The sequence below is a fragment of the Azolla caroliniana genome, unplaced genomic scaffold, assembly GCF_043228905.1.
Source record: "Azolla caroliniana isolate FFs.n. ecotype wild unplaced genomic scaffold, voAzoCaro1.0.p SCAF_1, whole genome shotgun sequence".
NCBI classification, from domain to species: Eukaryota; Viridiplantae; Streptophyta; class Polypodiopsida; order Salviniales; family Salviniaceae; genus Azolla; species Azolla caroliniana.
This window is the reverse complement of record NW_028230436.1, coordinates 7,584,311-7,872,668: the sequence shown is the minus strand read 5'-3', so window position 1 is coordinate 7,872,668 and position 288,358 is coordinate 7,584,311. Positions and strand designations below refer to the sequence as shown.

Below are 288,358 nucleotides of genomic sequence, written 5' to 3'. Positions count from 1 at the left end.
GTCTTCCCGGAGCATCCGGACTGTCGCGGCCCCACGCCTTGGCAGTCCTTTCTAAAAATCCTCTCGGTTTTCGGAACCGAGGGAGTCGCGGTTACGTTCGTGGTTCGGCCGTACCGTCAGAAACTGGACCGAATGGCGCCCGTCTTGGCTTTTGACCCTCGCGTAGGCCGAACCATTGTCCAGCACCTTGGTCTCCATTCGCGCCGCCGTGATGTACGGCTCTCCCAGTATGACCGGATGCGAAGACGTCTCCTGCACGAAGAAGTGCTAGTCAATCTCGACGTCGCCGATCTTGACTCGCACATTCGGACAGGCCCCGTGCAGCTCCTCGGTGGCGCGCGTTGCCGCCCTTATTTTCCACCCGTGCTTGGTGTTGATCGGCCATTTGCCCTTCTTATAGAAGTCCATGGACATCAAGTTGATCTCCGATCCGTGGTCCACCAAAGCTATCACCGGTTCCTGGACACCGCCGATCTTCACCGGGGTTTCCGTGGTCGCTCGGGCCCAGTGTGGTCTCGAATAGTGGCTTTCCGCCCACTCGTCTCCCAGCGCCATGTCGTCTAGGTGCGTCGTCCGCACTTCCACTGGTCTTTCCGGTTCTGTCTCCGTTGACAGCCTCTTCCGTTTCACCAAGTCCACGATGGAGTCGTGGAACTCCTTCTTGGCGATTCCCAGCACCTCTCGTAACGACAGCTCCACCTTGCTGTCAAGGATCCGTTCCTCCAGGACCTTTCGTAAGTCCGTGGTTCTTTCTATCTCCGTCCCCAGACGGTACCCACCCTTCTGGGGTTTATCTTGCGTACCGGCCCCGCCGGCTTCGTCCCGTCGTGGCCCGGACCGGGTCTCGTATCGTTGTGAGGGCCCGGTCGTCCCGGGTTTCCCCACCCGCTTCTCTTCTACCAGAGCCTCGTAGTTCCGGCAAGCGGCTTCCACGAAGCCCGTCTTTTCCTCGACCGGATCGCTCCATCCGGTCATCTCCCGTACCCGTTTCTCCGCACAGTCCGATTCCTCCCCTTTAAGCCCTGCACCGGCAAGGCCTTCTAGCATCGTCGGCCAGAATCCGGCTTTGCTTTCCTTTCGGCCCTCGCCGCCCCCGACTCGAATGCCGGCCGACGCCGAGTAGTGGACGGTTTCCGCGTGTCGGGCCGCCGCCTCTTCCATCAACCTTTTCATACCACCTCGCCCGTCGTTTCGGCTCAGGGCCCTTCGGGTGTCGCTGGCATGCACCCGTCCTTCCCACAGGTACACCACCCTATTCCTCAGCGCCTCCGCGAAGTCGCCGCAGTCCTTCCGAATGTGGCCGACTTCATCGCACCACATGCACCTGTTTCCTGCCGCCGGCCGTCGGTCACGAGCCGGTTCGCCTCCTTCCCTTCGGGCCTGCGCGATTTGGAGGTCCTTTATCGCCTTCGTCAATTCCTCCAGCGCCGCTCCTCCGGTTGAGCCTCTGACTACGCCGGTCAAAGCCGAACCCGTTTCCAACCACTCTCGGGTCTCTTCCTTTCGCACCTGTGGCGCTGGTTCGAGCTTCCTTGCTGCGACCGAGCCCGACCCGGTTGCCCCGTTATCCGCCCATTCTCGCCGTTTGTCGAAACGGCCACAGACCTTCCTGACAGCCGCCCAGTCGGTAGTGAGCCCGTCTTCGGTTTCCAGCAAGAGGCCCACTTGCTCCCGATCCCGCTCGTCGACCGACTTGACAAACAGTAAGACCCGGCTCGTGTCCAGGATGGTTCGGTCGAGCGCCGAAAGGCGCGCAAAGTTTTCCTCGAACTCCCGGAGGAGTGCCGACGCGTTTCTTCCCTTCCCCGGGGATTCCACCCATTCCATGAACCTTCGCTTCGAAAGCCGGAGCGCGTCGTCCAGCCCGTATTTCTCTAGGAGCCGACCTTCGAACTCTTCCCAGGTACGGCTCTCCGCCCGCACCTCGAGCACCTCCGCATGGATGCTCGGCATTGCCACTCGGGGAAATCCGGCAAGACGCCTTTCTTCCGGAATGTCCCGCATCAGCATTTCTGCACCGTAGGACGCCAGATACTTCGTGGCATCCCTCCCATCGAACCGGCCGATCGTGCCGACGACCGCCTCAATAGCTCTGTCGAGGGCACCGGTGCCCTCGCGCGCGTTTACAATCCGATCCACGGCCGAAGCCATGGCCTCTGCAAGATCCGACCCCCTCATCTTCTGCTCTTCTGCCGCCTCCTTCACGTCGGGTTCACCAAGATGTCGTGTTATTACGCAAGTGCGTGTGGAAACGAGGCGGGACCGCGGGGGTCTCGAACCAAAGAGCAAGCGAGGGAGGAGAAAGAGAGAGAACCGGCTACGCAGGACCGGGGATACACAGGGACACGGCCCTTCAGCACGGAGAACGCGAACGAACACCGACACAGACAGATGCGAATGACTAAATATATATATCAAGAATGGCTAACACGACTACAACCCTCGATGGGGCACAGGTTGATTACAACCGAACAGGCCGGCGAACAGATGCCGATGCCTGTTCGCTTCAACGCACAAAGGGGTTGCCGGTCGGAGGTGCTGCCGGAAGCACTCGGGCGTTCCTCGAAACAGCGCAAGCCTCCTCGGAACCCCGCACAGAAAAGCTATGGAGCTCCAGAAGGAAGGAAACAGAGGGCGAAGCGTCCAGAAACGGTCCGACACCACTTCGTCCTCTCCACGCGAGATGCCCTGCAATAGCTCTTTCCTGCTCCTTATATAGGCCGACGAGCAGGCCGTCACGTCAGCTTTATTCCCTGTCCCTTTTGGACAGGGATTCGCTTCGTCCTTCACGCATCCGCGTAGTTACGCCGCCGACTCGTACCGTTCCTTCGCTCGCGCGCGCGACCGAAAAGACTGTTCGCGCGGTCTTTGTCTCCACTCGTGTTAGGGCCCGTTCCCGCCGATTATCCTCCTAATTCGCTTCTATGTACAACTCGGAGCGTGCGCGCGTGAAGAACCGGTTCCCACGCCTTGGTGCGCCGATTCCGCCTATGGACGGTTTTCTTCACGACAGCCGGTTGGAGTGCAGCCGGTTGGCTCACCCGATATCGTTCTAGTCGGATTTGAACCCGAGTCGGTTCGGCTTCGGAACTTGCTCGAATTGACTCCGGTAGCTTGAGGGACAGAACCGACTGGTCTTCCCGAGTGTTGCCGAGTCGGAGTGAGCCCGGTTCGCTTCGGATATATATGCCGAATACCGATTATTGAAACCGATTATCTGGACCGATTCTGCTTCGGTTGACTGCAGCGACGAGAGAGATGGATCCAACTGATCCTCTCGAATGTCGATCAGCCGGATGAAGCACGAATTGGGGTTGTTGTCTTGAGACCGATCTGCACCGAGTGGTTACAACGAGCGGCGTTTGATTACCTCTTCGGATGCCGTTTAACCGAATGGAGCACGATCGTGTCAAAGTTGCACAAGGGGATTTCACCTCGAGCGGTTACGATCACAAGGAACGGAGTACAACCTGCTGGCTTACTCCAAGCAAAGATGATCTAACGCGATGAGATGCAAACCTGGTTTTTTTTTTTTCTTCTTCTTCTCTCTTCTTCGAATGACGCAGGAAACCGAATGCTGAGACGACGGCCGACAGCGGATTGAAGGACCGACTACTGTGCAGGCTCTGATACCAGATGTTGGAGACAAAGTCGTCTGTGCGGAAGATCAAGTAGCATTCGATTGCTGTCCAGAATACCTGCGTATGACAGTTTGTATGTCGTTGGATAGAGAGAGAGAGAGAGAGAGAGACAAAGAGGCACAAAAGAACTTCTTATTTCATAAAGCAACAATACAACATCCAACCTTACAAAAAGGTTACAAGGTCACTATATATAGTGACCGACTTAGGGCAACTACCCTTTATGCTAATTACATAAATGGCCAAAACGGGATAGTGTGAATACGTCCATTATACACATGTATTCGACACACTCGACGTGGTATTCCTGTCCTTCTTTTTGGATGTCGCCAAAGGAATCCTCCCTTCAAGAAGTATCGGTAAGCTTTCTTTCGGATTCGTAGGGCCTCCTCCTTTGTCAACGAAGCATCTGCCGTCAATGTTCTTAGGAATCTACCGATGAGTAACCACTCTCCTTCGTACTCATTCTCGTTGAAGGCGTGGAGGGTTTGCGTGTCCTGGTCTTCCGCTGACAATCGAGCCATCTTGAAGAAGTCGAAGGCGACATCTTCATCTTCCGAAACCATGTTACTTCCATTTGAAAATCTTGCCCTCGACATCATGTCAGCCATGGCGTTCTTCTTCCCTGCGATGTGACGGATCTCTGGGTTTAAAGACTTGATGTAGGCGATCCACCTTAGCATAGCAAGATTTGGGGTCGCACATCCCGAGACCATTCCGAGAATTGGGAGACAATCTGTCTCTATTATCACTTCTGACCCGATCAGGTAATCTTTGTCCGTCTTCACTGCCGACACAATACCCCAAAGTTCCCGCTTGACTTGGGCATATCTTTGTTGCCGTTCGCTGAGAACCTTTGCTCCAAACCGGACGGCATATCACGCATTATCTTCACCTTCTTGATTGATGACCCACCCGATTCCGGTTGGGCTCGTATCTACGGTCACGTAAATTGGTTTCCCTTCGGCATAGTCGGCCTTCCTTAGTGCCGGAGCTTCAAGAAGCAGTTTCTTTAATACTCGCATCGCCTCTGTGTGCTCGTCTCGCCATTCGAACTTTATTCTTTTCTTTAGTAGTCCATATAACGGTTCGGCGACATGAGCGTAGTGAGGAATCCATATATGATAAAACGCGCACGCTCCAAGGAACCTTCGAACCTCCGTTTGGTTTTCGCATTCTTCTTTCATGTCTTGGATTGCGTTCACTTTGGATGGCGAGGGCTTCCGGCCGTATGCTCCACACAAGTGACCTACCACCAAGATCTCCGGTTGCCCGAATGCGGATTTTTCTCCCGAAAATGTCAAATTCGCATCTTCGAGCCTTTGAAGCACCTTCTCGCAATCTTTCATATGATCCGCAACGAACTTTCTATAACCTTCCTTATCTTTAGATTCATCTTTCTCCTCATCCGAACATCCTTTTATCGGAATATCATCCAAGAATGGCATCGTGATGTCCGGAATGCAATCCTTCAAGACTTTATTCATGGCATTCACCATATGAGCCACCGAGTTCGTTGCGCCTTGGGGTAAGGTACACATCTGCACAAGCCCGATCGGAGTCCTCATGGTTGTAATGTCCCGACTGTCGATCGCCAATTGGAATTGGTCATATCCGGAGTAGAGATCGCCAATGGAGTAGATGGACCGGCCCGCAAACGCTTCGGCAAATTCGTCCACGCTTGGACCGATTCCGGCATTTCGAATTGTCACCTTGTTGACGGGTTGAAGATCTTGGATGAATCGCAATGATCCATTCTTCTTCGGCACCGTGAACCACCTATTGGAATAAGGAGCATTCGACGGTTCTAGAATTCCCATACTCACCTTCTCCTTTAAGAGCTCGATCAGCTTCGGAAGGTGTGCTCTCGGAACCGGTATCGGTTTCAAGTTCCAAGGCACATGAGGCACCGTGAAGATCACCATTGGCTCTATAACCTTTGGGTCGGCGCATCCGATTTCTCGTGGGAAGAATGTGAAAGCCTTCCCATGTCTCTCAAGCATATCACGAAACATTCGCTCCTCTTCAGGGAGAAGGAAATCCTCCTTTCCAACTCGTAGCTTCCCCTTCGTCTCTTTGGTGAAGACATGACCTATCTTCTTCGGATCTCTTAAGCTTGGATCGTTAGCGACTTCCTTCATCTTTTGCCAGCTATCTTCCGGTAGCGGAACCGCAACTGGCTTGATCTTCTTATCCACCGTTTTATATTTCGTGTTGATGTCAGCTTCCTTCATCGAGATGCCACGACGGTATTCATCGATGATAGCGTACATGTTGATGGAGTTAACCGAAATCACGCGTTGGTTGTGAAGATAGCTCAAGTCCACGACGCCCTCGATTTCGCCGATGGTGTCGTTAAATGAGGCTTCTTCCATAATATGAGTCACGAACTCTCCTTCTTCTATTATGTTCTCTTCTTTCAGCATCTTCTCGAATTCTTGTATCCGGCGCTTGTACTTCTTGTCGGGTAGTACTAGTTTACATGCACCACTAGATGTGACACATGTTGCTTCTCCTTGCAATCCACGCACTCTTCTTTCTTGTGGGGTCTTGTGATTGCTCGGACTATTTGTGCCCCATGCTTCAATAGTTTGCTCTAAAAATCCGAGGATTCGCCTCCGAGACTATCTCGATTCCTTTCATGATTGGCTCGCACCGTTAGGAATTGGACCGATCTTTGGTTGTCAAGACTCTTTATTCGTGCGAAGGCTGCTCCATTATCGAACACTCTGGTCTCCATCCGAGATGATGTGATATAAGGTTGCCCTAGGATGACAGGATGCGACACCGATTCTTGTACGAAGAAGTGTTGATCCATCTCCACATCCCCGATCGTGACTTTGACATTGGGACAAGCTCCGTACAAGTCCTCCGTAGACTTTGTTGCCGCGCGAATCTTCCATCCGTGGTTTGTATTGATTGGCCATCTTCCCTTTTTGTAGAAGTCGGTTGACATGAGGTTGATCTCCGAGCCATGGTCGATCAAGGCTACCACGGTCTCTTTCTTCTCCCCGATCTTCACCGGCGTCTCCGTTGTCGCTCGTGCCCAATGAGGTCGAGTGTAGTGGCTGTCCACCATATCTTCATCGATTTCGTCTCTTGCCATCGTTATGGCATTCGTTTTTGCTTTTTGCGGCTTCTCTTCTTCCTCGTCCGATTGTTGTCTCTTTCTCTTTACAAGGTCCACGATCGTGTCGTGGAACTCCTTCTTCGTAATGCCAAGCAATTCCCTCAAGGACAAAGTTACGTGGCTATCAAGAACTCGTTCTTCGAGAATCTTCTTTAGGTCCGTCGTCTGCTCTATGTCTGACCTTAGCTTATAGGTAGGTATAGTCCTTGTCCTCCGAGTGGGGTCTTCGACACCAACCTTCACGGGCCGAACCGTTTCTTCAACTCGTATGCTTGGCTCCCCTTTTCGGCTTGATTCTCGTTCCTCCGTTTGTAAAGGTCGACTCGTCTCCATATCGTCCTTCTTTTTCGCGTTCCTTGTTTCATGTCTTTTTGATGGGCCTTGCTCTTCTATTCTCTTTCTCTTTTCTTCGATGAACACCTCGTGGTTGTCGCACATCACCTCTGCGAGTATGGTGTTGTCGTCCACCGGATCCGACCACCCGGTTATGCTTTGCACGATTCGGTCCGCAAGCTCTACCTCGTTCGATGTGATTTTTCCCTTCTTCTCATATTCGAGAACGGAAGTCCAAAACTTTGCTCCCGCTCTAGCAGCTTCAGTCTTGTCTTTCCCGACTCTTATTCCGGCCGACGCAGCATAGTGCATCGCATCCACATGAGTCGCATCGGCATCCTCCATAGATCTCTTCATTCCTCCTCTTCCGAAATTCACCCGTAGGGGTCTTCTAGTCTCGCTTGAGCAGATCATGTTGTCCTTTATGTATACGATATTTTGTCGAATCGCCTCTCGAAGGCTCGCACAATCCCTTCTCATGTGGTCCATGCTATCGCACCACACACATCTAAAGGGTTCTTTTCCTTTAGGGCCCCGACGATTCATGTTGGCTAGCGTGACCTTCTCGAACTTCTTCGCTAGCTCTTCAATGATGTGGTCATCAATCTTCTTTTCTTCCACGTTACTTTGTCTTAGCGGCTCAGCTACTTTCGGCGGTCTTGCTTTCTCCATGGTAGTCGGTCCCGTCAAGTCGGTGTCATCAACCCATTGGCGACGCTTGTCGAGTTTATTGCATGCCCGCTTCACCGCGATCCAGTCCGCTACGAGCCCATTTGCTTGGGTATCATCTTCGAGAAGAGTCCCCAACTCCCGTCTATCCTTTATGTCCACGGCCTTCAAGAAGTACAAAGTCTTGTCCTCTTCAAGCAACACTTTGTCCGTATTGGGGAGACGACTAAACATCTGGTCGAATTCGTCGTACACCCTCGAGACGCTCATCTTCTTATTCTTCTTCTCTATCCACTTCATCAGGGCATGTCGAGTCATCCTCGTTGAGTCTTCAGTCACGAACTCCGCTAGTATCGTTTTCTCGAACTCGGACCATGTTGTCTTACCTTCTTGAAGCTCGATGACGTGTCTTTGGATGTTGTTGGCGACAACTCTCTTGAAGCTTGCGATTTGACATGCCTCGGACACGTCCCTCTGATTCATCTCCCTTCTATATGCATCAAGGAACTTCGTAACGTTCCTTCCATCGAATTGGCCCTCGAGCTCTACGACACGATCGACAGCCTTCTCCACGCTCGCGTCGTTGTCCCGAGATCTCATCATTTGCTCGACGATTAGCATCATCCTTTCGAGCTCTCCTGCTTGGTTGCTTGAGGATGCCATCTCCAAGTATTAATCTCGACTTGATCCTTCCTACCGCCTCTTTCACATCGGGTTCACCACTTAATTATGTCGTGAAGATCCGTCACTACGCGCGGATCGTGAGGCGGAACCGTCGGGGTTCTGGACCAGAAGGATTTAGAGTTGATACAAGCTTTGGCGAGAAAGTACTTAAGATAGATTGGGAAAGAGAGAAGTTGAGATTACACGATTGAGAGAGATTGATTGAACTAGATATTAAATCTATTTAAAATGTTATCTTCACAATTATTGTATTATGTGATTCATACTCGATTTCGTACGTTTTATGGGATTTTCACACTATTGCCGAAAATCTTCACGACAACGCGTTGGGAGATGGCGAGTTCACGTTCAAAAGCGTCCCGAACGTGTCGTAATTCGGCAATGGTGGTGGGATCGGGCTCATCCTAGGGAGGTGTATTCACCGTGAACTCCTCGTCTAGAGGTGTGCCAACGGCCGACATGGCGTCGATTTCGAAGAGAGGTATGATAGTGGGATGGTCTTCTAGGAAATCGTCCACCTCGTCATCGGCTAATCTGTCGAGTATGTGCACCCCTTCCGCGTATAACGACAAGGTGTTGTGGGCCGTGGTTACGCGTTCTTCGGTTATGATCCGGACCTTGGTCTTTCCTCGGCGGAACGAGATCATGTTGTGCTACCAATGTTGTTTGATATTGGTTGCGCGCAACCATGGTCTGCCCAGTAACATTGGGTAAGCCCCCTTTGCTTCGAGTCGTAAGACAACGGCCGAGATAGTGAACATGTGGCCTCCTAGAGTAAAGTCGAGGTGGCGGATTAATCCGATGGGGCGAACCGATCGTGTGTCGGCCATCCGAAGCCAAAAGGGGCAAGGTTCCCATTGATTCAGGCCGAGTTTACGATAGGTAGCCTCACTAATGACATTCACGCCAAAGCCTCCGTCGATTATGCACCCGTGTAGGTCCTTCCCTTTAATCATAATTTTTATGGTTGGATTCTGCGCATCCATGAGAGGTGGACCCATTCCTAGCTCGGTCAGGTGCACAGGTGGTGCGGTGGACTGGTTGTTGGTCGTGAGTGAAGCCAAGGTGTCCCGAAAACGCGGCATGAGTGGTAAGAGTTTAGGCAAAGGTAAGCATATCCTGGAACTGGTAAGGGCATCCCACAGCTGGTCATCTTCTGCCCCCGTGGATGGAGCCGAGGACAGTGTTGCTCCGATGGTCGCGTCTCCCAGTTCCGTGTGCATCCGCACCACATTGTTTTTGTTGGCCGTATCCATCCATTCTTTGGCTGCTTGCCGGACTTCGTCCTGAACTTGCCATGGGGTAGCCTTGGCTTTGTTGCGTGTTGTGATGTTTTGTACGTCAGCCATAATACTATTCACGGCAGGAGCCTTTCCACGGTTTGTTGTTGGGCCTTGCGTAGCGTAGTGACCGGGTTGGTTGCACTTGAAGCAGGTAACGTCAGCCGAGTTGCTGGTGCCAGCCCGATCCATGGGGTGCGGTTGATTCCTGGCCTCGTGTGTTTGTGAGTTGGTCCAGGGCGCGTTCGAGCTACGTGGTTCATTGTGCGGTGGGTCTCGACGACGGCTGTCGTTATTCCTTCGGTTATTGCGCGATCCTCGGTGAGAGTTGCGCTGATCATTACGGAAATTTCTCTGATCGTAACGGTCATCCTGATCCTCTTCATTCCGATCATAATCGTGGTTTGCCCGATATTGGTCATCGTGATAGCAATCACGGCGGTCGTCCGATCTCCGTCGGTTGTCGTTTCGGTGGCGGTCGTCGTCCCGACGGTAATCGTCGTTACGGCGCCGTCTATCCATCGATCGCAGTCATTGGTTATCCTAGTTCCGGTAGGATTGGCGCTCGTCCTGACGAGAGTATGTATCCCGAGGCTCGATCTGGCAAACCGGAGTCGTCGTTGTGCGGTTGAGCATATTGTATTCGCAGTGTTCGATAGTGTAGGATCGGGACTGGCAGATCGGACACTATGGTCAGTGAGGACATTCGAGGGCCAGCTGACATTCGAGGACATTCGACTGGCAGATCCTAGGGAAGGGCGCTTTGCAGTGAACTCATAGTGAAAGCCGTGCTTTGCTGAGTCCGATCGAGGGCGAGGACGCGTGCTATGACTTGCTCGATCGTTTGGTTGTCAAAATTAGTAAGTGCAAGAGTCATTCGTAGAGGCTCTCGTAGGCTAGACAGGAATGCATCCGGAATGTGATGTGCAGATACATCGTCGGCCACTTGTCTGTAGAGATCCCAGAACCGGATCGTGAACTGTGTGACCGTCTCGTGCGGTTCTTGTCGCATGGAGAAGAACTGCCGGAAAAATTCTCGTTTGGGCACCTCGCGATGGAACAGTTCTAGGAACTGTGTGCGAACGTCGTGGAAGGTGCCAAACTGCCCTGTGTTGAGGCCAAAATACCATCGCGCAGCTGGTCCATCGAGGGATAGCGTAAACTCGGCAATTTTTGGGGCCTCGATTTCGGCAGGCAAGAGGCGCTAGGTTGAGTGGTTGGCCTGCCAGGTGAACACAAAGGCACAGACATGCAACTCCGCGTCGGGGCTGTCGGTGTATCGTGGGTAAGGATACAGCATGGTATCGAATTCGGAGTCTTCCGGTAAAGCCGGAAAAGGGTTAGGGTCAGGGTGGGTGACCTTTGGAGGGCTTGGTGGGGAGGTTGGTGTGGACTCGACGCGCGACCCAGTAGCAGGTGGCGAGGATTGCAACCGGTGAGCCTTCGATGCTTCTAGGAAGGACTGGTCCGTGACCGTTGAGTCGGAAGTGCCTTCGACTGGCTCAGGGCGTCAACCAGATGGCCGAGACCGCTTGATGCGATTGGGCGTCGTAATGGCGGCTGAAGGTTGTCTTCAACGTAGTTCGCTGTGATCTCACAGCTGTAACCAGGCATGCCAAATTGTGTTAACCGTTCTGCCGGAAACACCTTCGATATGCCTACAAGCTATCGGTATCAAGGGAAGTGTAATCATGAAGACTAGTGCACAGAGGTGTCATTAGGGGGAGAACACAGAGAGCATACCCGGAATAGAGCCTGGGTCGTATACATAGTTGAGACCTTAAAAGCGACGACACATAGATGAAAACAACAAGAGCTATGGATATGTATTACTGCAATAGTTAGCGATGATTACAAAAGAACACGGCCCACAGCCCCGAGGTCCCTAGGCTCTGGATATCTCTCCCTGCCGAGGTATGCAGACCTCGGTTTATATACTCCTTTTCCTTCATACAGCACTGAGCGGTCAGCTGACTGCGAGGCTCGAAACTCGGCGTTTTACCTAACTCTCCCTTACCTATTCGCCTTACGTCCGGCGTATTACATTTAACTAATTTCTATTTTTGGCCTATGGACAACATTGCCGAAACTGAGATCGGTGAGGTGTCACATGATACGATGCGCCCGAGTCCAGGACCCATGTGCTCGATTCCTGTGTCGTAAGCAGAACTTTTTATTCAACTAGGTTCTCTATGGACAGTATGTTTGTGTCGGTCGTCATAATTTCGCCTGAAGAGCCAACGTAGTTGACCTCCTCATACCGACTACTCTTCTGATCCGCTCTCTGAGCTTTGTCGGTTTTTGCTTTGAGTTCCCGGCAGTTGACTTTGATGTGTCCCGGTTTCTTGCAGTAGTTGCAGATTCGGTTGTCCCGGGACTTGCTCCGGCTTCGCTGATTGTTCGGCGGTCGGGAAGAATTTCTTCCCCGATTGTTCGATCGGTCGATCGAACCTTGTACTACGTAAGCTTCATCTGCCGAGTCTTTGGTGAAAGACTTTCTCCGAGCTGCTTCAGTCAGGATTGTGCTCGTGACTTCAGAGTACTTAACTGTAGTTGTTGAAGCATTGCACACAGTTGTAACGAAAGTTTCCCATGAAGAGGGGAGAGTACTAATGAATATCATTGCTCTGAGTTCATCCTCGATTGTTGTCCCCTAAGACGAGATTTGGGAGCTTATGCTTTCATACTCATTGAGGTGTGCCTGAACCGAATCGGATTCTTTCATCCCCAAGTTGTAGAGGCGTCGGATCAAATACATCTTCATTGCGGTAACCTTCTTTTCATAAGTTTCTGATAGTGTTTTCCAAAGTTCAAACGTTGTCGTGCATGATTGCACTGTGAAGTACACTGACTCTGACAAGTGCATCCAAATCGTGGCGTGGACGATTCTGTCCAGCTTTAGCCACTCGTTTGCCTTGTATGCTTCTGTAGGATTTTCATTCTCAATCGGGTCTATCTGACCCTTGACTATGAGATAGTCCTGCATTTGTTCCTTCCGGAAGTTGAAGTTCGAACCGTCGAACCTCCTTAGACTCATCTCCGATGAGACGGATGTTGATGCCATCTGCTTCTGTTTCGGTTGGTAAGACTTGGTTCGAAGTTGACTATGAACCTTAGTGGGGTGCAGTCGGTCGGCTCACCCGATATCGTTCTAGTCAGTTTTGAACCCGAGTCGGTTTGGTTTCGGATACTTCTTGTTGAACTTGCTCGTAGTGACTCTGGTAACTTGAGGGACAGAACCGGTTGGTCTTCCCGAATGTTGCCGAGTCGGAGTGAGCCCGGTTAGCTTCTGATTGTATGTCGAATACCGATTACACAAAACCGATTGTTTGGGCCGATTCTGCTTCGGATGACTGCAGCGATGAGAGGGACGGATCCAACTGATCCTCCTGAATGTCGATCAGCCGAGTGAAGCACGAAGTGGTTGTTGCCAGGAGACCAATCTGCAGCGGGTGGTTACAGCAAGCGGGTGAATAGCGTCCGGTGACCTATTCGGATGTTGTTTAGCCGAATGAAGCACGATTGGGTCGGTTGTTGCTCAAGGAGCTCCCCTCAAGCGGTTACAATCACAGGAACAGAGTACAACCAACTGGCTTACTCCAATTTGTGATTTAACATAGTGAGATGCGAGCTTTTTGTTTTTCTTCTCCCTTCTCTGTTCTTCAAAAAAAACGAAAACAGAATGTTGTGTCGTGCGATGACGGCCGGCAACAGGTTGAAGAACCTCCAACGCTCTGATACCAAGTGTTGGGGACAAGGCCATCAATGCGGAAGTGCGAGCAACATTAGTGATGAAGAAGAACCTGTGTATGCATGAGCAAGATAGACACAGAGGGAGAGAGAGAGACACACACACACACACAAAGGAAACGTTATATTCCAATAGCAACAGTTACAAATTACAACCAACCTTCACTAAAGGTTACAAAGTCACTTTATATAGTGACTATCCTAGGGCAACAGCCCTTTATGCTATTTACAATAGCCCGAACTTGGGTTGTCCCAAGGGAAAGTGTGAATACGGCCATTATACACTTGTGGTGCGACGCAGTCGGCCACGCCCGAAAGGATTGCGAGGACTTCGCTGAAGCGATAAGGGCCAACATGGTGTACCTGTGGAACAGGAGGGTACACGCTAGTGAAACCCGGAGGGCCTTGGATCTGAACGTCAGACTAGGGGGGATGAAACGGCTAATGGAGGAAGCGGCGGCTCGCCACACGGAGACCATCCACTACTCGGCGTTGGCTAGAATCCGGGTCGGGAGTGATGAAGTCCAGAAAACGAAGGACTCCAGGTTCTAGCCGTTGATGCTGGAAGGCCTAGTTGGCATACGGCTAAGGAAAGAGGAAGCAGACCGCGCAGAAAGACGGGTCCAGGAGGTAACCGAGTGGAGTGAACTGGTTGAAGAGAAGACAGGCTTCGTGGAAGCCGTATGCTAGAATTACGAGGTTCTGGTCGAGGACAAGCGTGCGGGAAGGGCTAGAGGGGCCAGTCCCTCACAGCAGTACGAGACCCGGTTCAGACCAAAGCAGAACGATGCCGACAACACCGAGGTGCTGGATAGAACGAAATGAGCCGGTTACCGGCTGAGCACGGAGATTCAGAGGTCAACGAACCTGCGGAAGGTCCTCAAGGAGCGGATTCTCGACAACAAGGTGGAGTTGTTGCTGAGGGAGGTGCTCGGAATCGCCAAGAAGGAGTTCCACGACTCCATTGTGGACTTGGTGAAGCGAAAGTGGCTCTCGACGGAGCCAGAACCGGAGAAGCCCGTGGAGCTGCGGACGACACACCTAGAAGACACAGCCCTAGAGGACGAGTTGGCGGACACCTACTACACGAAGCTGATTGGGCCAGGGCCACTACGGAGACCCCTATCCGGGTTGGGGACGTGCAAGAGCCGGTGGTGGCGTTGATAGACCACGGCTCAGAGATCAACCTGATGTCCATGGACTTCTACAAAAAGGGGAAGTGGCCGATCAACACCAAGCACTGGTGGAAGATACGCGCAGCGACACGCGATACGGAGGAGCTGCATGGTGTGTGCCCAAATGTACGCGTAAAGATCGGCAATGTTGAGATAGATCAACACTTCTTTGTGCAAGAGACCTCCTCGCACCCGGTGATACTCGGCGAGCCATACATTACGGCAGCATGGATGGAGACGAAGGTGCTTGACAATGGATCGATGTACACGCGCGTGAAGAGCCAGGACGGACAGCGCTCCGTTCAATTTTTTATGGTGAGGCCGAACCATGAGCGTAACTGTGAGACCCTCGGCGGCGAGAGCCGAGGGGATTTTTAGAGAGGGATATCAACGCATGGGGCCGCGATAGTCCGGACACCCTAGAAGAACCCCACACATGTACCGTAGATAGGAAATTTTGGTTCTCCGATAACAAAGGTTGTACTATAGACGGCATCAGTGGTTGGGAAAAGAAGCGGGCGGAAGAAAGACTCAGGGCGTACAGAGTCCTCGGCCCTAGCAAAGAGATTGGCAGTGCCGTGGAGGCGGTCTCCTACGATGAGACCTTGGGGGAATTACGCAAGGTTGTCAAAGGGGGCCTTAGTGAAGACCGGGCAGTTCCGGTTGGTTCAGTGGAAATGTACGAAGTCATCGCTGACTTCGAGGGAAGGGTCCGGTCCGGTCAAACGACCCGTGTGGATACCAAGTACAAGACTGTGGACCGGAAGGTGAGGCCACTCGCGGCACCCTTGTTGGAGGGCAGCGGAGAGCGGATAAAGGGGGTCGCGTCAGACCCAAGTTTACATCAACCGGTCGGCATAGGGCACCGATTCACCAACATAACGCTACGGGAGCTCAAGGTCGGTGGGGGTGGGTTTCTACTACCAGCGGAGGAGGACCGGTTTCGGAGAATGCTCGAAAGGCACGGGAAAGCCTTCGCATTCTCGCCAGAGGAGATCGGGTGCGTAGACCCGACGATCGTGGAGCCGATGGTGATATTCACGGTGCCGCATGTGCCATGGAATCTCAAGCCAATTCCGGTACCTAGAGCTCACATCCCGAAGTTGATGGAGCTGTTGAAGTAGAAAGTGAAGATGGGCATCCTCGAACCGTCGAGCGCCCCATATTCGAATCGGTGGTTTACCGTGCCGAAAAAGAACGGCACGTTGTCGTGAAGAATTTCGTCCAGAGGCGGAAACCGGGAAATATTGGCTACATCGGCGGGGTGAACCATGTGCACTCACCCTCGTGTAATTGTGTGAATAATAGGAGTTAAGTCGGGACGAAGAATCCCATGTAAATCGGGATTTATCCCACATTGTAACGCATCCCTCTCCTTATTCTATAAAAGGAAGGGATGGTCCCTTGTAGAAGGGTTGCCCATTTTTTAGTCTTAAGGGATACCGTTTTGTGTTTCTTTCTAGGGTTAGCGACATCCTTTTTTTTCTCTTCTTCATTTCTTTTCTGCTCTTTCTCGAGGAGTCGAGCAGTAGCTATGGCAAGAAAGCTATTAGGTTAACTCTTCTTCTCCTGTGCGTACCCGGCTCGCGGGTGGGGTTGTATCTCTCCCTGTTGTAGGTTGCTTCAGCTCGGCCTCCTGTGCAAGACCCCGCTCGGCGCGACGAGCCCGAGAGCTCCCCGACGGCGGCTTGGCGGCAGACTGTCGTTGCGACCTAGCCTACCTCACTCCAGCTCAGAGTCGGAGTTGTAGACCACTCTTGTAATCATAAATATATATAGGGTTGTGCATATTTGTGTCTCTGTTGGTGTGCGTGTGTGTGTCGTAGTGTTTCTTTCTTGCTTATGTACATGTTCGTGCGAGAGTCAACGTTGCATGCCTCCTCGCACTCTCTCTCCCTTTGGTTGCTTCCGGTGTGCTCCTGGGGTGCCCCGGAAAGGGTGAAGCGCAGCTTCCTACGCTCCATCACTCCCTAGTCCAAGATCCTCGTGGTCCCGCCTTTCTACAGGCACGCGCGTAACAACGCGACATCTTTGGTGAACCCGACGTGAGAGGCGGCAAGGGAGGATGGAGTCGGAAGATGATGACCTCGTGATGATGATGGCCGAAGTGGTGTTGGAGTCGACATAGTGGTGATGAGGCGAGAAGCAGCGCAACAAGCGGTTGAGCGAGTGGTCGAAAGAGTCGGCCGTTTCAACGGGGACGAAGTCCCATCTTACTTGGAAGCCTACAACGCCGAAATGGAGGAGCGAGACATGGACGAAGCGTTGAGGCTGGAGTTCTTCTGTCGAGTTGTCGTCGTCCTGTAAAAAGTAGCGTGCGGAAGCAAGTATGAAGACAGAACAAAAGGAAGAAATCTCAGGTTTAATGGAGAGCTTGAGCTTACACAGTATACGCGGGACAGACAGAGAGAGTGATAGAGAGAAAACACAAGAACTATATTCAAAAAACAATTCTCAATCTCTATTCACCATTCTATACATATGTGTGTTCGATGAACACTTTTATACAAGTCCTAGAAGGACTGACCGAAGTACTGACAGTACTTCAATGCTCATTAAGAGCTCCTACACTAACTCCCAAATATATTCCTTACGGAATATCTTTCGTAACGGCCTCCCGGTTTACGCACCGATCCAGCCCTAACTACGCACCGGTTTGCGTACCGGTTTACGCATTCGGCCTAACCGATCGGTCCCAACCGATCCGGTCCTCGGCTTGTTCAGCCGATCCGGCCGATGTTAAGCTTGTCTCTCAACACTCCCCCCTCAAGCTCAACTTGAGGCTCTTCGGGATCTTTGGGCTCACAGCTCCGGTTCCTCCTGGCTTCACGCCTCGCTCGCGCTCCTCAACTTGTTCGACTCCGCACGCGTCGACCCTTCCGGTCAGCTTGTTTGCTCATGTGGCCCTCATCAGCTCTTCTGTTGTTGCGGTGTTGACGCTTCTTCTGCTGCCTTTTCTTCCGCTTGGGCCTCGGTTGATTCAACGTATCTGAATCAAACATCTGAACCGACTCGGCTACCTCCGATCGGTTTTCGCTCTTGTCCGAGTTGGTTGTCTCCAACTCGTCTTCGGTCTTCTCGCCCTCGATGGCGTCATCTTCCCCATGTGTGGTTGGCTTCGGCTCTGTCCTTCGGCTACTCCCCTTCTGTCCGCTTCCGGACTTTTCCGCGGGTCCGCCCTCGGCTTCTTCGGCCGATCCGAAGTCGAACTCGACAACCGACTCGGTGTCGCGGTCTCCACTCCTCTCCTGCTGCCTTGCTTGGTCGTTCAAGACTGTTCTCCCCCTCAAGTTTGGCACGTCGAGGTGACGCAATCCTAGCGCACCTGAGAATTGCCGCAACTTGTCCAGACCAAGAGGCTTTGTGAAGATGTCGGCAGTCTGCCGATCCGTCGGAACGTACTGAACTGCCGACATCTTCACAAAGCCTCTTGGTCTGGACAAGTTGCGGCAATTCTCAGGTGTGCTAGGATTGCGTCACCTCGACGTGCCAAACTTGAGGGGGAGAACAGTCCCGAACGACCAAGCAAGGCAGTAGGAAAGGAGCGGAGACCGCGACACCGAGTCGGTTGTCGAGTTCGACTTCGGATCGGCCGAAGAAGCCGAGGGCGGACCCGCGGAAAAGTCCGGAAGTGGACAGAAGTGGAGCAGCCGAAGCCAACCACGCATGGGGAAGATGACGCCATCGAGGGCGAGAAGACCGAAGACAAGTTGGAGACAGCGGACTCGGACGAAAGCGAAAACCGATCGGAGGTAGCCGAGTCGGTTCGGATGTTTGATTCAGATACGCTGAATCAATCGAGGCCCAAGTGGAAGAAAAGGCAGCAGAAGAAGCGTCAACACCGCAACAACAAAAGAGTTGATGAGGGCCACATGAGCAAACAAGCTGACCGGAAGGGTCAACGCGCGCGGAGTCGAACAGGTCGAGGAGCGCGAGCGAGGCATGAAGCCAGGAGGAACCGGAGCTGTGAGCCCAAAGATCCCGAAGAGCCTCAAGTTAAGCTTGAGGGGGAGTGTTGAGAGACAAGCTCAACATCGGCCGGATCGGCTGAACAAGCCGAGGACCGGATCGGTTGGGACCGATCGGTTAGACCGAATGCGTAAACCGGTACGCAAACCGGTGCGTAGTTAGGGCCGGATCGGTGCGTAAACCAGGAGGTCGTTACGAAAGATATTCCGTAAGGAATATATTTGGGAGTTAGTGTAGGAGCTCTTAATGAGCATTGAAGTACTGTCAGTACTTCGGTCAGTCCTTCTAGGACTTGTATAAAAGTGTTCATCGAACACACATATGTATAGAATGGTGAATAGAGATTGAGAATTGTTTTTTGAATATAGTTCTTGTGTTTTCTCTCTATCACACTCTCTGTCTCTCCCGCGTATACTGTGTAAGCTCAAGCTCTCCATTAAACCTGAGATTTCTTCCTTCTGTTCTATCTTCATACTTGCTTCCGCACGCTACTTTTTACATTGACCTTGTACATCCACCTACACCCGATCGGCTTCACACCCTTCGGTGCGTCAACCAGGTCCCAGGTCTCGTTCTCCGCTAATGCGTGCATCTCTTCCTCCATCGCGGCACGCCACTTCACGTCTTTAGCCGCTTCTGCATAGCTCTCTGGCTCACGCACTTCCGCTACACGGGTCATGTACGCATAATGATGTGCCATGTACTCGTTGTATCCGAACCGCAAAACAGGATTCTTCTGGCGGGTAGATCGGCGTAATCTCCCATTAGCTGATGTCGAGGCCTTCTCGGTCGACGCGGACTTCACCTTTAAAGACCCGTCACCAGTTCCCTCAGAGTCGGACTCGCGTCGGTCTGACTCGTTCCTATCCGTGCCGGAATCTGACACCTTCTTCTTCCCTTTCTCTTTGCGCGTAAGCCGTCTCCTCGACTTCCTGCGCGGGGAATGCACGGCCGAGTCTCCAATACTCGCCAGCTCTTCATCGGACTGGTCGTACCGACTCAGTCGTCCAATCGGTCCACTTAAACGGAGTGAAATCGGACTCTCTTCGCGGGTCTCGATTTCGGGCTCATCCGGAGGTATCTCGGCCTCGCTGACCTCATCGTCAGAGCTCGGATTGGAGTCGGGGTTCGTAGTCGGGGGCTGGTACCAGGACGCGGACTCGTCAAACACAACGTCGCAGCTAACACACGCTTGTTTGGTGCGAGGGTTATAGCACTTATAACCCTTCTGCTCGTTTGAGTAACCGACCAAGATGCATTTCTCGGCCTTTGCGTCCAGCTTCCTCCTTTTCTCCTTCGGTACATGCACATACGCAATGCTACCGAACACCCTATAGTGTCGCAAGTTCGGCTTCGTTCCGAAATATAGCTCGTGCGCCAACACTTTGTCTCCGATCTGGTTCTGGATGTATACCGCGGTCCTTACCGCCTCAGCCCAATAGAACTTGGGCAAGCTCTTCTCCTCCAACATTGCCGGTGCCGCTTCCACAACTGACCGATTCTTCCTCTCGGCCACGCCGTTCTGCTCCGGCGTGTATATACAACTAAATTCGCGCCGAATTCCCATTTGTTGTAGATAACCGTTGAATTGACCAGAGAAGTACTCTTTCCCGCCATCCGACCGCAGGCACTTGATCTGTCGTCCCGTTTCCGTTTCCACGAACCCTTTGAGGTCCCGGAAACAGTCGAAGACTTCGCTCTTCCTCTCAATGAGGTAGATCCACGTGTGCCGCATGTGGTCGTCGATGAAGGAGACGAAATATCGGCTCCCGCCAAGACTAACGTTTTGTGCCGGCCCCCATACATCGGAGTGTATAAGGTCGAGCTTGTTCCGGCTCCGGTTTCGCTCGTTGGGGAAAGGAAGTTGGTGTTGCTTCCTGAGCTGGCAAGCTTCACAAATTTGTGCCTTTCGGCCACTAAATTTGGGCAATCCGAACACTACCTGTTTCGATTGCAGATCTTGAAGCCGTTGGTAGTTGACGTGGCCTATCCGCTTGTGCCACAAGTCGATGTCCGACTCGGATTTTTGTCCCTTCGCAAACATTGTGGTGCCGCCGTCAGTGGATTCGAGGATGAACATCCTCCCTTCTCTGCGCCCTTGCGCAATCACACGGTCTTCTTCCTCAATGAAGCACCCGAGGTGTGTAAACCGAACCTCCATCCCTTGGTCGACGATCTGTCCGACCGAGACCAAGTTCTTCGTGATTGTCGGAACGTGCAACACGTTCATGAGTTTCCCTTTCTGCCCGACATGGCTAAGGGGAACTTCTCCGACATTCGCGATCGGATGCGGAGTGTCATCTCCAGTTGCGACTACTCCAGGTTGTATCGGTTTTTCAAGGTACGAGAACCACTCCTTATGGCTCGTCATGTGGTTTGACGCGCCGGAGTCTACGTACCACACCTCGTCCGATCTCGGGGTGGTCCGTTTCATTGAGTTTGCTTCGTGTCTCGTCACGAAGGCAGACCCTTCTCCGGCTCTCCCGGAGACTTCGGCGTAGTGCGATCGCTGCCGATTTCCCTTGTCGGTATGTCCGGAATCGGTTCTCTCCGAATCGGCGCGCTTCTTCAAGCACTCACTTTCCCTGTGGCCTTTCTTGTCACAGTACCAGCACTCCGCGATGGCCTTCCCTTGCCGATTCTCATCGCTTCGACTCCCCCTGTTTCCGGAGGGTCCGGAGTTGCTGTCGGCATCACTTCGATGCCTTCTTCCTTGATCTCGTCGGCCGCTTCCATTGCGTACCGACTCGCCACGGCCACGGGGCCTTTCTCCCTCTGTGTACAACATCTTGATGTCGGTGTGCGTGCTAGTCGACGCATCTGCGTGGTTCTCCTCTACTAGGAGCATCGACTGTAAGTCAAAAAAGGACGGCGTATTCTCCCGGGTACACACAACCGTTCAGAACGCTCCGAACTTCGACGCCAAACCTCCGAGACAGATCTGGACCATCTTGCTCTCCTCGATGTTCACCTCTATGGAGGCGAGGGAGTCGAAGATATCCTTGATCTTCGAGGTATAGTCCGCCATCGACAAGTCGCGTTGTCGTAGGTTGCTCAACTCCTATCGGAGCTGAAGCTTCCTGGCAGTGGTGCTCGCGGCGAAAATCTTCTTCAGATTTTCCCACGCACCCTTCGGCATCTTTGCATCCCGAACATAGCTCAATAGTTGTTGGCCCACACACGACGCGAAGCAGTATAATACCCTGCTCGCCGATTGCTCCCACGACGGGAAGTCTCTATGTGTCGATTCGGGTGCCGCATCATTAGCTCCTTCGACATAACTCCAGTAGTCGTGCCCGAGCAGGTACTGGTGCATCTTGTAGGACCAAGACGTTGTCGAGTTTTTACGCAAGTGCGTGTGGAAACGAGGCGGGACCGCGGGGGTCTCGAACCAAAGAGCAAGTGAGGGAGGAGGAAGAGAGAGAACCGGCTACGCAGGACCGGGGATACACAGGGACACGGCCCTTCAGCACGGAGAACGCGAACGAACACCGACACAGACAGATGCGAATGACTAAATATATATATTAAGAAAATTATGGCTAACACGACTACAACCCTCGATGGGGCACAGGTTGGTTACAACCGAACAGGCCGGCGAACAGATGCCGATGCCTGTTCGCTTCGACGCACAAAGGGGTAGCCGGTCGGAGGTGCTGCCGGAAGCACTCGGGCGTTCCTCGAAACAGCGCAAGCCTCCTCGGAACCCTGCACAGAAAGCTCTGGAGCTCAAGAAGGAAGGAAACAGAGAGAGAGAGAAGCGTCCGGAAACGGTCCGACAGCACTTCGTTCTCTCCACGCGAGATCCCTGCAATAGCTCTTTCCTGCTCCTTATATAGGCCGACGAGCAGGCTGTCATGTCAGCTTTATTCCCTGTCCCTTTTGGACAGGGATTCGCTTCGTCCTTCACGCATCCGCGTAGTTACGCCGCCGACTCGTACAGTTCCTTCGCTCGCGCGCGCGACCGAAAAGACTGTTCGCGCGGTCTTTGTCTCCACTTGTGTTAGGGCCCGTTCCCGCCGATTATCCTCCTAATTCGCTTCTATGTACAACTCGGAGCGTGCGCGCGTGGAGAACCGGTTCCCACGCCTTGGTGCGCCGATTCCGCCTATGGACGGTTTTCTTCACGACATCCGCCCCCACCTAACCGTGCATCCTCCGGTATGCACCAAGAGAGTTGGGACGGAGAAAACCGGCCCGTCTTCATTTCTTCGCCCGTCGGTTCTTCCTCGTTTTCGGATCTTTCGTCACTGCTGACTAGGAGAGCTGGGTCTGGCTCGTCGTCGTGTCGCTTCTTGAACGCTTTGATCCGCTTCCCTGCAACCGGTATCGCCATTCTCGTGCCGTCTAGTTCCGCCAGGTGATAGGTCCCGTTGTCATTGGCGCTCCGCACCACGTAAGGCCCGAACCACCTTCGTGCGAACTTCCGTGTAGCTCGGTGCTGGTTGTCGAGGCTGCTGTCGTAGACGAGCACCCAGTCACCTTCGTCGATTTTCGTCGGTCGGAGCCGGTGCGTTCGGTCGAACCGGGCTTTGTTCTTTGTCCTCGCCACCCGGAGCTTCTCCGCAGCCAGTGCCACGTCCTCCGGTCTCCGCTCGAGCTGTCGTATACGTGCGGCCAACAACTCCACCCGGCCCATCTCGTCCCTCCAGTCGACCGTTGCCCACGAGGAGATCGTCCGTTCTATCGGCATGATCGGCTTCTGGCCGAACATGAGCTCCGTCGGCATGTACCCGGTTACCGAACTGTGCGTGGTCCGGTCTGCCCACAAAGCATAAGGTAGCAGCCGCGGCCAGTTTCCGACTTGGCCTCCGCATGCTCGAACCAGCGCCTTGACGATCGGTCCGTGTCCGCGCTCCACCTTTCCATTCGCCTCCGGATTGTACGCAGTGGTGAGCGAGAGCTTGACTCCCAGCCGGTCGAACAGCTCCGCGGCTTCTTCGGCGTCCAACTCCCCTCGGTCAGCCACAATCTTCCCGACGCACCCGTACCGGCATATCACGTCCTCGATTAGGAACCGACATACGGCCGCGGTCGTTTTGTTCGGAAGGGCCCGGCCTTCCACCTGGTTCGTCAGATCCTCCCGTGCTAGGACCAGGTACCGCATCTGTCCTACCCCCATTGGCATCGTCACCAGATCTACCATCCATTTGAAGTGGATGGTCGGAGGGTACGTAGGGTGAAGCTCGTCCCGGTGTCGGACCACGGAGTGCATCTGACAGCTCTCGCAAGTTGTCACTAATCGGTGCACGTCCTGGTACAGTCCCGGCCACCAGTACTTCTCCTTTATCTTCTCGAACGTGGCCCAAGTTCCACGGTGTCCGGCCCAAGGGCTGTCGTGGTAGGCCGTCAGCAGCTCCTCCTGTTCTTCCTTCATCGCCACCACCCGGGGCGGAGCGCCGTCCCTCTTCTTCGGGTGTTTCCATAGATAGCCATCCCGGAGAAAGAACCGGTACGCTTTCTTCCGGATCCGGTTGGCCTCGTCCTTCGTCCATGACGCATCGGGCGTCATTGTCTTCAAAAACCCACCGATCTGCAGCCACTCCCCGTCGTACTTGCTCGCGTCGAAGTCGTTAAGCGCCGAAGTGCTTGTTCCGTCGGTTGTTACATACGCAGTCTCGAAGAAGTCCACGCCGACCTCTTCATCCTCCGAAACCATGCCGCCCTCGTCATCGAATCTCGCCCTTGAAAGCATGTCGGCCATGGCGTTGTCTTTCCCGGAAATGTGTCGTATTTCCGGGTCCAGGGACTTGATGTACGCTATCCACCTGAGCATTGCCAGGTCCGGCGTCGCGCATCCGGAAACCATGCCGAGAATCGGCATGCAATCCGTCTCTATGATTACCTCTGTCCCGATCAGATAGTCCTTGTCAGCCTTCACCGCCGAAACGATACCCCAGAGTTCGCGTTTAACCTGGGCGTATCCTCGCTGCCGTTCGCTGAGGACCTTCGCGCCGAATCGGATCGGAAACCGATCGCCGTCCTCGTCTTCTTGGTTGACGACCCACCCGATTCCGGTCGGACTCGTGTCAACCGTTATGTACACTGGGGTGCCCTTCCTGTAGACGGCCTTTCGGAGCGCCGGTGCTGCCGAAAGAGCCTCCTTCAGCTTCCGGACCGACTCCGTGTGCTTGTCTAGCCATTCGAATCTTCGCCCTTTCTTCAATAATCCGTACAGCGGCTCCGCGACGTGCGCGTAATGCGGGATCCATATGTGGTAGAAGGCGCATGCTCCCAAGAATCTCCGTACTTCCGTGACCGAGCTGCAATCAGGCTTCATCGCGGAGATGGCTTCTATCTTTGCCGGAGACGGTTTCCGGCCATATGGTCCACATAAATGTCCGACCACCATGATTTCCGACTGCCCGAACGCTGACTTCTCCCCCGAGAAGGTGAGCCTCGCATCCTCTAGCCTTTGCAGCACCTTCTCGCAGTCGTCGATGTGCGTCTCCACGAATCGCCGGCATCCGTCCGGCCCGATCGTCTCGTCCTTCTCTTCTACCGGGCATCCCTTGATCGGGATGTCGTCTAGAAACGGCATGGTGATGTCCGGGATGCAGTCCCTCAGCACCTTGTTCATTGCATTCACCATGTGGGCCACCGAGTTGGTCCCTCCTTGCGGCAGCGTACACATCCGCACTAGGCCGAGGGGAGTTCGCATCGTCGTAATGTCTCTGCTCTCCACGGCTAGCTGGAACTGGTCGTACCCTGAGTATAGATCACCGACCGAGTAAATCGACCTTCCGGCGAAGGCCTCCGCGAACTCGTCTATGGTCGGTCCGATCCCTGCGTTCCGAATGGTCACCCTATTGACCGGTTGCAAGTCCTGAATGAAGCGCAATGATCCGTTTTTCTTTGGTACGGTAAACCATCGGTTTGAATACGGGGCGCTCGATGGCTCGAGAATGCCCATATCAACTTTCTGCTTCAACAGCTCCATCAACTTCGGGATGTGAGCTCTCGGAACCGGAATTGGCTTGAGATTCCACGGTACATGCGGTACCGTGAATATCACCATCGGCTCTACGGTCGTCGGGTCTACGCACCCGATTTCCTCCGGTGAGAATGCGAAGGCTTTCCCGTGCCTTCCGAGCATTCTCCGAAATCGGTCTTCCTCCGCCGGTAGTAGGAACCCGCCCCCACCGATCTTCAGCTCGCGGAGCGTCTCGTTGGTGAAGGTGTGTCCTATGCAGGCCGGATCTCGTAAGCTGGGGTCCGATGCAACCCCTTTGATTCGGAATTCGCTGCCCTCCGGTAAGGGCGCCGCAACTGGCCTCACCTTCCGGTCCACAGTCTTGTACTTGGTGCTAACTCGGGCCGTCCGTTCCGACTCGAGCCATCGACCGAAGTCCGCGATGACTTCGTACATTTCTTCGGAACATACCGGTATCGTCCGGTCTTCGTTAAGGTCTTCTTCGACTACCTTCCCCAGCATTCCCAAGGTGTCGTCGAAGGAGACTGCCTCCACGGCTCCGTTGATTTCTTCGTCAGGGCCGAGAACTCCGCACGCTCGAAGTCTCCCCTCCGTCTTTGTTTTCTCTCGGCCGGCGATGCCGACCATCGCACATGCTCCGCTGCCGGAGAAGCAAAATTTCCTACCTATTGTACACGGTTTTATCGTACAGATGTGGGGTCTTCCCGGAGCATCCGGACTGTCGCGGCCCCACGCCTTGGCAGTCCTTTCTAAAAATCCTCTCGGTTTTCGGAACCGAGGGAGTCGCGGTTACGTTCGTGGTTCGGCCGTACCGTCAGAAACTGGACCGAATGGCGCCCGTCTTGGCTTTTGACCCTCGCGTAGGCCGAACCATTGTCCAGCACCTTGGTCTCCATTCGCGCCGCCGTGATGTACGGCTCTCCCAGTATGACCGGATGCGAAGACGTCTCCTGCACGAAGAAGTGCTGGTCAATCTCGACGTCGCCGATCTTGACTCGCACATTCGGACAGGCCCCGTGCAGTTCCTCGGTGGCGCGCGTTGCTGCCCTTATTTTCCACCCGTGCTTGGTGTTGATCGGCCATTTGCCCTTCTTATAGAAGTCCATGGACATCAAATTGATCTCCGATCCGTGGTCCACCAAAGCTATCACCGGTTCCTGGACATCGCCGATCTTTACCGGGGTTTCCGTGGTCGCTCGGGCCCAGTGTGGTCTCGAATAGTGGCTTTCCGCCCACTCGTCTCCCAGCGCCATGTCGTCTAGGTGCGCCGTCCGCACTTCCACCGGTCTTTCCGGTTCTGTCTCCGTCGACAGCCTCTTCCGTTTCACTAAGTCCACGATGGAGTCATGGAACTCCTTCTTGGCGATTCCCAGCACCTCTCGTAACGACAGCTCCACCTTGCTGTCGAGGATCCGTTCCTCCAGGACCTTTCGTAAGTCCGTGGTTCTTTCTATCTCCGTCCCCAGACGGTACCCGCCCTTCTGGGGTTTATCTTGCGTACCGGCCCCGCCGGCTTCGTCCCGTCGTGGCCCGGACCGGGTCTCGTATCGTTGTGAGGGCCCGGTCGTCCCGGGTTTCCCCACCCGCTTCTCTTCTACCAGAGCCTCGTAGTTCCGGCAAGCGGCTTCCACGAAGCCCGTCTTTTCCTCGACCGGGTCGCTCCACCCGGTCATCTCCCGTACCCGTTTCTCCGCACGGTCCGATTCCTCCCTTTTAAGCCCTGCACCGGCAAGGCCTTCTAGCATCGTCGGCCAGAATCCGGCTTTGCTTTCCTTTCGGGCCTCGCCGCCCCCGACTCGAATGCCGGCCGACGCCGAGTAGTGGACGGTTTCCGCGTGTCGGGCCGCCGCCTCTTCCATCAACCTTTTCATACCACCTCGCCCGTCGTTTCGGCTCAGGGCCCTTCGGGTGTCGCTGGCATGCACCCGTCCTTCCCACAGGTACACCACCCTGTTCCTCAGCGCCTCCGCGAAGTCGCCGCAGTCCTTCCGAATGTGGCCGACTTCATCGCACCACATGCACCGGTTTCCTGCCGCCGGCCGTCGGTCACGAGCCGGTTCGCCTCCTTCCCTTCGGGCCTGCGCGATTTGGAGGTCCTTTATCGCCTTCGTCAATTCCTCCAGCGCCGCTCCTCCGGTTGAGCCTCTGACTACGCCGGTCGAAGCCGAACCAGTTTCCAACCACTCTCGGGTCTCTTCCTTTCGCACCTGTGGCGCTGGTTCGAGCTTCCTTGCTGCGACCGAGCCCGACCCGGTTGCCCCGTTATCCGCCCATTCTCGCCGTTTGTCGAAACGGCCACAGACCTTCCTGACAGCCGCCCAGTCGGTAGTGAGCCCGTCTTCGGTTTCCAGCAAGAGGCCCACTTGCTCCCGATCCCGCTCGTCGACCGACTTGACAAACAGCAAGACCCGGCTCGTGTCCAGGATGGTTCGGTCGAGCGCCGAAAGGCGCGCAAAGTTTTCCTCGAACTCCCGGAGGAGTGCCGACGCGTTTCTTCCCTTCCCCGGGGATTCCACCCATTCCATGAACCTTCGCTTCGAAAGCCGGAGCGCGTCGTCCAGCCCGTATTTCTCTAGGAGCCGTTCTTCGAACTCTTCCCAGGTACGGCTCTCCGCCCGCACCTCGAGCACCTCCGCATGGATGCTCGGCATCGCCACTCGGGGGAACCCGGCAAGACGCCTTTCTTCCGGAATGTCCCGAACAGGCCGGCGAACAGATGCCGATGCCTGTTCGCTTCGACGCACAAAGGGGTAGCCGGTCGGAGGTGCTGCCGGAAGCACTCGGGCGTTCCTCGAAACAGCGCAAGCCTCCTCGGAACCCTGCACAGAAAGCTCTGGAGCTCAAGAAGGAAGGAAACAGAGAGAGAGAGAAGCGTCCGGAAACGGTCCGACAGCACTTCGTTCTCTCCACGCGAGATCCCTGCAATAGCTCTTTCCTGCTCCTTATATAGGCCGACGAGCAGGCCGTCATGTCAGCTTTATTCCCTGTCCCTTTTGGACAGGGATTCGCTTCGTCCTTCACGCATCCGCGTAGTTACGCCGCCGACTCGTACAGTTCCTTCGCTCGCGCGCGCGACCGAAAAGACTGTTCGCGCGGTCTTTGTCTCCACTTGTGTTAGGGCCCGTTCCCGCCGATTATCCTCCTAATTCGCTTCTATGTACAACTCGGAGCGTGCGCGCGTGGAGAACCGGTTCCCACGCCTTGGTGCGCCGATTCCGCCTATGGACGGTTTTCTTCACGACAACGTGTAGTTGGTTCTGTCGAGCTTCTCTGTTGGAAGCGAGCTCGCCATGCCTCTATCCATCGTTCTTCTTGTTCTTCTTCGTCAAGTTGTGTCGGCTGCAGAGAGGTTCTCAACCCTCGCGCTCTAATACCATGTAAAAAGTAGCGTGCGGACGCAAGTATGAAGACAGAACAGAAGGAAGAAATCTCAGGTTTAATGGAGAGCTTGAGCTTACACAGTATACGCAAGAGAGACAGAGAGTGTGATAGAGAGAAAACACAAGAACTATATTCAAAAAACAATTCTCAATCTCTATTCACCATTCTATACATATGTGTGTTCGATGAACACTTTTATACAAGTCCTAGAAGGACTGACCGAAGTACTGACAGTACTTCAATGCTCATTAAGAGCTCCTACACTAACTCCCAAATATATTCCTTATGGAATATCTTTCCTAACGGCTTCCCGGTTTACGCACCGATCCGGCCCTAACTACGCACCGGTCTACGTACCGGTTTACACATTCGGCCTAACCGATCGGTCCCAACCAATCCGGTCCTCGGCTTCTTCAGCTGATCCGGCCGATGTTGAGCTTGTCTCTCAACAATCCGTATGCACGCGGAAGTGAAGGAGCTCTGACCAACTCATAGTTCGTGGGAGGCCTTTGAAGAGGCGCTCCTACAGGCATATGGAGGACGGCGGAAGAGCCGGGGACGACACGACTTCGACTAGTGGGTTGCATCGGCAAAGACCCATCAGGGCGCAACGAAGGCGTTCTGGGAGTTCGAGCGATGGCTTGCTCGGCTCCCGAAGCGGGAACAAGGTTTCGTGGGGGCGGACAAAGTTCTATTGTTCGTCAGGTCAATCGACCGAGCGGAACGGGAGGCCATCGGGATTGAGCTTGAAGACGATGACGGAGCGAATGGGCTTACGGAGGACTAGTCGAAGGTCGGAAGGGTGTGCCAACGGCTAGACAACGAGCGAGCCGAGAAGGCTAAGAGGAAGGCGTGCGACGGCGTGCCATCACAGCGGGAAGAGGCCGAACGGCAAAGGGAGTCGGCAAGGGTCGGCGTTGGGGCCAGGATTGCGGAGGCGTACGCAGCTCTCGAGGTGATGCTCAAGGAAGAGGAAAGATCGAGGCCGCAAGCCGAGACTGAGGAGACGGACCTGACCCACACGATGACGGAAGATCGGTACCACGGTACCACGGGAGAGGGTGAGGAACAAAACGTCCTCTCGACTTGCAGAGATAGAACGGCCAAGGACGAGGCCGAGATACCGATTGCGGAACCGGATAGTTGGGACCAGCGGTTTCGGGCGTTGTCGGGGTTGCTACGCCCTTGCGTGTAGAAAGGAGGAGGGACCACGGGGGTCTCGAACCGAAGAGCAAGAGAGGGAGAAGTAAGAGAGAGAGACCCGATTACACAGAACCGAAGATCCGATTGCGCAGAACCGACGATTTCACAGGGACACGGCCCAACAAACAGAGATCACAAATAGACGCCGACGCAGATGGACGCAACAACGAGAGATATGTGCTTATGAATGCAAGAAAATAACAGACTAAAGTATTACAACCCACGGTGGGGCACAAAATAGATACTAACGAAAACGAACAGGGCGGCGAACAGCTGCCGACCCCTGTGTGTCGCGACGCACAGAAAGGGAAAACAGGTCGGAGGTGCTGCAGGACGCACTCGGGGCGTTCCACGGAACAGCGCAAGCCTCCTCGAAACCTGCACAAGTACGCGATGGAGCAGAAGACAGAGAGAGCAGGAGTGAGTGAGAAGCTCCGAAATCGGTTCGGCAGCACTTCGTCCTCTCCGCGGGAGATTCCCCACTTCTATTCTTCCTCTTCCTTTTATAGCCCGTCAAGAGGCCGTTTGGCATTAACTGCATACCAACCGAATCTACCCACCTAGGATCCTCGTATGTACCTACTTCGTCCTTAGGTACTTCTTGGCGCGCGTGTGTGTGTAGAGCCGTTTCCCACGCCTTGTTCCTCCGATTCCTCTTGTGGGCGGTTTTCTTCACGACATCCGCCCCCACCTAACCGCGCATCCACCGGCATGCGCCAAATTAAGTTGGCACGGAGAAAACCGGCCCGCCTTTACTCTTCGCCTGCCGGCCCTTCCTCGGCCTCGGATCGGTCGTCGCTGCTGTCCAGGAGAATCGGGTCGGGTTCGTCGTCGTGCCGCTTCTTGAAAGCTTTGATCCTCTTCCCGGCCACAGGTATCGCTATTCTCGTACCGTCGAGTTCCGCCAGATGATACGTCCCGTTGTCGTTGGCGCTCTGTACCGTGTACGGCCCGAACCATCTCCGTGCGAACTTCCTTGTTGCTCGGTGCTGGTTGTCGAGGCTGCTGTCGTAAACGAGCACCCAGTCACCTTCGCCGATTTTCTTCGGTCGTAGCCGGTGCGTTCGGTCAAACCGGGCTTTGTTCTTCGTCCTCGCCACCCGGAGCTTCTCCGTAGCCAGTGCCACGTCCTCCGGTCTCCGCTCGAGCTGTCGTATACGTGCGGTCAACAACTCCTCCCGGCTCATCTCGTCCCTCCAGTCGACCGTTGCCCACGAGGAGATCGTCCGTTCAACCGGCATGATCGGCTTCTGGCCGAACATGAGCTCCGTCGGCATGTACCCGGTTACCGAACTGTGCATGGTCCGGTCTGCCCACAAAGCATAAGGTAGCAGCTGCGGCCAGTTACCGACTCGGCCACCGCATGCCCGAATCAACGCCTTGACGATCGGTCCGTGTCCGCGCTCCACCTTTCCATTCGCCTCCGGATTGTACGCAGTGGTGAGCGAGAGCTTGACTCCAAGCCGGTCGAACAGCTCCGCGGCCTCTTCGGCGTCCAACTCCCCTCGGTCAGCCACGATCTTCCCGACGCACCCGTACCGGCATATCACGTCCTCGACTAGGAACCGACACACGGCCGCGGTCGTCTTGTTCTGAAGGGCTCGGCCTTCCACCTGGTTCGTCAGGTCTTCCCGCGCTAGGACCAGATACCGCATCTGTCCTACCCCCATCGGCATCGTCACCAGATCTACCATCCATTTGAAGTGGATAGTCGGAGGGTACGTAGGGTGAAGCCCGTCCCGGTGTCGGACTATCGAGTGCATCTGACAACTCTCGCAAGTTGACACGAACCGATGCACGTCCCGGTACAATCCCGGCCACCAGTACTTTCCCTTCAGCTTCTCAAACGTCGCCCACGTTCCACGGTGTCCAGCCCAAGGCCTGTCGTGGTAGGCCGCCAGTAGCTCCTCCTGTACTTCCTTCACCGCCACCACTCGGAGCGGGACGCCGTCCCTCTTCTTCGGGTGCTTCCATAGATGCCCATCTCGGAGAAAGAATCGATATGCTTTCTTCCGGATCCGGTTGGCCTCGTCCTTCGTCCATGACGCATCGGGCGTCATTGTCTTCAAAAACCCGCCGATCTGCAGCCATTCCCCGTCGTACTTGCTCGCGTCGAACTCGTTAAGCGCCGGAGTGCTCATCCCGTCGGTCGTTATGTATGCCGCCTCGAAGAAATCCACGCCGACTTCTTCGTCTTCCGAAACCATGCCGCCCTCGTCGTCGAACCTCGCCCTCGAAAGCATGTCGGCCATGGCGTTGTCTTTCCCGGAAAGGTGTCGTATTTCCGGGTCCAGGGACTTGATGTACGCTATCCACCTGAGCATCGCCAGGTCCGGAGTCGCGCATCCGGAAACCATTCCGAGAATCGGCAGGCAATCCGTCTCGATGATCACTTCTGTCCCTATCAGGTAGTCTTTGTCGGCCTTAACCGCCGAAACAATACCCCAGAGTTCGCGTTTAACCTGGCCGTATCCTCGCTGCCGTTCACTGAGGACTTTCGCGCCGAATCGGATCGGAAACCGATTGCCGTCCTCGTCTTCCTGGTTCACGACCCATCCGATCCCGGTCGGACTGGTATCCACCGTTATGAATACCGGGGTACCCTTCCCGTATACCGCCTTCCGGAGTGCCGGTGCCGCTGCAAGGGCCTCTTTCAGCTTCCGGACCGATTCCGCGTGTTCGTCTAGCCATTCGAACCTTCGCCCCTTTTTCAGCAACCCGTACAGTGGCTCCGCGACGTGTGCGTAATGCGGGATCCACATGTGGTAGAACGCGCATGCCCCCAGGAATCTCCGTACTTCCGTGACCGAGCTGCAGTCGGGCTTCATCGCGGAGATGGCTTCTACCTTTGCCGGAGACGGTTTCCGGCCATATGGTCCGCACAGGTGTCCGACCACCATGATTTCTGACTGTCCGAAGGCCGACTTCTCCCCGGAGAAGGTGAGTCTCGCATCCTCTAGCCTTTGCAGCACCTTCTCGCAGTCGTCGATGTGCGTCGCCACGAATCGCCGGCATCCGTCCGGCCCGATCGTCTCGTCCTTTTCTTCCACCGGGCATCCCTTGATCGGGATGTCGTCCAGAAACGGCATGGTGATGTCCGGGATACAGTCCCTCAGAACCTTGTTCATCGCATTCACCATGTGGGCCACCGAGTTGGTCCCTCCTTGCGGCAGTGTACACATCCGAACTAGGCCGAGGGGAGTTCGCATCGTCGTAATGTCTCTGCTCTCCACGGCTAGCTGGAACTGGTCGTACCCTGAGTATAGATCCCCGACCGAGTAAATTGACCTTCCGGCGAAGGCCTCCGCGAACTCGTCTATGGTCGGTCCGATCCCTGCGTTCCGAATGGTCACTCGATTGACCGGCTGCAGGTCCTGGATGAAGCGCAGCGAACCGTTTTTCTTCGGTACGGTAAACCATCGATTCGAATATGGGGCGCTCGACGGCTCGAGAATTCCCATATCAACTTTCTGCCTCAGCAGCTCCATCAACTTCGGGATGTGAGCTCTCGGAACCGGGATTGGCTTGAGATTCCATGGTACATGCGGTACCGTGAATATCACCATCGGCTCCACGATCGTCGGGTCAACGCACCCGATTTCCTCCGGCGAGAATGCGAAGGCTTTCCCGTGCCTTCCGAGCATTCTCCGAAACCGGTCTTCCTCCGCCGGCAGTAGGAACCCGCCCCCACCGATTTTGAGCTCTCGGAGCGTCTCGTCAGTGAAGGCGTGCCCTATGCAGGCCGGATCTCGTAGACTAGGGTCCGATGCAACCCCTTTGATTCTCGACGCGCTGTCCTCCGGTAAGGGTGCCGCTACTGGCCTTACCTTCCGGTCCACAGTCTTGTACTTGGTGTTTACGTGGGCCGTCCGAACTGACTCGAGCCCTCGACCGAAGTCCGCGATGACTTCGTACATCTCCTCGGAACACACCGGTATCGTCCGGTCTTCGTTAAGGCCTTCTTCGACTACCTTTCCCAGCATTCCCAAGGTGTCGTCGAATGAGACCGCCTCCACGGCTCCGTTGATTTCCTCGTCCGGGCCGAGAACTCCGCACGCTCGAAGTCTCGCCTCCGTCTTTGTTTTCTCTCGGCCGGCGATGCCGACCATCGCACACGCTCCGCTGTCGGAGAACAAAAATTCCCTACCTATGGTACAAGGTTTCTTCGGTTTTATCGTACAGGTGTGGGGTTTTCCCGGGGTGTCCGGACTGTCGCGGCCCCACGCCTTGGCAGCCCTCTCTAAAAATCCTCTCGGTTATCGGAACCGAGGGAGTCGCGGTTACGTTCGTGGTTCGGCCGTACCGTCAGAAACTGGACCGAATGGCGCCCGTCTTGGCTTTTGACCCTCGCGTAGGCCGAACCATTGTCCAACACCTTGGTCTCCATCCGCGCCGCCGTGATGTACGGCTCTCCCAGTATGACCGGATGCGAAGACGTCTCCTGCACGAAGAAGTGCTGGTCAATCTCGACGTCGCCGATCTTGACTCGCACATTCGGACAGGCCCCGTGCAGTTCCTCGGTGGCGCGCGTTGCTGCCCTTATTTTCCACCCGTGCTTGGTGTTGATCGGCCATTTGCCCTTCTTATAGAAGTCCATGGACATCAGATTGATCTCCGATCCGTGGTCCACCAAAGCTATCACCGGTTCCTGGACATCGCCGATCTTCACCGGGGTTTCCGTGGTCGCTCGTGCCCAGTGCGGTCTCGAATAGTGGCTTTCCGCCCACTCGTCTCCCAGCGCCATGTCGTCTAGGTGCGTCGTCCGTACTTCCACCGGTCTTTCCGGTTCTGTCTCCGTTGACAGCCTCTTCCGTTTCACCAAGTCCACGATGGAGTCGTGGAACTCCTTCTTGGCGATTCCAAGCACCTCCCGTAGCGACAGCTCCACCTTGCTGTCGAGGATCCGTTCCTCCAGGACCTTTCGTAAGTCCGTGGTTCTTTCTATCTCCGTCCCCAGACGGTACCCGCCCTTCTGGGGTTTATCTTGCGTACCGGCCCCGCCGGCTTCGTCCCGTCGTGGCCCGGACCGGGTCTCGTATCGTTGTGAGGGCCCGGTCGTCCCGGGTTTCCCCACCCGCTTCTCTTCTACCAGAGCCTCGTAGTTCCGGCAAGCGGCTTCCACGAAGCCCGTCTTTTCCTCGACCGGGTCGCTCCACCCGGTCATCTCCCGTACCCGTTTCTCCGCACGGTCCGATTCCTCCCCTTTTAGCCCTGCACCGGCAAGGCCTTCCAGCATCGTCGGCCAGAATCCGGCTTTGCTTTCCTTTCGGGCCTCGCCGCCCCCGACTCGAATACCGGCCGACGCCGAGTAGTGGACGGTTTCCGCATGTCGGGCCGCCGCCTCTTCCATCAACCTCTTCATTCCGCCTCGCCCGTCGTTTCGGTTTAGGGCCCTTCTCGTGTCGTTGGCGTGAACCCGGCCTTCCCATAGGTACACCACCCGGTTCCTCAGCGCCTCCGCGAAATCGCCGCAGTCTTTTCGGATGTGGCCGACCCCGTCGCACCACATGCACCTGTTCCCTGCCGCCGGCCGTCGGTCACGAGCAGGTTCTCCGCCTTCTCTGCGGGCTTGTGCGATTTGGAGGTCTTTTATCGCCCTCGTCAGTTCCTCCAACGCAGCTCCTCCAGTCGAGCCTCTGATCACGCCGGTCGGAGCTGAACCAGATTCCAGCCATTCCCGAGTCTCTTCCTTTCGCACCGGCTGCGCCGGCTCGAGTTTCCTCGCCGCGACTGAGCCCGACCCGGCTGCTCTGTCATCCTCCCATTCTCGCCGTTTGTCGAAACGGCCGCAGGCCCTCTTGACCGCCGCCCAGTCGGCTGTCAGCCCGTCTTCGGTTTCTAGCAGGGCGCCCACGTGACTCCGATCCCTCTCGTCAACCGATTTGACGAACAGCAGGACCCGGCTTGTATCCAGGACCATCCTGTCAAGCGCCGAAAGGCGCGCGAAGTTCTCCTCGAACTCCCGGAGGAGTGCCGACGCATTCCTTACTTTCCCGGGAGACTCCACCCACTCCATGAAGCTTCGCTTCGAAAGCCGGAGCGCGTCGTCCAGTCCGTATTTTTCCAGGAGCCGACCTTCGAACTCCTCCCAGGTACGGCTCTCCGCTCGCACCTCGAGCACCTCCGCGTGGATGCTCGGCATCGCCACTCGGGGAAAACCGGCAAGACGCCTGTCTTCCGGAATGTCCCGCATTAACATTTCCGCACTGTAGGACGCCAGGTACTTCGTGGCATCTTTTCCGGTGAATCGACCGATCGTTCCGACGACCGCCTCAATAGCTCTATCGAGGGCGCCGGTGCCCTCGCGCGCGCTTACTATCCGATCCACGGCCGAAGCCATGGCCTCTGCAAGATCCGCCCCCTTCATTTCCTACTCTTCTGCCGCCTCTTTCACGTCGGGTTCACCAAGATGTCGGGGTTGCTACGCCCTTGCGTGTAGAAAGGAGGAGGGACCACAGGGGTCTCGAACCGAAGAGCAAGAGAGGGAGAAGTAAGAGAGAGAGACCCGATTACACAGAACCGAAGATCCGATTGCGCAGAACCGACGATTTCACAGGGACACGGCCCAACAAACAGAGATCACAAATAGACGCCGACGCAGATGGACGCAACAACGAGAGATATGTGCTTATGAATGCAAGAAAATAACAGACTAAAGTATTACAACCCACGGTGGGGCACAAAATAGATACTAACGAAAACGAACAGGGCGGCGAACAGCTGCCGACCCCTGTGTGTCGCGACGCACAGAAAGGGAAAACAGGTCGGAGGTGCTGCAGGACGCACTCGGGGCGTTCCACGGAACAGCGCAAGCCTCCTCGAAACCTGCACAGGTACGCGATGGAGCAGAAGACAGAGAGAGCAGGAGTGAGTGAGAAGCTCCGAAATCGGTTCGGCAGCACTTCGTCCTCTCCGCGGGAGATTCCCCACTTCTATTCTTCCTCTTCCTTTTATAGCCCGTCAAGAGGCCGTTTGGCATTAACTGCATACCAACCGAATCTACCCACCTAGGATCCTCGTATGTACCTACTTCGTCCTTAGGTACTTCTTGGCGCGCGTGTGTGTGTAGAGCCGTTTCCCACGCCTTGTTCCTCCGATTCCTCTTGTGGGCGGTTTTCTTCACGACAGCGTGTCAGCCCGAAACCCCGGACATCGGAGAAGCAAGCCCAGGCGGGGCTTGCGCGATCGGTAAGGAGACGACCGCAGACCACGAAGAGCCGATGGCTACGGACAAGGGCGTAAACCGGACGGGCGATTCTTTGAGCCTTCCCACACTTGCTCCCGAGACGATGGCAGTCGGGCCCGAGTGCCCATGTGAGTCCCAAGCGGAGGAAGGCGGCGGTGAGAGACCAAGAATCACCGGCGAGACGATACGGGGAAGGAGCGGACGAAAGCCCCCGGACCCGATTCCGGAGAACTTGGCATTCGGGCCCGTATGCCCATGTAAGACCGAGGAGGTGGATGGCGGTACCGAGGAGTCCTGGCACGATGCCAGCGAAGATGGATGGGAGATGGCAAGCGAAAAGGTTGACGAAGAGACCAAGGAACGACCCGACCGGGGACCGAACTGCGCGACGCTCCGATACGGGTGGAGCGTAATCCGGTCGTGGATTGTTCGATCTGGGCCGGATTCGGCATAAAGGTGCCGATATGGGAGAGGGTGTGGGACGAGCCGCCCTCTTTTACATGGGGAGAAAGACTGACCGGGCGAAGGTCGAGAATTGGGAGGGTGATCATAGGTTCGGAAAGAGTCTGGCAAGATCGGCATCAGAGCCGAAACTCCGGACATTGGAGAATCAAGCTCAGGCGGGGCTTGATTGATCACAAAGCGGATGCTATCCACCGACACCACTAAAAGGGGCGGTGGCCCGGACGAGTCTCCGAAAGACGTTGAGAAATCAGTTACGCCACATCCTATCCAGAGACTTCGATTGTTCGGCCGACGGGGCAGCGTAAGATCGAAAGAGATGGAAGATCGAGGCGGGAACGCAGCAAGGAGAGCGACGACGAGGTTGGGAGAAGTACAGGAGAATGAAGGTCGGTCCTATGGAGTTCCTTACACCAATCCGGCGGTCGGCCCGAGTGCTAGCGTGAGTCCTATAGGAGAGATCGGTGGCAACAGGAGAACGGGACCCGGCAATTGTTGTCCACCGGAATAGTAACCGACGGCCAAAAGCGTGGGAATAAGAAACTATATAAAGCGTAACGTATGTAACAGTTCACGCGGGGAAGCGTGAGCGGCTAATTAGACCCTGCATATATAAAGGGCAGAAAACCTCTTAAGGGGTGCATGTAAATTTTGGGAAATGTAAAAGAACACCTGATAATAGAATACTATCTTCTCTGAGTTTCTGTGTATAGCTACGACTAATTCAGTGTCTGTGTCTCGGATACGTAAGCGTAGTAGTACGTAAGCGCAACATGTGATAAGGAGTCGGTTGTAGCCATCTCTTCTTACACACGAAGGAATCACAGAGGGTCTCTCCTTACGCAGTATGCTTAAGCTCTGTTCGTTGTTCCACACCCACCTTGGGGTCTAGGTCGAAGGACTGACCACAGACCGTGTTCCTAAGAGGCAACACTTTTGGCACGCTTGGTGATATGTGTTTCCTCACAGACAAGCAACAACGAATGGATGTTTAGCCGCAGACAACCCAGAGAACCAACAAGACAAGACCGGCCAATAACAAGGTCCATCACACGCCAGGCAGAAGAACGCGCCCGGCAAAAGCCGTGCATCGGCGACCCCAGTAATATCTGCCAGGAGTGCAAAGGGGATTCCTTGCTCCCCAAATACCTCGACGAGCCGAGGGGACCACGCTTACCGCAGCCACCCGGTGACCTTTTCCGATCCGTCGTAGCTCCCACGTTGGCCTTTGCCTACCCCCGCTTTAACGGCGAAACCGACGCTGCAACTCATATTCGCATGTTCTTGAACGTTTGGAATGCGAACCACATGGCACAGAACCTTTCCGAGACGGTGGCACACCAGTCGAAAATGACGGAGTTCGGATTAACATTAGATGGGCGTGCAGCGTTCTAGCATTGACAGATGGATTTACCAGCCATAACAACCTTCGATCAGCTCCAGTCCGCCTTCTTGCGTTTTTTCCACCGGAGGGTTCCACAATGCGAGATTCTCGGGCAATTTTATACAATTAAGCAACTACCGACCGAGACGATAGCAGACTTCAGCTTACGGTTCCAAAATTTACGACGGAAACTGGATCGAAGCCCTGCAGAGGAGGAGGCTCGGGAGACATTTTTGGCAGCATTACGCCGGCCCATCCGGGCAACGCTCAACAGCAATAGCGTGAAAGGCGAAACGGTGGATATGGTGATTGAACGAGCGTTACAGCTCGAGTTGGATGAAGAGGAGGAGAGGTTTTCGATGTCATCCTTACGACAAGCGTTACCTCAGGATGAGGAACACCAATGTCGTCAGGCAATCCAGTGCACGATTTGCTTGAACTCGGGGCATTCCGCGGTGGAGTGCAATATGCGAATCCACTGCCCAATCTGCCACTCGAAGGTTCACACAGTCGACCAATGCGAGTATAATATGTTAAACAGAGCCACGCCCGCAGTCCGCAGCATGGACACACAACGGCAACCACATCGGGCAGAACAAAGGAGGCAAGAAGACCGACCCCGGTATAAGGATCGCAACCCGCGGGATGACAGGTACAACCGGAATCGCCAGAATCACAACGAGTCCGAGGAGGAGGACGAGGCGAACGAGGATTATCGTGGACATCTAAGTTACGCCAAAGGGGGTCAGCGATACGAACATCAACGCCCGACAAACAAACGGAGCGGCTTCAATGGCTATTGGGGTAAGCTTCGACAATATAGGGATCACCGGCGTTACGACGAAATCTCGGGGGATGAGCGGCACCAGGAACAATGACGGGACCAACAACAGCCACCGCGTACGTCCCGACAAACGAGGCCGGACCGCGAAGAGCAAGTAGCGCCCGGAGAACGGCACACTCCACCTGGGGCTGAGAAGGGAGAATCAAGCATCCATTGTTTTATTTGTCAGCAACCCGGACATTATGCCACACAATGCCCAACACGCAAGGGAAAGGGGCCCGCCGTCAACACGATTACGGCGGAGGTGCAACAAGTCACGACACGCCAGCAAACGAAAACGGCAGATTGGGCTGCGCAGGACGAGGTACGACGACAAGCCCAAGCCTGGGTGGAAAAAGCAAACGCGACCAATACGGAACGTATGAGGCAGGAGTCCGCGAACGCAATGACAGAGAACGAAAAACCGGGGCCGGACCCCATTTGGCAGGTGTTAGCGGGCTGTGAAATCACGCTAACTATGGAGAAACTGCTACAGCTAGTTCCACGTTTCTACCAGACCATGGAAGCACAGGTGGCGGGCATGACCGGGGCGAGCGTTGCCACAAACCTGACTGACGTCAGTGAGGGACCACCAGTGGTGGATCAGCACAACCCGGCCATTACAGTAATATTGCACGGACAGGAAGTCCCTGGATGTGTAATCGACGGCGGCTTAGGCGTCAATGTGATTAGCGCGAAAACTTGCGAACAGTTGGGCATTTCCGAATGGGAGGCGTGTCCATTCTGGCTTCGCATGGCAGATACCCGATCAATGCGACCGTTGGGACTAATTCGCAAAATAGGCATCATCGTGGGCGGACACCGCTTCGACATATCGGCGGTCGTCCTCGCTTTGGACGCGCCAGGAGCATACCCAGTGCTTCTGGGCAGACCATGGCTTCAGACAACAAATATCAAGCAGAGCTGGCAACACGAGTGTATCAATTTCCGGCAAGGACGCATCAAGGTTCGTGTACCTACGGAAGGCAACACGCCCCAACCTAAGGGGATAACATCGTTGTATGCGGAAGACATCAATATGTTGGCTGGGGTGGAGGATGCCGAATTGGAAGCATACCTTGACGAACATCCTCGGATTATTCCGTTGTTCGAGATAGATGTCATCGCAATTGCGGGAGAATATACTATGGCCATTGTTCCGAGCGAAGAGCCGTACGAACCAAACCCAGAGTCCATATTGGAACTCAGTAGAGCACGGGCGGCCTTCGAAAGGGAAATGGAGATTTCACGACAGGTCACCGCTTCTGCTCTCGACGAAGTGAATGTGGGTACGGGATCGGAACCCCGGTTCCTCTCCATAGCAAAGGAATTGAGGCCGGACCAGAGAACCACAATGATCGCACTACTCACGGAATATAAAGATGTGTTCGCGTGGGCTCATGAGGACATGAAGGGTTAGATCCCAAGTTCTATCAGCATAAGATCAATTTAGCAACGGAAGCGAAACCTGTCCAGCAGCGTCGCTACCGCATGAACCCCAATTACGCAACCCGCGTGAAAGAAGAAATTGACAAGCTGTTGAGGGTTGGGTTCATACGGCCAGTAAAACAAGCAACATGGCTTAGCCCGATAGTGGTTGTCCCAAAGAAAAACGACAAAATACGGGTATGCGTGGATTACTAGAAATTAAACGTCGTAACCATTACGGACGCATTTCCCTTACCCTTCACCGATAGCGTGTTGGACGCCGTCGCAAGCCATGAGATGTACAGTTTCTTAGATGGCTTCAGTGGCTATAACCAAGTACGCGTGCACCCCGAGGACCAGGAGAAAACGGCATTTGTCACGGTGTCGTGAAGAATGTGCTTCACGATATAAAAATGATCTTAAATGTTGTATTTAGTAATATTTGAGAGACTTGAACCCACATCCTTATAAACGATGTACAATGTACAATGTGTAATAAATGTGCTTCATGATATAAGAATGAAGCTATATATTGTATTAAGTAAAATTGAGGGACTTGAACCCTCAACCTTGTATACCAAGCACCAAGCATACACAACTAAGCTAGGTTAGTTATTTTAGAATGCATTTTCATCATTATATTTATCCCATATCTATTTTCATACATAGCCATCATTCATCACATGCAATGCATGTGTGCCAAATGGCGATCATGCATTACATGTAACTCATGCATTGCATGCATGCCATGCTCCCATACATTACCATATGCATGGCAACACTTATGAAAAGAGGGGCAAGGAAAACAAGAAGGGAAGGAATCAAGAGAGAGTGAGAAAATAATACAATCAACTAAAGAAAACTAGCTCGTTGGGTGGAGAACCTCTCGTTTCGAAGTTGAGGTCGTGGGTTCAAATCAAGGGTCGATAGAGAATGTGTTCAGTTTGCGATCGAGGATTGTAAAGTTGGTAAAATATTATATTGTTAATATACATCATGTTTATATCATATACTCTTGTTCTTTGAATCATACTTTGTCTCAATCTTCTTTCTAGAATCATACTTTGTCTCAATCTTCTTTCTTGAATCATACATTGTCTCTATCCTTTATCTATACTTGTCTCTCTCTCACACACATTACTTTAAACTCTTATTCTTTTTATCCTTCATCTTCCTAACATTTGTGCGCAAGCCTTATAAAAGTTCCTTCAACTCCCCCTTGACCTTAGTCCCCGCGACTTCGCCGCACGAACCACAACTACCCCGACACATTTGGTGAACCTGACGTGAAGGCGGCGACGAGGAGAAATGGAGGAGCAAATGAGGCTTATGTGTACGATGATGGAACGAGTGATGCGGGAACAAGGGATGATGGCAAACATCGACAAAGCCGTCGACAATATTCTCGCACGAGTAGGAATCTTCGAAGGTATAAATTTAACAAAATTTCTGAAGATTTACAATGAAGAAATGCTTAAACGTGGTGTCGACGAAGCTGCAAAAATTAATAGCTTTAGTCGAGTCGCTGCGATTGGGCTACAAGAGAGGATCCAAGAGCTCCAAAGGGAGAATCAGACATGGACAACGTTCGAAAGGGCATTACTCAATGAATACAACCTCAACGATATGTCAAGGATGACAAGGCGAGCTTTCATGGATTGGGTAGAGTCTAATAAACATTTAAGTGTTTTGGAAGTATTAAAAGAGTTTTCTGAAAGATTTGAGCAACTAAATGTTAGAGATAGAAATATAATAGTGCCAGATAAAGTAATATTGTTTCTACAAGCTACTAATATTAAAGACAGGAGGGACTTGGGAATGCTTTTAGAAGATCAGAATAGTCCAAGTGGACTTATCGAAGACTGGGAGGAGGTGAAAAGGGCGTGCGCCCATTTCTGCAAAAGAAAGTTATGGTTTATGGAGTTGCCCGACAGAAATGATGAAGAAATAGGGAACGAGTCGAGAGAAAAGAAAGTAGAAGAATCACTCTTACACGAATTGGTGAAAGGTATGGAAGACTTGTCGATCAAAGTGACGAAGCTAGAATCGGGACAAAGCTCGACTTCATCAAGGCAGGGAGGTGGAATGGTCCGAAGGTGTATGTGGTGTGATAGTATCGACCACCAGAAGAAAGATTGTCAAGAGCATAGGGATGCTCTTAATCATAATAAAATCTACTACGAAGATGGCAAGATTCACTCAACAGAGACTCGACAACCACTTCAACTCAACTTTGGGCGAGGAGGAATGAAAAAGCTAATGGAAGATGTTGAGAGAGAAACGACTCAAGCGATACAATCCGTGGCAACCTTAGGATTGCGCATAGAAGACTCATATGGTGGATCTGGCTTTTGGCAAGATGTGATGGATTATGCAAGAAAAGGGAAGGTTCGAGTGGATGAATTAAAAAGAGCGGGAGATGAAATACGAAACTTCACTGGATGGAATGATCCAGTAGACGCGCTATCAGCATTCGCCCAAGTGAATGCACAAGATGTGCTAGTGGAAGAGAAGCGGAAGAGAGCTGAGGAAGTTGATCCGACAAAGAGACATGAGACACGAGAACAGAAGAGAAGGGACATGGAAAAGGGTGCTACTGAGCCGAAGGAAGCTGATAAAGTAAAAGGAAAGACAAGCCCATCTTTCAAGCTTGCCTCAGACATAGAAACTACGACTGATATAAAAAAGGTACTAGAAACAAGAATACTAAATAGTAAGGTAGAATTTACTTTACGAAAAGTGTTGGGTATAGCAAAGAAAGAATTTCATGAAGTTATCATAGATATTATTAGAAGGAAGAGACAGGTGATGGAGGAAATTATGGGAGGGTGTGCAACAACACTCCAAGATTTGTATGGTGGCACCATCAATGCTGCAAGTGTAAAAAACCAGAATGATGTTGGTGTCCATGAAGGGGATAGGAGTCACTATACAAGGGATCATTGGGCTCGAGCAACAACGGAGGCACCTGCAAAAATTGGGGAGCAGCAAATTCCATGTATTGCTTTGATCGATCATGGATCCGAGATTAACATGATGTCATCGGAATTTTACGCTCGAGGACGGTGGCCGATCGACAAGAATCATGGGTGGAAAATAAGAGCTGCCACAGAAACTACGGAGGATCTATTCGGAGCATGTCCTAGTGTGAAGGTAACAATTGGTGATGTCTTGGTGAATCAAAATTTCTTTGTGCAAGATCGATCAACCTACCCCGTCATCCTTGGTCAGCCCTACATCACCACAGTGAGGATGGAAACAAAGGTTATTGATGATGGTTCGGCTTTCGCGAGAATCAAGAGTCAAGATGGAAGAAAGACTGTCCAATTCTTAACCGTGAGGCCCAACCATGAAAGAAACAAAGAATGCTTGAGGGAACATCCAATTCAAGAGATGGATGAAGAGTTTTCCCAGGATTTTTAGATAGGGCTTTTACAGGTAGGGGCTGTGATAGCCCGAGCATAAAAGAAAACCCCATAAATAATAATGTAAATAAAGATATTCCTTGTACATTCTCATCTAATGGTGCTACTTTTATACTAAAAGTAAATAATAATAAAATACAAAATGCTTTCGAGTACTTTAAGTGTTCTGGATTAATAGAGGATGATGAAGAAATTCAGGATATGTTTGAAGAATTAAGTTTTGAAGATACAATAACTCATTTGGAAGCAATTGAAGAAGACAACGAAATCCAAGTTCCTATCCATTCAATCAAGATGTACGAGGTCATTGAAGAAGTTGCTCGAAAGGATCATGAAGCACATGTACTAACAAAATACAAGACAGTGGAGAAGAAGGTTCGTCCTATTGCTGCTCCACTTCCAGGGGATAGTGAAAAGGCAATCAAAGAAGCAGCCACAGAGCCAATGTTCAGAGACCCACGAAAGGTAGGACATGTGTTTACTCCGGAAACAATACAAGGGATGAAAATAGGAGGGGGTGACTTCCTATTACCCGCTGAAGAAAAGCAATTCAGGGAGATGTTAAAAAGGCATGGAAAGGCATTCGCATTCCAACCGGAGGAAATAGGGTGTGTGGATCCAGAAATTGTGGAGCCCATGGTTATATTCACTATCCCTCATATTCCATGGAACTTTAAGCCAATACCCATGCCTAGGGCTAGAATCCCTCAACTATTAGAACTTTTGAAAGAAAAGATAAGGATGGGTATCTTGGAACCATCAAACGCTCCTTACTCGAGTCGATGGTTCACTGTGTTAAAGAAAGATGGGCGACTCCGATTTATCCAAGATATGCAACCCGTGAATAAGGTAACAATCCAAAACTCGGGAGTAGGGCCAATTGTGGATGAGTTTGCTGAGATGTTTGCAAGAAGAGCTATATATTCAATTGGAGACCTTTATTCCGGGTATGATCAATTTCAACTTGCTCTCAAAAGTCGAGATATAACTTCTATCAAGACACCTATAGGGTTAGTACGGATGTGCACCTTGCCGCAAGGAGCGACCAACTCAGTGGCGCATATGATGAATGGAATGAACAAGGTACTTCGTGATTTTATTCCTCATATTACAATGCCTTTTCTAGATGATGTTCCAATTAAGGGATGCAAGGAGAAAGAGAAGAACGAGGAATTGGATGAAAGTGGTTGCCGTCAATTTGTTGTTGATCATATCAAGGATTGTGAGAAGGTGCTATCAAGGATGGAAGAAGTGCATTTGACCTTATCAGGGGTGAAGTCAATATTTGGGGCAAAAGAGATATTAATAGTTGGTCATATGTGTGGCCCATACGGGAGAAAGCCATCCCCAACCAAGGTCAATGCAATTCAAAATATGCAAGAGGAATGTACATCTGTCTCAGAAGTACGAAGGTTTTTGGGGGTATGTGTTTTTTACTGTAAATGGATTCCGCATTATGCCCATTTATCTAAACCTTTATATAGACTCCTAAGAAAAGGAGAGATATTTGAATGGAGTAAAGAGCATTCAGAGGCAATGAAGAAATTGAAGTACTACTTAGCACAAGCTCCACCATTAAAGCAACCTGACTACACCCGACCCATATATCTCACAGTAGACTCTAGTCCCATTGGAATTGGATGGGTGATAAGCCAACAAGATGGGGAAGAAAGGTATCCAGTTCGATTTGGAGCAAAGGTTCTTAGTGGTCGACAAAGAAAATATGCACAGGTGAAAAGAGAGCTATGGGGGATAGTAACAGCTGTAAAGACAGACAGAGATTACTTAATTGGTGCTGAAGTAATAATAGAAACAGATTGTTTGCCTATTCTGGGTATCATAGCTAATTGTGATATTCCAGATCAAGCCATGTTAAGATGGTGTATCTATATTAGATCAATCAACCCTGAAGTTCGACATATCTTTGGGAATAGAAATGCAGTAGCAGATATGTTATCAAGAGCAAGGTATGAGGAAGAGGAGATTCCAGACTCGGACGATGAGGACAAAGAACAAATAGTCCTTACCACAAGCATTACCCGGGAAGGAGGAATGCAGTTTCTAGAAGAGGAGTATGAAGAAGAATTCAAGGAAATAGGGAAATACCTACAAACCCCTGACAAGTACAAAGGTCGATCTGGAAAAGAGTTCGCACAGTTTCGCAAGAAAGCCCATAAGTTCTTCCTGCATGAAGGATATCTATGGCGACATCCGAAAACCAAGACTGGAAACCCGCAAAGAGTAATAGGTTCTGAAGGGCAAAGAAAGGAGATAATCAGAGAGCTGCATGACAAAGAATGGGCTGGTCATCGAGGGGTTTGGGCCACTTTCAGTAAGATTAAAGAACGATTTTGGTGGCCTCGATACTATGAGCAAATAAAAAAGTATGTGGAAACTTGTCCCACTTGTCAATATTATTCAAACGTAAAATTTTGTGATGAATTACACCCAACATACTCACCGGGGGTGCATTACAAGTGGATGATAGATTTGGTAACAATGCCACTTGGAGTAGGACAAAAGAGATACTTGGTTCTTGCTAGAGAAGATCTAACAAATCAAGTGGAAGGTCGTTCATTGCGAACAAAAGGGACATTAGGAGTATGTCAATTCATTTTGGAGGACATTGTTTGTAGATATGGATGTATCGGGAAGATAGTGGCAGATAGGGGAGAACTCAATTCTGCAGAAGCTGAAGATTTTTTCAACAAAATAGGAATTCAGCTTTCTTTGACAACGGCGTACAATCCAGAAGCTAATGGAAAGGTAGAAAGGGGACATGGGCCAATAGTCAAAGCTTTGGCAAAGGCATGTAGAGGACGGGTCAGTGATTGGCCAAAAACCTTACCCTATGCACTATGGGCTGATAGGACAACTCACAGCACTGTTACTGGATATATGCCTGCAGAATTAATCACAGGACAGAAGCCAATAATGCCAATTGAAGAAAAGATAACTACATGGGCTGTGTTGCCTTGGGAATCGGAAATGAGTAGGGAAGATTTACTTGCGGTTCGAATACAACAACTTCAATCAAGGATAGAAGACATAGAAAAAGCAACTACTAGATTGAAAGAGGCAAGAATCAAGAATAAGGACAGATTTGACAAGATGAAAAGAATACGACCAAGAAAAGTGCAAGAAGGAGATTGGGTATTAGTATATGATAGTAGTCTAGATAATCAATATAGTACTATTCGGAAGTTTTCAAAAAGATGGTTTGGACCTTATGAAGTTAGGAAAATAACAGATAAAGCGACATATTTCCTCAATGAATTAGATGGGACAGAAATTCGTATCCCAATTGCAGGAAAAAGGATTAAAATATTTAAAAGGAGGGAGTCATTAGAGCCCGAATTTTATGAAGAAGTAGAAGAACTAAAAGAATCGGAAGAAGTGTTGGATGAACTCTGCACAACCAATGTGCAAGTTCAGAGGGGGTGGGTGTCGTGAAGAATGTGCTTCACGATATAAAAATGAGCTTAAATGTTGTATTTAATAATATTTGAGAGACTTGAACCCACATCCTTATAAACGATGTACAATGTACATACCACTAGGCTAGGCTATTTATTTATAAAAGTGTGTAATAAATGTGCTTCATGATATAAGAATGAAGCTATATATTGTATTAAGTAAAATTGAGGGACTTGAACCCTCAACCTTGTATATCAAGCACCAAGCATACACAACTAAGCTAGGTTAGTTATTTTAGAATGCATTTTCATCATTATATTTATTCCATATCTATTTTCATACATAGCCATCATTCATCATATGCAATGCATGTGTGCCAAATGGCGATCATGCATTACATGTAACTCATGCATTGCATGCATGCCATGCTCCCATACATTACCATATGCATGGCAACACTTATGAAAAGAGGGGCAAGGAAAACAAGAAGGGAAGGAATCAAGAGAGGGTGAGAAAATAATACAATCAACTAAAGAAGACTAGCTCATTGGGTGGAGAACCTCTCGTTTCGAAGTTGAGGTCGTGGGTTCAAATCAAGGGTCGATAGAGAATGTGTTCAGTTTGCGATCGAGGATTGTAAAGTTGGTAAAATATTATATTGTTAATATACATCATGTTTATATCATATACTCTTGTTCTTTGAATCATACTTTGTCTCAATCTTCTTTCTTGAATCATACATTGTCTCTATCCTTTATCTATACTTGTCTCTCTCTCACACACATTACTTTAAACTCTTATTCTTTTTATCCTTCATCTTCCTAACATTTGTGCGCAAGCCTTATAAAAGTTCCTTCAACTCCCCCTTGACCTTAGTCCCCGCGACTTCGCCGCACGAACCACAACTACCCCGACAACGGACTAGGGAGTATATGTGGCGGTCGTCATGGTGTTCGGGCTAAAGACAGCACCGGCAACATTCCAACGAACGATTACGGAGATCTTTGGGGAATACATTCCGGCGTTCATGCAAGTCTTTTTGGACGATTTTGTGGTATATGGGCGAACAAAAGACCATTTCTGGCACTTACGTCTCTACCTGGAATGTTGCCGCACCGCACGCTTAACCCTGAATCCCACGAAATGTGCCATCGGCGTGACCAACGGGACTCTCCTAGGCCACATAGTCAGCAAGGAAGGAATAGTGGTCGACCCAAACAAGATCTCCGCTATTACGCAAGCTAAAACTCTGACAAATGCCAAAGCACTTAGCCGGTTTCTGGGCCAAATACGGTGGCATAGTCGGATGATACGGTATTTGGCGGACTTCGCCACGCCACTACACGCTGCCGTACATCGGACTCCTTTCCAATGGACTGCAACAGAGGGTAAGGCCTATGAGGCACTTAAGATAATGCTCACACAAGCCCCCGTAGTACAACCTCCAGTTTGGGCGAAGCCATTTCACGTGTTCGTTGACGCCTTGAACATAGCAATAGGAAGCGCGCTAATGCAACTCACCGAACCAAACTGGTACAAGCTAGTATACTACGCAAGTCGTAAATTGTCAGCAGTAGAGCGTAACTATTCCACAACAGAGCGGGAGGCGCTAGGGATGATCTATAACATCAATAAATTCCGACATTATTTACTAGGACGGAAATTCACGTTCCACGTGGATCATTCGGCATTATTGTATTTGGTAGAGAAACAAGCCCTGACAGGGAAATTGGCGCGGTGGATGCTGCTGCTCCAGGAATTCGAGTTTGTAATTCATCACCGGCCAGGGACGCAACACGCAGTGGCGGATTTTTTGAGCAAGCAACAAAGCCTCGTCACGAAATTACTCGACAGACTCCCCTCAACATGAGCCTCACACAACCCACATTCAGCAAAGACACCCTCCAATCTCTTCACAATTCAGCACCTACCTCTATGTTTGGTACCCTAGGAGGAAACAACCATCGGAGTGGCAGATAAATCCACTTTGCACTGTCATCCACCATTTGTAACATCGGAGAACCTCTCCATTTAAGAAGGAAGCGGTATCTAGCTTCTTCACTCGCATCACAGGGCCCCTTAAGGCTGTCAAATTTTCCTTGTAGTGTAGAAATCAGATTAAACCAAATCATCATTAAACTCTCAGTCGATGGGGTTCGCTTCCCGGTAAACGACTCCTTGCACCTAAATACCCACACTTGCCAAACAATAAGGCCAACCACTAAAAACCAAACATCTACATATCGTCCCTATATGTAGAATGAATCTCCTTGAGCTGCAGGTTGAACTGTTCCATTCACCACCTTTAAAGAAGGGCTATTTCCATTTCACCCATGAAACCATGCAGTTGATTCAGTAGCTAACCAAACAACTATTGCACTTGATACTTGAACTTCAACCCCGCATCAAGCTAGAATTCTTAAGCTCCTCATCCAAACTTCTTGGGCTCGTGGGCAACTCCATAAACAATGGGCGATGTCCTCCAAACTCACTCCACAGGCCTTGCAATTACTCATGCCACGCCTTTTCCCCAGCCACTCTCCGGTTGGAACAACCCGATGGGTGATTAGCCTGAGACTTTTATTGAAGATGTTATGTCAAGTGAATGCATTGATGCTGGAAAAGGAATGAAGAATAGAAGAAATGGACCATTTAACTAGTACATGATGTTGATCGATGAATAAGCCATAACATGTGTAGAAAAATCACCCTTCAATAATATTATGTGGCATTGCCTTACTAGTATTTTTGTCGTAACAAATTTACGTCATCTTTCTACAATGTTATGTAAGGTCTTTATTTTCCATACAACAAGCTATTATCATGTGGTTTTATGAAAATCTCTTATATTTGGGTTTTCGAGGATGCTTTAAAAATACAAGTCCAACCAAATATAGGTTGCATATCATCATGTTGCATGGAATATGGTTTTGAATCATGTTTGAAATATCTTCTAGAGGCAATCATGCCACCAAGAGAATAACCTCATCATGGGGTTTGAACTTGCATAATACATAACATACTCAAATGCATTGCAAATGTTCTTTTTCATACATTTGCAAACGAATGCGTATGTTATGAAAACATATTTATGGTTTTTTTTTACAATTTTTACCTTAACTTTCGTACCTTAAAAAAAGTTTTACCTTATAATAAATAATGAATACAAAAGTATGGTATTTACCATATGTACTTCGAGTATGTTCACTATACTTGAATGATTGAAACATACTCGAATGTGAATGCACGTATGGTGCATACTATGGAACTTTGAAGTAAACATTGCCCACTAGGTTGCATATCATCACATTGCATGAAGTATTGTTTTGAGTCGTTTTTAAAAGGTCTTCTACAGGCAATCATGTCGGCAAGAAAATAATATCTCCACTGGATTCGAAGTAATCCCACTTCTAGATTTATTAAAAGTTCATATCTATTAAAATAAGCATAAAAGTTTGAATCACGGTGGTATATAACATTCACAATCATAATCTTTGTTGATAGAAATGTAATCTTCAAATACTCTCGTACTAAAACATGATACCCTTGATTTTCCTTGCTAGTAAACGAGCAAGCAAACTAAGTCTAACACTTAATCATGCACTTAAGATGTCAAGATCAAATTATCTTTGGAAACATCTACATTCTTTGTCTCAAACTAAGTGTATTCAGTTTTTTCAATATTCTATGAAGTTGGGATGGAAGTTGTTCTTATGTAAGAAATTGTGTATGCCTTCTGCTATGAAAGTGTGGCTAGCAAATGGGGTCTCTTTAATGGATGCATCAAAATATTGGAAGTGGTTATGGAGTATGCAGATTCCCAAAAAGATTGCATTGTTTCGTTGGTTATTGATGCATTATGCATTACTGATTCGGGCCTGGTTACGGTAAATACATTGTAAGTCGTGTGGATTTGGTCGTGATTGTAGAACGGAATCAATTAAGCATGTATTGTAATCTTGTCCTAAAATTACGCAAGTATAGAAGAGAGTTTTAAGGCGTTTGGTATTGATACATGTTAATTGTGTGATCGGTTGATGTGTTGTTAGGTGGGGCATTCTAGAGGGACATTTGTTGTTGTATGAAAAGTAGGATATAGTGGAAGCCTTTCACATAGTTCCTCCTCATGTACAAATGGTTCTGCCTTTTTTGTTTGGCAGGTTGCAAATTAGGGATGATATTATTTGGAAAACAACTTCATCTATTCTAATGTGGGTGATTTGGAAGGCGCGATGCACATCCGTTTTTTTATAATGTCACTCATAATGCTTCTGTTATAATTGTTGAATTCTAGTTGTTGCTTATTCATACATTACATGGTCAATACGAAAGTTTTGCAAGCAATGTTGATGTTATTTTCAGAAAACAAATGCATTTTGAAAGGTTATGGGATTCAATGCTTATTTTTAGGGAAGATGGTGATCGCATAATATGGATGTATATTGTTCCCGTCATTTTGGGAAACAATGTCTACTAACTTTGTTTATAGCTTCTATTGCTACATATGTTAGTGGTATAGGCTACATTGCACGTTCATTTGCAAATTGGGAGTAGACCACAATAATCTTGGAGATATGGTATAACAAATATGTGTATTTATTGTATATACACATCAAATCAGCCAGGAATGTGAGTACAAGGGAATTGGTTGGTATATTTGTTTATCCAACACAACTTTTGTATGTTTTTATGATTTTATAACAACAAGGCGTATCTTTTTGTAACAAAGACCAAATCTAATAAGCTTAATCACTTAAGATAGATGGTAAAGCAATTAATACAATAAATTGAGAAAGAAAGCAACAAAGCACTTGATTGAGGGACAAGAAACAATCTTCAAGGGCCACAACCACCAGCCCAAACACTTAAGATTAAGATCCACTGATTTGGGCCTTTAAGGTGAGATAAAAGTTAAAACATTAGACTTGGAACAAATGAGAGGTTTACGATATGAAGAGAGGCTTAAGCTTTGGGTCTCAAGTTTATTAAATGTGAAGAAGAATCTTAAAAGGTTTATAAATATGTATTTAAGATCGAAGAAGTTAAAACAATAAGATCGAATGTCTTGCATATTGATTATTTAAGAGTCGGCTTATCTTGTAAAACTTTGAGGAAGAAACTCGGTGTCTAACACTTCATCATCCACACACTTTATGATAATGAGCTATTTATTTGTCTTCATAAGTATTAAGTTTTAATCTAAAACAAAGGACTATAACTATCCTCCATTGTCGAGATTTTGAACCATCTCCATAAATCAATATTGACATTATGGATTGATTATTTGAAAATCAGACATACAACAAATGCAAATTCTCCGAAGGTGTTATTACTTTAGTATGCATGAGAGATTTGTTTCCAAACTAGCAAAGTATATGTTTCCCCATGGGAGCACACATCCAATTACATGACATTGTCAGAAAATATATTTTTATATCTATTAATACATTTCATTCATCCATTTTCCTTTATATAATATATATGCCATATACTCCTCATTGGACTACAACATTTACATCTTAGATGACCACACGCCTCATCCATATAGGTGTCTTTGGAGACATGTATTGGGGTAAATAACCTAATAACCAACTTCCTCTCTGTGTTCAAGAGTCTCCTATCATGAGACCTAATTTCCAACTTGACCTTGTGATTTCTCTCCTTGAGAAAGCCTATCCTCTATCTCCTTTGCCTTTGTATAAAAGAAGTCTTGAGTACTAGTCTCCTTTTGCAAGGACGAAGTGGGTAAGTCTTTAATCTTACTTTCGACATTCTTATTAACTGATATTTGTGCTATATGAATATTCCTGCCACCATCTTTTTCGGAAGTTAAATGGTTTTTTGATTGATTGCTATAAGCACATCGTGGCGATGCTTGAGTAGACACACACACACTTATTTTCAATCTTTTATTAAAGCCATGTATATATGCTCCCTGCATCAAAGTTTCATCAAGTCGTGAGTATATAATATAACGACATCACATTTATTTTACTACCACAAGCACACATACATTCACCAAAGGCTCTTCCAATACCATCTTGATGGTGTCATGGCTTCAATACAATTTTAAAGAAAACTATGAGTAATAGACAAATTGTTATTACTTTATTCTTGTGCTATTAAAAATAGAGCCAATGAGAATATGCCCTCTAGTAGAAGTGAATAACTTCACAACAAGTATTCCTTCGACAATACATGCTCTTCTTTATAAACAAAAAAGAGTGTCACACACCAAAACACGACATTCCAATGTTGTTGTTGAAAGCATTTCAAGAGAAAGCTCGTTTGAATCATAATTGATCAATCCAAACATAAAAAATGGAAATAACACCCTAAAATTTTGGGTATTCCATAATAACCCTAATTTCTATCAAATTATTCAAATACCTCTAGGTTTAAATAAACATTTAATGAAAATATCTCCCTATCCCCAAAAAATGGAACTTGGGTATTTACAAAATATCCTTAAAATTTCTATAAAATTTACCAAAACACAACACTTCACCTGCCATAATGCCCCTGATTTTTGTCAAATCACCTCAAAAATATATGCCCAAGTTTTCTATGGAAGTGACAAAATGCCCCTTGGTTGTAATAAAAGCTACCAGATAGAAGTAGCCTTAACAAGATCACCGCTAACTTTCTATTAAAATAAAAATGAAGCGAAAGAGTCCTATGTTCTATAAGAGTTACAAAGAAATGTTGCAAGGATGATCTCTTTATTTCTCTCACAATGTTTATTACGTAAAATGTTGAGCATCATATCATTCACTAAACTATCATCTAATAAGTCATATTGGACCTATGAACACTAACAAAATCGCTCTCTCTCTCTCTTGTAGAAACAAAGTATAATTTATGCTCACCATATTCCTTGCAACAGTAGAGGTTGCCATTGTTTCTTTCTGTCTTTCTTCCTCCTCCTCCTATTCTTAATTGCTACAAATGAACCTTCACTTATATACACTTTTCGATGAGAAACATATTTATTTTATATTATTATTATTATCATTACCATCTTATCTTGCTTTTTATGTCATGTTATTATTTTTCGAGCATTATTTTGTCTCTTATATTTAATACTATCGACATCATCATTATCTACTCACGGTATTGCTCACTGAACAATCAACTTGGTTGACATATTGTAATTTGTATATATATAATAAACATCAGAAATTAGCATCTATTTGGTCTGTTCTAAATTCAAGGTCACATGTAATACCTTTTTATTTATATGGCCCCAACAAGTTCACGTAGCTCGTGACATCTTTGTAAGTAGTCTAAGACGACATTCCTAGACAAATAGTGGCAATATTGTTTTCAAATGAGACACACGGTTACATTGACAACTAAATTGAGGAGGAAAACTTTACAACTAACTAGCTTGAGTCATAATACTTTGTTATACAAATTTGGCATTGTACTCTACCCAAAAGTGTCTGGTATTACCTTTGGTAGATAGTCAACCTTGTAATTTGCAATAGAAACATTAAGCATGTTGCTAACCATACAAACATGAACTCTCAATCATATATTTTTTTGGAACAAATTACATCTGATATATCGGTTATGATAATTTATTGATGCTAGAGATATTTATGCTCTAGGTGTTATACGAAGCTACAAGCATTTTAATTTCATGTTATGCACATTTTTTTCTATGATGAGAGTTCATACATGTAACTAGAATTTGAAGACATGGAAGCATGAATAATCGGAATTCCAACACTTCATATAATAACATATTTTTTTGTATTTTTCTTATGTTGGTGCACTTTTATTACTGTCCAATTTAAGTAAGGGTTAACTCCACAAATTGCCTAGGTTTATAATAGTGTGTTGATTTTGCATTCTTTTATTTATAGATCATTCCAAGATTCCCCATTTGACATCATTCCAACTTATCACGAACCAAATAAAGGTTGTAATGCATGTTTTTGGAAAAACAAAAAAAGGTTGTAATGCATGAATGTTTGGCATATTCACATTTATAGATATCCTAGTTGTATCATTTATATTGACTCTAAAAAACTTTGGTACAATTTCCTGTACAGTCCAATAATTTGTTGATTTTGCATCGTCTTGCTCTATTTAGGATATCATGGAATTGCCTTATCATTCAGCCATTTTTGTTTTGAGTGCAATAAGGTGGGTATGTAACATTAGGTGTTGAAGCTCTCTCTACGATCATTTATACCAATACATATTTGAACAGTTCATGTAACTTTAGGTCCAATAGGTCATACTTGAATAAAATAATGACAATCTTCATACATCACATAAGCATATCAAATCCTTGTAAATCTTTTTCAACCTCGCAATGAAACTCTCTATACATATGTTGTCACATGGAAAATCAATGTGTTAGAGTGCTTTCAAAATTTTAGGCAAAGACATATATATATACATATAGTCGTAAAGTTACACGTCGTTGAGATACTCCAATAAAATCATATCACATTTGCATTAATCTAAATATAAGGGAGTTAATGCATTAGCAAAGGCAAAAAGGTTGTTAGATTATTAAGTCAAGGGACGATTCTATTATATATAGCTCTTGGTATGGTATGGCATGGCATTAAAGGATTACATTCTTGTTAGCATATTGGTACATGTGATAATAGTTCTTAAATGATAATTGTGTGATAGTTATCATCAATCACAAATGTAGGTACATAAATGCATGCAAACTAACCTTTTATATACTTCCTCCAAATCTTAGGATAAATATGCCTTTAATGTTCCCTATTAAAGGGAAAGTGTATACATGTTACAAAAGGGAATCATATTGTAAACAATAAATAATGATAGAAAGGTTGCTTGTTTTCATTGATCAAGAGGCATTTTGATTGTATAAAGGAGTAGTGATTGGGACGTCGCTATATACCTAAATAAATGCATTGTAATGTTTCAAATGTAACTTTGAATGCCTCTTAGAGATATGTAAAGTCATTGGTTATATTCTCTCTCTCTCTCTCTCTCTCTTCTCTCTCTCTCTCTCTCTCTCTCTCTCTCTCTCTCTCTCTCTCTCTCTCCTTTGATCATATTCGACCATGCTTTCCACATCTCTTCGATCGAGCCTAATCCTTGCACGAATTTCTCTCACAACCATGATGTGCACTCTCGATTGCAACATTCATTGGTAAAGTTCTTGAACATCGAGAGTCACTACTCACCTTCACACGTATCATGTGAAATGTAATATTTTTGGTCTCATAGGTCATATTTGACCTTCGAAGTCGATAATATAATCTATCTATCCCCTAGTATAGAAGACCATATTACTAGAAATTAAATATGTAGGAAGTCATAAGTTGCAAATGATGTGCTAACTCTATGTTATGCAATTGACAAAAAAACGTATAAGTGAGGAAAACCCAAAGCGGTGAAAACTATAAGTGCCACAACCTTGCATGTCAAAGAGCAAGAACTTCCCCAAATTTGAAGAAAATGTTGCAACCTTGCATCCCTCTCTCTCTCTCTCTCTCTCTCTCTCTCTCTCTCTCTCACACACACACACACACACACACACACACACACACACACACACACACACACACACTTCTGAACGTGCACATGCTTCTTGATTATCTCTTGGTGCACAATAAAGGCAAAGCATCTTGCTAGGGTATAAATTCATCCAATTCAAGAGCATTTTCTTATTTCTCTAGATGTAAGATAAAATATAGTGGCTCTATTTGAAGTGATGAGGTATGGAGAGTCTTTAATGATGACATCATTTTGATTATGAATACTTGTTGATGAATATGTTTAATCAACTTATGCTAGTTCAATATATTACTTTGGTATTTGAGTGTTTCTCCATTCTATATTGTTGTGGAAATGGAATTAGGAAAACATTGACAAAGTGTCATGAAAAGGATATTCAAGAGAGGGAATTGGGAGGGTGGACGAGAGATTCAAATTTTTATTATTGTATTATTCAATATTTATTTCCAGGTATTGTGCGTGTGTTAGAGAGAGGGAGGGAGGGAGGGAGGGAGAGATTTTATTTTCATCTTTGGAGGTCAAATATGACCTATACGAGAAGAAGTGTGACACTTAATGTAGTACATATGTGCAAGATTGAGTTGTGACTCTTGATGTTTAGGGATTTTGGTAATGAAAAACATTACAATCAAGAGTGCACAATGAGATCGTGGGAGGAACGTGTATAGTTGGTAAACCAAGTTGGCTATATGTGAAAAGCAAGTTGGAATGTAATTAAATGCGCATTTTATCAAATTGTGATACTCTAACTCTTGAAAATTTTAAGGGCAAAATCATGGTGTTAATGGTCTATCTATAATGTCATCCTTCAACTTTAAGGAAATATTAACTTCCTCGACGATCTCTCGAATAAAAATAATGCTAGTTAATGAAGAGCATTCATATATTCCATTGAAATATGTTGTTTCTCTATAGGTTTGGAAAAAATACAATTAATTCATCCTAGGATGTACTAACCCTCATACAAACAACACAATATTGGGAACATGGATTATTCTAGGAAAAAGAACAATAGTTACTCGACTCTATAAGAGGATATTGGGGTTGACTACAACAAGAATGTTTGTTATTCTTTCAAGGTGAATAAATGTTTGTTAAGTAAAGGGGATTGTTAGGACTCATGAGTATCTTGAAATGCATCTCATGTTGATAAGCATTGTGATTTTATTACTTCGATAAATCAAAATCCGTATATCTCTACTCTTTTGGTGCTCATCTATGTGTGAACATTGTGAATCTAGGCATGAATGTGTCATGCGGTTATAAGATTGTGCCATAAAATATTCCTAGTTTGGAATCTTCTTCACATGTGATAGATGTAAGGGCAAGGGAGGCTTCGGAGCTTCATGTCGAGTGCTTAGCTTGGAACTTATAATTCATGAATATAACCTTGCAATAATTTGAGAGTAGGAGTAATGCCAAGCACATGCATACCACTTGGCACTAATCGTGTTGTGGTTTCATGGTTAAGCATCACGTGGTGCAATTTTCGATACAAATAAAAATTCACTAATGGGGGAGTAAGTCTCTCTTGTGAGTTGGATAACTATATTCATGTAGTAGAGAGGAAGAATAATGGATAGGTGATTAATTTATGATTAGTGCTTAGAAACTAGTTAATAAAATTATATATATCTTAATTTCCTTACACTAATCATTGTAGGAAAAATCTCATATAAATTGGCTAAAAAGGTAGTAAGCATTTCCAATGTTGGAACTTCGAACCTCATGGGGTCATTATGCCGATTAAGGCACTACCCACAAAGTGTGGCAGAATGGTCAATGTATGGTGGCCCATGGTAAAACAGTGAGAGAGGGGATTCCTGCCTATAATTGCCAAGCAAAGGGTATAAAACTTCTTGCTTTGTTTGGTTACTTTCTTTTTCATTGGTGGAGGTTTGGTTTATGTGGTCTCCACATGTTTGAAAAGTGTGCTTACCCTACCCAACACTATAGGTATGCATTTTGAATACTCATGTTTGCATAAACATTTTCTGCCCTTAAAGCTAGCTAAAAAGGTACTCCATTTATCTCATATCAGTATTTCCAACTGTCAACTATTTTGGCCTCCCTCTCAAAATTCTCATATGGGAAAAGAAAACAAGAACCATACCTAAAGGCTAATACCCACACATTGTCCCATGAGTCATTACAAATGACATTGTTCCCACATTGAACATAGACATCCATGTCCTCAAACATTGCTTGCGTTATGAATCTTTTTTTTTGCAATGAGTTTCCCCCTTCTCATGCACACAAAGTCGAACAATGACCTAAGTTTTCATGTGCTTTGGTTAGGTTTGAGGTGTTATTATCTCCATTGCATTATTTTCCACGCCATAATTCTTAGCACTGATTATGAATTAGATTGGATTCGCACTTGAGTGCCAACAATAGGTTATAGAGTCATGCTGATAACTTGGATTTTACAAAAGATGGCATCATTTTGAGTGTTTGTAATACTCAAAAAGGTGGAAATTGAGGTTGGCAACTTATCAAGGACGTGGGCAAAATGACATTAGTTAGAACCTTGCAATGTTTCAATGATACCCGATACATTTTTATGTCAAGAGGGGCGGTCAACATGCATTGGATGGGTTTGGATATGAAAATTTCCCTTTTCCAACCTACGCTATTGTTAAATATGTATAGAAGTAAGTAATGATTAAGCATATAAACATTATAATTAAGGAAATAAATGGGTTAACCATGGACGCAAATTACCAAAACACTATTATTAGCAAGAGCCTTGCCACACCATCTACATCTCAACAACATTTTGGCAATTTATCCCCTCTCCCAAAGGAGGTGAGCTACTCCTCCAATTTATACTTGTACTATAGGTCTTCGAGCCACCGCTTGTACTTGCCATGTGTCATGACCTTATGTGAATTGCCTCAATTCTTAAGATGGCCCTTTAAGGTTGTGCATGTAGCAACTCTTTGAGTATGAGTATATTCAACCCAACAATTACCCAATAAAAACTTACATATTCCTAATGTTTGATCTTTTGTATCAAAACCTATGTGAATTCAAATACAAAACTCATATGATTATATAATAGATCAAATATCATATCATTTCATGCACAATACATCTTGTAGATTGCCAATAAACACTTATATATGTTTTCCCAAACAACCATATACTAGGAGGATGAACACATCATAGATCTTATTAGCATTTTTATTTGTGATAGCTATGATAATTAGCATTGTGTTTTAATGGTAATTGCTACATAAACTAAGTAGTTAACAATGTTATCATTTTTCTTTATTGAAAGATTTTCTTCAATAGTATTAAGAAAAAACACCCAAAGGCTACACCTACAACTTTTTGTGTATAATGATGTATAGTAATCCTAAGACCAAATATAGGAACTTGTAAAGGGTGTTGGAATTTGTTGATGTACAGTGTCATGGTGTACTAATATTCAAGAAAGGGTCCATGGAAGTCGATAGTGCCATTGAGGCCATTAACCTACTATAAAGAGAGACAACTTTTCCCATAAGTGAAGAAGCTTCTTCCTTCTCTTATTAACAGTCTCTAGAGAACCATGCATATTTTCATATTGATTGCGGAATATTTCCATCAAGTTCTCCCATATCTCGAGCAATACAAATGAGAGAAGAAGATTTGCTGCATCATAAAGTCAATTACATCTACATTTCCATAATACCCATAACGTTATCGTAGTCATTGTTTTCAAGACCTGGACAGATCACACATTGTTTTGAGGTTGCTGAAAGGGATCAACTAATATCAATCTTCTATTATGTACCACCATGGCCTCAAGGACATCGTTTGCCATACAACATCCAGCTGGAGTGTAACACCACACATTGTTGATCCCCATGAAAACATGCAACCGACATTGATCGTTAGGAATAAAGAAAGGACTTTATTCCATACTCATTGAGCCAAGGTAGAAGACCAAAAGACATGCTTGGTAGTCTCCTGAGCTGCATGGAAAAAACCACATTGCCTAAGATTAGGTGTGACAATCCCTTTCAATGAATGACCAATCGGTAATGCCATATGCACTAATAGCCATATGAAAAGAATAAATTTAGTTGGGTCTTGAAATGACCAAATCCATCTGCAATAGGTTTTCAAATGCAAAGTTATCATTACTTCTAGTATAATCACCTCAAGTCACCAATGTTAAACACTATTTTCTACATTAGACCACAATACTATTTATCACAAACACAACATTGATAATACCCTTAATCACGCATTCGATTATTATAGTGAATACTAATTAGATTAGTAAGTAATAACATCAACGCTAATGAAAACGATAATTAGTGTGTGGTGATGAGTGCATCCACTGTGACAAATAATTGACATTTGGAGCAACGGTTGTGCAAAATATTGAATCTACCCTTTGTAGTTTTCTGTTAATATCTTCAATTGCCTTTGCTTGAATTCTCCTTTTAACCTACTTCTTTTATGGTTATTGTAATGGACAAAAAACTTTCACGATAATAAACTATTCTAATTTCACAACTATCTTTATTGAATTAGAATCTACAATTAGGGAAATTTTTATGAACCTTTACATGTGCAAAATAATGGATCAATTAAAGTTACGACTAGCTCTAATGAATGTGAATTAACAATTAACATTGCCACGTGCAAGCTCAATGCATTAATTCAATCATAGACCTCACATGTGCTATAGATTGTCTTCGACATCAACATGAGTTCAGACACATCCTATCCACAACAAAAGAAAACATGTGATGTCAATAAACCTATGGCAATTGCAACCAATGATGTCGAGTAACACATGCATGAATTCATACTTATCTCTCTCCCTCTCTCTCAACTTTGCCCATGTATTTGTGATGTTACCTGACATCTCCACGAAAACACACACACCCTCACCATTTCAAGTCAACTTGAGTATCAGTGGCCAAACTATGTTATGCGACATTCACATGAATTCACACCCACACCCACAGTTGGTAGCAATGGGCATGTTTCAGTTCAAACTGAGCCGAACCGTTAAGCCATGGTTTAATAGTTTATTGGTTCCAAAATTTTTTAATGGTTTGGATTTTTTATAAACGGTTTGGTTTGGTTCTAAAACTCAGGTTTATAGTTTTTTGGTTAACTTTTTTTTTTACCTTAATAGTTTATTAATTTAATGGTTTAATTAATGGGTTTTTATCGATTTAATAAATTTAACTTAATTGCTTATTTAATTTAATGTAATTTTGTTTATTATTTAAATGTCTAATTAATTTGACCTAAATGATTAGGTTTAATTTTTTGTATGAAATGGTTCGGTTTGGTTTCAAGTTTTCCCTAAACGGTTTGGTTTTAAATGGTTTTGTTTACTTTTTCTTAAATGGTTTGGTTTAAATACTTGAGATTTCAGAAACGGTTAGGTTAGGTTTTTGTTTTATATAAACAGTTCAGTTCGTTTTTTTTTTTTGCCTTGAAACTGAACCGAACCGTGCCCATTGCCCTAAGCGAGGTTTGTAATTGTGAGACTCATGGGTCTAATCTCCTAAAGAAAGGTATGTATCATGTATGTACATTGTAAAGCAATGCACTTATTCTAATTCCTATTATTATTATTATTATTATTATTATTATTATTTAATTCAAACCTTTACCCCTTTGCTAGTAGTAGTGGGTTAAAGGGAGGGGCATAAATGCAGATTATTGAAAGTATGGGCCCAAATCGGAGACTGATCAAACCGATTTGCAGATTTAAAGGAAAAGGAAGAAAGGAAGAAAGGAAGAAGGAAAGACAGACAGGAGAAACGAGGAGGGAACGTCCCCTCAGAAGAACAATAGTCACACTACACCCGTGGCTATGGCTTCTTCAGGTGTCTTCGCCTCTCTCAGAGCATCTCTCCTGGTAAGCTTCTCTCCTTCGGTGTTGTTTTAGACCTCCCTCCTTGCAAATTCAATTCATAAAACTACGCATAGGTTTCCCTGCATTCCTTTCCTATTTGCTTTAAATTCATCGCACATATTTTCTCTGTCCCTTTCCCCTTTTTTTAGGTCTGGTTTCTTTTGGTAATAGCATAATATAGTTTCCTCTGCCTTTCTGTCAGACCATTGAAGAAATCAGAAACAACTGTTTCTTTTCTAGTTCGTATCAACCTTCCTTGGAATGAATTCTTCAGGGATTTCTACGTGTCAATCATATCTATCAGCCTCTCTTTCTTTCATTCTTTTAGGTAGTGCATCAGATCAGAAACGCGCCATTTTCTATCTGAAGTTCATTGATTTCTTTAAACGTTTAGGTTACAACTTGAAAATGATGGATCTTTAAGTTTGTGTTTGCTCGATTAAATTTTTTCACAAGATGCTTTTTTCTTTAACAAATGACGAAGTCTGTAGTTTAGGATGTAGATCCTGATTGGCTTTTTGTGTGCCGTCATGTTCTCATGTCTTCTTACGAGATGAGTCTGGATTTAATTGAACACTTCAAGCCCAGTTGTGCGTTAAAGAGTAGAAAAATGATAACTTATCTGAAGAAAGCTCGAGCTTTTCATGCTTTTTGTAAACATTACTGCCCCTCTGTGCTTTATCTAGTTTAGCACACAAAGTTTGTGTTGTTTTCTAATGGTAATGGCAGACTATGCTAAATGAAACCTCTTTTTACGTTTTGTTTTCTTCTTTACCTTTTGTCAGCGTTCACAAAGAGTAACTGCTGGATCAACTGGCTTGAGGAGATTTTGTACTGCAGATAAACAGGTCTTCCTTGATGTTTGCGATTTACTTTTGAAACTCTATACAGCAAAAGTGTTCTATTTAATGTTGATCAAATTTATTATACAGATGAATGTTCGAGATGCACTGAATTCTGCTCTTGATGAGGAAATGGCAGCAGATCCCAAAGTGTATCTTATGGGCGAAGAGGTAGGTATCATCTTGCATTTATTCTTTAGTAATCCCTTTATAATTGTGACCTAATATTTTAAGAGCATTGGATTTCATTTTTTTGTTTTGTTTGAATACTTCCTAGGTTGGAGAATACCAGGGTGCATACAAGGTAAAGAACAGTTCTTGTTTAATTGTGAATTTAATCATTAGATTGATTTTGAAGCCTCAGTTTATCGGCACGGGGCTTGAATTCAAATGTAGATCTCTAAAGGACTCCTACAAAAATTTGGACCTGAGAGAGTGCGTGATACACCTATAACTGAGGTATGTCTGATACGTTCATCTACCAAACTGATTTATACTAATTCTTCAGTCACAATTTAATTTTTCAACTTGGGTAAGTTTACAGGCTGGATTTACAGGTATTGCAGTGGGCTCTGCATTCCATGGACTCAAACCTATTGTCGAGTTCATGACTTTCAACTTTGCAATGCAGGCAAGTCGAAAAATTATGCTGTTTATTTATTTTGATGTCAGACAATTAATGAAATTTGCATTGGTTCTGTGCTATGCATCCTAAGTATTGTACAGGATTTTGTTTAAGTAAACCAATTGAGTTTCTTTTGTATGTTTGCAATGAGAGTACATACAGTGGAAAAGTTTTGAGTTATTAGGTCACATGTTTTTTTGAACATCAGCCCTTCCGTAGAACCATTTTGTTTTGAATAAACTATACCTTGGGATGTAACAACCTTGAATCCACATAAACAGGATGCCATCTTTTATTCCTGATTGGAATCTGGAGGAACCTTACCTCTAGTTCCATTGTTTTTTATCTTTAATGATTATCCAACAGGATATGGGGGTTAAATCATTGTTACTTCCAGAAGTTATGGTCAACATAAAGGTTAAGATTTCTTTCCTCCATAGTGGTTCCAATACATTTTTGTCAATATCTCAAATATTGACAAATACATTGGGTTTCACATAAATTTGGCATTTATTCACGTTTCAATGATTTTTTGGTCAATTTGCTCTGAGATGGTGCTTAAGGTTTTGGCTTATAAAAGCAAATTCGATTTGTGTATGTGTTCTTACCTTTGGACTTAGGGTCCTATGGCAAAAGAGGTTATATGTATGTATACAAACATTTGGTTTTAGCAATGCATTATACTCATGGGGGGATTTCAAAGTTAGGGGAAACCTACAAAGGATATTTACACGTCAAACTAAAATCATCAGGAGAGTTCAAAAAAATGTAAAGGGATGCATGAAGAAAGAAAGAAAGAAAGATATATTAACATCTTTTAAGAGGCCAAAATGGCCTATAAGACCAAATAAGAGATTACATCTTAAGTGTTGTCTCGTCTTTGAGAACAAATCAAAATAAAATAAATATTACACAGTAAATATAAAAGTAAATAACATGAAAAGAAAAGAAATGAGGGAATCTGGTTTTTGGCACATGTGAGATCCTCAAGTTAGGTATATTGTAGCTTTTGTCTTCGAAAGATCTCTAGCATAGGTCGATCCAGAATGGAAATGTCTCCGAAGCGAGGGAAGCACCTACGGTGGTGGGAGATAATGTGGCTTTTATGTGTCGATGACAAGGGTGTCGAGGTCGTGGTCCATGGGGCCGAGGCCTACGTGCACGGCAAATTGCCATTGCCCGATCAATTGTAACCCCTTTGTTATGTCCTGGTCTGAAGCCCATTTGTGTATCCCGGGGTTGACTTCTAGCATTAGGAGTGATGGGGCTAAAGAATGTTGTGATTGTTCTTTGTGGATGAGCTTGTGTGGCTGTATTCTTCAACAACTTTTCCCGATGTCTCTTGAGCTCTAGCAAGAAAAGTCCTAGGCATCGTTGGTCCTCATATTCCATTACCTTGCGTAGTGGGCCAAAGCCTTGTTTAAAGAGGCAATGGTATCTCCCTCTGATTTCATAAAAGACACTACAATGACAAACATAGCGTTCTTCAGATTCCACTCCTTGATGACACAATTGGCAAATTCTCTCCTCTAGAGGTAGTCATGTATATCTGCCTACCTCAATTTGTAGCTGATGTGATGAAGTTTGCAGCTGCCCTATCACACTACGCAGCGCATAGGATAGATGTATGTCCATATAAGGTGGCCTGATGACAAATCCATCCTCCGATGTATGTAAGAAGTGTGTCTTATAGTGGGCCATCTTTGTACCAAGTGGTATTTTGGGGCTGATCCATGTTATCTTGTTTTCCAAGTTAATAATATTAGTTCGGATCACTCTATTCTTTTCCATTTTGGTCATATTTAGACGGGGACGGTCCAAGCTATATTGGAACGGGGGTAGTGCATTTATACTCATGCCATGTGACTCGAACCATTGCTGCATTTCAGCATACCAAAAATGAGTGTCTCCATTTTTAGCTAGTTGTTTTGATGACATAAGTGCCAACCTTGGGTACCTTCCTTTAGGGAGCTCCCAAAGACGTTGGATAAATGTCACTGATCGGAACGCCTCAGTTATTATAGATGCTGCTCCCATCTCTGCCTGGATTATATCGTGGGGCACTGATGCTTTGCTCCTTATCATGTGAGCAATCATTGACACTAAAGGTCTCTCTAAATCTTTCCAATGATTTGCCTTGTTAAGATTCGGTCCCCATGTCTCTACTCCATAGAGAAGAGTTGGTGTGACAAGTGTATCAAATAACCATAGCTTAGTCCGTGGCTCTTGGAATTGCAAATGTGCACATTGTCTCTCGAGAGCACCAAGGGCTGCATATGCACGAGAAAGTCGGGCACAAGCGGCCTCCTATAAGGAGAACCTAGGCCCTGTAAATGTTACGCCTAGGTATGTGTATGAGCGTTTGTATTCCACCTTTTCCTCTCCCAAGAAGAATTCTGGTTCTGATCTTGTTACCCATGCTTGGGTGGTGTTAAACACCATCACTTTAGTTTTATTCATGTTGATCGACAAACCTTTGTCCGTACAAAATAGTTTTAAGGCATTTAGATGTCTTTGTAGTCCCTTTGGAGAGTCAGAAATCAGCATATCATCAGCATATAGTAATATTTGTATAGCTATACCTGCTAGGTGTGCTCCGGAACCCCCAAATCTCTCTATGTACTGTGATACCTCATCTATATAGAGACCGAAGAGTGTGGGGGATAGTGGGCATCCTCGCTTCACGCCAATTGTGCTAGCCACCGCCTCTGAGAAACCCTTAGAAGACCGCACTTTTCCTGACACAGATTCATAGAGTGCATAGATTCCCCATTGCATATCTATAGGAACACTAAGGGCTTCTAGCCGCTGCATAAGCTAAGCATGTGGCACAGTGTCAAAGGCTTTTCGGAAATCCACAAAGCAGCAATAAATCCTCTTATTGCGGGCTCTGCCCTCCTCAATAAGGGCCCGGAGGGTGAATATGTGATCCAAAGTTGTGAACCCCTTCCGAAAGCCTGCTTGTCCAATTGAACGGCAGCCATTTTGCTCTGCCCATATACTCAATTCTGATTCTAGAATCGAGCCATATAGTTTAGCCAAGTAATGGCCAATCATGATTGTCCTATAGTTGCTTGGCATCATGGTGTCTCCACTCTTGAGGATTGGCACAATGATATGTTGAGTCCATCTAGTTGGAAAACCTTCACACATGGCTCTATTAAAGATGTGTGCTAGCTAGATAAAGTGCTCACCCACCAATCCATCATGATCTTGGGCCTTCCCAAATTGTAGCCAAAGAACTAATGTGGATCGGACTCTGAGTGCCAAAATATTGCTCATTATAGTTTGGTATGCATTAGTCCTATTTAACATTAAATATCATTTGTTTGGAGCAATTCAAGAGTGGCATATATGTCCACCTACAAAATGTTGCAGATTTTAATGTGCATATGAGCGTTTTAAAGTTTGTTTGTTTTACTTGTTCTTTGTTTCATTACCCTTACATTATTTCATGCTTATTTCATAGGGTTGGTTTGTATCTACAGGCGATTGATCATATAATCAATTCTGCAGCAAAGACATATTATATGTCTGCAGGGCAAATTTCGGTTCCTATTGTGTTTAGAGGCCCAAATGGAGCAGCAGCAGGTGTTGCTGCACAGCATTCACAGGTATACTTATTTGGTTTTTTTTGTAAAAGAAGAGTACCTAATATATCAAAACCCAATACAAATTTTGGGTATTACCAAACTGTAAAGTTAATGAATACCAAACCTTTAACTATGCTGTGAAAGATGTAATTTCCCTTTTTATAGTCTATTCCAAGTTTTAACACATCAATGAGGGAACGTGATGGTATTTTGAGTTTTTGCAGTATTTTTCTGCATGGTATGCATCATGTAAATACACCAATGAGAGATAAAGTGATAAAAGTTTGAGTGTATATGCAGTGTTTTGCTGCATGGTATGCATCATGTCCAGGACTGAAGGTTCTATGCCCTTATTCATCAGAGGATGCACGTGGATTATTGAAGGCTGCAATTCGAGATCCTGATCCTGTGGTCTTTCTAGAAAATGAGCTTCTGTAAGTGATGTTTGTCTTCTCTATTTGATATGTTGCAATATCAATTTGCGAATCTCTCCAAGGAATACACTTAACTGATGTTCATGTCAAAGTTTATGATATACCCTGTAATAAGTACACGTCTATATCATATATAATCTCAAAGTGGCCTTCTTTCTGCTCATCATGTGAACTATGCCGCTAATTTTCTGCAGATATTCTCTCTTGGTAGTATTAAATTATCATTTTATAGAAAATTTAGAGGCTAATGATATTTTCATGTTTTCTATCTTGCGGGTTTTTCCATGCTTGAGATGCAGTTTTGGATGATTTGGTTCTGATTCTCTCTTCATTTCATCTCATTTCTCTCCAAACTCTCACACATCTTAGCATGTTGCACAAACCTTCACGAATCTTAGATTTCTTCTTTGTGCGATTAAAATGTGTTAATTAATGATCTTACAGTGGCTATAATTATGAGGCGAAGCAATAACATTAAGTGTTTTTTGACAAGAGATGAACCATTGCAGGCTATTGCATGTTAGAAAGAGTCTGTTGCATGCTACATTTGTAAAAGCTTATAATATGAATTCCTTTGTGATTGAAATAAGAAAAAGAGAAAATTATTTGAGAGAAACTGGTTTTCTTTAGTGCGTTGTGATGTGCTTAGGAAATAGGTAAGTGTGGGTAAGTGAAAACCAAACAGATTTTTGAGGAAGTGAATCAATAGTGAATTGAGAGTTTTATCGTATATTCCGCCTGTAATCATCTTAATGAAAATAGTGATCTCTCACTCTTGGACAAAGGCAATTTTCCGAACCATTTAAATTTTTTGTGTCCTGATATAAAATTTCATTTCATTTCATTTTATTTTCCATACAATCTTTGTTGACAGTATTGTAATTACTGATTCTGCACAATAAAATGTTTTACTCTATTCTGCTTAGTATTTGTCATTTTGGAAACCGAAAATATTTTGGTCTTGTTAAGATGTATGTATACCTTCATATATTTTCTATTATTAAACTTTAACACGTAAGTTAAATTATCGCAACATGTTTGAGAGTCTGCAAAGAATGCTGCAAATGATTCAGTATTTATATTTATTTACAAATTTTCCAGGTATGGAGAATCATTTCCAGTATCTGATGAAGTTCTTGATCCAAGCTTTGTTCTCCCTATAGGGAAGGCTAAGGTGAGAACTGATTCAAACTTAATATAGGCATTTTCTTATTAATAACTAAAAATGGTGTTTCGAATTAATTGCGGCAACAGATCGAGCGTGAGGGAACAGATGTCACAATTGTAACTTTCTCAAAAATGGTTGGATTTGCCTTGAAGGTAAAAGTTCCTTGAAACACTTAAGTTGCATCAATTCTTTTACACTCATGATATAATGTAAGAAAATTGAAATTGTGTTAAAAGTTACATTTTCATCTTGTAATCTGATCCCAGGCGGCTGACGTTTTGGCCAACGAAGGCATCAATGCTGAGGTAAAGTAGAACTCATACTTCTTCCCTCTCTTTTCAAGGTTGCCATAGATTTTGATATTTAAATAAGAGGTGGTTTCTTCAGATGTTTCAAGTTTGATATGTTTCCTGCAGGTTATAAATTTGCGGTCAATCAGGCCCCTTGACAGAGCAGCAATTAATACCTCTGTTAGGAAAACCAATAGGCTTGTTACTGTAGAAGAAGGATGGCCACAACATGGTATTGGTGCAGAAATTTGGTATGTTTTTGGTGTGGACCAGACATTTGTTTGATGATGCATTGCCGATATAGGAAGTTGAATATTAGCATTTGACATAGTGATACTAATCTATTTAGCTTGCTTGTAGTTTTGTGCCCTTGTGAGATATTCCTGTGCCAATTAAATGATCATCAGAAGATGTTCTTTTTACTTTAAAATTATCTTGGTACCCTGAACTCTAGAGACCAGCCACGATGATATTGCATGGTCAGTTGTCCTTAGATTGGAGGTGCCACTCAGCTAGCGGGCCCCAGGATTGGCATGTGTTGCTCCATTGTGTTAGTATTGGATTCCAATATATGGTCTGTGTGCTTACAAAGCTACTTAAAAGTTATGAGTGGGTTAAAATGTTTATTTTGAAGAAGTGATGCTTGACAGCATGAGCAATATATAGCTGATTAAAACTAACTTTTTTTATTGAGGCGGAACTCAAAATCTAATTTTAGAATGAATGGAAAGCGGGAAATCATAGCTGATTTTTGCTCTCATTTCTACAATTTTTGGTGGAAAGTAACATGGAAGTTCTATATACAAATTCTAGTTGCTAAAATGGTCATCAAAGCTTGCTGTGTTCCTAGGTTTTTTGCTGGTGCACCTACGTCATGTTCTATTGAATATCATTAAAAAAATCTTTGTTGAGTTTTAGAACGTTCCTCTTTGGTGGTGATATTTGTCTATATTGAAGGCTCAATTGGGGTTCACCTCCCTGTGGAATTTCCTCATGTTTGTTTCAGAAATGAAACATATTGGGATAGCATTAATGTTTACATTTATAATGTCACCTTCTTTTGATCATCTCACTGATTGAAAATTTGAATTTTGGAATACTTGCAATGCAGTATGAGCGTGGTTGAGGAGAGCTTCGAGTATTTGGATGCTCCCGTAGAGCGAATAACGGGCGCAGATGTGCCAATGCCGTATGCTGCAAACTTAGAGAGGCTAGCTCTGCCTCAGGTATTTTTCTAATACTTGCATTCCTTAGAAGAAAACACCTTGATGCCTTTTAGGGTCTTTTCACTGTTACCAGAATATCCAAAGTTTTCAAGTGACCAGAATACCCATCCATAGGGGTAAATTTTGTTCTGCAGGTGGCTGTTAAGATCATTTGTAGTCAAAATGTTTGCAGAGGGGCATTCTTGGAACTCATAGAAACTTAGGGGTATTTTGGTGTTCTTCTGTAGTTCCCTCTTTCCAGAAGCTTTTGCGTAACATTAGTTAATGTAATGGCTTATAAGTTAAGTGCTCAAAATATGTTCAGAAAATGTGGAGTTAAAACATTAGTCCAAGGGCTTCACTTGCACTTTTGCGGATTTCTTGGTTTAGGGTTTCACTTGCACTCTTGATGTTTGTTTATCATTCCAAAAATATGGAGGTAACCTTGGGGCTTGGTTTGGTAATTTAGGACATTTTGGTTTTCCTTGAATAATTCAGAAGTGGACATGAAACACTAATTCAAGGTTTTTTCATGGTTGTAGATCGATGACATTGTGCGTGCTGCGAAGAGAGTGTGCTATAGGGCTGTTTCTCTAAGAGCAACGGCATGACCCAATCAACTTCCCAAATTTTGTGATACTTTGTTCCTATGATAAGAGAAATAAATGGAACTTGTTGAGCTTCTATTTTGTTAGCTCTAATACATTTGAATGAGGCTTTTGTTGTTCGTGTTGAAGGTTTTCTTGGGCACGTTTCATGCTATAAAAGAGAAGTCTATAATAATAAAAGTGATGTATATTTTGTTTATACTGCAGTATGAGACTTTTCTTTATCTATAAATTATAGCCACATTAAATATTCAGTTAATAGTTGGAAAACACTAAATGTTTTCGGTAGTCTTCTGTTTTTTTACATCTATACATCTGATGCATTTTGGGAGAATTTGGCCACAAGGTCTACATGCGAATATTATATATCTACCAAGGTCCAATGTAATGGGGGTTTGAACCCGGAATGACAATCAATGCCTGCTAAGGTTGTTTGTGGGCAATGTTACCACTAGGTTGAAATAAAATGTCGATTAAATGGAAAGATTTAGCACTGTAAAGATTCATCATTAAAGATATGGTACAATGAGTTTAGAAGGAAGTTACACCATCTGTTCTGTAGTAAGGTCGATTGGAAAAATAGGGGTTATGAACCATGTTGTAGAAAATCCCAAAGGAGCCATCTATCTGAATGGATCCATATTCAGAAGGAATAGGATGGTTCAAAATCCCAAAGGAACAATCTATCTGAATGAATCCATATTCACAATTAATAAGATAATTTGCCTTAGAGGGATGTTTAGATATATAGGTATACAAATCCTTCTCTTGAGTATGGAAAGAACATCTGGAAAGAGGAAGGGCTTGAAACCCCCATGGTAACTAGTTCTAACTCTTCTATAAATCAGAAATTGGTTTACTATCTTTCCTCATCCACAGGGATAGTTTGCTAATGAGCCAACCTGAAACATTTATTAGAGCCATGAGGTAGGAAACTAAGTTTGGTTCTGAGGGAAGAGGTCTACAAAAAGATCCATCCATTCTGAATATAATTGCGCAAAAATAAAACTTTCCACATGTAGGGAGCGGTGCAGGCTATTTGGTAGGCAGTACAACCAGTTATCCATACCAATATAATTGCAAATTAGAATAACCATTACATATCTGAACTTTAAAACTCAAATTTACAAGGTAATTCTCATGTGCATATGATGACATCAAGTGTTTTGGCAATGTATGATATACGTTCACAATGAAAAAAAATGCATTTTGCCTTAATCCATTGCAATTGATGATTATTGCAAGATCATTTATCGATGTTACTAACAAGATTATTATGGTTTGCATGTCCCCACCATTTGAATGTGTGAAGCCTTAATAAAAAAATAGGGCAAGCATTGTTGGCCTAAGGATTTGTAAAGGCTTTGTCACTTTCTAGCCGATTCATGACATGGGTGGGTAAAGCCAAGACTACATCAATATTACCAGGAATATCTTTACCAGGGAAGAAAGTAATCTTTCCTGGATCATCAGCACTGGGTAATCGAGCTGCCAGAGGTTTCCCCCAACCAAAGTCAACTTTGAAGACGGGAAAATTATGAGAGCTCGATGCTCGAATACGTGCATTATTGAGGGAGCAACATTCAAACATGGCATCTCGATCGTATACCTCCAACCAATGGAGCCAATTATGAAAGGTTTCATTAGTACAAGAAATCAAAGATCTATGTATACGTTCAGCTGTTGAGGCAAGGTCCTCTTCCTCAAGTTCCACAGATGTTGCAGTGGCAATTGTCCACATAAATGCATTCCCAAAATAGGCTTTTCCTAAGGCTGGGTCAACTCGTTCTCTCATGTTAACGATCGAAATGAAGCCGACTTTCTTGCCATGCAAATGTTCCCTAGCTTTTGTGGTATGCCGCCATATGTGAGCACATATTATCTCATATGATGTGTTCTGACCACCAACTTTATTTTTCAACCTTGTGATAATGTCTTTACTGAAACAGAAAGTGTTCATTTTTACGGAAACTGTTTGACCAATATTTTTGACCTCGTCATCGTCGACATATTCAAGGTGTAGTCTTGCTTTTTCTGGTGATGGGTTCTCAATCTTCAATAAAGAACGTGTATGAACTGGAGGTATGGAAATGGCTTCACCTCTGGCACACTCTGCCCATGAGCTCATGAAGTGCCACAATGAGGTACCATCACAAAGGACATGACTGTGTGCAATCCCAAGTGCAATTCCACCACAATCAAACCTTGAGACCTAAATTTCAATACAAAAGACTAAGAACTTGTCATTGCAATAAGATGGCACTTCATCATACATTAATTAAAGCAGCAATGGAAATTATTAAGAGTTAAACAAATTGAACACCTATCTCATTACCTCACCCATATAACATCACAACTATGAGAACATTGACTTTATTATGCAGCTTTATTTTGATCTATTTTTATTAAAAACAACACAACATTAATCACATAATAATTTTCAGCAAACACTTCAATGGCAGCCTTCAATCACGTTAGCCGATTTCATTGATGGGATAACTAATTTAACATACTGTGGAGGACTTGCTTTCGACATTTATATCACTTTCACAGCAAGAAGATAACTGTCTAATACATAAAGAAAAAGATGATCCACCTTGAACACTAACGTAAGAAAATGAAAGTTTTCATTTGGCACGCTATGTTGGGAGTCAAATATCACATGTAGTATGAAAGTCATTTGAATGATTTAAGAGACAAAATTTTCAATTCTTGAACAATGCTTCAATTATTGGTTCTAGTGATCCAAGTACAAGTGCTCGGTGGTTTAAGTTCAAGTATCTTTGTTTAAATACAATATATGTGTTCTAGAAAGTATCTTTAATATACCACTGTAATTCTATGTAGACATGCATGAGGTCTCATGGGCCATACAATGTTATGCACGTATCTTGCACATAATATAACCACACCCACCATTTTAGAGAACCTTTTTTTTTCTCTTCTTGAATGGAGAACTCATGGCATAATTTCTTCACAGTATGCTACTTGTTTTGGTGCAAGACCTTCATCTAGATATATTTTGTCACAAACCCTTGAGTGTCCTTCTCTAGAATAGGGAAGCTTTTTCCTTTCCATATCCATGAAATGGACATTAATGCCTCAAGTCAACTAACATTGGCCAGCCCAATTCTTGTTTCTTTCTAGTGGGTGGCCAATTACTTGAACCTTCCATATATATCCTAATGGCAAAGAAGCAATGAAATACTAAATAGAACAATGATACACAATCTTTCCCATATTTGATTAATTATATAGATTCTTACACTGCACTTACACGACTCTTGGGCGAAGATATCATAACTCTGAACACCTCTCTTGGGTTAAGCTACCATAACTCAGAATGTGTTTCCCCCATTAGTTTTCTCCAAGATTCAGCACAAGCATATGCTTTCTCTTGGGTATGGAGGATTTGTTGCATATACTTTGCAAGTTCTCATTTTTTTTACAAATAAGCCTTTTGCATGAGTGTAGATCTCGTGATGCCTTCTATTTAGCTAATTTAAACTCATTAAGTACCTAAAAGCTTCTTGGCGTTCTTACGGTGTTTCCCTTTGAGACTTTGCAAGGCATATATTTATGAAGCAAGCATTTATTTGTGAATGAGAGAATGACATGAGTAAAACATTTACATGAGATAAGATGAGCCTTGAGCAAGAAGCAAGAAAAGGAAGTGCGCGAAAGGAGTCACAAGACTAGCAAGATGGAAGTTAAGGAAGAGATGTGCGAAGAGCAGGAAGAATGTTGGAAGAATGAGAGAGGTGTTGAGTTAGATGAGATGGAGACTATGGATTAATATGAACAAGACTATGGATGAATACAAGATTACAAATGTAAGAAATGAGATGACTACCCCATGACCAGCTTCGACCTTATTGAGTGGAGACTATGGATCAATATGAAGAAGACTATGGATGAATATACGATTACATTGCTAAGAAATGAGATGACTAACCCATGACCAGGTTGATCTTATTGAGTGGAGACTATGGATTAATACACAATTACATATCTAAGGCATGAGATGACTACCCCATGACTGGCTTTGATCTACTAATGTTCCATAAATGAATTCCCCTTCTTTTATACCATTTAGACTCTCGCCTTCTGCGGATTGCTAATTTACAGGCCTCAACATTGAGCATACAGAACCATGGAGAAATCCGACATTCAAAAAAGTACTGAGATCTAATCCATATTACTCCACATTTGAGATGTACATCAATACATATTAACACAAAGTTTCAAAAAATGCATCCAACCATGTCTTTTTATCTGGTGTTCCTTTCCGAAAGCTTTAAAAAGTGAATAGAGTGAAAGATGGAGACGGAGACGGAGATGGAGATTCACACCTGAATGCACAAGGGGGGGGCTGTGAGGTACTGTGTGCTGTCGATCCATGGGCTGAGGCAGTGGAAGAATGGCAGAGTCTGGAAGCCTCCCTCGCGGAGGTCGGCAAGTCTGACGCCGCCTTCCACGACCGCCTCCACGAAAGCAGCACCTGTGTCATCGCACAGCACATGGAGTCGATCTGTGTCTGTGACATGGAGGCGGCCAGCGAGCGGGTAGAAAGCGTCCAGGGCGACTCTAAGCGACCGCTTCAGCCTGCCTACCATCTCCGCATACTCTCCATCACTGCCGCAGTTTCCGACGCCTGGGGAGGATGGTGATGGCGATGGCGATGGCGATGGCGACGGCGCTTCGTAGAAGAGGATGCGGCGGTTGTGGGGGACATTGCGGCAAAAGATGTCGGAGGCGGACAAGAACATTGGCATCGGCTCTTCTTCTTCTTCATCATCTTGCTCTCTTTCTTCTTCTACTACCATGATCGCTGCTGCCACTGCATCTGCCATGTCTTCAGCTTCTTCTTGAACCTCAGATTCTTGTTCTGCGCCACTGCGCTTCTTCTTCTCCTTCTCCCTCCTCCGATTGCTCCTCGCCGCCGGAGTCACCATCTCTTCCTTCACCACTCTCACTCGTATCTCTCGTTCGCCGCCGCCGCCGCCCATCTCTGTCTGTCTCTGATGGGATCTCTGTCTCTCTCAACTTTTGTCCGCTCAAACTTCGAACTCGCGACAGACAGTAGACTGTAGCCTGTAGACTGTAGTAGTAGCATCCATATGTTTGTTTTATTTTTAGTGTGACAGAAAGTATCACATGCTTATGTATTGTCTGCCCAACGAACTTGCCCAATGCTTTGCTTGCCTCCAATCATTGCCTGTCCCAAGGAGCCTGCCCCATTGCTCTGCCTCCAATCATTCCAGTCAATCCGATTCATCAGGCGAAGGACTTTAAATTTAAGGTTATATCGATTCAGTGCACCACGTAGTAGACTTCGACATCCTTTTCACGTGTTCTTAGCAAGAACCTGCTGATCTTCTTATGTATGAAGAAAAAGATCATCCACCTTGAAACACTCTGCCATGTGGTTGTCTTCATCCTCTTCCTTCACAACCCGCACTCTTATATCTTGATCAACCTGCACATATGCCATGTCTCTCCCTCCCTCCCTCCCTCCTTTCCTCTCTTTCTCTAAACGCTTGTTTTAGCCTTACACAACATTTCTTGAGCTTATCATCACTCCATCACTTTTCTCTCTTCCCAATCCTTAAGATCCATTGGTTTTAACATTTAATGGAGGAGGTCATAACCTTCAAAGGTGGGGCTCCACTCCCATGTGACACGGTCATGTTGTGTAATAAATATTGTAAAATTTGAACTTTTACTTTTGTTGCATCCTTTACAATACGTTTGGGCTGTACATTATGTAGATTTGAATAAAGTACACACTCTTGGAAAATATACTCTTCACTATCTAATAATCAATCCCATCGCCCTAAATGCATACACCGAGATTAGGCAGTATGGATTGATTTCATCGTGGGCATCCACTGAGATATTAGGTTTGTATGGAATGACTTCATTGTAGCCACCCACATATTTTCTTGAACATCATCACGAAGACTTGTTGCTCATATAGTCGGCTTGGCCGCAAGAACAATATGCCCCTACATTACAAGTTACAACTCAGTTTTACACGGACTTCTGTTTTTCCACACAAAACTAAAGGTGTTGTAGACAAAACATAAACATGGTAGTGATAGACAAGTCTACTCATCATGCACATTGACAGAACTAGTTGGCTAATTTCACAAATAGTAAGCGTAGTTTTTGAGCTTTGAAAACATCTAGAAGCATATTTAGGTATTCATTCTCCCCTCAAGTTATATTGACATCTATTTTATTTAGAGGAAGCTACTTATTTTCCATGTGGAAGCAAATTTGGCTCACTTATATTATCGAGTAAAATGTTGGTTGAAGATTGAAAATAACTTTTCTAAAAAGATCATGCTCACCATGGGAGTGAAATAAGGATGTGATCTATCACCTGCTCTATCTGTTTTATTTGGCTCGCTTATATTATCGAGTAAAATGTTGGTTGAAGATTGAAAATAACTTTTCTAAAGAGATCATGCTCACCATGGGAGTGAAATAAGGATGTGATCTATCACCTGCTCTATCGGTTTTATTTGGCTCGCTTATATTATCGAGTAAAATGTTGGTTGAAGATTGAAAATAACTTTTCTAAAGAGATCATGCTCACCATGGGAGTGAAATAAGGATGTGATCTATCACTTGCTCTATCTGTTTTATTTGGCTCGCTTATATTATCGAGTAAAATGTTGGTTGAAGATTGAAAATAACTTTTCTAAAGAGATCATGCTCACCATGGGAGTGAAATAAGGATGTGATCTATCACCTGCTCTATCTGTTTTATTTGTTGGTTAACTAGAAGAGTTCATTCAAGAAGCTTTGGTAGAACGTGAGAAAATTTGGCCTTTTCAACATTTTCACTATCTTAATTTCAATTTATACATAGGAGGTTCTAGTTCTTGGCCTATTTTAACATAATTTTCGAAAACTTTTAGGTACAACATGTTACCTCTTTGTGAATGGAATGGCCTATTAGTTAATGTGGGTTTTTCCAAGTCATGGCAGTAGCTATTGAAAATACAAAAAGTCACCATGTGATTTATATTTTACTATCAAGAGGAGGAAATTGCAATCTTCACCTTTTCAAATACAAGGATTTCAACATAGGTATGAAGAAAATTAACGTTGGCTCAATTATTTTTTGAATTTGAGTTGTCGTTATTTGAGAGAAACCTAGCACTTGGAGATTAGAGCACAAGTATTTGATACATATCTGTTGCAAATTGTGTTAAGAGATATTTGATACCTAGTGCTTGACCTAAGGCAATGATCCTACATCAACACTATAGGAAAGAATGACGTGTAAAGAATTGAGTGTGATTCTATCCAGCGGAATAGATTAGAGAGGTGTGGTATGTGTGTGTAAAAAAGGAGAGAGGAGAGACACAAGATAGATAAGAAAATAGAATACTCAAGATGTATATTGACATGAGTAGAGCATAACAAGTACAAGGATAATAACATTACATAGAAGATTAACCGACACTTTACAAAGTATGAGGAGGGTGCTTTATATAAGGTCACCCTCTCACTAAACCACTCACTCACTCTGTAGCAACTATAGAAGCTCATGTGACATGGGGAATATAGAAACTCATTAGTTATAGTTAATGTTAGAAAGTAGTCATGGCCTTTGGCCTTTGAGTGTTCATACATTCTCAAGAAAGGTGTGTTCTCAAAACAAAATTTATTAGAAGAAGGAAGTAGCACACATTTTTATGATACGACTTAAGAGCTAATCAAGAGATTATAATGGAAGGGACTCGAGCAAAACACAAGCTCGAACACGAGTATGGAGGACAAAAAAAGAAAGAAACATGGAAGGATCTTGTGGGATGGGGAGGAAGATGTAGTCAAGTAGCAAACATCGAACACGTGAGCACACATGCAAGCGAAGTCGAAGACGACAAATACCAAGTGTTGACCACTGACCATGAGCACTCGAACACCAAGTCGAGCACACAGGCACGTGATCACAAACACCAACTTGAAGAAGACGAGCACGTGACAAAGAGGGGATGAAGGGGTATGAGCTAAGGAAGAGCAAGAGTTTGTCCCCAAAATGGTGAAGATGAAGATAAAGATGAAGAGCTCTCAAAATGAAAATGGTGATGGTCTCCTCCCCAAAAAGTCCTCTCAAAATGAGCCCCCTCATCGTCCTTTAATACATTTGGATTTAATGTAAAAAAGGAGTAAGCCTCCTTAAATCATTCTATATTATAAAATTGGATTCTTTAGTAGTTGTTGGCCTTATGGCCTAAGCAAGGAGTGCAAGCGCATAACCCTCGATGGTTGAATAGTTAGGTTAAATAGTATGGTACCTAAAGAATAGTATAAAAGAGAATAATAGGGGAGGAGAAGAGAGAGAGAGAGAGAGAGAGAGAGAGAGAGAGAGAGAGAGAGAGAGAGAAATTTTAAATTTAAATTTATAATGTAAGAAAAAGGTCTTTTGGCAACTAAGCAAGGAGTGCGAGCGTATAACCCTCGACGGTTAAATAGTTAGGTTAAATAGTATGGTACCTAAAGAATAGTATAAAAGAGAATAGTAGGGGAGGAGAAGAGTGTGTGAGAGAGAAAATTTAAATTTAAATTTATGTAAGAAAAAGGTCTTTTGGCAAACATGTTTTGCTCTATATGAGCTCATCAATGCTAAAGACCATATACAAAAATGTGAGAGGCTTATATAAGGGAAGACGAAAGAAGAGAGAAGGCGAGTGGTGGGGATGGATGAGAGGGGTTTTGAATGTGCACAAAGGAGGATGTGGGAGTTAAGGAGGTAGTGAATGTAGAGAGGTATAGCCTAATGAGTTTGATGGGAAGGGATGATTTGGGGATCTATTATATTTAGTTCTAATAGATAGATAACAACAATAAGTGTGATGTTTTAATGGGGATTTACGGATCTAATATATTTCGTTTGACTAGTGTTAGGCAAAGTCTCTAGCCCATACCGGAAATTTTCCTACTTCTCATGAACCTAACCGGAATTTGAATATTTCAGTCGGTCACGTTCCTACCAACGCCAATGTCAACTTGAACATGTTGATTTTTTTTTTTGGCCGCATACCAAATAAAAATAAATAAATCTAGAGCAATACCAAATCAAATTGTTGAGCGGCAAGCTCAACCAGATCTGGATCGGCATTCGGAAGGATGAAGCCGGATCGGTGAGACGGATCAGCGAGCCGGTGAGCTGGGGAGCCGGTTAGCTGGATCAAACAGTAACCGGAAGCCTAGTAGTAGCCTAGACTACTATGTAGTTAATAGTCTCGTAGTTAGTGTCAGACGCTTGTGTGAACATTGAAGTACGTTGTACTTCTGTCAGTCCTTTGAGGACTTGTATAAATAGTGTTGTTGAGCACGTTGTATGAACAAAGAATTTTATAGAGTTGTTGATAATAGATTTAAGTTGTTCTGCTTTTTCTCTATCTCTTCTGCGTACACTCTGTGTGTTAATCTCTCTCTCTCTCTCTCTCTCCCTCTGTTGCTATCCGTTGCGGCCGGTTTGTCTAACGCTTCTGCACATAATCTTTCACATGGTATCAGAGCGTTCCGAACGGTGGTATGTACAAGGGAGAATACGTTGTCGTGTTTCGACTTACAGTCGATGGTCCTTGTAGAGGAGAACCACGCCGGTGTGTCAACAAGTGCACCCACTCACAACCGGATGTTGTACATGGAGGCGGATCGGCCCCGTGGGCGTGGTGGACGAGGCTGGTCGGCTCGCAATGGTAGCGGCTGGCAAGAGCAGGACCGAAGGCACAGAGAACGTAGTGACAACAATTCCGGACCCTCCACAAGCAGGGGGAGTCAAGGTGGCGGCGGAGGCCGGCAAGCAAAGGCCGACACGGAATGTTGGTACTGTGGTAAAAAGGGCCATAAAGAAAGCGAGTGCGGGTAGAAGAGCATCGATTCGGATAGATCCGGATTTGGCAAGGCCGACAGAGAGAACCGACAATAGTTGCACTACGCAAAAGGATCGGGAGGATCCAAAACCGGAAAAGCCGGTAAAGGGCCAGCCTTGGTGATGAAACACGAGGCTAACTCAATGAAGAAGACCACTTCCAAATCAGAGGAAGTGTGGTACATTGATTCCGGTGCGTCGAATCACATGACGAGCCACAAAGAGTGGTTCTCTTTCTTGGAGAAACTGGAACAACCGGGTGTCGTTGAAACCGGAGACGACACTCCTCACCCAATTGTGCATGTCGGAGAAGTCCCTTTGAGCCACGTCGGACAGAGGGGGAAGCTGATGAACGTATTACACGTTTCAACTATCACGAAGAACCTGGTGTCAGTCGGTCAGATCGTTGACCAGGGGATGCAGGTGTGGTTTACGCACCTTGGGTGCTTCATCGAGGAAGAGGGCCAAATTATTGCGCAAGGGTGCAGAGATGGGAGGATGTTCATCCTCGACACCAATGACGTCAACACGGCTTTGTTCGCCAAAGGATAGAAGATTGAATTGGATATTGATCTCTGGCACAAGCGGATCGGCCACCTCAATTACCACAGGCTTCAAGACCTACAAACGAAACAAGTTGTTTTCGGTTTGCCGAAGTTCAGTGGCCGGAAGGTCCAAATATGTGAAGCCTGCTAACTCGGGAAGCAACACCGGCTTCCATTCCCCACCAAACGAAACCGTAGCCATAACAAGCTTGACCTTATTCATTCGGATGTATGGGGACCGACACAGAATGTTAGTCTTGGTGGGAGTCGATACTTCGTCTCCTTCATTGATGACTACAACCGGCACACATGGATCTACCTCATTAAGCGGAAGAGCGAAGTCTTCGAGTGTTTCTGGAACGTGCAAAGCCTGGTTGAATGGGAAACGGAGAGGAAGATCAAGTGCCTGTGGTCGGATGGCGGAAAAGAATATTTTTCCGGCCAATTCAACAGTTATCTGCAGCAAAAAGGAATTCGGAGAGAGTTCAGCTGCAAATACACATTGGAGCAAAAGGTGTGGCCGAGAGAAAAAACCGGTCGATTATCGACGCGACAAGGGCGATGCTGGAGGAGAAGAGCATGCTCAAATTCTACTGGGCTGAGGCGAATCAGACGACCGTCTATATCCAAAACCGGATTGGTGACAAGGTGTCCGTGCATGAGCTGTATTTTGAGTGCAAGCCGACTTTGAGACACCTTCGGATAGTCGGTAACATTGCATATGTGCATGTACCGGATGAAAGGCGGAGGAAGTTGGATGCAAAGTCGGAGAAGTGCATCTTAGTCGGTTACTCGCATGAGCAAAAGGGGTATAAGTGTTATAACCCCCGGACGAAGCAGGTTTGAGTAAGCCGAGATGTCGAGTTCGATGAATCGGCATCATGGTACTCCTAACCGGCTCCGACTTCCGACCCCGACCCGATACCGGAGGATGAGGCTAGTGAGCCTGAATCGGTCCAGTTAGAAGACGAAGGGTTCGAGACTGTAGATGAGAGTCCGGAATCATTTCGGTTGAGTGGGCCGAACGAGCGACTGGGTCAGACAGACCAGTCGAAAGATGAACCGGTGAGTAGTGGAGACTCTGCCGTGTTCCCCCCGCGCAAGGAACCGAGGAGACAGTTCACGCACAAGGAAAAAGGGAAGAGGAAGATGCAGGAGCACGAGACCGGCAATGGTGAGTCGGATCGGAGCGGATCCGACTCCGAAAAAGAAGAAGACGGGGCGGATCTTCGTCAACGAAGACCGAATCAGCCAAGAAGGGCCTCAAACATTACATCCATGAATATGTATATATGTACATTACACCCATTTATACATGCATACTAACTAAACATAAATATATGTACAAATATATATGACCATATGTAAATATGTACATACACGTACATACATGCATTACATACTACATACATATTAGAATCGGCCATGTATATTGACATACATATATACATAATACATACATAAAAATTACATATTATATATATGTGTGTGTGTGTATACACATTTTTACAATTTACAAACATATTTTATATATTACATATTACACACATATATTATTATACACACAATTTTATACAAATGCAAATATACAAACCAAACAGAAAAAAATAAATTACATATTATATATATACACATATACACACATTCCATACAAACATATTTTTACAATTTACAAACATATTTTATATATTACATATTACACACATATATTATTATACACACAATTTTATACAAATGCAAATATACAAACCAAACAGAAAAAAATAAATTACATATTATATATATACACATATACACACATTCCATACAAACATATTTTTACAATTTACAAACATATTTTATATATTACATATTACACACATATATTATTATACACACAATTTTATACAAATGCAAATATACAAACCAAACAGAAAAAAATAAATTACATATTATATATATACACATATACACACATTCCATACAAACATATTTTTACAATTTACAAACATATTTTATATATTACATATTACACACATATATTATTATACACACAATTTTATACAAATGCAAATATACAAACCAAACAGAAAAAAATAAATTACATATTATATATATACACATATACACACATTCCATACATACAATACAATACAATACAATATGTACATACATACACACACATCACATATGCATACCACATACATTCATATATACCTACATTCATATATCATACAGGCATATATACCTACATTCAAACATTACATCCATGAATATGTATATACATACATTACACCTATTTATACATGCATATTGACTAAACATAAATATATGTACAAATATATATTACCGTATGTAAATATGTACATACACATACATACATGCATTACATACTGCATGCATATTAGAATCAGCCATATATATTGAAAGAAAGAAAGAAATATATATTAACGTCTTCTAAGACCAAATTTGGCCCATGAGACAATTGGTTTACAACAAAAATGGGGTATTTACCCATTCATCGAAAGTAAAAACATATATATGTATTGACATACATATATGTATACATAATACATACAATAAAATTACATATTACATATATACATACACAAATGCATATATACATACAAAACACAAAAAATTAAATCGCATATTATATATTATATATGTACACATGCACATACATATTAATACCTAAGATTACATATTATATGTATACAAATCTTCATATTTACAATTTACAATTTACAAACAAGTTACATATATTACATATATGTATATTATGTATATACACGTGCACACACACATAAATAAATTAGATATTACATAGCATATAATCCATACCTATTACACAATATACAAATTTACACATACATATATAGATACATACATAGATATATTACATATGTACATACATATTTGACATATCACCATATATATAGATTATATTGGACCATACAAACCACAATACTTACACACACACACACACACACAAGATATATGTATACTTACACATACATTGGATATATTAATGCATATTACGTACATATTACAAACATACATCCATATATGAGCCATATACATACTAAACATGAAAATATCCCAATAATGTACATACATAAATACATTACATATATACACATACATTTACATACATATGACCACATACACACACACACACACACACACACACACACACACACACACACACACACACATATACATACATATACATACATTGGGTATATACATACATATTATGCACATATTACAAACACATTCATACTCATTGAATGATGTATATTGACATATACATATATGCATACACATACATACATTACATATGTACATACATGTTCCACATATCATCATATATATACGTACATATGCATGGAATGTTATAAGTTTTACAAACATACATCCATACACATAAATACATTACATACACATGCATACATACATTACATATGTACATATATATCATCACCAACTACAATAAATACATATATACATACACATACATAAATATTACGAATAAACATCCACACACTCATGTAGGCATATATGCAACCACTGTTACACATACATACATTATATATTACATATTACATATATACACATATGTACATTCATGCACGAACATACATACATTGCATATGCATATATTACAATCACACATTCCTATACATTGAATCATGTACATTGACATATGCATATACATACATACATTACATATGCATACACATATGTACATTCATACATGGACATACCTATATTCATTTATACATTACTACATATACATACATTAGATATATATGTACATAAATATTATGCACATATTACAATCACACATCCATACACATTGAATCATGTACATTGTCATATGAATATATGCATACACATACATACATGCATCCATACACATACACACATACACACACACACACACACACACACACACACACACACACACACACACACACACACACACATACATACATACATGAAATATGCATATATGCATACACATATGTACATTCGTACATGGACATACATATAGTCTTTTATACATACACACACACACACACACACACACACACACACACACACATATATATATTACACATACACATACATACATATTACAAACAAACATCCACACACACACACACACACACACACACACACACACATGCACATATGCATTCACATACAAATATACATACATTACATATTCATGCACATATGTACATTCATACATGGACATGCATATATTCATTTATACATTGCGGAGCGTATATACGTATTTATGGTTACAATGATATGTCTATAAATTTTACAAACATACACTCATACACATACATACATACATACATATTCCACATATAAGCATATATGTAGGTCACATGGGGTCATACAAACTAGAATATGTACATATATACATACATATTACACACATATTACAAACAAACATCCACATACATACATTACATATTACATATATACACATTCTACATTCGCACATTACACATGTACATATATTCATTCATACATACATTACATATTACATGTATACGCATTATACATTCATAGATTACACATGTACATATATTCATTCATACATACATTACATATTACATATTAGATATATACACATATATATATATATACATATTGTGCACATGCACACCACAATATATATATATATATATATATTCATTCATACATACATTACATATGTACATTATATACATATACATACATACATTACATATTGCATATACACGTATGTACATTCATACATAGATACATTACATATTACATATTAGATATATACACATATTATGTATGTATACATATATATATATTCATTCATACATACATACATTACATATTGCATATACACGTATGTACATTCATACATAGATACATTACATATTACATATTAGATATATACACATATGTATGTATACATATATATGTTCATTCATACATACATTACATATGTACATTATATACATATACATATACATACATACATATATTCATTCATTCATAGATACATACATTCATAGTTAACATAACATTGATACATTCACATTTTTTAATTTTGAGTTTTGCCGCCTCATTTTGCCGCCTAATGCTGCCTCCTCTACTCTCTTGGTTTTGCCGCCTTTGTTCTCCTCTTTCACATAACATTGATACATTCACACATACATACACACACATGCAATACAATACATGCATATGCACATGTATAGAGCATATACTTACACATACATCTAACACATACATACATGCATACACACATTCCATACATACAATACAATACATACATATGCACATATATATAACACACACAAACAACACATACATACACACACATGCAATACAATACATGCATATGCACATGTATAGAGCATATACTTACACACACATCTAACACATACATACATGCATACACACATTCCATACATACAATACAATACATACATATGCACATATATATAACACACACATGCATATGCACATGTATAGAGCATATACTCACACACACATCTAACACATACATACATGCATGTACACACATTCCATACATACAATATACACACAAACACACACACATTACATACATACAACACATGCATTACAATACAATATGTAAATACATACACATGCAATTCAATGAATACAATACAATATGTACACACATACATACATAACATGGAATACAATACAATACATACATATGTGCGCGCGCACACGCACACGCACACACACACACACACACACACGTGTGCTTGCAAATGTTGATTGCAAGGTTAAAATATGTGATTTCGGATTGACAAGAGTTGTATTTCATGACAACCCAATGACTATATTCTAGACAGTATAGTAATCTATTTAAATATACACATTTCATATTCTTAACACACAGTTTGTAATCTTTAGGTGCCGAGAGATAATTAAGTTATTATTTTGCAAAGAAGGTACACTCTCATTGAACTTGTTACATCTTTGATGAATATGAAAGTAGAGTTTGTGCTTGTACTTATTCTAGTTTGAGTCCAAGAAGAGATTGCTAAAAGTTTTACTAGTTTTTGTGAAGGCCTTAGTAAATCCTTACTTCAAGGGCTTAGCTAAGGTAACCCATCAATAAGTTGGAGTTTAAATTCGAGAGGAGAAGAGTTTCAAAAAAGGATGTAAGGGAACTCATATATCGAGAGGTAATATAAACTTTGGTTTACTGTATAATTTCATAATTATAATGGTATTGATTGGGCCTTCTCTAATTTTTATGAAGATCCTTTTTTTATTGCCATTATTAGATCCTTGAGTATCATCTACGTATGCTCAAGGATTGTTTGAGTGGAGGGGATAGGCCCAACTTTTTGTATCCCAGGTTTTTATTGAATTATTTAAAACGGTTAGTTGTCATTGGTGGCCAACCATGTTTATTTGCTTGCTTGTTTGATGGTGGTAGAAACAATTCCGCTAGAGAGAAAACATACATCTTTGTCCAAGTTGTTCTTAAATATGTAAATTTGTTTTTTTATTACTGATCATGAATCCTCATAGTTGTGGATCTATTTATTCATGATTATTTACCATAAATGTTCATAGTTTTGGATATGCACACATATGGTTGATGTATTGATAATATATGATGGTTCTCATATGGTCTTGTAGTAACACTAAAGTTGAGAAATTGAAGCATTATTTTTCCAAGGATGCCTTAGATATGATATATCATCTATAGAAACCATATAAGAGTTATATGAGGCCCATTGGTGTAGGTACATTACATACTTGTGTCCCACGTCATGAACATTAATAACTTAACTTATTCTCAAATAGGTTTCTGAATTTTACAATAGGAAATTTGAAACCCCCAAAAATTTGGAAAAGAATATATTTTGGATAAAATTTAGAATTTTTTTTGAACGTAAGACATTGATATTTGAAATACATAAGCTAAGATTGGATTGTTTTGTCATAAAGAAAGTATAAGAACTTTGTTTGGACCCAATTATATAGAAGTCCTATATCAATGATCCTTAATACCTATTCTGGTATTTTTTATGATGATTATGTTTATGAGTTACTGATTTTGATAGAAATGCAACTTTTGCTTTTCCTCATGCCTTGCATGAACTACTCAGAAGGAAACGAGTAACCAAGAGAGCAACAAGCGTCATCCTCCTTGAAAGGTCATATTATTGAGATTAAGAAAGAAAGCATGAAACAAACCAAAGATGTGGAGAGGGCGTAGAGTGATGTCATGGCTATAATACAAGTCCAACATTGAAGATAGAAACTACATGAAATTTATAACCTAAAATAAGCTTCTTTGGGTTTTCTATTTATATAGTTGGTCTTTATGAAGATAACCTTTATTGTAATAAGTATTTTAAGTAGACATTGAACAACAAAATGATTAATTTTATCTCATTTTTATAGTGTGATGTCTTTCATTTTAAATGGAAATATAACATATGTTGTCATTTGTTTGATCAATGTATTTGGGAAAAAATAATGTAGTGGCTTCTTATGAGTTTATCCATGAAACCAAACATAATGTTAATTTGTTAGTAATTTCATTATTGATATGCATTTGGATTGTCCCATGTGTGCTCTTTGAGATATGTATGTCAAGTTCAAGATTGATTTCTTTGTAAATTACATTCTTTTTTATCACTTCATATTCTTCATATGTTTAAATAAACTATCGACATGAACTTATATGTGGCTTATATATGATATACCTCTAATGTTTTTGAATTGTTTGTGCATTACTATATACTTTACACATTGTGTTTTCAATTTATGTGGTACTTGATGAAACATTTCTACAAAATTGCATATGATGTTTAATGTTCTTTCACAAATGTGTGAGTCATCAATTGTAAAGAGGGTCATAGATCCATTCTAGGTTTCTTGGATTAGAAACTATGTGTGCATTTATATTTTCTATGTAAGGGCATTTAGAATGGGTGGTTATCAAAAAATATATTGGTAATAGGGGGTATTTTTATTAATCTTTTTTTTTACAAAAGGGCCTCTAAAATAGTAAAAAACATACGTATAAGGGGTTTATAAAGGATGTCATGAACGCACGTGATACAACCTTCTTATATATAGTGGAGCCCCTAGGGTAAACCGATCGGATGTAAGTGGGTGTACAAGGTGAGGTACAATGCCAACGGTTCGGTTAACTGGTACAAGGCCTGGTTAGTGACGAAGGGATATGCGCATACCCACGAAATCGACTACAACAAGACCTTCGCTCCGGTATCAAAGATGACGACGGTTCGTGTGGTGCAGGCGGTTGCTACGACAAGGGGGTGGCATCTTCACCAGATGGACGTGAAGAATGCATTTCTTCAAGGTGATATTGAAGAAGAGGTCTTTATGACCCAACCCCCCGGTTTCCAGTTGGAGATGAACAAATCGGCGGTATGCCGGTTGAAGAAGTTACTTTATGGCCTGAAGCAAGCCCCCCGAACTTGGAATGCGAAGATCACGCACCGGTTGCGTAAGATGGGGTTTGCGGCCTCCAAGTCCGACTCTTCGTTGTTCATCCGGAAAGGTCCGGACGGTCCAGTTTGCATCTTGCTGTATGTTGATGATCTAGTCATCACCGGACCTGGACTCGATGAAATCAGTTGAGTCAAGTCCTAGCTGTCAGACACATTTGAGATGAAGGACCTGGGGGACCTTCATTATTTCCTTGGGATCGAGGTGATCCGAACCCCCGACGACATATTGCTCTCACAAAGACACTATGTGTTGAATGTGCTGTACAAGTTCGACATGACGTAATGTTGACCGGTCTCCACACCCCTGGACCAGAACCAGAAGCTCCGTCCCAACTCCGGACCGGCCTGCGATGAGAAACGGTTCCGACAAATCATCGGAAGCCTTATATATTTGACAATCACCCGACCTGACATCAGTTATCCGGTCAGAGTGATCAACCAATTCATGCAGAAGCCAACCATGGAGCACCTTCTGTGCGCACATCGAATTTTGCGATATGTGACCGGCACGAAGGCCCGAGGACTGTTATACCGGCATGGTATAATCGAAGAGCTAGTCGGCTACACCGATGTTGACTAGGCCAGCGATGCATCGGATCGCCGATCCACCTCCGGCTATATGTTTTCCCTTGGTAGCGCGACTGTTGCGTGGAGCAGCAAAAAGCAGCCAACAGTGGCCCTTTTGAGCACGAGGCTGAATACGGGGGCGCTATCGTTGCCACCTGTGAAGCCATTTGGCTTCGGCGATTACTGCAAGACCTGCGGATCAAGATGCCGATCCCGATCCCGATCTACTACGACAACATAAGCAGCATGCAGCTAGCCAAGAACCCCGTATTCCATGCTCGCACAAAGCACATAGAAGTGCACTACCACTTCGTGCGTGAGCGTGTCCTGAGCGGTGAAGTCGAACTTCGATATGTTCATACGGATTGGCAAGTTGCCGACATCTTCACCAAATTGCTCGGATCAGACAAGTTGCAACACTTCACCGAAATGCTTGGTGTTCAACATCTTGACGTGCACACTTGAGGGGGAGAACAAGCAAAGGCAAAGAAACTACCGATTGTGGCGGTGAGGGAAGAATCGACAAAGGGAGAGACAAGAAGAAGAAAGGAGCCGAGTCGACAAAGGAAGTTGACACATCTGAATAAGTCAGAACAAGCAGAAGCGGCGACAGAGTCAAGAAGGACAGAGCCGACCGGAAGAAGAAGGCCAAGACCCGGACATGGTCCGATGTGGTGAAGGGCCTGGAACTGGAAGACGAATCGGGAGTGACCGATTCGGACAAGAGCTGGAACGAATCGAAGATAGCCGATTCGGTTCAACAGACGGATTCGGAAGAACCGGATCAATTCAAGGCCAAGAGGACGAGAAGACAGCGAAAGTCGACGCCAACACGAAGGAATCGGCGAATCGACAACAACGAGGGAGCTGAATTGGGTCTGTTGAGCAGACAAGCCGACTGAGGAGGTCAAGGTGCGCAGAATCAGAAGGGTCGCGACAAACGGGACCAGACCGGATGAGGAGCGCGAGCGAGGCGGAGTGGCGCTAGAAGGAGCCAGATGGAAGGACCGACTGCAATGGAGATTGACACTACGATCCGACCTCAAGTTGAGCTTGAGGGGGAGTGTTGAGCGGCAAGCTCAACTGGATCCGGATCGGCTGAATAAGCCTGAGCCGCATCGGCATCCGGAAGGATGAAGCCGGATCGGTGAGACGGATCGGCGAGCCGGTGAGCAAGTGAGCCGGTGAGCTGGGGAGTCGGTTAGCTGGATCAAACAGTAACCGGAAGCCTAGTAGTAGCCAAGACTACTAGGTAGTTAATAGTCTCGTAGTTAGTGTCAGACGCTCGTGTGAACATTGAAGTACGCTGTACTTCTGTCAGTCCTTTGAGGACTTGTATAAATAGTGCTGTTGAGCACGTTGTATGAACAGAGAATTTTACAGAGTTGTTGATAATAGATTTAAGTTGTTTTGCTTTTTCTCTATCTCTTCTGCGTACACTCTGTGTGTTAATCTCTCTCTCTCTCTCTCTCTCTTTGTTGCTATCCGGTGAGGCTGGTTTGTCTGAAGCTTCCGCACATAATCTTTCACACAAATCAATCATAAACTTTTGGCTCCCAAAAACTAAAGATATTGTTGAGAGTCGAACTCAACTTCGCATAGTAATAGGTTTCACACTAGCTCATGGTCATACCAGGCTAGTTTTGTAAATAGTAGAAAGGGCACTTGCCCTAGTTTAGTTGGTATTTAAACCAACCCCTTGTAACTTAGTTACTGTTGGAAGTTTTTTGGTTAATGTAATATACAATCTTTATCTCTGTATTAAGCACTCTCTCTCTCTCTCTCTCTCTCTCTCTCTCTCTCTCTCTCTCTGTCTGTCTCTGTTTTGCCTTACGTGCATACACACACACACACACACACACACACACACAATTATCTTCCGCTGCATTACACCACCAACTCCATTTATTTACATGTTATCAGAGCGAGGTTGCTTAATTGAATCTATTCAACTGTGTTGTGGTACACGCCGATGATCAATAGAACCGGCTCATCAACATAGAAGAAATTGACATAATGAACACCCAGATGGGACGCGCCCTTCCTGCCGAGAAGCTTGACAGATCGAACTTCGCATCTTGGGAATACAAGATGCATCCATACCTTGTCGGACAAGGTTACTGGAGCTACATTGTGTTAGGATCTCGGTCCCTCCGGATGGGATACGAAGGCCCAACAACGGAAGACCCGGTGAGAACTGGATGTGGAGTACTCGGCAAGGAAGACCCGGTGAGAACCGGATGACGAGTACCCGACAAGGAAGACCCGATGAGAACCGGATGTTGTAGGCCCGGTGAGAACCTCTCACCGGATGAAGGGACATATATGTAGATATGTTTCTGAGAGCCTATTGGGGCTATATCTGTAAATAGTCCTAATGTCATATTAGTATAAATGTGACCTAGGGCAAACAATGTGTATATATTATAGTTGTTGTTATTATCTTTGTAGTGAGTAATTGGTGTAACGACTGTACTGAGAGAGAGAGAGAGAGAGAGAGAGAGAGAGAGAGAGAGAGAGAGAGAGAGAGAGAGCGATACAGAGCATGTCTCTGTTGTAACTGCCGCCAGGCGAAGATTGTGAGCAAGAGGTCGTTGCCTCTGTGCTCCCTGTTGTACTCCTTGACATAGTGATAGTTTGGAGTCTGTGGACTCCCGTGGTTTTTCCCTCTCAGGGTTTTCCACGTTAACATCCTGTGTATTCTCTTTCTGTTTGTGTACTTACCTCCATCCCCATTTCTTCTATGTTTGATTGTCATCAAGTGATCTACGCTTCGGTTGTGGCCGGAGATTATTCCGCATATTTCTCGTCAAACTGGTATCAGAGCGAAACAACATAGAAAAATGGACGATTTGTTGGGAGGCATGTTCAAGCTCACCGGCTCCAACTACTTAGTGTGGAAGTCGAAGATGAGGGACATGGTCGTGGTTAAAGATCTTTGGTTGCCGGTTCAGTTTGGGGACAAGAGATCGGACAAAATCGATGCCACGATATGGGAGGTAATGCACATGAAGACAACGACGTACATACGGTGCTTCCTCGACATGAGTTTGTACAACAACTTCAATGAAGAGAGCAAGGCTCATGAGCTCTGGGAGAAGATCGACATTATGTTTCAGAACAAAAATGCTGTTAATTAGGTTTCGGTATTTCGGAAGCTAGTAAGACTCCGGTATTGTCAGAACCAAGGATAAAAGATAGAGTGATGGAAGAAGGATATTAGAGAACACGAGAAGAAAGGAACAAAATACTAAGAGAAGAATGGATGTAAGATAGAGAAAGAAAGAGAATGGATACAAGATATGTAATGAGAGCTAAAGACTGGTGTTGATTCGAATTGATTCGAGGAAATTGCAATCTTCACCTTTTCAAATACCAAGATTTCAACATAGGTATGAAGAAAATTAACGTTGGCTCAACCATTACTATGAATTTGAGTCGTTGTTACTTGAGAGAAACCTAGCATGTGGAGATTAGAGCACAAGTATTTGATACATATCTGTTGCAATTTGTGTTAAGAGATATTTGATACCTATTGCTTGACCTAAGGCAATGATCCTACATCAACACTATAGGAAAGAGTGACGCGTAAAGAATCGAGTGTGATTCTATCCAACGGAATAGATTAGAGATGTGTGTTATATGTGTGTGAAAAAGGAGAGAGGAGAGACACAAGATAGATAGGAAAATAGAATACTCAAGATGTATATTGACAATGAGTAGAGAATAGCAAGAACAAGGATAATAGCATTACATAGAAGATTAACCGACACTTTACAAAGTACGAGGAGGGTGCTTTATATAAGGTCACCCTCTCACTAAACCACTCACTCACTCTCTAGCAACTATAGAAGCTCATGTGTCATTGTTAAGAGTTTATTACTAATCAATAGACCAAGGAAGGGCAAGAGTTTCTCCCCAAAATGGTGAAGATAAAAATGAAGAGCTCTCAAAACGAAAATGGCGATAGTCTCCTCCCAAAAATGAGCCCCCTTGTAGTCCTTTTATCCATTTGGATTTAATGCAAAAGGAGTAAGTCTCCTTAAATTATGTAATATTGTCAAATTGGATTCGAATCGTGCATCTCTAGATAAAGGTCAATTTCTCTAATCACTAAGCCGTTAATTCTCTCTTACTTAATATTTATTCTATATCCAAAAATACACAGACAGTTTCTTTCTCTCTCCTACTTTTCATCTCTCCTCTCTCTTACTTTCCACCCCCCATGATTTTGTGTGCCTCCTTTGCACCCTTCATTTTCCATTATAATGTGCATGTGCACAAATAATTGCCTTTGTGTGCATTGACATTGCACATACACATTTTGGCCCTTGTTCATCGACTTTTCCCACGTTCGGTGCACCACATCACAACACCGGTCGGCTATCACTCCCTCTCAAGCTCGGCAAGTCGTAGATCGAAAGACCAATCTCAATCGAAACTTGTCAATTCCCAAAGATTTCGTGAAGATGTCAACGGTTTGAAGATTGGTACTAATATGTTGAAGGTCGACATCCCCTGCAATGAAACGTTCTCGAATGAAGTGGTAATGCACCTCGATATCCGTTGTTCGAGCATGGAATAATGGCTTACGAGCCAAATGGATGCGGCTAAAATTGTCATAATAGATCAAGACTAGCTCGTTGATGGAGACGCCAAGGTCTTTCAGAATTTGCTTAATCCATACGGCTTCATATTCAACCACAACCATGCCCCTATATTCAGCCTCCGTGCTCGAAAGTGCGATGGCCGGTGACTTCTTGCTACTCCATGAGATGGGTCCATTGTCGAGAGAGAAGACAGACCGTGAAGTCGATCGTTGGTAGACGTTGTAGTCGGCCCAGTCGGCACTCAGTCATCCCAAACTTGTATAACAAGTTGAGGATGTAGTGCCATTGGGAGATCATGATCCAAACGAGTGTCCGATTTACTTCTATGTCGAGGAAGTAATGGAGCTCTTGCATGTCTTTCATTTCGAATATGCTGGACAAGAGGGATTTGACCTTCGTGACGTCGGCTAGATTCTCTCCTCTTATGACTAGATCATCCACGTACAGGATGATGGCAATCGGGCTTTTAGAATCGCTTCTTATATAAAGGGATGAGGTAACACCGGGTCATTTGAAACAGGTAATATGTCGTATTCTCTTTTGGCATAGTTGGCCAGATGTAGAAAAGTACCCTATTTTAGCCTGATATCGAAAATATATGATGCATGCGTACCCCTTTTGCGACTTGATGGTTAAATATAGAACAAAAAAAACCTAGCAATTACTAAATTGTATATGTGTCCACATTCGTGTCAATTTGCATATCATGGAGCACAATTGAAGACTTGGTTCAATATAAAGTTCTAAAATTGGTATCCATATTCAAATTGTAGAGTAAAACTACATAAATCGTAATTATAAATATGTGGTTTTGGGTTTAGGAATAAAGTAGTACCCCACTTGGACGGGTATATCGATAGTTTCATTGTATAATGTCATATAGTTCATGACAATGTAATTGGTAAGAGTAACAATTACGTACGACATTCATTTATACTATGTGGAACCAGTAGACTTGAACCGTAGGTAACTGAAAACCTCTTATTATCAAAAACATTCGCCTTTTCATATACAGTCATGCTAACGGAAATGAGAAATTACAATATCATGTTAATATCTCAAACTGAAGAAGAGCATGGTGACCAATTATATGTAAATACAAACAACGGTTCCAATAATGATTTAAAAGGGAAATTATGAACAGGTGAATTTAATTAAACGATAAACAATTACAGATGTTCTCATATACAAATATAATATGAAGTGATGGTGAACATTATGCCTCAAAATCCTCAATTTTTACATTACGCCATCTACATCAATCTATAAGCAAATCAGGCAGAGCAGGCTCCTCTGGCGCTGATTATTCTAGACTGTTTTCATTCGTGTCATCTCCAAGCTCTCCCGAATCTGATGTATGGTCAAACTGTGCTACATCTTCCAGGTCCACCAGCTCCCCTGCTTCTTCATCAATTGGTTCCATTGGTTCTCGTGAAGTCATCTGGAACATCTCTGTCTCGTTGATGTGTTTTGCTCCGACTTCTTGATCCTGATCTGGACAGTCCCAGATTCCTGTGATCCTCATTTTGATGAAGTTAACTTGAGCAGGGTCCTTCTCCAATGCAACACAGTTTCTAAACATCTTCAATGCACAAGTTGTCGTTGTACCTAATGGTCGCATGAACACAAACAAGTATATATAAGAAGTAACGTCTTAAACTTGATATACAAGATTGAAATTAAATATATATATTATACCTGTGCCAGAGAACAAGTCTAGGACCCAATCATCTGGATTCGAGAAGAGCTCTATGAGGCGGTTGATCAATCTTTGAGGTTTTTGATAAGGGTTCACCATACTTTTATCCCCTGACACATGTCTTAATTTTTTGGTTACGGCTGGGCACATGATGTAGTTAACCACGTTACGCTCATTGACATGTGCTCTAGCCTTCTTCTTTGTAATTGAATCATAGTAGCCCACACAAAAATGTTCGACCGCATTAACCATTCGATCGCCAGGGCTACGTGTAATATTTGTTTTTATCCTATAGAGAAAGAAAATCAAGTATTAGAGGTGTAAATGTGTACATATAATAAGAAGTACTGTAATGAGTAAAAGCGAACTATAACGCACCAATGCAAGTGTTCAGTGGCATGACAACGGGACTTCAAAGCTGTTGTGACTGACAGTGATTGCCCCATGCTATGAAATATGACTATCCTCCATGTTGTAAAACAGTGCTCGGCCACAGCCGAGGAATAGGATCAACACTTAGAAAACAGGAAATACAGAATGCACGAGACAATAGAAAGAGAGAGTACACATAATATTTTACGTGGAAAACCCTAAATGGGAAAAACCACGGGAGTTCTCAGACTCCAACCATCACTATGAACAGGGATGTACAATGGTGAAGCTACAAGGCAACAACCTTGTGCTCACTGTCTTCGCCACAGGCGGCGGCAATACACAGAGGCAACGACCTCTTCGTCTCTCTCTCTCTCTCTCTCTCTCGGCTGCTCACTTCACTCCCTCTAAGTGAAAAACAGAAAAATGAGCAACAACATAAACTGTTTGCCCTAAGTCATATTTATACACATATGACTTTCGGGCTATTTACAAATATAGCCTCAAGGGCCCTTGGCAAACATATTCACAAATATGTCCCCGCATCCGGATCTCTCTCCGGGTACATTCATCATCCGGCTCCGTAGCCGGGATCTTCATCATCCGGCTCCGTAACCGGGGTCTTCATCATCCGGCTCCGTAACCGGGGTCTTCATCATCGGGCTCCGTAGCCGGGATCTTCATCATCCGGCTCCGTAACCGGGGTCTTCATCATCCGGCTCCGTAACCGGGGTCTTCATCATCCGGCTCCGTAACCGGGGTCTTCATCATCCGGCTCCGTAGCATTCGACCATCCCATCCGGAGGGACCGTAATCCCAACAAACTCCCCCTTCACTTCGGTATGGGATGTCTTTCCAGTCCGACCCTCTTCCGGCACGCTTCCAGCTTGTCGGGTGTGAGCACTTTGGTCAGCATGTCTGACCCGTTCTCGTCCGTGTGGATCTTCGTCAGCACGAACTCCTGGTCTTCTATCCTTTCCCGGATCCAGTGATATCTTCGCTGGATGTGCTTCGTCCGGGAGTGATAGGCCGCGTTCTTCGCAAGGTGGATGGCACTCTAACTGTCACAGTAGAGTCGGTACTCCTCCTGCCGGATACCGAGCTCTCTAATGAAGTCCTTCATCCATATTATTTCCTTGCCGGCTTCAACAGCCGCCATGTACTCCGCCTCCGTGGTTGACAACGCAACCGTCTTCTGCAACCTCGACTGCCACGAAACAGCTCCCCCTGCATACGTCATCACATACCCTGATGTGGACCGGCTGGTATCTGCATCAGCCGACATATCCGAATCGGTAAAGCCGTCGAGTTCGGGCTTACCGGAGCCGAATCGGAGGCACACGTTTGCCGTGCCCTTCAGGTATCGGAGTATCCACTTGACCGCGTTCCAGTGCTCTTTGCCAGGATTGCTCATGTACCGGCTCACCACTCCGACTGCGTATCCTATGTCTGGTCTTGTACACACCATTGCGTACATCAAGCTCCCGACGGCAGAGGCATATGGTACTTTCATCATGTCCTCTTTCTCAGCCTTTGTCTTGGGGCTTTGCTTGCTGGACAACTTGCAGTTTGCCGGGAGGGTTGACCCCACCGGTCTTGCTTCCGACATGTTGAACCGGTGAAGTACCTTTGTCACGTACTTCTCCTGTGACAGCCACAACTGCTTCTTCTTCCGGTCCCGGATGATGTGCATCCCTAGTATTTGCCTCGCCGGACCCAGGTCCTTCATTGAGAAGGTTCGGTGAAGTGCTTTCTTCAGCATCCGTATCTTGCCCTGGTCCCGTCCGACGATCAACATGTCGTCCACGTACAGGAGGAGTATTAGAAAGTCTCCTCCTTCGAACTTCTTCACAAACACGCAGTGGTCGGACTGCGTTTTGAGGTACCCTTCGTCGGTCATGAAAGAGTCAAACTTCCGGTACCATTGCCGGGGAGCCTGCTTCAGTCCGTAAAGGCTCTTCTTCAACCGGCATACCAGGTGCTCCTTCCCTTTCTTCTCGAATCCTTCCGGTTGCTGCATGTAGATCTCTTCATCGAGGTCACCGTGAAGGAATGCCGTCTTCACGTCCATCTGTTCTACCTCGAGGTCCATGCTTGCCGCTATGCTCAGCACCGTCCGGATGGAGGTCATCTTCACTACCGGGGCAAATATCTCGTCGAAGTCGACGCCCTTTTTCTGCTGAAACCCCTTCACCACGATCCTGGCTTTGTATCTCGGGGGGTTTCCGGCATCTCCCGGTTTCAGCTTGAACACCCACTTGTTACGGAGTGCCCGCTTTCCTTTGGGCAACTCCACAAGTTCATATGTGTGGTTCTCATGCAGGGAATCCATCTCCTCCTGCATGGCACTTAACCACCTGCGGCTATGGGTGTCAAGCTTTGCTTCTTCAAAGCTCTCCGGCTCCCCCTCGTCGGTTAGCAGCACGTGCTCTGGTTCCGGAAATCTCCGGGGGGCCCTTCTCTCTCTTAGAGGATATCTCCGTTCCGGAGCTTCGGTAACCGGTTCTTCCGATTCTTCTTTATCCGAATCCATTTCGAGATCGGGGCCGGTTCCGGTATTATTTTCATCTTCTTCGGCCGGTTCTGTTTCTTCACCGTCTTCGGCCGGATCCTCGAGTGCTAACCGGTCCCTTGCCGGTCGGGACTGCTCCTCGTAGAGTTGATCCTCACCGGTCGACTTGGAGCTCTTCATCTTCTTCTCCGACTCCCAGTCGGCGAGTGTCTTGTTCTCCATGAAGATGATATCACGACTCCGGAATATCTTCTTGTCGACCGGGTCCCATACTCGGTAGCCGAACTCGTCATCGCCGTAACCGAGGAATATGCATGGCCGGGTCTTTGGGTCTAGCTTTCCTCTCCGGTCCTTTGCCACATGCACATATGCGAGACACCCGAACACCTTCAGATGCCGGTAGGATACTTCCCTACCGGTCCACACTCTCTGCGGCGTGTCTCCGTCCAAAGGTACTGAGGGTGATCTGTTTATCACGTATGTCGCCGTCGACATCGCCTCAGCCCAAAACCCCTTGGGTAATTCCGCATGTGCCAGCATACTCCGGACCCTCTCCATTATGGTCCGGTTCATCCTCTCGGCCAGCCCGTTCAGTTCCGGCGTCTTCGGCATAGTAAACTCGAGCCGGATTCCCTTCGAGCGACAGTACTCCGCGAACTGCCCTCGGTATTCCCCTCCGTTATCCGCTCGTATCGCTTTCAGCTTCTTGCCGGATTCCCTTTCCACTCTCGCGTGAAGTTCTTTGAAGACGGACAATACTTGGTCCTTTGTCTTCAACGGTGCCGTCCACAGCTTTCGGCTATGGTCATCTATGAATGTTACAAAGTACTGGGCTCCGCCATGTGACTTCGTTTCTACCTGACACACGTCAGTGTGCACCAACTCCAATGGTGCACTACGTCTCGTCGGTGGCCTTGAGTGGAAGGAGGTCCGGTTTTGCTTACCGGCCAGACAGTCGATACACTTCCCCAAGTGTACATGCTTTACCGGTATCAGGTTGTCTTCGGCAAGCCTCTTCATCCCCTTCTCGCTCATGTGGCACAGTCTCTTGTGCCATAGCTCACCGGCAGTGTCAGCTGCCACGTTCAGCTCCTCCGGACATAGCCGGGAATTCATCAGGTACAGTGTGTTGATCTTCCGGGCCCGAGCCACTATCAGGCTCCCTTTGCTGAACTTCATGACACCGTTCCGGATGCTACCCGTGTAGCCTTCATCGTCTAGCCTCCCGGCCGAAATCAGGTTCAATCGAACCTCCGGAACGTGTCGAACATCCTTCAGCAGCATCTTGCATCCGGTTGATGTCATCAGCCACACGTCTCCTATGCCGGCAATCTGGCATGTGCCTTCATTTCCCATCCGGACACAGCCGTGCTCACCGGCTGTGTAGGATGAGAAGTATTTCTTCTCCGGGGTCAGGTGGAACGACGCTCCGGAATCGACCACCCAGGTCATCTCTACACCGGCAAGGTTCAGCTCCCTCTCTTCGGTAATGAGCATTATCTCTTCTTCACTTGCCGTGAGTGCCGTCGTTCCTTTCCGGTCCTGCCCTCGCCGATCCGGACCTCTCCGGTCCGTGGCTCCCCGGTATGCACCGTTTCTCTCCGGTGACTTCTTCAAATCGGTGTCGTCGGCTCCGTTGTCCTTTCGGTAATGCCGACAATTCTTCCGGAAGTGCCCCGGCTTCCCATAGTGGAAGCATGTGGGTCTTCCTCTTGACTGCGACTGGGTCCCCGACTTCTCCCGTCTTTGCGGACTCCGGTTCCATTGTCTTCCCCGTTCCGATTCGGTAAGCAGCATCTTCGGATCGGAAACCGGTTCTTTATCTCTCCGACGCGCTTCTTCGTTCAAAATGCTTGTCTTTACCGTTTGTAGAGACAAGTTATCTTCGGTGCAGGAGGTGCTGAGAGTCACCACCAAGTTCTCCCAGCTTTCCGGTAATGTACACATCAGAATGATGGCTTGCATTGCATCCTCCAACGGGAACTTGATCGCCGCAAGCTGGTTCACGAATCCCATGAACGTGCTCACGTGTTCAACCATATTCTCGCCGTCCCGGTACTTGAGGTTCACTATCTTCCTCATCAGGGAGGTCCGGTTCAACGCATTCTTCCTCTCGTAGAGGCCCGACAGCTTCTTCCACATCTCATATGCGTTGGTGTCATTCGCCACATGTTGTAGAACGCTTACATCGACATATTGCCGGATCGTCGCTACGGCTTTCCGGTTGAGGAGCTTCCACTCCGACTCTATTACCCCCTTGGGTATCTCGGCATTGTCGATCGGTTCATACAGGTCTCGGACGATGAGAAGGTCTTCCATCTTTATCTTCCAGTCGGCGTAGTTCTGTGAGTTCAACACCATCATGCCCGGAGGCCCACTACCGCCGCCTTCCATTTTCTGTGTTACCGTCGCTCTGATACCACTTTGTTGTAAAACAGTGCTCGGCCACAGCCGAGGAATAGGATCAACACTTAGAAAACAGGAAATACAGAATGCACGAGACAATAGAAAGAGAGAGTACACATAATATTTTACGTGGAAAACCCTAAATGGGAAAAACCACGGGAGTTCTCAGACTCCAACCATCACTATGAACAGGGATGTACAATGGTGAAGCTACAAGGCAACAACCTTGTGCTCACTGTCTTCGCCACAGGCGGCGGCAATACACAGAGGCAACGACCTCTTCGTCTCTCTCTCTCTCTCTCTCTCTCGGCTGCTCACTTCACTCCCTCTAAGTGAAAAACAGAAAAATGAGCAACAACATAAACTGTTTGCCCTAAGTCATATTTATACACATATGACTTTCGGGCTATTTACAAATATAGCCTCAAGGGCCCTTGGCAAACATATTCACAAATATGTCCCCGCATCCGGATCTCTCTTCGGGTACATTCATCATCCGGCTCCGTAGCCGGGATCTTCATCATCCGGCTCCGTAACCGGGGTCTTCATCATCCGGCTCCGTAACCGGGGTCTTCATCATCCGGCTCCGTAACCGGGGTCTTCATCATCCGGCTCCGTAACCGGGGTCTTCATCATCCGGCTCCGTAGCATTCGACCATCCCATCCGGAGGGACCGTAATCCCAACACTCCACAAGGGGGCCAATGTCAGTTCTGCGAAATCCTTTACCATTTTCTTGATCTGAGGGTACTTGAAAGGCACATCATCATATGTTGATCCCGCAATACGGAAACCATATGGTATGTCAGCTATCAGCAAAGTGTAGTGCCTTCTCGGTAACAGTTCGAGCATCTGGGATACTTCGCCATTGAAAACACTATAATGAAGCTGTTTGAAAGGATCGGACCTATGCAAAAAACTCTTTACAGTCTCCGAATCCTCGGGCAGTTCCATTTCCTTCCCTTTGGTCATTCTCTTCTCATATTTCGCACGTTCTAAGTGCGTAATGAAGGCCGCTGGAATACCGTCATTATTGTCGTTGTTCTTTTTCGATTTTGATGGTTTCTGCAAGTGTCATTGTTGTTAGCAGGGAACATTACTTTCTAACATATCAACATTCAAAAGACACATACCCATTCTCTAAATACAATAAAATATTCCTCCAATGCCTTGTAGGAAGAAGTTATCGGGCAAGCTTGTTCAACTTCTTCCCATGTCGGTAAACTCAGTTTTTGCATCATCAACTCCTGAATCTTCATGTATACCTTGTGACTGCACAATCAATATGAAATTAGAAATAAGATATTCAAAATAATTGAAGACTTTCATGAAAAGGTATACTATAAACACTTACTTTTGCAAGTCTGTTACCAACTCGTCCAAACTAAATTCCTTGGCGACCAATCGAGATAGCACGGATATTAACAATCTATCATCTTTGATACCTTGTAATGATCTCCAAGGTAAAAGTTTCATGTCCTCTGGTAACTCCTCGATTACCAAGTCGCTTTTTCCCTTGGTCTTTGATTTCATCTCAACTTGTGGATCAATTCTTCCCTTTTTTTATCTTTGCCCCTTGACTTCTTTCCGCTCCCACATAGAGAATATTTTGTCTTGGAGATCCCACACCTCTCCGGTCCGAAAAGTTAGTTGAAACCAAGAATCATATTTTCGGAGACCTTCGGATTTCATACTCTCATCCACTGCAATCCCTACTTCCAATAAACACTGGCGTCGCAATCCAGGCCACAATCTTGGACCAAAACGATTCAAGGCATCGAGGTATTCATGATGAAAAAAACTTATCCTCTCTATACATGACATCTTTTGCCTATAATCGTTGTCATTGTTATGGTCCCATGCGAGCAACTTCGCCTCCTCGTGAGTTAGTCCTGCATATACCTTACATTTGGCGTATTTGAAGAACGGCGTGAGAGGATATTCTTTGACAAGCTGTCGTCGAGCTTCGGCCGAATGTGATCCTCCGATTACATAGTATGTGTAATCGTCTGCAGAGCTATACTTGAAATCTGCTACTGTTGGGCATTGTTCTTGATCAACCATTACCAAAAATGGCACCATAGTAGCGTGAGGATTGATTTTCATTTTGCTTTTCAGGTTTTGGACATGGACGGAGTGCGGCTCCCTAATTTCCAAGGGACGTCTTCCAATCACGGGGTCAATGGGGGGCCTTTGGATAGAAGTAATGGGCAAATGAAATAGTTGGCCCCTGCGCACAAGTTTAGTCTTCACAATATTTTCTCTTATTTTATTTTGTTCTGACGTCAGGACACCAGAAGATAGTTGTCCGCCTGGAGCCACGACGTCGACTTGTTGGTCATCTTCTTCTTCCACGAACTCTAATATTTCTTCTTCTTCTTCTTCGGGTCGTGGTCGTTTAGTATATTTCTTTTGAACAGGATTTGTCTTCCTAGACTTTTTCGGTGGAGTTTCTGCTTCACCGGTCATCATCTCTCCTGTCACGTACGGCCGAAGTGCTACCAACAAGTTATTTTTCGTTTGCAGGTCTTTACGCAAAGCCTTGGGATTGCAAGATTCGGGTACTAGGTTTCCCTCATCAAGTCGCAATCGCCTGTCGCCAACTGAGCTCGAGACGTCGATTAAAATACATGTAGAATCAATGTCTTTGTACTCTAGCTTGGTTACATGCCCGTAATTAAATGTTTTTCCAAGCTGAAGTTTCCCTTCCCCGTCCAATTTTGCCGTTATCAATAACAGCACCCCATCCTCCCTGACATAAGAGAGACACCATTCAAGTTCGGGGTAATCCTTATATTTCACGTCAACCGTTTTCTCCTCTTGCGTACTACCTTTGTTGATTTTGGTAGTAGCCACAGATGACTTGGATCCTTGTTCATCGACTTTTGTGTTATTATTGCCTTTGTGTGCATGTCCATTGCACATACACATTTTGGCCCTTGTTCATTGACTTTTCCCACGTTCGGTGCACCACATCACAACACCGGTCGGCTATCACTCCCTCTCAAGCTCGGCAAGTCGTAGATCGAAAGACCAAGCTCAATCGAAACTTGTCAATTCCCAAAGATTTCGTGACGATGTCAACGGTTTGAAGATTGGTACTAATATGTTGAAGATCGACATCCCTTGCAATGAAACGTTCTCGAATGAAGTGGTAGTGCACCTCGATATCCGTTGTTCAAGCATGGAATAATGGCTTACGAGCCAAATGGATGCGGCTAAAATTGTCATAATAGATCAAGACTAGCTCGTTGATGGAGACGCCAAGGTCTTTCAGAATTTGCTTAAGCCATACGGCTTCATATTCAACCACAACCATGCCCCTATATTCAGCCTCCGTGCTCGAAAGTGCGATGGCCGGCGACTTCTTGCTACTCCATGAGATGGGTCCATTGTCGAGAGAGAAGACAGACCGTGAAGTCGATCGTTGGTAGACGTTGTAGTCGGCCCAGTCGACACTCAGTCATCCCAAACTTGTATAACAAGTTGAGGATGTAGTGCCATTGGGAGATCATGATCCAAACGAGTGTCCGATTTACTTCTATGTCGAGGAAGTAATGGAGCTCTTGCATGTCTTTCATTTCGAATATGCTGGACAAGAGGGATTTGACCTTCGTGTCGTCGGCTAGATTCTCTCCTCTTATGACTAGATCATCCACGTACAGGATGATGGCAATCGGGCTTTTAGAATCGCTTCTTATATAAAGGGATGAGGTCCGATTTTGACATTCGAAGGCTGATTTCATGAAGATACTGAGTAATCGTCAAATGCCAAGCACGTGGTGCTTGCTTGAAACCATACAACGCCTTCTTGAGTCAACAAACTATGGTCGGGTGGTTGGTCGATTTGAAACTCGGGTGGTTAGATCATGAAGACCTCCTCTTCTACTTATTCTTGAAGAAAGACATTCTTTACGTTGTGAAGATTTTTGGCAACGGTGTGAAAATTGCATGGAACGTACAAAATCAAGTGTGGTTCTTCACACGAGACATGAAACAATAATAATGAAGATACTATTTTAGATTAGCTTAATATCTTGGTACGGGAAGATGGAGGTCTTCAAGAGCTTTCAAATACTTTTTACTACATAAGAAACGGACATCTAAGTGTCAAGTTATGTGGGTATAAAGTTTTGCAAAAGAAAAAAAAGAGAAAAATAAAACTATGAAATATCCCACATATATAGGAAGAGTTTAGGCTCGAGCTATATAAGCAGATTGAGATCCATCATATTTTATCTATGTCTTAAGAGCACATAAGAAAAAGTTGGATTGGAGCCACTTTTGTCTAGATGGACATATGTGGCTAAGTCGTCGGACGTGGCTAAGTGCCCGAACTGGCTCATGAAGAAACTCAAACCGGCCGATCGGATGCATTCCGCAATTGGTGACCGGATGGAGCCGGCAACCGTCGATCAGACGGAGCCGGCAATCAACAATCGGCGATCGGATGGAACCGATGACAGAACTGACGACGGAGCCGGTGACTCGACGATGGAACCAGTGATGGAGTCAGTGATCGGTGACCCGGCAATCCGGTGAGGTTTTGGCCAACCAAAAGCAACGACAACCGGTGACGGATCCAGTAACGAACGGTGATGCCATCCGATGACGGAATTGGTGACCCGACATCCGGCATTCGGCGACCTCAGGATGCGGACTTAATACCTCCAACATAAAAAGCAATAAGCTTACCATTAAGCCAAACCATTTCTTTAGAGATTATATTTTTATCATTATACTTTTACATATAAATTCTCATGTGTGAGAGCTTAGATGATGACATGGCAAGCATGCATTGCGTGCATGTCTTGCACCCTCACATGCACCATATGCATGGCGGCATCTATAAAAGAGTGGAGGAATCAAACAAAAGGGGGATTTTTTTATCAAGCAAGCTTTGTACTTTATATCAAAATTAATATTAAGAAGAAAATTCATTATTCAATTGATGTATTTAATCTTGTTCTTCAAATCTAAAGTCCAGCCTAAAATCTTAATATCTCTCTCAATCTAAAGTCAAGCGTTCTATTTTATCTCAATCTCTTTGTCAATCTATCTTAAATCCTTTCTCGCTAAAGCTAGTGCGTACTTTGAGTCCTTCCGATCCAGAACCCCGACGATTTCGCCTCACGATCCGCTCGTAGTGACGGATCTTCACGACATAATTAAGTGGGGAACAATAAGGAACGAAACTGTTTGGGACCCAATGGGTGAGAACCATTTTTGGTGTTAATAAACTTCTATGTATAACGTCTATTTCTGTCTTCTCTTCATCTTGGTGTGTGTGTTGTCTCTATTTTTCTGTTAGGGTTTCGGTGTCATCTCTGTGCGTGCGTAGGTGGTGTGTTCAATTGTGGCAAGCGGCGTGCAAGCTGTATATGCCTCCCATGAGCTCCTGTTTGTTGGTTGTCAGTGCTCCATGGTCCGGTATGTCTCTATGTGTGGGTGTTGGCTTTTGTCGCTTGCGAAGAGCCCGCACGCTAGGTGGTTCGTTGGCAAGTTCCCCTCCTTGGCGCACAAGACCCAACACGGTTCAGCGAGCCCGTGCACTCCCTGAAGGCGGCTTGGCTCAGAAGGCAGTCGTTCTAGAAGAGGCGTTGTCGTGAAAATCCGTCACTATGTGTAGATCATGAGACGGAACCGCCGGGGTTCTGGACTAGAAGGATTTAGAGCAACATGTACAACACAAGCAAGTTTTAAGCATAAGACAAGTGGGAGAGACAAATCATTAGTTTATTGCAAAAGAAAATCGATTCTTTATAATTTCCGAATCGTGTTACCATGGGTTGGGTATGGAAATGGAAGATTAATTTTTCAAAGAATGGAGCCAACAACCATGCAAGGAGTGGTCCGATCTGAATACGAGAGATAATTTTTGACAAGAAAGATCAAGTAAACAAAGCTAGGAGTTTGATATCAACGTGTGAGATAATTTGTTTCTCGAATCCGCGCGCAAAAGTCTCGACCGCACCATAGTGTACGCATCCACACACATCCGTCGCAAAACCTCCACGCGACCGTGCACGCGTACGCCCGAAACTTGCACACGTGCGTACATCCGAAGACGTCCACGTGGCCATGCGCACTCACATACGCCCAAAGCATAGTGTACGCATCCACACACATCCGTCGCAAAACCTCCACGCGACCGTGCACGCGTACGCCCGAAACCTTCACACGTGCGTACATCCGAAGACGTCCACGTGGTCATACGCACTCACATACGCCCAAAGCATCCACACACATCCGTCGGAAACCTCCACGCGACCGTGCACACGTACGCCCGAAACTTGCACACGTGCGTACATCCGAAGACGTCCACGTGGCCATGCACACGCGCATACGCCCGAAGCATTAAACACAATCGTGCATACACACATACGCGCATACACCCGAAGCATTAACACGGACGTGCATACGCATACGCCCAAAGCATCCACACACATCCGTCGGAAACCTCCACGCGATCGTGCACACGTACGCTTGAAACTTGCACACGTGCGTACATCCGAAGACGTCCACGTGGCCATGCGCACGCGCATACGCCCGAAGCATTAAACACAACCGTGCATACACACATACGCGCATACACCCGAAGCATTAACACGGACGTGCATACGCGCGCACACCCGAAGCGTGCAGCACACACCACACAATGTAGCCCAAGTCACCTTGAACATTCTGTGTGCACACATTAATAGAATGAATATGTTTTGGTTTCCCTTATATATCCTGGGTTCCAATGTTGTCCTATCTATGTGGGATAACTCACAATTTTGTCTTTTCTTTTCTTTTCTTCAAACTTCACACTCACATAACTTGATACTTGTTTATCCGTTTTATGCGTAGTAAAATACGTTATGAAGCTCTTGAACACATTTATCTTTCCATATCAATATATTAAGCTAATCGTAAATAATTATTTTACTAGCTTTCATATCGTGTGTGAAAAACCACACGATAGTGTGCCCTACACGAGGGTCCCGTTGCGTGAACGAGCCTGAGAGCTCCCCGATCGGCCCTAGGATGCAGGCTCCCTCTTCCTCTCCGTGTGGAACTAGTGTCGCAGCGAGCATCGCGTGTGTATATGTGTGTATGTGTGTTTCCGATTAGCATAGGATACGAGAGAGGGTGCGTGCGTGGTCGCCGGTGCAAAGGTGCCGGTCGTAACCAGGTGTGTATGTGTGTGTGTGCGTGTGCACGGGCACGGCTAATCGGGCCATGTCCCAAGCCTCTTTTGGGCCCCTTGTACATACAGGCGAAAGGGGCGGCAAGGACGAGGGCACACTCTCTCACTTCTTGTGCTGTTACTGGTCGCGTCCGAAGAGTTTTCGAGATCGAACCGGCCGGCAACGCAGCAAGCTCCGAAGGATTCGGGTTCTCGGCAACTCCTCCCTTCCTGGTCCATAACCCCGGTGGTCCCGCCCGGATCCGATATGCAAGCGCGGATTATCGCGACATCTTTGGTGAACCCGACGTGAAAGAGGCGGCAGGAAGGATCAAATCGAGGAACAACCAATACTTGGAGATGGCATCCTCAAGCAACCAAGCGGGAGAGTTCGAAACGATGATGTTGATCGTCGAACAAATGATGAGATCTCGAGACAACAATGCAAGCGTGGAGAAGGCTGTCGATTGTGTCGTTGAGCTCGAGGGTCAATTTGACAGAAGGAACATTACGAAGTTCCTTAATGCATACAAAAGGGAAATGAATCAAAGGGACGTGTCGGAATCACGTCAAATCGCAAGTTTCAAGAGAGTGGTCGCCAACAACATCCAAAGACGCATCATCGATATTCAAGAAAGTAAGACAACATGGTCCGAGTTCGAGAAAGCGATATTAGCACAGTTCGCGATTGAAGACTCGACGAGGATGACTCGACATGTCCTCATCAAATGGATAGAGAAGAAAAATAAGAAGATGAGCGTCTCGAGGGTATACGACGAGTTCAACCAGATGTTTGGTCGTCTCCCCGCCATGGACCAAGTGCTACTTGAGGAAGATAAGAGTTTGTACTTCTTGAAGGCTATAGATATGAAAGATAAATGAGAGTTGGGGACTCTCCTCGAAGATGATACCCAAGCTAACGGGCTTGTGGCGGACTGGGTTGCGGTGAAGCAAGCATGCAACAAGATCGACATGCGTCATCAATGGCTCCATGATATTGACTTGGTAAAACCGAGCGTAGAAAAAGCAAAACCATCAAAAGACGTCGAGACTCCTAAAGAACGCATCCAACATGAAAAGAAGATTGATGATGACTTGAGGACGATGACGGGTCATTTCAAAGGAGGTCGAATATTTCGGAACATGCGTCGAGTTCGAAACAATGGATGATGGAACAAGCCAAATCGAAGCTTGCATCAATGGAGATAAAGAGAGCGAGGCTAGAGTAATTGAGGATCTAGCCGCTAAAGACGACATCGAGGAGGTGACTTTAAACAAGATAACAAGCGTCGACAACGACCATGGCCAGATTTTCTCCACACATGCTCCAGAGACTTGGGCAGTTTGCAGAGGGGCATTCTTGGAACTCCTAGAAACTTAGGGGTATTTTGGTGTTCTTCCGTAGTTTCTTCCCTCTTTCCAGAAGCTTTTGTGTAACATTAGTTAATGTAATGGCTTATAAGTTAAGTGCTCAAAATATGTTCAGAAAATGTGGAGTTAAAACATTAGTCCATGGGCTTCACTTGCACTTTTGCGGATTTCGTGGTTTAGGGTTTCACTTGCACTCTTGATGTTTGTTTATCATTCCAAAAATATGGAGGTAACCTTGGGGTTTGGTTTGGTCATTTTGGACATTTTGGTTTTCCTTGAATCATTCAGAAGTGGACATGAAACACTAATTCAAGGGTTTTCATGGTTGTAGATCGATGACATTGTGCGTGCTGCGAAGAGAGTGTGCTATAGGGCCGTTTCTCTAAGAGCAATGGCATGACCCAATCAACTTCCCAAATTTTGTGATACTTTGTTCCTATGATAAGAGAAATAAATGGAACTTGTTGAGCTTCGATTTTGTTAGCTCTAATACATTTGAATGAGGCTTTTGTTGTTCGTGTTGAAGGTTTTCTCGGGCACGTTTCATGCTATAAAAGAGAAGTCTATAATAATAAAAGTGATGTATATTTTGTTTATACTGCAGTATGAGACTTTTTTTTATCTATAAATTATAGCCACATTAAATATTTAGTTAATAGTTGGAAAAAACTAAATGTTTTTTGTAGTCTTTTGTTTTTTTACATCTATACATCTTATGCATTTTGGGAGAATTTGGCTACAAGGTCTACATGCTTGCTTCATACGAATATTATATATCTACCAATGTAATGGGGGTTTGAACCCGGAATGACAATCAATGCCTGCTAAGGTTGTTTGTGGGCAATGTTACCGGAGGTATGATCATCAAGCCTTGAACTGAAGGCTTAGAATTCATAATGGAACTTACCACTAGGTTGAAATAAAATGTTGATTAAATGGAAAGATTTAGCACTGTAAAGATTCATCATTAAGGATATGGTACAATGAGTTTAGAAGTTACACCATCTGTTCTGTAGTAAGGTCGATTGGAAAAATAGGGGTTATGAACCATGCAGTAGAAAATCCCAAAGGAACCATCTACCTGAATGGATCCATATTCACAAGGAATAGGATAGTTCAAAATCCCAAAGGAACGATCTATCTGAATGAATCGATATTCACGAGTAATAAGATAATTTGCCTTAGAGGGATGTTTACATATATAGGTATACAAATCCTTCTCTTGAGTATGGAAAGAACATCTGGAAAGAGGAAGGGTTCAAAACCCCCATGGTAACTAGTTCTAACTCTTCTACAAATCAGAAATTGGTTTACTATCTTTCCTCATCCACAGGGATAGTCTGCTAATGAGCCAACTGGAAACATTTGTTAGAGCCATGAGGTAGGAAACTCAAGCTTGGTTCCGATGGAAGAGGTCTACAAAAAGATCCATCCATCCAAACCGAGGGGTGTGGTGCAAGCTATATTTGGTAGGGACTACAACCAATCATCCTTACCAATATAATTGCAAATTAGAATAGCCATAACATATTGGAACTTCAAAACTCAAAATTTACAAGTTAATTCTCACGTGCATACCGATGACATCAAGTGTTTTGGCAATGTATGATATACTCTGACAATGACAAAAAATGCATTTTGCCTTATTCCATTGCAATTGATGATTATTGGAAGATCATTCATCAATGTTAATAACAAGATTATTATGGTTTGCATGTACGTGGCCACCATTTGAATGTATGAAGCCTTAATAATAAATAGGGCAAGCATTGTTGGCCTAAGGATTTGTAAAGGCTTTGTTACTTTCTAGTCGATTCATGACATGGGTGGGTAAAGCCAAGACTACATCAATATTACCAGGAATATCTTTACCAGGGAAGAAAATAATCTTTCCTGGATCATCAGCACTCGGTAATCGAGCTGCCAGAGGTTTCCCCCAACCAAAGTCAACTTTGAAGACAGGAAAATTATGAGAGCTCGATGCTCGAATTCGTGCATTATTGAGGGAGCAACATTCAAACATGGCATCTCGATCGTATACCTCCAACCAATGGAGCCAATTATGAAAGGTTTCATTAGTACAAGAAATCAAAGATCTATGTATACGTTCAGTTGTTGAGGCAAGGTCCTCTTCCTCGAGTTCCACAGATGTTGCGGTGGCAATTGTCCACATAAATGCATTCCCAAAATAGGCTTTTCCTAAGGGTGGGTCAGCTCATTCTCCCATGTTAACGATCGAAATGAAGCCGAGTTTCTTGCCATGCAAATGTTCCCTAGCTTTTGTGGTATGCCGCCATATGTGAGCACATATTATCTCATATGATGTGTTCTGACCACCAACTTTATTTTTCAACCTTGTGATCATGTCTTTAGTGAAGCAGAAAGTGTTCATTTTTACAGAAACTGTTTGACCAATATTTTTGACATCGTCGTCGTCCACATGTTCAAGGTGTATTCTTGCTTTTTCTGGTGATGGGTTCTCAATCTTCAATAAAGAACGTGTATGAACTGGAGGTATGGAAATGGCTTCACCTCTGGCACACTCTGCCCATGAGCTCATGAAGTGCCACAATAAGGTACCATCACAAAGGACATGACTGTGTACAATCCCAAGTGCAATTCCACCACAATCAAACCTTGAGACCTAAATTTCAATACAAAAGACTAAGAATTAAATTAAGGGCAGTTATAAAAACTTGTCATTGCAATAAGATGGCACTTCATAATACATTAATTAAAGCAGCAATGGAAATTATTAAGAGTGAAACAAATTGAACACCTATCTCATTACCTCACCCATACAACATCACAACTATGAGAACATTGACTTTATTATGCAGCTTTATTTTGATCTATTTTTATTAAAAACAACACAATATTAATCACATAATAATTTTCAGCAAACACTTCAATGGTAGCCTTCAATCACGTTAGCTGATTTCATTGATGGGATAACTAATTTAACACACTAGGGAGGACTTGCTTTCGACATTTATATCACTTTCACAGGAAGAAGATAACTGTCTTATACATAAAGAAAAAGATGATCCACCTTGAACACTAACGTAAGAAAATGAAAGTTTTCATTTGGCACGCTATGTTGGGTGTCAAATATCAGGTGTAGTATTAAAGTCATTTGAATGATTTAAGAGACAAGATTTTCAATTCTTGAACAATGCTTCAATTATTGGTTCTAGTGATCCAAGTACAAGTGCTCGGTGGTTTAAGTTCAAGTATCTTTGTTTAAATACAATATATGTGTTCTAGAAAGTATCTTTAATATACCACTGTAATTCTATGTAGACATGCATGAGGTCTCATGGGCCATACAATGTTTATGCACGTATCTTGCACATAATATAACCACGCCCACCATTTTAGAGAACCTTTTTTTTCTCTTCTTGAATGGAGAACTCATGGCATAATTTCTTCACAGTATGCTACTTGTTTTGGTGCAAGACCTTCATCTAGATATATTTTGTCACACACCCTTGAGTGTCCTTCTCTAGAATAGGGAAGCTTTTTCCTTTCCATATCCATGAAATGGACATTAATGCCTCAAGTCAACTAACATTGGCCAGCCCAATTCTTGTTTCTTTCTAGTGGGTGGCCAATTACTTGAACCTTCCATATATATCCTAATGGCAAAGAAGCAATGAAATACTAAATAGAACAATGATATGTACAATCTTTCCCATATTTGATTAAATATATAGATTCTTACTCTTGGGCGAAGATATCATAACTCTGAACATGTTATAGATTCTCACAATGCACTACACCACCCTTGGGTTAAGCTACCATATCTTTGAACATGTTATGGATTTCTACAGTGCGTCACACCTCTCCTGGGTTAAGCTACCATAACTCATAATGTGTTTCCCCCATTAGTTTTCTCCAAGATTCAGCACAAGCATATGCTTTCTCTTGGGTATGGAGGATTTATTGCATATACTTTGCAAGTTCTCATTTTTTTTACAAATAAGCCCTTTGCATGACTGTAGATCTTGTGATACCTTCTATTTAGCTAATTTAAACTCATTAAGTACTTAAAAGCTTCTTGGCGTTCTTACAGTGTTTCCCTTTGAGACTTTCCAAGGCATATATTTATGAAGCAAGCATTTATTTGTGCATGAGAGAATGACATGAGTAAAACCTTTACATGAGATAAGATGAGCCTTGAGCAAGAAGCAAGAAAGAAAGTGCGCAAAAGGAGTCACAAGACTAGAAAGATGGAAGTTAAGAGAAGAGACGTGCAAAGAGCAGGAAGAATGGAAGAATCTTGCCCAATGCTTTGCTTGCCTCCAATCATTGCCTGTCCAAGTAGCCTGCCCATTGCTTTTGCCTCCAATCATTCCAGTCAATCCAATTCATCAGGCGAAGGAAAGGGCTTAGCAAGAATCTACTGATCTTCTTATGTATGAAGATAAAGATCATCCACCTTGATCATCCACCTTGAACCACTACGGACAGAAACACAAAGGTTGTCCACAAAGGTGGGATGTATTCTATCCACATTACATACACAAAGGTTCTCATAATTCATTAGCTTTTGTGGAAAAGGTGCCATCATTTGTTAATACACTTTTGTGTCCTTGGCATTACATACACAAAGGTTGTCATAATTCATTAACTTTTGTGAAAAAGGTACCATGATTTGTTAATACACTTTTTACGTCCTCGTCAAACTCATGGGATGTTCCTATAATTACTGTTATATTGGTAAAATCCTCCAACCAAAAGATTCAACTTTTGCACACAATGCAATCTTCTCGCACATTGAGTGGAAAGTAATACATCAATCAAAGACTTCCTCCTACACATGCCCAATGAACATTAGAATTATGACTAATGAGCTACAAAATGCATTAGTATTACATCAACATATCTTAATTATCATTAAAATATTGTTCATAAGCTTACAACCTCACACATACACAATCACAACTCAAATGTTTCAAACTCGAAATGGGTAAAGCAAACGATGAACACCATACATTGGCTTAAGGATTGAAAAACATGTCATCACTTTCTAGTCGATGCATAACATGAGTAGGTAGAGGCAAAAGAACTTCGATATTACCATGAATATCGCCACTAGGAAAGAATACAAGTGTTCCTACATCATGCATACTTGGAATTCGACATGCCAAAGGTTTACCCCAACCAAAATTAAGTTTAAAAATAGGAAAATTATGGGAGCTTGATGTTCCAACACGTGCGCCATTGCGTAAAATTCTTTCAAAGATGGCATCACCGCCATAGATCTCCACCCAATGGAGCCAACTATGAAATGTTTCGGTATTACAACCACGTATAGATCTGTGTATACGTTGAGCTGTAACGACGAGATCTTCATCCTTGAGCTCCCCTGCCATGGCAATCGCTATGGTGAACATAACTGCATTCCCAAAATAGGCCTTTCCTAAGGGTGGGTCTATTCGTTCTCTCATGTTAACTACTGAAACAAAGCCTACTTTCTTATCATCCAAATGTTCCCTTGCTTTAGATATGTGACGCCATATGTGGGCACAAATAACCTCGTACGCCGTGTTCTCACCACCAACCTGTCTTTTCAAGGATTCCATCATGTCCTTGGTGAAGAGGAATGTGTTCATTTTTATAGAATCCCCTTGCCCCATGTGGTTGTCTTCATCCTCTATATGGGCGAGGTGTAATACAGCTTTCTCTAGGCATGGGTTATCAATCTTCAACAAAGAACGATTATGAATCGGAGGCAATGAGATGGGTTCCCCTCTTGCACACTCGGCCCACGAAACCATGAAGTGCCAAAACGAGTGTCCATCACAAAGTATATGGCTTCGGGAAACCCCAAGTGCAATGCCTCCACACTTGAATCTGGAAATCTGAATTTTAACAAAAAAAGAGAAAATTGAAACTATGTAGAATACATACATACATACATATGTGTGTGGGAGTTGTGTTTGATAGATAGATATCTTTCTAAAATCCACAAGAGACCAATAGCTTTCTATGAGACGGGGACTAGCTCATGGTTATGGTCGAAATGTGTGGGTCCCCATATAGGCCTGAAGGCCCAATGTATGATGTAAGTGTGTAAAGAGAGATCAAAGGTGAGATGTTTGTTCACACCTGGACAATCAATGGAGGTGCAGAGCAATAGTCTTCTGGATCTACACTTGGGGCCAGCTGGGTGAAGAAAGGCTGCCATTGGAAGCCCCAGGATTGCTTGAGATCCATCAATGTTATGTTGCCCTCAACCACGGCCTCCACGAAAGGGACACCTGTGTCATCGCACACCACGTGGAGCCGGCCATCGGCACCTGCATGGAGGCGCCCCGCCAGTGGGTAGAACTCGTCCAATGCGAATCCCAAAGACCTCTTCATGATCTCCTCTTCCATGTCTTCATGATGTCCACCAAAGCCTAGTGTGCGGCTCGCCTCGTAGAAGAGAATTCGACCGAAGTGTGGAGCCTTGGGGCCCATCGTGTCCATGGCCGATAGAAACATTCGTTCCACACGCGATTCGCCATCCCAACTTCCATTGCTGGTTCTCCTTATCCTGTTGCTCGGCCTCACCATCTCTTCCTTCACAACCCGCACTCTTATATCTTGATCAACCTGCACATATGCCATGTCTCTCCCCCCCTACTCTCTCTTTCTCTAATCTCTTGTCTTAGTCTGACACGCCATTTCTTGAGCTTATCAACGATCCATCCATGACTTTTTTCTCTTCCCAATCTTTAAGCTCCATCACTTTCAAGTTATATGTCATATAAAATTGTAGCATTCAAAGGTGGGCTCCACATCCCATGTGACACGATCGGGGTGCGTAAAACTTTTTGCACTTTTTGATTTGGAAACATATAGAAGCCTATTAAGGTATTCGTTCTATTTTATTTGGAGGAATCAACTTCTAGAAGTCCACGAAGACACAAACCAATAAGAGTTCTTCTGGGTTAGGGGGGGTAGATGTTTGGCCGCTCAAACTTAAAACTCGTGTCGGCAGAACAAATGGCCATCGATCTGTTTGTTATTTTTTAAGCGAGAGTGTATCACATGCTCAGAGTTGAAGGAACTTGCCAAATTTTACAATTATTCAATTTGGTGTCCCACATAGACTTCGATGTACTTACTATATTTTACATCACATATTCATAGCAAGAATATAATGATCCTATGTATGAAGAAAAAAAACATCCACCTTGAACACTATGGACAGAAACAGACATTATCATGACACATGATGTGTTGGATACAAAATAAAAACGTTGCTAGTTACACTAACAATGGCATATTTACGAAACAACATTTTTTTACTTTTGTCAATGTTCTTGATAAAAAAAACGAATGCTTGCTTGCTACTTTAAATCAAACTTTGCGAGTGCTTGAGACACATATTTACAATTTAGTTCAAATTGTTCAAGCATTAACATCGTCCAACATTGGTAGTCAAGAAAAGCGTGCCAATATGTCATAAAGTCATCGACATGCAAACTCAATTGGTAGTAGGCACCATATCAAGCAACGCTTTTCAAAACTTAGACAACACGTTGTCTTAGACAATGAGAATGTATAATGTTCAATTGATTGTTTTGACCTGATTTCAATAGTTTTCTTGGATGAATTCCATCGACATTATATTCACAACGTTGTCATAATTCATTAACTTTTGTGAAAAAGGTGCCATGATTTGTTAATACTCGTTTGCTTCCTCGTTGAACTAACGGCTTGTTGGAATATTCCTATATTAAGTGTTATATTGGTAAAATGCCCAAACCAAAAGGTTCAAATTTTGCACACAATGCAATCTTCTTGCACATTGAGTGGAAAGTAATATATCAATCAAAGGCTTCCTCCTACATATGCCCCATCAACATTAGAATTATGTCTAATGAGCTACAAATGCATTAGCATTACATCAACATAGCTTAATTATCATTAAAATATTGTTCATAAGCTTACGACCTCACAAGCAAAACTCAAATGTTTTAAAATCAAAATGGGTAAAGGAACGATGAACACCATTAATTATCTTAAGGATTGACAAACATGTCCTCACTTTGTAGTCGATGAATAACATGAGTAGGTAAAGGCAAAAGAACTTCAATATTACCCGTAATATCGCCACTAGGAAAGAATACAATTTTTCGTACATCATCCATAATTGGAATTCGACATGCCAAAGGTTTACCCCAACCAAAGTTAAGTTTAAAAATTGGAAAGTTATGGGAACTTGATACTCCAATACGTGCACCATTGGATAAACATCCTTCAAAGATGGCACCACCACCATAGATCTCCACCCAATGGAGCCAACTATGAAATGTCTCGCTATTACAACCACGTATAGATCTATGTATACGTTGAGCTGTAACCATGAGATCCTCATCCTTGAGCTCCCCCGCTGTGGCAACCGCTATGGTCAACATAATCGTATTCCCAAAATAGGCTTTTCCTAAGGGTGGGTCTATTCGTTCTCTCATGTGTAACTACCGACACAAATGCTCCCTTGCTTTAGTTGTGTGCCGTAATATGTGGGCACAAATAACTCGTATCCCGTGTTCTCACCACCAGCTTGTCTTTTCCAGGTTTCCATCGTGTTCTTTGTGAGGAGGAATGTGTTCATTTGATAGAACCCCCTTTCCCCAAGTGGTTGTCTTCATCCTCGATATGGTTGAGGTGTATTACAACTTTTTCTAGGGAGGGGTTCACCTCTTGCACACTCGGCCCACAAAACCATGAAGTGCCAATACGAGTGTCCATCACAAAGAATATGTTGGGAATATGGAGCGGAATCGGGATAATTAAAACTTCAAACACAATTAACACTTGATAACCAATAGATGAAACCACAAGACGAAAATGAGAGTACACCAAGATATTTACGTGGAAAACCCAAAATAGGGAAAAACCACGGGAACCGTAGGTTCCAAACAATTTCACTATAATTTGGATTACAATGAAATACTACCTCACTAGAGGAATGTATCTACTTCAAGGCAACAATTTCGGCTACAATTCTTCACCCGATTGGGTGGATACAACAATGACCCAAATTATAATTCCTCACCCAATTGGGTGGATAGAAAACCAAATAAAAAAGAAACTAGAAAAACATAAAACGAAGAAACCTGAAACAAGTAGACAGGACAGGTGTTGTTCAATCGTGGTTCTTTGATAGCACGAACAACCCCTCGTAGGTCTCTGTATTTGTGACAGTAGTTCACTCTTCCCCTTGCTCACTCTTTCAATTTCTGTTTCTCTCTCTCTATTTTCTATTTTCGCTCTCTGCACACTCTCAAAAAAAAAATCAGTTTTCGTTCTCTGTTTTCTCTCTCAGAAAAACCAGTTTTTGCTCTCTGTTTTCTTTCTCATAGAAAAAAACAGGTCACGATGTCTCTCCTTTTTCCTTTTCTTCTTTTCTTTGTCCAACGTCTACAAACCTGTGTTCACACTCACACATACAAAAGACACATGCCCAAAAACAACATACAAAAAGAAAAAAGGAGACATACATACATATATATATATATATATTTAAATACAACTAATTAGTATGAAGTCAATTCGGCGTTCGGCCGACTTAATGTTGTGGGCTCCACTTGAGTGGACAAGCCCCAACAAATTCTCCCCCTCCATCTCAAGTGGGGGGCACAACTAGGTTTTCCTTTTGTTTGCAAACTTCAAGCTTCTCCCTTGACAAACATTTTGTCATCATGTCGGAACCATTCTTGTTTGTGTGAATCTTTTCAATGTGCATTTGCTTTTCTTCAAGCACATCTCTAATCCAATGGTATCTAACGTCTATGTGTTTTGACTTAGAGTGAAAGGAAGAATTCTTGCTTAAGTGGATAGCACTTTGGCTATCACAATACAAAATGTACCGTTCTTGGGTCAGCCCCAACTCTTGTAGGAATTTCTTTAGCCATAACAATTCCTTACTAGCTTCTGTGGCAACAATATACTCAGCCTCCGTTGTGGATAATGCCACACATTTTTGCAATCTCGATTGCCAAGAGACCGCTCCCCCTGCAAAGATCATTAGGTAACCAGATGTAGACTTTCTGGAGTCAACATCACTAGCCATATTGGCATCTGTATATCCATCTAATATAGTTTGGTTCTCACCAAATTTTAGACAGACTCTTGAGGTACCCCTCAGATATCGCAGGATCCATTTCACTGCTTCCCAATGATCTTTTCCAAGGTTCGAGAGAAAACAGCTCACTACACCAACTGTGTGAGCAATGTCCGGCCTTGTGCATACCATAGCATACATTAAACTACTGACTACAAAGGCATATGGTATTTGTTTCATTCCTTCTTGCTCTTCATCACTCGTAGGGCATTGAGTTGAGCTAAATTTAAAGTGGCCCGCGAGTGGAGTGTTGACCGGCTTACTCTTAGCCATGTTGAATCTCTCGAGTACCTTCTCAATGTACTTTTCTTGAGACAACCAAAGTCTTTTGCTTAACCTGTCCCTGGTTATCTTCATCCCAAGGATTTGCTTGGCTGGTCCCAAGTCCTTCATGGGAAAAGATTTGCTGAGTTCCTTTTTCAACTTCTCAATCTTGTTGGTGTCTTGACCAACAATCAACATATCATCAACATACAAGAGCAAAATGACAAAATCCCCATCTAGGAATTTCTTAACAAACACACAATGGTCTGTGTTTGTTCTATTATACCCATGGTTCAACATAAAGGAGTCAAACTTTTTGTACCAAAGTCTAGGAGCTTGTTTTAGGCAGTACAAGTTCTTCTTTAACTTGCATACCAGGTTTTCCTTACCTTTGACACCAAACCCTTCGGGTTGATCCATGTAAATCTCTTCTTCCAAATCGCCATGGAGGAAGGCAGTTTTTACATCAAGTTTCTCGATTGAGACTGGCTGCGATCCCAAGTACAACTCTGATCGAGGACATCTTCACCACTGGTGAGAAAATCTCCTCGAAATCAATTCCCTTTTTCTTGCAAAGACTTCATCTCATCACTCATGACATCAAGCCATTCCTCATGATCATTTGCCATAGCTTCTCTAAAGCTTTCTGGCTCTCCTCCATCTGAAAGCATCACATATTCATGTGGGTTGTATCTCGTAGAAGGTCTTCTTTGTCTCATAGACCTTCTAACCTCTTCCTCTTCCAGAGGAGCTGCTGAAATGTCACCTAGAGTATGATGGTCATGATTCTGCCCATCATCATTGTCGGCTGCATCATCAGCCATATCATCATACTCCTCGGTATCTCCCCCATGACCTTTTGTGTCTGGGGTAGGCATTGGGTGTTCAGTGACTGAAAATTCAGGGGTGAGATCCGGCATTTCATTCGGCTCCGGATCTTGTAAGGTCTGATCCTCAAGGAATACCACATCCCTGCTTCTAATGACCTTCTTCTCTACTGGGTCATAAAGTCTATAGCTGAATTCCTCATGGCCGTATCCCAAGAATATGCATGGTTTGCATTTGTCATCAAGCTTGGATCTTTCATCTTTTGGGATGTGAACGTAGGCCCTACAGCCAAATACTCTCAAGTGTTTGTATGACACATCTTTGCCTGTCCAAACCCTCTCGGGAACATCGCCATCCAAGGGGGCTGACGGAGACAGGTTTATGAGGTCAATTGCAGTCCTCATTGCTTCACCCCAAAAGGATTTAGACAATTTTGAGTGGGATAACATACATCTTATCCGCTCACAAATTGTCCTATTCCTCCTCTCAGCCACACCATTGTGCTGAGGTGTTTTCGGGACACTTCTCTCTAGTCTAATACCATGCTCACGACAATATTCCTCAAATCGTCCCTGATATTCACCGTCGTTATCGGCACAGATACATTTCAGCTTTCTTCCAGTTTCTCTTTCCACACTTACATGAAAGTTCCTAAAGATTTCAAACACTTGATCTTTAGACTTTAATGCAAAGCACCACAACTTCCTCGAGAAGTCATCGATAAATGTGGCAAAGTACAATGCTCCCCCAAGAGTTCTATCTTTCATATAGCACAAGTCTGTGTGCACCAATTCCAATGGCTAAAATTTTCTTTTGGGGGGCAGATGTTGAAAAGCAACTCTGTGTTGTTTGCCGGGCAAGCAATCAACACAAGTTTCCAAGTGCATCCCTTTTATGTCCGGGAAGATGTTCTTCCTTGCTAGAACATCGAGTCCCTTTTGACTCATGTGCCCAAGTCTCTTATGCCATAGCTCAATCGAGGCATCCTTGTTGGCTACATTTACCTCTCCGCCGGACACCACAGCATGAAGTACATAGAGGGAATTCTGTTTTAGACATTTTGCTAATACTAGCGAGCCTTTGATAAGCTTCCATTTTCCTTCACCAAAGGAATTTGTGTAACCCTCATCATCAAGCTTACCGGCTGAAATAATATTCAGCCGAATGTCTGGCACATGCCTAACATCTTTTAATACTAGTTTGCAACCCATATCCGTGGTCAGAATTATATTTCCTATGCCAACGACCTCAATCACGCCGTGGTTTGCCATTTTGACTTTACCAAAGTCACCACCGGCATATGACGAGAACATTTCCCGATATGGGGTAATGTGGTACGAGGCTCCCGAATCGATAATCCAATCGGTTTCTTGGGATGCTAAGTTGACACAAGCATCATCACACGCGATGATGATATCACCATCACATGCGGCTGTCGTGGAATCATTTTTCTTGTTGTCAATAGTTCCACTCTTTTGGCCCCTCTTTTTCTTCCTACAATCTCTTTCATAGTGGTTTAGACCACCACAGTAGTGACACGTGAAGTCTTTCTTAGAGTCTTTCCTATTTCTAGATTTAGACCTCCCCTTAGAATTATTTCTGTGATTTTGTGGACCCCTACCATGGTTTCTTCCTCTAGAGGAGTTGTTTTCTATGACTAAGGCTTTATGTAGAAGATTCGACTTAAGCATGTCCAATGTTAGGTCTTTTTGTTGTGTTGCAGTCCCAAGCGTCACAACAAGGGTTTCCCAACTATCTGGGAGAGAGCCTAACAATAACAAGGTCAACACCTCATTTGCTAGAGGTATATCTAGAGAGACAGTTTGACTTATAAATCCTTGAAACGTATTAAGATGCTCTGCCATACTAGAGCCATCTTGATACCTAAGTCTTACAAGTTTCCTAAACACGGAGACTCTATTCAAAGCATTTTCGGTCTGAAACATACTCTCGATTTTTCTCCATAACTCGTTTGCTTTGGTTTCATCACAGAAATTGTTATATAGACTCATGTCTATAAAACATCGGATGTATGCAGATGTCTTTAGATGCATAGTGTCCCAGGTTAATGCATCTATTTTCTCGGGTTTGCTCGTACCATGTAGTACGGGCAACCACATGTCCCTCATTTTGGACTTCCAAATGGGGTAGTTGGAACCCGTCAGTTTAATCATCCCGCCTAATGATTCATCCATATTCCAAGTCTTTGCGGAGGTATGAACCTCTGCTCTGATACCACTTGTTGGGAATATGGAGCGGAATCGGGATAATTAAAACTTCAAACACAATTAACACTTGATAACCAATAGATGAAACCACAAGACGAAAATGAGAGTACACCAAGATTTTTACGTGGAAAACCCAAAATAGGGAAAAACCACGGGAACCGTAGGTTCCAAACAATTTCACTATAATTTGGATTACAATGAAATACTACCTCACTAGAGGAATGTATCTACTTCAAGGCAACAACCTCGGCTACAATTCTTCACCCGATTGGGTAGATACAACAATGACCCAAATTATAATTCCTCACCCAATTGGGTGTGGATAGAAAACCAAATAAAAAAGAAACTAGAAAAACATAAAACGAAGAAACATGAAACAAGTAGACAGGACAGGTGTTGTTCAATCGTGGTCTCTGTATTTGTGACAGTAGTTCACTCTTCCCCTTGCTCGCTCTTTCAATTTCTGTTTCTCTCTTTCTATTTTCTATTTTCTCTCTCTGCACACTCTCAAAAAAACAATCAGTTTTCGTTCTCTGTTTTCTCTCTCAGAAAAACCAGTTTTTGCTCTCTGTTTTCTTTCTCACAAAAAAAAACAGGTCACGATGTCTCTCCTTTTTCCTTTTCTTCTTTTCTTTGTCCAACTTCTACAAACCTGTGTTCACACTCACATATACAAAAGACACTTGCCCAAAAACAACATACAAAAAGAAAAAAGGAGACATACATACATATATATATATATTTAAATAGAACTAATTAGTATTAAGTCTATTCGGCGTTCGGCCGACTTAATGTTGTGGGCTCCACTTGAGTGGACAAGCCCCAACAGAATATGGCTTCGAGAAACCCCAAGTGCAATGCCTCCACGCTTGAATGCCACCACACTCGAAGTGTAGCGCCTTGGGGTACATTGTGTCGATGGGCGACACAAACATTTGTTCCACCACACTTGATTCGTCCTCCCTACTTCCATTGCTGCTTGTACTTCTCCTGCTGCTTGGCCTCATCATCTCTTCCTTCACAACCCATACTCTTATTTCTTGATATACCTACACATATGCCATGTCTCTCCCTCTCCCTGGACCACAACCTCCACAAAAGGGACACCCGTAGCATCGTACACCACGTCGAGCCGGCCATTGGCATCCATGTGGAGGCGTCCCGCGAGCGGGTAGAACTCGTTCAATGCCAACCCCAATGACCTCTTCATGATGTTTTCCAAGTGTTCGTAATGTCCGCCAAAGCCTAGGGTGGGGCTTGCTTCGTAGAAGAGAATTCGACCATGTCGATCATGCCGATGGCCGACACAAACATTTGTTCCACCACCCTCAATTAGCCCTCCCTACTTCCATTGTTGCTCGGCCTCACCATCTCTTCCTTCACAACCTGCACTCTTATTTCTTGATCTACCTGCACATATTCCATGTCTCTCCCTCTCTTTCTCTAATCTCTTGTTTTGTCTTACACAACATTTCTTGAGCTTATCATCACTTCATCACTTTTTTCTCTTCCCAATCCTTAAGATCCATTTGTTTTAATGGAGGAAGTCATAACTCATAATCTTCAAAGGTGAGGCTCCACTTCCATGTGACAGGGTACTCATCTTGTGTAATAAATATTATAAAATTTGAACTTTTACTTTTGCCGCATCCAATAGGTTTGGGTTGTACATCATGTAGATTTTGAATAACGTACCACTCTTGGAAAATTTACTCTTGACTATGTAATAATCAATCCCATCGCCATAAATGCATACACCGAGATTAGGCAGAATGGATTGATTTCATCGTGGGCATCATGTTCCGTGGACTTTTTGTATTTTTAATGGAATGACTTCATTATAGCCGCCTAGATATTTTCTTGTACATCATCACGAAGACTTGTTGCACTTGTTGCTCATATAGTGGGCTTGGCCGCAAGAACAAAATGGCCCTACATTACAACTTAGCTTTACACGGACTTCTGTTTTTCCGCACAAAACTAAAGGTGTTATAGACAAAACATAAAATTGTTAGTTATAGACAAGTCTACTCATCATGCACATTGACACAACTAGTTCGCTAATTTCACAAATAGTAAGTGTAGTTTTTGAGCTTTGAAAACATCTAGAAGCATATTTAGGTATTCATTCTCCCCTCAAGTTATATTGACATCTATTTTATTTAGACGAAGCTACTTATTTTCCATGTGGAAGCAAATTTGGCTCGCTTATATTATCGAGTAAAATGTTGGTTGAAGATTGAAAATAACTTTTCTAAAGAGATCATGCTCACCATGGGAGTGAAATAAGGATGTGATCTATCACCTACTCTATCTATTTTATTTGTTGGTTAACTAGAAGAGTTCATTCAAGAAGCTTTGGTAGAACGTGAGAAAATTTGGCCTTTTCAACATTTTCACTATCTTAGTTTCAATTTATACATAGGAGGTTCTAGTTTTTGGCCTATTTTAACATAAGTTTCGAAAACTTTTAGGTACAACATGTTACCTCTTTGTGAATGGAATGGCCTATTAGTTAATGTGGGTTTTTCCAAAGTCATGGTAGTAGCCATTGAAAATACAAAAAGTCACCATGTGATTTATATTTTACCATCAAGAGGAGGAAATTGCAACTTCGCCTTTTCAAATATATGAAGAAAATTAATGTTGCCTCAACCATTACTGTGAATTTGAGTTGTCGTTATTTGAGAGAAACCTAGCACATGGAGATTAGAGCACAAGTATTTGATACATATCTATTGAAAATTGTGTTAAGAGATATTTGATACCTAGTGCTTGACCTAAGGCAATGATCTTACATCAATAATATAGGAAAGAATGACATATAATGACGTGTAAAGAATCGAGTGTGATTCAATCCAGCGGAATAGATTAGAGAGGTGTGTTATATGTGTGTAAAAAAGGAGAGAGGAGAGACACAAGATAGATAGGAAAATAGAATACTCAAGATGTATATTGACATGAGTAGAGAATAGCAAGTACAAGGATAATAACATTACATAGAAGATTAACCGACACTTTACAAAGTACGAGGAGGGTGCTTTATATAAGGTCACCCTCTCACTAAACCATTCACTCACTCTCTAGCAACTATAGAAGCTCATGTGTCATTGTTAAGAGTTTATTACTAATCAATAGACCAAGGAAGAGCAAGAGTTTCTCCCCAAAATGGTGAAGATAAAAATGAAGAGCTCTCAAAACGAAAATGGCGATAGTCTCCCCCAAAATGGCGGTATGTACAAGGGAGAATACGTTGTCATGTTTCGACTTACATTTGATGATCCTTGTAGAGGAGAACCACGCTGGTGCATCAACAAGTGCAGCCAATGACAACTGGATGTTGTACACGGAGGCGGATCGGCCTCGTGGGCGTGGTGGACGAGGCGGGTCGGCTCGCAATGGTAGCGGCTGGCAAGAGAAGGACCGAAGGCACAAAGAACGTGCTAACAACAGTTCCGGACCCTCCACAAGTAGGGGGAGTCAAGGCGGAGCCAGAGGCTGGCAAGCCAAGGCCGACACGGAATGTTGGTACTATGGTAAAAAGGGCCACAGAGAAAGCGAGTGCTGGAAGAAGCACATTGTGTCGATGGGCGACACAAACATTTGTTCCACCACACTCGATTCGTCCTCCCTACTTCCATTGTTGCTTCTACTTCTCCTGCTGCTCAACCTCACCATCTCTTCCTTCACAACCCGCTCTCTTATTTCTTGATCTACTTGCACATATGCCATGTCTCTCCCTCTCTTTCTCTAATCGCTTGTTTTAGTCTTACACGACAGTTCTTGAGGTTATCATCACTACATCACTTTTTTCTTTTCCCAATCCTTAAGATCCATTTGTTTTAATGGAGGAAGTCCTGACTCATAACCTTCAAAGGTGAGGCTCCACTTCCATGTGACAGGGTTATCTTGCGTAATAAATATTATAAAATTTGAACTTTTACTTTTGCCGCATCCAATAGGTTTGGTTTGTACATTATGTAGATTTTGAATAACGTACTCACTCTTGGAAAATATACTCTTGACTATGTAATAATCAATCCCATCGCCATAAATGAATACATCGAGATTAGCCAGAATGGATTGATTTCATCGTGGGCATCGTGGTCCGTGGACTTTTTGTATTTTTAATGGAATGACTTCATTGTAGCCCCCTAGATATTTTCTTGTACATCATCATGAAGACTTGTTGCACTTGTTGCTCATATAGTGGGCTTGGCTGCAAGAACAATATGGCCCTACATTACAACTCAGTTTTACACGGACTTCTATTTTTCCGCACAAAACTACAGGTGTTATAGACAAAACATAAACATGTTAGTTATAGACAAGTCTACTCATCATGCACATTGACAAAACTAGTTCGCTAATTTCACAAATAGTAAGTGTAGTTTTTGAGCTTTGAAAACATCTAGAAGCATATTTAGGTATTCATTCTCCCCTCAAGTTATATTGACATCTATTTTATTTAGAGGAAGCTACTTATTTTCCATGTGGAAACAAATTTGACTCGCTTATATTGTCAAGTAAAATGTTGGTTAAAGATTGAAAATAACGTCTCTAAAGAGATCATGCTCACCATGGGAGTGAAATAAGGATGTGGTTTATCACCTACTCTATTTGTTTTATTTGTTGGTTAACAAGAAGAGTTCATTCAAGAAACTTTGGTAGAACGCGAGAAAAGTTTGGCTTTTTAACATTTTCACTATCTTACTTTCTATTTATAAATGGGAGGTTCTAGTTTTTGGCCCATTTTAACATAAGTTTCGAAAACTTTTAGGTACAACATGCTACCTCTTTGTGAATGGAATGGCCTATTAGTTAATGTGGGTTTTTCTAAAGTCATGGTAGTAGCCATTGAAAATACAAAAAGTCACCATGTGATTTATTTTACTATCAAGAGGAGGAAATTGCAATCTTCGCCTTTTCAAATACCAAGATTTCAACATAGGTATGAAGAAAATTAACGTTGCCTCAACCATTACTATGAATTTGAGTAGTTGTTACTTGAGAGAAACCTAGCATGTGGAGATTAGAGCACAAGTATTTGATACATATCTGTTGCAATTTGTGTTAAGAGATATTTGATACCTATTGCTTGACCTAAGGCAATGATCCTACATCAACACTATAGGAAAGAATGATATATAATGACGTGTAAAGAATCGAGTGTGATTTTATCCAACGGAATATATTAGAGATGTGTGTTATATGTGTGTGAAAAAGGAGAGAGGAGAGACACAAGATAGATAGGAAAATAGAATACTCAAGATGTATATTGACAATGAGTAGAGAATAGCAAGAACAAGGATAATAGCATTACATAGAAGATTAACCGACACTTTACAAAGTATGAGGAGGGTGCTTTATACAAGGTCACCCTCTCACTAAACCACTCACTCACTCTCTAGCAACTATAGAAGCTCATGTGTCATTGTTAAGAGTTTATTAGTAATTAATAGACCAAGGAAGAGTAAGAGTTTCTCCCCAAAATGGTGAAGATAAAAATGAAGAGCTCTCAAAACGAAAATGGCGATAGTCTCCTCCCAAAAATGAGCCCCCTTGTACTCCTTTTATCCATTTGGATTTAATGCAAAAGGAGTAAGTCTCCTTAAATCATGTAATATTGTCAAATTGGATTCGAATTGTGCATCTCTAGTTAAAGGTCAATTTCTTTAATCACTAAGCCATTAATTCTCTCTTACTTAATATTTATTCTATATCAAAAAATACACAGACTGTTTCCTTCTCTCTCCTACTTTTCATCTCTCCTCTCTCTTTCTTTCCACCCCCCATGATTTTGTGTGCCTCCTTCGCGCCCTTCATTTTCCATTATAAATAGCATGTGCACAAATAATTGCCTGTGTGCATGGACATTGCACATACACATTTTGGCCCTTGTTCATCGACTTTTCCCACGTTCGGTGCGCCACATCACAACACCGGTTGGCTATCACTCCCTCTCAAGCTCGGCAAGTCGTAGATCGAAAGACCAAGCTCAATCGAAACTTGTCAATTCCCAAAGATTTCGTGAAAATGTCAACGGTTTGAAGATTGGTACGAGAGATCATTTTTGACAAGAAAGATCAAGTAAACAAAGCTAGGAGTTTGATATCAATATGTGAGATAATTTGATTCTCGAATCCAAGAGGGAAGAAGAAAAGAAGGAAGAAAAAAAACTAGGAGGGAAAAAATGGGACATATATCCAGCTCCTCGTTGATCCTCCTCCCCAATGTTACTTTGCATGCCCACTTTTAGTTGGATGGCCTCTATTTTTAGTTGCATGGCCTCTGCTTTTAGTTGCATGCTTCCATTTTTAGATGCATGCCTTTTACTTTTAGTTGCATGGCCTTGGCTTTTGGTTGCATGCGATTGTCCGTATAATTCGGCCGAATGACACAATCATCCATAAAGTTTAGCCCGTGCGCAATCCGTATGTACGTCGCAACCAAATCATAGACGTGTCCGCGCGCAAAACTCCCGACCGCGTAGTAGTGTACGCATCCACGCATGCGCGCGTCCTGACTCGACGAGGATGACTCGAAATGTCCTCATGAAATGGATAGAGAAGAAAAATAAGAAGACGAGCGTCTCGAGGGTATACAACGAGTTCAACCAGATGTTTGGTTGTCTCCCCGCCATGGACCAAGTGCTACTTGAGAAAGACAAGAGTTTGTACTTCTTGAAGGTTGTGGATATGAAGGATAGATGAGAGTTGGGGACTCTCCTGGAAGATGATACCCAAGTGAACGGGCTTGTGGCGGACTGGGTTGCGATGAAGCAAGCATGCAACAAGATCGACAGGCATCATCAATGGCTCCATGATATTGACTTGGTAAGACCAAGCGTACAAAAAGCAAAACCATCTAAAGAAGTCGAGACTCCTAAAGAACGCATCCAACATGAAAAGAAGATTGATGATGACTCGAGGACGATGAAGGCCATTTCAAAGGAGGTCAAATGTTTCGGAACATGCGTCGAGTTCGAAACAACGGATGATGGAACCAGCCAAATCGAAGCTTGCATCAATGGAGATAAAGAGAGCGAGGCTAGAGTAATTGAGGATCTAGCTGCTAAAGACGACATCGAGGAGGTGACTTTAAACAAGATAACAAGCGTCGACAACGACCATGGCCAGATTTTCTCCACACATGCTCCAGAGACTTGGGCAATTTGCAGAGGGGCATTCTTGGAACTCATAGAAACTTAGGGGTATTTTGGTGTTCTTCCGTAGTTTCTTCCCTCTTTCAAGAAGCTTTTGTGTAACATTAGTTAATGTAATGGCTTATAAGTTAAGTGCTCAAAATATGTTCAGAAAATGTGGAGTTAAAACATTAGTCCATGGGCTTCACTTGCACTTTTGCGGATTTCGTGGTTTAGGGTTTCACTTGCACTCTTGATGTTTGTTTATCATTCCAAAAATATGGAGGTAACCTTGGGGTTTGGTTTGGTCATTTTGGACATTTTGGTTTTCCTTGAATCATTCAGAAGTGGACATGAAACACTAATTCAAGGGTTTTCATGGTTGTAGATCGATGACATTGTGCGTGCTGCGAAGAGGGCCGTTTCTCTAAGAGCAATGGCATGACCCAATCAACTTCCCAAATTTTGTGATACTTTGTTCCTATGATAAGAGAAATAAATGGAACTTGTTGAGCTTCGATTTTGTTAGCTCTAATACATTTGAATGAGGCTTTTGTTGTTCGTGTTGAAGGTTTTCTTGGGCACGTTTCATGCTATAAAAGAGAAGTCTATAATAATAAAAGTGATGTATATTTTGTTTATACTGCAGTATGAGACTTTTTTTTATCTATAAATTATAGCCACACTAAATATTTAGTTAATAGTTGGAAAAAACTAAATGTTTTTTGTAGTCTTCTGTTTTTTTACATCTAATGCATTTTGGGAGAATTTGGCCACAAGGTCTACATGCTTGCTTCATACGAATATTATATATCTACCAATGTACTGGGGGTTTGAACCCGGAATGACAATCAATGCCTGCTAAGGTTGTTTGTGGGCAATGTTACCGGAGGTATGATCATCAAGCCTTGAACTGAAGGCTTAGAGTTCATAATGGAACTTACCACTAGGTTGAAATAAAATGTTGATTAAATGGAAAGATTTAGCACTATAAAGATTCATCATTAAAGATATGGTACAATTGAGTTTAGAAGTTACACCATATGTTCTGTAGTAAGGTCGATTGGAAAAATAGGGGTTATGAACCATGTAGTAGAAAATCCCAAAGGAACCATCTATCTGAATGGATCCATATTCAGAAGGAATAGGATAGTTCAAAATCCCAAAGGAACAATCTATCCGAATGAATCGATATTCACGAGTAATAAGATAATTTGCCTTAGAGGGATGTTTACATATACAGGTATACAAATCCTTCTCTTGAGTATGGAAAGAACATCTGGAAAGAGGAAGGGTTCAAAACCCACATTGTAACTAGTTCTAACTCTTCTACAAATCAGAAATTGGTTTACTATCTTTCCTCATCCACAGGGATAGTTTGCTCATGAGCCAACTGGAAACATTTGTTAGAGCCATGAGGTAGGAAACTCAAGCTTGGTTCCGATGGAAGAGGTCTACAAAAAGATCCATCCATCCAGACCGAGGGATGTGGTGCAAGCTATTTGGTAGGGAGTACAACCAGTTATCCTGACCAATATAATTGCAAATTAGAATAGCCATAACATATTGGAACTTCAAAACTCAGAATTTACAAGTTAATTCTCACGTGCATACTGATGACATCAAGTGTTTTGGCAATGTATGATATACTCTGACAATCACAAAATTATTGGAAGATCATTCATCAATCTTAATAACAAGATTATTATGGTTTGCATGTACCCACCATTTGAATGTATGAAGCCTTAATAATAAATAGGGCAAGCATTGTTGGCCTAAGGATTTGTAAAGGCTTTGTTACTTTCTAGTCGATTCATGACATGGGTGGGTAAAGCCAAGACTACATCAATATTACCAGGAATATCTTTACCAAGGAAGACAATAATCTTTCCTGGATCATCAGCACTCGGTAATTGAGCTGCCAGAGGTTTCCCCCAACCAAAGTCAACTTTGAAGACAGGAAAATTATGAGAGCTCGATGCTCGAATACGTGCATTATTGAGGGAGCAACATTCAAACATGGCATCTCGATCGTATACCTACAACCAATGGAGCCAATTATGAAAGGTTTCCTTAGTACAAGAAATCAAAGATCTATGTATACGTTCAGCTGTTGAGGCAAGGTCCTCTTCCTCGAGTTCCACAGATGTTGCGGTGGCAATTGTCCACATAAATGCATTCCCAAAATAGGCTTTTCCTAAGGGTGGGTCAGCTCCTTCTCTCATGTTAACGATCGAAATGAAGCCGACTTTCTTGCCATGCAAATGTTCCCTAGCTTTTGTGGTATGCCGCCATATGTGAGCACATATTATCTCATATGATGTGTTTTGACCACCGACTTTATTTTTCAACCTTGTGATCATGTCTTTAGTGAAGCAGAAAGTGTTCATTTTTACAGAAACTGTTTGACCAATATTTTTGACATCGTCGTCGTCCACATGTTCAAGGTGTATTCTTGCTTTTTCTGGTGATGGGTTCTCAATCTTCAATAAAGAACGTGTATGAACTGGAGGTATGGAAATGGCTTCACCTCTGGCACACTCTGCCCATGAGCTCATGAAGTGCCACAATGAGGTACCATCACAAAGGACATGACTGTGTGCAATCCCAAGTGCAATTCCACCACAATCAAACCTTGAGACCTAAATTTCAATACAAAAGACTAAGAACTTGTCATTGCAATAAGATGGCACTTCATCATACATTAATTAAAGCAGCAATGGAAATTATTAAGAGTTAAACAAATTGAACACCTATCTCATTACCTCACCCATACAACATCACAACTATGAGAACATTGACTTTATTATGCAGCTTTATTTTGATCTATTTTTATTAAAAACAACACAACATTAATCACATAATAATTTTCAGCAAACACTTCAATGGCAGCCTTCAATCACGTTAGCTGATTTCATTGATGGGATAACTAATTTAACACACTAGGGAGGACTTGCTTTCGACATTTATATCACTTTCACAGGAAGAAGATAACTGTCTTATACATAAAGAAAAAGATGATCCACCTTGAACACTAACGTAAGAAAATGAAAGTTTTCATTTGGCACGCTATGTTGGGTGTCAAATATCAGGTGTAGTATTAAAGTCATTTGAATGATTTAAGAGACAAGATTTTCAATTCTTGAACAATGCTTCAATTATTGGTTCTAGTGATCCAAGTACAAGTGCTCGGTGGTTTAAGTTCAAGTATCTTTGTTTAAATACAATATATGTGTTCTAGAAAGTATCTTTAATATACCACTGTAATTCTATGTAGACATGCATGAGGTCTCATGGGCCATACAATGTTTATGCACGTATCTTGCACATAATATAACCACGCCCACCATTTTAGAGAACCTTTTTTTTCTCTTCTTGAATGGAGAACTCATGGCATAATTTCTTCACAGTATGCTACTTGTTTTGGTGCAAGACCTTCATCTAGATATATTTTGTCACACACCCTTGAGTGTCCTTCTCTAGAATAGGGAAGCTTTTTCCTTTCCATATCCATGAAATGGACATTAATGCCTCAAGTCAACTAACATTGGCCAGCCCAATTCTTGTTTCTTTCTAGTGGGTGGCCAATTACTTGAACCTTCCATATATATCCTAATGGCAAAGAAGCAATGAAATACTAAATAGAACAATGATATGTACAATCTTTCCCATATTTGATTAAATATATAGATTCTTACTCTTGGGCGAAGATATCATAACTCTGAACATGTTATAGATTCTCACAATGCACTACACCACCCTTGGGTTAAGCTACCATATCTTTGAACATGTTATGGATTTCTACAGTGCGTCACACCTCTCCTGGGTTAAGCTACCATAACTCATAATGTGTTTCCCCCATTAGTTTTCTCCAAGATTCAGCACAAGCATATGCTTTCTCTTGGGTATGGAGGATTTATTGCATATACTTTGCAAGTTCTCATTTTTTTTACAAATAAGCCCTTTGCATGACTGTAGATCTTGTGATACCTTCTATTTAGCTAATTTAAACTCATTAAGTACTTAAAAGCTTCTTGGCGTTCTTACAGTGTTTCCCTTTGAGACTTTCCAAGGCATATATTTATGAAGCAAGCATTTATTTGTGCATGAGAGAATGACATGAGTAAAACCTTTACATGAGATAAGATGAGCCTTGAGCAAGAAGCAAGAAAGAAAGTGCGCAAAAGGAGTCACAAGACTAGAAAGATGGAAGTTAAGAGAAGAGACGTGCAAAGAGCAGGAAGAATGGAAGAATCTTGCCCAATGCTTTGCTTGCCTCCAATCATTGCCTGTCCAAGTAGCCTGCCCATTGCTTTTGCCTCCAATCATTCCAGTCAATCCAATTCATCAGGCGAAGGAAAGGGCTTAGCAAGAATCTACTGATCTTCTTATGTATGAAGATAAAGATCATCCACCTTGATCATCCACCTTGAACCACTACGGACAGAAACACAAAGGTTGTCCACAAAGGTGGGATGTATTCTATCCACATTACATACACAAAGGTTCTCATAATTCATTAGCTTTTGTGGAAAAGGTGCCATCATTTGTTAATACACTTTTGTGTCCTTGGCATTACATACACAAAGGTTGTCATAATTCATTAACTTTTGTGAAAAAGGTACCATGATTTGTTAATACACTTTTTACGTCCTCGTCAAACTCATGGGATGTTCCTATAATTACTGTTATATTGGTAAAATCCTCCAACCAAAAGATTCAACTTTTGCACACAATGCAATCTTCTCGCACATTGAGTGGAAAGTAATACATCAATCAAAGACTTCCTCCTACACATGCCCAATGAACATTAGAATTATGACTAATGAGCTACAAAATGCATTAGTATTACATCAACATATCTTAATTATCATTAAAATATTGTTCATAAGCTTACAACCTCACACATACACAATCACAACTCAAATGTTTCAAACTCGAAATGGGTAAAGCAAACGATGAACACCATACATTGGCTTAAGGATTGAAAAACATGTCATCACTTTCTAGTCGATGCATAACATGAGTAGGTAGAGGCAAAAGAACTTCGATATTACCATGAATATCGCCACTAGGAAAGAATACAAGTGTTCCTACATCATGCATACTTGGAATTCGACATGCCAAAGGTTTACCCCAACCAAAATTAAGTTTAAAAATAGGAAAATTATGGGAGCTTGATGTTCCAACACGTGCGCCATTGCGTAAAATTCTTTCAAAGATGGCATCACCACCATAGATCTCCACCCAATGGAGCCAACTATGAAATGTTTCGGTATTACAACCACGTATAGATCTGTGTATACGTTGAGCTGTAACGACGAGATCTTCATCCTTGAGCTCCCCTGCCATGGCAACCGCTATGGTGAACATAACTGCATTCCCAAAATAGGCCTTTCCTAAGGGTGGGTCTATTCGTTCTCTCATGTTAACTACTGAAACAAAGCCTACTTTCTTATCATCCAAATGTTCCCTTGCTTTAGATATGTGACGCCATATGTGGGCACAAATAACCTCGTACGCCGTGTTCTCACCACCAACCTGTCTTTTCAAGGATTCCATCATGTCCTTGGTGAAGAGGAATGTGTTCATTTTTATAGAATCCCCTTGCCCCATGTGGTTGTCTTCATCCTCTATATGGGCGAGGTGTAATACAGCTTTCTCTAGGCATGGGTTATCAATCTTCAACAAAGAACGATTATGAATCGGAGGCAATGAGATGGGTTCCCCTCTTGCACACTCGGCCCACGAAACCATGAAGTGCCAAAACGAGTGTCCATCACAAAGTATATGGCTTCGGGAAACCCCAAGTGCAATGCCTCCACACTTGAATCTGGAAATCTGCATTTTAACAAAAAAAGAGAAAATTGAAACTATGGAGAATACATACATACATACATATGTGTGTGGGAGTTGTGTTTGATAGATAGATATCTTTCTAAAATCCACAAGAGACCAATAGCTTTCTATGAGACGGGGACTAGCTCATGGTTATGGTCGAAATGTGTGGGGCCCCATATAGGCCTGAAGGCCCAATGTATGATGTAAGTGTGTAAAGAGAGATCAAAGGTGAGATGTTTGTTCACACCTGGACAATCAATGGAGGTGCAGAGCAATAGTCTTCTGGATCTACACTTGGGGCCAGCTGGGTGAAGAAAGGCTGCCATTGGAAGCCCCAGGATTGCTTGAGATCCATCAATGTTATGTTGCCCTCAACCACGGCCTCCACGAAAGGGACACCTGTGTCATCGCACACCACGTGGAGCCGGCCATCGGCACCTGCATGGAGGCGCCCCGCCAGTGGGTAGAACTCGTCCAATGCGAATCCCAAAGACCTCTTCATGATCTCCTCTTCCATGTCTTCATGATGTCCACCAAAGCCTAGTGTGCGGCTCGCCTCGTAGAAGAGAATTCGACCGAAGTGTGGAGCCTTGGGGCCCATCGTGTCCATGGCCGATAGAAACATTCGTTCCACACGCGATTCGCCATCCTAACTTCCATTGCTGGTTCTCCTTATCCTGTTGCTCGGCCTCACCATCTCTTCCTTCACAACCCGCACTCTTATATCTTGATCAACCTGCACATATGCCATGTCTCTCCCCCCCTACTCTCTCTTTCTCTAATCTCTTGTCTTAGTCTGACACGCCATTTCTTGAGCTTATCAACCATCCATCCATGACTTTTTTCTCTTCCCAATCTTTAAGCTCCATCACTTTCAAGTTATATGTCATATAAAATTGTAGCATTCAAAGGTGGGCTCCACATCCCATGTGACACGATCGGGGTGCGTAAAACTTTTTGCACTTTTTGATTTGGAAACATATAGAAGCCTATTAAGGTATTCGTTCTATTTTATTTGGAGGAATCAACTTCTAGAAGTCCACGAAGACACAAACCAATAAGAGTTCTTCTGGGTTAGGGGGGTAGACGTTTGGCTGCTCAAACTTAAAACTCGTGTCGGCAGAACAAATAGCCATCGATCTGTTTGTTATTTTTTAAGCGAGAGTGTATCACATGCTCAGAGTTGAAGGAACTTGCCAAATTTTACAATTATTCAATTTGGTGTCCCACATAGACTTTGATGTACTTACTATATTTTACATCACATATTCATAGCAAGAATATAATGATCCTATGTATGAAGAAAAAAAACATCCACCTTGAACACTATGGACAGAAACAGACATTATCATGACACATGATGTGTTGGATACAAAATAAAAACGTTGCTAGTTACACTAACAATGGCATATGCAATGTCAACAATGTCGTTTGAATGTTTTACGAAACAACATTTTTTTACTTTTGTCAATGTTCTTGATAAAAAAAACGAATGCTTGCTTGCTACTTTAAATCAAACTTTGCGAGTGCTTGAGACACATATTTACAATTTAGTTCAAATTGTTCAAGCATTTTTACCATAAAACATATGCTCCATTGGTATTAATAAAAAGCCCGGAGGCAGTATACAAATAGTACATAATATTGTTTCATTTCCACCAGTATATCTGAAATGATTCTAGTATTTGTAAAAGCTGTTGGGAAAAAAAACAGCCATAAAACACAACATTGATTCCAGTGATCTGCTACAGATTCCATTTCCTCCGTCTTTCCAATCATATGTGTCAAATTGTTCAAGCATTAACATCGTCCAACATTGGTAGACAAGAAAAGCGTGCCAATATGTCATAAAGTCATCGACATGCAAACTCAATTGGTAGTAGGCACCATATCAAGCAACGCTTTTCAAAACTTAGACAACACGTTGTCTTAGACAATGAGAATGTATAATGTTCAATTGATTGTTTTGACCTGATTTCAATAGTTTTCTTGGATGAATTCCATCGACATTATATTCACAACGTTGTCATAATTCATTAACTTTTGTGAAAAAGGTGCCATGATTTGTTAATACTCGTTTGCTTCCTCGTTGAACTAACGGCTTGTTGGAATATTCCTATATTAAGTGTTATATTGGTAAAATGCCCAAACCAAAAGGTTCAAATTTTGCACACAATGCAATCTTCTTGCACATTGAGTGGAAAGTAATATATCAATCAAAGGCTTCCTCCTACATATGCCCCATCAACATTAGAATTATGTCTAATGAGCTACAAATGCATTAGCATTACATCAACATAGCTTAATTATCATTAAAATATTGTTCATAAGCTTACGACCTCACAAGCAAAACTCAAATGTTTTAAAATCAAAATGGGTAAAGGAACGATGAACACCATTAATTATCTTAAGGATTGACAAACATGTCCTCACTTTGTAGTCGATGAATAACATGAGTAGGTAAAGGCAAAAGAACTTCAATATTACCCGTAATATCGCCACTAGGAAAGAATACAATTTTTCGTACATCATCCATAATTGGAATTCGACATGCCAAAGGTTTACCCCAACCAAAGTTAAGTTTAAAAATTGGAAAGTTATGGGAACTTGATACTCCAATACGTGCACCATTGAATAAACATCCTTCAAAGATGGCACCACCACCATAGATCTCCACCCAATGGAGCCAACTATGAAATGTCTCGCTATTACAACCACGTATAGATCTATGTATACGTTGAGTTGTAACCATGAGATCCTCATCCTTGAGCTCCCCCGTCGTGGCAACCGCTATGGTCAACATAATCGCATTCCCAAAATAGGCTTTTCCTAAGGGTGGGTCTATTCGTTCTCTCATGTGTAACTACCGACACAAATGCTCCCTTGCTTTAGTTGTGTGCCGTAATATGTGGGCACAAATAACTCGTATCCCGTGTTCTCACCACCAGCTTGTCTTTTCAAGGTTTCCATCGTGTTCTTTGTGAGGAGGAATGTGTTCATTTGATAGAACCCCCTTTCCCCAAGTGGTTGTCTTCATCCTCGATATGGTTGAGGTGTATTACAACTTTTTCTAGGGAGGGGTTCACCTCTTGCACACTCAGCCCACAAAACCATGAAGTGCCAATACGAGTGTCCATCACAAAGAATATGTTGGGAATATGGAGCGGAATCGGGATAATTAAAACTTCAAACACAATTAACACTTGATAACCAATAGATGAAACCACAAGACGAAAATGAGAGTACACCAAGATTTTTACGTGGAAAACCCAAAATAGGGAAAAACCACGGGAACCGTAGGTTCCAAACAATTTCACTATAATTTGGATTACAATGAAATACTACCTCACTAGAGGAATGTATCTACTTCAAGGCAACAATTTCGGCTACAATTCTTCACCCGATTGGGTGGATACAACAGTGACCCAAATTATAATTCCTCACCCAATTGGGTGGATAGAAAACCAAATAAAAAAGAAACTAGAAAAACATAAAACGAAGTAACCTGAAACAAGTAGACAGGACAGGTGTTGTTCAATCGTGGTTCTTTGATAGCATGAACAACCCCTCGTAGGTCTCTGTATTTGTGACAGTAGTTCACTCTTCCCCTTGCTCACTCTTTCAATTTCTCTTTCTCTCTCTCTATTTTCTATTTTCGCTCTCTGCACACTCTCAAAAAAAAAATCAGTTTTCGTTCTCTGTTTTCTCTCTCAGAAAAACCAGTTTTTGCTCTCTGTTTTCTTTCTCATAGAAAAAAACAGGTCACGATGTCTCTCCTTTTTCCTTTTCTTCTTTTCTTTGTCCAACGTCTACAAACCTGTGTTCACACTCACACATACAAAAGACACATGCCCAAAAACAACATACAAAAAGAAAAAAGGAGACATACATACATATATATATATATATATATATATATTTAAATACAACTAATTAGTATGAAGTCTATTCAGCGTTCGGCCGACTTAATGTTGTGGGCTCCACTTGAGTGGACAACCCCTCGTAGGTCTCTGTATTTGTGACAGTAGTTCACTCTTCCCCTTGCTCACTCTTTCAATTTCTCTTTCTCTCTCTCTATTTTCTATTTTCGCTCTCTGCACACTCTCAAAAAAAAAATCAGTTTTCGTTCTCTGTTTTCTCTCTCAGAAAAACCAGTTTTTGCTCTCTGTTTTCTTTCTCATAGAAAAAAACAGGTCACGATGTCTCTCCTTTTTCCTTTTCTTCTTTTCTTTGTCCAACGTCTACAAACCTGTGTTCACACTCACACATACAAAAGACACATGCCCAAAAACAACATACAAAAAGAAAAAAGGAGACATACATACATATATATATATATATATATATATATTTAAATACAACTAATTAGTATGAAGTCTATTCAGCGTTCGGCCGACTTAATGTTGTGGGCTCCACTTGAGTGGACAAGCCCCAACAAATTCTCCCCCTCCATCTCAAGTGGGGGGCACAACTAGGTTTGCCTTTTGTTTGCAAACTTCAAGCTTCTCCCTTGACAAACATTTTGTCATCATGTCGGAACCATTCTTGTTTGTGTGAATCTTTTCAATGTGCATTTGCTTTTCTTCAAGCACATATCTAATCCAATGGTATCTAACGTCTATGTGTTTTGACTTAGAGTGAAAGGAAGAATTCTTGCTTAAGTGGATAGCACTTTGGCTATCACAATACAAAATGTACCGTTCTTGGGTCAGCCCCAACTCTTGTAGGAATTTCTTTAGCCATAACAATTCCTTACTAGCTTCTGTGGCAACAATATACTCAGCCTCCGTTGTGGATAATGCCACACATTTTTGCAATCTCGATTGCCAAGAGACCGCTCCCCCTGCAAAGATCATTAGGTAACCAGATGTAGACTTTCTGGAGTCAACATCACTAGCCATATTGGCATCTGTATATCCATCTAATATAGTTTGGTTCTCACCAAATTTTAGACAGACTCTTGAGGTACCCCTCAGATATCGCAGGATCCATTTCACTGCTTCCCAATGATCTTTTCCAAGGTTCGAGAGAAAACAGCTCACTACACCAACTGTGTGAGCAATGTCCGGCCTTGTGCATACCATAGCATACATTAAACTACTGACTACAAAGGCATATGGTATTTGTTTCATTCCTTCTTGCTCTTCATCACTCGTAGGGCATTGAGTTGAGCTAAATTTAAAGTGGCCCGCGAGTGGAGTGTTGACCGGCTTACTCTTAGCCATGTTGAATCTCTCGAGTACCTTCTCAATGTACTTTTCTTGAGACAACCAAAGTCTTTTGCTTAACCTGTCCCTGGTTATCTTCATCCCAAGGATTTGCTTGGCTGGTCCCAAGTCCTTCATGGGAAAAGATTTGCTGAGTTCCTTTTTCAACTTCTCAATCTTGTTGGTGTCTTGACCAACAATCAACATATCATCAACATACAAGAGCAAAATGACAAAATCCCCATCTAGGAATTTCTTAACAAACACACAATGGTCTGTGTTTGTTCTATTATACCCATGGTTCAACATAAAGGAGTCAAACTTTTTGTACCAAAGTCTAGGAGCTTGTTTTAGGCAGTACAAGTTCTTCTTTAACTTGCATACCAGGTTTTCCTTACCTTTGACACCAAACCCTTCGGGTTGATCCATGTAAATCTCTTCTTCCAAATCGCCATGGAGGAAGGCAGTTTTTACATCAAGTTTCTCGATTGAGACTGGCTGCGATCCCAAGTACAACTCTGATCGAGGACATCTTCACCACTGGTGAGAAAATCTCCTCGAAATCAATTCCCTTTTTCTTGCAAAGACTTCATCTCATCACTCATGACATCAAGCCATTCCTCATGATCATTTGCCATAGCTTCTCTAAAGCTTTCTGGCTCTCCTCCATCTGAAAGCATCACATATTCATGTGGGTTGTATCTCGTAGAAGGTCTTCTTTGTCTCATAGACCTTCTAACCTCTTCCTCTTCCAGAGGAGCTGCTGAAATGTCACCTAGAGTATGATGGTCATGATTCTGCCCATCATCATTGTCGGCTGCATCATCAGCCATATCATCATACTCCTCGGTATCTCCCCCATGACCTTTTGTGTCTGGGGTAGGCATTGGGTGTTCAGTGACTGAAAATTCAGGGGTGAGATCCGGCATTTCATTCGGCTCCGGATCTTGTAAGGTCTGATCCTCAAGGAATACCACATCCCTGCTTCTAATGACCTTCTTCTCTACTGGGTCATAAAGTCTATAGCTGAATTCCTCATGGCCGTATCCCAAGAATATGCATGGTTTGCATTTGTCATCAAGCTTGGATCTTTCATCTTTTGGGATGTGAACGTAGGCCCTACAGCCAAATACTCTCAAGTGTTTGTATGACACATCTTTGCCTGTCCAAACCCTCTCGGGAACATCGCCATCCAAGGGGGCTGACGGAGACAGGTTTATGAGGTCAATTGCAGTCCTCATTGCTTCACCCCAAAAGGATTTAGACAATTTTGAGTGGGATAACATACATCTTATCCGCTCACAAATTGTCCTATTCCTCCTCTCAGCCACACCATTGTGCTGAGGTGTTTTCGGGACACTTCTCTCTAGTCTAATACCATGCTCACGACAATATTCCTCAAATCGTCCCTGATATTCACCGTCGTTATCGGCACAGATACATTTCAGCTTTCTTCCAGTTTCTCTTTCCACACTTACATGAAAGTTCCTAAAGATTTCAAACACTTGATCTTTAGACTTTAATGCAAAGCACCACAACTTCCTCGAGAAGTCATCGATAAATGTGGCAAAGTACAATGCTACCCCAAGAGTTCTATCTTTCATATAGCACAAGTCTGTGTGCACCAATTCCAATGGCTAAAATTTTCTTTTGGGGGGCAGATGTTGAAAAGCAACTCTGTGTTGTTTGCCGGGCAAGCAATCAACACAAGTTTCCAAGTGCATCCCTTTTATGTCCGGGAAGATGTTCTTCCTTGCTAGAACATCGAGTCCCTTTTGACTCATGTGCCCAAGTCTCTTATGCCATAGCTCAATCGAGGCATCCTTGTTGGCTACATTTACCTCTCCGCCGGACACCACAGCATGAAGTACATAGAGGGAATTCTGTTTTAGACATTTTGCTAATACTAGCGAGCCTTTGATAAGCTTCCATTTTCCTTCACCAAAGGAATTTGTGTAACCCTCATCATCAAGCTTACCGGCTGAAATAATATTCAGCCGAATGTCTGGCACATGCCTAACATCTTTTAATACTAGTTTGCAACCCATATCCGTGGTCAGAATTATATTTCCTATGCCAACGACCTCAATCACGCCGTGGTTTGCCATTTTGACTTTACCAAAGTCACCACCGGCATATGACGAGAACATTTCCCGATATGGGGTAATGTGGTACGAGGCTCCCGAATCGATAATCCAATCGGTTTCTTGGGATGCTAAGTTGACACAAGCATCATCACACGCGATGATGATATAACCATCACATGCGGCTGTCGTGGAATCATTTTTCTTGTTGTCAATAGTTCCACTCTTTTGGCCCCTCTTTTTCTTCCTACAATCTCTTTCATAGTGGTTTAGACCACCACAGTAGTGACACGTGAAGTCTTTCTTAGAGTCTTTCCTATTTCTAGATTTAGACCTCCCCTTAGAATTATTTCTGTGATTTTGTGGACCCCTACCATGGTTTCTTCCTCTAGAGGAGTTGTTTTCTATGACTAAGGCTTTATGTAGAAGATTCGACTTAAGCATGTCCAATGTTAGGTCTTTTTGTTGTGTTGCAGTCCCAAGCGTCACAACAAGGGTTTCCCAACTATCTGGGAGAGAGCCTAACAATAACAAGGTCAACACCTCATTTGCTAGAGGTATATCTAGAGAGACAGTTTGACTTATAAATCCTTGAAACGTATTAAGATGCTCTGCCATACTAGAGCCATCTTGATACCTAAGTCTTACAAGTTTCCTAAACACGGAGACTCTATTCAAAGCATTTTCGGTCTGAAACATACTCTCGATTTTTCTCCATAACTCGTTTGCTTTGGTTTCATCACAGAAATTGTTATATAGACTCATGTCTATAAAACATCGGATGTATGCAGATGTCTTTAGATGCATAGTGTCCCAGGTTAATGCATCTATTTTCTCGGGTTTGCTCGTACCATGTAGTACGGGCAACCACATGTCCCTCATTTTGGACTTCCAAATGGGGTAGTTGGAACCCGTCAGTTTAATCATCCCGCCTAATGATTCATCCATATTCCAAGTCTTTGCGGAGGTATGAACCTCTGCTCTGATACCACTTGTTGGGAATATGGAGCGGAATCGGGATAATTAAAACTTCAAACACAATTAACACTTGATAACGAATAGATGAAACCACAAGACGAAAATGAGAGTACACCAAGATTTTTACGTGGAAAACCCAAAATAGGGAAAAACCACGGGAACCGTAGGTTCCAAACAATTTCACTATAATTTGGATTACAATGAAATACTACCTCACTAGAGGAATGTATCTACTTCAAGGCAACAACCTCGGCTACAATTCTTCACCCGATTGGGTAGATACAACAATGACCCAAATTATAATTCCTCACCCAATTGGGTGTGGATAGAAAACCAAATAAAAAAGAAACTAGAAAAACATAAAACGAAGAAACATGAAACAAGTAGACAGGACAGGTGTTGTTCAATCGTGGTCTCTGTATTTGTGACAGTAGTTCACTCTTCCCCTTGCTCGCTCTTTCAATTTCTGTTTCTCTCTTTCTATTTTCTATTTTCTCTCTCTGCACACTCTCAAAAAAACAATCAGTTTTCGTTCTCTGTTTTCTCTCTCAGAAAAACCAGTTTTTGCTCTCTGTTTTCTTTCTCACAAAAAAAAACAGGTCACGATGTCTCTCCTTTTTCCTTTTCTTCTTTTCTTTGTCCAACTTCTACAAACCTGTGTTCACACTCACATATACAAAAGACACTTGCCCAAAAACAACATACAAAAAGAAAAAAGGAGACATACATACATATATATATATATTTAAATAGAACTAATTAGTATTAAGTCTATTCGGCATTCGGCCGACATAATGTTGTGGGCTCCACTTGAGTGGACAAGCCCCAACAGAATATGGCTTCGAGAAACCCCAAGTGCAATGCCTCCACGCTTGAATGCCACCACACTCGAAGTGTAGCGCCTTGGGGTACATTGTGTCGATGGGCGACACAAACATTTGTTCCACCACACTTGATTCGTCCTCCCTACTTCCATTGCTGCTTGTACTTCTCCTGCTGCTTGGCCTCATCATCTCTTCCTTCACAACCCATACTCTTATTTCTTGATATACCTACACATATGCCATGTCTCTCCCTCTCCCTGGACCACAACCTCCACAAAAGGGACACCCGTAGCATCGTACACCACGTCGAGCCGGCCATTGGCATCCATGTGGAGGCGTCCCGCGAGCGGGTAGAACTCGTTCAATGCCAACCCCAATGACCTCTTCGTGATGTTTTCCAAGTGTTCGTAATGTCCGCCAAAGCCTAGGGTGGGGCTTGCTTCGTAGAAGAGAATTCGACCATGTCGATCATGTCGATGGCCGACACAAACATTTGTTCCACCACCCTCCATTAGCCCTCCCTACTTCCATTGTTGCTCGGCCTCACCATCTCTTCCTTCACAACCTGCACTCTTATTTCTTGATCTACCTGCACATATTCCATGTCTCTCCCTCTCTTTCTCTAATCGCTTGTTTTGTCTTACACAACATTTCTTGAGCTTATCATCACTTCATCACTTTTTTCTCTTCCCAATCCTTAAGATCCATTTGTTTTAATGGAGGAAGTCATAACTCATAATCTTCAAAGGTGAGGCTCCACTTCCATGTGACAGGGTACTCATCTTGTGTAATAAATATTATAAAATTTGAACTTTTACTTTTGCCGCATCCAATAGGTTTGGGTTGTACATCATGTAGATTTTGAATAACGTACCACTCTTGGAAAATTTACTCTTGACTATGTAATAATCAATCCCATCGCCATAAATGCATACACCGAGATTAGGCAGAATGGATTGATTTCATCGTGGGCATCGTGGTCCGTGGACTTTTTGTATTTTTAATGGAATGACTTCATTATAGCCGCCTAGATATTTTCTTGTACATCATCACGAAGACTTGTTGCACTTGTTGCTCATATAATGGGCTTGGCCGCAAGAACAAAATGGCCCTACATTACAACTTAGCTTTACACGGACTTCTGTTTTTCCGCACAAAACTAAAGGTGTTATAGACAAAACATAAAATTGTTAGTTATAGACAAGTCTACTCATCATGCACATTGACACAACTAGTTCGCTAATTTCACAAATAGTAAGTGTAGTTTTTGAGCTTTGAAAACATCTAGAAGCATATTTAGGTATTCATTCTCCCCTCAAGTTATATTGACATCTATTTTATTTAGACGAAGCTACGTATTTTCCATGTGGAAGCAAATTTGGCTCGCTTATATTATCGAGTAAAATGTTGGTTGAAGATTGAAAATAACTTTTCTAAAGAGATCATGCTCATCATGGGAGTGAAATAAGGATGTGATCTATCACCTACTCTATCTATTTTATTTGTTGGTTAACTAGAAGAGTTCATTCAAGAAGCTTTGGTAGAACGTGAGAAAATTTGGCCTTTTCAACATTTTCACTATCTTAGTTTCAATTTATACATAGGAGGTTCTAGTTTTTGGCCTATTTTAACATAAGTTTCGAAAACTTTTAGGTACAACATGTTACCTCTTTGTGAATGGAATGGCCTATTAGTTAATGTGGGTTTTTCCAAAGTCATGGTAGTAGCCATTGAAAATACAAAAAGTCACCATGTGATTTATATTTTACCATCAAGAGGAGGAAATTGCAACTTCGCCTTTTCAAATATATGAAGAAAATTAATGTTGCCTCAACCATTACTGTGAATTTGAGTTGTCGTTATTTGAGAGAAACCTAGCACGTGGAGATTAGAGCACAAGTATTTGATACATATCTATTGCAAATTGTGTTAAGAGATATTTGATACCTAGTGCTTGACCTAAGGCAATGATCTTACATCAATAATATAGGAAAGAATGACATATAATGACGTGTAAAGAATCGAGTGTGATTCAATCCAGCGGAATAGATTAGAGAGGTGTGTTATATGTGTGTAAAAAAGGAGAGAGGAGAGACACAAGATAGATAGGAAAATAGAATACTCAAGATGTATATTGACATGAGTAGAGAATAGCAAGTACAAGGATAATAACATTACATAGAAGATTAACCGACACTTTACAAAGTACGAGGAGGGTGCTTTATATAAGGTCACCCTCTCACTAAACCATTCACTCACTCTCTAGCAACTATAGAAGCTCATGTGTCATTGTTAAGAGTTTATTACTAATCAATAGACCAAGGAAGAGCAAGAGTTTCTCCCCAAAATGGTGAAGATAAAAATGAAGAGCTCTCAAAACGAAAATGGCGATAGTCTCCCCCAAAATGGCGGTATGTACAAGGGAGAATACGTTGTCATGTTTCGACTTACATTTGATGATCCTTGTAGAGGAGAACCACGCTGGTGCATCAACAAGTGCAGCCAATGACAACTGGATGTTGTACACGGAGGCGGATCGGCCTCGTGGGCGTGGTGGACGAGGCGGGTCGGCTCGCAATGGTAGCGGCTGGCAAGAGAAGGACCGAAGGCACAAAGAACGTGCTAACAACAGTTCCGGACCCTCCACAAGTAGGGGGAGTCAAGGCGGAGCCAGAGGCTGGCAAGCCAAGGCCGACACGGAATGTTGGTACTATGGTAAAAAGGGCCACAGAGAAAGCGAGTGCTGGAAGAAGCACATTGTGTCGATGGGCGACACAAACATTTGTTCCACCACACTCGATTCGTCCTCCCTACTTCCATTGTTGCTTCTACTTCTCCTGCTGCTCAACCTCACCATCTCTTCCTTCACAACCCGCTCTCTTATTTCTTGATCTACTTGCACATATGCCATGTCTCTCCCTCTCTTTCTCTAATCGCTTGTTTTAGTCTTACACGACAGTTCTTGAGGTTATCATCACTACATCACTTTTTTCTTTTCCCAATCCTTAAGATCCATTTGTTTTAATGGAGGAAGTCCTGACTCATAACCTTCAAAGGTGAGGCTCCACTTCCATGTGACAGGGTTATCTTGCGTAATAAATATTATAAAATTTGAACTTTTACTTTTGCCGCATCCAATAGGTTTGGTTTGTACATTATGTAGATTTTGAATAACGTACTCACTCTTGGAAAATATACTCTTGACTATGTAATAATCAATCCCATCGCCATAAATGAATACATCGAGATTAGCCAGAATGGATTGATTTCATCGTGGGCATCGTGGTCCGTGGACTTTTTGTATTTTTAATGGAATGACTTCATTGTAGCCCCCTAGATATTTTCTTGTACATCATCATGAAGACTTGTTGCACTTGTTGCTCATATAGTGGGCTTGGCTGCAAGAACAATATGGCCCTACATTACAACTCAGTTTTACACGGACTTCTATTTTTCCGCACAAAACTACAGGTGTTATAGACAAAACATAAACATGTTAGTTATAGACAAGTCTACTCATCATGCACATTGACAAAACTAGTTCGCTAATTTCACAAATAGTAAGTGTAGTTTTTGAGCTTTGAAAACATCTAGAAGCATATTTAGGTATTCATTCTCCCCTCAAGTTATATTGACATCTATTTTATTTAGAGGAAGCTACTTATTTTCCATGTGGAAACAAATTTGACTCGCTTATATTGTCAAGTAAAATGTTGGTTAAAGATTGAAAATAACGTCTCTAAAGAGATCATGCTCACCATGGGAGTGAAATAAGGATGTGGTTTATCGCCTACTCTATTTGTTTTATTTGTTGGTTAACAAGAAGAGTTCATTCAAGAAACTTTGGTAGAACGCGAGAAAAGTTTGGCTTTTTAACATTTTCACTATCTTACTTTCTATTTATAAATGGGAGGTTCTAGTTTTTGGCCCATTTTAACATAAGTTTCGAAAACTTTTAGGTACAACATGCTACCTCTTTGTGAATGGAATGGCCTATTAGTTAATGTGGGTTTTTCTAAAGTCATGGTAGTAGCCATTGAAAATACAAAAAGTCACCATGTGATTTATTTTACTATCAAGAGGAGGAAATTGCAATCTTCGCCTTTTCAAATACCAAGATTTCAACATAGGTATGAAGAAAATTAACGTTGCCTCAACCATTACTATGAATTTGAGTAGTTGTTACTTGAGAGAAACCTAGCATGTGGAGATTAGAGCACAAGTATTTGATACATATCTGTTGCAATTTGTGTTAAGAGATATTTGATACCTATTGCTTGACCTAAGGCAATGATCCTACATCAACACTATAGGAAAGAATGATATATAATGACGTGTAAAGAATCGAGTGTGATTTTATCCAACGGAATATATTAGAGATGTGTGTTATATGTGTGTGAAAAAGGAGAGAGGAGAGACACAAGATAGATAGGAAAATAGAATACTCAAGATGTATATTGACAATGAGTAGAGAATAGCAAGAACAAGGATAATAGCATTACATAGAAGATTAACCGACACTTTACAAAGTATGAGGAGGGTGCTTTATACAAGGTCACCCTCTCACTAAACCACTCACTCACTCTCTAGCAACTATAGAAGCTCATGTGTCATTGTTAAGAGTTTATTAGTAATTAATAGACCAAGGAAGAGTAAGAGTTTCTCCCCAAAATGGTGAAGATAAAAATGAAGAGCTCTCAAAACGAAAATGGCGATAGTCTCCTCCCAAAAATGAGCCCCCTTGTACTCCTTTTATCCATTTGGATTTAATGCAAAAGGAGTAAGTCTCCTTAAATCATGTAATATTGTCAAATTGGATTCGAATTGTGCATCTCTAGTTAAAGGTCAATTTCTTTAATCACTAAGCCATTAATTCTCTCTTACTTAATATTTATTCTATATCAAAAAATACACAGACTGTTTCCTTCTCTCTCCTACTTTTCATCTCTCCTCTCTCTTTCTTTCCACCCCCCATGATTTTGTGTGCCTCCTTCGCGCCCTTCATTTTCCATTATAAATAGCATGTGCACAAATAATTGCCTGTGTGCATGGACATTGCACATACACATTTTGGCCCTTGTTCATCGACTTTTCCCACGTTCGGTGCGCCACATCACAACACCGGTTGGCTATCACTCCCTCTCAAGCTCGGCAAGTCGTAGATCGAAAGACCAAGCTCAATCGAAACTTGTCAATTCCCAAAGATTTCGTGAAAATGTCAACGGTTTGAAGATTGGTACGAGAGATCATTTTTGACAAGAAAGATCAAGTAAACAAAGCTAGGAGTTTGATATCAATATGTGAGATAATTTGATTCTCGAATCCAAGAGGGAAGAAGAAAAGAAGGAAGAAAAAAAACTAGGAGGGAAAAAATGGGACATATATCCAGCTCCTCGTTGATCCTCCTCCCCAATGTTACTTTGCATGCCCACTTTTAGTTGGATGGCCTCTATTTTTAGTTGCATGGCCTCTGCTTTTAGTTGCATGCTTCCATTTTTAGATGCATGCCTTTTACTTTTAGTTGCATGGCCTTGGCTTTTGGTTGCATGCGATTGTCCGTATAATTCGGCCGAATGACACAATCATCCATAAAGTTTAGCCCGTGCGCAATCCGTATGTACGTCGCAACCAAATCATAGACGTGTCCGCGCGCAAAACTCCCGACCGCGTAGTAGTGTACGCATCCACGCATGCGCGCGTCCTGACTCGACGAGGATGACTCGAAATGTCCTCATGAAATGGATAGAGAAGAAAAATAAGAAGACGAGCGTCTCGAGGGTATACAACGAGTTCAACCAGATGTTTGGTTGTCTCCCCGCCATGGACCAAGTGCTACTTGAGAAAGACAAGAGTTTGTACTTCTTGAAGGTTGTGGATATGAAGGATAGATGAGAGTTGGGGACTCTCCTGGAAGATGATACCCAAGTGAACGGGCTTGTGGCGGACTGGGTTGCGATGAAGCAAGCATGCAACAAGATCGACAGGCATCATCAATGGCTCCATGATATTGACTTGGTAAGACCAAGCGTACAAAAAGCAAAACCATCTAAAGAAGTCGAGACTCCTAAAGAACGCATCCAACATGAAAAGAAGATTGATGATGACTCGAGGACGATGAAGGCCATTTCAAAGGAGGTCAAATGTTTCGGAACATGCGTCGAGTTCGAAACAACGGATGATGGAACCAGCCAAATCGAAGCTTGCATCAATGGAGATAAAGAGAGCGAGGCTAGAGTAATTGAGGATCTAGCTGCTAAAGACGACATCGAGGAGGTGACTTTAAACAAGATAACAAGCGTCGACAACGACCATGGCCAGATTTTCTCCACACATGCTCCAGAGACTTGGGCAATTTGCAGAGGGGCATTCTTGGAACTCATAGAAACTTAGGGGTATTTTGGTGTTCTTCCGTAGTTTCTTCCCTCTTTCAAGAAGCTTTTGTGTAACATTAGTTAATGTAATGGCTTATAAGTTAAGTGCTCAAAATATGTTCAGAAAATGTGGAGTTAAAACATTAGTCCATGGGCTTCACTTGCACTTTTGCGGATTTCGTGGTTTAGGGTTTCACTTGCACTCTTGATGTTTGTTTATCATTCCAAAAATATGGAGGTAACCTTGGGGTTTGGTTTGGTCATTTTGGACATTTTGGTTTTCCTTGAATCATTCAGAAGTGGACATGAAACACTAATTCAAGGGTTTTCATGGTTGTAGATCGATGACATTGTGCGTGCTGCGAAGAGGGCCGTTTCTCTAAGAGCAATGGCATGACCCAATCAACTTCCCAAATTTTGTGATACTTTGTTCCTATGATAAGAGAAATAAATGGAACTTGTTGAGCTTCGATTTTGTTAGCTCTAATACATTTGAATGAGGCTTTTGTTGTTCGTGTTGAAGGTTTTCTTGGGCACGTTTCATGCTATAAAAGAGAAGTCTATAATAATAAAAGTGATGTATATTTTGTTTATACTGCAGTATGAGACTTTTTTTTATCTATAAATTATAGCCACACTAAATATTTAGTTAATAGTTGGAAAAAACTAAATGTTTTTTGTAGTCTTCTGTTTTTTTACATCTAATGCATTTTGGGAGAATTTGGCCACAAGGTCTACATGCTTGCTTCATACGAATATTATATATCTACCAATGTACTGGGGGTTTGAACCCGGAATGACAATCAATGCCTGCTAAGGTTGTTTGTGGGCAATGTTACCGGAGGTATGATCATCAAGCCTTGAACTGAAGGCTTAGAGTTCATAATGGAACTTACCACTAGGTTGAAATAAAATGTTGATTAAATGGAAAGATTTAGCACTATAAAGATTCATCATTAAAGATATGGTACAATTGAGTTTAGAAGTTACACCATATGTTCTGTAGTAAGGTCGATTGGAAAAATAGGGGTTATGAACCATGTAGTAGAAAATCCCAAAGGAACCATCTATCTGAATGGATCCATATTCAGAAGGAATAGGATAGTTCAAAATCCCAAAGGAACAATCTATCCGAATGAATCGATATTCACGAGTAATAAGATAATTTGCCTTAGAGGGATGTTTACATATACAGGTATACAAATCCTTCTCTTGAGTATGGAAAGAACATCTGGAAAGAGGAAGGGTTCAAAACCCACATTGTAACTAGTTCTAACTCTTCTACAAATCAGAAATTGGTTTACTATCTTTCCTCATCCACAGGGATAGTTTGCTCATGAGCCAACTGGAAACATTTGTTAGAGCCATGAGGTAGGAAACTCAAGCTTGGTTCCGATGGAAGAGGTCTACAAAAAGATCCATCCATCCAGACCGAGGGATGTGGTGCAAGCTATTTGGTAGGGAGTACAACCAGTTATCCTGACCAATATAATTGCAAATTAGAATAGCCATAACATATTGGAACTTCAAAACTCAGAATTTACAAGTTAATTCTCACGTGCATACTGATGACATCAAGTGTTTTGGCAATGTATGATATACTCTGACAATCACAAAATTATTGGAAGATCATTCATCAATCTTAATAACAAGATTATTATGGTTTGCATGTACCCACCATTTGAATGTATGAAGCCTTAATAATAAATAGGGCAAGCATTGTTGGCCTAAGGATTTGTAAAGGCTTTGTTACTTTCTAGTCGATTCATGACATGGGTGGGTAAAGCCAAGACTACATCAATATTACCAGGAATATCTTTACCAAGGAAGACAATAATCTTTCCTGGATCATCAGCACTCGGTAATTGAGCTGCCAGAGGTTTCCCCCAACCAAAGTCAACTTTGAAGACAGGAAAATTATGAGAGCTCGATGCTCGAATACGTGCATTATTGAGGGAGCAACATTCAAACATGGCATCTCGATCGTATACCTACAACCAATGGAGCCAATTATGAAAGGTTTCCTTAGTACAAGAAATCAAAGATCTATGTATACGTTCAGCTGTTGAGGCAAGGTCCTCTTCCTCGAGTTCCACAGATGTTGCGGTGGCAATTGTCCACATAAATGCATTCCCAAAATAGGCTTTTCCTAAGGGTGGGTCAGCTCCTTCTCTCATGTTAACGATCGAAATGAAGCCGACTTTCTTGCCATGCAAATGTTCCCTAGCTTTTGTGGTATGCCGCCATATGTGAGCACATATTATCTCATATGATGTGTTTTGACCACCGACTTTATTTTTCAACCTTGTGATCATGTCTTTAGTGAAGCAGAAAGTGTTCATTTTTACAGAAACTGTTTGACCAATATTTTTGACATCGTCGTCGTCCACATGTTCAAGGTGTATTCTTGCTTTTTCTGGTGATGGGTTCTCAATCTTCAATAAAGAACGTGTATGAACTGGAGGTATGGAAATGGCTTCACCTCTGGCACACTCTGCCCATGAGCTCATGAAGTGCCACAATGAGGTACCATCACAAAGGACATGACTGTGTGCAATCCCAAGTGCAATTCCACCACAATCAAACCTTGAGACCTAAATTTCAATACAAAAGACTAAGAACTTGTCATTGCAATAAGATGGCACTTCATCATACATTAATTAAAGCAGCAATGGAAATTATTAAGAGTTAAACAAATTGAACACCTATCTCATTACCTCACCCATACAACATCACAACTATGAGAACATTGACTTTATTATGCAGCTTTATTTTGATCTATTTTTATTAAAAACAACACAACATTAATCACATAATAATTTTCAGCAAACACTTCAATGGCAGCCTTCAATCACGTTAGCTGATTTCATTGATGGGATAACTAATTTAACACACTAGGGAGGACTTGCTTTCGACATTTATATCACTTTCACAGGAAGAAGATAACTGTCTTATACATAAAGAAAAAGATGATCCACCTTGAACACTAACGTAAGAAAATGAAAGTTTTCATTTGGCACGCTATGTTGGGTGTCAAATATCAGGTGTAGTATTAAAGTCATTTGAATGATTTAAGAGACAAGATTTTCAATTCTTGAACAATGCTTCAATTATTGGTTCTAGTGATCCAAGTACAAGTGCTCGGTGGTTTAAGTTCAAGTATCTTTGTTTAAATACAATATATGTGTTCTAGAAAGTATCTTTAATATACCACTGTAATTCTATGTAGACATGCATGAGGTCTCATGGGCCATACAATGTTTATGCACGTATCTTGCACATAATATAACCACGCCCACCATTTTAGAGAACCTTTTTTTTCTCTTCTTGAATGGAGAACTCATGGCATAATTTCTTCACAGTATGCTACTTGTTTTGGTGCAAGACCTTCATCTAGATATATTTTGTCACACACCCTTGAGTGTCCTTCTCTAGAATAGGGAAGCTTTTTCCTTTCCATATCCATGAAATGGACATTAATGCCTCAAGTCAACTAACATTGGCCAGCCCAATTCTTGTTTCTTTCTAGTGGGTGGCCAATTACTTGAACCTTCCATATATATCCTAATGGCAAAGAAGCAATGAAATACTAAATAGAACAATGATATGTACAATCTTTCCCATATTTGATTAAATATATAGATTCTTACTCTTGGGCGAAGATATCATAACTCTGAACATGTTATAGATTCTCACAATGCACTACACCACCCTTGGGTTAAGCTACCATATCTTTGAACATGTTATGGATTTCTACAGTGCGTCACACCTCTCCTGGGTTAAGCTACCATAACTCATAATGTGTTTCCCCCATTAGTTTTCTCCAAGATTCAGCACAAGCATATGCTTTCTCTTGGGTATGGAGGATTTATTGCATATACTTTGCAAGTTCTCATTTTTTTTACAAATAAGCCCTTTGCATGACTGTAGATCTTGTGATACCTTCTATTTAGCTAATTTAAACTCATTAAGTACTTAAAAGCTTCTTGGCGTTCTTACAGTGTTTCCCTTTGAGACTTTCCAAGGCATATATTTATGAAGCAAGCATTTATTTGTGCATGAGAGAATGACATGAGTAAAACCTTTACATGAGATAAGATGAGCCTTGAGCAAGAAGCAAGAAAGAAAGTGCGCAAAAGGAGTCACAAGACTAGAAAGATGGAAGTTAAGAGAAGAGACGTGCAAAGAGCAGGAAGAATGGAAGAAACTTGCCCAATGCTTTGCTTGCCTCCAATCATTGCCTGTCCAAGTAGCCTGCCCATTGCTTTTGCCTCCAATCATTCCAGTCAATCCAATTCATCAGGCGAAGGAAAGGGCTTAGCAAGAATCTACTGATCTTCTTATGTATGAAGATAAAGATCATCCACCTTGATCATCCACCTTGAACCACTACGGACAGAAACACAAAGGTTGTCCACAAAGGTGGGATGTATTCTATCCACATTACATACACAAAGGTTCTCATAATTCATTAGCTTTTGTGGAAAAGGTGCCATCATTTGTTAATACACTTTTGTGTCCTTGGCATTACATACACAAAGGTTGTCATAATTCATTAACTTTTGTGAAAAAGGTACCATGATTTGTTAATACACTTTTTACGTCCTCGTCAAACTCATGGGATGTTCCTATAATTACTGTTATATTGGTAAAATCCTCCAACCAAAAGATTCAACTTTTGCACACAATGCAATCTTCTCGCACATTGAGTGGAAAGTAATACATCAATCAAAGACTTCCTCCTACACATGCCCAATGAACATTAGAATTATGACTAATGAGCTACAAAATGCATTAGTATTACATCAACATATCTTAATTATCATTAAAATATTGTTCATAAGCTTACAACCTCACACATACACAATCACAACTCAAATGTTTCAAACTCGAAATGGGTAAAGCAAACGATGAACACCATAAATTGGCTTACGGATTGAAAAACATGTCATCACTTTCTAGTCGATGCATAACATGAGTAGGTAGAGGCAAAAGAACTTCGATATTACCATGAATATCGCCACTAGGAAAGAATACAAGTGTTCCTACATCATGCATACTTGGAATTCGACATGCCAAAGGTTTACCCCAACCAAAATTAAGTTTAAAAATAGGAAAATTATGGGAGCTTGATGTTCCAACACGTGCGCCATTGCGTAAAATTCTTTCAAAGATGGCATCACCGCCATAGATCTCCACCCAATGGAGCCAACTATGAAATGTTTCGGTATTACAACCACGTATAGATCTGTGTATACGTTGAGCTGTAACGACGAGATCTTCATCCTTGAGCTCCCCTGCCATGGCAACCGCTATGGTGAACATAACTGCATTCCCAAAATAGGCCTTTCCTAAGGGTGGGTCTATTCGTTCTCTCATGTTAACTACTGAAACAAAGCCTACTTTCTTATCATCCAAATGTTCCCTTGCTTTAGATATGTGGCGCCATATGTGGGCACAAATAACCTCGTACGCCGTGTTCTCACCACCAACCTGTCTTTTCAAGGATTCCATCATGTCCTTGGTGAAGAGGAATGTGTTCATTTTTATAGAATCCCCTTGCCCCATGTGGTTGTCTTCATCCTCTATATGGGCGAGGTGTAATACAGCTTTCTCTAGGCATGGGTTATCAATCTTCAACAAAGAACGATTATGAATCGGAGGCAATGAGATGGGTTCCCCTCTTGCACACTCGGCCCACGAAACCATGAAGTGCCAAAACGAGTGTCCATCACAAAGTATATGGCTTCGGGAAACCCCAAGTGCAATGCCTCCACACTTGAATCTGGAAATCTGAATTTTAACAAAAAAAGAGAAAATTGAAACTATGGAGAATACATACATACATACATATGTGTGTGGGAGTTGTGTTTGATAGATAGATATCTTTCTAAAATCCACAAGAGACCAATAGCTTTCTATGAGACGGGGACTAGCTCATGGTTATGGTCGAAATGTGTGGGTCCCCATATAGGCCTGAAGGCCCAATGTATGATGTAAGTGTGTAAAGAGAGATCAAAGGTGAGATGTTTGTTCACACCTGGACAATCAATGGAGGTGCAGAGCAATAGTCTTCTGGATCTACACTTGGGGCCAGCTGGGTGAAGAAAGGTTGCCATTGGAAGCCCCAGGATTGCTTGAGATCCATCAATGTTATGTTGCCCTCAACCACGGCCTCCACGAAAGGGACACCTGTGTCATCGCACACCACGTGGAGCCGGCCATCGGCACCTGCATGGAGGCGCCCCGCCAGTGGGTAGAACTCGTCCAATGCGAATCCCAAAGACCTCTTCATGATCTCCTCTTCCATGTCTTCATGATGTCCACCAAAGCCTAGTGTGCGGCTCGCCTCGTAGAAGAGAATTCGACCGAAGTGTGGAGCCTTGGGGCCCATCGTGTCCATGGCCGATAGAAACATTCGTTCCACACGCGATTCGCCATCCCAACTTCCATTGCTGGTTCTCCTTATCCTGTTGCTCGGCCTCACCATCTCTTCCTTCACAACCCGCACTCTTATATCTTGATCAACCTGCACATATGCCATGTCTCTCCCCCCCTACTCTCTCTTTCTCTAATCTCTTGTCTTAGTCTGACACGCCATTTCTTGAGCTTATCAACGATCCATCCATGACTTTTTTCTCTTCCCAATCTTTAAGCTCCATCACTTTCAAGTTATATGTCATATAAAATTGTAGCATTCAAAGGTGGGCTCCACATCCCATGTGACACGATCGCGGTGCGTAAAACTTTTTGCACTTTTTGATTTGGAAACATATAGAAGCCTATTAAGGTATTCGTTCTATTTTATTTGGAGGAATCAACTTCTAGAAGTCCACGAAGACACAAACCAATAAGAGTTCTTCTGGGTTAGGGGGGTAGATGTTTGGCCGCTCAAACTTAAAACTCGTGTCGGCAGAACAAATGGCCATCGATCTGTTTGTTATTTTTTAAGCGAGAGTGTATCACATGCTCAGAGTTGAAGGAACTTGCCAAATTTTACAATTATTCAATTTGGTGTCCCACATAGACTTCGATGTACTTACTATATTTTACATCACATATTCATAGCAAGAATATAATGATCCTATGTATGAAGAAAAAAAACATCCACCTTGAACACTATGGACAGAAACGGACATTATCATGACACATGATGTGTTGGATACAAAATAAAAACGTTGCTAGTTACACTAACAATGGCATATTTACGAAACAACATTTTTTTACTTTTGTAAATGTTCTTGATAAAAAAAACGAATGCTTGCTTGCTACTTTAAATCAAACTTTGCGATTGCTTGAGACACATATTTACAATTTAGTTCAAATTGTTCAAGCATTAACATCGTCCAACATTGGTAGTCAAGAAAAGCGTGCCAATATGTCATAAAGTCATCGACATGCAAACTCAATTGGTAGTAGGCACCATATCAAGCAACGCTTTTCAAAACTTAGACAACACGTTGTCTTAGACAATGAGAATGTATAATGTTCAATTGATTGTTTTGACCTGATTTCAATAGTTTTCTTGGATGAATTCCATCGACATTATATTCACAACGTTGTCATAATTCATTAACTTTTGTGAAAAAGGTGCCATGATTTGTTAATACTCGTTTGCTTCCTCGTTGAACTAACGGCTTGTTGGAATATTCCTATATTAAGTGTTATATTGGTAAAATGCCCAAACCAAAAGGTTCAAATTTTGCACACAATGCAATCTTCTTGCACATTGAGTGGAAAGTAATATATCAATCAAAGGCTTCCTCCTACATATGCCCCATCAACATTAGAATTATGTCTAATGAGCTACAAATGCATTAGCATTACATCAACATAGCTTAATTATCATTAAAATATTGTTCATAAGCTTACGACCTCACAAGCAAAACTCAAATGTTTTAAAATCAAAATGGGTAAAGGAACGATGAACACCATTAATTATCTTAAGGATTGACAAACATGTCCTCACTTTGTAGTCGATGAATAACATGAGTAGGTAAAGGCAAAAGAACTTCAATATTACCCGTAATATCGCCACTAGGAAAGAATACAATTTTTCGTACATCATCCATAATTGGAATTCGACATGCCAAAGGTTTACCCCAACCAAAGTTAAGTTTAAAAATTGGAAAGTTATGGGAACTTGATACTCCAATACGTGCACCATTGAATAAACATCCTTCAAAGATGGCACCACCACCATAGATCTCCACCCAATGGAGCCAACTATGAAATGTCTCGCTATTACAACCACGTATAGATCTATGTATACGTTGAGTTGTAACCATGAGATCCTCATCCTTGAGCTCCCCCGTCGTGGCAACCGCTATGGTCAACATAATCGCATTCCCAAAATAGGCTTTTCCTAAGGGTGGGTCTATTCGTTCTCTCATGTGTAACTACCGACACAAATGCTCCCTTGCTTTAGTTGTGTGCCGTAATATGTGGGCACAAATAACTCGTATCCCGTGTTCTCACCACCAGCTTGTCTTTTCAAGGTTTCCATCGTGTTCTTTGTGAGGAGGAATGTGTTCATTTGATAGAACCCCCTTTCCCCAAGTGGTTGTCTTCATCCTCGATATGGTTGAGGTGTATTACAACTTTTTCTAGGGAGGGGTTCACCTCTTGCACACTCAGCCCACAAAACCATGAAGTGCCAATACGAGTGTCCATCACAAAGAATATGTTGGGAATATGGAGCGGAATCGGGATAATTAAAACTTCAAACACAATTAACACTTGATAACCAATAGATGAAACCACAAGACGAAAATGAGAGTACACCAAGATTTTTACGTGGAAAACCCAAAATAGGGAAAAACCACGGGAACCGTAGGTTCCAAACAATTTCACTATAATTTGGATTACAATGAAATACTACCTCACTAGAGGAATGTATCTACTTCAAGGCAACAATTTCGGCTACAATTCTTCACCCGATTGGGTGGATACAACAGTGACCCAAATTATAATTCCTCACCCAATTGGGTGGATAGAAAACCAAATAAAAAAGAAACTAGAAAAACATAAAACGAAGTAACCTGAAACAAGTAGACAGGACAGGTGTTGTTCAATCGTGGTTCTTTGATAGCATGAACAACCCCTCGTAGGTCTCTGTATTTGTGACAGTAGTTCACTCTTCCCCTTGCTCACTCTTTCAATTTCTCTTTCTCTCTCTCTATTTTCTATTTTCGCTCTCTGCACACTCTCAAAAAAAAAATCAGTTTTCGTTCTCTGTTTTCTCTCTCAGAAAAACCAGTTTTTGCTCTCTGTTTTCTTTCTCATAGAAAAAAACAGGTCACGATGTCTCTCCTTTTTCCTTTTCTTCTTTTCTTTGTCCAACGTCTACAAACCTGTGTTCACACTCACACATACAAAAGACACATGCCCAAAAACAACATACAAAAAGAAAAAAGGAGACATACATACATATATATATATATATATATATATATTTAAATACAACTAATTAGTATGAAGTCTATTCAGCGTTCGGCCGACTTAATGTTGTGGGCTCCACTTGAGTGGACAACCCCTCGTAGGTCTCTGTATTTGTGACAGTAGTTCACTCTTCCCCTTGCTCACTCTTTCAATTTCTCTTTCTCTCTCTCTATTTTCTATTTTCGCTCTCTGCACACTCTCAAAAAAAAAATCAGTTTTCGTTCTCTGTTTTCTCTCTCAGAAAAACCAGTTTTTGCTCTCTGTTTTCTTTCTCATAGAAAAAAACAGGTCACGATGTCTCTCCTTTTTCCTTTTCTTCTTTTCTTTGTCCAACGTCTACAAACCTGTGTTCACACTCACACATACAAAAGACACATGCCCAAAAACAACATACAAAAAGAAAAAAGGAGACATACATACATATATATATATATATATATATTTAAATACAACTAATTAGTATGAAGTCTATTCAGCGTTCGGCCGACTTAATGTTGTGGGCTCCACTTGAGTGGACAAGCCCCAACAAATTCTCCCCCTCCATCTCAAGTGGGGGGCACAACTAGGTTTGCCTTTTGTTTGCAAACTTCAAGCTTCTCCCTTGACAAACATTTTGTCATCATGTCGGAACCATTCTTGTTTGTGTGAATCTTTTCAATGTGCATTTGCTTTTCTTCAAGCACATCTCTAATCCAATGGTATCTAACGTCTATGTGTTTTGACTTAGAGTGAAAGGAAGAATTCTTGCTTAAGTGGATAGCACTTTGGCTATCACAATACAAAATGTACCGTTCTTGGGTCAGCCCCAACTCTTGTAGGAATTTCTTTAGCCATAACAATTCCTTACTAGCTTCTGTGGCAGCAATATACTCAGCCTCCGTTGTGGATAATGCCACACATTTTTGCAATCTCGATTGCCAAGAGACCGCTCCCCCTGCAAAGATCATTAGGTAACCAGATGTAGACTTTCTGGAGTCAACATCACTAGCCATATTGGCATCTGTATATCCATCTAATATAGTTTGGTTCTCACCAAATTTTAGACAGACTCTTGAGGTACCCCTCAGATATCGCAGGATCCATTTCACTGCTTCCCAATGATCTTTTCCAAGGTTCGAGAGAAAACAGCTCACTACACCAACTGTGTGAGCAATGTCCGGCCTCGTGCATACCATAGCATACATTAAACTACTGACTGCAAAGGCATATGGTATTTGTTTCATTCCTTCTTGCTCTTCATCACTCGTAGGGCATTGAATTGAGCTAAATTTAAAGTGGCCCGCGAGTGGAGTGTTGACCGGCTTACTCTTAGCCATGTTGAATCTCTCGAGTACCTTCTCAATGTACTTTTCTTGAGACAACCAAAGTCTTTTGCTTGACTTGTCCCTGGTTATCTTCATCCCAAGGATTTGCTTGGCTGGTCCCAAGTCCTTCATGGGAAAAGATTTGTTGAGTTCCTTTTTCAACTTCTCAATCTTGTTGGTGTCTTGACCAACAATCAACATATCATCAACATACAAGAGCAAAATGACAAAATCCCCATCTAGGAATTTCTTAACAAACACACAATGGTCTGTGTTTGTTCTATTATACCCATGGTTCAACATAAAGGAGTCAAACTTTTTGTACCAAAGTCTAGGAGCTTGTTTTAGGCAGTACAAGTTCTTCTTTAACTTGCATACCAGGTTTTCCTTACCTTTGACACCAAACCCTTCGGGTTGATCCATGTAAATCTCTTCTTCCAAATCGCCATGGAGGAAGGCAGTTTTTACATCAAGTTTCTCGATTGAGACTGGCTGCGATCCCAAGTACAACTCTGATCGAGGACATCTTCACCACTGGTGAGAAAATCTCCTCGAAATCAATTCCCTTTTTCTTGCAAAGACTTCATCTCATCACTCATGACATCAAGCCATTCCTCATGATCATTTGCCATAGCTTCTCTAAAGCTTTCTGGCTCTCCTCCATCTGAAAGCATCACATATTCATGTGGGTTGTATCTCGTAGAAGGTCTTCTTTGTCTCATAGACCTTCTAACCTCTTCCTCTTCCGAAGGAGCTGCTGAAATGTCACCTAGAGTATGATGGTCATGATTCTGCCCATCATCATTGTCGGCTGCATCATCAGCCATATCATCATACTCCTCGGTATCTCCCCCATGACCTTGTGTGTCTGGGGTAGGCATTGGGTGTTCAGTGACTGAAAAATCAGGGGTGAGATCCGGCATTTCATTCGGCTCCGGATCTTGTTAGGTCTGATCCTCAAGGAATACCACATCCCTGCTTCTAATGACCTTCTTCTCTATTGGGTCATAAAGTCTATAGCTGAATTCCTCATGGCCGTATCCCAAGAATATGCATGGTTTGCATTTGTCATCAAGCTTGGATCTTTCATCTTTTGGGATGTGAACGTAGGCCCTACAGCCAAATACTCTCAAGTGTTTGTATGACACATCTTTGCCTGTCCAAACCCTCTCGGGAACATCCCCATCCAAGGGGGCTGACGGAGACAGGTTTATGAGGTCAATTGCAGTCCTCATTGCTTCACCCCAAAAGGATTTAGGCAATTTTGAGTGGGATAACATACATCTTATCCGCTCACAAATTGTCCTATTCGTCCTCTCAGCCACACCATTATGCTGAGGTGTTTTCGGGACACTTCTCTCTAGTCTAATACCATGCTCACGACAATATTCCTCAAATCGTCCCTGATATTCACCGTCGTTATCGGCACAGATACATTTCAGCTTTCTTCCAGTTTCTCTTTCCACACTTACATGAAAGTTCCTAAAGATTTCAAACACTTGATCTTTAGACTTTAATGCAAAGCACCACAACTTCCTCGAGAAGTCATCGATAAATGTGGCAAAGTACAATGCTCCCCCAAGAGTTCTATCTTTCATATAGCACAAGTCTGTGTGCACCAATTCCAATGGCTAAAATTTTCTTTTGGGGGGCAGATGTTGAAAAGCAACTCTGTGTTGTTTGCCGGCCAAGCAATCAGCACAAGTTTCCAAGTGCATCCCTTTTATGTCCGGCAAGATGTTCTTCCTTGCTAGAACATCGAGTCCCTTTTGACTCTTGTGCCCAAGTCTCTTATGCCATAGCTCAATCGAGGCATCCTTGTTGGCTACATTTACCTCTCCGCCGGACACCACAGCATGAAGTACATAGAGGGAATTCTGTTTTAGACATTTTGCTAATACTAGCGAGCCTTTGATAAGCTTCCATTTTCCTTCACCAAAGGAATTTGTGTAACCCTCATCATCAAGCTTACCGGCTGAAATAATATTCAGCCGAATGTCTGGCACATGCCTAACATCTTTTAATACTAGTTTGCAACCCATATCCGTGGTCAGAATTATATTTCCTATGCCAACGACCTCAATCACGCCGTGGTTTGCCATTTTGACTTTACCAAAGTCACCACCGGCATATGACGAGAACATTTCCCGATATGGGGTAATGTGGTACGAGGATCCCGAATCGATAATCCAATCGGTTTCTTGGGATGCTAAGTTGACACAAGCATCATCACACGCGATGATGATATCACCATCACATGCGGCTGTCGTGGAATCATTTTTCTTGTTGTCAGTAGTTCCACTCTTTTCGCCCCTCTTTTTCTTCCTACAATCTCTTTCATAGTGGTTTAGACCACCACAGTAGTGACACGTAAAGTCTTTCTTAGAGTCTTTCCTATTTCTAGATTTAGACCTCCCCTTGAAATTATTTCTGTGATTTTGTGGACCCCTACCATGGTTTCTTCCTCTAGAGGAGTTGTTTTCTATGACTAAGGCTTTATGATCAAAGTTGGACTCGTGCTCCTTTCATCGTGCTTCTTCATGTAGAAGATTCGACTTAAGCATGTCCAATGTTAGGTCTTTTTGTTGTGTTGCAGTCCCAAGCGTCACAACAAGGGTTTCCCAACTATCTGGGAGAGAGCCTAACAATAACAAGGTCAACACCTCATTTGCTAGAGGTATATCTAGAGAGACAGTTTGACTTATAAATCCTTGAAACGTATTAAGATGCTCTGCCATACTAGAGCCATCTTGATACCTAAGTCTTACAAGTTTCCTAAACACGGAGACTCTATTCAAAGCATTTTTGGTCTGAAACATACTCTCGATTTTTCTCCATAACTCGTTTGCTTTGGTTTCATCACAGAAATTGTTATATAGATTCATGTCTATAAAACATCGGATGTATGCAAATGTCTTTAGATGCATAGCGTCCCAGGTTAATGCATCTATTTTCTCGGGTTTGCTCGTACCATGTAGTACGGGCAACCACATGTCCCTCATTTTGGACTTCCAAATGGGGTAGTTGGTCCCGTCAGTTTAATCATCCCGCCTAATGATTCATCCATATTCCAAGTCTTTGCGGAGGTATGAACCTCTGCTCTGATACCACTTGTTGGGAATATGGAGCGGAATCAGGATAATTAAAACTTCAAACACAATTAACACTTGATAACCAATAGATGAAACCACAAGACGAAAATGAGAGTACACCAAGATTTTTACGTGGAAAACCCAAAATAGGGAAAAACCACGGGAACTGTAGGTTCCAAACAATTTCACTATAATTTGGATTACAATGAAATACTACCTCACTAGAGGAATGTATCTACTTCAAGGCAACAACCTCGGCTACAATTCTTCACCCGATTGGGTGAATACAACAATGACCCAAATTATAATTCCTCACCCAATTGGGTGTGGATAGAAAACCAAATAAAAAAGAAACTAGAAAAACATAAAACGAAGAAACCTGAAACAAGTAGACAGGACAGGTGTTGTTCAATCGTGGTCTCTGTATTTGTGACAGTAGTTCACTCTTCCCCTTGCTCGCTCTTTCAATTTCTGTTTCTCTCTCTCTATTTTCTGTTTTCGCTCTCTGCACACTCTCAAAAAAACAATCAGTTTTCGTTCTCTGTTTTCTCTCTCAGAAAAACCAGTTTTTGCTCTCTTTTTTCTTTCTCACAAAAAAAAAACAGGTCACGATGTCTCTCCTTTTTCCTTTTCTTCTTTTCTTTGTCTAACTTCTACAAACCTGTGTTCACACTCACACATACAAAAGACACTTGCCCAAAAACAACATACAAAAAGAAAAAAGGAGACATACATACATATATATATATATTTAAATACAACTAATTAGTATTAAGTCTATTCGGCGTTCGGCCGACTTAATGTTGTGGGCTCCACTTGAGTGGACAAGCCCCAACAGAATATGGCTTCGAGAAACCCCAAGTGCAATGCCTCCACGATTGAATGCCACCACACTCGAAGTGTAGCGCCTTGGGGTACATTGTGTCGATGGGCGACACAAACATTTGTTCCACCACACTCGATTCGTCCTCCCTACTTCCATTGTTGCTTGCACTTCTCCTACTGCTCGGCCTCATCATCTCTTCCTTCACAACCCATACTCTTATTTCTTGATATACCTGCACATATGCCAAGTCTCTCCCTCTCCCTGGACCACAACCTCCACAAAAGGGACACCCGTAGCATCGTACACCACGTGGAGCCGGCCATTGGCATCCATGTGGAGGCGTCCCGCGAGCGGGTAGAACTCGTTCAATGCCAACCCCAATGACCTCTTCATGATGTTTTCCAAGTGTTCGTGATGTCCGCCAAAGCCTAGGGTGGGGCTTGCTTCGTAGAAGAGAATTCGACCATGTCGATCATGTCGATGGCCGACACAAACATTTGTTCCACCACCCTCGATTCGCCCTCCCTACTTCCATTGTTGCTTAGCCTCACCATCTCTTCCTTCACAACCTGCACTCTTATTTCTTGATCTACCTGCACATATTCCATGTCTCTCCCTCTCTTTCTCTAATCGCTTGTTTTGTCTTACACAACATTTCTTGAGCTTATCATCACTTCATCACTTTTTTCTCTTCCCAATCCTTAAGATCCATTTGTTTTAATGGAGGAAGTCATAACTCATAATCTTCAAAGGTGAGGCTCCACTTCCATGTGACAGGGTACTCATCTTGTGTAATAAATATTATAAAATTTGAACTTTTACTTTTGCTGCATCCAATAGGTTTGGGTTGTACATTATGTAGATTTTGAATAACGTACCACTCTTGGAAAATATACTCTTGACTATGTAATAATCAATCCCATCGCCATAAACGCATACACCGAGATTAGGCAGAATGGATTGATTTCATCGTGGGCATCATGTTCCGTGGACTTTTTGTATTTTTAATGGAATGACTTCATTGTAGCCCCCTAGATATTTTCTTGTACATCATCACGAAGACTTATTGCACTTGTTGCTCATATAGTGGGCTTGGCCGCAAGAACAAAATGGCCCTACATTACAACTCAGCTTTACACGGACTTCTGTTTTTCCGCACAAAACTAAAGGTGTTATAGACAAAACATAAACATGTTAGTTATAGACAAGTCTACTCATCATGCACATTGACAAAACTAGTTCGCTAATTTCACAAATAGTAAGTGTAGTTTTTGAGCTTTCAAAACATCTAGAAGCATATTTAGGTATTCATTCTCCCCTCAAGTTATATTGACATCTATTTTATTTAGAGGAAGCTACTTATTTTCCATATGGAAACAAATTTGACTCGCTTATATTGTCAAGTAAAATGTTGGTTGAAGATTGAAAATAACGTCTCTAAAGAGATCATGCTCACCATGGGAGTGAAATAAGGATGCGGTTTATCGCCTACTCTATTTGTTTTATTTGTTGGTTAACAAGAAGAGTTCATTCAAGAAACTTTGGTAGAACGCGAGAAAAGTTTGGCTTTTTAACATTTTCACTATCTTACTTTCTATTTATAAATGGGAGGTTCTAGTTTTTGGCCCATTTTAACATAAGTTTCGAAAACTTTTAGGTACAACATGCTACCTCTTTGTGAATGGAATGGCCTATTAGTTAATGTGGGTTTTTCTAAAGTCATGGTAGTAGCCATTGAAATTACAAAAAGTCACCATGTGATTTATTTTACTATCAAGAGGAGGAAATTGCAATCTTCGCCTTTTCAAATACCAAGATTTCAACATAGGTATGAAGAAAATTAACGTTGCCTCAACCATTACTATGAATTTGAGTAGTTGTTACTTGAGAGAAACCTAGCATGTGGAGATTAGAGCACAAGTATTTGATACATATCTGTTGCAATTTGTGTTAAGAGATATTTGATACCTATTGCTTGACCTAAGGCAATGATCCTACATCAACACTATAGGAAAGAATGATATATAATGACGTGTAAAGAATCGAGTGTGATTTTATCCAACGGAATATATTAGAGATGTGTGTTATATGTCTGTGAAAAAGGAGAGAGGAGAGACACAAGATAGATAGGAAAATAGAATACTCAAGATGTATATTGACAATGAGTAGAGAATACCAAGAACAAGGATAATAGCATTACATAGAAGATTAACCGACACTTTACAAAGTATGAGGAGGGTGCTTTATATAAGGTCACCCTCTCACTAAACCACTCACTCACTCTCTAGCAACTATAGAAGCTCATGTGTCATTGTTAAGAGTTTATTAGTAATTAATAGACCAAGGAAGAGTAAGAGTTTCTCCCCAAAATGGTGAAGATAAAAATGAAGAGCTCTCAAAACGAAAATGGCGATAGTCTCCTCCCAAAAATGAGCCCCCTTGTACTCCTTTTATCCATTTGGATTTAATGCAAAAGGAGTAAGTCTCCTTAAATCATGTAATATTGTCAAATTGGATTCGATTTGTGCATCTCTAGTTAAAGGTCAATTTCTCTAATCACTAAGCCATTAATTCTCTCTTACTTAATATTTATTCTATATCAAAAAATACACAGACTGTTTCCTTCTCTCTCCTACTTTTCATCTCTCCTCTCTCTTTCTTTCCACCCCCCATGATTTTGTGTGCCTCCTTCGCGCCCTTCATTTTCCATTATAATGTGCATGTGCACAAATAATGGCCTGTGTGCATGGACATTGCACATACACATTTTGGCCCTTGTTCATCGACTTTTCCCACGTTCGGTGCGCCACATCACAACACCGGTCGGCTATCACTCCCTCTCAAGCTCGGCAAGTCGTAGATCGAAAGACCAAGCTCAATCGAAACTTGTCAATTCCCAAAGATTTCGTGAAGATGTCAACGGTTTGAAGATTGGTACTAATATGTTGAAGGTCGACATCCCCTGCAATGAAACGTTCTCGAATGAAGTGGTAGTGCACCTCGATATCCGTTGTTCGAGCATGGAATAATGGCTTCCGAGCCAAATGGATGCGGCTAAAATTGTCATAATAGATCAGGACTAGCTCGTTGATGGAGACGCCAAGGTCTTTCAAAATTTGCTGAAGCCATACGACTTCATATTCAACCACAACCATGCCCCTATATTCAGCCTCCGTGCTCGAAAGTGCGATGGTCGGCGACTTCTTGCTACTCCATGAGATGGGTCCACTATCGAGAGAGAAGACAGACCGTGAAGTCGATCGTTGGTAGGCGTTGTAGTCGGTCTAGTCGGCACTCAGTCATCCCGAACTTGTATAACAAGTTGAGGATGTAGTGCCATTGGGAGATCATGATCCAAACGAGTGTCCGATTTACTTCTATGTCGAGGAAGTAATGGAGGTCTTGCATGTCTTATGACTAGATCATCCATGTATAGCTAGATTCTCTCCTCTTATGACTAGATCATCCACGTACAGGATGATGGCAATCGGGCTTTTAGAATCGCTTCGTATATAAAGGGATGAGGTCCGATTTTGACATTCGAAGGCTGATTTAATGAAGATACTAAGTAATCGTCAAATGCCAAGCACGTGGTGCTTGCTTGAAACCATACAACGCCTTCTTGAGTCAACAAACTATGGTCGGATGGTTGGTCGATTTGAAACTTGGGTGGTTGGATCATGAAGACCTCCTCTTCTACTTCTTCTTGAAGAAAGACATTCTTTACGTTATCGTGAAGATTTTTGGCAACGGTGTGAAAATTGCATGGAACGTACAAAATCAAGTGTGGTTCTTCACACGAGACATGAAACAATAATAAAGAAGATATTATTTTAGATTAGCTTAATATCTTGGTACGGGAAGATGGAGGTCTTCAAGAGCTTTCGAATACTTTTTACTACATAAGAAACAGACATCTAAGTGTCAAGTTATGTGGGTATAAAGTTTTGCAAAAGAAAAAAAAGAGAAAAATAAAACTATGAAATATCCCACATAGATAGGAAGAGTTTAGGCTCGAGCTATATAAGCAGATTGAGATCCATCATATTTCATCTATGTCTTAAGAGCACATAAGAAAAAGTTGGACTTGAGCCACTTTTGTCTAGATGGACATATGTGGCTAAGTCGCCAGACGTGGCTAAGTGCCCAAACTGGCTGGTGAAGAAACTCAAACCGGCCGATCGGACGCATCCCGCAATCGGTGATCGGATGGAGTCGGCAACCATCGATTAGATGGAGCCGACAATCAGCAATCGGTGATCGGACGGAATTGATGACAAAACTGGCAACGGAGCCGGTGACCCGACGATGGAATCGGTGATGGAGTCGGCGATCGGTGACTCGGCAATCCGGTGAGGTTTTGGCCAACCAAAACCAATGGCAACCGGTGACGGATCCGGTAACGAACAGTGATGCCATTCGGTGACGGAATTGGTGACCCAACATCTGGCATCCGGCGACCTCAGGATGCGGACCAAACCGGCTCGGGATGCGGACCGAACTGGGCCAAATCGAATGAATGCAAATCGGTCGGGTCAGTTGATCGCGGTGCATGGCGTTTTAAAGATATTTGGTCTGAAAGCCAAATAGTATTTTGTGCATAAAAGAAAAAGATGTAAGCAAGACTCGAACTTAACACCTCCAACATAAAAAGCAATAAGTTTACCATTAAGCCAAACCATTTCTTTAGAGATTATATTTTTATCATTATAGTTTTACATGTAAATTCTCATGTGTGAGAACTTAGATGATGACATGGCAAGCATGCATTGCGTGCATGTCTTGCACCCTCACATGCACCATATGCATGGCGGCATCTATAAAAGAGTGGAGGAATCAAGCAAAAGGGGGATTTTTTTATCAAGCAAGCTTTGTACTTTATATCAAAATTAATATTAAGAAGAAAATTCATTATTCAATTGATGTATTAATCTTGTTCTTCAAATCTAAAGTCCAGCCTAAAATCTTAATATCTCTCTCAATCTAAAGTCAAGCGTTCTATTTTATCTCAATCTCTCTGTCAATCTATCTTAAATCCTTTCTCGCTAAAGTTAGTGCGTACTTCGAGTCCTTCCGGTCCAGAACCCCGACGGTTTCGCCTCACGATCCGCTCGTAGTGACCGATCTTCACGACATAATTAAGTGGGGAACAATAAGGAACGAAACTATTTGGGACCCAATGGGTAAGAACCATTTTTGGTGTTAATAAACTTCTATGTATAACGTCTATTTATGTCTTCTCTTCATCTTGGTGTGTGTGTTGTCTCTATTTTTCTGTTAGGGTTTCGGTGTCATCTATGTGCGTGCGTAGGTGGTGTGTTCGGTTGTGGCAGGCGGCGTGCGAGCTGTATGCGCCTCCCCTGAGCTCCTGTTTGTTGGTTGTCAGTGCTCCATGGTCTGGTATGTCTCTATGTGTGGGTGTTGGCTTCTGTCGCTTGCGAAGAGCCCGCACGCTAGGTGGTTCGTTGGCAGGTTCCCCTCCTTGGCGCACAAGACCCAACACGGTTCAGCAAGCCCGTGCACTCCCTGAAGGCGGCTTGGGTCAGGAGGCAATCGTTCTGGAAGAGGCGTTGTCGTGAAAATCCGTCACTATGTGCAGATCGTGAGACGGAACCGTCGGGGTTCTGGACTAGAAAGATTTAGAGCAACATGTACAACAAACACAAGCAAGTTTTAAGCATAAGACAAGTGGGAGAGACAAATCATTAGTTTATTGCAAAAGAAAATCGATTCTTTATAATTTCAGAATCGTGTTACCATGGGTTGGGTATGGAAATGGGAGATTAATTTTTCAAAGAAAGGAGCCAACAACCATGCAAGGAGTGGTCCGATATGAATACGAGAGATCATTTTTGACAAGAAAGATCAAGTAAACAAAGCTAGGAGTTTGATATCAATATGTGAGATAATTTGTTTCTCGAATCCAACAGGGAAGAAGAAAAGAAGGAAGCAAAAAAACTAGGAGGGAAAAAATGGGACATATATCCAGCTCCTCGTTGATCCTCCTCCCCAATGTTACTTTGCATGCCCACTTTTAGTTGGATGGCCTCTATTTTTAGTTGCATGGCCTCTGCTTTTAGTTGCATGCTTCCATTTTTAGATGCATGCCTTTTACTTTTAGTTGCATGGCCTTGGCTTTTGGTTGCATGCGATTGTCCGTATAATTCGGCCAAATGACACAATCATCCATAAAGTTTAGCCCGTGCGCAATCCGTATGTACGTCGCAACCAAATCATAGACGTGTCCGCGCGCAAAACTCCCGACCGCGTAGTAGTGTACGCATCCACGCATGCGCGCGTCCTGACTCGACGAGGATGACTCGAAATGTCCTCATGAAATGGATAGAGAAGAAAAATAAGAAGACGAGCGTCTCGAGGGTATACAACGAGTTCAACCAGATGTTTGGTTGTCTCCCCGCCATGGACCAAGTGCTACTTGAGAAAGACAAGAGTTTGTACTTCTTGAAGGCTGTGGATATGAAGGATAGATGAGAGTTGGGGACTCTCCTCGAAGATGATACCCAAGCGAACGGGCTTGTGGCGGACTGGGTTGCGATGAAGCAAGCATGCAACAAGATCGACAGGCATCATCAATGGCTCCATGATATTGACTTGGTAAGACCAAGCGTAGAAAAAGCAAAACCATCTAAAGAAGTCGAGACTCCTAAAGAACGCATCCAACATGAAAAGAAGATTGATGATGACTCGAGGACGATGAAGGTCATTGATGATCTATTTTTATTAAAAACAACACAACATTAATCACATAATAATTTTCAGCAAACACTTCAATGGCAGCCTTCAATCACGTTAGCCGATTTCATTGATGGGATAACTAATTTAACATACTGTGGAGGACTTGCTTTCGACATTTATATCACTTTCACAGCAAGAAGATAACTGTCTAATACATAAAGAAAAAGATGATCCACCTTGAACACTAACGTAAGAAAATGAAAGTTTTCATTTGGCACGCTATGTTGGGAGTCAAATATCACATGTAGTATGAAAGTCATTTGAATGATTTAAGAGACAAAATTTTCAATTCTTGAACAATGCTTCAATTATTGGTTCTAGTGATCCAAGTACAAGTGCTCGGTGGTTTAAGTTCAAGTATCTTTGTTTAAATACAATATATGTGTTCTAGAAAGTATCTTTAATATACCACTGTAATTCTATGTAGACATGCATGAGGTCTCATGGGCCATACAATGTTATGCACGTATCTTGCACATAATATAACCACACCCACCATTTTAGAGAACCTTTTTTTTCTCTTCTTGAATGGAGAACTCATGGCATAATTTCTTCACAGTATGCTACTTGTTTTGGTGCAAGACCTTCATCTAGATATATTTTGTCACAAACCCTTGAGTGTCCTTCTCTAGAATAGGGAAGCTTTTTCCTTTCCATATCCATGAAATGGACATTAATGCCTCAAGTCAACTAACATTGGCCTGCCCAATTCTTGTTTCTTTCTAGTGGGTGGCCAATTACTTGAACCTTCCATATATATCCTAATGGCAAAGAAGCAATGAAATACTAAATAGAACAATGATATGTACAATCTTTCCCATATTTGATTAAATATATAGATTCTTACTCTTGGGCGAAGATATCATAACTCTGAACATGTTATAGATTCTCACAATGCACTACACCACCCTTGGGTTAAGCTACCATATCTTTGAACATGTTATGGATTTCTACAGTGCGTCACACCTCTCTTGGGTTAAGCTACCATAACTCATAATGTGTTTCCCCCATTAGTTTTCTCCAAGATTCAGCACAAGCATATGCTTTCTCTTGGGTATGGAGGATTTATTGCATATACTTTGCAAGTTCTCATTTTTTTTACAAATAAGCCTTTTGCATGACTGTAGATCTTGTGATGCCTTCTATTTAGCTAATTTAAACTCATTAAGTACTTAAAAGCTTCTTGGCGTTCTTACGGTGTTTCCCTTTGAGACTTTGCAAGGCATATATTTATGAAGCAAGCATTTATTTGTGCATGAGAGAATGACATGAGTAAAACATTTACATGAGATAAGATGAGCCTTGAGCAAGAAGCAAGAAAGAAAGTGCGCAAAAGGAGTCACAAGACTAGAAAGATGGAAGTTAAGAGAAGAGACGTGCAAAGAGCAGGAAGAATGTTGGAAGAATGAGATAGGTGTTGAGTTAGATGAGATGGAGACTATGGATTAATATGAACAAGACTATGGATGAATACAAGATTACAAATGTAAGAAATGAGATGACTACCCCATGACCAGCTTCGACCTTATTGAGTGGAGACTATGGATTAATATGAAGAAGACTATGGATGAATATACGATTACATATCTAAGAAATGAGATGACTAACCCATGACCAGGTTGATATTATTGAGTGGAGACTATGGATTAATACACAATTCCATATCTAAGACATGAGATGACTACCCCATGACTGGCTTTGATCTACTAATGTTCCATAAATGAATTCCCCTTCTTTTATACCATTTAGACTTTCGCTTTCTGCGGATCACTAATTTACAGGCCTCAACATTGAGCATACAGAACCATGGAGAAATCCGACATTCAAAAAAGTACTGAGATCTAATCCATATTACTCCACATTATATATGTACATCGATACATATTAACACAAAGTTTCAAAAAATGCATCCAACCATGTCTTTTTATCTGGTGTTCCTTTCCGAAAGCTTTAAAAAGTGAATAGAGTGAGAGATGGAGACGGAGATGGAGATGGAGATTCACACCTGAATGCACAAGGGGGGGGCTGTGAGGTACTGTGTGTTGTCGATCCATGGGCTGAGGCAGTGGAAGAACTTGCCGAATGCTTTGCTCTGCCTCCAATCATTCCAGTCAATCCGATTCATCAGGCGAAGGACTTTAAATTTAAGGTTATATCGATTCGGTGCACCATGTAGTAGACTTCGACATCCTTTTCACGTGTTCTTAGCAAGAACCTATTGATCTTCTTACTAATGAAGAAAAAGATCATCTACCTTGAAACACTCTACAGACAAAAACACGCCTTTGTCATGACCCATGTTGCGTTGTTGCTCCGCACCATATCAAGCAACTCTTTTCACAACTTCGACAGCATGATGTCTTAGACAGTGAGAATGTTTAATGTTCGATTCATTGTTTTGACAAGATTTCAATATTTTTGTTGGATGTTTTCTATCCACATTGTATACACAAAAGTTGTCATAATTCATTAGCTTTTGTGGAAAAGGTGCCATCATTTGTTAATACACTTTTGTGTCCTTGGCATTATATATACAAAGGTTGTCATAATTCATTAACTTTTGTGAAAAAGGTACCATGATTTGTTAATACACTTTTTACGTCCTTGTCAAATTGATGGGATGTTCCTATAATTAGTGTTATATTGGTAAAATCCCCAAACCAAAAGATTCCACTTTTCCACACAACACAATCTTCTTGCACATTGAGTGGAAAGTAATATATCAATCAAAGAGTTCCACCTACATGTGCCCAATGAACATTAGAATTATGACTAGTAATGAGCTACAAATGCATTAGTATTACATAAACATAGCTTAATTATCATTAAAATATTGTTCATAAGCTTACAATCTCACATATACAAAATCACAACTCAAATGTTTTAAACTTGAAATGGGTAAAGGAACGAAGAACACCATAAATTGGCTTAGGATTGCCAAACATGTCATCACTTTCTAGTTGATGCATAACATGAGTAGGTTGAGGCAAAAGAACTTCAATATTACGATGAATATCACCACGAGGAAAGAATACAATTTTTCCTACATTATGCATACTTGGAATTCGACATGCCAAAGGTTAACCCTAACCAAAGTTAAGTTTTAAAATAGGAAAGTTATGGGAGCTTGATGTTCCAATACATGCATTATTGCGTAAAATTCTTTCAAAGATGGCATCACCACCATAGATCTCCACCCAATGGAGCCAACTATGAAATGTTTTGCTTTTTACAATTGCGTATAGATTTGTGTATATGTTGACCTGTAACCACGAGATCCTCATCCTTGAGCTCCCTCGCCGTGGCAACAACTATGGTCAACATAACCGCATTCCCAAAATAGGCCTTTCCTAAAGGTGGCTCTATTTGTTCTCTCATGTTAACTATCGAAACAAAACCTACTTTCTTATCATCCAAATGTTCCCTTGCTTTAGATGTGTGACGCCATATGTGGGCATAAATAACCTCGTACGCCGTGTTCTCACCACCAACCTGTCTTTGCAAGGATTCCATCATGTCCTTGGTGAAGAGGAATGTGTTCATTTTGATAGAACCCCCTGCCATGTGGTTGTCTTCATCCTCGATATGGGTGAGGTGTAGTACAACTTTCTCTAGGCATGGGTCATCAATCTTCAACAAAGAATGATTATGAATCGGAAACCATGAGTGGGCAATGAGATGGGTTCACCTCTTGTACACTCAGCCCACGAAACCATGAAGTGCCAAACAAGTGGCCATCACAAAGGACATGGCTTCACACTTGAATATGGAAATCTGAATTTTAACAAACAAAAAGAAAATTGAAACTATGGAGAATAGACACATATGTATGTGGGAGGTGTGTTTAATAGATAGATAGATAGATTAGATAGATATCTTTTAACATCCACAAGAGACCAATAGCTTTCTACGAGACGGGGCCTAGCTCATGGTTATGGTCGAATTTGTGGGGCCCAGTAAAGGCCCGAAGACCCAAAGTATGATGTAAGTGTGTAAAGGGAGATCAAAGGTGAGATGTTTGTTCACACCTTGACAATCAATGGGGCTGCAGAGCAATGGTCTTCTGAATCTACACTTGGGGCCAGCTGGGTGAAGAAAGGCTGCCGTTGGAAGCCCCAGTATTGCTTGAGATCCACCAATGTTTTGTTGCCCTCAATCACGGCCTCCACGAAAGGGACACTCGTGTCGTCGCACACCACGTGGAGCCGGCCATTGGCATCCGCATGGAGGCGCCCCACAAGTGGGTAGAACTTGTCCAATGCCAATCCCAAAGACCTCTTCATGATCTCCTCTTCCATGCTTCCATGATGTCCACCAAAGCCTAGTGTGGGGTTCGCCTTGTAGAAGAGAATTCGACCGAAGTGTGGAGCCTTGGGGCCCATCGTGTCCATGGCCGACAGAAACATTCGTTCCACACGCGATTCGCCGATCCCTACTTCCATTGCTGCTTCTCCTTTATCCTGCTGCTCGGCCTCACCATCTCTTCCTTCACAACCCGCACTCTTATATCTTGATCAACCTGCACATATCCCATGTCTCTCCCTCCCTACTCTCTCTTTCTCTAATCGCTTGTCTTAGTCTTACACACCATTTCTTGAGCTTATCATCCATCCATCACTTTTTTCTCTCTTCCCAATCCTTGAGCTCCATCACTTTCAAGGTAGGTGGTCATATAAAATTGTAGCATTCAAAGGTGGGCTCCACATCCCATATTTTTTATTTGGAAACATCTAGAAGCCTATTTAGGTATTCGTTCTCCCCTCAAGTTATGTATATTGACATCTATTTGATTTGGAGGAATCAACTTCTGCCCATTGAAGACACAAACCAAGGTTCAAACTTTAAACTCGTGTCGGTAGGACAAATAGCCATCGATCTGTTTGTTACTTTTTAAGTGAGAGTGTACCACATGCTCATAGTCGAAGGAACTTGCCAATGCATGCCTGCACTAATTTTAGTCAATCAAATTCATCGGTGTTTGAATTTAATTTTACAATTATTCAATTTGGTGTCCCACATAGACTTCAATGTAGTTACTATATTTTACATCACATATTCATAGCAAGAATATAATGATCCTATGTATGAAGAAAAAGATCATCCACCTTGAACACTAAGGACAGAAACGAACAATATCATGACACATGATGTGTTGGATACAAAATAAAAATGTTGCTAGTTACAGTAACTATGGCATATGCAATATCAACATTGTCGTTTGAATGTTTTACGAAACAACTTTTTTTTTACACTCGCTAATGTTATACTTGATTGGAGTTCTTGATAAAAAAAACGAATGCTTGATTGCTACTTTAAATCGAACTTTGCGAGTGCTTGATACACATATTTACAATTTAGTTGAAATTGTTCTAGAATTAACACTGCCCAACATTGGTAGACAAAAGAAAAGTGTGCCAGTATGTCATAAGGTCATCGATATGCAAACTAAATTGGCAGTATGCACCATATCAAGCAACACTTTTCAAAACATTGACACCATGTTGTCTTAGACAATGAGAATGTATATTGTACAATTGATTGTTTCGACCTGATTTCAATATTTTTGTTGGATGAATTCTATCCACTTTATATACACAACGTTGTCATAATTGATTAACATTTGTGAAAAAGGTGCCATGATTTGTTAATACTCATTTGCTTCCTCGTCAAACTACTGGCTTGTTGGAATATTCCTATTAAGTGTTATATTGGTAAAATCCCCAAACCATAATATTCAACTTTTGCACACAATGCAACCTTCTCGCACATTGAGTGGAAAGTAATATATCAATCAAAGATTTCATATGCCCAATGAACATTAGAATTATGACTACTGAGCTACAAATGCATTAGTATTACATCAACATAGCTTAATCATCATTAAAATATTGTTCATAAGCTTACAATCTCACATATACACAAGCAAAACTCAAATGTTTTAAACTCGAAATGGGTAAAGGAACGATAAACACCATAAATTGGCTTAAGGATTGACAAACATGTCATCTCTTTCTAGTCGATGCATAACATGAGTAGGTAGAGGCAAAAGAACTTCAATATTACCATGAATATCGCCACCTGGAAAGAATACAATTTTTCCTACATCATCCATTCTTGGAATTCGACATGCCAAAGGTTTACCCCAACCAAAGTTAAGTTTAAAAATAGGAAAGTTATGGGAGCTTGATGCTCCAATACGTGCACCATTGGGTAAACATCTTTCAAAGATGGCACCACCACCATAGATCTCCACCCAATGGAGCCAACTATGAAATGTCTCACTATTACAAGCACGTATAGATTTATGTATACGTTTAGCTGTAACCACGAGATCCTCATCCTTGAGCTCCCCCGTCGTGGCAACCGCTATGGTCAACATAATCGCATTCCCAAAATAGGCTTTTCCTAAGGGTGGGTTTATTCGTTCTCTCATGTTAACTACCGAAACAAAGCCTACTTTCTTATCATGCAAATGTTCCCTTGCTTTAGTTGTGTGCCGCCATATGTGGGCACAAATAACCTCGTACGTCGTGTTCTCACCACCAACCTGTCTTTTCAAGGTTTCCAGCGTGTTCTTTGTGAAGAGGAATGTGTTCATTTTGATAGAACCCCCTTGCCCCAATTGGTTGTCTTCATCCTCGATATGGTCGAGGTGTATTACAGCTTTTTCTAGGGATGGGTTATCAATCTTCAACAATGAACGATTATGAATCGGATGCAATGAGATGGGTTCACCTCTTGCACACTCGGCCCACGAAACCATGAAGTGCCAAAACGAGTGTCCATCACAAAGGATATGGCTTCGAGAAACCCCAAGTGCAATGCCTCCACACTTGAATGTGGAAATCTGAATTTTCACAAACAAAGAGAAAATTGAAACTATGGGGAATACATACATATGTGTGTGTGAGGGGTGTTGTATAGATAGATTAGATAAATATCTTTTTAACATCCACCAGAGACTATTAGCCATCTACGAGACAGGGACTAGCTCATGGTGATGATCTAACTTGTGGGGCCTCGTAAATCCCATAAGGCCCAAAGTATGTTATAAGTGTGTAAAGAGAGATCAAAGGCGAGATTTCGTTCACACCTGGACAATCAAGGGGGGTGCAGAGCAATAATCTTCTGGATCTACACTTGGGGCTAGTTGGGTGAAGAAAGGTTGCCATTGGAATCCGCCCGATCGCCTGAGATCCGCCAATGTCACGTTGCCCTCGACCATAGCCTCCACGAAAGGGACACCCGTGTCGTTGCACACCATGTGGAGCCGGCCATTGGCATCCATGTGGAAGCGTCCCGCGAGCGGGTAGAACTCGTCCAAGGCCAACCCCAATGACCTCTTCATGATGTTGTCCATGCGTTCGTGATGTCCCCCGAAGCCTAGGGTGGGGCTCGCCTCGTAGAAGAGAATTCGACCAAAGTGTGGAGCCTTGGGGCCGATCATGTCGATGGACGACACAAACATTTGTTCCACCACACTCGATTCGCCCTCCCTACTTCCATTGCTGCTTCTACTTATCCTGCTGCTCGGCTTCACCATCTCTTCCTTCACAACCCGCACTCTTATATCTTGATCAACCTGCACATATGCCATGTCTCTCCCTCCTTCCCTCCTTCCCTCTCTTTCTCTAATAGCTTTTTTTAGCCTTACACAACATTTCTTGAGCTTATCATCACTGCATCACTTTTCTCTCTTCCCAATCCTTAAGATCCATTGGTTTTAACATTTAATGGGGGAGGTCATAACCTTCAAAGGTGGGGCTCCACTCCCATGTGACACGGTCATGTTGTGTAATAAATATTGTAAAATTTGAACTTATACTTTTGCTGCATCCAATACAATACGTTTGGGTTGTACATTATGTAGATTTGAATAAAGTACACACTCTTGGAAAATATACTCTTCACTATCTAATAATTAATCCCATCGCCCTAAATGCATACACCGAGATTAGGCAGTATGGATTGATTTCATCGTGGGCATCCACCGAGATATTAGGTTTGTATGGAATGACTTCATTGTAGCCCCCCACATATTTTCTTGAACATCATCACGAAGACTTGTTGCTCATATAGTCGGCTTGGCCGCAAGAACAATATGCCCCTACATTACAAGTTACAACTCAGTTTTACACAGACTTCTGTTTTTCCACACAAAACTAAAGGTGTTATAGACAAAACATAAACATGGTAGTGATAGACAAGTCTGCTCATCATGCACATTGACACAACTAGTTGGCTAATTTCACAAATAGTAAGTGTAGTTTTTGAGCTTTGAAAACATCTAGAAGCATATTTAGGTATTCATTCTCCCCTCAAGTTATATTGACATCTATTTTATTTAGACGAAGCTACTTATTTTCCATGTGGAAGCAAATTTGGCTCGCTTATATTATCGAGTAAAATGTTGGTTGAAGATTGAAAATAACTTTTCTAAAGAGATCATGCTCACCATGGGAGTGAAATAAGGATGTGATCTATCACCTACTCTATCTATTTTATTTGTTGGTTAACTAGAAGAGTTCATTCAAGAAGCTTTGGTAGAACGTGAGAAAATTTGGCCTTTTCAACATTTTCACTATCTTAGTTTCAATTTATACATAGGAGGTTCTAGTTTTTGGCCTATTTTAACATAAGTTTCGAAAACTTTTAGGTACAACATGTTACCTCTTTGTGAATGGAATGGCCTATTAGTTAATGTGGGTTTTTCCAAAGTCATGGTAGTAGCCATTGAAAATACAAAAAGTCACCATGTGATTTATATTTTACCATCAAGAGGTGGAAATTGCAACTTCGCCTTTTCAAATACAAGGATTTCAACATAGGTATGAAGAAAATTAACGTTGGCTCAATTGTTTTTTGAATTTGAGTTGTCGTTATTTGAGAGAAACCTAGCACCTGGAGATTAGAGCACAAGTATTTGATACATATCTGTTGCAAATTGTGTTAAGATATATTTGATACCTAGTGCTTGACCTAAGGCAATGATCCTACATCAACACTATAGGAAAGAGTGACGCGTAAAGAATCAAGTGTGATTCTATCCAGTGGAATAGATTAGAGAGGTGTGTTATGTGTGTGTAAAAAAGGAGAGAGGAGAGACACAAGATAGATAGGAAAATAGAATACTCAAGATGTATATTGACATGAGTAGAGAATAGCAAGTACAAGGATAATAACATTACATAGAAGATTAACCGGCACTTTACAAAGTATGAGGAGGGTGCTTTATATAAGGTCACCCTCTCACTAAACCACTCACTCACTCTCTAGCAACTATAGAAGCTCATGTGTCATTGTTAAGAGTTTATTACTAATCAATAGACCAAACTAAGTAAAAGAAGGAAAATAGATTGGATGGAAGAACCCGTTCCACCCGACCACCCCCGAGCTATGATCTAGACATAACTGACCTACCACTGACGTACCATACCGCCGGATATTAGGATGGGTGGAACGGGTTCTTCTATCCAATCTATTTTCCTTCTTTTACTTAGTTTGGTCTATTGATTAGTAATAGACTCTTAACAGTCATGGGGAATGTAGGAACTCATTAGTTATGTGTCATAGAATATGATTCTATGACACATAGTTAATGTTAGAAAGTAATGGTGACCCTCATACTCCTTTTATACATTTAGATTTAATGCAAAAGGAGTAAGTCTCCTTAAATCATGTTATACTATCAAATTGGATACGAACCGTGCATCTCTAGTTAGAGGTCAATTTCTCTAATCACTAAGCCATTAATTCTCTCTTACTTAATATTTATACGACACATATTTCCTTCTTTCTCCTACTTTTCATCTCTCCTCTCTCTTACTTTCAACCCCCCACGATTTTGTGTGCCTCCTTCGCACCCTTCATTTTCCATTTTAATGTGCATGTGCACAAATAATCGCCTTTGTGTGCATGCACATTGCACATAGACATTTTGGCCCTTGTTCATCGGCTTTTTCCACATTCAATGCACCACATCACGACACTGGTCGACTATCACTCCCTCTCAAGCTTGGCAAGTCGTAGATTGAAAGACCAAGCTCAATCGAAACGTGTCGATTCCCAAAGCTTTCGTGAAGATGTCGACCGTTTGAAGATTGGTACTGATATGTTGAAGGTCGACATCCCCTGCAATGACACGTTCTCGAATGATGTGGTAGTGCACCTCGATATCCGTTGTCCGAACATGGAATACTGGGTTCCAAGCCAAATGGATGCGGCTAAAATTGTGACAATAGATCAGGACTAACTCGTTGATGCAGACGCCAAGGTCTTTCAGAATTTGCTTAAGCCATACGGCTTCATATTCAGCCACAACCGCACCCATGTATTTGGTCTCCGTACTCGAAAGTGCGATGGTCGGCGACTTCTTACTACTCCATGAGATAGCTCCACTACCGAGAGAGAAGATGGACCCTGCAGTCAATCATCGGTAGGCGTTGTAGCCGGCCTAGTCGGCACTCAGTCATCCCAAACTTGTATAACAAGTTGAGGATATAGTGTCGTTGGGAGATCATGATCCAGACAGGTGTCCAACTTACTTTTATGTCGAGGAAGTAATGGAGCTCTTGCATGTCTTTTATTTCGAATCTGTTGGACAGGAGGGATTTGACCTTAGTGATGTCGGCTAAATTCTGTCCTCTTATGACTAGATCATTCATGTATAGGATGATGACAATCGGGCTTTCAGAATCGCTTCTTATATAAGGGGATGAGGTCCGATTTTGACATTCGAAGGTTGATTTCGTGAAGATACTCAGTAATCGTCAAATGCCAAGCATGTGGTGCTTGCTTCAAACCATACAACGGCTTCTTGAGTTAGCAAACTACGGTCAGATGGTTGGTCAATTCACAACTCGGTTGGTTGGATCATGAAGACCTCCTCTTCTACTTCTTCTTGAAGAAAGACATTCTTTACGTCCATCTAGTGGAGGTGCCACCATTTTGCCATTGCAAGTTCAATCACAATTCGAACAATTCGCTTTCTTGTGAGGTGAGTGAGGGACGAGATCGCATGTCTTGTTCTTATTGAGAGCTTGCATCTCCTCGTTTATCACTTTGATCCATCGAGGATCTTTAGCGGCTTCAGAAAAACTTTTCGGTTCTCGAATAGTCGCCACCTTCATCATAAAGGCATAATGGTACACCATATAGTCGTTCTAACCGAATCGGCTGGCGATGTTCTTCTCACAGGTGGAGTGTCAGAGTTTTTCATTGGCTATGGCAATGGCTTTCTTTACACCAAGTGTCCTCATGATAGGTACATCAAAGGCACCGAGCTCACTATTGTGTGAGTGAGTTTATTTGTTGTCATTAGATTGATCATCTTCATATTCCAGTAGTTTTTTCCTTCCTTTCTCGGAGGCTCTACTAAGCCTAGTCGTGATCGGGCTTTGTTCTATTAGATACCACGATCGACCGGCATCTTGTGTCTCTTGGTCGGGTGGGGCCAGAGTGGAATTTGATTCTAGTTCATACCATGATGTCGACTCGTCGAAAACGACGTCTCGACTCGAACTTTTCGGGTAGAAGGATTATAACACTTGTACCCATTTTCTTCGAGTGAGTACCCTACAAAGATACATTTCTTCGACTTAAGATCGAACTTCTGTCACTTCTCGTCGGGAATATGTACATAAGCAATTGAGTTGAATATCCTGATGTGAGAAAAATCTAGCTTCTTCCCAAAACATTTCTCATGGGGTGTGATGTCGTGCACTCTTGATGTTGTGCACTGATTCATGAGGTATACGGTTGTGGTTGCTGCTTCTGCCCAGTACGACTTTGGTAGGTTTTTCTCATGCCACCTCCAATATGTGCCGATTTTTCCTTCGGCTACTCCATTTTGTTGAGGTGTGTGTCGACAGATAAATTCTTGTCGAATTCCTTCTTTGCGGAGATGAATCGAAAAATCATCGGAAAAGTACTCTATTCCTCCGTCCGACCGTAGGCATCTAACATGCCAACCAGTTTCCTTTTCGACTTCACTTTTGAATTTTTGGAAGTGTGCGAACACTTCACTTTTCTGCCTCATGGAGAAGATCCAAGTGTGCCTAGAGAAGTCATGTATAAAGGTGACATAGTATAAACATCCTCTGAATGTTCCCGTCTAAGTAGGTCCCCACACATTTGTCAACTGGATTACGTCCAGTAGGCCTTTGCTCACATTCCTCTCTTTCGGTAATAGTTGCCGATGTTGCTTGCCGAATTAGCATGCATCACATACTCCATTGATATCCTTCTCTTTAAATGTAGGGAGTCCGATGACGACTTACTTTTGATCGCATCACCTTGAGCTTTTGGAGGTTGATGGGGCCGATTCTTTTATTCCATAGCTCTATATCAGCGTCGACTTTATGGCCCATTTCGAACATGGATGATTTTACCTCATTGTCGTGAAGATTTTCGACAACAGTGTGAAAAACATGTGGAAAGGAGAAAACTGAAAAGGGTTCACTTTCACGCTTCTCTCATTGTTTTTCTCAGTGAGTTATCCCACATATATGTGCAACTAATACAACTCTGTCTATATAAATACTAGCTTATCTCATATATATAAATATGTGTGTGTGTGTGTGTGTGTGTGTGTGTACTCGTTTAAAATTTGGTCGACTACCGTTTGACCAAATCCCATTTCGGCTTTTCGGTCGATTTCGGCCAGCCCACTCTTGTTTTGGCTTTCTGACCAATTTTGGCAGCCGACTCCCATTTCGGCTTTTTTGGCCAACCAACTCTTGTTTTGGCTTTCTGACCAATTTCGGCAACCGACTCCCATTTCGGCTTTTTCGGTCAATTTCGGCCAACCGACTCTCATTTCAACTTTTCGACCGACTCCCCCACAAGGAGGGACAATCTTACATAACACAATTAACTTACCATAAGTCATTTCTTTAAAAAATTGTATTCTCATCATTATACTTTTTCATATGTAAATTCTCATACATAAGAGCTTGAATGAATGACATGGTTATCATGCATCACATGTAATGCATGAGTGCCAAATGGCACATCGCATGCATTGTATGCATGTCTTGCACCCTCACATGCATCATATGCATGGGGGCATCTATAAAAGAGTGGAGGAAAAAGATTCAAAGGATGAATCAATTAATGAGAAAAAAGCTATGTACTGAATCAAGAAATTAATAATAAGAAATCTAATTATCTTATTGGTGATGTATTCTGTCTCTCAAAATTGAAATCTCAATCTCAATCTCTCTCTCTCAATGTGTATCATAATTGGAATCTCCATCTCTCAATCCCTCTATCTCTAACTTAAATACTTTCTTGATAAAGCTAGTACAACCTTCAAATCCTTCCGGTCCCGGACCTCGGCGGTCCCGCTTCATTTCCAAACACACAAGGATTTCCTTGACATCTTTCTTGGTGAACCCGACGTAAAGAAGTGGTAGGAAGGATCAAGATGAGGATCGACTGATACTTTGAGATGGCATCCTCAAGCAATCAAGCGGGAAAGCTCGAAAGAATGATGATAATCTTCGAACAAATGATGAGATCTCGGGACAACGATGCAAGCGCAGAGAAGGCCGTCAACCACGTTGTGGAGGTCGAGGGTCAATTTGATGGAAGGAACATTACGAAGTTCCTTGATGTATACAAAAGGGAGATGAATCAAAGGAACATGTCTGAAGCACGTCAAATATCAAGTTTCAAGCAAGTTCTCAATTCGCAAAACCATTCTTTGTGAGATGTCATGTGATTTACGGCGCCGGAGTCGACAAACCATACATCTTCTGAATTAGAGGTGCTAGTGTCAAATATGACTGTATAATGGACGTATTCACATTGTCCCATTAAACACACTAGGTTTAGGCTATTTATGTAAATAGTGGAAAGCACAACTTATTGCCTTGAGTCGGTTAGTATTTAAACTAACATTTGTAATGTAGTTTGTTGGCTGTTCATTTTATACATTATGTCATTGTAACTTTGAGAGTAATACTTCTCTTTGTCTTTCTTCTTGATCTTGTCTTATGATTCAGGTGTCTTGTGTTCATAATATGTTCCTTTGTATCATCTGAATATCTTCATCTCTAAGACTGTTGAGTTTGCTCCGCATCCTGACGGTCGTTTCCAGCATTTGGCATCAAAGCTTGGTGTTTCTTGATCCTACAGCTGGTTGTCTTCTTGTCCTCATCAGGACTTCCTCTCTAGTACCTTCTATTAAATTACTTGATAGAATAGATTCTAAGATTTCAGTCCGACTGAAATCTCTCAATCATCAACTTCAACAAGTTCACCCTTCTGAAGGAGAAACACCTAGAAAACCGGTACTTCGCTAAGCTAAATCAAGTCTCTTGAAGTAGGTCAGTCGGCTGTACTTTGCCTTCATGATTGTAGCCACTTGAACTGAGGTCTTTCCATCGATTCAACCGTAAATCGTGCTTCATTAAGTTAGATGGCAATCGACAAGGCCATCCGGTGTTGCCAACTCGCTCATCGTAACTACTTCAAGTAGATTCAATCCCAAGAACAATCCCCATCCGTGCTTCATTCTATTAGACAACATTTAGGAAGACCAGTCTGATCAGTCCCTCTCATTGTAGGCACTCAAAGCAGGATCCGCCCGGAAAATGGCACATAATTTGTGATCGGCCATTGAAACCGGCAATCAAAATCGGATTGATAGTTAACTATGCTCAATTCAGCTAGGCGATATTCGGGAAGACCAATTGGCTCTATCCCTACACTCACTGTAGCCACTCCGAGCAAGTTTAGTACCCAACTGTCATCCAAAATCCAATGGGAACTCGATGGAATCCCTCTTTCAACGGGAACATGATGCAGTGCATCGGGTTCCTGTTGAAGGAGGGTGGCTTTCAACGGGAACACGATGCACTGCATCGAGTTCTCGATGCAAAAATAAACAAAATTAAAATGGAATCTTTAGAGAATCTTAAAAAACAGTTAAAAGCAAATACCTAGCAATTTTCTTTCTCTTGTTCATGTTGCTGATGTGAACTCGAGTTGATCAAAGAGGCGAAAATGGAGGGTTTGGGATGGCTATGTGCTCTTGGGCTTCTTGAATGCGATAATGGCAATGAGAAGATGACTTTCCTTTATGTATTTTTATTTATTTTTAAAATTTTATTTTTAACTGTGACTTATTATAGTATAAAATTTTGAGCTATTTTCGACTTAGTTGAGGTTAGTTAGCCTTAGTCGAGATGTCCTCAACCTCGAGTAAAAATTCTCTATTCTCCATTGAGCCTTTTAAATTATCTGATAACTCTTTATTCTCTATGGAGGAATATAACTATATAAATAATAAACAGTGCCATGTAGAGTCCAACGATGATGTTGGGCAAAGTTCAAAATCGCATTTTTCGATCGAGCCTTTTAACTTAGGTAGACTACGAAATAATAAAGTAGTTACGGATCATGAGTATTCTAGTTTATGTAATGTTGAATAGGATTGTGTCAATAAGCCTCTGAATTTTCGAAGAGTTCTCGACAAGTGAGTGTTGAAAGATATAATTTTTTGTGTTCAGATCGCCAAATTGCATTTGATATATGCAAGCCATGTTGTGGGAATCTTTGTCTTTCAAATTTTGGAAAGGCAAACTTGAGGGGGTTGCGACAGAAGTATTTGTCAATTAATGGTTGTCACATTCTAGACCCGAACCTCTGACTTTTAACACACACAGTACATTGTGTTGTGTTAACCATATAGAAACTCTTGTGAATTGTCCACATGGATTGTGAACTTCGAGAATATTCTAGGCGTTAGTATATTCTAGAATTATTCTGTGGTATATTCTAAACGGGTATATTCTCGAGATATTTCTCGAGTATATTCTAGGGATATTCAATCTCGGAAATTGTATAAATACTTGTAACATCCTTGGTCCCTTCAAGGGATTCAACACCAATCATTGACACATGAATCTAGTATTCTCGTTTCGTCTCATCTTTGTCTCCTTGATCTTTATTTCTGCCTTCATGCCCTCATGTCGCTCACAACATCTAGAGTTCCTAGCCTCGTCACATCTAGCTCCAAGTTCATCCGTCGCTCGTAGCCCCATCATCTGTGCTCCGTCCTAGTCCACGCTTGGTGTGTCCATGACAGTTTGAATCCCTTCCAATTGGGAGCACCACCCGTCTTCGTCATTGCCTTTGCTTTTAGAGTTATCATCATCACCATCCTTGCTTCCGGAGTTACCATCGTCAACATCCTTATCTTTGACATCATCATTTTCAGCACCTCTTCGCCCAACCATCGTCGTCATCAACACTACTTGTCATCATTTTTAGGTATCATTTTGCATCACGGTTTTGGTGGTGAGTGCTTTCGATCGCTCACCTTCCCAGTTCAGGTGGGGGTCACAACCGCTCACTTTCTTGGTGGGGATCAGATCATCGCTTGCTTGCACTCCGTTTTCATTTTAATTCAAGTCTCGTGTCACTTTCCATTGGCGATGACCGATCTTGATCGCTCACCTTCTTGTTCCGATGGGGGTCATAACCACTCACTTTCCTGGTGGGGATCGGATCATCACTCGCTTGCACTCCATTTTCATTTCAGTTCAAGTTTCACTCCACTTTCCTTTTGCGAGGATCGCTTTGATCGCTCACCTTCCTAGTTTTTGGTGGGGTTACAACCACTCACTTTCGGGGTGGGGATCAAATCGTTGCTCAGTTACATTCCATTTTTCATTTCGGTCTACATTTCACTCCACTCTCTTTTGACAAGGATCGATTTCGATCGCACACCTTCTAATTTCGGTGGGTTATCACAACCACTCACTTTCCTTGTGTGGATCGCATCAATTTCTCACTAGCGTTGCCGTTTGTGCCATGTTTTGGGTCAACCTCGACTATTTACCCTCTCATAATAGAAGAAGTCGAGTTGACCGCGTCACTTGCACTCCTTCACCTATTAGTGTTCCAGTCTCCGGTGAGGGCCACATGGTCGCTCACTCCCGTTTGTGTTCTAGTCTTTGGTGAGGGTTGCATGGTCGACCACTCTCGTTCGTGTTCCATTCTCCGGTGAGGACCGCACGTGGTCGCTCATTCCAACTATTGTTCGTGTTCCAGATCCCGACAAGGACCGACATGGTTGCTCATGCCCGTTGTTGTTGTTGTTCATGTTCCAGTTCTCAGTGAGGATCACACATGATCGCTCATGCCCATTGGTGTTCGTGCTCCCCCTGAGGACCGCACATGGTCGCTCATGCTCGTTGGTGTTCAATACCTCGTGTTGTGGAAGGGCTACTCCTTTTCTACGATTTACAAAATACTTTGGAGGTGGTCTAAGACTTTCATTAACAATATTCCCTTAAGGCGACGACCGATTTGGGAAGGCGACATAACTATTACCATTTAAAACCTTATTCCGGACCGGTTCCGAACAGGTGTCGGTTGGCACCGTTTTGTACTCAGCACCGGTGATCTATATAAAGGCGCGGTTACAATGTAAAACTTTGACGGATAATTAATAGAGCTTCTTGTTTTATCTTCAAGTGTTGATTACCGTTCTGTACTAATTGTTCTATCGTACGCGTGTATCAATCTAATGCCATATTGCTAAATACCCAATTAAGTCTTATTAATCGTTGTGTCTTAAGTTATCTCGCCGTAACACCCCTTTAGTAAAGTGTCTTCCGTAAACACCTTGTGTTAAGCCATTGTCTGGCCCTAAGGAGTAACACAGTTTTTGTCGACCACTAAGGCGACCCCCCTTTGAAGAAGACGAAGTCGAAGACTACTACACGGCAAAGACATGGCAACGACGAAATATGCAAGAAATCAAATGGACGACGTGCAGGAAATGGTGATGGTGGTTGAAAGCCATTGAGGAATGCAACAAGGTGATGTTGTGCGCAAGGAAAATGAAGAATGTTACATGGTGATGATCTGCAAGAAATGGAATTGACGACAATGTGCAACAAATGGCGACCATGATGTGCATAAGAAGCAGGAAATGGTAGATTGATGATTGATTGTCGGAACGATTGTGCAACGAACTAACAAGGAATGGAAGCAACATGTGGGAGTGTACGAGAAATGGGAATGAAAATGCCAAATTCATTGTTGCACGATTTTTCTACGAGCTAAGGTCTTTTCGAGTGTGTTTTGTTGGTTTTTCTTCGGTCTATTTGGCATAGATCTAATTGCAAAAGAGAAGAGAAAGCAACGAGAAGGATGGGGTCCAAAGAAAAAAACAGAAAGGCGACCAGAAGGAACAGAGATACGAGACAGAAAAGAAACAGACAAACAACTGGAACGAACAGCGGCCAAGAAGAGTGACGACCAGATAGCAACCAAGAAGACGCCCACAGAGCCAGAGAAGATGAACAAAGATGGGAGCAGCTGAACCGACTGCTAGAAAACCGGCCAGTACGGACCGGAACGAGCCGGACTAAGATGGTTCAATGGCTAGAACAACGACATCGACAGAGGAGAGGCTGGAGAAGCGCCGGCCGGAGACCTACCGAAGACCGGTCGGAGTGGCTGAACGGCGCCGGAACAGAGGCGGCCAGACCGGACGACGCCAGACAACGACGAAGATGGAGACAGACTGACAGTAGTTCAAGCGGTCGGATAGGCCGGAGAGTGACCGGACAGGAGAAACTGGAGCGGTTGGAGTGGCCAGACAGCAGTCGAAGCGGCAGCCGGGACAATGACCGGATAGCCAAAGTCTGAACAGTAGCGGCCAAAGGAGCGGCGATGAAAAGGAGACAGAAACGAAGAACAAGGACGAAGAACGAGAAGGAGAAGGAGAAAGAGAAGAACAAGAAGAAAAGAATGTCAAAAGAAGGAGAAGAAGCAGAGTTTAACACCAAGAAGATGGAAGAAGGAAGCACGCGAGAGAAGAATACTAGAGAACACAGAGAAAGAGACGTTGAAGAAGAAGAAATCAAGAAGAAGAAGAAGAAGAAGGAAGGAATCGAAGGAGACAATCTGACAGACAGATAGAAAGGAGGGAAACGACAGAAGCAAGAGAAAAAGAAAGGAAACAAGAAAAGGAAAAAGAGGTAAAAAGAGAATGATAAGGGGCATTCGAGGAGTTTTGAAAACCCCAGAGCATCCGAAGAATTTCGAAAAACATGATGGCATTGTCAAAATTTTAAAAAATCAAAGGGCACCTACGAAATGTTAAAAACTCATGAACCTAAAAGAAATGGACGTGATCCACACACAATTCACAAGATACAAAGAAGAACACACATACACACAACGTCTTTTTGGCGACCCGAATGATGTTACCAAAGTTTGTGAGCTGACAGAATGAGAATGTTTGTGTCGATGAAGATTCGCTGACCGACGAAGATGTTTGAGTCAAGTACTCCGATCGAGGGAGTCAATTGTTGAGAGGACCGATGGAAATTCCGGTCGAAGAAAATTTATGATCAAGGCATGTGGGATCGACGTGCAAGGCACTCTCCCACGGGCGTGCCATCTTGTGTTACCGTACGAGATGTACGGATGATTGATAATTGTGATAAGTGAGGGTGAAAGATGTAATGTGTGGATATGTATGTGTGACTTTATACGATTATGAGTGCGAATGTAAGTGTGAGTGTGGTAGATACAAAGAGGTGTGAGTAAGTGACTAGGTGTGAATGCCAAGGGTGCTTGCACCCTTGTGGATCTACCCCTTTGTACCTATTTAACCCCTTATGGGGAATGAATGAATACAATAACAACCATTTCTCTCTCAATCTCTCTCTCCCTCTCTCTCTTCCCTCCCCTTAACATTGAACCCCCTTGGGAGGGGGGTGGTGCCATTCTAGGCACCACCCCCCACCCCGCAATGCTTCTCAATGCTTGTCAACATCTTCATGATCTCTCTCACCATCATACCATTCACCATCTCCACCATTCCACAATGCTTATCTCCATCATCACACCCATCATTATAATTATGCTATCATAATCGTCATCCCTAACCCTAAAACCATACAACACCTTTGTAACAGTAACAGGGGGGATAATGTCACATTCTAGACTCGAACCTTTGACCTTTAACACACATAGTACATTGTGTTTTATTAACCATATAAAAACTCTTGTGAATTGTCCACACGGATTGTGAACTTGTATATATTGTAGAGTCTATTGTATAGTACATTCGAGAATATTCTAGTCGTTAGTATATTCTAGAATTATTCTGTGGTATATTCTAAACGGGTATATTCTTGAGATATTTCTCGAGTATATTCTAGAGATATTCAATCTCGGAAATTGTATAAATACTTGTAACATCCTTGGTCCCTTTCAAGGGATTCAACACCAGTCATTGAAACATGAATCTAGTATTCTCGTTTTGTCTCATCTCTGTCTCCTTGATCTTTATTTCTATCTTCATGCCTTCATGTCGCTCACAACATCTACAGTTCTTAGCCTCGTCACATCTAGCTCCAAATTCATCCATCGCTCGTAGCCCCATCATCTGTGCTACGTCCTAGTGCATGCTTGGTGTGTCCGTGACAATGGCGACGAAGAAGATACTTTCTTGATTTCACATATGCAACTTGTTGAGGACCACACGGCAGTTTCAAGTTCTCTGCATGTGGAATATTACCTTTCACTTAGTATGAAGGGTTGTCGAGTAGCTTTCAAGATTTCTTATAGCATTGGTAACATGAGGCTCTAGAGAATTCAACATCGCTTAGTAAAGGTATTGTGGGTACCTTTCAACAATAAAGAAAATTTTGGATGTAAGGGTCTGATTAGGCAACATGTCGTTCAATGGATGGAGATATATTTCTCGAAGCAATCTGACGTTATGCCCACCACTGGAAGATTACATTTCTCAGATAACTTCACTCGTTGTGAGGTGTACCAAGCATATAAGGGTGACATGTTATTAGAAAGTGTACCTTACATACAATATCGGCATTTTAATCGATTATGGAGATTGAAGTTTAACAATGTGATCATACCCCATAAGGCCCGAATGGTTGTTTGTTCTATATGTGCAAGTTTAAAAAGCATGGCAAAGAGTGGGACAACAGATGAAGAAATAAACAATTATAATAATTTATTAAAAGAACATTGAGAAAGTCAAGCGTTGGAAAGATCTAAAGTTATGCACCATCGTCAAAAAGCGCTTCAATCACCGAAAAGGTATATGTGCTTGATTATAGGTGGGATGGATCAAAAGAAAACTTGTTTGCTACACTTTCATAGGTTGCCCAAGGATATTGGAGATGAATGCCTAATGCAGATGGACTTAGTAGGTTGTCTTCTATATTGTCAGACAATAAGGCCTCAAGTGTTCCTAACTTATCCAAATATCCACAACGACCCTAATCTTACAGTAACAGTCATGCAAAGAGTTTTGCAGACTTGGCAAGGTTTACACCTGCCAGTACTATGCGTGCAACTAGACAACACGGCGAGATAAAACAAGAACTCGATTGTGTTTGGTTATTTAAGCATGTTAGTAGACATGGGTATTTTCAAAAAGATTAAGGTCAACTTCTTACTAGTTTGTCACACACATGATCACATAGATCAAATGTTTAGTAGGTTCTCGAAGAAATTAGTGAGATGTGATGCTTTCACACTTCCTATGTTTCCAAAGTTGCCCGCAAAAGGTTTGAGAGAATCTTTGACTGACTTAAGTGAATTGCCAAAGTTAACAAAGATTGAACCAAAGAGCACTAAACAAATTGAATTTTTACAAAAGTAGGGTCAAAATGATGGCAAGGATAGAAAGGAACCATGATATCAGCGTGGAGTTTTCAGAACAAGGTGTATTGATTGCTTGGATTAGAAAAATGTTGCTCAATATGTGTATGTTTTGGTTGTCTTAGGTCATCATGTATTCTCGTTGGGCATGTTAGATATTCCCAAGGTTGATCCATACAACAATATAGCAGATGCTCTGATGGATATGTATCAAAATATGGGAGATGCATTGACATTACAATATGGTGGATCTTATGGTCATAATAATATTTTTCTTGAGAGGTATGGAAGGGAAACCCTCACTTTGGGAGCTAGATTCTGATTATTCGTTACACGTTGGGCGTAATGGGGACGATTCACATGCATCTGATGCTTGGTATAAGAAGTTGCTTTCAGGTGTGGACTTAACTAAGGACTTCTTTTTAGCTACACATACCCAATTATGCAAAGCTTACAAAGGAATATGCTTGTTGATGAAGCTGAGAGGATGCCATATGAAAACATGTTTGTTTGGAATTATTTTGTATGTTGTAGTTTATATGCCTTTTTTAAAACTAATGGAAGGATATTTTGTTTTGAAAAAAAAAACTTGGATGATAGTGAAGGGTTAAATATTGAAGGATCATATACATATTGGTTATTGGTTGGTCATTGTCTTCTCATACAACAAGTCATGACCATGAGAACAAATTTCAAAATGTAATTGACTAACAAATACATGTCCAATAAAATCAAAGCTAGTACAAGAGCAATTAATATTCCCATTGTATCTTTGTTCAATTGTTAGGGATATAGACTTTTAACAACCAAGCATCACTCATTAATTGGCCTTACATAAAAAAGACTTGAACTACTCATAATTCTTCACTTGCTATTTTCAACACTATATGTTTGTACATACTTAAATATCTCTCCTTAAGCCCTCGTTCCTTAACCTTGCTAGCAATACATTTCATAAATAAGTGTGCACGTACAACCATGTAACCTCGTGAAGAGTGAACATTGACTTTGATATGCAATAAGTATAAGTTCTCACGTTGTTCAGAATGTGACTTATAGCAATAGTGATTCTTACTAAAGTATAATCATGATTGTTGTAAAGTTATTGGACTAGGTAAGGCATTGGCAAAGTAAGTTGTCGACATGAAATTAATGGAGGTCACCTTTGTCAAGTAGTTTCCATCATGCGTCCATCTTTACATTCATTAATATTCAAATGTTTTATTGTCCTTTGCTCCATGTTTATCCTTAAATACATATTTCCGGTTTTCGAGAAAATAACATTTTCAAGATAATTCCTTGGATGAAATCTCTTACATGCATATTAAAGTCATTGACAATTTTTCTACTTTTCTTACAATTTGCAAACCACGAAATGGAATTCTACAGCATGGGCAAAACATAAAGCATACTTTTCATGAGATAATTTTGCCCACCAAGAGGTGAGAATTGTCTTTCAATTATGTTTAGATAAGGACAAGTTTTAACAAGCTGTCCTAATTCTCGTGGTAACCTTCAAAAGGTGCATTCCTAAGTAATGTCAATATATACATAATATAGTATTAGAAACTATTTTGGGAAATTTACCCTTATATTCCCATCTCAAATATCAAGATTGACCTTCACCCCATGTACAATGCTTAGAGCTTATATGCTTGCAAGAAAAGAGTTTGTATTCTTAGAAGTATGGGAATAGGAAGTGTTACAAATGAAACACATATTACCTAGATATCTACATGGGAAATTGCATACAAACAAATATGATCATATATTCTATTTACCTTATTTGTGTCACTTTTTGCTATAGGGTTTCTTCAGCCTTTTGTTCTTGTCTCCATTCCATTTTGCAAAGAATTAATGATTTTTTTTTATTTTTTTTTCCCAAAAAAACTCCTTCCATTAGTTATAAAATTTTATAAATGAGACGATTATGTACAAATCCTTGAAGGGACGTGATAGTTCCATCTTATGTGGATGCCCACTGACTCAAGAAAGGAAGAGGACGACCATTGTTGGATGAAAGCTATTCATTGTCTTTCAACTCCCTCGAAGCCGCCCTTAAGGCCATCATATTGGCTCTTCAGAGTGGCTACAATTTCACTCCATATCTCTTGCAGTAACCTTGTTGGATGTGTAGTTTGGTTGGAGAAGACTCGCCTACATAGTTGTTTCCATAGAATCCAAAGAGTTATTGGGTTGACCAATTCCAACACCTCTTGAGATTTGTCATTAAGAGGAGTGGAGTGGACATCGCCGCTAGAGGAGAAAAGGACTTCTTGTGCTTTTATCACCAAAGTCATCCCCTCCTCCTGATGCTCGTATCTGCCAATTGCGGCCTGCCATGATAGCCAACATATATTTCCCCACTTGATTGAGCCTTGCACTTGACATAATTGCAACATGCAGCCAATCCCCCACCATATTCGATGGGACGTTGGGCAATCCCACAGAGCGTGTCATATTGATTCTACTGCATGTGGGACTCTACACAATTAGGAGAGCTAAGGTTCCCATGTTGCCATGCTCCCACCGGTAGAATTAATGATTTTCAATAGATTACATATAAACTTATACAAGTATTCCTCTTGAAGTAATGTAGTAAAGTCGTTAAGGGAACTAGGATATTCACTAAACTTTGGGAATGGTGTGCAATTACATTGTCACAACAATTCTATGTTGTTGAAGAGGTGGATTAATGAGGGCCGACATTCCCCCAACACTGTAGAGTAGAAACGAGACACCAGGGAGAGAGATTATATTAATCCTTCATATGGATTTATCCATTACAATCAGTATCATTTCAAAGGTGTCTTCAACGAATAATTTAGAGGATAGCATACAACATTAAATACAGTTGTTCACGTATTACAACATGGAATATTCCCACACCTTGGATCTCTATCTATTGTGTACACAATGCACAGTGCACATTACTTCTTTAGTAGTCAGTCACTTATTATTAATAATAGTACTATGGGATAACTATTGACGAACTTAACAAGCTCCATAATATATTGTAACTATACTAAATGTTCTACTATGCGGATACATATGATCTTATAGCTATTTGGGTGGGGAACACCTTGGCACACCCATAGGACAACTTCCATTAGGTGCACTAACCTACAACATATAATTGTAACTTCTTTCAATACCCTTTTGGAAAGCTCGTGCCTTTCTCAAGTATTATTCCTAAGAATCACTTTGAGGTTGTTTTGCAAGGACATGCCACCATTTTCGCTTTTGTGGGCGAGGTGGGCGAGAGCAATTGTCAATCACTCTTAAGCTACTAACAATTAAATTAAATGTTAAAAACAAGTTTGAGTGCACTCTATCAATTATTCGCATGTAAAAGATAAGACTTGGTACTTAAAAAATATTAGATTTACTAAACTTTTTTTTCCATTTAGAGATACTACTTTAGTATTTTTTTTTATCTTTGGCTTGCCCGAAGGCTACAACTCACACAAAGTCATGTTTTATTAGCAGTACATAGTCCATCAGGGGGTGTATTGAATGGTACGAGTGAGATACATGCACAAGATGACCTCTAGGAGATATGATGAGACTCGCACCACGTTCCATCATGCAACTTGTAGACATGCTACATTTTAGCTTCTTCATCGTCAAAACCGTCATTGTTGACACCGTCACCATCTTCGTTGTCGTCACTTACGGGCACAAACCGCCCTTCACCGTCACCATATGCGTCATCGCCACTTACGGGCACAAACCTCCCTTTTTAGGTACCACATGTATGTTGGTGCGGGGAGACTCCAACCTCCAACCTAGCGATTGGACTGTCCCCCCATTACCATTACACCAACACATCACGGGTTAGATTTACTAAACTTCCCATGCACTTGATAGAAGAATGGAGTAAGAAATCACCGACTACCCCAAGCTTATGTTAGTTCATCATGAAATAATTACAAGTTATATATTAGACAAGGTTTAGGTTCTCAACTTATGATTGAGAGAGAGAGGCTTTAACTCTAAGGACATATAGGTTTGTCCTCCTTCATTAAGTAAATTGCACCCATGTCCCTTTCATAATTTGAGGACATATAGGTTTGTAAACACTACATCTATATCCCCTTTACAATGTCAAAGTCTCAATCTCCATCTATTAACCTACTTCTAGGATTCGTTCTTGAGTGTATCCTTAGAACAAAGCATAGAATGCGAGATGTCTTGCATATAGTTAACAATAGAACTCAAAGGTCCACCAAAATGACTAGTCATGGTTCATGGTTTCGAGATTGGTCAACACCCGATCTAACTCGACAATGTAGATATGAGTGATGACACGATTCATTCAATCAACAACAATGGGCCTTGGAAGCGCATAAAGAATATAATGCATGCTCCCACTATCACAAAAAAAAATGTGTTTGTTGAATATATAGTGGAGTAAGGCACAAAGTTAGGTCAACACCCGATCTAACTCAACAATGTATATATGAGTGATGACACGATTCATTCAATCAACAACAATGGGCCTTGGAATTGCATAAAGAATATAATGCATGCTCCCACTATCACAAAAAAAAATGTGTTTGTTGAATATATAGTGGAGTAAGGCACAAAGTTTGGTCCAACAACTACCATTCTTTCATTGAAAACCTCAAGGATAGAGATTGTTCATTCTTTACGGCAAGAAGGTAAAACACATCACATATAAGGAAAAAATTCATCTAAAACATTGAAATGTATCACAAGTGGATTTGCCACATCAACCAATAGAAGTTCTAGAACATCAGAGTCATTGTGAGACCCCCAATTTTCAAAGAAAATACTTGGACTATGTGAAGTAAGCAAGCAACATTGTCATTCATTTTCACAAGAACAAAATGTAAGTTGTGGAATTTTGGATGTCATTCACTTGGATGTTAGAGAACCTACTTAGCGGTCAACATTTTTGACAAATAAAGGTGGCATTTATGATCATTATGATCATATGCAGGTCTTCCCTACATGGTTAAAGGGTGAAGAGTTCACATATCTTTTGCACATTGAAGAGTATGGTGGAAAAAGAGACAGAGTGGTAGATTTAGTGCCTCAAGTCTAATAATGGATGAGAAAACTTCTTAATGAATTCACGAAATTTTTGCCATCTATGACATTGGTAAATATAGGCAGATCATTGGCACCTAGATGTATGCAATTATAAGCCTCCCTCACCTTATCTATACTACTAGAATCTTGAGCTAATTCATGCAAATATTTTAAATTATGCACCTTGATAATGCCAAAAGAGCAATTTGGTACTTCAAAGGAACTAAGGATCATGATATATTCTATGAAAATAGTTCAAATCTTATTTCAAGGCTATATTAATGACAATTGGGTAGGTAGATCAACATATTGATTATCTACATGGGTTTCACATTTTCATGAGGGAGTGGTTCCTTCTCCAAGAGCATAACGAAACAAGCTAATGTGGCCTTGTCAAGCAAAAAGTCAAGATATAGGGGTATTATGGCTATCGCTTGGGAAATTGTGTGGCTTAAGTAGATCTTGAAGGACTTCAATGTCTAGACTCTAGATCATCAAACAAGTGTTGTTTCCTTATGAAAACCTCAATAATACAAAACCGGAGCAAAGTTTATTATCGTGAACAAAACACATTGCATGTAGTATCATGATTCACTACATTCACAAGTAGCTTAGTTCAACATATTGACAATCAACATGGGCTTGTTAAGGATATACTTAATGTCAAGGATCAACTTAATGTCCCCTTGTCAAGCACAAAGTCAAAAATATTGTGCCATTGTGGTTATCGTTGGTGAAATCAGGTGATTTAAACATATCTTGAAAGACTTCAATGTCTACATCATCAAATGAATGCCAATTCTTTATAACAACTTCAATAATGTACAATTTGCACAAAGTTTAGCATTTCTTTTGTCCATAAAAGAATATCCGTCCATTAGTTAAGAAAAGTCATGCCGGCTATAACATACAAAGTAGGTGGAAAGGAAGCCAAGATACATCCAAAACCTGTTATGAAACTCAATGGTCGGCAAAAGATCCTTCCCTTAAATTGGCTGAGATAAATCTATATACATCAAAAGGAGCTAAGAACAACCAACAAGGGAATCATGCATGAACAAAGCACATTGAAACACAGTACTAGGATTCAATACATTCACTAGTAAATCATAAGTAGAGGAGATGTGAATCTCCAAAATATCTACATTGATAATCAAAGGATATACTTACTAATGAGCAAATAAGCTACGACAAGTTTCAAAGGCACCTGGCTAATCTTGAGGGGGAGTGAAGAAGTAGAGTATGAAATACAAGCTCGTTGTAGAAATGATTGTATAAAATGGTTATGCTTGAAGGGGTATGTTAAGAATCAAGCTCAACCATACTTTGTGTGTGAACACACTTGTTGGAAAGCAAGTGTGGAAGTTTGACTTATGAAGTGCTAGAAAGCATGTGTGAATATATCTTTGGTATTGAATGCAATGGATCTTATATGGTATCCTACTTCTAATTTCATTGGAACTTTGTCATTTCGTGTAACCATTATTCTATTACTATAAAGGTTGTGTTATTATTGAAGCATGTGCCCCCAAAACAATCCAAAGTTGTAAAATGTCAAGGAAACCACACTTGTTCTATTAACTCTTTACTTCCATTTCATTAGCAGTGTTAGAAGTATGAAAGTTCGAATTTATGTATGTGTGAATAACATATAGAAAATGTGAATAATTATTGAAAGGAAAATGTTATGGGCAAAATCCAATTTGGTGCCGAAATAAATCCTATTAATCTTTCTAAAAAGTTGGGTTATCATGTATTTATTTTTTGTAAAAGAAACTACATTAGTAATAAGAATTTTGTCAATGTTGTATAAGGAATTAAGTATGTACAGGTAATTACCCTTGTTTGTTAAGCCAAGGTTAAGTTCTAGCTATCGCTTAAATAATCATCGTTGTGTAGAGTATAACCACTTCACCTTATCAATTTAAAACGCCTATAAAATATACATTTGTCTCATAAGCTTCCTCTGCATTAAAACAAACGAGTAGAACACAACAGAACCAAGACGAGACTAAATTAAACATAAGGGGGGACACTCAATATACACTTGTCTCATACGCCTATAAATTAAAACATTTGGACTTCCAAATATGCGAAATCGTAATACGACTTGCCAATTGCTATATTTCAATTCTACCAATCGCTATTTTTGGATTCCAAGGTATGTTTGTTTTTTGCACCACACCCTGTCCCAAAGAAATAACATTAGACCAATTGCTATATTTCAATTTTGCCAATCGCTATTTGTGGATTCAAGTGTATGCTTGTTTTTTGCACCATCACTATGGCTCAGAGAAATAACATTAGCAACATCCTCCTTTATATGACATTGGTTGCTCTTGTAAAACTACGCACGATACCACCCCCTATGTATACATTGCTTTGTGGATAGACTTGTATTAATAGTTTTACGATTTGTTTCCATATGTCTAACCATCTATGGCAAAATCATTGTGCATGTTTTGGCGAGCTTGTGTGCATATAATGTATCTAATCATATTTCCATTCCATGTTGTGTGCTTATGTTGAACAATGCTTACCTTACTAAGTGTCAACATGGAGTTGAGGATACCACATTTTCCTACTACATCCATTTCTAAGCCAAGGAAAATACTCTTCAAAAGAAGATTTTGTGACATTCAGATTTTGTTCTAGCAAGTCTTCCTCCCTAACAAAATGTAAGACTATATTTCTCAAAAGTTTGAAGTTCTAAACAATCTCTACATATGTTGTTACGGGCATGACCATATAATATCCCATGGTAAGATTGTATTGTAGTATTCTATACACATGGATAAAGTGTGAGAGTTAATCGAGAGTGTAAAGAAGGGAGGATTACTTTTAATCCGAGGGATTGAGACAACCCATTAAGGCCAAGTGTGATCTGACCTTGGGGCCTTAGGTCTGGCTATAAATATGAGGCCAAGCTACCCTCATTTGGGATCTTTTGGCTATGTCGAGACTCTAACCTCATGGTGATCAAACTCTTGTAGTGAGTGTGCCAGTACCAGGTATGACTCGATGCCATGGCGATAGTATGGGACGCCATCAAGGCTCGAATCCGTATTGATCCCTTCACTCAGGGGTGGTCGGGTGGATACCCTTATTTCTCTCTCCTCTCTTTATATCTATCTATTATTTCCTTATCTCATGCTTACATTAGGATTAAGCTCTAACATATGTGGTAATTAAAAAGGTAATTGAAACTATAATATAACCTTATATTACTACATTGCAAATTAGACAATAAAATGATAAAACCCACCCAAGTTACACGATAGAAACAAAAGGCTTTGTTAGCATTAGAAGTACGAGAGTGACACGACATGCATACATACAAAGGAAATCACTTAACTAACTTAAAGAGTCAGGCGAGAAGTCGTATGGACGTGGTATAAACTAAATAATCTTGCTATATTAAAGAGGTATAAATCTAAGGAACCTTGCATCTAGTCCAACTACTATATTATGAACCTTAATGTTGAAATATTTGAATACAATTTTTTAGTGATCAATCTATGTGACACGTCATCAAGTTCGGATTGAAATCATAATGACTAGTCTTCTCCATGGGGTTTTGCTCTCCATGTAAACCATGTCTTTGTATAATGCATATTTGTCCCAAATATCCAACCTATGACATCGAGTAGGAGAAGAGTAAATTGTAAGATCAAAAGTGCTTACCTCAATAAAGTATAGATGATAATAGGAGGGAAGCGACACATGAGAAGAGTAGAGCAATAGTAAACAAGGTGGGAGAAGAGAAGAGAAACAATTGAGTTATGTGAGGGTGGTAGGAATACGGAAACAACTGTTTTTTGGTTTTATAAAAAAACTCATATAGTGTAGAGCATTTGTAGACGAAAGTAGTTATTGACATATTAGATATCATATATATATATATATTTATATAAAACTTGCCTATAGTTATGAGTCATGACAATCTTATTAAAAACTTATGCATTGACTTTGAATAGTTTAATTGATTGTTTTGTCAATAACAAACAAGCAAAATTGGCTAAAAACTTCATTCACATACATCAAAACACAACACTCTTTTGGGAGCAATCTGCACTATGGACACAAGAGAAAGGTGTGTAAGGATGGATAGGGCATGCATGAAAATGTGGGAAAAGCAAGTTTCTATGTGATTGAAGGTAGGCCATAGAGTAGAGTGAGACACAAAGAATCACAAACTTGTTGGGGGCAAATATACATCAATAGAGTCAATAGGCCCTAGTTAACACTCATAAAAAATTCAATTTATACTAGGATTAATAATAGTCCACTATACCACTTATAATAGTATTGATAGATAATAAAGTGTACATTTGGAATAATTAAAAAAACTGGGGTATCTTGGTAGTCCTTAAAAAACTTTAGGGTTATTTGGTTATTTGTATAAAAGCTAGGGGTATTATGATGTTTGCCCACGTCCTTTCCCATTCGTTAACTACTATGACATTGGAAATGATTTCCACCCTAGAAATATTTTATGCTATTTTTCTACCACCGATGACCATGTCAATTTTTGTGTGGAAAAGACTTTGCACTATACATGCCGATTGGCACAGAAACACAAATGGAACAAAGAGAGAATCTTATAAATATTTCAAAGCACTGCAACTCGGTTACGATTGAAAGATGACCTATTGGAGATGTATGCTCATTGTCATGTTAAGCAACTAGGTATTAATAAACGGATGGCTTGAGCATGCCAAACTTTGTTGAATCAACTAAAGTAGCCTTTTATACATTGACATACTAACCCTAATGATAACTTTCACACATTACATTATTAAATCGACCGTCTACCTAGTTGACCAATCAAAGGTATTTTGTTGATGTTTGTTGGCACCCATACGTCCAATGTAATGTGAAAAAACATATTTCTTAGGTTATAGAAAATTGTCTATGACGCATTGAAGCCTTTACAAATATACCTTTGGTTGAATCTTGACAATTATATGGAAGAACATGAATCATGGTTCACACATATGTGATCATCTTTTTTGTGTAGAAGTTACTGTGCTATGTCATTGAATAAATATACCTCGTAGGAGTATCACTTTCCTTACATTTAATAGCTTTCTTATTGTGATAAATTATAATGTTGATGAGGGGACATATCATTTTGCTTCTTCGCATACTCCGAAAATAGCAATGGCCTACAGCTATAAAATTTTGTTGTAATGCGCATTAAATTGCACACTAAACATTAGAAACATCGCTTATGCCCAATGTGACTTTGTGGAATCGAAGTAGTACGAGACAATTGTACGGTTGCCACATTTGGAATCTTTACCCATATAATGTAATGATAAACAAGCAAGTGTCAACATTGTTACATATGGTGCAGTGCCAACTTTGAAATTATGGAGCAATAGTAAAATGCGTACTTTATAAATTATTCTAGAAAGGGTGTGCACTACACTTAGTGGAAAAACCTCACATGTGGCAATGTGCTATCATTTTCTAAATGAAATGTAGCCCTGAAAGTTACGGTTGCATCAATGTTCATCCGTGTGGGCCTTCTTTATGTTTGCAAGCAAAGGTAAGCTCTAAAAAGCAAATAATAATTCACCTAAAATGTTGGGAAGAACCATGATTCACGACAAAGTAAAAGTATAGATGCCTCTGATGCAAGGTACCCTACCCATGTCTTCTCGACATTTCAAAATATCCCAAAAAGTTTCACTTATGAGCACCATATAAGATGGAACATGCGAACATCGCATAAGAGACTTTGTATTTTGGAACAAAATATTGTCTTTAGATGTTGAAACAAAACACAAGCTTCATTCTTGAGAGATGCCTATATTCACATGGGTGGTTGGTGTAGTTAAGTTCTTTTGGTGACAACAATAGTTGTACAAATCGAGCAAGAATCATCTTCATTCAACCAACTATCAAGTAGTTCAAAACTTCACAAGTTACCTAATTTGTTGATTGCTTCTTTTTGAGCGGTCCCCAAATGACAAATCTCAATTTCCATAAATACCCACATTTTTTTCTTAGTTTGAAATAAAACACAAATCTCAATCATTTGTTTCCTTTTCGTTTTATGTTTTGCCACTAACTTATTGACATATTGCATATCGTCTCTTGCAATACATTATACAAGTAGATTCTAGAGTAAAGGGGTGAATGGTATGAAAATTCTTCATGTTTGACATTGAATCTTAGCTCACACGAGCACAATCCTTGAGCACGACATAAGTAAGCTAGAAAAAGGTTGGCTTCGATTTTTGGATAAAAGAGTTTAAGGAATTGTAAACCAATCATGATTCAAAGGTCAAAGCATATTAACAATTGTTTATTTACATACATTATTAGTGTTGATTTGTAAAAGCATCAATACATTGTTGATTTTTAAACCATTTCTTTTAGACGTGAGGCCCATCTATATCCAATGAACCAAGAATAAAATCCAACCAAACCAATGTCATGAACACCAAACGAGACTCAGGCGAGTATTCTAGCTTCTTAGATGATAAAGAGATAATGTAAGTTAATAGGATAGTGTACAAATATAGAGAAGAACAAGAATAGATTATCAAAGAAACGAAAATGGAAGGCCATTCAAGGTTACAAAACATTATGCATGTTTGCTTTGATTGAAAAAGAATTGAAAGGAGGCTCGTATGAAATGTTTGATCAAAAGGTGAACTTTATTCTAAGGTGTGCATGCATTATTTCTTGCTTTATGAAAAAACGCCTTGAGATGAAGAAATCTTTTGAAAAAGCGAATAGAATATTTCCATGTGTACTATTTTGTTTAATCGTGTGCTCAGAAGATATGTAAGAAACTGATTTTTATTGTTTTGTATCATACAACAACTTCCCTAGTACTAAGTGTCGTAATTGCATAACATGTGCACTTGGAGATTACAAATGGTGAAACGGGTATATAATGGAACGCATGCAATGTTCTCGTGTAAGGAAATATTGGAAAAAGGGCAAAGTGTGAACATGACAACCCATGATTGGTGAAAGCCATGGTTTCATCTAATTAAATGGTGAAATAACATGCACTACTAATGAGTGCAAGGAGCACCATTGAGTCGATAATATTCATAGTTCTTATATGGCACATGTAAAACAAATGAATTTTTTGTGGTTAACGATGGGGGATGATGATATTCAAAAGTGGGGTAAGATATCTAAACAATGGTTCCAACATGCTATGTTTGAGAGATGGGTCCTTTAGGCAAAACCATATGATGGAGGAGAAATTCTCCCCATGCCCCTATAAAATCTAGTCAAAATCAAGGTAAGTTAGGGTTAAGAGCAACAACAATCCATGTGGCCAAAGTATGAGAACTATGTGACTAGCATGAGCAAGTTGACTAATTCACACAAATGCAAGGAGAATGGAGAAGAGTTCAAAGTATGTGGGAAGTAAAATTATATAGGGAACAATAATCACGTTGTTTACTAGAGGCACATATGTTATTGTTTTGAGAGGGCTATGCCATGCAATATGTAGTTTAGAAACCTCATGAATGATGTATCCCCTCGAAAACATTTGAGGATTTGGGGATTCGGGGAGGGACTTACTATACAATGTCTTATCACGATGGCAATCGGTATGACCATAATGCATCCACAAAGGGTGGGGAGGCATGCAAATTTGTTACTGGTTGCTAGATTAGAAATACTATAGGACATGTACATGCACACACCAAGACACAAGGCGAAACAAAGATTCACATGCTTGCTCTAACGTTTGAGGATTGTAAGGGAGAGGAAGGAGACAAAAGATAAGATATGTGACTAGTCATTACTACGTAGCTATGGAGAAGGTGAAATAATAGGAATCGGCATTAGAATGGGTTGGGGAGAGAGAGAGAGAGAGAGAAAGAAAGATATATTAACGTCTTCTAAGGCCAAACGATAAACACGTGTTACATGGGACATTACGAACAAGGAAATGCCATAGAAATGGGCGATTCTTGCCAAAAGACCCACTCGAGTTTTTGACAGTGCGCGAAGAAGGCTCTCGCGCTCGGGACTATGAACTAACCAATGTGGGGGATTTATATCTGGGGTTGAGCTCGTAAGGGAAGGGAATTGAGGGTACGCGAGCCAAATGTCGGGCCGGGAGTCCACGATGAATTGGCCGGCCCAGCTCTTCTTCTCTTCTCTTGTCTTTTGCTCTTTCTCTTGCTCTTTGCTCTTTTAACTTTCCCATTCATTGGGGTCTTGGCTTGGGCTGTGTGGTCCATGAAGAAGCTCAACAAAATCTGACACAAGCCTATTTACCTCTCTCTATAGAGCTTAATTATACTAGGAAGAAAAATAAAATCGGAGAGAGAGAGAGAGAGCACTAAAAAAATGGCATAAATAAATATATATGGAAATTGGGGGGGGGGGGTTATCTTATCTATCTACAGTACATATTTATTTATTTATATACACATATTTTAAAGGAATACATATACGTAATAAATAAATAAATATACGAACACACATAAATACAGGAAATAAATATGATTGTAAATTTATGGTGAAAATAAGAGAGCAAAGACATACATACATACATAGACATGACATACCAGAATAAAATTACAAATTAAAATACAAAACATAAAAATAAAAGTAAACAAACATTTTTATAGAGACAGATAAACAGAGGTGTAAATATTAATTTGTTTTTTTTGCTTTTTTCTTTATTATTATTATTATTATTATTATGAGCTCCTCCTGTCTTTGGTTTTTCTTCACAGAATCAGATGAAGCCTCCCATCATTTCTTTCTCTGCACAGAACAGAGCAGAACAGAACAGAGCAAAAACAGAGCAAAAACAGAGCAGGTCTGAGCTGTTTGCTGCTGCAGCTGCTATGTCTATTTCTGGACCCCCCCCACCCCCCATAGCTTCTTCTCCCATTTGTTTATTAGTTTTATTCATTCATTGATTTTCCATACCCTCTTTTTTTGGTCACCTCTCTCTTTCCTTTGCACCCACTGTCATTTCCATATCCTCCTCCTCCTCCTCCTCCTTTCTTCTTCTTCTTCTTCTTCTTCTTCCCATCTATCTATCTATTCATTCCATCCTATTTATTTAAGGCTCATCTCAACAGTCTCCATCCTTGCCTCTGATCAGACACCAAAGGAGAAGACAAGGAAAATTTCAAGTAAATGCTTGCATTTAGGGCTTCCAGGAAGCTTTCTTTAATATTGGATGAGCTTTGGTCATTTCCTATTCAGCGCAATCAGAAATCGGGAAGAACGGAAGTAGCCCTAGAATTTTGGCTGCAATTTTTCATGCATTGAAAGCTCTAGCAGAAACACTAACCCTAATCTTGCAGGTAATTATGTCCTTTTTTTTTATTAAAGCCTTTGCTACATTTACAAGAAGTAGCAATCCTGAACAAAATATTATTTGCTTTTCATTATGCCAATTTCGTGGTTGTAAGGTAGAAAACCCTGAAAAGAAATTCATGTTGAGCTTCATAATTTAGGGATTCTGCCACTAAGGGGACATGCAAACCTTGATTTTTTTCTGCATGTCGAATCAGGGAAAAGAAAACCCTAAATTTAATCTGCATTCCCCCCATTTTCTGATATATTATCTTCATATTTTGTAAATGATACTTATCAGATATTCATAGTTTAGTTTCCCGTGTGATTGGAACAAGGAAGCAATATCCTAACTTCTTTTGTCCATGTTGAAACTTAAAATTTAGGATTTTCCCTGCTAATTAGGTGTTCCGAAACTTAGTATTTTCTGCTTAAACTTTAAATTGGTCAGTAGTTTTTCTCCCCTCGAAAAGCTCTAGCATTTCTAGCTATACAAAACTTGCAACATCTGTTAGTTACGATAAATTATTGAATCAGAAAGAATAACAAAACCCTCAATACCACTGCAACTTCAAACTCTATCATCAAATCATCTCTTCTACTTATTCCATCTCTTTTTGTCGATTTTCCATGTCTACATAGATTGGAGATACAATGGAAACAGTGGTAATGGTGCATTCCAAGAGCCCGAACATGGATACTTTTCACAAACAAAACACAGTCCATAGCTTCAAATCATTACACAAAGCTGCAGCTGTAGTAGCATCAGAGGCATGGCCTACTACGTACAATGAGAAATCCATCGTCTTCGAGAGTGACAGAGCCGAAAATTCAAAGGGTGATGATATCAGTGGGAAGTCGAGCAGTGACATGAGCGAGAGGTCTAATGGCGACATCAGTGAGACCTCAAACTGTGGCACCAGTGAGAAATCAAATGGTGACATTGGTGAGAGACATGTTCTTCCATCTTCCGATGTCAGTGACAAGTCAAATGGTGGCACAAGCAAGAATCTCCTCAATCCTGATGACTTCTTCTGTGATGCCACACCATTGTCAGGTACATTTGCTGCCATCGGCCGAGAAGCATCGGCTGATATGAGTGAGTCCCCGAAAATGACTAGCGATTCCTCGTTGAAGCTCCACATCATGGAAGCTCTCATTTCGAGTGTCTTCTCGACTGTGTCTTCACTTAAGAATGCATTTGTTCACCTCCATTCAGTATATATCCCATATGATTCTGAGAAATCTCGCCTTGCAAATGACACTGTGATCGCTGAGCTCAATAAATTCTCCGAGCTCAAACAAATCTATCGAGCCCGAATGGCCGCCATTAGCTCCCCTCATAATATAAACGAAGAAGACCTTGTAAAGACAAAAACCTCGGTAATATCTCCTTATGATTGGATCATGGAGAGCTTTCGGGCCGAGATCCAAGTCAAAGACAGGATCATCCGAGACTTGAAGGAAACGCTAGGGCACACCACAATCAAGAGGGAGAAGCTTGAGAAGAAGGTGAAAAAGCTCGAGCAAAGGCTATTATCTCTGAGAGAACCCACCCTCAAAATCTCTGATAGTAGAACTTCTTTATCCTTGGGCCCATCTCCTCAGTTGCTTGAATCTATGGTTTTAGGAGCTTCTGAAGCCTTGAAGAACTTTGCAAAGCTCTTGATATCGTTGATGAAGAGGGCCCAATGGAGTTTAGAATCAGCTGCAAATTCAATTGAGCCCAACATTGACTATGCACGAGAAACCCACAAGAAGTTTGTGTTCGAATCCTACATTTCCAAGCGAATGCTCAACAACTTTGAAAGAGAGGACCTTGGCGTCCATGATGATGATGATGATGAAAAATCGTCTTGTTATAGAAGCCAAGAAGTGTGTTTCAAGGAATTTGAAGAGTGTAGAACTAGAGATCCTTCAGAAATGGTCATGGCAAAACCAGAATGTGATTTTGGGAAGTATTGTCTCAAGAGGTTTGTAGAACTCATTCATCCAAAGATGGAAGAATCATTCTTTGGGAACCTCAAGCATAGGGAACAAGTGTGCAACGGCATTCACCCTAACACGCAATTCTATCAGAGCTTTGTCGAGCTCGCAAAGTCCATGTGGATGTTGCATAAGTTGGCCTTCTCATTTCGGCCCGGACGAGCTCAGATCTTTGAGGTTAAGAGAGATACAAATTTCTCTCCTCTCTATATGGAAAGCATAGTGCAAATGGTCGGTATCAGTGTTACCGATACAATACCCATGGTGGGATTCACGGTGATGCCTGGCTTTCGTGTGCACAATACCATCATTAAATGCCAAGTTTATCTCACGGGGCTCCTTACAAGTAGTGTTACTAAACCTAAAATAGATGTTTCAGAGTCTCCTTAGACCCTAAACCCTAATACTGTGCTCAATATATATGCTAGGTATGAGACATTCCTCATACATTGATATACTAATAGAAGTGTTCCAAACCCTAAATTGTCATCAATATATGTGTGTGCGTGCGAAGAATCAGATATGGCAATATGCTACATGATAATACAAGCAAAAATGGTAGTTGTAAACCCTAAAACCCTTTCAATAGTTCTCAATATAATCATATATCCATGTGTATAACAAGTGAGATATCAAGGCCATGCCAAGTGGCCTTGATTGGGTTATTGTATTCCTCATCTTATCTCTATTGTTTTCTCTAGTCACAGTTTAAGGAGAGACTTTGGAACACAAATCCTAAATCTGAAGATTGTAGTGATGTATATATACACGCACACGCACGCACGCACGCACGCATAATGAGGACATCATATTGAGATATCTAGAGGGTTATTGAATCACATACCTCTTTTGATCCCTTATATTGGGTCTTTATTTAGGAGAATCATATTGAGATAGCTAAAGTGTTATTGAATCAGAAACCTTCTTTGATCCCTTATATCGGGTCCTTATTTAGAAGAGTCACTATGACACCCTAAATGCCTGATAGATACATACGCACACGTTATAACATCATAGTAAGTCACTCTAATATTATTTCTTTGTCAGTTTCTGATTTTGATAAGAGTGCATTTCCGTACCTTACATTGTTTCTTCTTCTATTATCATTATTGCATAGTGTTAGCTGATTATATGATGTGCACGCTCACACATACGTGTATATATATACATATGTATAAAGGGACTGTCATCTCCCTCCACTCTTATCTTCTTAGACATAATAGTCTCTAGTGCCTAAAAGCAATCAGCAAGGCTAGGATTGCCCAAATACAATACAACACCAACATATTCAAGCAATGGTTTTGTTTTGTAAACTTGAACTTCATCAAACCTTACTGTGGAAATTTAAAGTTTGGGTTCAAATTACCATTCATATACACAATGAGTTTAGAAAAATGCTTTTTATGTAGCATTCTAAGGTGCTGAACCTTAAACCATTATCTTTGGCAAAGTGGTGTGTATAGGTAACACTCCCTCCATATCATTGTGTCTAACCCTACAACCCATATCATATGGGTCAATCTGTATTTAGGGTGGTAGGTAGTTTAGCAAAATTCAAATGGAGGGAATATACACAAGCTTAGATCAAGTGTGTCCTCACTTTTTACTTCTCACAAAAACGTCAAAATAATCAAGTGATGAGATTTGTACTAATGCCACTACCAATCTTAGACAATGAGCTAAAGCTAAACTTTGATATATCCATACTATTTAAGCTCGGACAATAAGTATTACAAAACTCTCCAAAAAAATTTAGCTTTTGCTCCCTAGAAGCATGACAACCCATCACAAGCATGCCCACTGTAGATCTAATGGGTTGATGTCAATATCTTGTGTTTCAAAAATATAGACAAACGATTGCCAATGCTTTAATGATAAGAGACATGAGAATAACACAAATGGTTCCGCTATCTACAGTGATACCCCTAAGTTTCCCAAAAATTACCCCAATGTTTAAGCAAAATTACCAAAATACTCCTTGCTAATTCAATTTAAATGGCACAATTAATTAGAGATTATGACCACTGATTATGGACTCTCATTTGTTAATAAAAAATGAGCGTGATAATATAGATATTTTAGTGCTCACACTCAATATAGTAGTTAATTGTGATCTGGGCTCCAATTAACACTCGTAATATTTAGGAGTATTACAAGTATCGACAAAAACATCTCTTGCCCTTAGAAGCGAGTGTTATTACAATTAATTTGATTGGAAACCAAATACGTGCACTTGAGTGCACAGATGCAATAAGATTTTCTTTAAAATAATCTACTCCCTTTTTTGCAAGAAGAGTAAATATTGATAAAAACATGTTCTCCATTATGTAGCTGGTCTTGAAGTTGAAGTTGGTATTGAAGGATATCCTAAGAGTGCTCGAGCAAGGGGTGGTACATGTGCATGACATAGAATAATGTGTGAATACCTCTTTGAAGAGGTATTGGAGACTCGCTAATAAGATAACCTCAATGAGGACTCCCATAATTTGAGTTACATTATTGTGTTCTGTTTCTGTCAATCTCAATCTCTGATGTGCTTCTCCCCTGTAAATTTACTTTGCTTGTTGCTCATGTTCGAGAGAATCTTAAATGCATATTCCTAGGGATGTTGCATGTGAAAGAATCCAATGGCTTTAAAGTTTCCTTTTTGCAATAAATAACCACTTTACTAGGCTTCCTCATTTCCTATAACGAAATGATTCCTCTCTTTCTCCACATTTGATGTGAGCTATGTGTCCAAAGAAAAATTGGCCTCTTTAGTTAAGAGATCTATATGTCTCCCTTGTTCTTTCTGTAAATATATGTTCGGACCAAGGAGTTCGGTTGTTTTTACAGAGTTGTATCACAATTGCTTTGTGAGCTTTACAGCTTGGATAACGTTTAAATTGATTTTTTGGCTAGCAATGTTGATAAAACACAAATTTGTAGTGACATTTTATCTGAATATACGTAAGTTATTGACAAAAATCCAAAATAATTCTGGTAGGAAAGTAGAGAGAACCTATAGCTATCCTTCAGGGCCTCAAAGCCAATGCAAGGCCAACCTTTGCTTGTTTATCCAAGGCTTTTGAATCAACTTCAGCTGAAAGCAATACCGTTGATTTTGGCCTCCATTCATGTTGTATAAGACCTGCTACCATACCATAATTGTTCACTCTTCACAATAGTCAGAGCATCCAACGCATAAGAACTTCCAATAGCGAAAGTATTCTCATTCTTAGACAACTTGTGTGCTATTTCCGCCACCGCCATTTTATTAGAGCTGAGGTTCTGAACATAAGAAGCTTTCACTGTATCACATTTATCCATTCTGCATGACATCAGAAAACATATATAGACCGGATGATGTAATGAATGTAATGTATAGGAAAATATCCCGAACTACAACTGCTTTTTTCACAAAATTGCCAAATGAAAGTTATTTTGGGAATTCTGTGAAACAATATAGGTATTTCAGTAAATTTCCCTACTGAATGTTAGATTATATTGGAGTCAAATGGAGGTCATACAAGAGAACAGAAGCAGTGAAATCAGGTTGAAAGATACAGACACCCGTATTGTACTTAGTTAGCAATCCTGTATTTGTGTCAAAAGCCACTTCACCACTTTATTTGTGTCAAAAGTCACTTCACCACCGATAACGAATTTTCCATTACCAAATGCACCATTCACTTCTACTACAGGACAGCTGTCATGCCAATACTACATTGAAGACTAGCATAGCATGATCATGGAGATATTGCACCTCCATCTAGAAACAACACATAGAAATGTTAAAACAACAATTATAGCAGAAACATCTGGAAACACTGCATACCTTTCCTGAATTTGGATCTGGGATTGTAAAACTGAATGGATCTTCAGACCTGGGGTGATTTCATCCACTGTGACTGTTGTGAATATCTAGTGCAGCTTCAAGATATTAATATAACACTCTTCTATATAAGTTAACTGGATATCTGATTCGTAAAGAATCTAACTCTGGCAGAGTTGAGAGTTGAGTATGCGGAAGCAAAGTGCCTGTTTAAGAGTGGGTGTGTGCGGAAAAGATGAAATCAGAGAGAATAACCAGAAAATAAGAAAATATACAGTACGGGGATGGACAGCTTATGCACCGAAGAGAAAACTATATTAATTAACTAAAGATCATCAACAACACAATGGGCCAAGGGGGTTTTATACACAAGTCCTCAAAGGACTGCCACATTAAATGTGTTGGTGGAATTTAATCAAGAGATATCCACTCAAGTACGATTTTGTCATAAGAATATGTGACATTCTTTGACCACATTCACTCTTAACAACTACACAGATTACAATAAAGTGTGCTCACACACTTTTTCACACATTGTGCTTTTCTTCATAGCACATGTTTACACAAGTTGAGCTTGATTCTCAACATGATTTCCTTTTCTATTAATAAAGAATACCTAATTTCACTATCTCCCTCCAGCAGTAAGTACCAGGCATAACTAACATCCACAAGCATTCCATACCAGCCACATGGATATACAATCTACTACGTCCTGTCCCTGCCCCCTCTCCAATGTCCACAAGGGGTATCCCACACATCCATTCGCATATTGAGCTCGACAGAGCTAAAAATGATAACAAGTATTCAAAAATCTTAACCTTGACTTGCACATCATTGAGAATAACACGGCCAATAAACCTTACTCCAGGTCCAATACAAGCATTTGCTGAGATACAGAGTTTTGGGCCAAGCTGTCCTCCAAAAGATATCTCTCTTCCTCTCTCCCTCACTCTCTCTGCAAAGGCTTATTCTGGTGGTAAATGCATAGTTTTACTAGCTAAGAGACTTGGGTTCATTCGAAGCTATTTTGCTAGATCCTAGTGAATGTATGGGCTAAGCACATGACCTCCTAATCATTGCCAAACAAACATTTATCAATTCACATGGTCTTGACTACTGAGACAATTAAATACAGCCTTTCCCAAATACGCAAGGCATGAAATAATGTATTATGTGATGCAAAAACATCTATTCTCATCTCAGTAGTCCATGACAATAAAAATGGACTGAAATTTTAAGAAAATAGAAATACAAACAAAAAGCAGAAGAATAAAAAATACGAATGAGAAATAGAATTATACGCGTGAGTTTGTGTCTAGCTTTATATCTGTTGTTACATTCCTTTTCTTGAGCTTTGTCACAATATCACCAAAAAATAAATCTCCTTTTTTAACTCCAGTTGTGGTAAATGTCTGTAAACAAAACTCTCTCTCTCTCTCTCTCTCTCTCATAATTCCTCATACATATAAGCACATTTTGAATAAGTACATTCCCATATACATAAGTACAGGCCTACATGTCGTATGTTGTTGCATACAGAAATACAGATTTACATATCGTGTTCTACTGATAAACATGCATGCATGCAAACATGATTTTAAAAGTTACTCCAAAAAATAAATATGTTTCACATATTCTAACTTTTAAGACATGAAACTAAAGAGACTACCCTCATAGCAATATTAAATTTCTTAGAAACCATTAGCGTTCATTATAATCCTCGAGTCTAAAAGAACTATTAGCAGTAAAGAAATGCAACAAACCAATCCTGTCTCTGACTCTGTAGTGATTGTGATTTTATGGTCTTGATGATAATCTTTGTACAGTAGATCTGGAAAAGAAGAAACAGATGAATTATCCCCATTAGAAAATTCAGACACCAAATTGGCAGATTTAAACAGGAACTTCCTAAAGCAGTTATAAAAATAAATAAAGAGCTTCCTAAATATAGAAAAAATAAACAAATGGAAATACTAACATGTGTCTTCACATACATATGATCAATTTTAAAATGCTGTTTTGTGGTACCACACTATTTACCTTTCACAGCCTTGACCTTCAAGCCAATTAATAAACAAAGCGCCTAGAAATGCATATATCCTTGCTCTCTAAAATTATTTGACGTCGCATTATAATAGACTGGACATTATCACACAGTTTATATATAGATAATAATGCTTTAGACAACCATTACAAGGACAGAGTGAGTTGTCAGGAATTATACATGAAAGTGCCTCACCCAAAGAAACAAGGGCGTTGAAGACAATAATATATTGAATCTGTCTCTGGATGAGCAGTTTGCACTGGATCACAATCTTCTAAAGAAAGAAGACATCATTCAAATGCTAGAATTGGTTGACTAACACAATTTATGGTTCTTGGGATCAAATTGTGACAAAGGAAGCTTACTGACCTGCAACTGTAATGCTTGTTTATTGAAAAAAAAATGTTTTCTTTTCTAAGATATACAACTCAAATAATAAATTAGCCCTTGAAAGACCATATAGAACTTCAAGAACAAAAAATATAGAGACAAGAAGACAGTTCTATATGTACTCACCTTTAAGGTCAAGGCTGTGAACAAATGTTTCAGAACAAATTAAGGTCCTATTAAATGATAATAGGTTCTCCAAAAAGATATAGAAAAAAAATCAACAGATCTACAATCTTTCAGAATTAAGACCAAATATTCCAGCTTAAGCAGCTATGAGCACTTTTGAGTTAAATTCTGTCTCTTGTGAAAAATAAACATGATTGAAAATCAGTGGATACAGTATAACCTACTTGATTGAGACTGGGTTATGCTAAAAACAATATGTACTCACCTTTACTCTTCTTGCCAATGTCAGAAAACAATCCTAGTCTCTTTCCCATCTTCTCAAAACTACATAAAACAGAATATTCCAGCTTAAAAAGCAGAGCAGTAGAAAAAGCATAGAAGAGATTTCAGAATGCACATATACAATATACAAAATAACAATGTACATATATAATTCATGAACTATTACTTGTCCCCCGACATTCTTTGTTGGTATGAAAATCACATCAAAACAATAAAGTTCAATCAAAGTTCCTCGGTCCCTATGCATTGCACACATAAATTTCCTGGGTCCCCTAACATTTATATGCTTGACAGTCTTCACAGTTTACTATCAGTATTCTGAATGGTGTCCTCAACCACAATTCAATGCAGAAATCCGGTTCTTGATCTGTATGTCTCTCTCATAGTTTGCCCGAAAGGAAACATAATTGTGCAATGTGAAGTTTCTTCACCTTCAATGTTCTGCCAGAGATTTTTCTTCTTCCTCAAATTCTTCTATTTTGTTCTTATGGTTTCCCTCCCTAGGCTATCTTATTACACTGTTTGGATGTGCATGTATGAGAATGATGCACCTCTAAAGCATAACATTCTTTCTTCTCTGGATCGCATTATATGATAAAGTGTTTACTCTTTCTTTTCAGGGGAATTTTCTATCAAATGTAAATTTTCAGTCAGTTTCTTAACATGCCAAGAATGCATGAATCTGAATTTCAAGGTTATCATTCCTTATTCAGAAACTCTCTCTATTGCCTTCTTCCTTGCATTCTCCCATCTTGCCTAATGTTCACATTCATGCTCACATTGATCATATGCTACCTTCGCATACTGAGAAACTTAATTTTACATAGAATAAATCAATTGAAAACAAGGACTAACACAGCTTAGATTGCTTCATAATGCATGTTACGATGCTCATACAATATCTTCCCACGGCAGTTTAAAAGTGGAATTTTTTTATCGTTACGGAATTCATTGAAAACTATAAGTACTGGTTATAATGCTCATGTTCATGCTACCTTAACAATTAATATTGGCATTTAACTAGACTGGTGGACATAATGTTCACAGTTCTGCATTTCCTTGCAGATGAAAAACTGATTTGTTTTGCATTTGGCTGAATCCATTAGAAACCAAAAGTAACAAAACTGAGATTTTGCTTGAAACACGCTCCATTGGAAGCAAAGGAGATATTTCGATACAATGTGATATTTGATTCCAATCAATGATGCAATGCAAGGAAAAGGAATAAACGGAGCTCAAAACCGTTTCTATATTTATCATCACCAGAATGACGACACGCTGAATGAACTGAAAGAATGCCACGAGGAAAGAAAGAGAAGAAAAGAAGCGATTGAAGAAGACGAGACGGAGGACTTCAGATGAGAACCTGAAGAGAAGCAGCAGCAAACGAATGAAGAGATCGATCCTTCTGCTCCTCGGAGGTTTCAGAAGAACCAGAAGAAGGAAAATGAGTGTCCGAATCAGCAAAGGAAAATCAAAAGAGGTGAAGAGGAGGAGGAGGAGGAGGAGGAGGAAATCAAATGCTCAGGTTTCACACCTGGGCGCCCATTTTACGTTGCTTTCAATAGCAATGGGCCCGGTTCCGGTTCGGTTCGGTTTCTTGGCCTTCAAACCAAACCAAACCAAACCATTTATTCATAATAAAAACCGAACCAAACACACACATACAAACTCCCTTTTTCATCAACGTGTAAGGTGCTTTATCTTCACCTCATACATAGTTATCACACTTGTTGATCACATTAAATTTCGTCACAACTTTTCACTCTTCCGCTCGTGGCCTTCACTAGTCTTGAACTAATTCTGTCGTAATCTCACACGTAACCACTAGCATTATTATTAATCTCGAGTTTCTTCTCCACTGAAGGTTTTTTTCGCAATGTCATCATATCACAACTCGATAAAGATGGGGTGGTTCATGGTTCACACATTATATTGCATATGTTGCATCAAACTTTATTACAATATTCAGCGTGGAAGAAGGAAACTACACTCATCGTACAACCCATAGCTTTGTCCACCTCTCTAGTATTGGTTGAATGCAACTTAGCTCACATTCTCTTCAATGTGTGATGGGTCGTGGGCGTGGGGGGTACAAGTGAGGAAAGTCATTGACTATGTATGTGTATTTTGCCTTAAACATTCTAACACGATGTGTCTTATGAGGGTTCCTATACACTCCAATAGATGTACTTTTAGACTCTCCATTCATTGGTTGTCAATATCATGATGGTGCATGCACCTATCATTTTCTCTATCCGATCACGTTAGTCCCTTTCTAACATTAATTTACCTACCCTTCACTTATGTTTTGTAAATATTAGTGGCCTACCCTCATCTACATCATGTGTACATAACAAAATACCGTCCACAAATAAATGGAGTGTATGCTTTGAGTTTAGGCTTCAAAATAATTGGAGAAGTTGTTATATGTCGGAAAATCAATGCAACCAAAGCTATTATATTAATTGTGGATGGGAAGTGACGCTAATGTCAATCCCATGGTAACATTGGTTTTGCTTCATGGAGTAGAAGTGTGGGGACACACTATCCCTCTTAATGCATGGAATGAGACTGAGAATACCTAGAATATGTTATTATGGAGAATTGGGAGTGGATTGGACAAGAGTGCTTGTGCAATCACTCTCGATCCTCTAGTTTCGCGACCCTATCCTCGTGATGCGTGGTTTCCCCGTTCAATAGAGAACATGCTTATATGTTTTTATGTGTACTTTTAAAGCTCTTCTTAGAGTTTAATTAGTCTCTTAATAAAGATCCATCATCCGACATCCCAACCATTGCTTCCACGTGGCTTATTTCATACTCGCTTCGATGTGATAGGGAACATTGGGGCCTCAATTATGTGACCAATCAAATATGCACATTTTGCCCCAATGCTCATATGTATTTTGATACAACGCTTTGTTGTTGATCAATTTAACTGTGTTTTCTAACATATTCAACCCGACCCAATCATCACATGAATTTTGTTCATTAATAAAGTTCTTGAACATTGAGAAAATGTGTAATCTCAATCGAGACGTTTATTAGTAAAGGTCTTGAACATTGTGAGTCATTTGTACAAAGAGATCTATTTTTAGGACTATAATCGTAACCATAGTTCTCTAATCTTAGGGTTAATTGTGGGCTAATTCATTGAGAACGGAAAGTAAGGATTGAGTTATTTTCAATCCTACTATGGGAGATAACTTTAGAGTGTGTCATTACTTTATCGTTCATAATAGTGCAATAGGTATGAGATAGATAAACAATGGCCTAAGGTTTAACCTATATAAGAAGGCTAGCTACATTCATGAAGGGGTTCATCTTTATAATTTTGATAAAGATTGTGACAATGCGGCAAAGCTCTAGATTCATACATGTGGGCCTATTTTTGCTTCAACCCCACGGTATGATCCGTGTCTAAATTTAGTGGTATAGAACACTAGAGTGTAGTGGGAACTCAAATCCATCTCTTGCCTTCACCATGAGGTGGTCTAAAGTTCCTTGTTCATTAATTTCTTGTTACTTTTGCTTAATGTTAGCTACATTCATGAAGGGGTTCATCTTTATAATTTTGATAAAGATTGTGACAATGCGGCAAAGCTCTAGATTCATACATGTGGGCCTATTTTTGCTTCAACCCCACGGTATGATCCGTGTCTAAATTTAGTGGTATAGAACACTAGAGTGTAGTGGGAACTCAAATCCATCTCTTGCCTTCACCATGAGGTGGTCTAAAGTTCTTTGTTCATTAATTTATTGTTACTTTTGCTTAATGTTAGTCTACACCTTATAGACAAATAACTTTCACCCTATTTGTGTCTCGAGCTATTACATCATCCACTGCACAGAATATTATATCAAACACTCAATACAAACAAGTTCTCTTGTAAACAATATTGATTGCATCTTCCACGTCTTTTCTATAACTAGAATTTGTGAGAAAACCAAATATATTTTATGGTTGATGTGTCTCGAGCTATTACATCCTCCACTCCACTAAATATTATATCAAACACTCAATACGAACAAGTTCTCTTGTAAACAATATTGATTGCATCTTTCACGTCTTTTCTATAACTAGAAATTGTGAGAAAACCAAAAATATTTTATGGTTGATAACTTTCACCCTATTTGTGTCTCGAGCTATTACATCCTCTATTGCACAAAATATTATATCAAACACTCAATACAAATCAGTTCTCTTGTAAACAATATTGATTGCATCTTTCACGTCTTTTCTATAACTAGAATTTGTGAGAAACCAAAATATATTTTATGGTTGACATTTTAGAAACTCGTTAGGTTGCCCACTTTGCCATTCACCTATTGAGACTCTGAGGCATTGTCTGTGGGATTGCCCTCAAGCTCAAAAGGTATGGGATAGAGTGACTCGCCTCCTTACGACATGTGAAGTGGAAGGAACAACATCGTCGAGTGTTGCGGCATGGCTTGATCACTCCGTTGATAGGTGGATGGACACCTTCAATGCGGATAGTTGGTGCTACGTATGCATGAGAGGCAAAATCGCCAAGATTCGATTTGAGAGAGGCTTGCAATCCGCATCCCCTAGGTTCTCAGACATTTGGATGCTGATCGTAGGCTTCACCCAGTGGTATGTATGGAAAGCGCGTTGCCTAAAAGTCTTTCAGGATCTGGTCTAGCCCCCAGAGGAAGTGATCATGGACATATGGTTTGCGCTTATCAGTTGCCTACGAGGGCAATTAGACGAGGTTTGCAGCCATTCCACTGAAGTGGTTACTGCTCGTTTGCGCTTTTGGCAGAAATGGCGGAACACGCCAATGTGACACAAGGAGGAAGTGGCCCGTGGTGGAACTACCAGTCCCCACGCTGGCTGTTTCCGTCTCACTTACCACCCTCCCTTCGTTGTCGACCCCAGGAGTTGTCTCGTGCTAGCCATCACTGAAGGGCATTGTTTTTAGCTATAGGTACTTACATTAAGTAGTCCGTCCGAAAGGCGATGTAACTAGTCTCATTTTCTTGAACTTGATCGGAGAGAGATTCCCCGATCTATGTTTAAGCCTCCTTGTACAATCTCTTTGTAATAATCCTTCCTAACTAATGGGAAAGTAGCTTCATTTTGGAAAAAAAAAATGAACATCTAGCGCATGTATATGATATTATTATATGCAAATAACATTCTCAATAAACAATATTAATAGTTAAATATATGTATGTTTAACATGCAATTCTATTATATTTTTAGGACCATGTAGGCATTTAGAATGTCTCTTTCATTTGCAAGTAGTGATCCCATTTTAATGTTATGATATTGGGACTTTCATCTATATTGCATCATTCAAGTAACGTATATATTTACGTTTGACTTTAGGATTAATGCTAATTTGCACTTGCACATTTTTATTTTATTTATAAAAAGATATCCTGTCATTAGTATAAACATTTTACAAGATTTTAAACCTCTATGTGATCGGCAAGGGAAACAACCATTTCGGCGGCTGAAAATGTCAATAAGGAGTGTCGTAATTGGCTGTCTTGAATGGAGTAGTTGACCAGATAATAAGAAACTCATGCCGTTGAGCAATTTTAGCCTCATAATCTCCAACTATACCATCCCATTGACCCTTCAAAGTATGAACTATGTCTAACCAAATATTTGAAACCACTTCAATTGGTGGTGTTTTACGTTGATGGAAAACGAGAGAGCACCAAGCCTTCTAGATGTGACATACAATGGTACTACTCAATATCTCCATACTGGCTGGACTTCCTTCCGTACTCCTGAAAACTGTAATGACAGCAATGGTAGTGTATGAACACTTCCATATCTAGTGTAAAACCCATGGTCCATAGATTCGGTGTCATAATGGAACGCATTGCACTTGCACATTTCAAATAATATTATAGCGAGTTTTATTGAGCCAAAAACATTGGCAAAGTGATCAAATTTTTTCTCTTTGATATGCGGGCTTCGTGACCACTTGCAACATATTAATGATAGCTTAAAAAGCACTTTCCCAAAAGTGTGTTCCATGAAACTATGCAGCCATACCAAGAGCTTGCTTAAAATTGTATAAATACTTTATGCAGAGCACCCATGAGCGAATCGAATAATTAGACATTAGTCAACATAAAACTCCCTTATTATTTAATAAATTGTTGCATTGGAAAGTTTCCTTTTAGTGCTTTAAATTAGCATATTGTCTTTGTGTTCTAATCGGTTTTTAAGTTCTCAACAATAATCAATATTTAAGACTTTAGCCATACATTGCATCAACATGGACACGAGAATGTGTGAGTTTTCATCATAAGTTTTTTGTGCAAACAATTTTAGGTCTTTGAAGTTCTCGTTAGCAATCAATGAAAACCCACGTGATTGGAGCCCCCTTTCTCCTAAATTTTAAAATCTATGGAAATGTGTGTTTGAGGTTGGTGTTTATGTATGGCACAATTTGTCTACATTAAGATAAGATTCACTTCTTTTTGTCTTGTAATGAATGTATAGTTATCACATCGTGAGATATTAGGATGTTTGGAAAATTGCAAATTAGTTTATTGTCATTGTTCTTACATTAACATATTTTGCATTCAATATATACACCCCGATTCACAATTACAAAACTTAGAATTCTCATGTGGCTTGCTAAGCTTTTATTTTCTCCTTTGACATGCAAGATGTCTTGTAAGATATGAGTTGTAAATGATTCCTTTGTACATTCTTAACTAATGGAAGTAGATGTTTTTTTGAAAAATAAATAAAAATAAATTCATATTTTCTTGTAATCTCATTGTGCAACCACGAGAAAAGAAACATGTAAACTCCAAAAATGTGATTAGATGTTTTGTCAATGAGAGAGCTACTCTGCAAAACGCGCATACCAACTTTATCACCAAGTTCTAATTTCATAAAACAACTAGTAACATCTCCACTTTATTCAATAATACATACACACATAAGACAAATTCACAAATACATACAAACTTCTGTGTGTTTTCATACGCGAACTTAGTAAAAAAGGACAAAGTTTATTGGGATCACTCTCAATCATAAGAAAGTTCATGATCACACTATTGCTTCTCCAACCTCTAAAAGGATGACAAACATAAAAAAGCATCCTAAAAAAGGTGTACTGTGTAATAGATAAATCCCTAAAAAAACGCGCCCAACAATATGTATTCGGGCCAATACTGAATGGCTAGACAACCTGATTATACTTGGGACTAGGTACTTAATAACAATATGGTGTTTCATGGCTTATATACCAATCATGTTATCACCGTAGTTTGATCTTCTTATTCATCATGCCTTGTCGATATCACATCCACACGAGAACTTGTATTTTATCTCTCTCTCTCTCTCTCTCTCACACACACACACACACATATATATATATCCTAGTAGGTGTAGTTTGAAATCCTAAAGGTTATGACGAACAAGAAGTTGTCATCAAGGAAGAAAAAGACAAAATTTTGCAAGGATCAAGATTACGATGAAATGAATCAATAAGGCTCTTTATCCCATCATTCTAGGAGATCCATGTTTACGAACGCAAACATGCCATTCTCAAGTCTTACACGAAAAAGTATCAAAAAAATATGGGCAATATAGACAAGTGAACTTGGTACATGGTACAAAGCTTGGGATAAGTGACAAGTTGACTCCCTTGTAGCAACAAAAGAACTGAAAAATGTCGAGAGAGTTTCACAAAGGTAGAGAAAAGGAGGAGAATGGATAAGAGCGAGGGGATAACAAGGCAAGGACAAGAAGACTTTTTATCATGGTTAACAAGCCTATATAAATGCTTGAGATATCCTACAAACACGAACAGTTAATTGCATCCAACAACTTTCATTAATGTTGAGATCGCGACGATAACCTACACCGATTTCAAAAGCTTGCGATGGTGGCGATTCTCTCTCCGTGGTGGAAAAGGAGCAGCAGGCATGGGCTGGTTGCGCGACCCTTGGAGTGGATTCAGATCGGATCATATCATCACATCGATTTGGTGTATCGAGAGTAGTTTTTTTGGTGGCGTGCGAGTCTTGAAGGCATGCATGCATGTATGCATGCAAGTATGTATGTATCATATGTGTGTGTATGTATGTATGTATGTATGAATCCATCTCTCTATTTCTCTGTCTCTCCCTCTCTCTGTCTCTCTCTCTCTCTCACACACACACACACACACAACACACACAGAGTGTGTGTGTTTCTTCTTTTTGTCTTTTTTGCAGTTGTGTGTCACAACTTCTTCTTCTTCTGCTTTGCTTGCTTTAGAGAGAAGAAGATATTTCTAACTTTGAAAGGTTCAATTCCCTCCCCATCTCTCTTCTCTCCCCTCCTACCTTTACCTTTTTTTTCCCTCCTTTCCTCCACCCACCCACCCCACCCACACACACACACACACACGCTCCCTGTCTCTCCTCCTTTCTCTGTTTTACTCCCCCCCCTTCTCAATCTTATCACCTCCTTCCCATCGCCCCTACCCCTCCCCCCCAATTTCAGCACCAAAGCCACCAATTCTGAAGCAAACTCGAACCTAAGCAGGGATAATCATCAGTAGTTTTAATTTTTTTTTTTAATTTTTTTTTTTAATTTTTTTTTTGTGATGGATCAGATCGGTTAGGCCATTATTGTAAGTGGGTACTTGCTCTCTTCTCGAGATTCTATGCAATTCTGAGCTGAGGAAAAAGAAAAGCTTGACCTCCCAGCCGTAGGCATTGAGGAAAAATATGAGTATTCTAGTCTTGACGGGATCAAATAGAAAGCTTCTTGAATTGCACTGGATTCACAACTTTGTAGAATTTGTTCCTTACTCTGTTCCAATTTGAAAGATTTTAGGGCTGAAAGCTAAGTACAGGGAAAAATTGCCCTCTTGCGGAGTGTCAGAGGAGCTTCCAGTCTGTATTGTCTCCTCTGATTACTCCGTAGAGGATATTGCCAGGTAATCTATCCAAATCTCTCTTCGTTATGTGTATGTTGTGCTATGCTTTGTTTTGGCCTTTCCTTTGTAGCACAAGCTAAATAAGTTTTTTTACACGAAACATTGCATTCTGTGAGGAGACTCCAAAATTGAAATAATCTTCTCTCATTACACTAAGTTATCTGTACATATTTGAAATTTATGTATGTAGTTTTCCAAGTTTCAGCATTTCTTTGAGTTTCCTTTTTGTGATATTCGAAAAAATAAATGCTCTGTTTGAAGCCCAAAAGTTCTCGGAAATTCTCTCCACCAGTGTCTGGTAAAGAATTGTTTGCATTATTGGCCAAGTTCCCTTCTTAGTCAAGCACGAGAAAATATCACAAATTAGGTTGAAATTTAGCTGAAAATTGATATGCGTCTACCTGATTTTATTTACTTTATGAATATCAACCTCAAAATTTTCACATTATTATCTGAAGAATCAAAAGGTGTAATGTCCAGAAACTTTACCACAGGTATAGGACATTTCATCATCAGTTAGCTTTACTTCTTGTAGGTAGAGGGAGGTGATGAATAAGTATGCCATGGGCAATTCTAAACAAGTGTAAGGAACTTTGAGAAATTCCTATTTTAGCCATCATTGCCAACAAACATACACAATGAAATTGAAAAATTGTGACCCTGTACGTCTTACATCTCCTGAGTATTAACCTCTCACATCATACAGAATCTGTATAAGTAAATTAGAAGGCCATATTTGTTGAGATTGAATGTGGCCAGTCATATATCTCACTGAAGGCGTCCTTTATCAGATCACAGTATCCTACACACGGCATCACCATGATTAATGATATCTTCACATTGCATATTCCGCAGTTCTATATGGTCATGTTTTAAAGGAAAGTTTTTTTTACTCAGAGATCATATATGCTAATGCGTAATTCAGATGTCATATGCGGCTGGATGTCTGCATGAGCCCAAAGAAATCTACCTCATCTCAGTAGTTTTTCTTTTCTGCTGGGCATTAATGCTTATTTTGTAGGCGATTTTGAAAAAATGTGTTGTCCGTGTATTGATGCAGCAAATTTTCTTTGCCTGAAAAGTTCCTTGTGTTGATGCAGAAGCTTTGTCTGGGGAGGATTAATGCCAGGAATATATGATTAGTGGTGACTCAGAAAAAAACCCAAAGAATATATGGCTCCAGGAAGTAGGTCATCAGATTATCCAGTTATAATATCTAAGGCTGCTGAAGCGGACTGGTCTTATCATGGTGATGATTGGTCAAAGAAATCTTCAATCAAGCTGGACTCTGGTAACAATGTGTTTGGTCTAGCTAAGAACACAAACTTCTTGTCAGGTTCGTGGATTGCATCTCCCGGGCAATCTTCGTTTGCACCATCCGATTTAATGGGTGGTATCACAAATGGGTATCATGGGGATCTTGAAGATAGATTATCATCGTTCTTACAAGACAAGTGTAAGCTATCCATTTTGTTCTTTTGTTTGCAAATTACTGTGCTTTTCATGTCGTTGTTGATGCACCTTTTACAGATTCCCAAGATATTTTTTGTGAGACTACTTCACTATCATATCATAAGCACATGCACATACATGCATTTGCAATCTAGATGAAACAGCTCTTCACTTATGATATGTTTTGACATTTTAACCTCTATGTCTTTCAGTGAGCTTATCGGCTCCAGACACTACTGCCATTGGAGGATCAAGGATTAATATGCAATCAATCAAGAACCAGCAGTTCGAAATTTCAGGTTTTGAGTGGCAGACTATCAGCAGTTTACTTCCAAGTGACGATGAATTTTTCTCCAGTGTGGTTACTGATCAGGATGGCAGTAACACAGCTAATTTCATAGGCGAGAACGAGGAGTTGGACCTTTTTAGTAGTGGAGGTGGTATGGAGCTGGAAGGTGAAGCCCAAGATCTAAGCAGAGACTTAAAAAAAGGTGTTGACTCCCTTTCTGTAGGCGGAACACCCTCTGGTATAGGAGAGCATCCCTTTGGTGAGCACCCTTCAAGAACTCTTTTTGTAAGGAACATAAACAGCAGCGTTGAAGATTCTGAGCTGCGAACCTTATTCGAGGTATAATTGCAAAAAATTAGAAAAGAGAAACGATAAAAGAAAATTTGTTATGTGAAAAACTTACATGGGGATTTTTTTCCATAATCAGCAATATGGTGATATTCGTACACTGTACACTGCTTGCAAACATCGTGGTTTTGTCATGATATCCTATTATGATATCAGGGCCGCTAGAAGTGCTTTGCGAGCTCTTCAGAATAAAGCTTTGCGACGCCGGAAACTGGACATACATTTCTCTATACCCAAGGTGCACCGTGTTAAAATGAGACATAGTTATTAGAAGTAATCTGTCAAGTTATGTGGTTGAAATCTAAGTTATCTTGAGATAGTTTGGTATAATGTTCAACTTGACAGAAGGACTAACTTGAATACTCACAATCACAAATGCACCTACTTCTATCCGCTAATCTTTGTTTATTTATATGATATTCTACAGGATAACCCGTCTGACAAAGATGTGAACCAAGGGACACTAGTTGTTTTTAATCTTGATGCATCAGTATCTAATGATGACCTTTTGCAAATATTTGGGGTTTATGGTGAGGTTAAAGAGGTAAGTAATGACGTGCATGACTTCAAAATAAGTTTATGATGAATGGATTGTTATGGTCTTATTTTTAATTCTGCATTTTCCTGTCTTTCACAGATCCGTGAAACACCACACAAACGACATCACAAATTTATAGAGTTCTATGATGTAAGATCTGCTGAAGCAGCTCTTAGAGCATTAAATAGGTGTGACATCGCAGGCAAACGTATTAAACTGGAACCTAGTAGGCCAGGAGGTGTGCGCAAAAGGTACATTTCATGCTGAAAACTCCTCAAATTCATTCTTTGGAAAAATTCTTATCTTTATTTTGAATAGTCTTATGCAGCACTTGACACATGAATTGGAACAAGAGGAAAGTTCTAATGCTAGCTCTCCAGTTACTACCAAGTCTTCGTCAGGTTTGAGTGACTTGTTTCCTTTCATGGTTAATCTTTCAATCTGGATGTGTAGGGCATGAACGTGCATTCACTCGATGAAACACTTTAGATTATACACTTTTGATGTGAGTATATATATTGATTTTGTATGTGCATAAACCTTGCAGTTCATGATAGTTCTTTCACTGAAAACATGCAATCAGTTAAAGCTTCAAATTCTTTGGGCTATACGGGGCGTGGTATGAATCCAGCATCCTATGGTTGGCCAAACACTTTCTCTGAATTTGGTCATGGCCTTGTGGAAGCTGTGCAACATAGCTCTGCAACAACTATTTCAGCACTGAGAGCCCAAATGATTTCGAATAATCTGACAAAAATGGGCATATCCAATTTCAACAACGTGCCATTGCTTCGATCGCCAAATGGAGGCAAATGCCATACCATCTCACGTGAAATTTAAATTACGATCCAGAAATCTGTAGTCTGAATGCTCATTCATATTTTTGGCTGGATGCTTACCAGGTCTTTTGCCAGCTTCACTGCAAGCATGCTCACTAGAGAGTTTACCAGTCACTGGGCTTCTAGGGAACAATCTGAATTCTTTATACCATAAAGATATTTCAGCTGCACAGTCTTTGGGTGTCAGTGGATTTGTTAATCATTTTCCATTTGTGGATGTTAACCCAAACAATGGGTCTAGTCCATCAGCATATCATCATCATCATCCAGTGGGCTCTGCTCCTGTAGCACCATTTCCCATTTTAGATCAACGTCAGACATTTTTTAGGGAATCCTTTGAAACACCTCTCTCAGTAAACAGTGGATCCCTTGGAGTAGTATTTGGAAGGAAGAATTCAATGGAACCTCAGTTCTCAAGCAGTCTTGGTCGTGTTATGCCAAATACCATATTGGGTAATGGATTTGTGGACCATACTGTTTATCCTAACCTATGGCTGATGTCACAACAGCCCAAAGGGAGCTCAACTTCAAAGCCAGCAGTTGATGCAGCTTCTGATTGGGGTGGGATGGAACGTGGTAGTAGAAGCCGTAAAACTGATAATCCACTGGCACAACATGATAGAAAACAGTATGAGCTGGACATTGAGAAGATACTGCAAGGAGGAGACATACGCACCACTCTCATGATCAAAAATATACCAAACAAGTATGATTCTCAGCAATTAGTTTGAATCTTGTTTGTTCTTCAAACTTGAAGCTTGGAAACCATAATGTAGAAATGGAACACTGTTGGGGTCAGAAATTTGAGTTCTAAGCGGTTTGTGGTTATACACAGGTATACATCAAAGATGCTGTTGGCTGCCATAGATGAGCAACACAAAGGGACATATGATTTTATTTACCTTCCTATTGACTTTAAGGTTTGATTGGATTTTTACTCCATAATTTCTTTAGAAAGTATGAAATGTTGAAGAAACCCATAATCTCAATGTTGAATCTCTTTCTCTTTGCAGAATAAATGCAATGTTGGTTATGCTTTTATCAATATGACAGAACCTTCAAAGATTGTCTCCTTTTACCAGGTCTTTGTTGATTTCTATCTACTGCTCAATTATAGAGTTATATGCTAGTATGTTGTTTTGACCCAATGGTTTATTTTCTCAGGCATTTAATGGTAAAAGATGGGAAAAATTCAACAGTGAAAAGGTGGCTTCATTAGCCTATGCACGAATACAAGGAAAATCAGCCCTGGTTGCTCATTTTCAGAATTCAAGCCTGATGAACGAGGATAAACGATGCCGACCTATTCTTTTCCACTCAGGAGGTCCTAATATAGGAGACCAGGTTTTCTTCAGCATTTATGCTGCTTTGTTTGGGACAAACACCAAAATGTCCAATTCTGTTGTGTTATTTCCCAGAATACCCTCAAGCCATGAAAAATTACCTCCGTACAATATTTACAACTACGAATGGGTGTCCTGGTAATTCTTTAGTGACTAAGGGTATTCTGGAAAATATCCAAAAGAATATTTCGATGTTTTTCCCATGTTTCTATGTGGGCATCCAGGAGAATTACTTTCTTTCTGCCCCTTCTATCTGCTCTTTGGTGTGTACCTCTGTAGAAATGGAAATAAGTAACACTTTGGTGTTTGCTTCTTGAAGGAGGCTTTTCCGGTAGGACCAAATCCTCGAATGCGCTTGGGCAAGACTCGTGGAGGTGCTGGTGTTAATCAAGGCATCTCTATTAACAATAGTAACAAAGACAAAGTGAATCTTGGGTTTTAATATTAACCCAGGGAAATCATGGAGCAGTTAACACCACCTCCCTTTCTTCTCTACGAAAAGTAGGAAAGTTATCCTTGAGGTGCATTGTGTTTGTGCTCTAGTTTGTCTGTGAAGTATTGATGTGGGAGCGACTCATGGAAGCATAAGCAGTCTTATGAAACAAAATCAAGAGTTTGCTTTTGCTGCCAGTTTTTTCTTGCACCTGACTCAAAACTTACCATTCAATAAACAATTCCAAACTTGAACATGTTGCGGCTGCAGCTGAATATATATCTGAGAGTTGGAGGAGGATATTAATTTCTGATTTGGAAGAGTGTACCAGTGATTTATTTGCGGCGTTCCATTGACACATTTTGGCGAATCACAAACTCACATAATCTAACATTGAAGAGCATCACGTGACTTGTTAACTGTACAGTTATATATGCCCATACTAATGAGGAACCTGTATCTTATTATTATTCTTAACAATTAAGGGGATATCTTATGCTGTATTTGATACTGACATTCTTATTGATTCTAGCCGGAAGCCAATATTGTTTGCCTTCATTTCAGAGGCATTTCATGTCTATTCTTTGTACAAAATTCATGATATGGGAAGTACTGATTCCATTCTTTAAGCATCTGGCTGACTTGGAGTTGTTGTGCATTTCTTGCTTCAGCTATTTAAGCATGAGAATATTAGTATCATGATGAGCTGCTTTCCAAATTCCTTTATATGCTAATATGCATTGTAGATTTGTTTTGCAAAGGTGATTATATATTGTATGTCTTACTTTGTTCATAGCATGAATTTCCATCCTGATTAGCATACTTCAATAAAAAAGTCCACTGTTATCCTCGATTGTTTTGAATGGTAATTAAGTGTTGAACCTTTGCCTTTTCCTTTCTATACTATTTATTATTGAAGAGGCAATGGCTGCAACGGAGTAGAATAGCTTGACACGAGACTTAATCAACTTCTCTATCTTTGCCAAATCAATATCTTTGGCAAAATCCCTTTAAATGGTAATGATGCAAGGCAATAGAATGGGTGTTGATGATGCAGGCTTTATATAGGGTGTCACTTAGGTGGGCACTACCCTATGGGTTTTTCTCACAAATCAACATGTGCAAAGCATGTGACTCATGATACCTTGGGTGCTCATGTAAGAGGGTTGTAAAATGAAGCAGTCTTGTAATATTGCATTGAGAGGGACCAATAATGAGCCATTTTGCTACCACATGACATTTGAGAATTGATCTAGGTGACACGGGATAGCCATTTCACTACCATTAGGTATTAGAGATTGATTTAGGTTCATTAAGCAACAATTTCTAGATGATGGCAATCTAAGTTGTAGTAGGAGGAAAGGAGATATTGCAGCTATCCTCCTCCTGCCATGAGATTTAAAGTGACAATCTTCCCTTCATTTGAGCAACATATTGACATTGGTTCCTTGTTCTTTGCATTGGGTATTAAAGATTTTCAAGGGTCAATAGTGAGGAATATCTTTGTGTTTGGGAGAAGAAACACACACCAGTTTCTTATCTCTCTCTCTCTCTCTCTCTCTCTCTCTAGGTTCCCAGATCCCCATGTTCTCTAGACAATCATGCTAACCATGTTTGTGCTCATAAAGAAACTCTTGTGGTCCTATCTATACATTATACTACGATCACATGCATTTGACCATATTTTCCCAACTTTAAATTGTTGACAATGGGCACCATCTAAATGCTCATGCATGAATTTGTTGAGTACAATTCTTATTTATCCCTACATTCAATGCTGTTCAACAAAATGTGTGCAAATGGTCTAGGTGCTTTTGTTTTTCCTTGGGGAGCCCGTAATTAACACAATACCATCCACATATGGAGCACAAATTTGGAGTTTGTAAGTTTGACATCCTTTTTATCAAATTGATCCATATACAAAGTTGAAATCCATGAAACTTTCTCATAATTGGTCACAATTCCTCATTATATTGTACCTACGTTCCACACACCGTGTTGTTGTCAATTTTCATGTACATAACTTCACTCTTGCTACACATTCTCATTTGTGTGTTCCTAGTGTGTGCGTCAAAGTCCCTTAACTTGAACAACAAACATGGTTGCAAACCTTATCACATTGTCATTGTTGGGATTGATAGGATGATTAGTATAGTATATCTTCTATATCTTGATGAAAATCTCCCCAAAATTTGTCTTTTTTTGGAAGCTAATTTGTTTTACAATTGCATTCAAAATACTCCAATGAAAAAACAATCTAAAATCGATTGTATTTATATCATAAGCATAATTTTGAAAACCATTTCTCAAAGCTTCTATACTTTAGTGTAAGTACAAAATAATTGTTAGAAGTACACATACTTTGTATTGGAAAATAACTGCACATTCCTTACAAAGAGCCAAGCAAACAAACTTTTGTACACTACATTTACTTAATTGAAATGAAGTTATGTACACTACATTTAAATGTGAAGAAGAGCAAAATATTAAACAATCGAGTTTAGAGGTCATACGGGAGTTTGGATACAAGCAAAACGTAAATGGATATTAACGGGTAAGGCACACACAGAGAGCATTTTATGTGTCGGGACGGGGTTGCTGTCTATTTGACATGATCCAATGGTGGAGAAACGTCTCTACCAAGGGTATCTCTCTCTCTCTCTCTCTCTCTCTCTCTCTCTCTCTCTTTGTGTGTGTGTTCTAGTCAATGAGTAACGAGGAAGTCTAGACATACGAGTGTACTCACAATAAAATAAAATTAGGCGAGGGATCGCACATGCACATGTATGTATTATGTATATGTGTGATACATGTGTCATAATAAGTTTACAACAATGGTCTCATGGCCACCATGAAGAGAAAGTTTATGTGTTTGAGTAAGAGGTTCAAACTTAGTATTTCCAGTATCCCCTGTTCTTCCCTACATGGCTGAAGGGAAAAGGAGGAAGAAGAAGAAGAAGAAGAAGAAGAAGCAGACATGAGGAGGAAGAGGAGGAAGAAGAAGAAGACATGAAGAGGGATAAGAAGAAGACATGAAGAAGGCTCATGAAGGTATACATGGAAAACTCCAGAAGCTGGGAGAGGGTACTGCCCTTGTGGCTACCCTCAAGGTTCATGCAAAACAAAAAGACCTCGATAAAGTCATCGCGATTCACAGCGACATCCTCGAAGGAGGACTACTTGACGAAAACGTATACATTGCCAGTACTCTGATGAGTGTTTACATAAAATGTGGTGTAATTGCAAAGGCGGAGGAAGTGTTCTTCAGCAATCTTTGTCTTAGGGATGTCATATCGTGGAATACTATCATGTCTGGATATGCCCAACATGGTCATGGTGTGGCAACATTGCATTGTTTTGAAAGGATGCAATGTGAGGCCCTGTTGCCGAGTTCGGTAACCTTTGTTTGTGTCTTAAAAGCTTGTGGTAGCACTGGAGAATCTTGTTTGGCATTAGCCAAACAAATACATACCAAAATTGCAATAGAAAGATTGCAAAGAACAAATGTTCTGGTTGGGACTGCCATGGTGGATATGTATGCAAAATGTGGCGACCTTGTGAAAGCAAGACAAGTATTTGATGACCTTTCACTGGTTTGGGATGTGGCCTCTTGGAACACAATAATCTCTGCATATGCCCAACATGAGTATGCTGAAGAAGCATTCAAGTGTTTTCAATCAATGCAAAAAAATGGTTTCTCTCCTAATGCTGTCACATATGTTTGTATACTGAAGGCTTGTGGTAGCATCAGTTTAGCTGATAAGGGGAAAGAAATACATTCTGAAATTGTTAGAGAGGGCTGGTTGAAAACAAACACCGTGCTTGGGACTGCATTGGTGGATATGTATGGCAGGTGTGGTAAAGTAGAAAACGCACAGGAGGCGTTTGATCAGGTTAGGATGCATGACGTGGTTTGTTGGAATGTACTCATTGCAGGCTATGTGCAACATGGATATGGAGAAAGAGCAGTTCAAGCTTTTCACCAAATTCATCTAGAGGGCCTCTTTCCAAATCAAGTTACTTGTGTGTATATCTTGAATGCATGTGGCAGTATAACATCGATCCATAAGGGCAAAGAAATGCATGCAATTGTTACTAAGCAAGGATTTTTAGAGAGGGATATTCCAATTGGCAATGCATTGGTTGATATGTATGCTAAATGCCGTGCAATAACTGAAGCACAAAATGTTTTCGATGAACTTCGTGTTCAAGATGTGGTTGCATGGTCTGCCCTCATTGCTGGATATATGCAACACAAACAAGGTGATAAAGCATTGCATTGTTTTGAGGAGATGCAGCGTGAAGGTGTTTCACCAAATACGATCACTTTGGTTTCCGTATTGAGAGCTTGTGGCAGCTTACAAGCATCAAATAAGGGTCAAGAAATACATGCTTATGTAATCAAAGAAGGGTTGTTTGACATCTCTGTTGGCAATGCTTTGATAGATATGTATGCGAAATGTTCCATGCTTACAAAAGCCCTAGAAGTGTTTGATGAACTTCCAGTTCAGGACTTAGTCTCTTGGAACACAATCATTCAACTTTATGCTAATGGTGTTTATGGGCAGGCAGCAGTAAACTGTTTTGAAATGATGCAACTTCAGGGCCTTTCTCCGGATGCTTTTACTTTTGTTTCTGTGCTGAAAGCATGTGCAAGTATAGGAGAACTCACCAGGGGAAAACAGTTACATGCTGAGATCATGAGAGAAGGGCTGGGAAACGATGTGTTGCTTGGCACAGCATTGGTGGACATGTATGTCAAATGTGGTGCAGTAGCAAAAGCTCAAGAAACCTTCAGTCACATTCCAAATACAGATGTAGTTTTGATCAATGCGTTGATAGCAGGATATGCTCAGCATGGCTATAATGAGGAAGCTCTGAAGTGTTTTGAAAGGATGCATTGTGAGGGCGTTTCTCCAAATGCACTCACCTATATTTGTATGTTGAAAGCTTGTGGCAGATTAAGAGAAATTCAGCAAGGGAAGGTAATACATGCTAAGGTTGTCAGTGAAGGGTTATCTCAAGTAAGTGTATTGGTTAGCAATGCGTTGTTGGATATGTATCCCAAATGTGGGGAGCTGACGAAAGTGCAAGAGGTATTCAACAAGCTTCCAGTTCGAGACATAATGTCTTGGAACACAATGATTGCAGGATATGTCGAAAATGAACATGATGAGGAAGCATTAAACCTTTTTGAGCAAATGCAATGCGAAGGATTCTCTCCCGATGATTCCACTTTGCTTTATGCCTTGAAAGCATGTAGCAATGTAGGGGCAATAGACAAGGGCAAAGAAATACATGCTGATATTATCAAAGCGGGGTTGTTAGAGAAAGATGTTTTGTATGGAAATGCATTGCTTGATATGTATAGTAAATGTGGGGCTCCTTCCAAAGCTCAAGAAGTGTTTGACGAGCTTAAGATTCGGGATGTAGTCTCATGGACGGCATTAATGGCTGGATATGCGCAGGTGGGAAAGGAGGATATCGTTATCAACATATTCAACAAAATGATGAGGGATGGCGTGGAGCCGGACTTGGTTACTTTCACAGTTGTGCTTAATGCATGTACACACTCAGGCTTGGTGGATAGCGGTCAGTTGTGTTTTATAAGTATGAGGTTAGACTATGGGATCATCCCAACTTTAGAACACCAAACTTGCATGGTTGACCTTTTTACTAGGGCAGGGAATATCGATAAAGCAATGACAATGATTATGACGATGCCAGTGTTGGATTATCTGCCAATGTGGATTTCTCTCTTGGGTGCTTGTCAAAGAGGGCAGAGTGTGGAACTTGGAAGACTAGCTTTTGAGCATGCAATGAAATTGGATGACACCTATGCCTCAGCTTATATTTCTATGAGTAATGTTTATGCATCTGCTAGAACTTGAACACAATTCATTTTTTGTGGGTTTTTTCACCTCATATTGAGGGTTTCCTACTAACATAACTGTATTACAAGAATAATAACTTGTGTACACATTAAGGATCCAATGTCTTGGCATATATCCCTACATGATAACTAATTGACATGACATACATACATCGATCGAAGGAAAATATCGTTTTTTTCTAGCCATTTAATTATAGTATATCATAGCAATCTTGTTGAGGTACTACTTCTGTATAGATATGCTTAGGTGTCTTGAAAAATACAAAAAGGACTATGATAACATTATCTTTCCAATGTTATTCAGACATGGATGTAACCACATGTAGCTAAGTAACAACAGATACTTGCCATTTGTCAAGAAGAGGATCAAGAAGAGATAGGCAAGTCCATGTTATGATGATAAACATAGTTCAAATATCTATAAAACATTAGTCTATATTTATTCATCCACATAATTAAAATTTCTTGAAAGAAAAAATTGTCTAGTTCATTTAATCAATGCCATAGTGGTTAACAAATTTCCTCTTTAGAATTTTCTTTCGAATGTGGTACCAGTATAGACATGTCTCAAGTTTATAAATCCCACATGTTCTCAGATTTGATATTAGGATTTAAAACTGTAGAACTTCCACATGTTTGCCTTTCTGACATTGTTCATGCCCTCATGGACGAAGTTGATTGTAAACACTTACATTAGGCTCTAATGACCATAGATTGGGTCCAACGAGCAAAAAAAACAAATACATTTAGTGTAATTTTGGACAAAAAAATACATTTAGTGTATTGTGACCATACATTGGGCACTTGGGTTCACACCTTTGGTTAACATACCAGAATGGAAGGAAGGGAAATGGCATCTCTGTGTGAATCCCATGGTGTGGAAGGGAAGGCCATGGAATCTCTCTCTCTGTCTCTCATCGAATCGATGCGTCCCTTTGGCGGAAAAGAGACATAAAGCGGGAAACACAGAGAAAATGAATGTGTGTGTGAGAGAGAGAGAGACAGAGAGACAGAGAGAGTGGATTAAGTGTAATTGATTGGATTTGGATAGTCCTGCTTTTGCGCACTTTCTGCGCTGTTTTTATTTCTTTTATTATCGTTCTGTTGTGATTCCTAACACTCATATCCGTTTGATTAAAAAAAGCAGCAGGTTCAATCGCACAGGATAAAAACAACAAGATTATATACACTACTCTGTCTTGCAAGTAAGTCTTGTTTCTTAATTAAAATACACACACACGCATAAAAAAGCACCCAAATCTAAATCTGCAGTCTATAAAAGAGAAGAAGAAGAAGAAAATGGCACCGGGATCCGTAACAGATCAACAATGCGGAGTATGTTGGTCAAAATCTTCTCTTTCTTATCTCTAATTCAAATTCTGAGATGTGGTTTCAATGTTTGTGGGTGATTGAATGCGTTTTTATTCAGTTTTTCTATCTCAATTCGGAAATTTGGGTTGAAGTGCAATAGAGCCTTAACTGTTATTTTTTTCTAGCTCAATCCTGGCATATTTTCATTAAATTCAGAGAGATTCAGTGCACTTATTTATTTATTTATTCCAAATGAATTCAACTCTGGAAATTTTGGATTCTATGTGATAGGGAAATTTGTACATGCCTTTTTTTTTTGTTAATTCGATTCTGGCAGATCAAGTGTTTTTCTTTTCTTTTTCTGTTTTACGTTAAATTCTGAAATATACCGTGAAATCTTCTGGCATTTTAATCGCTTCTTTTTTTCTACTCGATGATGAAATTTGGATTGCAATGTTGGGGTGTGAAGTCACTTACTTGTATGTGTGGTGCAGTATTCAAAACCACTGCATGTGACGATGCTATTGTGTATATATTGTAATGCGCGCAGGCGTTGTGCATGTGCAATATCTGTGAATGCGGCCTCCACAAATGTCCGTCGAAGCACACATCAACAGCCATCCATTATCCATCGGATTTGGGATCTGAGTACAGGCAAACGTTCGTCGCCTGGCCCCGTCAGCGACGCGCCCCATGCCGCACAGAGGCTGCAGGGTCGGCAAAGGATGGGACCAAGTTTGTGGGCATCACGACAAACATGGTGGATTATGCGCCCAAAAAGATGCCGACCCGCGCAGCGCCGGCACGAGACCCATCTGCGAATCATAACAACAACTGCATCGGCGATGGTGGTCAGCATCCGTTAGACAGCAGAACGACTTACAATGGCACTTTCTGGGACAAATCCAAGCAGCTACCCCGACGCATAATGCCAACGCATGGTTCCATTAACACTACCTCCAGTGCCCCTTTCTATGGGGAGACGACTCATCATGCCGACTTTGGTCCCAAGCCAATGCCCAAACGCGCACTACCTGCTGTTAATACCACTGGTTGTAACTCTTCTTCCAATGTCGCTGAACTCGGTGCTAAGTTCAATGGGGAAACAACATACCATGACACATACAAGAAATGGCCACTTGCAGCTCGTAGGGGTGACGTTAAGAAGAACCCTGAACCAGCCACTAAATTTAGTGGAGAGACCATGTATCACACCGACTTTAAAGCTCCCAAACTACCAAAACGATGCCCTGTCCTCTCCCGCCGTCCACCATCTTTTGTTGATGGTGATCACATGGTCTATGAAGAGAAATAGCCTAATAGAATTAATAGATGAATTGTTAAAACAAACTACGGGTTCCTTTATTGTCTATCGATATAAGTGTTGGGAGCAAACAAGACATCTTGCAAAATAACCTAATAAGTCACCGTGAATAGCCATATCAATTATGAAGTAACATATCTTAAAATTGACTAGAGGTTGAATGTCTGTCATGGTGGTTAGGTTACAAGTAGTCGGAGCCATCCAGACATGACACACAATGTGATGCAACCCCTGCCTCTTATTTATTGTTGAATGAATTAACCTAATATAAGAGGAGCCTCGACGTCCCATTTATGCTTTAATGGGATTTGATTTTCAAATCAGAACTTCATTTATTTAGGCACTCTCACTATTCTGTTAAACTAGGGAAATGGAAAATAAAGTTACTTATTAGTAATTACTGTAAATCTTCAGGGCTCTCATCCAGAATTTAGAACAAAAGTATGAAACTTTGACAATTACCTTAATGCCCTTAAAAATCATTTATGATCAGTTTTACTGAATTGAATCACCAAATTCTAGCTAAGTGACTGTAACTTGATGGGACACTCAAATTTTTTACCTATCGGATAGTCATGTATCCATTTCAAGGAAATATTGCAATTCTTCTTGATATTTAAGATATGGATTTCTTCAACTGGTTATGTATGGTTGATCGCACAGAATGTATGGTACTGTTGAGTCACATATGAAGATACAACAATGTACTGCAAACAGAGTCAACATATGAGGATACAATAATGTATTGCAAACAGTTGAATAGCCAGTTAAACATCTGTCTCTCTTGGTTGTAACCATTTATTCTAGTACCTAAAACAAGTTGTCTTCGCTTAAAGTAGACTGAAGATCTTTTTTTTCGAAGTTACACATATGCACAATCATTCCTATCAGGGTGAATGCTTACATTTTTTCTGTTTACCTTACCTTGAGATGAATAAGAAACCTGTTATATTTGTAAAATATCACCCATATTATTGCCTTTGAGCATGGAAATTGCCCAAAAACTACTTAATGAGAAGAGTTTGTCACATAAGCTCCTATTTTTCTTGTATTAATTGACAGAATGTGTAGATAGTGCATTAACATGGACTTTTCTATATTACTTCATGAGAATCTCTCACATAACAGTCATAGTTTGTTTAGCAAAAACAATGTGTTAATGAATTAACTGAATTATGGCCATGTGAATGTGTGCATATATTGTGTATAACAGCTTGTCCATGCCCAATATTTCAGCTAAACCTGTGCATGGTTTTCTCTCTTTTCAGCTGTATGATTTCCATCTCTTCTCTGTAAAATTACAGAAGTTTTATGTACTAATAAAGCCTCAATGGCAAGGGAAAGGCATTATCCTTAGTACTAACAAAAAATCACTCTTTAACACATTCAAGTAACAAGTTTCCTCTGAAACACCAAGGATGTCGACTTTGCCAAACATATGAGCATGATTTCACCTTGAACAAAATTTACTTGATGCAATGGCTTATGGATTCAGAAATGAGAGAGAGTAAGAGTGTTGCTCTACAATTTAAATGCATTTAATGTCATCTTGAGTCATTGCAAACACATATCTTTTAAATTGAGCACAAAATACAAGGAATTATCTTGTTATTCTCATTGCCATTATCCCGGGATATCGTAAATACCTGGACATTCATCATGTTGGGTCTATGAAGAGCTTTCTTGCAGGCCCGAAATCATAGCCTTCCAATGAAAATACCTCTATATCATTGATGTGTATAGCATGCCCGAAATCAAAGATGGTATGCATGAATGAGCCAAACATGGAGAAGTTGAGTGTAACAACTACATAGAGATGGCACCCTTGTTGCCCATACAATGTGCAAGTTGTTTGCTCCTAGATGCATGATGGAACATAATTGCTTCTATGCATAATAACATAGTATAACAATGTGTTGAATAAGTGGGCGATGAAAATTTCCGTTAGTGAATAAGGGGACAATTTCTCATGTATTATCTTCTAAACAACCTGAATATAAACATTGGTAAACAAACTATGTTCAAAGAAAGAAATCACGGTTGCAACAATTAAGTCATTTCTTTATTTCTATACATAGGTTAGTTGTAAAGCACTCGTCTTGTAAATCTAAGGCATTGGATACAATCTTATGTGGGACCATAAATTTGAATTTTACTCGATTTCGTTTCATACTTGGGTAGTTGGGCAATAGTCTAAACCACTTCTTCAAATTGCACATTTGGTTAGTGTTCTACAAATACTTTGGTCCAACCTTATTGCACATACATTTTTGCGACCAACCAATCACTTGTTGCCATGTCAGTGCCATGTGAGCTAGCTATCTTTTGCACTTAGTGAAGATTACTCGCAATCAATCAATTGCCTTTGTGTTGGCTGCACCAAAAGCTACCTTCAATCACTTAACACCTTTTCCACATGGAGTCTATAAATTGTCTCCATAGTAACCATTGTTGTCCCTATAACATTTCTCCCAAAATAGTTCGCAAAAGCCAACTATTCTTGCACATCTCCTCATAGCTATCCTCACGGATTGTTTTTTGCATAAGCCTAATTTCATACAAATATGCCAAGATTCAGCAATATTTAAAAGAGTGATTGCTTCACCTTAGTGAGTCCCAGGCCAAAATCTAAATAATACACTACACATCAACCACTATTGGAAACAATGAATCAACCACAAGACTCAATTTTGCCAAGAGATAATAAGAGACCGGATGTTTGAACCTTCGAGGAAACCTTCCTTTGCCGATAACAGACCAAATATGCTATATATTCCGAGAGAGCTTCATGAACCCGACCAAGTGACAACCTATCAACAAAGATTGCTAGTTCCAATGAGTTCCAAGAATAGTCGCCGGAAAGCGATCTTTCCGAGAGACTCAAGAGAGAACTGAATGGAGCTTACCAACCTCGCCTCGCAGGACTTAATTAGTTTTAAGAGGAGGTACTAAGAAAAAGGGCTTTGAAACTATGCACATCCAGCATAGAGAATGTAGATTTCTGTGTGGAGACTTGAGGACAATGCATAGAAGAAGATGAAGAAGAAGAAGAAGAAGAAAGCCAACAGCTTTCTATGGCTAGCCATTACCACAAACCTCATGATGATGCCACAACTTATATAGCTCTATTGAAGGCATGTCTTCCCAAAAAAGAGCTGGACAACTGCAAGAGAATACATGCTGAAATCACTAGAAACGGGCTCCTAGAGAAAAACGCATGTGTTGGAAGCACCTTGGTCAATGTTTATGCCAAATGTGGGGCACTTTCCAAAGCACGAGATGTGTTCGATCAGATTTGTGTGAAGGATGTGGTGTCCTGGACTGCATTGATCTCAGGATATGCAAAGCAAGGACAAGGTAATGAAGCATTGCATTGTTTTGATATGATGGTTCACGATGGTATCTCGCCAAATTCGGTCACATTCCTTGCTATCTTAAAAGCATGTGGTAGTATAGGATCTCTTGAAAAGGGGGAAGAAATGCATGGTCATGTCATCAAAGAGGGTTTGTTAGGAAAAGATATCTTGCTTGGCTCAGCGGTGGTTGATATGTATACCAAATGTGGTGCAATGTCAAAAGCACAAGAAGTGTTCGATCAGCTTCCAATTCAGGATGTGGTTTGTTGGAATGCATTAATTTCAGGATATGCCCAACATGGTCCTGGTGAGGAAGCATTGAGTTGTTTTGATCGGATGCAACGCCAAGGTGTTTCCCCTGATGTCGTCACATTCGTTTGCATCTTGAAAGCATGTTGTAGCATCCGAGCATTTGAAAAAGGAAAAGAAATACATGCTGAGATATTGAAAGAAGGTTTGCTTGAAAAACATGTTCTCGTTGGCAATGCACTAGTGAATATGTATACTAAATGTGGAGAACTTGCTAAAGCACAAGAAGTGTTTGATGGGCTTCCAAACTTGAATATAGTCTCTTGGAATGCCTTCATTGCAGGATATGCCCAACATGGATATGGAGATGAAGTATTGAACCATTACATCAACATGAGAAACCAAGGATTCTGTCCGGATGCAGTCACCTTTGTTTGCGTCTTGAAAGCATGCGGTGGTTTAGGAAAATTAGAAAAGGGAAAGGAAATACATGCTGAGGTTATTGAACACGATTGTTTAGGAAAAAATATGTTCATTGCCACTGGGCTAGTTGATATGTATGCAAAATGTGGCGAGATTTCAAAAGCACAAGAAGTATTTGATGAATTTACAATACAAGAGGTGGTATCTTGTAATGCATTGATTGCAGGATGTATCCAATATGGACATGATGAAAACGCACTACAGTGCTTTATACGGATGCAACATGAAGCTCTCTTCCCAGATGCCTATACATTTGCTTGTATTCTGAAATGTTGTGGAAGCATAGGTTCCATTGATAAAGGCAAAGAAATACATGCCAAGATTATCAAAGAAGAGATATTGATGAAAAGTGCATTGATTGGCACTGCATTGGTGGATATGTATGCAAAGTGTGGTGTGCTTACTGAGGCACAAAAAGTATTTGATCAACTTCAAATCCATGATATCGTGTCTTGGACGTCACTAATCACAGGGTATACCCAACATGAGTGCATTGAAGAGGCATTGAACTGTTATGAAGAGATGCAGCATGATGGCATCTCTCCAGATCCTATCATTTTTGTTTGTATTCTGAAAGCTTGCAGTAGCATAGGAGCAATTGGAAAAGGTAAACAAATACACGGAGAGATGGTTAGGCAGGGTTTTCTAGACAGGGGTAATTTGGTTGGAAATGCATTGGTTGATATGTATGCCAAATGTGGCGTGCTTACAAAAGCACAAGAAACATTCGATGATCTTTTGTGTCAAGATGTATTCACTTGGAATGCAATAATCTCAGGCTATTCCGAACATGGGCATTATGAAAAGGCATTAAATTGTTTCCTACAAATGCAAAACGAGGGGTTGTTGGCAGATGCATCTATCTTTTGCAGCATCTTAAAGGCATGTACAACTTTTGGAGCAATTGAAAAGGGTAAAGAAATACATGCTCAGGTTCTGACGGAAGGGAGGTTACTGGAAAAAGACAGTTTGATTGGCAATGCATTGATGGATATGTACATAAAATGGTGTTCCCTCTCAAAAGCACAAGAAGTGCTTGATAGTCTTGTAAGTAGAGATATAGTCCCTTGGAACACCATGATTGCTGGGTATGTTCAACATGGAGATGGTGAAGAGGCACTAACTTGTTTCGAGAAAATGCCAAAGGATGACCTCGTAGCCAATCCATTCACTTTTGTTTGCATTTTAAAAGCTTGTGGCTCCATAGGAGCACTTGATAAGGGTAGAGAAATACATGTTGAGATTGTGCGGAGACACTTACTAGATATGTCCCTCAGCACTGCATTAGTTGAAATGTATGCAAGATGTGGCTCTCTTGTCAAGGCGCAACAAGTATTTGATGAGCTTCTGGTTCGGGACGTGGTTTCTTGGACAATTCTCCTTGCAGGGTTTGCACATATTGGCAATGATGTATTTGTTATTCACCAATGGGAGAATATGTTAAGAGAGGGTATTGAGCCAGATGAGGTCACATTTACTGTTCTTTTTAATGTATGTAGCCACTCTGGCCAACCAGACAAGGCCCAGATGTACTTTGAAACAATGATCACATACTACAATATAATCCCAACCCTAGAGCATTACACTTGCATGGTAGACCTTTTCAGCCGTGCGAGACACTTTGACAAGGCTATTGTACTCATCAGAAGCATGCCTATTCATGATTATATTCCTATATGGACTGTTCTCTTGGGTGCTTGTCAACAATGTGGAAATCTGGAACTAGGAAATTATGCCTTTGAACATGCCATGCAATTGGATGAGAAGTATGCCACAGCATATATTTGTATGAGTAACATTTATGCAACTATGACAATACAAGAAGATTGAAGTTAAAAGAGGGCATAAAGCATGACGAATAGACACTTCAAGGTATGAAGATTAACATCGATGTTAAGTGTGCATAAAGAGAGCCAAGCCATAGTTTGTGAACTCTGTAAATGCAACATGTACGTTATGGAAAGAATGTGGTGTAGAGAAAAGCACACTAACATAGGTACTCTTTTCTCGAAAAATAGAACAAAATTCCAAGTATAACAAAGTATGATATATTACCTTGTCCAGTTCAACCAAACGATTGAGAAAAATGGAAATGTGAGTAGTTACGTTCATGCTTACAATCATATGAAATATACACACCTGAGCTGTTTTGCATAAATGAAAAAACATATGAAGACTCAATAACTCTGTAGACATTAAACCTATACAAGATATTAAGCTTGTTGATCATCAAGAAGTTGAAAACAACAATATAGAAGTGAAAGTCTGGATTAAACGATAGATGCTACACTTCAAATGCTAATCCGTTTTCATGCTCAATAGTTGTTTTATCTGAGCTTGTGCGAATATGACAGTAATGGTCTCTAAGTTATGTGTGGGTGAATTATAGCTTAGATGTATGCCACAAAGTGCATGGACTACGTTGATCTTCTCATTATAGACGGAGTTTGGTAAATACCATTGCTTATAGATTTATTATATCCTTCACTTTCCTTTAACAGACTGTCGAAGTCCCATTTGCTGATCCAATTTCTCAACAAAGGGATATAGAAACAACACTCGTATCTGGGCAAATGGAGCAGTTTTCTGTCAGATAATGGAATTCAAATGTTCGAATATATATATATATATATATGTATATGTATATATATAATTCTAGTGGTTGTGTATTTATTTATTTTATTGTGATCTCTTGATATATATATACTGCAGCCGTGTCCGATCTAAGGAGTAGCGTTTGTACAGCACATTAGGTTGAATACTTTTTGCGACACTACAAGAGTCTCATAGAAAATAGGGTGGAGGATTCGTAGATCTTGTAACCTGCTAGGTATAGCATGATGAACAAGTTTCATCGAATCCATCCGGTGCATAACAGAAACAAAATCTCAACGCATTGATTGACTCATGAGTGCAAGGCGAAAATACACATATATAATAACCAGAGTAGACTATATATTCGATTCATACATGTTTGGTAACCATTCCTCTGCTTGAGCTTCTTGCTCACTACTGCCCTCCGACTCGTCGAGGGCTAAATTAGGAGAAGGCTATAAAGGAAGGAGTTGTCACATGGTGAGATCATGGAGTCAAGCTTAAATTAATCCACAAAGTTTGAAAAACTGCTTCATTTCATGCGTTGGGGAGAAGCCCATGAAAGATATGTAATGGCACCAGAGTCCGTGAATAATTTGTACGGTACCCTAAACCACACCTCATGAATGAAGCGAGAGACTGCACCGATCGTGGCCCTACTAAAGGTTTGTGCTCAACAAAAAGATCTGAATAAAGGAAATAAGATCCATTCTGATATAATAATAAGGCATGGTTTACTTCACAAAGACATTTGCATCGGTAGTGCTTTAGTGAATGTGTATGCAAGATGTGGCTACCTTCCAAAGGCGCAACAAGTGTTTGATGAGTTGCGAACCCGAGATACTGTCTCTTGGAATGCTTTGATCGCAGGATATGCTCAACATGAGAAAGGAGAAGAAGCGCTTCGACATTTCAGTCGGATGCAAAATGAAGGTCTCTCTCCTAATTCGGTTACTTTTCTCAGCATCTTAAAAGCATGTGGAAGCATGGGATCGGTCGATATTAAAGGCGAGGAAATGCATGCTAAGATTCTTAAACAGGGGTTATTTGCAAATGACGTTTGTCTTGGAAATGCATTGGTTGACATGTATGCCAGATGTGGTGCATTAACTAAAGCACATCGAGTGTTTAATGAGCTTCCGATTCGAGATACAGTAAGCTGGAATGCACTCATATCAGGATATGCCCAACATAGACATGATGAGGAAGCTCTAACCTATTTTGATAGGATGAAGGGAGAAGGATACACTCCAAATGCATTTACTTTTGTTTCTATCCTGAAAGCATGTGGTAGCATAAAAGCAACAGAAAAAGGAACGGCAATTTATGCTGAGATTATGCGAGCGGTGCCCTTAATGGAAACGAATGTTTTGGTTGGTGCTGCTTTGATCAATATGTATTCCAAATGTGATGCCATCATGAAAGCACAGGAAATATTCGATCGACTTGCTTTCCGGAATGTGGTATCATCGAATGCATTAATTGCAGGATATGTCCAAAATGAACTTGGAGAAGAAGCACTCAAATGCTTTGAATGTATGCGGTATGAGGGAATTCACCCTAACTCGGTAACTTTTCTTTCCGTCGCGAAAGCATGTAGTATCATGGGAGCAGCTGGAAAGGGCATTGAAGTACACAAAGAGATTATAAGAGAAGGTCTTTCAGAAATAGGTAGGCTAGGCAATGCATTGGTGGATATGTATGCAAAATGTGGTCTACTTCCAAAAGCAAAAGAGGTTTTTGAGAAACTTAATGTACGTGATGTGGTTGCATGGACTTCATTAATTTCAGGTTATGCCCAATTAGGGAATGCAGACATTGTTGTTACATTATTCGATAGCATGATTAGAGAAGAAGTAAAGCCAAGTTTGGTGACATTTACGGTTGTTCTTAATGCATGTAGTCATGGAGGTCTATTGGATAAGGGCCCATATTACTTTGACATTATGAGCAATGAGTATGGCTTTGTGCCAACTTTGGAGCATCACACTTGTATGATTGATCTTTTTGGTAGAGCCGGCCACTTTGACGAGGCATTAACCTTGATCAACAGGATGCCGATATCAGATTATATAGAAGTGTGGACAACATTGTTGGGTGCTTGTAGAAAATGGGGAAATGTTAAGCTTGGAAGGATGGCCTTTGAACATGCAATACGGCTCGACAAAAAATGCATCTCAGTTTATATTTGTATGTGGAATATTTATGTAGCTGCTCGAATGCATGGTCATGCAAACAACATTGAAGCCATGAGGATACAAAATGGAGCAGGCAAGAATCAAGATGTTGTTGTTAATCTCATTCATGAATTCAAATGAGGTGAGGATCTAAATGAATATGCACAAGGCATGATATAATTACTTTATAAAGTGTAATTTTTTGGACATAGGGGTAATTTGGTAAATTTGGAACTTTCAGGGGCATTCTGGTAAATAGATGAACTTCCAGGGGTATCTTGGTACTTTTCCCTATAAACTATGATATCCAAATAATGGGCACTGAAAAGGGTGCTTGTTTATTAAGAAGAGGGCTTCTTGGAAAGAAGAGAAATGGGAAAATCACATCTACACATTCACAAATTCATGGCTTAAGGTGGTTTTTTTGAACTTTTTCACATAATGAGAGACACTCCATACATTTGGCCACTTGCCGAAAATCAAAATGGGGACTACATGTGAGCATTTGAGATAAGGGACCATATTTGATGAGTTGGAGTTGTGGGCTAGTTGATGTGCTAAGTATGGGCCTCCTTATGACATTGGGGCTAAGGTCAAGTTTAATGCATGGTGAAAGGAAACTTACGGTATTGACATGGTCGCATCGCATTAATCCAAAAACAAAAGAGTTGGTGGTTGGGGCTTCTGAGGGTATCATGCTAGATATCGAAAAATTTGACACACAGGTCTCAGGAATGGTGTGAATTGGGAGTTGAACGAGTGTGTAATCTTATTGTAACTTTAGATTTTTCAACCTAACCCACTTCGAATGTCTTCGTGAACATTAAATTACTTTTTTTGTAGTATTTATCGCTAAAAGATATCCATCCACCTTTCCTTAAATGTACCCTAAAGATTTGGTTGTAAAGCCATTCTACGAAAGTGTCCCATCTTTCATCAATAGTTTTGTAATATTTTGGAAATGCTTTCAAAATGTGAACGCAAATGTGTTAGAAGGAATGTTTCAACAAGATGAAGAAGAAAACAAGCCAAACCTTACCAAGTTATAGATCATAGTTTTCCATATATAATCAAAAGAATGAAAAGGGTTAAATATAGAAAACTTCCATTTATATCACAAAGGGGAGAAATTTGATCAAGTTCTTTAATGTCCATGAAAGTCTTTCAGAATTAGGAAGACAACTGAACAACTTAAGACGAAATAATAGAAGCGGAAAGGTAGCAACACAAGTTCTTCTATTGAGAGATTTGTTTGGCAAATCAAAACTAGAAAGGCCAAGACATATAGATAGGATCATAACATGTGCAAGTTGCCAATGTTGTTACTTGGAAGAGATTAAGATATCTATCTCGAATGAATTTTGCCAAATAGAAACGCAACTCATCCAAGTTGCTTCACCATCACATGCAGATAGTGGGCAAAAAGGTGAAAAGAAATTTAAGGCTCACTCTTTTTTCAAGGAAGTCAATGTTGGACATGTCAAACATCTTAGATTGCCTTTCATGTGGACACCCTGTTCTTTCCATCATCTCACTTGGAAGCTTTTGTTGGTCACCTTTATTTTAAGGTTCCTAGAAAAATCATATGTTGTATAGATGCTATAACTTTTATGCTTTGTTTTCTTTTTCTTTCTTTAGATACTAAAAACCAACTTTCTAAGCTACCAAGTAAATATATCCATTCAAATTTAGTGAAATTGTGACCTAAACACATTATTCATGCTGAATAGGGTTATCTCATCTAAAACAAGGCCAATATGGAGCCATTCAAGCCATTTGTTTGCATCTAGTAGGTTTGACCAATTTCTTTGAGTTTTGAGCTTAGACAATGCTTTACATTCTTGAAAAACTCTGGCAAAGTAGACATCCACTTGAAAGGAGGCCTGACAAAAAGGAAGCATAAATGGCTCCCTTATTGTTGCTAGAACTTTGTTAGAGAGAGAGAGAGAGAGAGAGAGAGAGAGAGAGAGAGAGAGAGAGATTTTAATAGATCATAATATTACATGTTGTTAAGAAATTATATAATAATAATAATGAAACAAACAAAAATCTCTATTCCTAACAACATGTGGTTTTATGGGAGTTGAACTCATTGACTTGTTGTTTATATTCTATTGAAGTTTGGATGGGTCATTAGGCAAGTTGCAACATCATCCTAGAAGACGTGGATTGTGAAAGTGAATGAATGAATATGTATATATTATACTTAAATCCCTTGAAATGACAATACTACGTATGAGAGAGAAGTTAAAAAAGGGTATGTTTTAAATTGGTATTATCGTGCAAGTTGGGGGGGGGGGGGAGGGTAGTTCACTTGGTGTAGGATGTGTGGTCATCCATACACACACACAAACAAACAAACACACGGCTAAAGTGTTGTTATAGTTGTTGCTATTGATGCCAGTCATAAATTATGTTGTGTGGATAGATAACTATGCAAATGCGTCATTCATGACTCAAATTTATTTCTTTTATTAACTACCATTTGATATAGTCAATATTTGGAGAGAGAGAGAGAGAGAGAGAGAGAGAGAGATAAGCATGGGCTGCCAAAAATGTTCCCTTCTTCTTCTGCTTCTTCTCACATTTTCCTTGTGCAACTTGTTACGAACCTGTAAGTTTGCTCCACGTCTTGCTAAGGATAACCCAAAACCCATTCATCGAATGTCAAACGATATAGGGCATAGGCCACACTTCTTGACTCTTTGAACTCAAGGCCCTTACATGTTACACTTACTCATTCACATTTGAGGATTTTACTTTTCCACATGGCTTGCTTAGTGCCACTATGAAAGTGATATCTCCTTTGATGATTTTCTTGGTTGATGACGTCCTTGCATATTGTCCCTTCCTTGTCATGATTATTGGGGTCTTACCCTTCAAACTTAATTTTTTTACTTACCCATGTGGCTTCCACAATTCCTTTGGGAAAGCGAAAATTTCATTAGAGCTTTTGTTGTTTGATGACATCCTAGATTGACCCGGAGCCCTTACAAGTTACAATCGCAAGGTCTTACTCATTACTAATGACCGAAACTTTTTTACGTAGCCATGTGGGCGCTCATTATGCCCATTGTAAAAGTGATAATTCCATGTGTGTTTTCATTGGAAAACAAGGTTGACAATGACATCATTTTATAGATCAACTTGATTAGACGCCGATCTTCCATGCTTGCCTTTGGCATGTCCTACACATTTTATCATTCCTTGCAAGTGACATGTGATTGCTAGTGTGTACATTCGTCTTGGTTTCCAAAATGAAGCATCAATATGGGTATGTTGTCACAAGGATATCGATAATTCTTCTTCACTTGGTGATATTTTTCAATTATTAACCTTTGTTGTTGATATTACCTTTCACTATGTACGGTAAAAAGATCATTACTAATTAGGGTCCACAAATTGAACAATAATTTGGGGTAGACTATGTCCAAAACGTGTATATAATTTGCTATAGTATGTAAAGTTTATATCCCATCTTGTCAAGGTTCACATCAACACTCCCTACTCTAACTGCTTTTAGAAAAAAGAAAACCATCGTACATTTCTACTCACTTACCCCTAAAGCCATAAAACATGCACAAACTACGTTTCTTTTTTCCTATTGCACATACTGGGCTACATTATGGCTGTGTTTATTTTGCAACTTTGATAGAAATGCACGTGGAAAATTACAGGTTGGAAACCCACATATCAAATTCCTTGCTTATTTGTATTTGCCCCATTGCTTGACATTGTTGATCTGATTAAGGTTTCTCTAGACAATGGACATGATGCATTGATACTTCAATGGATATCATGCTTGAAACTTGTGATTTCACTATTAATGTCCAAACTTTGGGGTCCCATTAGTCAAAGACTCTAATGAAGGCTATAAAGTATAAAGGACCTTTGAAATCTATGGATTGGTTGAAATACTAGATCCTTTCACTTTCTTCCACTACAATAACATTTACAATTACCATGATATAACTTGAGCAATAAGTTTCTATCCATTGGCATATGGATTATCCGTTTGATCATTGTGGAACATGTTTACTTCATACATACACACAATATTCTATGCTATTTTTGACTCAAAGTTTAATGTGATAATCTGCACTTTGCATTCAGAACATCTTTAAACATGATTTATGAGCCAAATTAGAATATGAATATGAAATAGTGTTGTTACAAATACATTACCTAAAAACCATCGTAACATTTGGAATCAAGTGGATTATTGGCGTTCCATATGTACTATACTTGTACCACATGGGTCATAAGCTACAAACTACATTTGATTCATCGGAGTTGATATCATTATGATAAACACTTAAAACAATATGCAAGTTGCTTTTGTCTCGCTCTTTGGAAGATGAGAGGCTTAAAATACATTAAATGCCCAACTACCACATTGGAAAGAGAGTAGAAAGGAGCTTATACTTAAAATATTTTTGAATCAAGTCGTTATCACCAAGTCCCATCCATAGACTCTCCTTGAGCAATACTCGGAGCATCCCTTGGACGCTACCATTGAGACACAAAAAAGCGTACAACTTTTTACAACCAATAATGTACAAAAATATCCCCTCTGCTTGTTTCGAATGAAATGGTTCTAAAGGTGAAGTTTCAAAATATTGTTTCTCCTTACAAGTCATGACAATGCAATAGGTCCCAAGTTGACATAAGAGGAAACAATCATGTGAAGTGATGGCATTCAACTTACATCCCCAACTAAAGAATAGCATCATTCGCCCTCATCTCACCCACCCTTGTTGTCCTAGAACCCAAGGAGGCTTGATGTTTGATGCATAGGCAAAAAGACTTGATGAAGATTGTGTGAATATCCCACTGGAGAAATCTGTGTGACCTTAGGTGCAGTGGCATGGATTCCCTATGCATAAATATCAACTTTTTCAAAAAAAGAGAAATAATGTGGATTATCACATAATGAACATCCAATAGGGAAGCAAGATCTAAAACAGTTTGATGATTTCATGCAAGTTCCACACTCTCCCTTAATGATGGAGATTGATTTATTATGCAATAGAACCTTCTATATCTTTTTCACTTGTTTCGGAAACAATATGCAACAAATTCACGTCTTGTTATTCAAGTTAGTGTTACATCGTCGCCAACTCTAAAAAGTGTTCAAGTCTTTCTACAACAATCTAGAATTACAGAACAAGACATTCAGACCCTTTTATATTTTAGGCATGATCGACCTAGTTTGCAAAAGAGGATCTAACGATAAGCCTTTGAAAATGTTCAATGTTTATTTGGTTGATACCATAACCGGTGGTGGTAGTAGTGAAGAATAGATAACATTCATATGCATGGATGGGTTCCCCCTAGTCAATTGGGTTTTATTAATCAAAGATACCCCAATTGGATCTTGAAACCACAACTTTGTAACAAACCACTTATTCCACTCAAACAAAATATTCTCCCTCGAAAATACACTTAGCAAAGTCTACAACAAGGTACATCGAGACTCATCCTATAAACTGTCATAGATGTGCAACAACATGGTCAACACGTGTCTTAGGAGATAGCATCAATGGGGAGCTTTGCCAAGAGCTTTTCTACAATAATCCATTAGAGTCCAAGCATAGATTAATTATTGGGACCAACTTCAAGGCCTCATTTATCATGAGCCTCTAGAAAATCTTGCTTATCTTACTTGAAAAGTCAATCAATTTTGAGCCACTCCAATGAGATTCCCGAAGGCGAGAGTTCCCCATGTGACCAACAACATAAATAAACATTAACACCAAGCTTTTTCTTCTCTCACAAGATTAACGAAATGAACCAAACGTGTATGTCCGTCAATGCTCACCTCTCTTTCGGCAAAACATCAAGGTGCCACTTCAAAAGGGGAATTTGTTTGTCGAGTTACATTAGTGCACATACGGAAGAAAATGAGTGGATAATTATGGCTATGTACACCAATTTACAAGTTCTCTTGGTGGGTGTGTAGGAGGTGGACATAACATTCCTACCATTTACATACTATTCATTCTCTTAGGCCAAGCAACAACGAAGATTGGTTTGAGGGGTAGCAAGTTAAGTTGTGTTATATAGTAGTAGAATGTTATGTGCTCACACTGATATAGATGAGCATTATTGATTTTGAGCTTTAATTTAGTGCAGAGCCTCCATAAACAAATGTAATTCCATTACCATTTTTGTATTAAAGAAAAAATGTTTTGGGTGATCATATGTTATGGTACAAGGGTTTTGATCACAAAAGCCTTAAAATCTTCTCAACTCATGTGAAAGAATCTGGAAGATGGATCATTTCTTCTTCTTCTTTTTTCTGTTCTTTTCTTTTTTTTACAAGGGGGAACTTGTTGGAACCAAATCTAATAATAATTACCTCATAGAATCGTTGGCCCCATTATAGTTACTGTTACACAAAGATGACTTACATTTCTTAGAGCAACTTTCACTAGATGTTTGGGAATTCGCATCATCGAATGCCCTCTTGTTATCATTCGAGAGCGATTGTTTCTCACGGCAATGTGGTGAGTAGTCTCGGCCGGCTTCTTCTTCTACTACTTCTTCTTCCCCATCATAATCTTCTTCTTCTTCTTCTTCTTCATTAGGCCTAGCAATATTGCCATGGGTCTTGACATCAACACCAAAGAGCCTCAACCCCACTCTCGAAGTCGTCGATGTCGAGTTCGAAGATATGAGGTCTATGCCATTGTTGTTAGACAACTCCAATTTCCCTTCCAGGTGACTTACTAAGGTCCCACCGGCTCTGAGGCCATGACGAGAATTAGTGTCCGAGGTGAAGTGATCCTTGCCTGGCCTTAGGGACGACCCTAGCTCTTCGCAAGATATGCTCGAAGTTCGGCCCGACCCCGACAATCGGGCCGTATGTTCACCATGCTCTTCATGCTGATTCCGCATCATGCCGGGACCTTCGATACCACCAAAGGGTTGCCGGAAGAACTGCCCTTGCCCGAGAGCGAGAGCTTCGGGGCTGATAAGTCCACTCGTACTATCACCGCCATCTCTAGCCATAGCCTTCTTCTGATGCATGGTCATGCTAGAATTAGCAATCATGTCCTCCCTCTTGAGGAGGTATAAGTCATGAGGTGCATGAACAGTAACATAGCTAGGGTGATGTGCCATTGCTTGATGATCCCTGCTAACCACTTCACCACCGTATTGCTCCGGCCCGAGGGATGATGATGACGATGGCCTCAATCGATTCTTCGGGAGTGCTTGTTGCAAGCCTAGATTGAAGTCCAGGTTGCTCGCATCGGAATGTGATGATTGGCAAGCACTCCTAGCATGACTAGCAGAGTTGGAGACCAAACCACCATTCATTGGAACCATACCCGGTTGGGCATGGGCATGAAGATGATGCATATTATGATGTGCTAAAGGCACAGGCAGGTGCATCCTAGATGATGCAGGATGATGAATGAGCTGTACATGATGATGACGATGCATCATCCCCATGGCATGATCGCTTGGAGGGGCCGCGAACAGACCACCACCACCACCACCACCACAAGAAGTGGCCGTGATGGTGACAGGCCGCCTCCGGCAATTGATATACAGGCTCCCGACACTCGGGCTCGGGCCCGTGCCTCGCTCGAACGAGACCACGTCCCCCGCCTCGAGCTTCTTCTCCTTCACGAACCCGCTCCACCCCTTGGTGAACACGTAGCTCTGGCTGCTGCCCCAGTACGAGTAGCGGAAGCGCCACATCTTGCCCGAAGAGTCCTCCAAGCTCAGCATGAGACCTTTGGCATTGGTGCTGCTGTTGAGCGGGAAGCAGCGCTCCGCGTGTTGCTTCGGGATGACCAGCCGGTTCAGCTTCCCGACATCGCTCGGGGTGAGGCTCTTGTCGAACAGATGCTCCCTGTGTGGATCCGATTTCACCCGATTAAGGCTACTGGATGGCCCCTGCTGATGATTATGATGATAATTGAAATGGTTCCGTTTGGTATCATCACCGGAGGGAACCCTAATCCCAGCAGCATCTACAGATTGGCGATTATATTCATTACGCAGATCGAGCATCTGGCCCGCGCGATCCGAGCTACCATTGTAGCTGCCGGCGGCCCCCGATGCACTGTGGCTCTCTTTCCTCTTCTGCTCCAGCTCTTCCTCGTAAGTGTGGCGGCGGAGCATGTCCACGACCCTCTCCTTGCTATAGCTCTTCAAGAACACCTCTTCATTGATGAGATCCTCGTGGCCCTCCTTGGCATTGCCGCCGGGGTGATGATCCGCCGGCTTGAAATTCGTGACCGCGTCTTTGCCTCGGTACTTCAGAGCCGCCCGATCGTACGCACGGGCGGCTTCTTCTTCCTTGTTGAAAGTGCCTAGCCAGATCCTCTGGTTTTTGTCATAGATTTGAGCTCCCCAGCGGCCATTGGGTTGAGGGACAACCCCTTTGAACTGGGAGGAGACCTTCATCACCGTCTCCAGCATGTTGTGGCAAGAATTAGGTTGCAGGACATGGCTCTGCTGATTGGTACCATGGATTAGGCTCGAAGCAGCTCGGGCCACAGAAGCCCTAGACATATCTTCGGATGATGATGAGACGGTACTGACTACTCGGCCGACGCCCGATCCTCCCCCTCCTGCTCGGCCATGGAATAAGGCATGAGGGAGAAGGTTCATAGCAGTGTTCTGATGGGAACTGGTGAAGGCGATGGCAGTAGTCAGTTTGAGCTCCTGTGAAATACCGGTGGTGCTGGGGCTGTCCATGTTGGCTTGGATTAATGGGGTTCGATTGAATGGCTGATGATGCTCGTTAAGCTCTGCGAGTTGGGGCGTGATGAGCTGCAGAGGATGAGACTTGTTGGCCTGAACTACTCCTCCATCTCCACATCGTTCATGCAGGATGGAGAATCTGTGGGTTTTGGAGGCTAGGGTTGTTAGCTCAATCCTGCTGCTGCTGTTATCCATGATGTCCAATTCATCTGCATCCACCACATCCTCCTCCTGATCTTCATCATCATCATCACCACCACCACCACCACCATCATCGTCTTTACTAGAAAGCTTCTCGTCTTCTTCACTAGATCCTTGACAGACCTTGGAGCCTGCACACACACACACACACAAAAAAAACAGACCCGACCCGATCCGTTCAGACGTGATCGAAAAAAGGAGATGGGAAGGAGCGAACGAAGACAAAAGAGCAAATTCATGAAGATCAATGAGGCCAGAGAATAGAACAAAAAAAAAAAAGAAAAAAAAAGAAAAAGAAAGGAACAAGATCAAAGAGCAAGAGATCCTGAAGATCGAAAGCACTCACTGGAAGAGAAGGTTTCACAGTCAGAGGAGGCGGCCATGACAGCAGCAGCAGTAGCAGTGGCGGTGGCGGTGGCGGTGGCGATGGCGAAAGCAGCTGTAGGGGCGGTGGTGAGGGCATCATCGACGGTTGCAGTGGCATCCTCATCCTCATCCTCATTCTCCTCGCAAGAATAGACAGAGCATACTGCTGCTGCTGCTGCTGCTGCTGCATTATTCGCAGGAGAGATCATGGGGAGGAGCTTCTTTACTTCTTGCGACTGGCCATTCTTGTGCAGAGCTTGGCCCAGTAGCGATGGTGTGGATGAAGAAGAAGAAGAAGAAGAAGAAGAGGAAGGAGGGGCGGTTAACAGAGTGAAGCTCCAAGTGGAGGAGGTAGTGATGTTAGGAGGAGGAGGCGGGGGAGGAGGTGGAGATCTGGAGGAAGGAATCATCATCATCATCATCATCGTGTCATGTGCCATATCCACCTGCAGGGTTTCATGAAACAAGACAGCATCATCAGAAACAAAAACAAAACAAAACAAAAAAACAGTGATCTTACAAAAAAAAAAGCCAATGTAATGGATTAGAGTTAAATACAAAAGCGAAAGAAAAGGGAAGGGAGAGAGATTATTGCATGGATTTATTTATTTTATTTTTTTTGGGGGGGGGAGGGAGGGAAAGAAAGGGCCATTGAAGCTCCGATCAAAAGGAATAAAAGAAAGGAGAGGAGAAAGAGTAGTAGTAGTAGTAAGGATGGATGGATGGATGGATGGATGGATGCATGCATGCAGCCTAACCATTGGATTGGATTGGATTGGATTGGGTGTGTTTTTGTTCCTTGGTTTGGGCTTGGCTTTGATCCTTCTTTGCTTTGGTTTTTTGCCTTCTGCCAAAAGAAAGAAAGCAGTTCGTTGATGAAAGGAGCAGGAGTAGAGAGTGTGTAGAGTGTGTGGTGGTAGAGATATGTAATTAGGTGGGCGGAGTAGAACAGAGCAAGCTAAGAAAGAATGACAGAGAGAGAGAGAGAGAGAGAGAGAGAGAAGGGAGGGTTGTGGAGATGATAAATAGATGGATGGATTGATAGATAGATAGATTAGATTAGATAAATATTATATATATGTATATATATATTATGAAAGAGAGAAAAGCCAGGATAAAGAGAGAGAGAGAGAGAGAGAGAGAGTGAGTGTGTGTGTGTGTGTGTGAGGGGGGTTATAACTTATAAGTAAAGAAGAAGGAATTAAAAGAGGCAGGGAAAAAGAAAAACAGAGAGAAATTAGAGGTCCTCCTTCCTTCCTGTTTGGAGGAGGGAGGGAGGGAGGGGGCTGTGTTTGTGTTTGTGTTTGTGTTTGCATGAATAATAATATATGGGTGAAATATAACTATAATTGGGGGGTCCAACAGGAGAGGCTGCTTATGAGCGTGTGTGTGTGTGTGTGTGTGTTAGAGAGAGAGAGAGATGTATGAGATGGATGGACAGACACGACCCCCCCCCCTCTCTCTCTCTCTCGTAATTTCCCACCCCTAGCTCAAAAAAGAGGCATTTTTGAAACATGTTCACTCAATACCGCCACCACAGACACAGACAGACAAGAGAATATGAGAGAGACAGCAGGTGGGGGGGGGGAAGGGAAACCTCTCTCTCTCTCTCTCTCTCTCTCTCTCTCTCTCTCTCTCTCTCTCTCTATCTCTACCCCACACACACACACACAGGCAGGCAGGCAGGCAGCAGAGAGAGAGAGAGAGAGAGAAGGTGACTTAAGACACCCCCTGCTCCACACACACACACACACACAGGGAGAGAGCCTGACATCCTTGCTCTTCTTCTTCTTCTTCTTTCTTCTTCTTCTTCTTTTTCATTTTGTTTTTTGTCTTTATTGTTTTGTAACATTCATAGTATGAAACCATACGTGCATTTTTGCATTCGCGAATGCGAATATGGTAAACACCCTCGAAGAATGATCAATACCACATATACTTTTGGATTCTAACTATTTATTTTGAGGTAAATAAAAACTTAAATAAAAATTTTAAAAAAGGGAAAAAATAAAAAAAAACACAAGAATGTTTAAAATAACATTCGTCATTCGTCATTCGTTTTCCTAGACGAACACGAATTTTACGTACTATCTATCATCTATGGAACTTTTGTTTTAAGAAGAAGAAGAAGAAAGAAATGAGCGCAAAGCAAGCAAGCAAGCAAGCACCAACCAACCAACATATCGCATCCCAAATCAAGTATGTATACATAACATATTATGTATGTATGTAAATTTTACACACGCATTCTTTATTTCTTTATTTTTTGTGGAAATTGATATATTTTAGATATGTATTTGTGCGCTTCCTTTGTTTGGTTGCACTTTGCTTCTCTCTCTCTTCGTGTGGTGTGTATGTGTGTGTGTAGGTGTAGGTGTGTGTGTATATATATAGAAAGCAGGAGTTTTGGGAACCTCGTGATTTCTAGAGAGATAAAGACAAACACACATACATACATACATACAGCCCAATCTGTACGATCTTTGGAACACGTTTCTCTCTCTCTCTCTCTCTCTCTCTCTTCACTTTTTGGGTATTTTTCTTTGTTTTTTAGATCTTTGACGTCTTTCCAAATTCCAAGCAAAGCAAAGCAAATCAAGACTCATGGCAAACCCCCCCCCCCCCAAAACAAAACCAAAAATAAATACAATTGCTTCCTCCTCAAACCAATCCAAATGGCAAACACACATTACTTCCTCCTCTTGATTGTTTTTTTTTGTTGCTCTGCAAGCAAGCAGAGTATTAGTGTGTACTATGTTACCCCGATTATTCGATCACCTCTCTGTTACGCCATAGATATCTATCTCTTAATTTACTAGATGTCACTCCTAGATTGTAAGGGTTGTTGAACCCATAACCCTCGTGCCTCCATTGGGCAGCCTTACCAATAGAACTACATCCATCCGGACTCTCTCTATTTACCCTTTCCTCTTTTGCACACTAGGATGCCAACTCCCTACATTTATCCGGCGCTTGTCAGCGAAACACACACACACGTTGTATAATCTCATCACAAAAATTCTCTCCCCCATCCCCCCCCCCAATAGAACATGTTGTTCCCTTGATTTCCGGTACCTCGAATTCCTCGCATTTATTTATCATTCCCTATCAATGCATGGACTCGAAGCGCGAGGCGCTTGATCGAGTAAGTGCCTTTGGTAACATGGTACATGCTCCCAATTGAATGCCCCTGATAGAAAGCAATCGTTTGGAAATTTCCACATGCCTTCCTTCCTTCTCCTTGTTATCTATTTCTTTCCCCTTCACCTTTTACAATAACTAATAAGATGACAATCGCAACTTGTGTATGAATTAATTTGTTGTGATTGCATCGATCGTTTGTAAAATCTAGAAATAGTGATGGGACCAACAAATCGTGTACTTATAATGACCTAGTGTGTACATCTGCCCATAAATATAATTAATGCTAAAATTCTACCATGACTTTCGGAGGGTCACAAGTGCAGTAAGTAATATGCAGTGGTTTGGACCCATTCAAAAGTCTCTTCTGATGGTCGACATAACATTATACAACTACACTCCAGTTTATTTGTTGCAAAGGAGGTCTCATATGCTTGTTGACATTATGGCCTCGTGCTTTGCAACTTGGTGCTCTCATTTTCCAATGACGCAGAGATCGTTTAAGGACAAAAAACTTCGCAAAACTTTTGTTCTTATCTACATTATTTGAAAAAATTTCGAAATTTAACACACATCTGACTCGCCTCTTAGTATCGTTGCTTTAAAACATCAAAGTGTACATTATCACATATTGCAATTGGGGCATTCCAAATATACTAAGGAAACCACATATTATAATCTAGATTCTATACCATGCAAAAAGGTGGATCTATCTTATAAATACTAAATCATTATATTTCAAGTGTTATTTAATAGTTCCATGTTCTCTTCATGCCTATGACCCTAAAGTACTTGGTAGTTAGATATGTATATATCTAGAGTATCAACTTGCCCTTTTGCGCACCTCCATTATTGCATCTTTTGCTTAAAAACTATACATTTTCTTTTCCTTCATGCTTTGTACTCGGGTATCCTTTAAAAAAATGTAGGGCAAGGCATATATTATGATATGTTGCATGTTTTCATCATTTATCAATAACTTGTTTAGTGGATTTTGATTGGCTACAGGTAATCGCTCCTTGATTGTCATTGGATTGCCTCTCTTAAATATCGAGCATGGTGACCTTTTATATAGTGTGCATATAGTTGGAGCATGTATGATGGCATATCATTGGCTAAAAGAGTCCTATATTTTTGGCAAAGAAAATGTGAATCTTTTACTTTCCATGATTTTTACACACATGAGCTTGCTTTTGCAACAAGAAGACATGACGTTATTTTTTATGTGATTTTTAATGGCCAAAAAGTGTTTTCGCTTACAAGCCTACACGATGAATACATGAACAAATTTAATTGTATTGTTAACACATTCAAAGGAGGAAAAATAAAAACAATCGGCCCCACCACCGCCATAGGGTGTTCACGAATCCTTCCTTATGACTCCACACATTTCAGTCGTCTTTGAAGATGACATGGAGGTTGTCTTATTGATTCTAAGTCGGAACACTTGGTGAAACCTTCCTTGTTACAAAAATGCAAAGAAGTATCTTTCATCAAATACAAAAACGAAAAACGTGTTTTCTTGTTATTTCATCCAATACAAAAAAAAACGTTCCATCGAAAAATGAAATGTGGTTAAGTGAATTATGGCATAGATTTGAGTCAAAGTTGTTGCGTCTCTTAATGGTAGTTGTCTGAAGTTGATTACACTACACAACCACGATGTGTTGACATTATCAAGATTGGAATTTATGCAATTACTCATCCCTTTCCTCAATTCAAAGTGATATCCTTTAATAATGGTTAGCTCCTTGTCCAGAAATTGGTTTAAAGAAGTATGTTTTGACATTTTCCTCTCTCTCAATTTAGTCCCTCTAAATTTAAAGAAGTGACATCAAGCAGTAGAAAAACAATTTAGTCCCTCTCTAGAATACGTTTGTTGGCTACATGACTCTTGAGTTCATTTACATCTTTTATGATAACATGTAGTTCCCTTTATTTACTCTGGTAAAGACATTGAATCAATCTTAAAAATGGAAGAAGTTATATCCAAGTGAGCACTCTTCATTCATTCATCACGTGTTGTATGACATGTAAATGTTTCGCAAGGAAACAAAATCGGTATTAAAGATGAGTAACTATCATAAGTTCTTGGAATCCCTTACGGTATGAATTAAAGGGATGTGACCTTCCTTCCTCTTTTCATAATTCTCCCTTTCCTTTTTATAGTAATGATCCAATCTCTACATGTGCTTCACCACTTACGTTCATGCCTCTCGTTTGTGAAGAGAGTCAAAGTGAAAAAGAGTTTGGAGGTTAATATCAGTTCTTTTAAAAGAAAACTTGTTGCTTTCTTAGATGCCCAAACAAATGGAAAAGTAAGTCTTCTCAAAATATCGTCATCTAGACCTAAGAACCATAGGATTATTTTGCACACCCAAGTTTTCGAAGAATTTTATTTTTTGCAATGTTTTTAAATTTCGATTTGAGATTTCTAGTAGGTTTTAATTATTTTCAATATGCATAGACCAAGACTTCACTCTCCAAGCACATCTGGTCGCAATTTGGGAAAGGTACGTAGTTTGTCAAACAAAGCATGAATCCCACTTTAAGCTCAAAATCGCTTTCTATATTTCTCAGCTGAATATTGGAAAAACTCATTATAACCTCCATAGAAGTTTGGGATAGATACAATGTTTATTTGACACAGAGATTAAAACATTCATAAGACTTTAATCGAATATGTACATCTCTTTACCCCATCTTATCAATCCAATTGCAACACACAAGTTAATCATAATACTTTTGACAATACATATTCCCTTTCTAACTCTTTAGTTTATTGTGGAATGCAGCGAAATATGGCACACTTCAAATTTTATGTGTCATCGTTACGCCTTGATTAAGAGAATATCAACTTCAACTTTAAAGTGTACAATTGTGGTTTCGTTTGACTATGTTTACCACCCCCTTTTTAACGACATATTGACCCGAACTCAATTATACAAACTTGAGTATGTTTGGTAAATTAAGGTAATAGCACAAATACTTTTTGGAATGGTGTTCTTTTGTAGCACAATTAACTCTTAACTTTGAATTGATCCTCAAAATCTAAGCAGGTGATGATCAATGGTAAATGCCTTGAAATTGCCTCCTCGACATGAACTAGAAAGTCAATGCAATATTTTTTCATAAGGAGGAGGTAGATTTACAATAAATGTTCATTGATTGTATTCTTTTAATGGACCGTGAAGTGCATAAGCATTGGTGAACACTTTCACGAGAATGAGAAATCCTATTGGAACAAGTTCATTGACGAGACATTTTTCATGTTACATGGGAGTTGCATATCCCTTTTTATAGTTGTTATTCATGGTTAATATTCAATATCAACCGATTTTATTTAGGCCCTCCCTTTCATATTATCACATTATGTGGCACCTAATTAATTAATGTTACTTTTTGGTACTAGCATGGAAAATGACCTTCGCCTATAGCTTTATGGAGAATTTAATTTATATTCTAAAATAATCATGGGTGGGTATAACCAAGAACAAATGAGGAAATATCTTTACAGGTGTTACATATCAAATCTGACACAATGAGTTTGCTAATGCAAGTTCATCCAAAGAGGCTTTCTAAATACCATAGGTTTTACCACACCCAAATCACTTTGAAGAAAGTCATTGGAGGTAGATTGTGAAGGCCATATAGAATAATGGAGAGTCATCCTCTTGTATTACACACTTTATAATTTTAATGTAATGCATACTAACTGTGAACTTGTGTAACAAACAATAAGCCTACCTATAAAGTTGTACTTGAGGTTATATAGTGTTGATCACATCGTCGTATGGTCAAAGCAAAGTGCCACTATTTTTAGCCAATGAGCTTTGAGCCTTCTCTACGAAGATACGTATGTCAAAGGGACTTTCCAAATTCCTCAACATTGCATTGAGTTCAAAGGAAGTTAGGGAAGAAGATGGGATCATCTTGGTTGCTCGAGATGGACCACAAGAGTCTGCTATTCATCATGATACAAAGAAGTTCATGTGACATGATTGACTTGTAAGTTGGTCCCAATGTTGTTAGAGATGACCTCAAGGTGGCATTGACCGCGTTTCACTATATGTGTGGGAATATGTAGGTATGCCTAGGATACATTTAGTATATACAAGTGGAGCATAATGCTCGATATGGATTTTCTTCATAGCTCGTGTATTAGTTGGATCATTCTTCAATGGTTTTTCAATTAGCTGTATGTTTGTCATACATGTTTAGTGCATGAAGCAAAAGTAGTAGGGGCATGGTTTTGAAATCTCAAACCTAGTGAATTGCCCCATGTATTGAAGATGTTTTTCGATTGTCATTCGTTTGTAAAATAATGGAAACAACTTGGAAGCTTTTATAAGTAGAACGTTTGAAGAGATATGATGGTGAGCTTACATGGTCAAATAAGCATGCACTTCTTCATTTCTTATTATTAGTCTCCAATATAATTAATTTCACATTACATAAACATCCACTTGATTCACAACATAAATTACCAAAAAGAAGCTTGCACTCATATTCTTTTTTGTGTACATTTACTCCTAATAATAAGTAAAATGGCCAACTTGCAACTTCTTGCCCCCCCCCCCCCACCTTCCTCCATCGTTCTATATTTCTATCTCCTCCCTTAAAGAGCCATTTAAAGGTTGAGTTCACATTGTGGAGTGGACCCCTCTCTCTCGATTGTACGAACGTCTCTCTCACTATTAAACAAGTACTTTGGGAGTGGAGTAATTGTAATTCGGTCATGCTTAAGAAATTATTCACTTTTGCACACACCGACATTACGACAACTCCACAAGATGTCTTATCTTTTGGCCTCATTGATCAATTTGGCCTCTTTAGAGACGTTGATATACTTCTTCTCTTCAAGAATATTGATCTATTTGGCCATATTTTGCCTTTAAGACAATATTGAACCTATCTATCTTTGAGATATTCAATGGCATGTTTATCTATACAATGTTTTTAAGGCAAATTTATAGATGGATGAGTAGTTATGGAAGAATAAATGCTTCCAAGTAGTACATATGACTACAATGTATACGATTAGCAATTTTTGTTTTGATTTCGGTAAGGTATTTTTTTCTCTTTGCCTCTTGGTACTCCTAATGTCCATAAAATTATTTGTACATATCGCTCTCACAACGTTGTACTATGCATGTCGTGTAGGGTAATAAAATGTGAAATGATAATGATCCTATGAAGTTTTTCGCATTCGTTATGGAATAAGAGAAATTTGGTCCATGATGTTTTCAATAGAAAGAATGCATATCATGTTTGAGTTCCAAATACATAGTAGAAGCATAGTAGAAAGAGATTAAATATTTGGGAAAAATAATGTACATTAAGAAACTATGAAGTAACTAAAACAAGCATCTCTTGCTTAAAACATGGATGATGTATAAAAAGATAATAGATGGTAAAGTGAAGTGGAATTATCAACCACCACGGTGGCTGTTCCCTCCAAGTGTACCAAACATGTAGATGGGTGCTGCCATGAGGAGTGAATGGAAGACATCTATGCTGAATTCTATTTTGTATGAGGCTCACGTGGAGAATATGCGTCCGAGTAATGCTATACACATCGAATGATGTGATGCTTTGGAGTTTTTTTTTTTGGTGTTTCATCTACACATTGTTTTCCTTTGACATGCAAGATGTCGTGTAAGATATGAGTTGTAAATTATCCTTTGTACATTGCTTAACTAATGGAAGTAGTTTTTTTTTTTAAAAAGAAAGAAAGATAGAAAACACAAAATTTCCTATTAGCAATCTTTCGCATATGGTATGTTAGCACAAAGTTGCTTGTGAAGCCAAGGTGTGAAGGAATACTGTCAACAGGAATCTCAATCGGCATTCGTGACATTTTTCATGTAACTACCTGAAGAGTATCACTATTTTAGGTAGTTTCATGTTTTTGGATACTATAAGGCACCCTTGACCCAACCTCATTGGTGGGTAACCATAAAACCTCTTCCTTGTAAGCACATTATAACACATCTATTTGTATTCACAATGATGAAATATTGTTGTGATAATATCATACAAAAACTTTGAATGTGACAATATAGAATATAATACTAGATGTCATTCCCTATCATGCAAGCTTGATTTGTAGAACAAAGCATAAATATTAACCTAGATAGGTTTTAGAATTACCATGCAAAATGTTCTCAAGTTATAAACATTGTGAAGATCAAGTCAATGGAGTTATAGAAACATTCTTGTGGTATGTCAATCTCTATACTTAATTTCACTTGCATTTTTCTTGTAAAGACTAGCATGTCTATGAAGAATTGTGTTATTCTAATTCACTAGCAAAAGTCTATGAGAGGATTCAGTCACATAATGAATTCACAGTAACACTTAAGAGTGACTTGATATTGACATGGACACTTATTAGTTCTCAACTGGAACAAGAATATCAAAATGGGTGTTTAGAAACCTTGAAAGTGATCCTCTTTTCTTTTGAAAATGTGACTCATCATATATAGGACATTTGCACAACTAGCAAGCTAGGGACATTCCTTTGTGCCTAGTAGACAATTCCCATGTGATGGTGAAGAATTCCTCTGTTGTGGGTATTTAAAACTTGCAATCCATAATTACCTCTATACCATAATTCTTTGCTTGAGTTTTACGTTGAATATTGAAAATAGAGGATGCTTGGTCATTGTAAATGTGGTGGTATATTGGATGCACGTACAGTTTGTCAAGGATTAGATGACCCAAAGGTGGTAGCTAGATATGTTGAATATGAACATGATGAGGAAGATTGATTTGCTTTGAGCATATGCAAATTCATGGCATGCTTCAACTATTGAGGAAGTGCTCAATCAAGTTTATCAAACGAAGGATTCATGGTTAGCTAGTAGCCATTGTCTTACGCAAGACAGGTTGGGGAAAAATAATCACTTCCTTTCCATCATTTTGTATTTTGTGGCTGATATACTTTTTAAAACTAATGGAAGGATATGCTTTCTAAAAACAAAAACTTGCAATCCATATAAGGGAAATTTGGTCATTTCTAAAGAATGGCTTCTTTTTGTTAGATAATCATACATCATGGGACAAACACAACCAAATGCTAGCACAATCAGGAATATTTTAGGCTCATTCGAATCATACTTCAAGTGCTCCTCAATAATAAAAAAGTGCTCAAGATTGTCTTCCAATTATTTGTCAATGTGAAGTGTAACTTTTAGTATACCAAATTGAACATACTATTGCTACATGATGGTTGTTGATATGTTAAACTCAATATCAATTCTATGTTGATGCTAGAAAACTAACTCCTTGGATGTCCATATGCTTTCTAACACAAACCATATTGCCCGTTTAGTCAATTTAGAATATGATTGGAATAAGAGCTAGTCAATTAGGGTACTTGTTTAGTATTGATTATGTTTGTAGCTTAGTCTTTATAGTTAAAATCAACGCTTTGTTTCAGCAATGTCATTCAAAAAAATGTCAATGTCATTTCTCCTAATGCAATAACATTCATTTCCATCCTGAAAGCATGTGGCAACACTGGAGCAATAATTGAAGGCATCAAGATTCATGATGAGATTGAGACAAGGAGGGACTTGTTAGAGAAGAATATTGTGCTTGGCACTGTGCTTGTGGATATGTATGTGAAATGTGAGATTTTTTCTGCGAACTCCTTTGCTGGCTTTTTTCTGGAGGTTGGACTATGCATCTTGTGGAATTGGAGAATGGAAGGTTCACAAAGTGCTCAAAGGGCATCTTGTCCAAGATGTAGTCTCGTGGTCTACATTAATTTCAGGACATACCCAACAAGGGCAAGATCTTGAAGCACTAAAGTGTTTTGAATGTATGCCAAGTAAGAGTCTTTTTCCTGATGTGATCTCATTCATTTGCATTTTGAAGGCTTGTGTAAACATAGAAGCTCTATACAAGGGTAAACAAATGCATAATATGATTCTCAACTCAAGGTTGCTGAAAAATGATTTTATGCTTGGAAATACCTTAGTGAATATGTATGCCAAATGTGGAGAGTTTGTAAATCTCAAAAAGTGCTTTAAGAGCTCGAGATATAGTCTCTTGGAATCCACTTATTGGTTTAAAGGCTTGTGGAAACATAGGAGCTCTATACAAGGGTAAACAAATGCATAATATGATTCTCAGGTCAAGGTTGCCAAAAAATGATTTTATGCTTGGAAATACTTTATTGAATATGTATGTCAAATGTGGAGAGTTTGTAAAATCTCAGAAAGTGCTTCAAGAGCTTCCTATTCGAGATATAGTCTCTTGGAATACACTTATTGGTGAGTATGCTAAATAGGGTCAAGGCCACAAAGTTGGACCGTTTTAAATAGATTCAAAATGATGGCATTGCCCCAGATACTGTCATATATTTTTTGCTTACTTGCAAAAGCACAAGAGGATATGTAGAGAACGGCCAAGATAAAGAATCATTGAATTATGTTCAGTTTATGCAATATCAAGGTAATGTGGAATTGGGTTTTGTGAAGAAACTCTTAATTTTGTTGAGCATCTGCAAATGGAGGGGTTTAATATGATGACATTTTCTGGTATGTTGAAAGCATGTGGCAACATGGGAGATATACAGAAAAGAACAACTTCCATGTTCAAATGTCCTTGCAAAACATGGAGGTCACAGAAACAAGTGCCCTTATTGAGAAGCATGATTGAAGCTTAACAACTCTCTGCCATAAGACAAGCAAGAAGTCTTTTTGAATGGTCTTCGAGATATGCTTGAAACGTAGAAACTGTGCAGAAAACATTTACCACAATTATGGTTTCAAATATCATCACATGGAATGCACTCAAAAGAGGCTATAGAGACTATGGATATGCTGAGGAGGTGTTGTATTAGTTTTGAACAGATGCAAGACAATATATGTATATTGTTTCCTTTAATTTTAATATCAATGGAGGATTTTTTTTTATGGAGGAAAAATAAAAATAAAAATAAAAATATCAATGTCATTGGTTATAAATCTATTTGGAGGAGAAAACTACTACCATGTGCATGATCTCAAATTAAAACCATTATAATGGGCACAAAATCAAAACCAATACTTATATTTGTACCTCCAAACTTAATGTAAGGAGTTGAAGCTTTACTACTATCATTTAAATTTCAAGCAATAATTGGGACGAACCTAAGATGTCTAAAGCCGCTTATATGATGTAGGAGGGCATTGAACTATTCATTGTGCTTTTGCAAACAAATAATGCCCTTCTTTATTTATACATTTCATAGAGCCAAAATATTTGTCGTGAAGTACATAATTGCGCCAAAATGCCATTCTTTTGTGCTGTGAGTAGATTACATTCTTACATTTAACCCCTTCACACCGAATATGATTTGTTTTCACTTTGAAAGACCTTCGAGAACATGTATTTCATTATAATCTTCGTCACATATTTTATGTATGTATTGTTACAATTCTCTTTGAACATAATCAACAAATCAACAAAAAACTAAAAATTGTACTTCTTTGCTTATAGTTTAATGCACTTACTATATTGTTGACATTTTCTTGGCTTTAAAAGCCCACCCTATTGTATTTTATGTATGTATTGTTACAATTCTCTTTGAACATAATCAACAAATCAACAAAAAACTAAAAATTGTACTTCTTTGCTTATAGTTTAATGCACTTACTATATTGTTGACATTTTCTTGGCTTTAAAAGCCCACCCTATTGTATAAGACAATACCTTGGTTGTTGAACTTGAATGATCAATGCCAAGCATAATATAATTGCATTCCTATCAAATCAAGTTGTGATAGAGACGAAATAAACGACAATATCAAGAGAAGGAACTTTCCTATAGAAGACAACAAGGTGTATGTACTATTAGGACATTCGAGCGAAATAATTCAATTCCTTTTGTGAAAACCTTGATAAGTATGAAAAAATGAGAGAACCTGATGATGCATGAAAACTACATTTGTTAGATTCAACAATGTTTAGGGTATTAACTTTGTTGAACAAGCAAGGAAGGGGGGGAGAGGGGATCCCACATTCAATGTGATCAAAGTCCACGATGCGCTGGTGCAATAACTAATGCTTAATGTGTTCAAATTCTCAGAAATTTATTCACATTCGATATAAAATGCCCTTACACGTCTTTTATTTAACACTTATTTGCATTGATTTTTTCCCTTTAACGAGATAGAATATAAACACCAACTATATTATGATCCCCAAGTTATAATAAGCAATTGATGTAAAGATTAACGAAAATAATGGATTAAGGATACTTTTCCAAACTAGAGGAAGGGACATATACCACTAAATATAGCCTTCACATTACACCTTTAGACAAACAATGTATTTGAAACACAAGGCATTTGCCTTGCCATGACAATATCTTTAGTGTCTTTGTGTTGTCACATTGAAGGGTAGTGAGACCTCTTCATATAATTGAACTCATTAGGTTCCCAAATCGCCATGTGTCCAAAATCCTTATCCTAAAAATTGTTTTCCCACTTATCCTACTTCTAAATCCATTAAAATTAGCATTAAAAATTGGCTGCTATAGCTATGCCAAAAACACATACGAATGTCTATCAATACATAACTAGGCCAATGGAAACTCAAGTGAAATCGAAAGAGATGCAAACCACCACTCCATAAAGTTATGGGAGTGTGTGGCCGATAATGATAGTCCTATGGTTCCCTTATTCATAACTATTCTTGAAAATCTCTCTCTCTCTCTCTCTCTCTCTCTCTCTCTCTCACACACACACACACACACAATATGCACATAGTTATAATTTTAGTATTATAAAATCAGTTTGAGATTGTGCAAATTATTAGATGGCTCTTAGAATATTAAGCTCTCCCTCAAAATGTTTTTCCTAATATAGGTCATATCAACCTTGGAGTACAATAATGTATCTATCTCTTTATAGGGTCTTACGAGAGCTCAAACTTATATGCCAAAGTAAAGGATGTTGAGGCAATTATCTAGCCAAGCTTAAGATGCTAGCAACAAAATACAAAAGACACTAGCACGAAAATCCTTATGCGTGCCATTCTTAAGGAGGATATGGAATCATTGTCTCATAAATGTGGTCACTGTCAAGTGGAATGAAGATACCAAGTATAGGAAATGGCAATTCTAATATACTCAAATAAACCCAAGGGTTCATGATCTTGAAATTGACGGAGAACGTATAGAGAAGATTATCAATACACTCTTCCCTAATAAAGGGAGATGTGGATGAGGAACATCTCACACCATGGGCTATTCGGAAATCGTTCTCACAATCAATTTCCTAATACATCAAACCCCAAGTTGGATACCCGTATGATCTCTCAGACACAATCAATTTCCTCTCGAGTCTCAGACACAAACGTATGATCTCTATCAAGGGTAGAATTGACATTACCCGTAATCGGAGGAGTATTTCTTAAGTTTGTTTCCTAAAATATACCCTTCTAATGCCTTCTAGGAATTATAAGTACATTTATGGGGTGAAAGATTGCATGGATAAAATTTGGCCACATTCCTTCAAAAAAATTGTTGTTAATTTCTTCCAACACTAAAGTGATTATAGACATTTAATCTCATAACTGGTAAGTTTTCATTCATTTACTTCCCACTACTGGTCCTAATTATCCCTCAAACCAAAGTAATTACATGTGAGCTATAATTAGAGAAAAGAGGGAACTCCTTGGGAAATTCGAAGATTTTAAGCCATTATGACTTGCCATATTCACATAGAATAAAATGTTGTGCCTAATGAAATTGTTTGTATCCATAAAGAGAAAATAATGTTATGTTGTCCTTCAAAGTTAAGTACATTTCATGATTAGTGGTAAAGCAATGTAATTGTCACCCCCTTAATTCAATTAATAAGGATGTGGTTTATACCTTGTGACTTTATGTGAACATCCTTTTGTGAAAAGGTTTTATTTGGAAATGTATGACCAACTAATTCTTTATTTTGTATTGTTATGATTTGATGTGGCTGCGAATCACGATCTTTCTTTATTCAACATAATCTATTTAACGTATGTAGCATCTTATTTCGAAACTATGGATCTCAAGTAGTACTTGTATGTATTATTTCCCACGGTTTTGTAGAAGTGTTCAACGGATGCCGTAAAGTGGGTACAAAAGAGTCACAAATTTCTATTTTTGTAATGCTTTTTTGCCAATACATATTGCAAATGAGTTTTAAGGTTTCCAGACTATCATACAAACTTGTGAGTAAGAAAACATCTCATTTGTAATAAATTTTTTATCACTTATTAACTTGAGGTGAATCTTTGTATTAACAATTTAGCAAACTATAATAGCCAATACCACTTAATTATATTCTAATCAAACATGAGGTAAAGCTAGTATCATGATATATAACAATGTTACATTGCACTTTTCGTCTGCCGGGGAATCTTTCATATTTATATAGAAGGTTAATGCAAGTGGGTGTCGAAATTTGATTAATCATTCAATTCAACCACGATATAGACATTTCTCGATTAGAAAAGAATATAAGATCATATGCTATATCTCTTTAACGCATTTTAATTCAAACCTTGGGGGTCATTTATTGCCTTTCAAGGGGCTCATAGTTGCTTTTGATCAGGTCAATCAAACTCTATCCAACAACATACATATGTTATATTCTCTTAGAATCTACAAACAAGAAAATGGTGTTGCTTGAATATGAAGAAGAAATGTGCATAAACTATTGTATAGAGATCACAACTTGAATGGTCTTGAAAAGTACATGTGACATGGAAAAGAGTTGATGATTAACATGAAAGAAAATGCATGCAAAAGCATAGTTGATATCATCGTTGACATTTGTTTGTGGGCTCCCTATATTATGTCATTCAATTGGATGCAACGAAAACTTTAAACAAAATACCACATCAATAAACATTTGCAAGACCTAAGATGTTGCATGCACATGTAGACTCTAATCTTGACTATATAGGCTACTTGACACTATTGTGACACTATACAGAAGGCGAACTACATGCTCAATATCCATGATGTACATGATAGGCAATCATATCTTGAGGGACCATGTGGAATTTCTACTTTGCATCTCACTCCATGTTTTGATTTATTTTCATGATGAGAGAGATATAACTTGCATAGATAGGACCAAAGATCTACTATAGCTTACATAGAGAAGTATAAATCATATGACACTTTAAGATCCCAATATGACATAGAGAACCAATATACATATACATATAATGATACTCAGGAGGTAATACACAAACATCGTATGTTATTTTTTTTCCCAAAAAGATTTCCTTCATTAGTATTAAGAAAAGTGCCAGAGGGCTACAAAAATGTAAAATTTGAGAGTATTATATACAAAAGAAATGGTCAGGACAAGGACCAAGGGTGTTGATATCTCCATAACGGTCCTTTAGAGGAGACTGTGAACAGAGGCAAGTTCCTCCATAATTGCAGTAATTTTTTCCTTTTCTTCAGAACAACATCTGAAGAGCCTGGCATATTGTCATATTGCCCCCGCACAACCGCCAATAAGCTCCCCCATAATTCCGACAATATATTTGAGAGAAGAGGAATTATGGACTCATATCGTCTTTTACAAAGATACTTCCATAATATCCATAATGTAATTATAGATATTGTTTTCCATACATGGGTTGCACACATTTGCTTATGAGGTTGTTGAAAAGGGGAGACAGTAATTAGATGTCTGTGGATGACTGTCATAGCCTCCGGAGCATCATTTGCTTCATACAACAGGAGACTGGAATGGAGAACCCCCCATACCGCTGATCCCCAAGAGAAGAGGCAGCCTACAGAGAATAAAGAGATAACTTTATTCCATACATGTTGGGCTACTGAGCATGACTAGAGAGCATGCTTGGTAGTTTCCTGCATGTCTTCGCAATAACAACATTGTCTAAGACTAGTTGCCACATCTCTTTTCAATGACTGACCTACTGGTAGTGCTACATGTAGTAAAAGCCATCTAAAGAGAATATATTTGGTTGGTCCCTTGAAAGATCAAATCCATGTCCAATATGCCTTCAAATGAGTATGTTTTTAATATGAAATCTCGATGAATAAAGACGCATACACCTAAAATTTGTAAAGAAATATTATTTGATCTATTAACATTGGACACCCTTTAAAAGTGGAGTGTGACATTGCACGATTGTGCACATAAGTAAGCAAAAAGTCTTAAAACAACTACTTATTGTGAGATCATGTACAGAAGCAAGCAAAAAGTCTTAGATAAGGAACTTCTGAATGACGTGGTGATGTCGTTATATTATGTACCTTTTATGTTGCATCTAGCTCATTTGGGATCAATGCACTCAAGTTATTGCTCTAGCTTTGCTTTCATTTGTTTTGAAAACTTCATCCTCTTGGTGCCGGACATCAACAAACTTCCTTCCAAGATCCTCATTCCTGGAAAAAACGGATTGTGGTTTGAACAACGCATAGAAGTGATCGGTGCACCAGGGCAATGTTTTGCATGAAATTTTTTTGGCCATTTCAGAAAGAATTGCCCCATGAGAGGCACTAAAGATCCCGCCAAGGAGACCCGAGAAGATCATGGCACCATAGGCCATGAGAAGCCCCCCCCACCACGACCCGATAAGGCTGCGATGGAATGGCGAGTGGTGGGAAAAACCCATGCCCGCCGCAAAACTCCACAAGCACAAAATCCTCCATCACCTTTTAGCCCCAATCAATTTGATCTACTGCAAGAGCTCCCCCATAGATGAACACTCCCCTAGTTCTTTCTTAAGCCCTAAGGAACGGCCTAAGGTGACACCAAGCACACAAGAGAAAATCCTCGTTAAAGCTTACAAAACAGGAAAGTGACGAAGGATAAGTCATGCTAAGACCTTAATGCGGAGCTTGCGCGGAACTACACCCACCGGAGAAGCAACAAATCAAGGTAGAAGTTGGAATATCACGCCTCAAATCATAGTCTTCCCAGACACAAATGAGTGTGATACCTCTAGTCAGGACCTTGAACGACACCCACAAAACATCTTGAAATGGCTAGGTATCGGGCATAAGACAGTGGAAAAAATAAGGGTACATGTATCGGCAATACACAATAATGGAGTATCAACGACCTCAATCTCCTTTCCACTCTTGCTACCAGCACAAGAAGACTGGTCCAAATCCAAGATTAACGATATGCTATGTAGACAAGCAACATGTTTTGTAACAAAAATAAGAGACAAAGACCTCACGAACAAACTGTCAGGAACTACGCGCTCCCGATGAACAACGCTCGGCCACAACCAAGCTTAGAATCAAACACAGAAAACGGGAATGAATGCACGACACAATGGAGAGAAGAGTACACAGGATGTTTATGTGGAAAACCCAAACACGAGACAAACCATGGCAGTCCACTGACTGCTAACTATCACTATGTAACAATATACAATAGATGAACACAGAGGCAATGGCCTCTTGTTCACTGTCTTCGCCACAGGCGGCGGTTACAACAGAGATATGAACTCTTTCTCTCTTTCTCTTTCTCTCTCTCTCTTTGTACACTGTTGCGCTCTAATCTTGCGCCAACAAGAATGACAACAATAACATTACTAAGTTTGCCCTAAGTCATATTTATACTAATATGACTTTTCGGCTATTTACAAATATAGCCCCGATGGACTCTCAGAAACATATTTACGAATATGTCCCTTCATCCGGTGAGCACTCCTCACCGGGCCTGCATCATCCGGCGCTTGCCGGGCACATGTCATCCGGTTCTCACCGGGTCTTCACCATCCGGCTCTTGCCGGGTACTCGTCATCCGGTTCTCATCGGGTCTTCCGTTGTCGGGTACTCGTCATCCGGTTCTCACCGGGTCTTCTGTTGCCGGGTACTTGTCATTTGGTTCTCACCGGGTCTTCCGTAGCCGGGTACTTGTCATCTGGTTCTCACCGGGTCTTCCGTAGCCGGGTACTCCACATCCGGTTTCGGCCTCGGCCGAGTTTGCTCATCAGTACTGTTCTTCTCACTTCCCATCTGGAGGGACCTGTTTCCTAACACAAACTAAAGAGGCATTGGAATAACACTGAATTCTAGTGCACCATGGATGAAGAGGAACCTCATCTTTGCCACATCCACCTGCGAACTATTATAGACACCCATCTAAATCTAGGCTTTTTCTATTTCTATGAGAAGGAGGAAGGGGTGATTGAAGCTCACCAGATAGCCCACAAACTCTAGGAATGGATTTGGACCATCATCCCATCAGTGAAAATGATGGGATGTCTAAATGGTGAGTGCCCTCCACTCACGTCCTGTTGTGCAAAGCATCAGGAACAACTGGTAATCTCCCACCCTATTCCATGAGTATGAACATTGTAACATGGAATGTCCAAGGACTCAGGAGTCGACTAGACCACCAAAACAGATGGAAACTGAGAGGGGATCTTGAGGAATATATATTAGGGGGTTCTGCTGACATAATCATGTTGCAGGAACACCACCTCGATAGTACTCGCTCAAAGGAAGTCAAAGACCTTCTACCAGGATCATGGCAAACTATTTGGGAGCCAGCAATAGGGGAGGATGGAAATCATGGTGGTATTTGCACTTTGATTCGGGAACATCTAGCCCAAGGCTTAATACATCAAGAATCACTTATACTTGGTAGGGCACATTTTTGCACGCTGGCCATCCAAGGGTAACACTGGAATTTCATGAATGTTTATGCTCCAAATAGTAGCACAGAAAGGGCAACATTCTAGGAGCGCATTTGCCTACAAGTAGTAGGTGCGGAGGATTGGTACATTGGAGGGGATTTTAATATGATTGAATCCCTTCACGATAGTTCTAGCAACAATCCCATAATTATACAAGGAAGGGACCGAAAACAATGGGAGAAATTATGTCTACACCTTAACTTGAGAGATCTATGGCACTCAGAAAACTTTCAATGAAAAAGGGACTCACTCTTATTCTCTCGATCAGATGGGCGAAATAGTGGACCCACCCTATCTCGCATTGACCGCATTTATGTAGGCGAGGCCCTAGAAGCGAAGGGAGGGTGGTGCCGCATAACTCCAGGCATGACATTCTCCGACCATTACCCGGTAATTGGTCACTTTCAATTACACCGAAAGTGGGGCCCATTTCAACCTTGAATCCCGCACACCATCTACTTAGTCACAGAGGTGAAGGATCAACTCGTCAACCAATGGTCATTACCTGTCAATGCCTCATTAGCATCTGACAAACTTCTAGCTAAATTAACAAGAGCTTCAACTCTACTGCACAAGATTGTCAAGACCAGAAGCAAGGATGCTCAAGAAAAGCAACAGAGGACAAACCGGGGACTAATAGCCTTACAATGAATCCAACAGAGATACCCGACATGTAGTTGGATTGCGGGATAGGTTGTCATGGCCAAACATGAACTCATCATGGTAGAAAAGACAATCTATGACATGGAGTTTCATGGAAGCATGGCTCGATGGATTCGAGTAGGGGACAAATTCACAAAGGAATTCTTCCGATCCAAGGGACCAAGACACGCTAGAACAATGATGTGTAGCCTCAACCGAGAGGATGGAATGACAATTGAGGATGGCGACGAAATGAGGAATATTGCCACAAGTTACTACAAGCGCCTACTTACCGAAGATAATATGGCCACAAGGGAGGACACACGAGAAGATATTATCGTCCAGACCATACTTGAGAAAGTCACGACGGAAATGAATACATGGCTCATGCGTCCCTTATCAAACATCGAGATATGGGAGGCCCTCTCCGATTTGGATGCAGATAGTTGCCCCGGAATTGATGGCCTCAATCCTCACTTTTTCACGTGCCTTTGGGACACTATTAAAGAAGACCTCCTCTAGGCATATGAGGAGATCATCACCTTTGGAAACATGCCGGAGGAATTTGGACATGGGATGATACATCTCATTCCTAAAAGTGGTGGGAGTGCCAACAACATTAGTAAGTGGTGGCCCATCACTCTTCTCAATACTGTCTATAAGTTGCTTGCAAAAACTGTGGCATGCCGCTTAGCACCACTTCTTCCTCAACTCATTCATCCGTCCCAGACAAGTTTCGTTAGAAATCAGAGCATCCTAGACAACCTTTTCTCGTTTTGGGAAGCAGTGGCCATTGCCAAGCGTTGTCGTGAAGATTTTCGGCAATAGTGTGAAAATCCCATAAAACGTATGAAATCGAGTATGAATCACATAGTACAATAATTGTGAAGATAACATTTTAAATAGATTTAATATCTAAGTAGAAAATGATGGAGGTTTCGAATGCACTTTATTACATGAGAAACAGACAACTAAATGTCAAGATATGAGGGTATAAAGTTTGTGAAAGGAAAAGAGAAAATTGTGAGATATCCCACATAGGCACGACAAATACAGCTCTCATCATATATAAGGTGGAGCAAAAGATATTATCTTTGTGTCTATGTGTGGAGCATAGAGAGTTCAAGGTAACTTGAACTAAGAGTGGAGGTGGGCTAGCTACTCGTAAAGGGTTTTGGCCAACCAAAACCGGACCGGCGATGGAGCCGGTGATCCGACGACAATCCGGCGACGGCATCCGGTGACTAGATAAATAAATATATATACATATTTACATATACAAGGAGGGCAAGTAAGGATTCAAACCTTGCACCTCCAAGTTAGGAGTCAATTGGCTTACCATTAAGCCATGCTATTTAGTTGAAATTATATTTCTATCATTTACTTTTACATGTAAATTCTCATACATGAGAGCTAAAATGAGTGACATGGTTATCATGCACCACATGTAATACATAAGCGCCAAATGGCAAACATGCAATTTATGCATGTCTTGTACCCTCACATGCATCATATGCATGAGAGCATCTATAAAAGAGGGAAGGGGGAGGAGAAAAAACACGGTTTTTTTTATTATGAAATTAAGAAGAAGAAATTCGTTATCAAATTGATGGTGTAACTTGTTTCTTAAATCCAAAGATAAAAAGTTCAATCGATCTTTCTCAATCGTTTAATCTCAACTTCTCTCTTTCCCAATCTATCTTAAGTACTTTCTCGCCAAAGCTTGTATCGACTCTAAATCCTTTCGGTCCAGAACCCCGGTGGTTCCGCCTCACGATCCGCGCGTAGTGACGGATCTTCACGACAGCGTACCAACAACAAGGTAGTTGTGGTGCTCCTAGATTTTGAGAAAGCATATGACAGGGTATGTTGGAACTTTCTAGAAAGTGTGATGGGGAAACTCGGCTTTCAAGAGTCATGGATCCAAGGCATTGCAGGACTTTATAGGAACGCTAACAATTGTGTTTCATTAGCAGGTGAAAGGGGCCCCTTCTTCCGACTATCGCGGTCTGTACGACAAGGATGCCCACTAGCTCCATCCTTATTTCTATTCTACGCCGAAGCACTCTCTAGTTTTCTCAACTCGCGACAACTAAACCTACGTGGTCTTTGTGTGCCACATTCTCACCAAAGCCTCCTGGATATAGAATTCGCAGATGACACTGCAGTCTACCTACAAGGGGACTTGGAATTTAATCTACAAAAGCTAGAAAGTGGTTTAGACGTATTTTGCAAGAGATCCAATGCCATGATCAATTGGCACAAATCATGTGCAATATGGCTTTCTCCTTAAGCACATCCTGCATGGCACCCTCACATCCCGCGTTCAAGTGGATCAATCAAGGAGCGAGCACCAAATATTTGGGTTTCCAAATTGGGTTCAACATACCTCCGGAGACTATAATTGCACCAATTATTCACTCCATTCGGCAAAAGTTGATACATTGGAGTTCGAAAAAACTCTCGCTAGCAGGGCGCATCATAGTGGCAAATCAGGTATTACTCGCAACAGCATGGTACAACCTATCATGTTGGACAATTTCCAAGGAAAGTATACACTAGATTCAGCGATTGGTACGCAACTATATTTGTTCTAGTAAGGAAGATCATGCAACTCGGGCCAAGGTGGCATTGCCTATATTCACATCACCTAAGTCAAGAGGAGGATTGGGTCTTATCGATCCCCTCTCACAATCAAAAGCCCTACTTGCCAATTTTGTGGTGCGAGGACTCCAACCGGGGAATCCTCGGGGAATGATTGCTGGAAAATGTTGTTGCGGTTACGTTTCGCTTACTTTAACCCAAAAAAAGGGGCCAATTGGGACCCCCAAACTGAATGGATTCTAAACATGGAGCTCAAACCTAGTTTCTCCCGCCAATTGGAGGATAGATTCAGTGCATCCATGTGGAAGGCATGGTGTGACATTAGATGAGGGCTCAAGTACGATCAACCAAACTCTGAACCTGCTTGGCTCAGTCAACATATCCTATGGAACCCATGTATCAGAGATGAATCTAATCAACTAATTTGATCAAGTAAGGGGTTGTCATGGGGATACATTGCGGAAGGTCCAGGAAAAAGTATAGAATGTTAGAGACAGTTTATGTCATTGCCAATACAAGACCAAGCCAACATACTTCATGGAATCAGGGGCAGATGGGCTATAAGATATGAAATCATTAACGTTTTACTGATTAGGGAAGCTGCTAATCAAAGGACAACAATAGAAAAATGGATAAGCTATGAGGAGGAGGGCTCTTTGCTCCCAAGAGGTAAGGAAACACTAGACAGGATCGCAAGCTCTGAATTGCAAGACAATGAGACACCAACACAGAATAAGGCAATTCGAGTACTAGCGTATACTGGGCATAAATGGATTGTAGATCTTGATCCTATCAAAGTACAACTAGATTGGCACATATGTACTCACGAAAATACATGGCTATGTAAGGTTAGTTGGGACCCTTTGCAATGGACATGGCATGATCCTTACGCGGGGCAAGGAAGCAAACCCATCCCTTTCTTCCAATTCACAACTAGATTGGGTCGCCATATTCTAGCTACTCAAACTGCCCGAGAGTCGGCTGTTACAAAGGTCTGGCACACATATTATGTTCCTCACACAATTATCACCAAGTTTTGGAAAAAAATCTGGAAACAACAACATGCACGACGAATTATCACCTTCCAATGGCTATTAATACATAGGGCACTACCGGTTGGTGCATGGCAACGTTGGAACCTTAGCTCTCCTAATTGTGTAGTGTGCCCAAATGCAATAGAATCAATCCGACATGCTCTGTGGGAATGCCTAGAGTCCTATCAAATATGGTAGGGGGGTGGCCGCTTATTGCAATTATGCCAGGTGCAAGGCTTAATTAAGTGGGGCAATATATGTTGGCTATCATGGTAGGTCCCAATTGATAGATACGAGCATCAGGAGGAGGGGGTGGTTTTGGTGATAAAAGCACAAGAAGTTTTTTTCTCCACCATCGACAATGTCCACTCAACTCCTATCAATGCCAAATCTCAAGTGGTGTTGGAATTGGTCAACCCAATAACTCTTTGGACTCTATGGAAACAACGGTGTAGACGGGTCTTCTCCCACCAAACCGCGCAACCAATAGTGTTAATGCAAGAGATATGGAGTGAAGTTGTAGCCACTCTAAAAAGCCAATATGATGGCCTCAAGGGCGACTCCGATGGAGTTGAAAGACAACGACTAGCCTTCATCCAGCAATGGTCGACCTCCCCATTTATTGAGTCGATGGGCATCCACATAAGATGGACCTATCGCGTCCCTATAGGGATTTGTATATATTAATCTCATATGTAAAATTTTATAACTAATGGAAAGAGTTTTTTTTTTTTGAAAAAAAGAGAAGAAAAGAAAACTTTATCCTCTACCATAGGACCTAGACGCTTGTTGTTTTAGCCCTTATGAGTTGTGAAAGGATTGAAAAGTGGTACAAATGGTGGTTCCAAAATCCCAATACTCGATATTGTGCATAGGAGTTTGGACTACTAAACACTAAAGGTATTGGTTGTGCTTAAGATACTATAATATTGAAAATACATGATAGCAAACCCAAAGAGCTTCTCTCCAAATTTAAAATTCTCTATATTATAACAACCTTGATTTTGGTCACAAAATTATGAATTCAAACTTTGCTAACATCTGATACAACTTCAATAGCTCCCAATATATTAACGATGGCATATGAAATTAGACATGTCGAGGATGTGGATATACTTATATTGATATGTTTGTTTAATGCAAATAGAAGAAGAAATGTTGGACAAGTCATGTAAATTGTCTTTTGCTATATTAAAGATGTTACTAGCTCGAAGTTGAAATTTTGAAAGGGAAAAACACCCAAATAGCCCTATGTTTTAAAAAATTGACAGAAGTAGTTCTCTTTATTAGTAAAAATTTGCACTCCATGTGGGCATTTTGGTAATCTTTGCAATACTAGGAATATTTTGTAAATACCCAATTAGTTTAGCATTTTATGCAATGGAAGGAATTAAGAGTTGGATGTGAAGTTGATGGTTTAGGAAATATGGATGGATTGTATTATATGCAAAACCAAGAGCTTTGTGTATCTGGGGTGATGAATACATGCAAAACATTTATGCTTAAGAAAGAGAGCTTTGTTGTGGAGAGGAGGACTTGGCTCCCTTTCTCTAAAGATTCGCTATAACTATCAAAATGATGATCAAACATGCAAACATTGGATAGGAGTTATGATCTCACAATTTTGTTTCCAAAGTGTTGTGTATCTAAACAATAGGGGGTTTATGGCTTCGGAGAAGTGAGTTATGTTACGCACAACCAATATAAAGTTGGTGTTGGTCCAAGATATGTTACACAAAGTGATAAATGTGGTAGCCAAAAAGTGTTTGGGGTGTTTCAAATTATGTAACTTTTTCAAGCATCACAAGTAATTGGTCTAGAAGTTGTGTATATAATGCAATAAGCTTGGACTAGAGGCGAGCAACTAACTAGATGGAAACTAATATGGAGGAACCTTTTAGTGTTTTTTTAATAAGTTGAAACATGAAGTATAAAGGGGCATTGGATGGTGGAATCTTATTAGATAAAGAAAAACCTAAAAATAAAAACAGAAAAGCCTCAATCAATGAGGGAACTGATGGCTAGAGACTAATCAAAACATGGCCTTATAATTTATAGATTGATAGCCACCTTTCGGGACCAATTCTTATAATTAGGGAATGGTGTTTTCAACTAGATTCCATCTTCATGATTATCAATAGATAATTAATTAGCGGAGTTTGATAGAATGTAAAAAATGGCATGTGCTTACCTATTTTAACATGTGCCAACCACTCAATAAATATCTCCCTATGCCCCGGCCCCTCACTTGCAACTTGCAAGTTACACTTCACCGATGTTTGCATTGAGGACAATCATTCACCGTCACAGGTGCAAGGAAAACATGCTTGTCACGGGTTGTACTCGTTTTAGTACAAAGTGGAATGAACTTTGTGTGAGGATGCATCACAATTGATGGAAAAATTGTTTATATATTGATTCCAGCCATCAAGAAGGAACAAGTCAAACTTGAAGGTTTCTTGGAACAAGTACAATATTTGTCACCTTGTTTGGATACTCCAAATATCAATTATGAGCATTTTTTTTTCCATTATTGCTACATTATTCAAGGGTTTTGTGTTATGTTTTATGATCCAATCATTTTCTACTGTGCTAGAGGACCACATAAGCGAAACATGAACATGTTGAGATGATCTTAGGAATCTATTTTTAGGACCACATGACTATGAATTTAAGATGATACGCCACAAATGTAAAAGGGTTGCATGTGAATATGATTGGCTAAATGCCCTTAGAATTGACCTTGTCGACCGACCCCGTGGACAATTAGAACTTTACATCCATAGAAGTGTTATAATATTAAAAGTCATTCACCCAACAACTCACCCTAAGTTCTAACCCGGTTAGTATCAATAAACATAAAACTTTATTTATGAACATCCATTTAAATATAGTGTTAGCTTAAGGTTTTCAAGGCCTTTGGCACTACACATGTGCATTTCATACACACAAGAGTTCTGGACACACTTACTTTAACAAACTCCTTTATTTAACCTTATTGGATATAAACAACCAAAGGATTCTTGAGTAAAATAACACAAACTAACTTTGATTGCTCTTGAGGAAGAAACCCTAATAAATGGATAAATAAAAAGATAAAACTTGAAATTTAGAGCATTAAATGTCCAATTGTCCAATTATAGACACTTATTACACCCCACCTCTCATCTCAATAGAATATTCATACTCTTATGGGTTTCATTGTTCGATAAATACGTATTAGCTAGAATCCAACACCAAACTTAGGATTTTGGCTATTGCTTTGATTGTAACACCGCCACTAAGCTCCTAGCGTTTGCCCCATTCTAGAAAGATAGAAGTTAAGCTCCTCATG

At 41.4% G+C, this 288,358-nt stretch overlaps 16 protein-coding genes and 2 pseudogenes across 20 annotated transcripts; 7 read left to right on the top strand and 11 right to left on the bottom strand.

Moving 5' to 3' along the window:
- Positions 1-53,625: 53,625 nt before the first annotated feature.
- LOC147868769 (uncharacterized) lies at positions 53,626-55,238 on the bottom strand. Its single transcript, XM_087334412.1, has 2 exons — positions 55,144-55,238; positions 53,626-54,209 (listed from the first exon to the last, which is right to left on the bottom strand). The coding sequence occupies exons 1-2, from the start codon at positions 55,171-55,173 to the stop codon at positions 53,904-53,906; spliced, it is 336 nt and encodes a 111-aa protein (XP_087190538.1). The 5' UTR covers positions 55,174-55,238; the 3' UTR covers positions 53,626-53,903.
- An 8,295-nt stretch (positions 55,239-63,533) lies between these two features.
- LOC147868767 (pyruvate dehydrogenase E1 component subunit beta-1, mitochondrial-like) lies at positions 63,534-112,784 on the top strand. Of its 2 annotated transcripts, none has more exons than XM_087323148.1 (14): positions 63,534-63,668; positions 64,451-64,513; positions 64,598-64,678; positions 64,785-64,811; positions 64,904-64,966; positions 65,052-65,138; positions 68,621-68,746; positions 69,026-69,159; positions 70,261-70,333; positions 70,414-70,479; positions 70,594-70,632; positions 70,744-70,868; positions 71,729-71,843; positions 112,431-112,784. In XM_087323148.1, exons 1-14 carry the CDS (start codon positions 63,624-63,626, stop codon positions 112,497-112,499), a joined length of 1,113 nt encoding a protein of 370 aa, XP_087179274.1. In that variant the 5' UTR covers positions 63,534-63,623; the 3' UTR covers positions 112,500-112,784. The 2 variants fall into 2 exon arrangements, with proteins under 2 accessions (XP_087179274.1, XP_087179273.1); XM_087323147.1 differs by lacking the exon at positions 112,431-112,784 and adding an exon at positions 72,365-72,629.
- Positions 73,624-77,512, bottom strand: LOC147868768 (hydroxycinnamoyltransferase-like). Its single transcript, XM_087323146.1, has 2 exons — positions 76,783-77,512; positions 73,624-74,642 (listed from the first exon to the last, which is right to left on the bottom strand). The coding sequence occupies exons 1-2, from the start codon at positions 77,437-77,439 to the stop codon at positions 73,776-73,778; spliced, it is 1,524 nt and encodes a 507-aa protein (XP_087179272.1). The 5' UTR covers positions 77,440-77,512; the 3' UTR covers positions 73,624-73,775.
- An 832-nt stretch (positions 112,785-113,616) lies between the features above and the next one.
- On the bottom strand, positions 113,617-118,769 carry LOC147868766 (hydroxycinnamoyltransferase-like). Its single transcript, XM_087339568.1, has 4 exons — positions 118,214-118,769; positions 117,106-117,966; positions 114,434-114,743; positions 113,617-114,313 (listed from the first exon to the last, which is right to left on the bottom strand). The coding sequence occupies exons 1-4, from the start codon at positions 118,715-118,717 to the stop codon at positions 113,877-113,879; spliced, it is 2,112 nt and encodes a 703-aa protein (XP_087195694.1). The 5' UTR covers positions 118,718-118,769; the 3' UTR covers positions 113,617-113,876.
- Positions 118,770-120,117: 1,348 nt separating this feature from the next.
- On the bottom strand, positions 120,118-120,567 carry LOC147868765 (putative acetyltransferase At3g50280). The gene has a single exon (XM_087339567.1). The coding sequence runs from the start codon at positions 120,565-120,567 to the stop codon at positions 120,118-120,120; it is 450 nt and encodes a 149-aa protein (XP_087195693.1).
- A 13,819-nt stretch (positions 120,568-134,386) lies between these two features.
- On the bottom strand, positions 134,387-135,460 carry LOC147868764 (hydroxycinnamoyltransferase-like; annotated as a pseudogene).
- A 2,187-nt stretch (positions 135,461-137,647) lies between these two features.
- LOC147868763 (hydroxycinnamoyltransferase-like) lies at positions 137,648-139,348 on the bottom strand. The gene is made up of 2 exons (XM_087323145.1): positions 138,775-139,348; positions 137,648-138,527 (listed from the first exon to the last, which is right to left on the bottom strand). The coding sequence occupies exons 1-2, from the start codon at positions 139,150-139,152 to the stop codon at positions 137,664-137,666; spliced, it is 1,242 nt and encodes a 413-aa protein (XP_087179271.1). The 5' UTR covers positions 139,153-139,348; the 3' UTR covers positions 137,648-137,663.
- A 1,586-nt stretch (positions 139,349-140,934) lies between these two features.
- On the bottom strand, positions 140,935-148,132 carry LOC147868762 (putative acetyltransferase At3g50280). The gene is made up of 4 exons (XM_087339566.1): positions 147,849-148,132; positions 147,634-147,698; positions 141,621-141,676; positions 140,935-141,390 (listed from the first exon to the last, which is right to left on the bottom strand). Exons 1-4 carry the CDS (start codon positions 148,130-148,132, stop codon positions 140,935-140,937), a joined length of 861 nt encoding a protein of 286 aa, XP_087195692.1.
- A 7,519-nt stretch (positions 148,133-155,651) lies between these two features.
- Positions 155,652-183,079, bottom strand: LOC147868760 (hydroxycinnamoyltransferase-like). The gene is made up of 5 exons (XM_087339565.1): positions 182,504-183,079; positions 158,925-159,784; positions 158,655-158,733; positions 156,340-156,585; positions 155,652-155,982 (listed from the first exon to the last, which is right to left on the bottom strand). The coding sequence occupies exons 1-5, from the start codon at positions 183,005-183,007 to the stop codon at positions 155,719-155,721; spliced, it is 1,953 nt and encodes a 650-aa protein (XP_087195691.1). The 5' UTR covers positions 183,008-183,079; the 3' UTR covers positions 155,652-155,718.
- Positions 181,263-182,337, bottom strand: LOC147868761 (hydroxycinnamoyltransferase-like). Its single transcript, XM_087323144.1, has one exon. It carries the CDS (start codon positions 182,306-182,308, stop codon positions 181,394-181,396), a length of 915 nt encoding a protein of 304 aa, XP_087179270.1. The 5' UTR covers positions 182,309-182,337; the 3' UTR covers positions 181,263-181,393.
- Positions 183,080-211,187: 28,108 nt separating the features above from the next.
- LOC147868759 (protein GRAVITROPIC IN THE LIGHT 1-like) lies at positions 211,188-214,090 on the top strand. 2 transcript variants are annotated; one of them, XM_087323142.1, is made up of 2 exons: positions 211,188-211,442; positions 212,077-214,090. In XM_087323142.1, the coding sequence occupies exon 2, from the start codon at positions 212,089-212,091 to the stop codon at positions 213,808-213,810; it is 1,722 nt and encodes a 573-aa protein (XP_087179268.1). In that variant the 5' UTR covers positions 211,188-211,442; positions 212,077-212,088; the 3' UTR covers positions 213,811-214,090. The 2 variants fall into 2 exon arrangements, with proteins under 2 accessions (XP_087179268.1, XP_087179269.1); XM_087323143.1 differs by having other exon boundaries at positions 211,188-211,450; positions 212,084-214,090.
- A 2,137-nt stretch (positions 214,091-216,227) lies between these two features.
- Positions 216,228-221,541, bottom strand: LOC147868758 (mitochondrial outer membrane protein porin of 36 kDa-like; annotated as a pseudogene). Its single transcript, XR_015530086.1, has 8 exons — positions 221,443-221,541; positions 220,060-220,118; positions 218,998-219,065; positions 218,536-218,646; positions 217,238-217,323; positions 217,053-217,171; positions 216,930-217,017; positions 216,228-216,730 (listed from the first exon to the last, which is right to left on the bottom strand). The product of XR_015530086.1 is annotated as a mitochondrial outer membrane protein porin of 36 kDa-like (transcript).
- Positions 221,542-228,689: 7,148 nt separating this feature from the next.
- LOC147868757 (protein MEI2-like 5) lies at positions 228,690-234,875 on the top strand. The gene is made up of 13 exons (XM_087323141.1): positions 228,690-229,006; positions 230,107-230,462; positions 230,671-231,086; positions 231,175-231,333; positions 231,523-231,639; positions 231,733-231,884; positions 231,952-232,034; positions 232,181-232,441; positions 232,536-233,178; positions 233,308-233,392; positions 233,486-233,554; positions 233,637-233,816; positions 234,135-234,875. Exons 2-13 carry the CDS (start codon positions 230,180-230,182, stop codon positions 234,255-234,257), a joined length of 2,571 nt encoding a protein of 856 aa, XP_087179267.1. The 5' UTR covers positions 228,690-229,006; positions 230,107-230,179; the 3' UTR covers positions 234,258-234,875.
- Positions 234,876-237,059: 2,184 nt separating this feature from the next.
- Positions 237,060-240,320, top strand: LOC147868756 (pentatricopeptide repeat-containing protein At5g27110-like). Its single transcript, XM_087323140.1, has one exon. It carries the CDS (start codon positions 237,281-237,283, stop codon positions 240,137-240,139), a length of 2,859 nt encoding a protein of 952 aa, XP_087179266.1. The 5' UTR covers positions 237,060-237,280; the 3' UTR covers positions 240,140-240,320.
- Positions 240,321-241,142: 822 nt separating this feature from the next.
- Positions 241,143-243,302, top strand: LOC147868755 (uncharacterized). 2 transcript variants are annotated; one of them, XM_087323139.1, is made up of 2 exons: positions 241,143-241,346; positions 242,003-243,302. In XM_087323139.1, exon 2 carries the CDS (start codon positions 242,012-242,014, stop codon positions 242,765-242,767), a length of 756 nt encoding a protein of 251 aa, XP_087179265.1. In that variant the 5' UTR covers positions 241,143-241,346; positions 242,003-242,011; the 3' UTR covers positions 242,768-243,302. The 2 variants fall into 2 exon arrangements, with proteins under 2 accessions (XP_087179265.1, XP_087179264.1); XM_087323138.1 differs by having other exon boundaries at positions 241,143-241,476.
- A 2,060-nt stretch (positions 243,303-245,362) lies between these two features.
- Positions 245,363-248,957, top strand: LOC147868754 (pentatricopeptide repeat-containing protein At4g18520, chloroplastic-like). Its single transcript, XM_087323137.1, has one exon. It carries the CDS (start codon positions 245,851-245,853, stop codon positions 248,692-248,694), a length of 2,844 nt encoding a protein of 947 aa, XP_087179263.1. The 5' UTR covers positions 245,363-245,850; the 3' UTR covers positions 248,695-248,957.
- Positions 248,958-250,085: 1,128 nt separating this feature from the next.
- LOC147868753 (pentatricopeptide repeat-containing protein At2g03380, mitochondrial-like) lies at positions 250,086-251,777 on the top strand. The gene has a single exon (XM_087339564.1). The coding sequence runs from the start codon at positions 250,086-250,088 to the stop codon at positions 251,775-251,777; it is 1,692 nt and encodes a 563-aa protein (XP_087195690.1).
- A 6,002-nt stretch (positions 251,778-257,779) lies between these two features.
- LOC147868752 (uncharacterized) lies at positions 257,780-261,897 on the bottom strand. Its single transcript, XM_087323128.1, has 3 exons — positions 261,683-261,897; positions 260,905-261,370; positions 257,780-260,689 (listed from the first exon to the last, which is right to left on the bottom strand). The coding sequence occupies exons 1-3, from the start codon at positions 261,683-261,685 to the stop codon at positions 257,994-257,996; spliced, it is 3,165 nt and encodes a 1,054-aa protein (XP_087179254.1). The 5' UTR covers positions 261,686-261,897; the 3' UTR covers positions 257,780-257,993.
- Positions 261,898-288,358: the final 26,461 nt, after the last annotated feature.

Excerpts from the sequence above, each read along its gene's own strand:
- LOC147868759 (XM_087323142.1), top strand. The coding sequence starts at position 212,089 with ATGGAAACAGTGGTAATGGTGCATTCCAAGAGCCCGAACATGGATACT.
- LOC147868757 (XM_087323141.1), top strand. The coding sequence starts at position 230,180 with ATGGCTCCAGGAAGTAGGTCATCAGATTATCCAGTTATAATATCTAAG. Across the intron at positions 231,087-231,174 it reads AGCTGCGAACCTTATTCGAG|CAATATGGTGATATTCGTAC; the intron begins GTATAATTGCAA and ends TTCCATAATCAG. Across the intron at positions 232,035-232,180 it reads TACTACCAAGTCTTCGTCAG|TTCATGATAGTTCTTTCACT; the intron begins GTTTGAGTGACT and ends TAAACCTTGCAG.
- LOC147868765 (XM_087339567.1), bottom strand. The coding sequence starts at position 120,567 with ATGAGAGAACGAATAGACCCACCCTTAGGAAAAGCCTATTTTGGGAAT.
- LOC147868762 (XM_087339566.1), bottom strand. The coding sequence starts at position 148,132 with ATGGAGGGTGGTGGAACAAATGTTTGTGTCGGCCATCGACATGATCGA. Across the intron at positions 141,677-147,633 it reads ACTTGGGGTTTCTCGAAGCC|ATATTCTTTGTGATGGACAC; the intron begins ATATTCTGTTGG and ends CATATTCCCAAC. Across the intron at positions 141,391-141,620 it reads TGGTTTTGTGGGCTGAGTGT|TTACACATGAGAGAACGAAT; the intron begins GCAAGAGGTGAA and ends TTGTGTCGGTAG.
- LOC147868753 (XM_087339564.1), top strand. The coding sequence starts at position 250,086 with ATGAAGCGAGAGACTGCACCGATCGTGGCCCTACTAAAGGTTTGTGCT.
- LOC147868752 (XM_087323128.1), bottom strand. Across the intron at positions 260,690-260,904 it reads CTGTGAAACCTTCTCTTCCA|GCTCCAAGGTCTGTCAAGGA; the intron begins GTGAGTGCTTTC and ends GTGTGTGTGCAG.
- LOC147868760 (XM_087339565.1), bottom strand. The coding sequence starts at position 183,007 with ATGGCATATGTGCAGGTTGATCAAGATATAAGAGTGCGGGTTGTGAAG. Across the intron at positions 156,586-158,654 it reads TGCAAAAGTTGAATCTTTTG|GTCTCAAGGTTTGATTGTGG; the intron begins GTTGGAGGATTT and ends ATTGAAATTTAG. Across the intron at positions 155,983-156,339 it reads ATATTGGTCAAACAGTTTCT|GTATACGATCGAGATGCCAT; the intron begins GTAAAAATGAAC and ends CATTGGTTGTAG.
- LOC147868768 (XM_087323146.1), bottom strand. The coding sequence starts at position 77,439 with ATGGGCGGCGGCGGCGGCGAACGAGAGATACGAGTGAGAGTGGTGAAG. Across the intron at positions 74,643-76,782 it reads CCCCCCCCTTGTGCATTCAG|GTCTCAAGGTTTGATTGTGG; the intron begins GTGTGAATCTCC and ends ATTGAAATTTAG.
- LOC147868766 (XM_087339568.1), bottom strand. The coding sequence starts at position 118,717 with ATGGCATATGTGCAGGTTGATCAAGATATAAGAGTGCGGGTTGTGAAG. Across the intron at positions 114,744-117,105 it reads ATGACATGTTTTTCAATCCT|GTCTCAAGGTTTGATTGTGG; the intron begins TAAGCCAATGTA and ends ATTGAAATTTAG. Across the intron at positions 114,314-114,433 it reads GTTGAAAAATAAAGTTGGTG|CTGACCCACCCTTAGGAAAA; the intron begins GTCAGAACACAT and ends TGGGAGAATGAG.
- LOC147868755 (XM_087323138.1), top strand. The coding sequence starts at position 241,441 with ATGGCACCGGGATCCGTAACAGATCAACAATGCGGA. Across the intron at positions 241,477-242,002 it reads TAACAGATCAACAATGCGGA|GCGTTGTGCATGTGCAATAT; the intron begins GTATGTTGGTCA and ends TAATGCGCGCAG.
- LOC147868769 (XM_087334412.1), bottom strand. The coding sequence starts at position 55,173 with ATGGCAACCTCTACTGTTGCAAGGAATATG. Across the intron at positions 54,210-55,143 it reads CTACTGTTGCAAGGAATATG|GGAGCATATATACATGGCTT; the intron begins GTGAGCATAAAT and ends ACTTTGATGCAG.
- LOC147868761 (XM_087323144.1), bottom strand. The coding sequence starts at position 182,308 with ATGTATGTATTCCCCATAGTTTCAATTTTCTCTTTGTTTGTGAAAATT.
- LOC147868767 (XM_087323148.1), top strand. The coding sequence starts at position 63,624 with ATGGCTTCTTCAGGTGTCTTCGCCTCTCTCAGAGCATCTCTCCTG. Across the intron at positions 70,334-70,413 it reads TCCCTATAGGGAAGGCTAAG|ATCGAGCGTGAGGGAACAGA; the intron begins GTGAGAACTGAT and ends TTGCGGCAACAG. Across the intron at positions 71,844-112,430 it reads AGAGGCTAGCTCTGCCTCAG|ATCGATGACATTGTGCGTGC; the intron begins GTATTTTTCTAA and ends TCATGGTTGTAG.
- LOC147868756 (XM_087323140.1), top strand. The coding sequence starts at position 237,281 with ATGAAGAAGGCTCATGAAGGTATACATGGAAAACTCCAGAAGCTGGGA.
- LOC147868763 (XM_087323145.1), bottom strand. The coding sequence starts at position 139,152 with ATGTTTCTATCGGCCATGGACACGATGGGCCCCAAGGCTCCACACTTC. Across the intron at positions 138,528-138,774 it reads CACCTCCATTGATTGTCCAG|ATTTCCAGATTCAAGTGTGG; the intron begins GTGTGAACAAAC and ends GTTAAAATGCAG.
- LOC147868754 (XM_087323137.1), top strand. The coding sequence starts at position 245,851 with ATGGCTAGCCATTACCACAAACCTCATGATGATGCCACAACTTATATA.